Here is a 242,240-nt window from a genome sequence, read left to right on the forward strand (position 1 = left end):
AATGCTAAATTTGTCTGGAGTAGATGTAGAAGCAATTAACTAGGGTGATTTCCAGGCCCCACTGTTGGTTATTACGAGAGAAAATGGATGGCTGCCTCTTCAGGAGCATCAGGTGTCGTAGTCTAAGTGCACAGTGGTTTTCAGGACTGAAGTTTGCAATCGCTTTATAGGTTTGGCCATGTCTGGTCCACGAGAGAGGGTTGGTGACTAGGACGAGAAGGTGCCACTTGCTTACTTTTCTCTCTGGGGGAACCACATCCCCCTTGACTTCATTCCAGGCATGTGGTTCTAGTTTCCTTGGCCAGAAACAGCAACTGGGGCCCAATCTGCCCTGTGTCCACAGGAAACTTCACAAAGGTTTACGTATGGAAAGCATTTGGGGCTGTGTCAGTCTCAGCTGTGGGGACAGGTGGGGCACAGCCGGCAGTTCTGCAGGGAGAGGCCCTCACCCCCTTCCACAAGGTGTTTCCAATAAAGGGGGCTCATTTCCTTCATTAGAAATAAAACCAACACAGATTGACGATGGCCTGGCATTTCTCGGGGAAAGAGGAAAACAGTTTTCAAATGTCCTCTGTGAGCTTTTTTGATACACTGCTGGGTGGGGCTGGTTTGGGGAGGAAAGAAGTGTATTTAGGGGACAGCAAGAGGAGCACCCCCATGATTTCACAACCAAGCCTGGGTTCCCAAACTAGAGGGGGGGACAACGCCTGCTTGGCTACGTCATAACCCGTCAGGGCTTGAGGAAACATGGAGTCCAGCCTCCCTATTTGGCAGCTGAGGACAGAGGGCCCAGGGAGGCAGAAGAACTCCACCAGCAGTCAGAGAAGAGCTACAGCTAAAACCTGCAATGGCCATTCCAAGTGCAGAGCGCTCTCTGACGTATTCTATTCCACACAACCATCTCACCAATTGAACATGTATCTACAGTCATGCTCCATTTAACGACAAGGATATAGCTGAGAAATGCATCATTAGGAGATTTCATCATGAATGCACTTACACAAACCTAGGTGGCGTAGCCTATTGCTCCTAGGCTACAAACCTGTACATCATGCTACTGTATAAAAAAACATAAGATTAAATCAAGCAAAAGAGGAAATGATGCAATCAAGAGCAGTGGTAAAGGGTGGCTAGATGGCTCAGCTGGTTGGAGCGCGGGCTCTCAACCACAAAGTTGCTGGTTCGACTCCTGGACTCCCACAAGGGATGGTGGGCTGCGCCCCCTGCAACTAAGATTGAACACAGCACCTTGAGCTGAGCTGCCTCCCAGATGGCTCAGTTGGTTGGAGCACGGGCTCTCAACCACAAGGTTGCGAGTTCGATACCTCGAGTCCCACAAGGGATGGTGGGCTGCGCCCCCTGCAACTAGCAACAGCAACTGGACCTGGAGTTGAGCTGTGCCCTCCACAACTAAGACTGAAAGGACAACAACTTGAAGCTGAACGGCACCCTCCACAACCAAGATTGAAAGGACAACAACTTGACTTAGAAAAGTCTTGGAAGTACACACTGTTCCCCAATAAAAGTCCCGTTCCTTAAAAAAATAAAAATAAAAATAAAAATAAAAATAAATAATTTAAAAAAAGAGCTGTGGTAAATATGAAATGTATGAGGCTGTTGCCAGCGTAACATGGCATACTATTTTACAGCAAATTTTTTTATACGTAGAAAGAGTATAATCTAAAATAATGATTAAAAGTATAGCATAGTAAATACATAAACCAGTAACATAGTTGTTTATTATCATAGTTAAGTATTATGCACTGTACATAATTGTATGTGCTATACTTTTATACGACTGGCAGCACAGTAGGTTTGTTTGCAGCAGCATCACCACAGACATGTCAGTAATGTGTTGAGCTGACATTACAATCACTATGACAGCCGACACTAGGCAACAGGAATTTTCCAGCTCCATTATAATCTCATGGACCACTGCTGTAATTCAGTCCCTCATTTACCAAAACATTGTTATGCAAGCACATGACTGTACCTGGATTCATGTGACAAATGTCTGGAAAGCTTTGAAAAAATGCCAGTAATACCCAGGACTCATCTCTGAGATTCCTGTGTAATAGGTCTGACATGAGGCCCCAGCATGGGTATTTTTTAAAGCTCTCCAGGTGTTATTCACGGGATTGAGAGCCACCAGGATGGAGAGCCACTACTTTAAGGAATATAAAGGTAAAAGCGATGCATTCATTTTCTTCCAGGAGTTCACAGCGAGACAGGCAAATATGTAAATAACTCACAAGCTTCAGTGCTCAGTGCTATAGAAAGTCCAAGAAGGATGCAAGTATGATCCTGACTGAGCTATCCTGTCTTCACACAGGAGACTGATTTGGGTAAATAAACTATTGTTTATTCCACCTAAGCCAAGCTTACTTACTTGCCTTTCTAAGTGTATCTCAAATCACCCCTCTTCCATAAAGTCCTTTTAATAAGACCCCAAATAGAGTTAGCATACCTCTTCTCTAAACTCCTATGTTACCCACAGGTGGCAGGCAAACAATTCAGGACTAAATTATATGTATGATTTCTATTATGCTATAGTAATCATAAAATGAAAACTTCCATTTATTCAGTGCATAGTATGTGCCAGGCACTCTGCTTTATGCTTTCCATACATTGCCACCAATATTCCCAGGAGCTCTGTGATGCAGGCCTCAATACATCCATTGTACAGATTAAGAAACTGAGACTTATAGATGTCAAGTACATGACCCCAACCAGACAGCTAGTAAGGACATATGAATCCAGGTCTATATGCTTCCAAATTTCTTTCAAATGCATCATTTTATATCAAATATAAACATTACTTCTTTATTATAACGTGTACTCTTGATATATTATTTTGCAAGCTGTAAACTTCTTTGCTGTTCACACTTTTATTTAATCCTGACTACAATCCTGTTATCAGCTCTATTTGACAAGCAAGGGAATGAAGTCTAGAAAAATTGGGAAAACGCTCAAGATCCCATAGTCTGGCAATGAGCTGAGGTGTTTTTATTCCAAGTGCAGGGCTATTTCCACCGCTCTCATGTGCCATGTGCCAAGCTCTGTTCCTCACTGACCTGAAGTCCCTTGAGGGTCTAGACTGTGTTTCGCGCTGCTCCTGTGTCCCCCACAGATCCCAGGTACGCAGCCTGTTGCTTTATTAATTGATTTGCCAAGAAGTAACAAGAATGTCCTCGTGAGGCATCCTGGCCCCAAGGACCTGTAGAACAAAACCCTAGCAATTCTTTTGGGGCTGGGAGGAACTGCCAAGGAGGCATGATTGTGGTTCTTTTAGTGCCACAACTAAATCATGTTCTAGAACAAAAAATGCCTTCCAGTCACTAGTTTTGAAGGTATGATTCCCAATTATCTACAGCAGCTAGCAGAAGCAAATCGCAGTGTGAATTAAGTGACCTGCACATAGTCATGGAATGGACCAGTGGAAGACAGAAAGACAACATCCCTCGCCTCCATCAAAGTCTCTGATTTGAATATCAGTCACTTCCCTGTGACACAGCAGCATCTTATTTATTTAGTCATATCCCACCTCATTTCCCAAAAAACTCAAAGAGGTTTGCAATAGACAAATAGATATAATAACTAAAGATAAAACAGAAACAAGTAAAAACAACTAAGGCTGGAGAAAATGTAAATATAAAAAGGCAAGTTCAAGGAAAAATACTTTGTTAGTCAGAAAGGAAACACTGTCTAAAGCCCAAAAGATTGCAGTGCATTTAAAATAGATTTTTCATGTGTGGGTTTCAGTTGATGAGGTATTTTTAAGAGCTCAGAAACTCCTGTGTGGTTTTACTCCATGCCAGATATTGACCCATAAGAATGATTAAAGCAATGAAACTATAGACTTTCTCCCCAGGATGTGGTCAACACAATGTATTCATGCATCCGTGGTTAAATGGGAGATACATTTTCCTAGTCTAATGTTGCCAAAAGGACCACGTCAATGCTTTGTGCAAAGCAGAACTTTTATTTCAACAAGTCTGAATCATGTCCATTCATTCATTTAGTAAATATTGTGACAACAAATTATCTGCCAGGAACTGTACAATTCACTGGAAATTCGAAGGCAAATAAGACACAGACCCTTTTCTATAAGACTTCTTCATCTAGAGCAGGGGTGTCCAAACTGCGGCCCGTGGGCCAACTGTGGTCTGCAATCCATTGTTAATTGGCCCGCAGCAAATTCCAAAAATATATTTAGTTTACTTAAATAAACCAGGTGAGGCAATACGTACTTCACCTCGAGTGAGTGGCCTGGCTGTTTGTGTATTTTACCACATATGGCCCTTGGTAAAAAATGTTGAAAAAAGTTTTGACACTCCTGATCTAGAGGAACAGACAGGTTTATTAATATATAATCCGCACAACTGTGACACATGTGATTCTAGAGCTATGCATGGAGGCTGTAAAGGCAGAGATCGGGACAACCACTTCACTGAGGTTGGCAGGTGTATTTTATCTTCCAACAAACACACATCCAGTTGCAAGGATACTGGGGCTATAGGTTGAGGGAGCCATTCTCAAGTGCACCCGAGGGAATCTTAGAATAAATAACTTACCTTTGTGACTTGTCAAATATCTCCATATTTCTGATTTGATAGTGTGGAGAAATAAGGCAGGCAAAAGGCAGCAGTGCCAGCTTAAAAATGATGGCCAGCAGAAACAGAATGGTGGAATATATGGAAATACTGTAGCCAATATTTTGTAATATCCAGATTAGTGAGGCTAATTCCTTGGCGTGGCACAGGAGTTTTGTTTTTGGCAATCCTACATTTGATAAACACACCTTCAGAGACGAAATCAACTTTCTCCCTGACTATGCATCCATTCAAATCACCTATTATCATATTTAAAACAAAAATCTAGCAATTTGAGAAAGATAAAAAATGGCAGGTTTATCTGTGGGTGATCAACACCAAAAAAACAGCAGTCCGTAACAAAGGTGACCAAGTATTTTAATACTTTGGAGCTCTGGCACTAATTCAAGAATTTGGAGTAACTTGTTCAGGCTGACCTGGCTGAAGAATACTTTAATGGCAATAAAAATAAATTCGTATAAATACTGAAGAATTTACAAAGCAATATGGGGGGAAAGCAACCTGTACTTAGAATTTACTGTGATTGATTCCAGTATGTGTGTCGGGAAAACCCCCAAAGCATGGATCCATGGAAAATCAACACATGCCTGGTGTTAGCTCAAGGTACATGTTGACTTTCTGCTGCAGAAACAAAAGCAGGTAAGGTAAATTTTAAAGAAAATAACCTTCTCTTTTCTTCCTCATATTGAAACATATGTTGGAAGTTGAGGGAGAGAAAAAAAGAAAAAGCTAAGAAATACTGAACACAAGAATTTCATTCAAAAGCTTTTCCGAGGATGTCCTAGAGTCAGTGTAATTCCTGTCCAATTTCCGGGCATCACATGTACTTTTATATTGCTGCATTTTGAGGACAGAGTCAGAAAATGGACTGGAAGCAAAATCAACCATCAAAGAAATATCCTATACAGTGCTCACACGTACCTAGAAGAAGGTAGGGAGTATAGAAACTTTTGTGACAAGAATGAACTAACCAGATTCCTCCTTGACCATTACTTCCAAATGAAGTTAAGCATCGTCTATACTTCCTGGTCCAATAAGGTTTTTCTGTATAAGCCCAGGGCTGCAGTGTATTAAAAATTTAAACTTGCCCTTACAAACCTTACAGGAATCTGAATTAGCTAGAGATTTGGGGCCAACTCGTCATTATTATTTCTTGAACTCTGGATGTTTACGTATGCAGCTCCAAGCTGATTTGCATTCTGCACCAGTTACAGGAATAGATTTGCCAGAAAGTTTTGAAATGTGAGGACAGATAGGCCCTTTCCTGGGTTAAGTCATAGCTCCAGACCTACAGATTTGCCCAGCCAGGCCCTCTAAATATTTTGCAATGAACATTTTGAAACACATGGGTCATTTTGTTCTGGCTTCCAGGCAGTTCTCTTAGGCTAGAGAATTGCAAAAGTTTATGATTTCTCACCGAGGAATGAAATGTGACGCAGTAAAGAAAACTGAAGACGTTTAATACCAGATGTTAATGTAAAAATTGGAAAATTGTGGTCCCATGTAACTTTCTGACTCCTGACCCGCAGAAGTCCATCACAGACTAGAAGGCATCATAATTTCTGGCTTCTTCCACTATTAAATTGTGTCTAATTTTTTAAATATAAAATAATAATTCTGAGTGATTTAACTGAAACAATGAGAACACATTGATCTTAAGGTATTTTGTGAACATACTAACAAAGTAATGTAATTCCTTACCATAAAAATCAGAAGTGCAGCCTTTCTAATTTTTTGTATTTTCTAGAAATTAAAAAACTAGTTTGAGGCATGTTTATTTCCTTTGTCTGCACTCCACACCTATCAACTTCATGAAATGCATAGGGGAAGGAAGGCAGCAACTCTTGCTTGTTTGCATTGGGAGGGAAAGATACATTTCTAAAATACATTTCAAAACACTTTGACACTTATTTGCACTCTTTTCCTGAATCTGTACACTTGAGAAATCAAATGACTCTTTTTAGAAGGCAGATGGATTAGTTAGGAATCTTGTGCTTGTGAGGAGAGGTGGGTGTGGAATGAGGAGTTGTAGGTAAGAAGCTCTAGATTTGCTGCGAGATCAGAATGAGTACTAGATTTTTTTTACTTTCTGGTAATATTGGGCAAAGCACTTCACCTCTCTGTGCCTCAATTTCCTCTTCCTAAAAATGGGTTTAAAATGAACATCTTTAACCACTGCTCAAGATTGTTGTAAGGCTCAAAGGATACAGTTTGTGTGAGTACACAAGCTGATACATAAACAGCAAAGTTCTATATAACTATGAAAGAAATCACTCAAGTTCTGTTGTTTCAACTTGAATCCTGAGCAAGCTGAGGCCTAAAAGCCTCTTCAATAAATGGTGCTGGGATAATTGGAAAGCCACATGCAAAAGAATGAAACGCGACTGTTATCTGACACCATAAACAAAAATTATTTCAAAATGGGTTAAAGACCTAAATCTAAGACCTGAAACAATAAAATACATAAAGAAAACATAGGTACTAAATTTATGGACCTTGATCTCAGAAAGGCTTTTGTGAACTTGACCCCAGAGACAAGGGAAATAGAAGCAAAAATAAATCAATGGGACTACAACAAACTAAAGAGCTTCAAAGAGCTTCTGGATAGCAAAAAAAAAAAAAAAAAGCGCGAAAACAAAAAACGTCAACAACAAAATGGCTACCAACTGAATGGGTGAAGATATTTACAAATAATACCTCTGATAAGGGGCTAATGTACAAAATATATAAAGAACTCTTACAACTCAACAACAAAAAAACAAATAATCCAATTAAATAATGGGCAGAGGACCTGAACAGAAAATTCTTCCATGAAGACATACAAATGGCCAACTGATATATGAAAAGATGCTCAACTTCACCAGCTATTAGGGAAATGCAAATCAAAACCACAATGAGATATCACCTCATACCTGGTAGAATAGCTACTATCAATAAGACAAGAAATACCAAGTGTTGGAGAGGATGTGGAGAAAAAGGAACCCTCATTCACTGCTGGTGGGAGTGTATATTGGTACAGCTTCTGGAAAACAGAATGGAGTTCTCTCAAAAAATTAAGAATAGAGCTACCTTATGACCCAGCAATCCCTCTTCTGGGTATCTACCTGAAAAATGTATCCCTATGTTCACTGCATCATTATTCACAGTAGACAAGACATGGAAACAACATAAGTGTCCTTTGATGAATGGATGATTGGATAAATAAGATGTGATACATATATACAATGAACTACTCAGCCATAAAAAAAGATGAAATACTGCCACGGATCTTGAAAGTATCATGCTAAGCAAAAACAGTCAGACAGAAAAGGACAAGAACCATATGATTTTACTCCTGTGGATTATAAAACAGAAAACAACAAACAACTATGACAAACAAACAAGCAAAAACTCATAGACACTGACAACAACTTAGTGGTTGCCAGAGGGGAATGGTGTGGAGAGAGGAAAGAGAAGGTAAAGGGGGCCAAATATATGGTGATGGAAGGATACTAGACGCTGGGTGGTGAGCACAAAGTGCAATATACAGATGATATATTATAGAATTGTACATTTGAAACTTGTATAATGTTGTTAACCAATGTCATCCCAATACATTTAATTAAAAAAAAAACAAAAAACAAAAAAACACTCCTCTAAGCCCAGGGACAAGGTAGAAAGAATTTTAAAATGGCTTTCTTTTTACTGGGTAGGAGTGTCTTACCTTTCTTTCTGTATACTTTTGATATTTAAAATGATAAAGAGGAAAAGAGAGTGTGGATATAAGACGTTAGTGAATCATTAGCAAGAAATTGAGTATGTTCAACAGTCAAAAACTCTACTATAGGGTTTAGTACCTTTGTGGTAACCTGAGAGACAGCAGGACACCAGGGGCTGTGCTAGAAAAACACAAACCAGTACAAGAGCCAAACCCCTTCCCCCCAATCAAAAACAATTACAGTCACAACACTGGCAAAAACAGCTCACAGAATGGGTGAGTGAGAAAGGGTGTTTGAGACCACACTGCCTGATTTCTGCATAGATGGACTGGGACACTAGGGCCTGGAGAAGTCGGTGGCATGCCCCATCACACACAACTCAGCTGCATCACTGAGAAGCCAGAGCTCCTGGCCCCTTTTCCAATAAAATGTTCTTGATCTCACACTGACTAAAAAGGAAGTTTTGTTATTCACGTCTCAAATACAATCTACTTTTTTTTTCCTTTGAGGAGTTACATTTATTTTTTCAGAGAGTCATATCATCTTAAGAGATAGATAACTGGAAACTCTTATCTCTCTTCCTCCTCTCTTCTCTCCATTGCTTTCTTCCTCTCTTGTTTTATCTCTTTTGCTTTCTTCATCCCTCTCTCTTTACTTCATAGGTATGTATACCTGGAGACGGATGAAAGAGACAAAGATAGCAGATCTATAATATGTCAGCGGAATGCAATTTGTAATTGCCAGTTAAAGCTCAAAACTTGGACCGAGACTTTAAAAACTCAAGGTTACCAACATGAGTCCTGAATCTAGAAAAAAAAAAAGTTTTCTTTCCAAATAATCTGATAACATTTATGTAAAATTAAAATTTTATTATTCCCCAGTGCACTGCCATCACCAGCCACCCCTCAGGCTCTTTTTCTTCAGGTTCAAAATACTCCCTGGCACTTGTAATCAAATGGTCTCGCAATGGGTGTGTGAGCTTATTTGAATCTCATGAGGCCAAAGTAAGCTGATAATGTGTTTCTCTCACAATCATCAACATTATCTGCTTATAAACAGCCTTATTTAATTTGAACTGAATTTACAAACTTGGACCATTCCTAATCTTTCCCATCCCTTACACAAAGATCCAACTCGTTTGTTTTATTCTTGACTTTGATCCTAAGAATGATGTACACTTTCCCCAGGCATATAAAGGAGAGGAAAAAGAAAATCAGTTGACCAATGTAACAAAAACTCTTCCCAATGACTTCCCAATAAAGAAGAGGCAAAACATCAAACACCAACAGTGCCAAAAGATTTACTGAGAGTTTTCAAATCTTTCAAAAATGTTACAGAAAGTGAGCAAACACAGTTAAACTAATCACACATTAGACACTGAAAACTAACATCTGGGTAAGTCTACACAGGCACGTAGGGGGAAAGGGAACATCTATGAGCATTTACTTGCTTAAAGCACTGGATTAGGCTCTTTGACACATGCTTCATTTGATTCCATTCTGGAAAAATTATCCCAGACTTGGAAATTAAGGCAAAAAAAACAAAACAAAACAAAAAAACAAACAAAAAACCCCACTAGGATTGTGTGATCTATTAATATCATGCTAGTCCAATATTCATCAAGACCACCCAGGATCAAGACCAACACAAAGAGGCTATCAGACTCTCTCGGGAAATACAACTTTGTTTGACTAATTCAATAGGGACCAGATTTAGAACCCTATAAAGTTGAAGGTTGATTTGTAAAAATTGAAAAGGCATGAGGATGATTTAGTTTTGCTTTTGGTAGGGAAATTCACCTCCAAGGTTTTAGTTTTATTTCCCTATAGGGGGAACACTAGCCAGTTTTATATTTCATATAAAACCCTAACCAGTTTTACATCTTACTTTCCAATCTCATTTCATCAAGGCCTTTCCCACTGACTAGTTAAATTCTCGTTCCTCACATTCTCTTCAAATTGCTCTGGTATTCTGATGAGTCAAATGGAACTTAACTCATCATATATTCATATGAGAATTATGTTTTTAATGATTTGAGAATTTGTGCTTTGACAATCCTCCACCAACCATATAAGGTAGATAGTATATCCTCATTTTACAGAGAAAGAACCTGAGTCTCAGAGAAGGCACATTACCTGCCCAACCTTATAGAGGTAAGAAGAAATAGAGCTAGAGATTAAACACAAACCTCCCTGAATTCATTTATGGGAACTACACTGATCATTCACATTTGGACTGGAACATCTCCAAAAAAAAAAAATCAACCTCACCTGCGTATGTTTATACATTGGAATTATAAACATTACAGCTGAATACCAAAAGCAACTAACTCTATATGACCTAAGCCTGAATATTTAAGTAGTACTTGAAGAGAATGTTTATTAATTTGTTTGGTTTCAAATTGAAATTTTAAAAACAGGAAGTGTTGAAAGGATTTGCCCATTCATTATATATGGAATACTGTCATTCAAGTGTGAAATTCCAGTGCTTTGATACTACCATTAATGGTTCTGGATGACACAGGGCAAATTACTACTGAGGTTGTTATAAAAGTCATTGAAAAGTATTTAGAATACTTAGTAGATAACCTCTTTTTGACATTTCATGAACATTCTGAATAAACTTGACCAAATTACCAGCCAATCCCACCATAAAGATGCTCAATCTACTTGGGCTGTAGGACAAGTAGAAAAATGAGGAACACCAACACACTCTTCTATTCTTTAGGCATGAAGGTGATTTTGTTCTCACTGAACACACAGGTTGATATCAACACTGGGGAGCGACAAACTCCTCTTAGTCTGAGAGTACCTTAGTACATTTTAAACCTTAAAAGTGTATCTCGGGAAAGGCTCATCTTGCATATATGTTTGTCTCTCAACAAACATGCTTTTCAGCTGGGATATATAACTTTGGAATGCATGCCTTTATCCACCTGAAGATCCATTCAATGTATAAGAAGATTTACAAGTTTTTCCCCAAAAGAAGATCCTAAATTCAGGTCAGTTGGTATCTAGGTTGATACAAACCAGTGCTTGTATTGTGAGGGGTTTTTCTGGCAAATCACTTTTTAGATAGTGACCATCTGGCTTGGTTTCCAGTAGAGCACACCTCCATTTCACAGCACCAGCAGCTGTCCGCCACAGATTTAAGTTAAGTGAGGCAATCTGCCCCATTCCTAGCCCCTGATCCCAAACTCCAGAGCCAGATGAATTTCAGCTCCAGGTGAAGTGAAAGGATAACTATGTGGTTGACATTCATCTTGACTCACAGTTTTACTGTTTTATCCTGGCTAACGCTGCTCACGGTTTCTGTGGTTTCCTTACATAAATTTTCAATCCAGCTAGTGCTATTATACGGTGTCTTTTCCACCCCTGACGTTGGGGGTGGATTTTTAGCTCGCATATTTTTCCCAGATGTGATAAGCTCTCCATAGCCCTCTTGGTGAGCAAAAGCATATCCAGATCTTCTTGAGCTTGATCTACGAGTGTGAGGCCTTCGGCTACGTAGTGGCCTTGCCTTCTTTTGAGCCTTCTGCCACTGGCGGATCTGGAAAGGAAGGAGACACAGAGTGAGACGGGACATCCAGATGCTAGGCTCCAGCAGTGGGCCACTTGGTGAAGTGAAAGCCTCTTCAGTAAAAACAACATCAACAATAATAAAATATCATTGCAAAACATCATTGCAAAGTTTTTCACCTAAAAATGAAGACTTTTTCTGCCTAAAAGATTACACTGGGCACTGGTTAGTTTTTATTTCTATCAAGGGACTATTAAGTAAGTGAGAAGTGTTAAGGCAAATTTCATTCTTGTCTCCATCTCACACATCCATCTTAAATGAATAGAAACATACTTTTATACAGAAAGGTTTTCTGACATGCACCATCCAAACACAGTCAGTATAACAATTTATAGCCCCATTTCCCACCCCCAAAAGTCCTTTTCCTTCTCTTTGAAAGATTCTCAGGATCCAATAGTCAGTAGTAATTAGATAAGGGCAAAAGTTAGAGAATGAGAATCAGAAATTTCCAATTCTTGTACAGGTCAATGTATCATGAGATTTTCAGGGTTTTGAGATTTCTTGGGGATTTTTTTTTTTTTTTTTTTTTTTTTTTTTTTTTTTTTGTATGTGGGCTTTTGAAGAGGTCAACACCATTTGGGTGAGTTTCAATATTTCTTTCATTTCCCTATAAAGCTGGGGAGAAAAAGAGGCAAGGTTTGGTGTAAGCCAAATCAGTTCTCTGATTCATCTCCTTGCTTGGAGTCTCGGTTTTGTGTCAGAAGAAAGCTGTAAAGCCGAAAATCATGATCTGACTAAATACAGAAAGAAATGAGCATCATCTTTCTTCTTTCAGCTCATCCATCATTTTCTTGATTTACATAAAAATGAGCTTGCAGAGCCAAAGGGAAAGGACAGATATAACAGGAGACACTGTGAATCATTTCTGAAGGAAACTTTTCATATTTTGGCCCCAGAATGTGAGGGATACCATGACAAGGCAAGTTCTGCCTCAGTTTCTCTCAGCATCATTGGCTTGGTCACTCACCCCATCAATGTATTTCCCCTTTTCATGATGTGGCTACAAATGTGTGTCTCCCCTTTCTTTCTCCTTTTCTCTTTTTATGGGTTCTAACCTAACTTGACGCTGTCCTGCTTATATTCCTCTTCCCATGAAATACTGTTAATCCCTTGGTTTGGGTATTTCTATAATCTGGTTTTTCTATTTTCCTTCTAAACTGTATATTTTCCAATCCATCTGTTATGCTGCTGTTCCCTTTCTTACTTGGTTCAGAAAGTAACATCTCCCCTATGTTTTTGAATCTGCTACTATATTTCTACAAATATAGAACCCCTGCACTGTATACCTTGATTGTTTCTCTTTTCCTGTGCCCTTGTTTCCCCTCCTCCCTGTCAATAACTTCCCCTGTAGCTTGCCTTTGTCTTAAGAGCAATTGCCCAAAATCCTGCCAGAGAGCTCCTTTTTAAAAAGTCAATTTTAAAAAATATCCAACTTAACTTGTAATTTCTGACTCCTCACCCATGTTTATTCTAGACATTTATCTTTAGTGGCACTCACAAGGCTAGTCCTTTCAGATACAGGATATTCCATCTGTGCACCTATGGATGTTTGTCCATGCAAAGTGCATTGGCCCTTCTGTGGTCTTCTGATCAGCAGTGAAGGACACAATTCCAAGAGCCAAGACCCAGCCCTGCAAGTACTCATCAGCACTATAGCTTACCTGATCACTCAGTGTTGGGAATAAATCCACCTTCAAAAATCTGAATGCCAACACAGGCATAACTGAAGCCACTGTTGTTAGGAGAATAACAAGCCAGACGCACATCTGGGACAAGGAATGCCGTGCATTTCCTATTGTTGAAGAAAAATATATATTGTGGTTATAAACAGAATCGAATTACTGAATTAAGAGGCTCGTTGTCAATCCCATGAGATCTTTTTTGAAATGTTGAGATTTGGACTACCAAGGGAGAACCATGAGGTGTTTTCTCCAGGATACAGTACGTTCAATGGGGATGAGGAGAAGTCATGAGTGGTGAGATAACTCTTGGGAACTGCTCTGTGACCTGATCACTGGGAGGCTGTCAGATGGAGCCAAGCTTTCTTTTATCCAGGCTCAGTCCCGCTTCACTCATGAAGCATTATTCTCTCATCCAGCCTCAAGATCCTTTGACTACAAACCAGCCATTATTTCTAAAAGGCATATTTACCTTGGCAGTTGAGACATATACACCATCTTGAGCTAAGGAGAAAGGGGGATAGGGTGGGGGAGAAGCTAGTGGTTGGACTTCAAAGAGGAAGAAGGTATTCACATGGAGATGGAGAAGCAAATGTCTGGTAAACAAATGTTTGCGGGGGGGGGGGGGGGGGAGCACCTATAACACTGGGTTGGTCACACAGAGGGCTTTGCTCAAGCAGCCTTGCTAGTTTCCTCCCTCTGTATCACAACTAGTTCATGCTATCTCACTTCCTGGAGCAGGTCTTTTATCTAAATTCTTTTAGGCAGTCAGGGGAAAGGTCCAAGATTCTTCTTGAGTCTTGTTTCTTAAAAAATAACCAGCTTAAAATAAAATATCCCCTCAAAAGGCGCATTTCTGGCATGGCAGACTCTGTTCCCCCTCACTATCTATCATATCAAAACTACAAAATATATGTCTTGGACGCAGGTACAATTTCAAATAATGGTCTTGGTGACTGGCTATGTCATAAAAGGTGAGCTTTATCTACTACAGGGCCAACCTTTCCAATTGAGACAACAGCCCAAAAAAACCTGCCTCAATGGGACTTGCTGATCTCTCTGACTTTCACTCAGTTGTAAGGTACTCAAGGTTCCTGGGAGATCATGAATGCTCCCGAGTTTGTGCAAAGAGCATTCCTCTCACTGGGAAACCACAGATGCAACCACCCATCGCGATAGTGCACAGAGAGTAGTGAAATTCATTTCCAGGCTTAGAGCCAGTTTCCTTATTTTATACTCACACCTCATCTACTGGGATGTTTGTTTAAACAAAGCAATAAGGGTCAGCGAGGAAGACAGACAAGTTCTACGGAAGATGTCAACCCTACTTATATCACCAAAGTAAACTTTTGTTCCTGTTGGTTTTCTAGGGATTTACCCTGATACCTCCAATTACCCAGGTTCCGCTAGAGTGTTAACACCATTTGAATGGGCTTTGGGGATGACGGCTTGGAAGTTGATTGGTATGCCTGCATTTTCTGGCTTTGGAGGATAGACTCTGCCTACCAAAAAGCGGTTGATTCCAGTTGCTGGGCAGAAACAAACTTGATTCAATAAATTAAATGTCTCTTTGAGCTGCTTGAAGCTCAGTACCCTGAGGCACGGCTAGAAAAAAACCAAGCTTCGCTTTAAAACCACACTCCTGTTTGCTGCTGGCTACTAAGGAAAACACTTTTTTGTTGTTGTTCTTAAACCTCAATGTTGATCTAACTTTTGAAAAGTCTCATTGGAGTGCAGTAATTAATTCCTGGAATGACACGTACTTAGCTGGAGAGAGTGGTCCCCACACAAACTACTTTCTCCAGTTGCGGCATTCCAGGCTCATTACACATGCTAGAATGCTCTCTTAGGACTGGGAATCTTCTGGTCAATGCACTGAACTTTCAAATTTGGCAACCAGAAAAAACAAAACAAAACAAAAAAACACACACAAACTTAAAAATAGTTTTAACATCTTTCTTTCCTAATACACTTATTCTTATTCATAACCATCATGTTTCTACATGGCTGGAATCTTTTGGTAAACAAAGTATTAACATTACATATTAAGAGTGGTACAATTAAGACTTCCATGTACACACAGGGCAAGGCAAAAGTTGAAGAATAACATTCTTAAGTGTATGAGGGCACTTAAATGCGATTACAATTTCAGGTGTCTTTGCATCATTGGAAACATATAACACTATAGTTGCTCTTATTTTACTTTCTACATGAATCAATCTTCTAAGAATTCGTTTGTAGTCTGGATTCCTCAACTAGTAGATGCAAATCTGTCTTGCTTGATTGAACTCAAGAAGATTGTCACTGTGCATCTCTCCTTTCCAGCTTGCTGGGATAAACTCAGAAACATCACTGTTACCAACTTACCTCACACACCCTAGAGATTTCAAAACTTCTGAGAAAGTATATTACCATGTTTCTCCGAATATAAGACCAGATCTTACATTAAGGTTTACTCCAAAAGACGCATTTGGGCTTATGTTCAGGGGATGTCATCCTGAAAAATCATGCTAGGGCTTATTTTCAAGTTAGGTCTTATTTTCGGGGAAACACGGTAGTAGCCCCACTGTATAAAGTTCAGTGGCCCTTGCTATAGAGCCTACTCTTCTTGCCACTTAATGTCCTGCAATTTTTAGAAGGCTCTAGATGTCTTTCTTATATAAATGCAAATAAGTTCCACTGGTAAACTTTGGCAGAGATGTTAGAGATAATGTGGCATGAAAGGCAGAGCCTACCATTTCTTTCTCTTTCCTCTGTTAATAACGAACTTTTCACAAGTATTCAGGTAGCCCTGATATATGTGCTGTGCCTCTTGTTTGCAAAGGGGCAGTTTACTGCCTCTGGGCTGTTGGAAATCTGTAAGCAGCTATCTTAGTGATTCTTCTTCAGCTGGTAGGGACTCATCTTTTGGAGACCTTTTCAAGCCTAGAAGCCTTCAGATACTTCCAATGTAATTAATTCCTAGAGAAAGGATTATTGGTCATCCCTAGTCCCACCCGACATAGAACATAAATTATCGACAGATAAATAACCACATGACACTAGGTCCCAGTAGATAGTAGGATTCACTTACCAACAAACGGAAACTGGTTTGGAAAGATGCCAAAGATGCCATTACTGTGCATTGCAAATAAAATGGAGAAATAAGTGGCAATGCTGCCCCAGATGAAGACGTGATTAATAGCAGTCCAGTAACTGGTGTCCAAGGCTACCTGTAAATAAAGTCAAATGCAAAGGGGAGATCTTTGAGGATTAAAAGAGTGTCATTTTACTGAGTGGTGTTTTCCCATAACTGCCCTGTGAAAAAATGGTTGCACCTGTTTAGCTACCAGCCAACTACAGGCACTCCCACTTTTTATACAACATGAGATTGACTTGACATTTCTACTAGACAACTGACTTTGGAACTAATATCTGCAAGCCATTATATCTGCCAAGGTTGAGTCAGAATCAGGAGATAAAATGTTCAATTACTTTTAAGAGAGAAATAAGAAAGTAGAATGGTAAATTGCTTTCAAAACTTTTCTGTTGGAAAAATATATTCTGTAGTGAGCAAGTGCAATATACTATTATCTGTACATAAATTTTCACGTGGCCATTTTTACACAGGCATAATTTGTTTTACATCAATATTCAAAGTCATTTTGATGACTCTTTCTCTAAAATTATTCAAATAACAACAAAGACAAATCCTTAATACTCTTTTGGCATACCATTCAGAAGCTGGGGTTCATGGTGACCTGGGAATATGTTCATAAGCCCTTCTCCCTTCCAATAACTTGTAGCTGAAAAAAGCGTAGCTGTCTATCGGAGAGTCAAGGAAGCCACTGATGAAAATGAACTATTGAGTTTTCAGTAAAAAAAAAAAAAAGTAGGTTCTGGCATCATATTTGCATCTCAGAGGTCCCAAATGTACCAAGTGAAGGTTTGTATTTCTTGCAGAGTCTGGTACAAAACCACAGATTTCTCACCTGCCTGAGGGACCCTACCTACTACCTATATACTAAATAGATCCTTCTCTGCATATGGAGATATACTTCCCCTTCCCACTTGAAGTTTACTGTCCTTTAAAAGGTTGGTCCATTAAAAGAATGCTGGCAGCCTTGGATGTCAACTGCAAGGGTTATAAAAGGACAGCCTTTTCTGTCCTCAAGAGGCTTGACAGCAGAAAGGCCTGATATCCATGTGTCGTGCAGGGGACCCTGCTCGGTCTCTGTTCCCGCTCCCCGCAAGAGAACGCAGGATATGGTGAGGCCAAAAAGGAACACCCACGGAGCCATAAGTAGGGGAGTCATACCACTATATTTTCTCTGGCGGCACTATACTCTCACTGGAGGCTGGATCCACACTGTCCGCAAACCGCCATCCGCACTTGCCAGCCCAGCCGCCATCTCCTTGCTAGCCCCCATTCTTTCTCTCTCTCTCTGCTAGTGTAGCCACAGCAGTTATATTAGTGGCCAATGGCTCACTGGTTACAGCTGACAGCCAACTAGCCACAGCTGATGCCCATGCAATCACAATTGATGGCCATTTACTACCTGAGCCAGCACCTATCTATGTGAGGCTGAGAGCCTGGAAACTGCTTTCTGGAGCTCTGTCCCCACACCATGCCTCAGCAAAGAGATGCTGGTTTTTCAGTTTGTTTGACTACCAAGAAATTAGACCAAAATCTCCAACTGTACCTTCTACCACCTGTTGGTTCATTAGTATCAAAAGACAGCAATAGCCTGGACTATGTGAGTATGAGTAGGCAAAGAAAAATCAGAACCAATTTAAGACTCAACTGAAAAAACAACAAGAACAGGTGGCTCTTATTGAGGCAGAACTAATGGAAAAGACAGACAAGCACTATAACCAAAAAAAAAAAAAAAGAAAAAAAGAAAAGAAAAGAAAAAGTAATGAGAACTCTTAAGGGAATGCAATTAGATCCCAGAAAAAAATCTGGAAGAAAAAGAGCATTATTCTGAATTTAAAAATTCAATAGAGAAACCAAATAAGAACAGTCACTGATGAGAACTGAGTTAATAGTCTGGAAAAAACAAATGGAAATAATATCTCACAAGAGAAAGCAAAAACTTGAAGAAATGGAAACCATGTGCAAAAAGATATGACACAGGAATGGCAAATTCATAGATGTCAAACCATGGGACAAATGTACAATTTTTTTTTAAAAAAAGCCATCTTAGAGAGAAAAAAAAATAAACAGAGAAGTAACGATCAAAAAAATGACAGTAAAAAACTGCTGTTATAACAAACAGCAAAGATTTTCAGATGGGGGTGTGGCACTCTGAATCTTAGGCAAATTAATGACATAAGTTACATTCTGGTGACATTTATGAAGTCCAGAGATAAAGAACACAAGTTTCTAGACAGAGAAGATATTACAAAGGAAAGAGAATCAACTTAATATCAAACTGCTACACGGAAACTGGGATATAGTGGAACAACATTTACTAAGTTCCTAAAGAAAAAGGCTCTTACTCAAGAACCTTATGCTCATCCAATACATCATTTAAATGTAAAGACAGAGAAAGAAAACTTTGAGTTCAAAAGTATAATATCTGGGTGCCCTTTCTGAAGAAATTACTCAAGGAAATTGCTGCAACCAAATAAAAATTAAATCAGAAAAAAGATCTCAAAATAGCAGAAGAGAAAGAACATAAAAATGATGGTGAGCAATGATTCTTGTAAATTTATAGTTTGCTCTAAATGACTAATAATGTGTGAACTTCAATATTAATTTATAAAGAATTTTGCAACCATCAAAACATGTAAAAGGAGCATTTAATAATAACCTGGAACTAGAATTCTAAATTATTAACATGCAAAAATTGGGGAGGGGATAGGTGCAGGAAAGGAGAAGTAAAGTAAAAACATTTCCAAAATTGTTTAATTTAGAGTTGAATGAGGGAAGGTGCAGAATAGAATGGTGAAACATTAGGTGGAGGATATAGTTATTATTTAGTTTTTGGTATATTAGTATAGAAATAGAGATTTAAATGACTATGACTATTTAAATAGTATCATACTAAAATAGGGAGAAATCACTGGTAAATGGGAATACACTAGTAAAACTTGTAAATTATTCATGACAAGCAGGGTATTTAAAAACCACAGTGCATTCAAGTATGTAAAGGAACAAACGGAAATAAAAAGGTAGAGTTAAAACTTAAAAATCACATGAGAGGAACAAGATGAAATACTTAAGTCATTATAAGAGAATGAGTTGCTTAACTCCCTTATCAAAGGAGAAAAACTAATAGAATGAGATTAAAAAAAAGAAATGGAAATGAAAGGATGGAACCAGATTATATACTAGGCAAATGCAGACTAAAAATAGCAAGAAAAGTAAAACATATTCAAAATTGAAATTTAAATAAGGATATTTTATCATGAAAAAAAAGACAAAAGCTACAAAGAACAAATAATGATTGAGAACCATTATGTGGCAAATTATAGAAAATAAAATCTCCTTGAAATACAAAGAGGGCTTGACAAGGATCATAAGCACAATGGAAAACATTAGTACACTTCTCTCAGCATTTGACAAGCCTGGTGGTGGAGGTGATTATTCACGGGAAGTCAGTGGCTGATCTGCCGTCCAAAGCGGTCAGAGCCGAGCTGTAAGAGGTGGTAACAGCAATGTTTTCTCTACAACGACGCAGCGACGTGGTTGGGTGCTGCTTCCCGTGGGTAGGCCTAGCTGTGGTCCTCCCTCTTTCATTTGTCCTCCTGAGGATTCTGGAGCTACCTAGTAGCTTTTAATAAACCTTTTTTTACTTTTTTTTTTTTTTAATTAAAGAAGTCTCTGTTGTTTGTAACTACAGTCTTTTTGGAAATTAATATGGCAATATTTATGAAATTTAGTGTAAATTTAATATACACACTCTCTGACCCAGCAGTGGAAAAAAAACAAAACAAAAAAAAAACATACCATTTTTTTATCCATCCGATTGGTGCAAGTCAGGAGTCTGACTCCAGAAATTTCATTTCTAGGAATTTATCTGACAGTATGTAAAATATATGTACTAGTATATGATATATACATGGCAGCATTGCTTCAATAACAAAAACGAAAGAAAGAAAGGAAAGAAACATCTTGAATGTCTATCAAAGGAGAATGGATGAATAAATCATTATATATCTAAATTATAAAATTTTGTGCAGCTTTTAAAAAGCTTAAGGTAGGCCTTAATGTGTTGATTTGGAAAGCTGTCCAGCACATCTCATTAAATGAGAAAAGCATATTACAGAATAATATGCATAGCTATGATCCCTTTTTCTTGAATACGTGTGTGTGTCTCAAAGCAAAGAAAAAAATATGGAACAATTAAGCTATGAGTATCATAGTAGTAGTTAACCAGGAGAATATAGGTAAGGAAAGGAAATGGTTCATTTTATTTTAAACACTTCTATATTGTTTGAAATGTTAAAAGGAACATTTTATAATTCAAAGAATTGAAAAAAAAAAAAAAACACCTGTCATTAAAAAAAAAAATAGTGTGCTGAAGTTTGGCCTATAGCCGGACAGATACATGAGACTTACAACTAATTATAGAACATGGAAATTTCATGGGGATTGTTACCACAATGACAAGTTAAGCTTAGAGAGGAAAGCCACTGTCAAAGTGAGCTTATTCACAAAATTCCTTCTTTTTCTACATATTAAGGACAGCAGTTTCTGATTGAAGCCAAAATTGCTGAGTTTTCATGGTTATAAACATTTACACACTTGGGTCTTGGAATTCTACGGTAAAGTAGACATTTTTAGGGCTTCTTAGAAATAAAGATAAATGTTAGACTAAAATGACAGGAATTAAGAATTTATATATTCCTCAAGTTGAAATTTTGATGTTGAGAAAGGATCTGTGTATTTCTCATCTATTACTAGTTTCTTTCTTATTTTATTTGAGGATGATATTGGTGTCCTAGGTACCCCCTCAAAGAAGAAAGAGGTGGACCATGAGTTCCCTGTAGCTACTATAGATTTGCGGGGGACCATAGCTTCCAGTCATCTTTATAGGAAAGGGAGGTGCACATGGCTTTGGAGTTGGGGATCTGAGGTCAGATCTGTGTTAAAATCCTGGTCTGCCACTTTCTGTGTGACTTGAACTGTAACAAGTCTATTTTTTCATCTGTGGTAATAGTGTCTATGTTTCAGAGGAGTAACTGTGAAGAGGAGTAAATAAGATAATGGGATTATCTCAGTAATAATTCATTTACATAGTAAATATTCAATTTATGGGAGCTGCTCTTGTTACTCTGAAAACCAGAAACCCTGAAAGAGGCAAATGGACCAAGTTTGCTTTCAGGGTCTATACCCTCTCCTTTCTCTATTCTTCCAGATATTCTCCTTCTGCCAAGCCCCAATGCTTCTAGCTTTATGACTTCTCTCTTTATTTCTCCTATATAAACAAGAAAGTATCTGGTATCTTGCTTTATGCTCAGTGCAATCCCTTTGTTCTCATATTTGTTGAAAACTTGCATTTTAACGCATCTTACTCTAAAATAAGACTTTGTCACAGACAACACTGAAGTCAGATAGGTCTAGCTGGGTTCCAGTCCTGTTCTAGGACTCACCGTGTGATCTCAGGTAAGTTGTTTATCCTCTCTGAGCTTCATCTGTAAAAAGGGACAGTAATACCTACTGCATAATGGTATTACAAGGACTGAGTATAATGCATGATATTACTCATAGTCATTATGATTATTCAGGTTCTGAAGGCTAAAGCCAATGACAGGCTTCCTTTAGTCATCTAGAGTGAGATGGGCATGCAACTAATACAGTAGGGATAGTTGGGTACCTCAACCAAATTCTTCCCACTTCCTTTGCCCAACTTTAACCTCTCTCTTCATATGCTTCCACCCTTACATTCATTCAATAGAGCTCATTTGTATCTGGCACTGTAATTTAAATTGAAGTACAGTAATAAACGAAGCATGCCAGATGTTGGAAACTGGTATCCATTCTCATCTTTTCTGTTTCTAGGCCACCATCTCTATCTTGGATCTCTCATACCTTATTCTCCTGCCCAGAAACTTTCTCAGTTTCCTGGTGTTTCAGGCCCCTCCAGCTCTCAGAATTAATGGTGAGGGCATGAAGGAATCAGGTGGAGGAGAAATCTACGGGATGGAAATATGTGAATAAGATTTAGAGGACTTCAATCCTGTAACATGGCAAAGAGATCACAGCCACCAATGGTGAGACCCAGCACCTTCACTTTTGAAATACAACTCCACGTGTGTGCACTGCTGCTTCTCAACTGTGACTAATTACCCTGCAGCCCAGTAATAATTGTGCTGTAGGAAATGCTTGCCTCACAGTTGTCGTAGAACACTCACAAATGCATTTATTAAAGGACATTTATTTGGGAAATAAGACTACTGAATCCTAGTCCTAAACTTGCAATGCAATCACTGTGTTATCTTGGGAAAATCTTTGAACCCAGTTTGTTAGATCAATTTTATTGAAAGTTATACCTGTTATGGTTTTAACATATGACCACCAATTCTTTGAAACTCCTCTCTCTAGGCAATGGAGTTTAATTCTCTTCCCTTTGAATGCGGGCAGGACTAAGTGACTCACTTCAGTCCATTCCTAAAAAAGAAAAAACCCAGGGACATTCTACAAAATACCTAACCACTATACTCTTCAAAAGTGTCAAGGTCCTTAAAGACAAGGAAAGATTATAGAACTGCTAGAGATGGAAGGAGACCAAGGAGACGTGACCACTAAATGCAATGTGGGATCCTGGATTCTGGTACAGAAAAAGGTCATTAATGGAAAAATTGAGAGTATCTGTAGTTCAGTTAATAGTACTGTAGTAACATTAATTTCATAGTTTGACCACTGCACAATAGCTATGTAAGATGTTAATGTTAACATTAGAGAGAAGCTAGGTGGACCACAGTTGCCCTTAAGGAGCTGGAAGGCAGAGACTGGATCTTAGAGAGACAAATGGTGAATTAGGCCTGAACCAGACAGACCTGGATATCCCTACCCAACGCATCCTGAATGAGGGATCTGTGGTTACTTTGAGTTCTAAGTATGAATACCTCTGAGAAAGCATGGGTATCATTCTTACAAAATTTTGATAACCAAGGTAAGAAATTTTGAATAGTTTATTTGAAAAACTCAGAATTACAGAATGCAAAATTCTGTGATCTTTTCTGTAACTACATAATATTTTTAAAATAAGGTTGTTTCTACGATCCCTCTACTTGTGAAAAAAGCAGAAATGTAATTGTGACATCCAACTGTAACAAGAACTGTGTGATTTATGGGGGGAAAACTCCTAAATCTAAAGTTACTATAGAAACATAGCATTGGCATTGCTGTGATAGCACAAAGGAAACAATTTAGAGATAAGCAAAAGGAAAGAGAGGAAAAGATACATAAGAATACCAACAGACATTTTTTTAATTAAAAAGGTAAAGTTAACCAAAATTGTAGAGTTAATTGTGAAAACCAGTTTCACTAAAAAGATATAGTGTCTGTCATATCTACAATAAATTGTCCAGGTAGTTTTTTACCCTTACTTATATAGCAGATAATGTTAAGGACAGTTTGAAGAACAGTTTCCCTTTGCTTTTTTCTTCAGATATTGGCCCTTTACCTCAGTTACTAACTACCTTTCAAATCATCTCTTGGAGTACTGAGTAATAGGTCTGACCTGGAGGTGAATAAGCTGTTACCACTAAAAAGATGTCTCTGTACACCTCACAACTGCCCTTCCTACTGGAAGGAGAATCGAGAGAGCTGGAAATGTACCCTCATGACAAGGAGTAAATCACCCAACTCTGTGGACTGGAACTATAAGAGTACACACAGAGTTTGCTCAGTGATCAAAAGGAAACAGAGCAAAACATAGCTCAAAACAATACAATGGCAAGACCTACAAGAAAAGATGGAGCAATAATTTCTTGTGAAGTGATACAGACTTTATCCTGATATTGGACTCTATGGAAGCTACGTCGGATGCTATGTCAGATGCTTCCAAGTCACGCCATGATTTCCTCCTGTGCTCCAAAATTGAACATAGAGGCACTAGGCTTGGAGGGTTCACAAAGCATCAGTATGCTTTATTTAGTTGTGAAACAGACAAACTGAATCCTTTTTCGAGTGGAGAAATCTGATTCTGCTTTTGGATGCTACCTGTCTGATCCTGAATTTTGAACTGTCAAGATGTCAAATATTAGATGGCTTTCGTATGGACTTAATGATAATCACATAAATGGGCCAAGGGATGGCAGAGATGCCCTTTAAAAGCAATATGTTTACATTCAATCCATTGAATCTATTTAATACTTATTGAATCATGAAGAGAAAGTCTATGTTTAATGAGATGCTTTGTTGGACATGAGCAGCTAAGATTTGTAAAAGAGATTGTTTGTTGGATAGAAAAAGGACTGACCAAAAGCAATTCAAACTCTATAAAAATTAAGCTCTTGATTCATACTTGCCCCTTAAAAACAAAGAAATGCAAACAAACAAACAAAAACAAAACAAAAATAAAAAACAGAATTCACTATTCTCTGTACCCACCCAGAGCAACAGATTTTAACGGCTCAGAAAGCTTTTGGGACAACTAACTCCATATCTAATAGTATTGTCCACCATTTGAATTTAAAAGGAAATAGAAGCATAACTCAAGATGCCCAGTGGAAGAAGATCAATGGAACCCCAAAAATCATCCCCACCAGAAGAGCTTCTCCAAACTTCAGATTCGGAGGTGCCACAGATATAATATTGAACCTCTTGAATAATTCCAAGGAAAGGTATTGCCAAATAAACTTTAGATTTCACTTTAAAACCTGGAAATCATTAAGTCTTCTAGAAATCATGGGGAAGTTTCTCTCTGTGTTATACGTGGAAAAATTTCTTCTTCAAACACCAGTAGGAAGTTTTTGTATAATCATATCTCTTTACATGCAGTGCTCAACGCCAAGAAGCGATTCATTGTGAGGTTTTTACTAACTGGAGGCTATCGTCAGCTAATGCTAATTCCCCACATCTGGTAATTTACGTTAAAACTTCGTGCTTTCTTTTGCTCTCTTTTTTTTTTCAGTTTTATGAGAAATAATTGATATACATCACTATATAAGTATGAAGTTTCGATTTACATATATTGTGAAATGATCACCACAAGAGGTTCATCTAACATTCATCTCAAAATGTGTAGTTAAAAGGAAAATCCCAGTATTCCTTTAGGATTTTGTTCCCCCAAGAAGTTGACAAAACCAGTCAACCATGAACCAGATTTTTAGAAGTTGTAAAGCCTTCAAGTTCAGATGTTTTCAGCAACAGGATTACCTGCACACTGACCACAATGACCAGAGATGTGGCCATGGTCACTGCAAAAGACTGGTAGTCGGCGATGTGCTGCCCGTCTTCTCCAACCACATCGCAAAAGGCCCCATAGGGGATGAAGAAAAGGGTGAATGAGGTATAGATTCCGTGCACCAAGCAGATGAAAAATTTATGCTTGTTAAAAAGTAGATTCAGCTGTCCAGGTTTGTAGAGCTGGGGACACTCCATGCTGTTCTGGTCATTCACATCCTATAAACAGAGTGTTACTTCAGTGGAAGAGGCTTGAGGAGAAGTCAGAGAGGCCCTGAATTCCCTACCTCCAGAAATAGCAAGTGCATGTCTAAGCATGCCCTCATGTGCACTACTCATCTTGTTTGCATTCCCACAATAACCCAGAGGATACTAAAATGATCCCTATTTTATAAAGGAGGAGTCTGAGTTTCCAAGAGAGATTCATGAGAGGTTTCACAGCTCTTATAGCAGAACCAGAACATGACTTGTACCCGGATATTTGGCTTCAAATTGAAGTTTGTTTCCTATACTCTCCTGCAGCTGCACTCGTGCTCCCAGAATTCTAGTATATCATTTGCCGTCAATGGGCCCCCAGGGGTTAACTGCCAAGGCAGTGAGTGGTAGTGACTAGGTGATGGCAGCAGAGCAAGAACTGCAGAGTTAGACCTGGCCGTCAGAGTTCTCAACTTCAGGGGGAGGGAGAGCAGGAAGAAGGGAACAGGGAAAGGGAGAAATAGCATGTGGGATTCTAGGTGGGAAGGGAGCTTAACCTGAAGAGCTGAGTTTTGAACCCAGTGAGGATTCCAATGGCAGTTACCTGGTGTTTAGGACAATGAGTTTCCAAAGAATGAGATGGTGTCAAGTTTGGCCCCAACAGGGGTCCTGGGAGAAATTAAAATAGTGCTTCTCAAACTTAATGCGCATACCACCCACCTGGGGAGCAGGTTATGATTCAGTAGGTCTGGAGTGGGGCCTGAGAGTCTGCATTTCCAACCAACTCCAAAGTAATGCTGTGAGCACCAAAGCCAAATGCCAAAAGCAAAAAGGAGGGCAAGGACATCAGAGGAGCATGGGTGGAGGAGAAGCAGCCAAAGAGGAAGGAGCACAGGCATGAACTCTGGGGGAGACCAAGTCTGCCTTCCTGCTTGTGGGCTGGCTTGGGCCTTGCTGAATGGGGTGCCATGAAGATCACTGACATATTGTCTTCAGGAAGTCCTATTTTGAGATCTGCTGGAGCTTGTTTCCCCAGCCCAGTGACTGATGGGATTATATGTGCACAGGCTTTGTAGCCATACAATCCTGAGTTCAAATCCCGGCTCTGCAGCTTAGCAGGTGTGCAGCCTTCAACCTGTTACTGAACCTGTCTGAGTCTCGGTTTCTTCACTTACAGAAATCATTAACAGTGGTCCTGTGAGGGAGGTGTGGTTAACATTTCTGTAAGTGAGGATGTATTCAGCAGAGAGTTCTTGCCACACCATAAGTAATGAATAACAGAGACCTCTATAAATAATAACAAATAAAATAATGATATTGAGAATAAAAATAGTAATAGCATAGCAACCTCTGAGTCAAGTGGCCTGTGCTAGGCTGAGTTCTATCACTTATTGGCCATATGGCTTTAGGGCAGTGACTTGAACCTCCGAGCTTTGGCTTCCTCCTTATAAAATGAGTGATCTGTAGGTGATCGCTGAGGTCCTTCCAGCATAGGATTCCATGAGCCTGTGATCAGTTTAAGGACCAATGTTGACAAAGTGAGAAAGAAAAGGAGCAGACACTCAACTGGATGGCAATAGGGGCTTATATACTTTTTTCAAATTGCACAAAAACTATCTTTTCCCAAAAACAACTTTAGTTTTTATTTTATTCCACATTCTGGGCAGATACAAAGCACTAAGGAAAGCATTACTTGTCAACATGGACACTTGGAAATGAATGTGCTTAAATCCTTTACATCTAAGGTCTTTATGAGTCTATTATTTTGTGCAGGATTCCATAAAATATGCCATTCACAAACTGCCATTTTTACATATGGAAAAATGACACTTATAACTGACTATAAAGCCACAGAATGAGAGAGTGGAGTGAGCTCATAATGTGAAGATTTATATTTTGCAATAGATGGCTTTGGGCCAGAAAATGAGGCCTAGCAAATGGGTCTAACAACAGCCTGGAGAAAATCTGGTCTCCTTAAAAATACTTCAAAAAAAATTTTTTTTTAATAATACATTCTAATTGTGCCATGGAAAGTCCTCTGGCGAGACTTCTACTTCCCCATAGGCAGCCAGACATTTTCCCCCTTCCAGGAAATACCTTCCAAGACTCTGAGTGTGCCAAGGAGCCACCATTTTTGTAATTGATCCCCTCCCTTCTCACCTCTCAAGCATGTTGAGCTAATAATAGAAGACTGCACTCTTTCTCTCCATGGCTGTAAGGCTTGTGTCTTCCTCTCCCATTAGGAGAGTGCTCTGCTGGCCTGTACTTCCTGTTCTGAGCTGTGCTGGCCAAGGAAGTGTCACTGCAGATGCTAGCTCTCTACACTCAAACCTAGTTCCATGATTTTCTATCACTTGTGGTTCTCCACACATTCAGAGGCTAACACAGGATTTCCTGGTGCATGAACCACGAGGCACTAGCCCTGAGGCATACATGATATATGAAAAATAGATAAGTAAAAGTACAGTCATATGACTTTGGGAAATGCTGACTTCAACTGAAGTCAAAAAGACTGTTTCCTGAAGGATGTCTCAGAGCCTTAACAGAAATAATGTGGGCTATGAATCTCTAAGAGGAGAGTAACAAAACTTTGATCAGAGAACCCCTTGGGGGTTGTGGAGGGACTGGAATGGTTTTTGATCCATGCAGCACCTATTAAAACAACTGCACTCCTAAGACTCCTTCCATGACTTGTGTCTTCTACTTAGAAGTTAGAAGCAATTAAAAGGCATCAACAGAGCAAAATAAGTTGTAAGGATAGAGACAAACACCTACCTGGTCAAAAATCCCCATGGCTAAAACAGGCAGTGATGTGTAGACAATGTTAAAAAGGGTGATGAACCACGGGTCATAGACGGTCTGAAAAGAAATAACACATCAGTGAGAAACACCAGGAATGAGGCTATTCACCTTATTGGCTCTTGGATTACATATCTCAATTTCCTGAGGTGGGTGAGAGTTCAGTTTTGCAGTCAGACAGACATGAGTTCTCCCCCAGGCTCTGTCTCTTAACAGCTCTGCTGCCTTAGTGTGTTATTAGAGCTCTCTAAACTTCCGTTTCTGCATCTTAAAATGAAGCCATGCTCTCCCTGCAGAGTTGCAGTGCGGATGAAAGGAGATCACATATATAGAACACCTAACACAACACTGGACACATACAAGGCTCTGGACCCTTGTGGTGGATTGTTATTTCATTCTTCAGGTTTTTGATGGCTTATAATGAATCCAGTGGTCTAATCTAAGTGATACACAAAGGAGCCACTAAAATCTTCAGAAAAAGATGCAGAAATTAACCTGTCAGCTCTACCCTGAGCGCTTTTTCTTGGGAATGGTTTAAAGTAAGGTGGGTATGGAGCTAGCTGCCCAGGATACTGGGTATAAACAAGTAAGACAATAAAAATAGCCCCTCACACCTATATAGAGGACTTCCTTACATGATCCTCACTAAAAGTCCATGAGGCATGTAAAACAGGTATTGTATCCCCACTTTGTTAATGAGTACATAGAGATGTAGAAACAGAATCTTTCAGAGTTACAATGCTTAAAACAGGCAAAGGCAAAACTTAAAATCTAGGTATCCCACTTCTAACCAATGTCTGTTCTACCACTGATATCATAAATTCATTCATACATTCATTCAATAAACATTTATTGAGAAACCACTATGTGCCAGAACCATTAGGTTCTAAGCAATGGTAATTCAACATGATCATTTGGATACAAATTCCTCATGAAGCTTGCAATCCAATGATGGCAGGAAACATATATGGGGTAAGTGAGTTAGAAGATAATAAGTAGTAGGGAGAAGAGGGGAAAGGGAAATACAGGAGGGTTGTGATTGTAATAAGGTGATTGGAGAGGGTCTCACTGAGAAGTGACATTTGAGAAAATGTTGTATGCAACAAGGGTTGGCATGCATCCTCCAGGGTCACAGCCCAGAGTAGGAGTTTTTAACAGCATCCCAGACGCCAACTCCTATCTACCCTGAGTCCATCAGAACTGCAGCTCAGTCTCTCTCTTTCTTCTGATGAGGGAATGCTTTCAACAACTCTATACCTAGATATATGAGTTCAGAGTTTCTGCCTTCATGTACCAGGAGACATACGAGGTGCGATCAAACAATACGTTGAATGTTTAAATTTAAAAAACATTTATTACAGGAAAATACACATTGCCATTAATCCCCCTCAGAATACTCCCCCTTGCTTCAATTACACTTATCCCATCATTCTCGCCACATTCTGAAGCAGTTCTGGGAGTCCTCTTTCCTGAATGTCTTTAGTTGCGCTGTTGTGGCTGCCTTGATTTCCTGAATCATTTTGACTTTGGGGAAGAGCCAGAAGCTGCATAGTGCCAGATCCGGTGAATAAGGTGGGTGAGAATACATGGTAATGTTTTTATTTGACAGAAATTGCCATATACCAGAAGCGATGTGAGACACGGAGCGTTGTCATGATGTAGGATGACATATGGCACACTTTAAAATACACCTTCTCTCAACCATAACCCAACTGAGTGCACCGAACAAGTTGAAACTTGTCACACACACACTGTTACTAAGGTTCCACATGCCACCTCCCATATTGAAGATCCGTGCCTTTCCACTGGATGGCGCTCAACAGCAGCATTCACCATACGTTGTGATCACAACGGAAAGGCTCCGTGTCCTACATCGCTTCTGGTATGAAAATGTCTGTCAAGTAAAAACATTACAGTGTGTCCTCAGCCACCTATTCACTGGATCTGGGATCTGGCACCGTGCGACTTCTGGCTCTTCCCCAAAGTCCAAATGACCATGAAAGGTAAACGTTTTGAATTGATTCAGGACATTGAGGCAACCATGAGAGTGCAACTAAAGACACTCATGGAAGAGGACTTCCACAACTGCTTCAGAAAGTGGCAAGAATGATGGGACAAGTGCCTTCAAAGTGAGGGGGGTATTTTGAGAGGCATTAATGGCAATGTGTCTTTTATGTAATAATTTTTTTAAATTTAAATATTCACCATAATTTTTTATCACATCTTGTATGAAAGTGCTCATTGCAGCACTGGTTGTATTAACTCCAAACCAGAAACAACGAAAATATCTCTCAGGAGTGGAATGGAGAAAGACACTGTAGTACTATATTGATACAATGGAATACTACAGAATAATGAAATGCAAGAAATTACAGCTATGTCCAAAAACACAAATGAATAAAAAATATAAATAATGTTGAGCAAAAGAAGCCAGACAAAAAAATATGATTCAATTTCAGTAAAGTTCAAAATGCACCAATCTATTCTATGTTGTTTAGGGCTTCATACTCATGTGATAAAATTAAAAGACAAAGCAACGAAGTGATTGTAAAATGTCAGGGTAATAGTTACCTCTAGAGTTGGAAAAAGGGTCTGGCTAAGAAAAAGTAAGGGGAGCTACTGGGAGTTTGGCAACATTCTGGTTTTTTGCACTGGATCATAGTTACATGGGTGTTCGTTTTACAATTTGTTAATCTGACTTTGAACTATTAGGTACTTTTTTGTAGATCTGTTGTATTCTACAATAAAAAAAGAAAATACATGACCTTTTTAAATCATAGCCTGGCAAAACTGGGAGTATTTTAACAATCCCAGTGCCCATGCCATGCCCCAGGCCAATTCAATCAGTATCTTTGGGGGTGGGATGATCCAGGCATCGGTAATTTTAAATTTTTTCCCAGGTAATTCCACTGTGAAGCCAAGATTGGGAATTTCACTCACCCACATCAAAAAAAAAAAAAAAAAAATCCGGTAGCTGACACAAGTTCTCAACTATTTGGTGATGGCAACTGACTTCCATTCCTCAAATGTATCAATTCATTTCATGATTGCAGTTTGGAAAAAATGAGGGGGAAAGCAGTTAAAACGAAGTCTTGTAGCCTCAGGCAGAACCTGCTGCTGTCAAATCATTTTATTCTTCCTCCATCTCATCCATCACCCAACTTCCACTCATGGAGAAGAGATGACTTCAGGTATTAGGAAGAAAGGAAGAAGCTTGGCAATTATGACCTGCCAAACAGTAAGTAGCTGATGGTCTGGCAGAAAGTGCCACCATCATCACAAACTGGCTCGTACGAGGTAAAACCTATGATTATTTGACAGCAGAATTTGTAAACTGGCGTTAGGATTTGAAGCCTCATTTCACAACCGCAGCAAGAAGGGACAGGAAGGGAAAATTAGTGAGAACAAAGTTTAAGTGAGTTTTGCAATTTCTTGGAAGAGTTTTTATTGCCACTCAGAATCACAATAAGAAAAAGAAAATCAGTTGATATTTACTGAGCACCTACCGAGTTTCCCCAAAAATAAGACCTAACCGGAAAATAAGCCCTAGCATGATTTTTCAGGATGACATCCCCTGAACATAAGCCCTTATGCGTCTTTTGGAGCAAAAATTAATATAAGACCCGGTCTTATTTTCGGGGAAACATGGTACTATGTACGAGGCACCAGTTTAAGGACTTTACATATATTGACTCACGACATCCTCACAACCCTCGGAGGTCAGTGCTATTAATGGCCCCCAAATTACAGATGGGGAAACTGAGGCCCATCAAGTTAGGAGATGTCATACATCGAACACAAAGATTTTCAAAGTGTCGTCTAGGGAACATTTAGGGGATCCACAATGTCAAAACTATTTTCACAATGATACTAAGAAGTTGTTTATTTGCCCTTTTCACTCTCATTCTCACATAAATGTATATGACTTGTGATAATACAACCAACTAAATGCAGAAGCAGATATGAAACTCAGCTGCCTCCTATTGTGCCAAATAGTAAGAGATTAAGTATAAAAAATGACACTCTTCTCACTAACTTATTTTTTGTTTTGGAAAATACAGTTGTTGTTTTTTTTTCTCTTTCAAATATGTTATTTAGGTAAACATTCTGAGTTCATTTTTTTTAATGAATTAGTAAAAGAATTTTAAATTTTTCTCCATTTTAATTTCTAATATGATATATATTGATAGATAGGGTCTGGAGATCATAAAGTTTGGGAACTGCCGGCCTAGCAAGTGTCAGGACCAAGTTCTTGGCCTGGTACTCTGGCCTCAGTATTCACAGCAATTCATACATTGCATGAAACCACTTCTCTCGATCAGTGGTATCATTTGACAAGTTGTCTTAAAGGCCTTTTCCCCATATTGTTTTATATAAGTTGAGAGTATACAATAAATACAATTTTGTATGCTGGCTTTTGTCATTTAAAATGATAACATTAGCCTCCGTCTACCCAGGTTAAAATCCTCCAAAGGCTTCCCATTTTACCTGGAATGGAATCCAGACTCTTCACCATGGCATAAACCCCTTCCTGATTCCATGCCTGCCTACCTCTTCAAGTTCACTTCCCTGCACTGCCTCACTCACTGAGCTTCAGCTTCACTGATTGCGTTTCTCTAACTTACCAGGCTCATTCCTACCTCAGGACATTTGTACTTGCTATGCCCTCTGCCTAGAATACTTTAAGCCCAGGGTGTTCATATGAAAGTTTCCTTCTAAACACTTAGGACACAACTACAATGTTACCTCTTAATGAGACTTTTTATATTACCCAGTTCTTTCTTAATAATAATTCTGAATTTATCTTATCTATTTACTTCTTTATTACCTGTCTTCATCCTACAAGAAGATAATCTCCATGAAACAGCCTTTTTCACAACTACAATTCTGATGCCTAAAGCAGTGTCTAGCCAAAGGTAGGTGCTCTATAAATATTTGTTGAGTCAATTATTTTACAACCTTTTATAAATATTACATATTTAACGTGCTACTAGACATTCCCCTAAGAATGTGCCACAGGTTCCTCAAACTCAGCATATGCACACCTGAACTCATTCTCCCACCTCCTTAACCAAACCTACCTCTGGTGTTCCCTGTATCAGTTTCCAACACCGCCACATCCATCCCAGAACCCAAGTGAGAAATCTAATATTTCTCCCTTTCTCCGACATTCACATCAAATTAATCCCCAAATCCCACTGATTTAAGCACGCTGGTGTTCCTGCCCAAGCCATTCTTCACTCTGTGACTTTCCTCCTGTGTGTGCCAGCACACAGCGGTGTGCTGGTATGCCCATCCTCTTACTCCTCACCTGTTTCACTATGATTGATCCTTGAAGGGTCAGCCCAGGTATAGGTCTTCCGGGAAGCGTTTCTGAGCCTTGCTCACTCCCACCCTCCAGGGTTGGGTTCCAGCTAATTCTTGGTAACACCATGACACTCCATACCTCACTGCTTCATAATTGTCGACTTCTCATTATTTATGTGCCAGTTCCCAGTGCCACCGCCACTAGACTGTAAGCTCCTTTTGAGCAGGTGATACAATTCAGTCCTCTGTATGGGTCCAAGAACCTAACTCCACGCCTGGCATGTGGGCATGTGCTAAGTATTCAACGAAGGAAAGCTAATGTCTTACGGGTAACAGGGTTGGAGTCAGAGACAGAACTGGGTGTCCCTGAGTAAGATACTCAATCTCTCTGAGTCTTACTTTCCTTGGCTACAAAATGTTCTATTTAAGGAAACTCCAACTTGCTGCCTTCTTTGTGGGAGCAATTTATCACGCTTATACCGTTTTATATAGAGCGAAAATACTCCAACTATAAATTATAACGTAAAAGCTTAGGGAACACAAACTCCATGATTTACAGAATACCACATTTAAATAAACCTTAATAAGGCTCTTAAAGTTACTAAGGGCTTTCTTCTCTGAGACCACTGGCTTAGCTGTCTGTTCAAATAACGGGATGAACCACCTCTTTGGAGCCATGTCTCCCTTTTTTGCTGTGTGTTGCAGGGGGAAATTATATAACAATATATATATATTTTTCTTTTTGGCCTTAAAAAACATTTGTCATTTAAAGAAAACACATTTTGGAATAAATATGAGGTGCTCAGCCTCAGCACATCTGTTACTGATTTGTGTAATTAGCAGAAACCCATTCGCAGGATCCAGGAATGGCCTGAGCCTGAGCACTCGCCCCTTCCTGGGTTTTCCACAGAGCACATCTGGATGGCGAGGGGGAAAGGAACCCCCATGCCAGGTTGAGATGGGCTCTCAGGTAACCAAATCCATGAAGTCGTCAAAGCCTTGAGATTAGTTGCACTCTTTCGTGTCACTTTCCAAACTTTTCATTATGAGTTTTCTTATATTGTTTGTCAGAACTAAAGTTTTTCTGGCCTTGACAACATAATTGTTTCCATATCACAGCAGAATTAAAAAAAAAGAAAGAAAAAAAACCATACACAGCTCTGTATCTCACTGACAATGATAAATTGTCATCAGATAATATCATCTCACAAGTACACAGTGCCAGTAGTTGCATAGTTTCAAACACGAATTTCCTAAATAGGGCCTCAACCAATGTCTTGTGTTTTTTTGTGTGTTTTTTTTTGCTCTATACCTGGTGGGAACAGCTCATCTTTATTAAAAATCCTGAGGGCATAGGGTACTTTTGAAATTAGTTACACATACTAATAGTGCACACAAATCCACAGTGGACTCCATGAAAGTCATGTGGGCTTTGATAACAGATTAAGGATGAGGCATGTCCTTAAAAAGGATCTATGATTCAGCTTAGAGACTTATTTGACCTTTTTCCAAACCCCTCTGGTCCAGAAATCTGGTTGGAAATCTCATCAGGACAGATTATATTTAAATTGTCTCTCAGTAGCAGTTTGGTTGTAGTGTTTGTTGGCAGAAGGTGGCTTCAAGCTTCCAGATGATTCTAGGAGGCAGTTTGCCTAGTGACAGTCTTGGCCTTTCTAAGGACTTAAGGTCTGGGAGATACGCCCCAAGACATTAGTTCTCTCTCAGTAAAGGAGTTAATTTCCTCCCCCAACAGTCACATTATACTGAGTTTTCCTGGATGTTTCTCCTTTAGATTCAAAATTAAGCAAACATTTGCCTGGTTAGAGATTTGGGGGAAGACAGTTTAAAAAGAGAAAAAAATAAATAAAAGATAATAGCCTTTCTAAGATACAGCCTTTCCAAAAATATTCTCCTTTCTAAGTCTGTGACAATTCAAGTGGCCACTTATCAAGCAGAGTAGATGGAGCACTGAAAAGAGAGTCGGAAGACTTGGGGTCCAGCCCCAGCTTGCCTTGGTTCTTGGGGGACTCGGGTTCTTCTTCTTCTCTAAAAGGGAGGGCTGGATTCATTATCTCTGACATTCCCTGCCAGAGCAAAGATTCTAGATTTCAACAAAACGTACACTTTTTGTTCTGTACCTCAGCTGTTTCTCAGGAAAGTCCACCCAGGAAAGCAAGCAAAAGGAGTCTGGTTCTTCCCAGGCAGAGTCTTTTCTTGTGTGTCCCTAAGCAATCACAACAGAGGCGCGGTACTGACGTTAACCAGAAGAAAGTCCATAAAACAAGCACAGCCTAGCCTGTATCACATCATCATTCATCTGACATGTCCTAAGTGCCTTCATCCCACAGGCAGTGCACGATCCCACCCACTGGCCCTTTTGAGCCTCGCACGCCACAGCAAGATCGGCTTGCACATCTACCCCAGCCCACCTACCAGGATGGGGCACTGGCTAGAATCTACTGGAGCGATCAGAGAGGAACAGCCTGGATAAAATTTACCAGGCTCTGAGAGACAGGCCAAGGTAGTAAAGAAATAGCACATGTCACTTCATTAAGTAATTAAACTGGTGTTTTTAAAAGTCAACATTGTATGTAAGAAAGCACAATCTGTTTACATTTGGTCGGATGTTTTCGGCTGCAGAGTGGATTACTTCAAAACAATCTGTGGAGAGGTGCAGGGAAGAAATATTTAGGTACTTATGAATCATACTGAGATTGGACAGTTGGCCCCAAGACATGGCTCATCCATAACAAATGTAATTAAAAAAAGAAAAATCCAATAACGAAAAAAAAACCTCTTGGTGGAAAAATAAGAGAAAGGTGACTATGGAATTATTCCACATCAATTTCACAGTTATGAAAATAAAAATAAAATTGTTCTCAGAATGTAAGTTCCCTGAGGAAGGAATTGTATCCCTGTGGTATTCTGGTGTCCCTGGAGGCCAGCAGAGCACTTGGCCCTAAACGGGCACTCTGTTTATTCCTGTTAAATGAATGAGAATTCAAAGACTGTATGTTCTGTGTTGGAGGATGTGTGTGTGTGAGTCTCGATTCTGTCAGGGTGGGACAGATAAGTGACTGACGATCAGGCCTACCAAGGAAGGCAAAGGCCTCTTAAACACATGCCTGCTGTTCCTGAAATCTTCCGAGTTTTTATTACTACCGTGTTTTTATTTCACCACGGAGCTTTCAATTCCATTGAAGCAATTTAGGAGAGTAATGGCATGGGGTAGAGAGACCTCAGATGTCCGACTTGCATTAACAGACTGGAAGTAAGCTACCTAATGGGTTTACGAGGCTAAGAAAGCCTTGTCACCCAGCACATGGCTTTAGAGGCCAAAGCCACCCAAATGATCTCAATGGGGTAAAAAAGTGTGACTCCAAAAGTACCCCCTATTCAAAAAATCTCATTCTCTGAAGACTAGTATCTCTCCCAAATATGTTGTTTTCTTTTCACTTGCCTCATTTACAGCATATCATCCTTAGAAAAACAGGGCTAAGAAAAAATGCCAATAGATTTTTCAGTTAAACCTGTTGCTAATCAGGACCTTCTCGTGAAAAACAGGGAATGAGAAAGAGTCAATTCCAAGAGGCCCTCACAGCCAGTTCTCGGTATCACCACACACCAGGCCACTTATATTGGGTGGGTCTGGGGAACACCAGAATTTCCATCTTCATAGTGGAATAGCGCTTGTTCTAGAAGACGCTTTTGCTGTACAAAATACCATTAAGTATGATCCCCCTTCAATGCCATCGAGTTTTAAAAAGATTTTTCTAAATGAGTTGACTTTAAACGAAATTTTAGAAATGAAAAAGAGATTTCTAATTCAGCTAACTGCTGGTCAGTTGGAACATGTTCAGGTACATGGGGAGGGTTTTCCTCCTTTTTCTCTACAGTCTCATACCTTTACACAAGCCAGCCCCTGAATCCCTGCAGGTCGGTAGACTTTCAGGCCTCAGACCTCCACTTAATTTTGGAAACATTCATATACTTATTTGAGATTAACTGAGCTCCTGAAGTTGTCCCAGATCCTCATAAATTTCTCCTTTTCCCATGCTCTAATATTAACTTCAATTACAATACTTCTGTTGGACTTACTATATGCAATTCTTTATTTTCCCAATGAGAAAATGAGTTCCAGGTGGGTAGGGACTTGTCCTATTCATCATTTTGTTTTTTCTTCCCAAGATGGTAAAAAAGTATTCCTACTAGCAATTTGACAGTGTCATAGGACTCACAGCCAAGGGCAAGGAATAAATATTCAATTAAAATGGCAACATTTAAACATTCATAAAATCAGAATAGTTAAATAATTTATAATAAATCCATATTTCAGAATGAATTTTCTTGACATTAGAAAAAAAGTCAAGAATGTAAAACGAGGGATTTCTAAAAACGTGATTTTTTTAAATAAGAAAGATACAACTGGTATGGTCTTAAATATATAAAAGTTGATATATATTCACATATAATTATTTTTATAATCAGAGAAAAACTTTGAGGATGGTGGAAAAGACTTTGCAGGACCCTCTACACTTTAGCACATGAAAACAGGGTTCTTTTGTCCCCTGGACTAGAGTTAATTAAAAAAAATGGATGTTTTTTAATGGGAGAAAAATAAATAGCTTTTTTCCTATGGAGATAGTATTGTTAGCATAATTTTGTCCTTCATACATCTTACTGCCTCCAAAACATTGGAACTAAGATAAATAGCAGGGCATTGTCAGGTTTTGAAACTGTCATTGAAGAGACACCTATTCCAGAATTTGCCAAAGTGGGTTCTATATAGCACGTATTCTACAGGACATTATGCATATTGCTTGGGGGAAAACAAAAAAACAGGGTTCTGTGCCCAATGAGTTTGGGTAATAATACCAAATCTCATTGACTCTAAGACACACTTTACTGTAAGAGACACCATTATTGATGCCAAGATTAGACCAAATCAGGAATCTAATAAAGCTAAGGCAGCTAAGGGCTGAATTCTTAGTGTGAGAGAAAAGGAAAAATCCATGTGCAGAAGGGAATGCAACAAAACGTGACTGTCAACCTTGATACTAGCTAAAGGGAGAGACAAAAAATTATCTCCTACAAAATTGCACCACAAATGGTATTCACCAGATTTACAATTCAAAAGATCCTGGAACAGATATAAAGATCGTAGGTAGGCAGTGTCCCCAGAGAACTGGCAGAAGCCAAATACTCTCTGGAAAAAAGTGACTTCAGGAGTAATGCCATCAAGAACAGTGTTAGTTCCCCTCACAAGACGACCAACTGGCAACTATCCACAGACAAGGCACCATTGTGAAAATCCAGAACTGGGGAATGAGGCTGAAGCACCCCCACCCCTCCCAGACCACAGAGACCGAGGAGCATATGAGAAGAGAAGCCATTATCCCCTGACCACATCGCTCCTCTCCCAGGAGGCACAGCACTGCACCCAGTGGGGAAAAAAGAGCCCAAGATGGACATTCAGCTCTCTGAGCACTAAAGGACACTTCCCGGGAGGTCCATTCCCCTCTTGCCTCACTGGAATCACTGGGGGAATCTGCAGGAGCTCAACCCTTGAGCATCAGAGAGATGGAGACGGGGGGCGGGGCCTATAGCAACCAGCACTCAGATTAGGCGGCTCTCACTCCCACTTGTGGTAGCCCTGGAGCAGAGATCCCAGTAGGGGCTCTGCCCATCTGCAATTAAATCAAAGACTTAAGCAACTTAATTCTAGACAGGTGATGTTTCTTACAGCTGGGTTTAAACATCAGCTACTCATGTCTTTGGAGCAATCATTGTTCTCCCTTGCTGTTCTCTTTTTAAATGTGAACATTGGCGAGAGAATTAAAAATCTAGTTGCTTAACATCTGACTGACCAATTTTATCAGATCCTGAAAGCAGAGCATAAAATCATCTAAATGTAGAGGTTAGAAGTTATGGAACACTAGTTTCAACTTCACAGTTTTAACAAAGACAACTTTGGCAGTGAACGTGCCTATCTAATCTTGGTGTGTCTGCATATTGTACAAATCATTAACAACTTTTCTGTGCCCAAAGAGTTCTAAGTGCAGGTTAAGGCGTCCCTGCATAGTTTGTGATTATTCAAAAGGCTCAAATCTTTACAATATGAAAACTGGATCTCTCAGAGACAGAGCTTAGCAAATAGCCTTGCTTCATTCTAACAAGGAGGGAAAGAAAGTACAGCCTAGGAAGGCACAGGCCACACTCCCGTACTCATCTGTGCCAGACAACAATGGAATTGTGAGCAGGTAAATATCCCCATCACAATGCCTTCTCAAAGTAGAGCTAAGAAAAGTTTTATTTCTGAGAAGCTAAAATCAAGACTTCGCTTTACTTCAGCTATCTAGAGATTATCAAAAATATCAATAGAGTCTGCTTTTCGTTCTGGGAATGTTGTCCTTAAAAGAGAAAACTAGGAGTGGGTATAGGTGTCCCTCACTTTAAGAAATCTCAACTTCTCAAAAAAAGAAAATGATGTACAAAACCTATTTTCATTACAAAAAGGATTTTCTAATCTCCCTTGGCACATTGAAGATAATATAGAATGCAAAGATTTAATTCATCCTCATTTTTTCTGGAATAAAATGATTGACAAAAGTTAGCTTTATGCATGTCATTGAAACCAGTGATTAAACCCAAGAGGAAGAACAACTGAAGAAATCTTTAATGAGTTATGGCTCCCATTTCATTTTTAAGGACAATCTTTTTATTTTGTTGTTGTTTAAAACACTAACACCTTTTTTATTCATAAGTATATTTAAATGCTATAGGAGTTACATTTCACAGTTGACACCCACAGTCCAAACATTCCTGATATCCAAGATATGGGATTAAGTAATATCCTTTAATATGAATATGAGTGGATACAAAAGTAGAATCCTAATTTATAAATTTGCTAATTTTTCTTCCTTACAAATACATAATCTATATATCAAATTTTAGCTACTGTCAAAACATCCTTGCTATCAGGGTATCAATGACTTCTCCCTGATTTAAAATATTTACATTCAGTGTGTTAGGTGAGTGACTGTCTTCCCAATAGAGATACCTCAACATTTCTTGTTAATGTTTCTCAGACTTCTGAGTTAAAACTCTACATCAAGCTTACCTGTCATCATACAAAAATAATTTAATAAAAACTTACCAGTGCACAGGAAAGAGTACCTATTTGTTATTAGGTAAATAAGAGAAGAAGAAATAAAATTCCAACTAACTGTATATTGTTCTTGGGTTCAAAGCTCAAGTCAACTATCAATTACATAACTGCCATACTGTCACTTGTATTAGGCACATAAAAATGTCTTTTATTAGTAAAGAGTCATGAGGAACAGTCATTTACAATCCAGGGTGGGTCTGAATAAAGGAAAGAAAAGTGCTTTTTTACCAACCTGGGCTGAGAAACCGCAGAAGAAACCGAACCAGAAATGCACAAGTGTGAATGCAAAATTCTTATAGAAGAAATAGCATAAGAATTTGCACATTCGGAAATAGGACCACCTTCCATGGACAAGGAGAAGCCTTTGGAGGTATCTAAACTGTGCAAACGAATAGTCGCTGGCTAAGACCGCTTGCAGTCCTTCCTGGCCGCTGATGCCAACGCCGATGTGAGCACCTACAAAGGAAAAGAGGAAGGCTTTCACTCCCCAAACAAAGATACCGTCTCTTCGGGAACTTGTCATTCCATTTTTATGTTATTATTCATGTACAGAAAACTTACAGTATAGCATTAGTAACTTTCACGTATATTATCACATGAAACACTCACAATAGGTATTTATTCTAGTTTTACAAAAGAGGCATCAGCTCAGAAAATTTGAGTAACCTGCACAAGGTTTTACAATCTGTAATTTACAGGTGAAACTGGGACTAAACCCAAGGGTTGGGATTATAGGACCAGCGTTCCTTCCTCTACACCAATGTCCTTTTCTGGCCTAAAAATGTACAAATGATTTAGATACAAAGAGGATTTTTTTTTTTTTTATGAATGCTAATAATGGTAGACCCATTAGATCCAGAGTGTTCGCTCAGAAGCACTGGGAAAATGAAGTTGTCATGCAGTCTCCATTACACACGGCCAAATGCTGACTCTGAGGGCGCAAAATCTGCAGCAGCCCCCGTTGAGCGAATGTTCTCTTACTTTTGATCATGCTGACATCGTTGGCTCCATCACCTATGGCCAAAGTGACAGCATTTCTGTGCTTCTTCACCAGTTCTACTACTTGGGCTTTCTGGAGTGGCGTCACTCGGCAGCACACCACAGTCTTACACACGCAGGCAAGTTCTAGGAGCTCATTCTTGACATCACTTTCTAGGACATGAGCCTGTGTGATTTAAAAAAAAAAAAAAAAAAATCCAGACTAGAACAAGAAACAATAAACAAGAGCCATCATTTGGGAAGCAGATTTCTTATTTCTCAACTGATTTCTTTTCTAATTCACTTCAATAGTCATTGTCAATTCAGGGTCACATAAGCAACAACAACCAAGTAAAGAAATGAGTATTGAACTCCTACTAAGTGCCAAGATTTAGAATAAACATAAAAGACACAGTCCCTTTGCATGTCCTCCTTGGCGCATTATCATGCTGCATTGGAGAGAGACAGTTATTATAAATGCCAGAGAAGTTCCAGAATCTCTGGAAATAAGGAAAAACAAAAGACAGAATCTATCCATCACTTCACCGAGTTTAGAATTAAACTACAAAATGATGGCAATTTGTTTATCCTACATGATGGAATTTTTGCTTCTTTTGCATTGTTGTTTTGTATATTTAGTGTTTGCTGTGGTTGTTAATGCACAGGTGAATGAAAAGCAGATAATCTGGAAATTAGCCCTTGAAGAGTAGTGATTGAAATCCAGAGGACTGTGCAAAAGAGTGGCATGCAAAAAAAAACAGGTGGTAGCTCCCACAGGGTCCCCCAACCATTTCCACCCTCGCTTCTCTCCAAGTACATAATAGCCTTTACATATGCCAAGAAATAACTTAAAAAGAGAGCATAATCTTTTGTAATTAACTCTGAATTTTTTTTTTTTTAGAGAACATCTCACTGTACATTGCTTAATAAACACAGTAAAAGGAAACGGGAATCCACCTAAACTTTGAATCATCAGTATCTCTGAATGAATCTTTGGCAAGATATTCACAGCTCATCACAATTGGTCCTTATATTTCTTTTGAGTTCTGTGTTCTACCACCACCTTTAACTTTATTCTTTACTCCCATTGTGCCAAATTGCTTATTTCCATAATTTGACGTGTTCTTTCTTGCTTCTGTACCATAGCACTGCTGTCTTCTCTATCTGAAAACACCACTTCCTCCAGGAAGTCTTCCCTGACTTTCCCACAGGAACTAAATGTGTCTGTGCTCTCAAGCACTGTGTTCGTTCCTCTTTATAGTATTTGTCAAACCACTGTCAGATCAGTTCCTGCAACAGATGGCAATCCCTAAAACAAGGACCATGTTCTATTCACACCCTTATCTTCAGGTTCTAGTACTATGACCTAGCATGCTTAGTAAAAGCTAATGGTATGACTAGAAGGATGGATGAATGAGTACAAAAACATGACACTGGTAGAAAATTCTAATGTCAAGGCCTATAATTCCTAGGGGGAAACGGTGAGTTAGCATTCTCAAATAAAAATACCCTTTCTGAAAGAGAAGGTGTGTAACTAACTGTCTTGCCCAGAATAGTCCCCTTTTCTGTATTTTCTTTTTCCTTTGTTATCAACAAATGAAAATCTAAACTCGGACTCTGAGAAAGACCCAATTATATTCTACAAAGCATCAAGATTTAAGCAAACTGGAATCATAATTTGTTTTGTGTTTTTTGTTTCTTTGTTTTTTTAGCCTTTGACAATGCTATCAGAAACATGGTCAGTTCTCCTTAAACGGAAATTGACATTTCATAGTTTCACAAGCTTTAGGCATTGATGCCGAAGGGGTTCTTAAAAGCATCTATCTTAGCTCTTCCTTTCAAGAGATTTAGAGACAGAGGGAGAATAGTGTGTTATCACCTGAATACTTTAACCCACCACACATTGGCTTCTTTGAGCCTGAAGGAAAAAGCAAAGTACAGCTCATTGGCGACCTTTTCCATATTGTGGTCCCCGGGCAAGTTAGCTTGGAAGCCACGAGCTCCAAGTCCCAATTGACAGGTTCATAATTTTCAGTTGCTATCCATTTGTGCAAGGGAGAAGTTCGTGTCATCTGGACAAACTTTCAACTGAGCTTGGCCTGCAGCTGAGCTCTGTAACTTTCCACGGTGTAGAAGGCAACACATCATTACGTCTGGAATCCAGCTGGATAATGCTCTAAGCACTAAGAGCTAACAGACAGCTGATCACAAGGGGGAAAGTACAATATATGCATATCCAGCTCCTTTGGTCCTCTAAGAAACTGTCTAAAAGAAGATAACATTTATTTTTCAAACTCCAGAAGTGAAAAATGATCATCAACGCTGAAGAAAGATGTGAGATTAGCTCTTTTTGCATATAAATGATAATTTTACTGGAGCGCAATCAGAACTTTTGTTTTCTAAATTAGAAACTCAGAAGAGCATTTTGATATTTGTTCAAGATTTGGAACCTGAACTACATTAAAAGTACAATGCAAGTTTATTCTATTACGACAAGAACCAGATTTCCTAATCAAAGCAAATTGTTTGGCATTGCTGTAAAATGCTGCTATTTAGAAAAACCACCAAAGGTACCTTAATGGCAATAATTTGGTGTGGTAATTATATGAAGGTCGTGTTGTACTCTGCAAATCACAAACATTAACAAGAGCAGTGATTGTAATACATTCATCCAGTTGCATTATTTTAATTAAATAACAGTGAACTGTGACACTCTCCCTTAGAAAAGCACTTAAATGATATTGCTAAATGGTCTATAGTCATTTAGACAAGATTGATATTCTGTGATTTCAGTATTTATTTGTATCCTCCCCCTTCATTGTGGTGGTTCAAGCAATAATATATGAAATATATATTAGAAGTTTCCTTTCCTTTTGCAAACAGGAAATCATTACATATGCCTTGTTTCCAGTAGTGTCATTTATTTTGAAAACACAAAAGGAGATCTCATTGTGGCAGTACAAAAAAGACAATTATTAGGATGAAGAAAAAGAAAGAACAAAGCCTTCAATGAACTCACCAAACTGTGGCCATTTATGATTAAGGCATAATCTCCTGTTACAGTCTCTTCTACAACTGAGTCCAGCTCTAGCTGCTGCTTTTTTTCAAAAGCTACATGGCCATTGGAAAAGCTTCTGTCTTGTCCAAACAAACTTTCCTTTGCTTTCCTTAAAAGAAAAGGAGGAAAGCAAATCATAACAAAGTATACAGAGCATACCTTTCTACTTTAACAAGAGACTAGCTTAGAGGTAAATTCATTTCATCACTATTCAGACAGACTGTGGCATAAGATTCTGTTTCGGTAAGCAAGCTGGGTAATTCTTTGTGATAGGGATACCATAGCAAATTCCAAATTCCAACAAGTAGGAGGGTCAACATAATAAAAACATAATCATCTTGAATGTTTTAAATTACTTATAAGCTAAATCACCATCTTAATCTGGGCTTCAATCAGGGGCTCTTGACAAACTTGGCATATAAGGTTGAGCTTCAAGAGCTTAAGAAACACTGATCTGTCACATGATGTCATTAAATAATGAAAGACTAAAGACAATTGATGAAATCTTCTAGGAATTCTGGGGCATCTATAGAGTAAATAAAGTAATCAATCTGGAGAACAATGTAATATCATCCATCTTAAAACAGCAGGCTTCTAAGAACGACATCTTTTATAAATTTGACAATTAAAAACAAATGATGGCATTTACTGAATTGGCAGAGTCATTATAATACAATGGAATATTTTAAGTGAAAATTGTATTCATCAGCTCAAACAATAGAATAAGTCTCTAAAGAAACTATAGACACCCAAGTGTAGAGGGTCATTCCGAAGGGAAACTCCCTTCACTGTCCTAGATCTAATCAGCAGAATAGTCTTGCACACATCTCATCCATCTCTGAGGAAGAGGAAGATTGTATGGTGAGTCAGTATCCTTAAAAGTGGCATTTTACTTGTCTCTTCAAAACGAAAAGATGATGCTTTTAAAGGAAGGGAAATTTCCTCTCTCCAAAGACCCTTGAATGACAGGCTTTGAAGTAACATAGGGCAAATTGACAAGACGACAGAACTTTCGACCACAACCCGGGAGCTGTACAGCAGACACTCCCTGAAGATGAGTGTCAAAGTCTGCCACCAACACTTTCGGCTACAACTCACATATACAAAATGAGTGCGCATGAGAAAATGGGGACTGAGAGGCCAGAAAATGGATGTTTTGGCTTAGAGAAAAATGAAATGATTCCCCAAAGGCTCATTCTACATAGAAAATGTTTAACAAAATGGTTTTATGCTGTTGCTCCTCTGAAAGAAGGGAATGTTCACTGTACGGAAACAACCATTTTAATCTTCAACTTTCTATCTATTTGAAAATGTAACGTTAATTGTTTACATGCTAAGTTTAAAAAACAAAACAAAACAAAAAACCCTATCTTCTGGCTCAGCATCTTCTGCTGTCCAGGACCAAAATCATAGCCTGTATTTAGGAACCCAAGCAACCCAGAGGTTACATACCCAGAGGTTACATACCCCTGGCTCCAAGGATGATATTATGCATTTAGCTATCAGATTCCAGAATTAAAAAAATTATAAAGTCAGAGTGCTACGTGTGAAATTTAAGAGTTAGGATGGGGAAGGGGAGGGAGAGCAGACATGAAAAATCATTGTTTTAAGTGGGAGGACCAGACTATTGCATCAGATAACCATGTCAGGGAATCCTTCTCACAGACATGAAAATTTACAGTCTCATATAATGAAGAAAGCAAGAGAGACAAGTTCCTCGAAAATGAACATTCTTCTGACAATGTTGCAGAGCTCATAAATTGGGTCCTAAGAGAGCACCAAAGGGCAAAAATCTCCTGAGGTTTCCTTTTTCGTAAAGTTCACACTCGCTGTATAAATGACACAATCTCTGTTTTCCCCCCAGAGAATGAAAACATTCCAAAGAAGGGTGAAGTTCATGAAAGTATTGGCTGAAATTTTATTTACTTAGGATTTTTCCCCCCCTAAACTGTCTTCCTAACATTTCATATGAACCCTTTCCAGGCAGACAAGGCACAGTTTTTCTAGCTCTGCTTAAATTCCCAGCGCACTTCCTCTGCACTGGCCAACCCTCTAGACTGGGCTCAGAAGTTTTAAGACCTCTGCCCATGCTCTATTACTGTCATTTCTTTTTTCTTCCCGGAACTTAGCTCTTCAAATACCAGCTGGTTCTCACAAAAACAATTTATTAGGAGGGCAAAAGCTACGCATAACTCCCTTCAATGAAGATGAACTATATATTTTTGCAGGCATTACACACAATGCTTAACCACAGAATACAAATAACACATGCTAAAACAAAAGCATGCCTTTTTTCCAAGCTTTGTAATAAAGGTCAGTCTATTACAATGTTGGCATGCAGAAATGAATTAATGGTTGAAGCAACCGTGGCATTTACAGCCCCATGCCACCACAAACACGGCAAAGCAGTTAGGCCCACGTTGGCGCACATGCAGTCTATAAAGAAGAGACGGCAGGGAAAGGAATCCTTTTGTCAGTCAGTCTACTTAAGGCATTAAAAGTGTGAGGACATAAAGTCATGACATCATGTTTGAAAGAAGACAATCTTGACTTTGGTATAATAGCATTAGGATTGGGACCCAGAAATTTGGGTTTAGGCCTGAGGTCTGCTTCTGGCATCTCATGTGCCCACAGTTGAGTTATCTGACTTCTAGCCATTTGATTAGTCAGTAACAGGCCCAGGCTAGAACCCAGGACTTCTAACTCCTAGTTCTCGGTGTACCATACTGAACAGGTTTACCCATAGATTCAGCCACAGGTTGCCTCTATGTTGAGACAAAGATAGAATGCCAGAAGAGCAGTTAAAGGGCTGCACTACTCTGCCAACAGTACCAAAGCGGAGAGATAGATGAAATTTTTATTTCAATCCCTAGTTCCCCCCTTTACTACCTGTATGACCTGTAAGACATTAAACCTCTGAACCAGTTTAGAAACTGTTCTTTCTTAGAAACTGAGGGAGTGGTACCAGCCAGTCAGACTGGTTGATACCAGCTATGAAAACTTGGGTAGCTGTACCCACGTGTACTAGATCTCTAAGATTACTTAGTGCTCTACAGTTTTACCATTTATGATAGAAACTTAACTTACTAAAACATTTTGCCTGGGGGACTAGAAGTTGGGAATTAGGAACAAGATGCATTTTTGTTGGGCCTGCATAGTGTTTAAAAAAATCTGTCTACATTTATGGGCAACGTGATGTTCACCTTCACCAAATGCCTCCCTATTGGCTAATGTCTTATATACAGCCCAGGTCATACAATTAATGCTACCTTCTTGGCCCTGGAGCCAATCAACCCTGCTCATTCAAACAACTACCTTTCCACCAAGGAGATGTTAAAAAAAAAAAAAAAAAATGCATATTTTGTTGATTAAGGAGGAAATATCAATTCCTACGTGTATCACTGGGTTACTTCTCAGAAGCAGTGGAGTGGAGTCACTTCATGGTTTAATTATTTATAAGACATCAATTTTTCTAACAATAAAGCATTTAATCAAGGCAACAAAAATGAAACATGGAATGAGTTTGCCTGTCAGCCGAAGCAAAATTATATTCTGTCTGTTTTTCTTTTGGGCAGACAACATATGTATTGATGAAATGTAATAAATGCAGTAATCTTCTGAGAAACTGTAAAAGAGTTTAATTGTAGACCTCTGAGCATGTCCTCAGTACTAGAGCTGGTATGGCAGCAAAATTAACCCAGGACTCTAAGTGTCTATAATGGTTTCATGACACTAAATTTCAAACAAGTCATATGCATAATATGCATGAAAACTACATCCATGTTTATGAAATAATCTAAACACATTTGTCAGGTTTAAAAATAAGCATTTAGGTCATTTCCTCCCAATAGCTACTGGATTCTGTTCTTTTGATATATTTTGTTTGTTTTTGTATGAATTCTCACTGAACTCAAAAGTATAACACAAGAAAACTGAAGAGTATAAATTTATGATTTCAATAGTTTATCCCCAAAACTACGAGTTTTGATATAAGTATCCAAGATTAGAATTATAGACAGCACCTCCAGCAATAAATTTTCTTGGGTGTTCTTTTCTCCCCAATCCTAATAGTAAGCAAATGCATACTGTAAATGTATTGATTTCTCTTATACAGAATTTTCTACCATGCATTGCCTCTCAGTTTTAGACTCTAAGAAGGGGGTGATCTCTAAGTCTGAGTTGAAATAAGCATTATTTGCCAGTCAGTTAACCAAGGTGGCCACAAGGGTACTGAAATAATTAGTCTAGATAGAAATTATTTTTTCCCTCTGAAATTTTTTTCTTCTCATTAAAAAACTGGAGATAATTTTTTGGCTTTCTTCTTAATTGTAAAAGTATTGCATGAATACTATTACAACTTCGGATAATACAAAGAGCCATAAAAAGAAAGCAAACATTATCCTTAATTCTATCAACCAGAGAGAATAACAGTATATGTCCTCCAGAGCATGATGGGTAGGTAGACAGATATGGATATAGATGCATAGTGTTTTACATACATACATACATATATACATACACTCACACACGTTTTTTTTAAAAAGCGTTTACAGTATGCATGATATTTTATAATCTCATTTTTCACTTAAATATACCATGGATATCTTCTAATGTCAATAAACATGTAATAACTTTTAATGACTACATAGTATTCCATTGCACGTATATGAGTATATCATAGTAATTAACAAAATTTTTATGGCCGGCTATTTGAGCAACTTAAATTTTATATTTTCATAATTTATATAGCAATGCATATTTCTTTATATACATATTCATACATTTTTCCATTTATTTTCTTAACGGTAATTCTTAAGAATCATTGGGTCAAAAGTGTACATATATATAATTTTGAAATATACTGTAAATTTGCCCTCTAGAAAGTCTCTACAAATTTATACTCCCAACAATGGTGTATACGAATTCACATTTCTCTACATTGCTTCCACATAACAACGGTTATGTTATCTACTTAGTCAACCAATTGTAGCTGGATAAAATCTTGAGATAACTTTGGGTCCCCACCCCTTCTGCAATCAGGGAAGCTACCACAAGTGACTCTCTCTGTTAACTCAGAGACAGACCTTGCCTCCGGGGGATCTGACAGAGACAAATACAGGGGACACTTAAAAAGAGTCAAGATCTTGCTTTTTGAGTACCAAAATAGACTCTTGAAACCCATAGCCATGACATCATTCTGAATTTCAGCAATCTGGAATTTCACTCATTGGGCTTTTTCAGAGGTAAGAAAAACGTTTCTGCAAGTCTCAAAAGTCTAATCCTTAAAAGAATTTGGGCATACAATGTTGCCACAAGCAACAGACTAAAAGAAATGACCTCTTTCTCCATCTCCCATTCAGCCTAGAGTAGAGGGACACTGAAGAGAAGCTTAGATGCTGCTGAGTTACTCAAAGAAGCCTGGGTGCTGACCCATACCCTGGACTGGTAGTTGATGGGAACCATGTGGGTAATGAAACCCTCAGGTAAATTTCTGGGAATCTGAGTATGGAAGAGTTGCTACTGAAGGACAGTGACATGGAGGGTGTTAGAGTAAAGGGATTTCAGGAACAGAGGCAGCCATATAAGAGCAAAAGTGTTTGCGGACACAGAGAGGTTAGGAAGAGCAGCCAAACTTCCTGTTTCCCCCAGGAGGGTGTGAACATCATCCCAGAGGGACGGCCAGCAACCCAAAGAGACCAGAGACCAGATGGGGACACCAAAGTGAGAAGCACTAGCTGGCCAGCAGGGCAAATGCTGAGAATCACTGGCACATAACGCAATGGTGCGTCCTACACTTGAACGAAATTTACCCCAAAGTGCCTAGTTTAATTGTTCTATCATCAGGCAGAAAAGGGGTTCAAGTTCAGTTGTAGAAAATTTAATGAGTTTCTGTTCTTGCACATCTGAGAGTATTCTGGGCTGTGAAGTCAGACAAGCTAGAATGACAAAGTATCCTTCTACTTCTCTTGACATCAAATCAAATTCCAAATCCTATTCATTCTACTTCCAATATAGCTGTCAATTTCACACCACTCTTTTCTTCCCCATTGTTATAATCTCACTGCCTTAGTTTAATCTTCATCATCTCTGTGCTTGAGTATTCTAACAGTGTCCCGAAGCATTCCCGATACATTTCATTTTCCCATCACACATACTCAATCTATCCTGTCACCAGAGTGTTATTTCTAAAAGGCAAAATTAGGTTTGTCGCTCTTCTGCTTCCACGCAATCTACATCCACCCAATACCTTCAGGATAAAGTATAATCACTTTTGTTTGCCAATCAATCTGTCACCAATCCACCTCTGAAAAATTATTTCCACCTTTAGGTCTATGATATACACTAGCTACAACTTGGAATATTGCTCCTAGAATATAACATGATTTCTTTCATGTTTCAATGCTTTTGTCAGTGCTACCACTGACAACAACCTACAATATCATTATCCAATAAAACCAATAAAGGAAGAGGACCCATAAAAGTGTAATAGAGGTCAGCATAGTGTTTTCAATATCTTAAGAAGGTTAATAAAAAATGTAAATTTCTCTATGATAAAAATGCATAGAACCCCTAATTTTTGTTTTGTTTTGTTTTCTGTCATTTTTGGCAACCATGACATCAACCTGGTGTAGAAAACTGCTATATCATTCTGATTAGAAGCTATGACTGGAGATTGTGCATGTCTTTGCCAAATAAAAATTGGGAGATCTAATTAATTGTTACTGATAAAATTTTTTTATTATTATTTAATAAAGAGAAGCTTAGAAGAGAATGATAGACTCCATAGAGTCCACTGGGGAAACATTAATAAAAGTAATCCTTTTGGTGGAAAGATTGGGAACAATGACAGAAGGAAAGAGGGAAGGAGGGAAAGGGAGAAAGTGGAGAGAGAGTGGGGAAGGTAAGGAGGATACTCGTTGATGGCTGTAAAACTTTCAATTCTTACCTCACTTAATCCCCCAATTAAAATAATCCATAGGGTAGATATTTGTATATTTCCCATTGAACAAATGAAGAAACCAAGCAAAGAGAAGTTGAATAGCACATCAAAGTCACTCAGCTAGACAGTGAGCTTGAAGTCAAGATTCTAACTCGGCTCCTATTAACAGGAAGTCTGTACTCTTCCACCTAATATCTGCTGTCTCTCCCTGAATTTATTCTGCCCTAGTTGCTCATCTGGTGTCTGACCTCAAGTGAAGCAGTAAGATGCCTCAACAACTACATCTTTTTTCTATTAACTATTTAAAGGGAGTAAGAATACATGCAAGGTGTGTTTAGGAAGACATGTGACAAGGGATTCGGAGCACAGGCTCTGGAACCACGGGCCTAGATTTGAATCCCAGCTGAACCACTGACTAGTTGTGAAACTTTGGGCACCTTATTTACACTATCTGTGTCAACTTTCTAACCTGTGAAATAAGGATAATGATAATGTCTACCATTGGGTTGTTTTGAGAATAAAATGAAATAATACATGTATACATATCCCAGGCATGGTCTCAAAGCATTTAGCAATAGGCTCATTAGAATGTAGATCTCCTCACTACCTTCCTTCAGCAAGAGTTAAAAAAAATTCCCCAAAGAAACAAAAATTTAAAAACTTTAATTAATTACCAAATTATTAATGTTTCTCCCATAGACTCTGTGGAATCTACCATTAAAGCTACGGAAATAATAATAATAAATTATATCAATAATAATTAGATTTCCCAGTTTTTATTTGGCAAACACACATGCAATCTCCAGTCTAGCTTCTAACCAGCAGGATCTAGCGGTTTTCTACAGTGGGTAAAGGCAGTGTAGAAGAAGTTGGGAAATTTGATCTACAAGTATCAGTTAGTGGTGCTAACAGTTAAGACTGCCTTTCTTTTCAAGATTCAGGAACAAAAGTTTAACGGTGGAGACACATTAAGGAAACCCTTCACGCACCACTGCTGTGTTGAGGGAAGGTTCAGCCCTGCTCTAGAGTGTAACAAGCAGCAAGAAGTTTGTCTCTAAGTCAACGCTCTGCTTGGCTAGACCCAAAATGCGTTGAGCTTAGAGAAGCTACTACCACAAGTTTCAGCAAGGAAAAAATGTTATCAGACTGCATTTTTTAAAGTTCTGGAAAAATATTTATGCAGACATAAAATGTTTTTCTTCAAATGAAGTAACAAAAAAGGAATAAATTGGCAGATATTAAGAAACATTATTTCTCAACATTTAATGTTTGCCCACTCTTACCTCCAATTTTACCACTTATATAGTGGTTACACAAACTTCACAGTATCTTGTTTCTCATAAGCATGATACATCTAGGTTTAATAGCAACTATTTCAAAATACCTCATTCTAAAAGACTCTATTCCAACTTTATACATCATCTTTTACAGTTGTGCTTCCCAAGTTTATCTGACCATAAGCTTCATCTGGGTGCTTATTATTAAAATACAAAACCCTAGACCCCATCTTAGCTCTTAATATTCTTAATTTTCAGGTCAGAATGAAGCTAGTATTTTAACAAGTATCCTCCATAATACTGATCACTCATTATCATGTAAGAGTTAAAAGGTTACTCACCCCTTCATAAATGTAAAGGTTAACAATGTTAATGATTTGAAATCCTTTTCTAAAAATACTTGAAAAATGTTGGAGGCCTGAAGATGATAACTCACCACTGATGTCCAACTTATCTTAATTTGTCACCAAAATGAATAGAACTTCAAGAAACAAGACCATAGGAAACTATAGAAATGCTTTCCACTTTCTCAGCTATCTGGTCTTCCTTTTCTCCTCCCTCCCTCCTTTCCTCTCTTCCTTTCCTCCTTCCTTTAACACTTACCTGAGTTCTTCTCTGACTTCCACTTCCGTGTTCCCTGCTATAATGAACACATCATTCATGTCATCAGTTAGCATGTTGCAAGCATACCCAATGTTGATGGCAGTTTCTGACACAAAACAAAGTCGACTTCAGTTAGGACATCATGTGATAACATAAGTACCCTTTCCATAGACATTTTGAGGCCATTGCTGTATTTCCTTAGAGCTTACAGTCTTCCTTCATGTCAGAGAGAACATGACGATTGATAAAATGCAAGAGACCCAGAGGGAAATTCAAAGACCTGGTCGCCATGATCAAATTCACCAATTGCTAAATCCCTGGAGAGGTAGCAACACCTATGAATCTCCAGGCTTCTCATCTAGTTTTTACCAAAAGTCCCAAATACTGCCTTTGGAGAGTTAAAATACTAAACTTAGCTACTGTGCAACTCTAATATGGTAGGCAAATTGAAAAACATCTCACAAAATGTTCAGTTGAACAGCAAAAATGCTCTTATAAAATTTTTATAGTCTCCCACATGCAACATTACCATTTTCCCGTTAAGTGAATAGACGGCTACTACTAGATAACTGGAAAATTACATGATGTTGGGCATTCCTTCCTCTAATTTTATAAAAATGAAGCCTAGGATAGTTAGGTAACCCTTCCTTCTTCAATCAAGTCATTTGATACTAATTCTGTTGAGTTCTAGGCTCTCGGTAATTCTGTGGAGTCATTAGATTTGTCCTAAGTCAAAGAAGACAACTGATAAAAATCTCAGCATATCCTTTGTATAAAGCACAAAAATTAAAGTTAAATAATAGTAAACTTGTCAATATTCATAACTAATTGAACAGCTGTACCTACGGATCAACATCAAACTCTAGGGAATCTCTAGTAACATATCACATAGCTCAACCCTCTATTGTTCATTTTTTGGAATCAGTGGTTTGGGTAAACATATAGAGAATTGATTTATCATATCTGCAAATCCTCCAATGTTCTAAAAATAATAAACAGGTAGATAGAATCTTAAAAACAGGTGTGTGCCAGTTAACAAAATATTTTTGGTTTACTAATGACCAAGCATAGAATCACTTTTGCTTTAACCATTACTGTGAGAAATAGATCCAAAAGATCCCCTTTTCTTTCTTAAGAAACGCAGTATTCTGAACATAGTGACTCTTTCTCTTATGACTTGGTATTTCGTCATGCCTGAAAGTGGGTCAGCACTCATTGTACTGCTGCATGGGCAGACTTGGGATTCAGCCAGGTTGCAGTAGTACAGCTATGGTGGTTCTTAAAATACCAAAATATTTCCATACCAGTTGATAAACTTGCTTTCCTGAGCCTCCCAAAACTTGCCCACCACCCTGACCCCTCCTCTAAGACCCCCAAGCCTCCCTACCATCAAGAAATTAAGAGGAGAAGCCCAAAAGGGCCTCCGATGTCCTGCTTCAGTGCTATGCCAGGCTCTGTTCTGATTGGAGGCAGTGCTCATATAAACCAATAGTTAAACATTTTTAATTCCATTGCTGCCTATAGGTGTAACTATTATATTTAAGAAACAATTGAGTTGAAACTCAATAGACCCCAACGTATACTAAAGAAGATATTTTGTTAGTTTGGAATTTGTTTATGTTGTTTTTAAATAGTAAATTCTTATATTAGCTGTCCTTTTTGTATTTCAACTCTTTCCTTTATGGAAGACTGGGAAAAATACCTAACTAATTAAACTTTCTGGTTAATTAAAATTTTACCATGTAAATTATTGCCCTCTTTTCAAAACATCATTATCCATTTTCAAATTACCTTGTTTGTCTCCTGTTAGGACCCAGATCTTAATATTGGCTAGTGACAAACTTGCAACCGTTTCAATAACACCCTCTTGTAACTTATCTTCTACGGCAGTGGCACCTAGAAGCTTCATTGAAAAATACAGAATACCTTATGTTAATGTATGCAAACAACGTCCATAACATCGATGGCTTTCAGTCACAGAGTTCAGAGGTCAAGGACCATGAATTGAAGACAGAAATTATGATGCATTGACATAGCAAGCATTCTATTATGTGCCGAGGTGGGTTGACAAGGATTCAAGAAGAGTTTCTCAAATCAAGCCAACTGATAGGCACACCAATTAATGGCAGAGATCTTGGAAGTTAGCATATACAATCAGAAGCCATTGGGCTTCTAAGGACTTAAGAACTCCCCAGCTACTTCCCCATTTATATCAACACGAAAGAGTCCAAAAAGCGCCCTCATTTCATAGTCAGATTCACAAAAATGTAGAGCCATTCTCCTACATTAATAAATCAGCAGGTGCCATAAACTAAAAAGTGAAGGTTCTTCTGAAATATTTCATCCAAAGATGAACAAGGTGTGTTCTCTATCACTTCACCATAACTGAGCATCCTGGCCTTGGGGAAGAGCAGTTTCTAGAATAGATTATACTCTGGGCAGCACAGATATCATTAGGATCTCATGGGTATAAGATGGTTTAAAGCTATAGCCCCACTCTTAATGACAAGTTTCTTTGCTCTAAAAAATTTGATACTAAAGCAGTGAGGGGGAAAAAATAACATTAAGGACATACCAGAGGTTGACAAAAATAGGGAGTCTGCTATCTTCTACTCTTGGGAAACTTCCAATTGCATAAGCTATCACTAATAGAAATAATTCTCTAGGGCCACACATGGCAAACTCAAAGCCAGCATATAATGCATGATTCCGTGTTTGAAAGAGTAACATCTGGTGTGAGCAACATGATGTAGCCAATAGATTATTCCTATGCTGGATCTCTAAATACATACTATCCCCTGTATAACACAAACCACCAGGCTCTGAAACTCATACCATCAAGTCCCTTTCAATTTCTTCATACAGTACAGCTATCCGTTCATCCCTCTCATCTGTGGCAGCATTTGCATCTTCCAGCATCGTAAGCCACTCTTTAAAGTACTTGTCATCCAGATCTCTGTATGCGATGGCCAAAGTTCGAAGGCCTTCCCCTGCAAATTCCTACCAGAGGAGACATTGACTTAGGAACCATCCCAAAACAACAATCACAGCAAGAGCAACAATAACGGGCATGAAGGTTTGCACTCATTTTGTTCCAAGAGCCATCTTGATCTCCAACTTTTTAATCCCCGTAGAAATGGGAGATAATGTTTGTATTCCGTATGTTATTTTTACGGGGTTAAAACATTCAGGGGAGCTGGTTAGCAATCCACCTAAAAGATAGCTGCAATGCCTGCTGACGTATCCTAGCTGAGAGGTGATCTAGTGATGCCATGATTTAAGATAGCCATTTGAAGCAACATGTATAGCCCTCCCAGCAATGCCAGGGACCCAGCCTGTTCCATGGTCCACGGCCCTTGGCTTCTAGCAGAGAGGAAAAGACGGTTTGAGGAGCCATAGCTCTCAGAGGCAGGAGGCCCTCTGAAGAGATTGTAACATGACATCTCTCCAAAGTCTTGTCGCATTCCTCCTAATAATATAGCTGTGTCTAAAATTAACTCAGTCCTACTTTTGTTTATGCTTGAAAATGTTCACAATAAAAAGTTAAAAGTCAATAATAGATGAATAAATGATGTTAGTCAGGTAACAGAAGTTTAACCATATTAATTAAGGTTATAATAATAACCATTAAGGGAAAAGGGGAAGAAAGGCAGGAAGTTAATATAAGTGTTTGCTTTGGGGAAGTGGAAGCTGACTTTTACTTTTCATTCTAAGTATTCTGTAATTTTTAAAAAGTTTTTGCTATATGAAAGTTTTATTTTAATAATAAAAGTGATTTGAAACTGTCAAAGGCACCATCAAGTCAGGTTAGTTTTAAAATTATTTTTTATAAACTGCTTCCTATGGAGTTAGTATTTAATAATAGGTCAAATTAATGGGAGAATTATGCTTTTCCTTTAGCGCCTGAGTAAACTGATAATCTTAAGTGATACCTCTGGTGCTTTGTCCTTCTAATAGGAAAAAAATAAACAATAAAAATAGGACACTGGTAGTTGCTAAGTCTCACACAGCAGCAACAGCTAGAAACATGTAGATTGCTTTGGGGAAGTGCTAAAAACTTCCCACTTTGCCTACTCCCCCACTGGTCATTTTATGGGCTTCTACACTACAAGCATTTTTATAGCCATTTCTATTCCTTTGGGCATTGTCACTGAGTATATCTTCTTTGTGTGTTTTGGCATATGGAACAGGCATAGGTTTGTGATGGGGCACAAGTCAAACCGCAGCACATCCTAATTGGGTTAACGGAAAGAAAAGTCAGTGCGTACTGCAATGATGTGGTTTACTCCAGAGAGACCATGGGAAAAATTGTCCAAATTTATCTTGTAGGCAGTTGGTAGCACTTTGTATATTGCAATCACATTTTACAAGCCCTGCCTTCCAAGACCACCACTGGGTCCCCTACTGATCTGAAAATCAAGTCACTGTGTTGTAAGGATCTTTTGTCCTCTTAGCTCATATAAACACTTCTTTGACTTGCAACCCCGCTGGGCATCACAGTGCTTTCCTCTCTGTTCTGCACGACAGTGAATCAACTCTAAGACGACATTACAAAAGGAGACAGATGATTTAAGTTATTTAATTACTACATGAAACACAAGTTGAATCCTAAATGAGCATTTAAACAAGGTCCTTTCCTATCCTTAAACAATTCAAAATCAATGATTAAATATAAATTTAAAACCTCAGAATTTGAAAGCTGAAATGAATAAAGTGAATGAAGCAAAGAGTCAAAGTCAAATTGATACTATCTGAAAAAATTTTCTTTTACATAGAAATGTAAGAGTCAAATTAGGCTTTCTATATTTCATACTTTCATGTGAAGGGAGAATGTATGAATCCAGAGTCTTCCTGTTTGAGCAATGGCAAAATCAAATACTTATGATTCCAATGTTGTTCTCATAAAAAAATTAAAAATAAATAAATTAAAAATTAAAAAGACCAGGCTGGCCTTCTGGAAGAGATTAAAAGAAAATCAAGAATGCTCTATTGGAAAGACAAAAACAATAGCTATGTTTGTACCCAATGTTACTAAACCATCATTCTTTAAACTTAAAGTCAGCAAAGTTTTTTTGTTTGCTTGTTTGTTTGTTTATTTGTTTGTTTGTTTTTTAAAGATTCAGAGAATGTTTTGTATTAAATATAGGGCTTGACAAAGAACATGAATTCTCAATAATTTTTTAAAGGAGAGAAACCAATGAGGAAATGAGAGTTTTGGCCCATTGCCCTTAAAGTTCATATTGGGTTAAACAGAACCTCAAACAAATATTAAGAGAGACACTTGAGTCTCAGGTTTAAACCAGGTAATGCTCATGTTAATTCATAGATTCTTTTGAGGGGAAAAAAACTGCAAAGACCACTGCTGCTCCTTTCAGAAAGGTTTTGGCAAAAAAAGTATGCATAGTCTCAGAATGTATGCTTTTTGTAAATTCAACCTAGGGAACATTAAGTGTCTCCATGATTTATGACCTGAATAAAAGGACCCTTGGAGGAGAAAATTGGCTACAGAGACTATTTTCCTTTCACTATGTAAACATAGCCCGAAGCTATTCATTGGGGTGATCATAAGAGATTCTGTTGGTGCCAAACACCATGGAATCCAGGTTAAGTGATTCTCCCTCTTTCCCGAACAAGTCTAGTCTCCCCAGCGGAGCAGCCCCAAAAGCAGGGGAGTTAGAGAACATTTCCCCAAGTGTTCTGAGCCTTCTCCTGGCTAGAGTTCAGGAGCCTACACTCAGTGGCTACTTCTCAGCTGCTGTGTGTTAATCCACCTGTGGTGAGACCAACCAGCCTCTCAGCAGGGCAGGGAATGGGCTCATGTGCCAGTTTCCAGACATTCACTGGCACAGTTTCCAGTGGACCCATTCTCCACATGTTTTTCATTTGAGAAGTCAGGTCATTTAGCTGATATTTTTAAAATAAGACCTAACCATAGAAAGCGGCCGAAGGGCCATTTTGCTAACCGTAAGACAAAGGCACTTACACTGATGTGGTCTGACGTCAAAGTCAGAAGGGCTTCATTGGCTGGATGAAGTTTTTCAAACAAAATAGTGTCTGCTCCTTTGGAATAAAGCTTTATCTGTCCTTCCGGGTTTCTAACTGAAAAGAAAAGAATTTGGAAAGCAGATTATAATCAATAAAATCTGTTAAAACTAGGCTCTCCTAGACCTCCAGCCAGGCAATGTGGAAATGGGCATACTGTGTTAGCCAGTAGTAAAATATTCAGTGCCTTTGGTTAGAAGGTCACTCATTACCTAAGTCACTTGGCTTTATTCCTGTTTTATTAACTTAGAAATATTTCATCTACTGAAATCCTTTGATTTCCCAAATTCAGAAACAAGTGTTTTTACTCTGACATGTATGACCTTCCTATTTTACTTGCTTAATATTTCTGAAGGGCTAATACATTTAAATTAAGCCTGTATTGAGCAGAACTGAGACCTTTGTTTGCCGTCTCCCGACATGAAATTCAAGACCTACTATAGGAATCAACTATCAGTGTTATGCCAAGTGATCTCCATATGGAATTCTAGCCATTCAAAGCCATGGTTTATGCATTAGTTCTCAAACCTTGCATATATATATATATATATATATATATATATATATATATATATATATATATATTTGGGGTTTTTTACCCCCTTCACTCGTTGGAAAAGCCCTTTCATTCTTGTGGTTCATTCTTGGGTCACTGTAAACATGACCATGTGAGGCTGTAACATGTAAGGCTGTAAACATGCCTCACAGGGAATTTTCAAAACTAAAGTTTCTACCTTCTTCCCACTGGAAGACTGTATTAGTAGGGCTGTGTTTTTAACCTGCTCTCTAGGTTTGGGAATGGCAGCCCTGACTAGGCTCCCCTCAGCTCCAGTCCAAGCCTTCCCCTGGGTGTCCCACATATTTGTCAGACAAATCTTTCTTTATACCACAGAATATCTGGACTACCTTTCTAGGCTTGGTTTTAGAGCTTGGCACATACTAGGCATTTAATTATTTGTTTAACGAATACATGAATGAAGGAATGACATGCAGAGTATTTCTTTCCAGGAACAGCCTACAACTTAAGACACCCGGGTCACAGCTTCAATGGTCTGAACCCTGTGACCCTCACAAGCTTAATCAAATCATAGATTATTACATGCTTTCCACTCAATTATAGCTTTTCTCTAAAAATAGAATGCCTCAAAACAGAGGAACATAAATATTGACTACCATGAATTTAATAGGATACAAAATTTAGAGCTTGATTTAAAGACTATAAACACCACAGTACAATAAATTACTTACCCCTTCTAATCTTTAATGGCCCTTAGTCAGCACTTAATCTGTTCTAGTTTTGTCCTGGCTTGAAAACACCTAATGCAACCTGGAAACCTTTTTGTACTGAGACTTGTCTAGGGTTCATCATCTCTTCTAAGACCCTTGGTCAGCTTCCCTAGTTGCCAGAACTCATGTAATTTTTCTTATACTCGGCTCTAATTGCCCATATTGGGGGAAAGGAGAGAAAAAAACATGCAATTTATCTAATGGTTCAAGCGGGAAGAAAACATTTAATCCTAGAAAAAGCTTTCTCTTGCTTTTCTTTTAAAACAATCCGATTTAATAATTCCCCCCATATTGTCTCCCTTCCATCACCAGAGCTATAAAGACAAAGTATGTATATCCTAATTTGCCAGTAGGACTTCTCTATGACTGTTTTTCATAGTCCAGGCTAGGATATCAGTTCTCAAACTTTCTGGTCTCAGAATCCCTCTATAGTCTTCTATAAGAGCATAAGAGGTCTTTTTAATGTGGGTTATACCTATCAATATTTACCAAATTAGAAATTAAACCTGAGAAATTTTTTTATATCAATAGTCTTATGACACTAATTATAATACCATTATAACAATAATTAGAATAATAACAACCCTATTATATATTAACATAAATAGCATTTCTATGAAAAATAATTGTATTTTCCAGAACAAAAAAAATTTAGTATGGGAAGTGGTATTGTTTCTCATGATTACAGATCTTTTTAATGTCTGGATTAATAGAAGACAGTTGGATTTTCATAGCTGCTTCTGCATCCAATCTGTTGTGATATCACGTTATATGGTTTTTGTAAAACTCCACAGTATACTCATGAGAAAAAAAATGAAAAAGACAAATCACATTAGTATTATTATGAAAATATTTTTTGTCCTTATGCATCCTCTGAAAAACTTTCAAGATTTCCTAGGGTTCCCTGGACCACACATTGAGAACCACTGGTCTAGGGAAAACACAAACTACGGTTTGTGTACATTCCTTACCATCTCTTTATCTCAGTTTCTACACGTGAAAAGGAGATAGTTTTTAAAAATCTAACTTCTAAGGCCCTTTTTAGCTTACAATTTTCTGATTCAATAAAGGTTTTCCTTCTCTGATGCTTTCTCTTAACCCAGCATTAGTCCCTTTACACTTTATCTTCCTCTAATAACTAGCTACTCTTCCTATTCCCCAGTCTCAACATAAAGCTTTACCATTCACTCAGTCTCCTAAATAAAATATCAGGTCAACATTCAAAGCGCCTTCCCCTTCACTATCCATACATCCCATAGAAGTCATGAATTTCTCTCTGCCATTTTCTCTCTTGCCTAGATTACCGCATTAGCCTAAATGACTTTATCCATTCCAGTCCTGCTTCCTTCAAGACTCTTCTTTAATACAGCCAGAATCATCTTCACACCACTGCTTAGAATCCTGCAATAGCTTCCCTCTAAAATTAGATTGGATCTGGACTCTTTAACAGGGCAGAAACAGGGATCATCAAGATTTGCCCTTTTCCTGCCTATTTCCTACCCTGCTGTACCATCTTCTCCTGGATGCAACCACATGGAACATTTTTCAATTCTACATTCTCCTTTAGTTTTAAGTCCCTGGAACATGGTAGGCATTTAATAAATACTTATTAAATGCAGTTGAATTATAATTATGCAAAATTCATTAAAAGCAGCAGCTATGCCTTTGTAACACAAAGGAAAGGAAAAGGTCAGAAATGGTTTCCAGGTTTATGCTGTAATAGTGGATACAATAGCAACACTGAAAGATGATGAAATATTCTATTTTGTCATATCTCAGCTGGGTGGCTGTTCATACATTCACACAGAGAAATACTTGCCATATGGCAGTTTGATTTGTACTTTGACAATCTAAAAAATTTAGAGTTTAGCAATCCTTATCTAAAGATCTTATAAGAGCTTTTCAAGAAGCTATTGTAATTAATTCTTCTTGCCTCTGTTAATTAGTATCTTTGAATTTTATCTTTTCACTTATGTAATCAGTAGATTGGTCCTTCAAAACTATAAGTTGAGATTTATATGTTTATAAATATAGTAGATTCTATACACTCTGACATAGTTCTTTATGGAAATCTACTTAGATACTTCCGAATTAAATCAGGGTTCTTGCCCCAGTATTGAAACTATCGATTTATGATTCAATGAATTATAGCCAAAAAGGGCAGGGAGGGGAGGAGAAGAAGAAAAAAGAGGAGGAGGAGGAGGAACAGGAGAAGGAGGACGATGAGGGCGAGGAGGAGAAGGAGGAGGAAGAGGATGAGGAGGAAATATCTGAGACTTTACATCAGGGTGTTGTCCCCACAGACCAAGCCATGTGACAATCATGAGACTAGCATTGCTTTTTGCCTTGTTATCAAACAGACTTTTCTACTCTCATGCAGTCACTCTTTCAAATTGCTCCAGACTAAAAACCAAACAATCAAAATAAAGCCCACAAGCCTCCATGTATTTTGTGGTAGAACATTACCTTTCTTCATATGGGATCTATTAAGACAAATATCTGATGTTTGTGGTTAGACTGTGATTTCTCCACAGCCGTAATGGTGACTGATGCTGGGGAAAAGCCAAAAGTTTCCTTGTGTAGCAATCTTAGGTTTTTGTCAACACCCTCAGAGCCAGTTCTGACCAACCCAACATCAATAACACCTCCCCTGAAGCTGTAAAGAGAAGAGAGCTCCTGCTGATACAATATTAGATCAACACTTAGAGCAGCATATGTGCTCATCAGCAACATTGATGATGACTGCCTATAGCCTAATGTCAAAAAAAATAAAAATTAACATCTTAAGATGATGTTTAGTTTTTACCTGCTGAGAGTAATCTCCCAGGGCTAGTTTCCAGTAGCTAAAGACCAAAATTCCTACAATTACATATACACACATTTTCCACAGAAAATTGATTTAATATGATGATCAGGATAGTCTTAAGTTACAAAATTTGGGGTTAAATTTTATTTAACATTTATAGAAAACTGATTGTGTGCCAAGCTCTGTGCTTGTTCCTGGGCAGTTTATGAAGACTAAGACATAGCACCTGCCTTCAGGTAACACACACTCTAATAAGTGGGGAAGTTTTGAGTATCCTGGGACTGGTATCACATTTGTATTATGAACAAGGGGCCCTGGGAAACAAAGGAGAAAGCAGTTGTTTGAGAGAAGGAAAAGAATTGAGAACAGATGACAATTGAAGTGGACATTACCAAATGAATAAGAGTTCCCAAGAAAAGAAGTGGGGAAAAGAAGAACTCCAGATAGGGAAAATAGTACATGCAAAGGGCGTGCAAGTGCACAATGCATGCTGGGAATGACAAGGTCTAGTGAGGCTGGAGCACAATGTTTGGGGAAGTGAAAGTAACTTAGGTTGAGGTCAGATTGCAAATGCTTTTGAATGTCATGCAAAGGAATTTATGCTTTAAATTCCAGGAAGCCACCAAGGTTTATTCAGTAGGTGATATCAAAATCAGCCCAATGTTTTAGAAAGAATACCCTTGTGTCAGCACATAGGATGATTTTAAGGGGGAAGAGTTTTAAAGATATTGTAATCATACAAGCAAACAACAATAAGAACCTTAACTAAAGCAGTGGTTACTGGGAATTAAGAGAAAAGAAGGTTTTTAAAATTAAAAGGGATTTTGAGGCTATTTCTAGAAAGATTACTCTGATACCCTGGGAGGAAAGACTTAGAAACAGGATGACTACTGAGGATTCTATATATAAAGCAAGAGATGCTGAGGCCTAAGTAAAGAGAGTAGCAGAGAAGGAGACAGGTTTAAGAAATGCTCCAAACAGCTCTGGGTAATGTAATGAATAGTAAAGTGATGACCTATTAGTCCAGGAAAGTGGTTCCCAACGGAACGCACGAGCGTCAGTATCGTCTGAGAGCTTATCAGACATATAAGTTTTTAGGCCTGCCCCAGACCTACTGAATCAGAAACTTTGGGACTGGGGCCCAGCATTCTGTGTTTTAATAAGCCTTCCTGTGGTTCTGATGGGAGCTAAATTTTGAGAACCGCTAGCTTAGGGTCATAAAGGAGATGGAGGGGTCAAAAGCTAGTGAGCTACAATAGAGAGTAAGAGGTCAGACTTTAGAGTAAGAGAAACCTGCTGTTTATCTTACCAGCTGTGTGACAAGTCAGGTAACAGTTGTGTGACCATCTTTGGCAGGTTATTTAAAATCTTTGAGCTTTAATTTCCTCCACTCCTAAATGCGGTAATATAGTATTGCAAGAATTTAATAAAATAATTCATTGTAAAGTGTTCAGTTCACTGGCAAACATACCGTAAAAAGTGACTGTCAACAATTTTAATAAGGGCTGTAGAAAAAGCAGTAGCTGTGAAAGAAAGTCTCACATTAGACATGTAAAATTTGAGGTAACCATAGTACAACCCAATGGCAGAATCCAGGAGAAGGCTGAAAATATGGTGTAAACTTCAGAGAGAGATTGAAGCTGAAGAACTATATAGGAAGGACACAGATATAGGCAATAGTGACCACCATGTGAATGGTCAAGATTATCCAAGCGGAGCTCAGGAAGTAAGAAAAGAAAAGGATACCAACACTGAAAGTCGGATGGAGAGTGGTCAGCAAAGGAGCTTGAGAAAGAAAAGACAGGACAAGAGGAGAACCAGGATCTAGTGAGGTCCCAGGGGCCAAAAGAAGAGAGTGAAGAGAAGGTCAACAGTCTCAATATAACTAAGTTAAAAAAGATAGGTAGGTAGGTAGGTAGGTAGGTAGGTAGGTATACGGACGGATGCACAGACAGACAGACAGACAGACAGATAGGGAAGGCCACTGCATGGGAAAGTCATGAGGTGTGACTGGAAACTTCCGAGAAAGCATGCCTCTTGAGTAGTAGAAGCAGAAGCCTCACCCTAATAGGCTGGAAAGAGAAATAAAAGTGAGGAGCAAAAACTGACCATGAGAAATTACGCTGCATTGGAAAGAAGGCAAATAGGATCATAAAATCAGTGGAAGTTAGGACATGAACATTATCTTTACAGAAACAAGACAATAATAGAATGGTGGGCTGAAGGAAGAAGCCAGTGATAAAGAAGAAACAAAGACACAAGCAAATTGGAAGGGAGCAAGCAAGGAAGGAAAAGGAATGGGGAATGGGACCAGGTAGAACCTTTAGCTTTGAAAAGGAACAAGAGCAATTTTTCTCTGAGGCAGGAAAAGAACGAGTAAAGTAACAGCTCGGGGATGAAGGAGCAGGATGAGGAAAAGTGTAAGTCGATGGTGCACATCTCTGAAGGCCTCTATTTTTTTTTTAAAGAGAAATAGGAGATGAATTTAGCTTCCAAGAGTGAAGGAGATCATGGCAGGGGTGAGCACTTGAGGAAAGGGCAAAGTTTAGAACATCTGTTATAAGGACTGGAAACAGGAGCAAAGTAAGAATGAGAGGGACATTGAAGCCGCACTGAGGGTTAGCACAGAGTTAAAAAAGCATGCGTTTGTTGTGGTGCCACACACAATATTAAGTGGTCATCTCCAGCAACACAGGTAAACAGAGTAAATGAATGATAGTGAGGAGGCTGATGATGATAGTCCCAAAACAATGTGGACAAGAACTCTTAGCACGTGCCAAGTAATTCAGGAACGCTTCCTGAGCCAGTGTTGTGTAGTAATGAAGTGCATGGGCTTTGCAGTCAGACTTCCTAGATTTGAATCCCAGCTAGTCCACTTCAAGCTATGTGACCTTGGGAAAGTTACTCAACCTCTCGTGTCTCAGTTTCATGATCTTTAAAATGGTCATGAGTACATAGTACTTACCTTATACGGTTGTCATGACAATTACATCAGTTAATTCATGCAGAGCATTTAGAACAGTGCTAGATACATAATATGTACTTGTTAAATGTTTGTTATACTTATTATTACAGTGTTGAGGCTAAGTTTAGGAGGGCAGTTCATAAAGTTACAAAAATATCACAGCACATAACCAAGAGTGAAGTCATCCTTGAGAAGCATCAACATAACCATAGCATTATCAAAGGTCACAAATAATCTTACTACCAACCATACCTATAACAGACATCCTTTTTCTGATATTATTAAAATCCAAAAAAGCAAGCAATTGATAAGTAACCAATGTTCCCAATTCTTCTATTGTTATTGTCTCTGGGGTCCGAGACTTAAAAACGAATCCAAAATGTCTTGCAGCAGTCACTAAAGCCCCTTCATCAGGTGACTGAACTTGGTAAATCAGCTGTCCTAAAAGGAAAAGAAACAAGTGGATTAAACGACAACCATAAAAGTGTATTTTCAGTGACTAAAGATGTGCCATGAAAGTTTCACAAACTAAAACACTTAATATATATTAACTCACATATCCTCATGGCAAATCTTTGAGATAGGGATTATTAAAATTATTATTATATTTTTATTTTTTACTGGTGAAACCTGTGACTGAAGAGGTTATGATTTTTGCAAGATCACACAGCCAAAGAGTGATGGAGAAGATAGGTCAAATTCAACTTCAGCCTGCCATTAAAGACCTTTTTATGAGGGTATATAAGAAATCTCCTGAAATGTAAGGAATCAAACCAGGATGCTAATCCTTGGCACCTGATATTGTATGTGTATTGGGGGCAGGGGGAAGGAGTAAGAGGGTAAAGTAGAGAAAAAGAATGAAGTCAGAAAAAGAAAACCAAAAAAATACACTTTAAAAAATAGCATGTATAAAGTAAGCCCTTCCATGTAAAATTAGTATATTATTTTTACATGTAAAAATAAATTAGAAAGAATAGGCAAATCTAGGTGCATATTTACTGATTCATAGTGATATCAAGATAAATTATACAAAGAAAATAAGTTGCGTATTAATGTATAGATTATGACCCCTTTTCATTAAAAACAAATAAATCACCTTCACGTCTGCATATATTCACACACACAAACACACACATGAGCAAGTAGAAAGGGTGAAATGATGCACACCAAATGTTACCATTGGTTACCCCTACAGAGGTGGGATTAGAAGGAGTTCAAGGAAAAAATTATTAGTTGTAGCTTTATAAATCCTTGTACTGTATGGTTTCATTTGATACAATGGTATAAATTCATTTTTGAAAATCAAAAAAAGGAAAAAAGTAATTACTTGATTTATATATGAAATGATATAATAACTTTCACTTCTGGCAAGATGTTGAACTAGGTGCCAGAACCAACCTCCACTGCTACAAACAACTACAGATTCTGTATAACATTTTAATATTTTTAATACATTCATGAACTGGCAAGAAAGCAAGAACTGTTTGGGTCAAAGACTGAGAAGATGAATATAGGTGGAATAAAGGAAGGATTACAGGCAACTTTTGACTTGAGGACATTTTCTAAACCAGGAGAATCAGGAATTGGATAAGAGAAGACATAGCCCAGGATAAGAAGTCTAATGGAAGACCACTTCTTAAAACTGCTCCCCAAAAGGCTACTCTTTTAGAGTAAGGATAAATTGGAAATCAGTGCCACCTTTAAGAGTACCTGTAAGGAAAATCACCTATCTATAAGTGAGAGGAAAAAAAAAGTCTTTGCTAAAAATTTATGCCCAGACTGTCTTTCATGTACATTTACATCCTAAATTCACAATATTGGGGTAACCTGAAAAAAAAAAAACACTGAAAATTTAGTTTATTAATAATATGTTCCTGTAGTAAAACACTGACTGAAGCAAATGCATATCCTTTTTGGAGGAATCAGCCTTCACTTCAGGACCCAAAGAATTTCTATAAATAAGTTCCAAGTAAAATGGTCATTTCACAGAGAAAAATTATTAAAGTCACAATAAACAAGACACAATGGAAACTAATAGAAAGAACAAGAGAATAAGATCTGCCAAAACTTTAAATACTGGAATTATCAGAAATAGCACATACAAATATTTCACAGATAACAAGAAATAAAAGAGACACATGAGATTAAACAGATTTGAAAAAGAATTAAAGACCTTTTAGAAATTAAAAACCGAAAACTGCAGATTAGATAAAACTAGAGAATTAGTGTTATGGAAAAAAAAATAAAGAAAATTCCAAAACATATCCCAAAGAGACAAAGAAATGGAAAAACCAGAAACTTGTTAAAAGAATAGAGAATAGAGTGCAAATATCTAACAATGATGATATGAGAGGAAAAATGAGCTAAAGGCAATGCTAAAGAACTACTTGGCTGAGGAAACTCCAGAATGATAAAAGATCACATTCTATAGATTCAAGAATCACAATGAATCCCAAACTACATAAATTTTTAAAATTCTACAGCTGTACTAAGAACAGGAAAAAAAAGAAATCTTAAAAGTAGCCAGGGAGAAAAGATTGATTACTTTCAAGCTACAATTAGACTGACAGCTAACTATACAGTAATAAAAATAACAGCCAGAATATAGTGGAGTATCTTCAATGTGTTGAAAGAAAACTGACACCTTACTACACACAGCAAAACATAATTCAAGAATAACGATGAAATAAAGATGTTTTCAAAGAAAGTTTTCGAGTGTCTACTACCAGTAGGCTCTCCCTAAAGGAAATTCTAAAGAATGCACTTTAGGTCAACAGAAGATCAGAGATGGGACAACCATTGATGAGCATAGAAATTAGTAAGGGTATGGACAAATCTAAGCAAACATTGACTATAAAAACAATAAAATAACATCTTGTGGTATTAGAAAAGTAAATGCATAAGAAGAGTACTACGAGTTCATAAGTCAGGCAGGATGAATTAGTATTAAAGGGTTTTAAGTCCTTGCTTTGTTCAAAAGATGGCTTAGGCTTTGATAAATTAATTTTTCTAAAAATTCTAGGCTAACCACTAAAAGAATACAAATAAGGATATGTTATTTCCAAAGTGGCAGAAGTAAAAATGGACTAAATCCATAAGAAGACAATAAAAGAAGAGATTAAAAGACAAAATATGGAGTAAATATAAATTAAATACTTAAAATCTAAACATATCAATATCAATAAAGGTAAATGGACTAAATGTTCCATTTAACCTTTAGTTTTGTCAAACTAGACATTCTTTTTAAATGGCAGAGATACTGCTTCCTATTAAATTAATCTTAGTCTGAAAGAAACAAAAAAAAAAATTGTCACTTGCAAGAGATGTGCCTAAAACATAAAGAAAAAAAACAGATTGGAAGTAAAGAATGGGAAAAGCTAAACAATGCAAATATTAACAAAAGGAAAACATCTATAACTATATTAATATCAAACAAAAAACTTTAAGGTAAAAATATTTCTACACGTAAAGAGGATTAATATACATTGATAGAAGTTTAATTTAAATAACATGTAAGTCTAAGCTAATATCTAAATAACATGACCTTAAAACATATAAAGCAAACATTGACAAAACCACAAATAGAGATAGACTAATGCACCACTATAGTTGATGATTTCAACATATTCTCATTAACTGAGAAATCAAATAGCCAAAATAATCCACTGAGAGATAAAAGATTGAACAATACAATCAACAAATATTATCTGATGGATATATTTAGAATCCAGTACCCAATAACTGTAGAATGCACATTCATCTCAAGCACACATGAAACATTTATAGAAACTGAATACATACCAGGTCATAAAGTGAGCCTCAACAAATTTTAAAGGATTGCTATAATAAGGTGATAAGAAAAAAAATCCTAAATCTTTTATCTCTTTAATTACCATCCAGTAAAACAGGAAAAAATAATCCTGCTGAAGCACTTGTACTTTCCACTTTCTTATTTCTGAAATTTCATTCTGGTAAAGGTAATGAGAATATCAACTTCCCCAAATGTCTTCTCCATGAAACAAATAGGACACACTTAAAAAAAAGCAACACCAGCAACTATAAATTATACAACTATTGCAGTTTTAAGTTTGTTAGGTTTATGTTCTGTTCTTTTGCATAACTAACATTTGTATAAGAAAACTTTATGTTTTTCAAAGTACTTTAACACACATGGATTTAAGCTATCTATCCTATAAATAAAGCTTTAAATGAAAAGCAAATATCATTTCCCCTTACTCAGTGATGTAATTCTTCACTTAGAATTTGATATCTCAAAGCAAGAGACAGAAATAATTGAGTGGATACATACATTTATCTCTCTGCACTTCAAAATACCTTTATATGTCAGAAGAGATATTAGCCAATATCCACTAGAATGGGTAAAATTTAAGAGTGACTATACTAAATGTTGGTAAGAAGATGAAGGAACTGGAACTCTCACACAGGGATGGTAAGAACCATTTTTGGAAATTGTTGGGCAATTTCTTATAAAATTAAGCGTACCTATACTATGACCTGGTAATTTCCATTCTCAAGTATTTACCCAAAACAAATTTGTTAAATATTTTTTAAAAGACATAAAAATGTTTATGGCAGTTTTATTCACAATAACCCAAAGCTGGAAACAACCCAAATGTGCATGAACGTGGGGGGGGGGGGGGGAGGAACCGTGTTATATTCAAACAAGGAATATTATTCAGCCATAAAAAATGAATTATTAAAAAAAAGAATGAACTATTATTGATTGATACAACAACGTGGATGAATGAAAAAAACAGACACAAAAGAATACATGTTGTATAATTCCATTTATATGAATTATAAGAACAGGCAAAACTCTTCTTTGATGATAGAAATCAGAGCAGTGGTTTGTTAAGCAGGAGTTGGTGGTGTGGACTGGAAGGGAACACAGTAATCTTTCTGGAGTGATGCAAAAGATTTATACTTTGATTGGGATGGTGGTTACACAGGTGTATATAATTGTCTAAACTCATCAAACCATATACTTAAGATCTGTGTGCTTTACTGCATTAATTTTATCACATTATGAAAAAATTTTAAATGTTACTTACATTAAACATACCAACACTATGGACATACCAACACTATGGTGTGGTAATATCCATTCTTAAGTATTTGTGGAAATCACAACTGCAGCACCCAGCTCAAATAACCAGAGAAACTACGCCATGGGGCCCCACAGGACACTTACTACATAAGGCCACTCTACTAAGGCCAGGAGACATAGCAGCCCTACCTAATACATAGAAACAAACACAGGTAGGCAGCCAAAATGGGAAGACAAGGAAACATGTCCCAAATGAAATAACAGAACAAAGCTACAGAAAAAGAACTAAACAAATGGAGACGAGTAATTGACCAGATACAGAGTTCAAAACACTGGTTATAAGGATGCTCAATAATCTCAGGGAGAACTTCAACAAAGAGATAGGAAACATAAAAATGGAGACAGAAAACAAAGAAGAACCAGTCAGAAATAAAGAATACAATAAGTGAAATGAAGAATACATTAGAGGGACTCAATAGTAGATTAAATGAAGCAGAGGTCGAATCAGTGATTTAGAAGTTAAGGTAGCAGGAAACACCCAATCAGAACAGCAAAAAGGAAAAATAATCCAAAAAAATGAGGATAGTTTAAGGGGCCTCTGGAATAACATTAACTGTACCAACATTCACATCATAGGGGTACCAGAAGGAGAAGAGGAAAAGAGAGAGAAATAACTGAAAACCTATTTGAAGAAATAATGATGGAAAACTTTCCTAACCTGGTGAAGGAAATACACATATAAGCCCACAAAGTACAGAGAGGCCCAGACGGACAAAATGAGAGCTGAGTGGAAAACACTCAATATATAAATAAATACAAAGAAAAGCTAGAGATAGGTAAGCCTCTTATGCAATGCTGTATTTTTAATTAAAAAATTCTTCTAATTCCAAACATTTTAAATAAAAATATCAGTTCAGATTTAGAAAACAAGGTTTACTCTCTGCTCAGACACACTTACCTGCACTATTTTCCTCTGACATTACAGTATGGCACAGAGCTAGTAACCTAAGGAATTCATGCACTTTGGGATCACCCAATTTAATGGATTCCATCAGATGATGGTCAAAGAACTGAAATGTTCTGTCTACTTGGAGGTTGACTGAGAAATCCACAGGCTCTTTTTTCTGTAGGAGAAAACAGCAACAATGAGAACTATAGGCCTCATTTCAACAATAATCTTTTAAAATTCAAAAATATTTCCTCTAAGCATTTTTAGTACCTGTATGATTTTTTAGCCTCAAACGTCTGGCATTAATATGGCTTTCTGTTTCATTACTGTTAAAAATTATCTTCTCATTTCAGAGACATGTAGCAAAACAGTGACCCTTCAAAAAGCATATGGAGAAGAAAAATATCCAATGGCTATAAAGATCCTCAAATGCTTATTGAAACTCCAAAACACAAACAAGCCCTGAAAACTGAACTTTATTTTCCAAAACCTGTTTGATGGCAACACCTGACCTGATTTGAACTCATTTTGGCAGCGATATCTGACCTAAAATGATATGTGTCTAATTATAGATGTTTTTAGCCTACTTAGTGTGAATTAATAGTTTCTGATGTAAAAATTTAATGTGATTGATTACAGAACACTTTCTCAGATTTCACTGGTGATACTGCATAATATAATGACAGAATTAACATCAGGACCTTGAAAAGATATTTGCACTAATACACGTTCACTGCAGCATTACTCACAGTAGCCAAGATGTAGAAATAACATAAATGTCCATAGACAGATGAATGAATAAAAAATATGTGGTATATACATATAATGGAAGATTATTCAGTCATAAAAAAGAAGGAAATCCTATCTTTATGCTACAACATGAATGAACTTCGAGGACACTACCCTAAGTAAAGTAAGCCAGTCACAAAAGAATGAACACTGCATGATTCCACTTACATGAGGTATCTAAAGTAATAAAATTCATAGAAATGGAAAGCAGAATGGTGGTTTCCAGAGGTAGGAGGAGAAATGGGGAGTTGCTATCCAGAGTTTTCAATCACACAAGATGAAAAAGTTCTAGATATCTGCTGTACAACATTGTCTTTATTGTTAACAACAGTATAGTTTATACTTAAAATTTTTTTAGTAAGAAAAAAAATAAGATGAAAGAAATAGGTTTCAAAAAAGAACAGAACAAAACAGTGAAAAATGATTCAATAGTAAATAAGGTCCCTGTTAATTCACCATCTTCTGGAAAACACAAAATGTAGTTCTAACAGTTTAGTACTCAAAGCATTAATCCTGTGATAACGTCTTTACAGAAACAGTGGATGGGCAAATACTTTGTCTTGGAGACTGTAGAATATTTTATATTGTATCCAAATATATGGGAAGACCCATATACAAGACACTCAAGTTAGTTTTGTTTATCCCATAATCATAGAGATTTATTTAATCACAGATTGTTTTATTCACGTAATAAATTTTAAAAACAACCTCACTGGGGGGTGGGGGGTGGGAAAATGATCAACACACTAATAAAGAATAAAATACACAACTGACGTTAGACTTCCCTAAACCCTCCCAGGTAAGAAACTGTGACTCAAAGAGATTATAGCCAGTCAAACTGTCAGTCAACTGTAAAGTTAACTGATAGTTCTAAATACATATTTATTTACCCTTCTTGAAACTGTAAGATAAACTTCAGCCAAATAAGAGAAAAACTATGGGAAAGGAACCAGTTAGTGGTGAACACCAAAGCTCTTTAAATGAAGAACTAAGTCTAAAAGAAATAGAGATTAGCATGGCCAAAAAAAATGAACACATAATATACATTAACTACTTAGAAAAGACAGTTAAAAGTTTTGGGAAAAATACTGATTTCTTAATTTTAATGTTTGAAGGTCAGAAGATATCATTTAAAGATTTAAATCAACTAATGGAAATCTATATACATTTAAGATTAAGAAGTATCATCAATAAAAATAGTAGGAAAATCAGAGGGAAATAAGAAGAAATCTAATAATTTAATCATTGTTCATATTAGGAAATTAATAGAGTTGCCATACAAGAGTTATATAAACTCTTGAAAGTATACAGTAGAAAAACAATGAAATACTTTTCTAAATATTACAAGAAATGAACACACACAAAGAGTCCATGTAGAGAAAGAACTATTAAAAATTATAAAGATACAAAGTATAACCTAAAATATTATAACAGAATTAAGACAAGATACAGCCCAATGTAGATGACCCAAACTCACTTATCAGAATTTGGAATGCAGAGCAAAATCCAACCCTATGCTGTACACAAGAGACATCTAAAAAAATGAAGTCATTCAGGAACACTGCAAATAAAAGGTAGACAAATGAAAATGAAAAGAAACTAGACGACATCATAGAAATGGTGGCGTGAGGTGAGCCTCTTGAAATCTCCCTATGGAATTTACAACAAATTGAACAACTATAATTCCACAAAGGACCCCCTGCGCAGCAGACAGACAAGACTAGGAGACGCATAACTGAAATCATCTAAAGCGGTAAACAGAGCCGCTGAAACATACAGGCCCTGAATCTGGTGCAGGGAGAGCTTCAGAACTTCAGGAGCTTTCCACATCCCCCAACGGAGGTAGTGCCCTGAGACCCAGGCAACCTGCTCACAGAGGAGAGGCCCACCTTCCAGGGAATCCCCCCATTGTATGAGAAGCCAGAACAGTGCAGAGAAACTATAACACTACAGCATGAGAGAGAATAAAAGACTGCAGTAGGAAAGAAAATAAAGCATTCTACCAACACCTACTGGAAAGCAAAGATCTCTTCCTACCAATCTGTTGCAGAACCCACTTCTGTATATGCCCTAGAAAGAGAAATAATAACTCACTAATTGCCATGAATAACCAAGGTAATAAGGCAGCTCAGAAAGAAAATGAAAAGTTTCCAGAAAATGAACTTAAAAACATAGAAATATGTGACTTACATGACAGAGAATTCAAGATTGCAGTTCTTAAAAAACTCTACGAGATGAAAGAAAACACAGACAGGCAGTTTAATGAACTCAGAAATACAATCAAAGAACAAAATGAACATTTTACCAAAGAGATTGAAATTTTTAAAAAGAACCAAATAGAATTTCTGGAGATTAAGAACTCAATAAAAGAAATGAAGAATGAAATAGCCAGCTTAGGTTATAGAGCTGACCAGATGGAGGAAAAAAAATCAGTGACATCAAAGATAAAAATCTGGAAATGACACAGATCGAAGAAGAGAGAAACTTGAGAGTTAACGGAAATGAAAGAACTCCACAAGAACTATCTGACTCCATCAGAAAGAGCAATATAAGAATAATGGGCATACCAGAAGGAGATGAAAGGGAGAAAGGAACAGAGAGTATATTCAAACAAATAGTCGTGGAGAACTTCCCAAACTTGTGGAAAGAACTGGATCCTCAAATCCAAGAAGCAAATAGTACACCTAATTACCTCAACCCCCACAGGCCTTCTCCAAGGCACATTGTATTAAAGCTGTCAAAAATTAACGACAAAGAAACAATCCTCAAGGCAGCCAGGGAAAAGACAATAACCTACAAAGGAAAGCCCATTAGATGATCATCAGATTTTTCAGCAGAAATTCTACAAGCCAGGAGGGAATGGACTCAAATATTCAAACTATTGAAAGAGAGAAATTAGGAGCTAAGAATGATATATCCAGCAAAGATATCCTTTAGATATGAAGAAGAAATAAAGACCTTTCCAGATCTACACAAGCTGAGGTAATTTTCTAACACACGACCTGTACTACAAGAAATACTGAAGGAGGCTATTTGACCTGAAACAAAAAAAACAAAAGAATACAAAACAATGAGTAGTATTATAGACAGACAGACAGAAGCAGGAAATGGCAACACCTACACCAAATAAGACACTATACACTTAAACATAATACACAGGGTGAAGAAGAAAAAAAACACTTAAGGAAAAAGAAGAAAAAGACAATTTGCTACTGCAGTGCAGATATCAACTCACAGCATAAATAGGGATAATTTGTGACAACAAAAACATAAAATGGGGGAGAATGAAGGTCTGAACCGGCAGAAGGGAATGGATAAAGTAAGCATGCTGAAGAAAATGGAATACTTTAAATAAGAAATATTCTTTTACATAAATTTAATGGTAACCACTCAAAAAAAAAAAAAAATCCAGAACTGAAATATATAACATAATAAAAGAAGAAACAGAGGGAAAAAATTATAGAATACCACCACACTGAAATAATACGCAGCAACAAAAAGGCAAAGTAACAATGGAGACACAGTCCTACCAGAAAACCAAAGATAGAATGATAAGAAATCCTCACATATCAATAATCACCCTAAATGTAAATGGACTGAACTCACCAATAAAAAGGCACAGAGTAGCAGATTGGATCAAAAATCTAAACCGACCATAAGGTGCCTCCGAGAGACACATCTCAGCTACAAGGACAAATATAGACTCAAAATGAAAGAGTGGAAATTGGTATCCAGAGAAGCAAATGGTATCCAGAGAAAATCAGGTATATCCATATTGATATCAGATGAAACAGACTTCAGGATAAAAAAGATAACAAGAGACAAAGATGGACATTTCATAATGATAAAGGGGACTATACAACAAGAAGACATAACAGTCATCCATATTTATGCCCCCAATCAGGGAGCACTGAAATATACCAAGCAACTACTAACAGAACTAAAGGGAGAAATTGACAAAAACATAATTATAGTAGGAGACCTAACTACATCATTGACAGCTGAAAATAGATCATCCAAACAGAAAATAAATAAATATCAGTCCTAAATGATACATTAGATGAAATGAACATAATTGACATTTATAGGGCACTTCATCCTAGAACATCAGACTATACATTCTTTTCTAGTGTGCATGGAACATTATCAAGGATAGACCATATATTGGGACATAAAACTAGCCTCAGCAAATTAAGAAGATTGAAATAATACCAAGCATATTCTCTGATCACAAGGCTTTGAAATTGGATATCAAATAGCAACTGCAAAAAGAAAGCAGGAAAAACCACAAATATGTGGAGATTAAAAATATACTTTTAAAGAACAACTGGGTCAAAGAAGAAATAAGAGGAGAGATCAAAAGATACATAGTAACAAATGAGAATGAAAATACATCATACCAAAATTTTTGGGATGTAGCAAAAGAAGTTTTAAGAGGGAAATTTATGTCATTACAGGCCTATCTCAATAAACAAGAAAAATTCCAGATAAATAACCTCACATTACACCTTAAAAATTTAAAAAAGAACAAATGAAACCCAAAATCAGCAGAAGGAAGGAAATAATAAAAGTCAGAGCAGAACTAAATGAAATAGAGAACAAAAAGACAATAGAAAAAACTAAAGTGAAAAAGAGCTGTCTTTTTTTAAAGATTAATAAAATTGACAAACCCTTGGCTAGACTCACTAAGATACAAAGAGAAAAGACACAAACAAACAAAATCAGAAATGAAAGAGGGAAAGTTATCACGGATGCCACAGAAATACAAAGGATCATCCAAGAATACCATGAAGGACTATATGCCACCAAATTCAATAACCTAGAAGAAATGGACAAGTTCTTAGAAACATATAGCCTCCTTAGGCTGAATCATGAAGAACTGGAAAATGTAAATAGACCAACCAACAGCAAGAAAATTGAATCAGTCATCCGAAACCTTCCCAAAAGCAAAAGTCTTGGACCAGATGGCTTCACTAGTGAATTCTACCAAACATTCAAAGAGGATCTAATACCTGTCCTACTCAAACTCTTTCAAATAACTGAAGCGACAATATTCCCTAACTCATTTTATGAGGTCAACATTACCCTGATACCAAAACTTGGTAAGGATAACACCAAAAAAGAAAATTACAGACCAATATCTCTGATGAATACAGATGCAAAAATCCTAAACAAAATTCTAGCAAATCGAATGCAACAATGCATTAAAAAGATTATACATCACGACAAAGTGGGGTTCATCCCAGAGGCACAAGGATGGTTCAACATATGCAAATCCATCAGTGTGATACAACACATAAACAAAATAAGGACAAAAATCATGATTATATCAATAGATGCAGAAAAAGCGTTTGACAAGATACAACATACATTTATGATTAACACACTTAATAAAATAGGTATAGAAGGAAAATAGCTTAACATAATAAAGGCCATATATGACAAACCCTCAGTTAGTATCATAATTAATGGTGAAAAACTGACGCCCTTTGTTCTATGTTCAGAAACACAACCAGGCTGTCTCCTCTCACCTCTGCTTTTCAACATAGTATTAGAAGTCCTCGCCAGAGCAATCAGGCAACATAAAGAAAAAAAAGGCATCCGAATTGGGAATGAAGAAGTTAAATTGTCACTTTTTGCAGATGACATGATGCTATATATTGAAAACCCTAAAGACTCCACCAAAAAGCTATTAGAAACAATAAACAATAAACAAAACTATTAGAAACAATAAGCAAAATCAACGTACAAAAGTCCATTGCATTCCTATATACTAACAATGAAATCTCAGAAAAAGAAATTAAAAAAACAATTCCTTTTGCAATTGCAACAAAAAGAATAAAATACCTAGGAATAAACTTAACCAAGGATGTGAAAGACCTATATACTGAAAACTGTAAGACGTTTTTAAAAGAAATTGAAGAAGACACAAAGAAATGGAAAGACAATCCATGTTCATAGATTGGAAGAATCAACATAATTAAAATGGCCATATTACCCAAAGCAATATATAGATTTAATGCTATCCCCATTAAAATCCCAATGGCATTTTTTAAAGAAACAGAACAAAAAATCATCAGTTTTGTATGGAACCACAAAAGACCCCAAATAGCCAAAGCAATCCTAAGACAAAAAGAACAGTGCTGAAGATATCACACTCCCTGCCTTCAGCTTGTACTACAGAGCAACAATAATCAAAATAGTATAATATTGACAGAAAAACAGACATACAGACCAATAGAATAGAATTGAGAACCCAAGAAATAAACCCACATAAATATGGACAGGTAATTTTTGCCAAAGAAGTCAAAAACATACAATGTAGAAAAGACAGCCTCTTCAATAAATGGTGCTGGGATAATTGGAAAACCACGTGCAAAAGAGTGAAATTAGACTGCTATCTTTTACCATATTTCAGAATTAACTCAAAATGGATCAAAGATCTAAGCTAAGACCTGAAACAATAAACTACATAGAAGACGACATAGGTACTAAGTTAATGGACCTTGGGTTCAAAGAACATTTTATGAATTTGACTCCAAAGGCAAGGGAAGTAAAAGTTAAAATAAATGAATGGGACTATATCAAACTAAAAAGCTTCTGTACAGCAAAAGAAACCATCAACAAGATAAAGAGGCAACCGAATGGGAGAAGATTTTTGCAAACAACGCCTCCGTTAAGGGGCTAATATCCAAAATATACAAGGAACTCATATAACTCAACAACAAAAAAACAAACAATCAAATTAAAAAATGGGCAGAGGACCTGAAGAGACGTTTCTCCAAAGAGGACATACAAATGGCCAATAGACATATGAAAAAATGCTCAACATCAGAGAAATGCAAAAAAATACCACAATAAGATATCACCTCACACCAATTAGAATGGCTATCATCAACAAGACAAATAGTAACAAGTGCTGGAGAGGCTGTGGAGAAAAAGGAACCCTCAAACACTGTTGGTGGGAATGCAGATTGGTGCAGCCGCTATGGAAGGCAGTGTGGAGGTGCCTCAAAAAATTACGAATAGAATTACCATATGACCCAGCAATCCCTCTCCTGGGTATCTACCAAAAAAAAACATTTATCCATAAAGACATATGTGCTCCAATGTTCATTGCAGCTTTATTTACGGTGACCAAGAAATGGAAACAACCAAAGTGTCCTTTGATAGATGAATGGATAAAGAAGTTGTGGTATATATACACAATGGAATACTATTCTGCTGTAAGAAAAGATGAAATAGTACCATTTGCTACAACATGGATGGATCTTCAGATTATAATGCAAAGCGAAATAAGTCAGACAGAAAAAGTCAAAAAATATATGATTTCACTGATATGTGGTATATAAAACTGAGAACAACAAAAGAACAAGACAAACAAATGAAGAAATAACAACTCACAGATGTACACAATAGTTTAGGGGTTACCACAGGGTAAGCGGGGGGGGGGGTGGTAGATGAGGGTAAAGGGGATTAAATATATGGTGATGGAAAGAGAACTGACTCTGGGTGGTGAACACACAATGTGATATATAGATGATATATTACAGAATTATACACCTGAAATCTATGTAACTTTACTAACAATTGTCACCCCAATAAACTTTAATTTAAAAAAAATGAAAAGAAACCAGGAGCCAAGATGTTAATATCCAATCAGGTTGAATTCAGGCCAAGAAGAATTAAATAAATCAGAAAAGGGCACTTTTAATGTTAAATTGTGTAATTCATAGTAAAAATGTAACCACTATAAACATTAATGCACCCCAAAATAGCAAAACAAAGTAAAATTATGGCTATATCGGAGCTATATAAAGAGATTATCAGAACAATTTAATTAACCTATTAATCCAAACAGATAATATATATAATATAGATAAAACAGAAATAATGAAACAAAAGATCTCAACAATTTAATTAATAAGGTAGAACTATATGACATCTAGCTAATTTTGTACACTTGAAACATATAATCTTATTAACATGTCACACCCATAAATTTAATAAAATTTAAAAATAAAAGCATTTCTCTGTTAAAAATAAATATATGACATCTAGCTAATTTTACACTTCGAAAACAGAATATACATATGCTTTCTTTCATAAGGATCCTGGAATATTGACAACAATTGATCATAGTAAGCCACAAAGAAAACCCCAATAAATTCAAAAGGTAGAAATAATAAAAATATATCCTTTTTTAAAAGTCCAATAAAATTTGAGGAAAAGAAACCCCATCAAAATTTTGAAACTCTTCCTTAAAAATTCATGGTTCAATGTAGGTATTCAAATTGATATAGTAAAAATAAAGATACTTTAATAAACTACATAGCAAAATCCATGTGATAAAACTAAAGCAGTGTCCAGGGAAAAATTAATAACCATGAATATTTGTATAAAAAAAGGAAAAAGTAAAATAAATGTTACGCATCCAAGAATGAAGTTAGGAAAATAATAACAAAAGAAACCCAAGGAATGAAGAGTGAAGGCATTAATAAAGATACAAACAGAACTTATTGATTAAAACAGAAGATAAAAGAATATAAATAATAAATTCAAAGGTTGTACTTTTTGGAGGAGAAAGGGGCAACTTTCTAAAATAATCGGGAAGGTAAAAGAAAAACGAAAACAAAAAATAAGAAATGAGAAAAAGAAATAGCCACAGATAAAGAGGAAATTAAAAGAACCATAAGAGATCTCATTGTTCAGCTCTGCAAATCAATCTGAAAATCCTATTGAATTGGTGAATATTCTAGGAAAATATGATTTTCCAAACCGTTTCATAAGAGGTAGATAATCACTATAAAAAAGAAACAGAACATTATCAAAGCGCTACCACCCCAACAGCACCCGGTTCACGTGATTTTACAGAAGTCTATGGACACTTTAAGGCACAGATCATTTTGATGTTATATGAACTGTACTATAGAATATTAAAATAAAGAAAAATATAACATTTCTAAAGCAAATGTAACATTGGTAGCAAAGCAAACATTACCCCCAAAATAAACACTGAGGATCCACGTGTCTTATGAACACCAATGTGCATATCCAAATAAAGCATTAGCAAACAAAATGTAATTGCTCATTGAAAAAACAATTTAACGTAACAAGTGACATCTATCCCCAGAAACTATGGGTGGATGATAATCAAACAGAAAAGTGGGTTAAAAAAATATGAACTAGAAGTTCACAGAAAAGGTAATACAACAGGCTGTTGGAATATATGGCAGATGTTCAACCTCATTCATAATACCAGAAATGAATTTAGAACAGTTTTGATATACCATTTTTCACATAGTTTGGTCAATGATCAAAAACTTTGATAAAACATTGTGTTGGTGAGGATGAGATAAAGCCAGCACTCTTATACATTGCATGCGGCAGGGTAAATTGGTATAAATTCTAAAGATGGCTAGCAATATTTATCAAATTATGAATGCACATAACTTTTGATTTAGCAATTCCATTTCTAAAGATGGAATTGTTAGTAGAGGATCCATGTGAATAATATACGTACACAATGTTATTTTTCTACCTTTTCTTCACTAGCAAAATATTGGAAATACACCAAATGTCCATTAGTGTCTCCTTACATAAATTATGAAACATCAATATAACAAAATATTATTCAGTCATTAAAAAGAATAAGGGAGCACTTTTTATTTTACTGATCTAAAAAGATTTCCAAGTTGGACTGGTGAGAAAGAAAGTTGAAGAACAGTAAGTATAATATGCATAAAAATGGAGAAGTATTTTTGCTTGCATAAATATCCCCAAAAGAATAACAAACAGTGAAAATTCTGTAGTTGGGGGACCTGGATGAAAAGGAATTTTGAACCATATGAGTCTATTTTTTTTAATGTTATGCATAAATATCTCATCTGGTCATAGTAGAAATCAGGTCTCTCGGAATGCATCATTTTTGAAAAGCGTGTACCATTAGAATTAAAAGTAAGAATAAAGTTTTATCACCTCCACACCTTAGTTATGCCTGTCTTCTGCCCCAGGTCATCACAAACTTCACCTGACAAAACAAAAACTGAGAGTTAAAAATAAACAAAATTGAAATTAAATCTAGACATTTAGAGTTAAGGAATACACTTATTTATTAAAGCACCACTACTAGGTAGCATTATCAAATGTAAACTTTTTAGGAATGTTTTCAAATTGTAACCTAAACGTACCAATTCATGCAAGGAGTTACTCATGTCTGCCTAAGATAGAACTAATATGAATGCATTTAAACAAAATATGAAACTTGCAATCATGTTTTTCTGACATTTTATAATTCTGTTGTTACATTATCTATGATGTTCACAAGAGGCAAATTACGTCTTCTACTTTACCCACACTGTTGGGGAATACAAAATTATATCCTGGCCAAATCAATTCTCATCAGGGCTAGCTAGAGCTTGGTGAATACATCTTGGTCTGTCTTGGTTTGGGCCAGATACATCTGTGTAATATCAAGGTCAAACTAGCATGTAAACTTTAAATAATGTCACTACCTTCTGCAGGCAGAGAACATAGCCACCTATGTGCCAGGTATTTAAAAATAACTTTTCTTAGTATCAAGTCAATATAATTCTTGCTTGGCATTTGCAAGTTTAATAATATTTTCCAGGACTATATTTCTTGTAATAATAATAAGAGTTACTTGCATCAGTCCTGTGCCAGGCACTTATATTCTCACTGATCTTTATAACAAACTTGCCAGATGAAGATTTTCTTTCCTGTTTTATGGATGAGGGAACTGAAGAACTAAGTAACGTGACTAAACTAAAACTGAAAAGGCAGGACAGTGGATTTTTTAATACAACGCCCTTCTTTTTACTACACAAGCTGTCACCGAAACAATCCTTGCCCAATAGTTACTTTTCTGGGGCGTGGGTCTAAATCTGGAATGCTCTGTGGCTGCATGTGGGAGGAATCCCTGAGCTAGTGAACGAACCTAGCCAAGCACCTGGAATTTAAATCTCAACTCACTGTGGTTATGTTCCAGTTATTACCCCACATGCAGTAATTTTAATAAATGATAAAAACAAAACTGTGTCTTTGTGTAAAATAGTCCCCCCCAAAGAAAGCCCATTTTTAAGGCTAATGATGGGAGTGAAGAAAAATTAAAGAGGTCTAAGAAAATAATAGTTTTGAGCCAGAAAATAAAAGATTTAGATAAATGAGAGAGGAATATCAAAATTTTCCAGGGCCTGAATCTATGATACAAACAAGATCAACTTGTGTGAAAATAAGAAAAAGTGATTCTGAAACATTTTTCGAGTACTTTAGTAAGAATATATATTTAATGGCATCATAAATGCATTAGAAATTATTATGGTATATAAATTCAGAATCTAAAGAGGTTACTTAAATATTTCAGTTACTTTCCTGCATTTTATGATGGAAATTATGAGCTATTATGGAATTTGTAAATTTGGAGATTTGCAAAGATCTTGGGATATATTTATGAAAACCAAGGGCATTCTCTAGAAATAGCTCTGTGACAAACAAATCTTGGTCCACATGCATGATAATTTCCTTCACATCATTTCCTGGAAGTCAAATTATTATTATTATATTATCAATATGTGCCATGGCAAAATAAATCAAAAGATTCACAAATTCAAAATATTTCCAATTCTCTTACTAAAATTTTGCCATTTAAACTACTCTTTTGGATTAAGGCAGTATTTTTAGAAAGCCTTTGAAAATAATGCAAAAAAAAAAAACTTTTTAAGGAAAGGTTCTGTTTTATTTACGAGTCATTGTTATAGTGATACACAAAATGCACAATGAGGCCTTGTGCAAGTCCAGTTTGAAAATCATCCGGTCCATTACCAGACAAGGGAGGGAGCAGAGAAGAGGTGAGGAAACCATGATGACCATGGGTTTCAAGGGTGGGTTTGGAAAAGGGAGGTCAAAAGGCAGGAGAGAATAAAAATCAACTTCTTGTATTCTTAGTTTTGTTCAAAGTCAAATCTTGCTTTAAATTATTTGGCAGTGTGTGAAGTTTCCCATTAGGAGACAGAGGGGCGTTTTTCCTCTCGTTCTTGGATTTTCTTTACCTCCTGAAATTTCCTGAGAAACTAGACACTCAGAAGTGAGATTGGGAGCCCAGGGGAACCCAACAGAAACCCTCTGCACAGCTCCCATGTTCTCAGCAGAAGGAACTGTCTGCTATTTGGCCAAAGTGGGAGAGACAAGAATCACATATAAATAGAATGCTTGAAAATCCAAATACAGAGCAGGTATCCTGACAAAAGCATAGAAAGAACCAGATGTTGATGAATAGCTTGTCTGGCCACTCAGAGCAGCCCTCTGTAGTGCAAATTCTCAGGAATGAATAGTAAATTCTCACAAATACAGGCACTAACATCAATTCCAGAGCTGATAGGAAGCAAGTATAAAATATTACTTTTACTGAGATAAATCAGACTACGAAGATAAATCAGCCTCTGTCCTCCCGGAGATAAGAGTCCATTAAGTACCAAAGAGCAGAATCACACAGTGGGAACACTGGATGGAAGGTCAGACAGTATCACATCTAAGCCCCTTCTCTAACCGTGAATGGTCAGAAATCCAGAGTTTCATTTAAATTATTCAACATTCATCCAATAAATACTTAGTGAGTGTTATTATGTGTCAAATGCTGTGTTAGATGCTGGTGGTGTCCATATTAACAAAAAAGCTGGCAATGGTTTGGGTTTTTCTAATAAGAAAAAAATAAGATTGCATTATTTTTTAAGGACCATTAACCAAATCATTAAGAAAAAGGAACTGTGTCCCTTACCATAGATTCTCCCGTTAATGGAACATTTTTTAAAAGTCATAATGTTTTGAGTGAGGGTGCCCGTTTTGTCGGAGAAAACATATTCAATCTGGCCCAGTTCCTCATTGAGCGTGGTCGTCCGAGCTTCAGCAGGTGTTGCTTTCCCAGAGTAATACATCTTCTGATCCCAGTTTATAAAATAACTGTGTCCCAGACGAATTACTTCCACACTTTCATCCATTAACATGGAAAAAAAAAAAAAAAAAAAAAAAGAAAAGCTCCATCAATTTCAGAACATACAAAACTTTGCCGAAGTAAGAAGTCTGTCAAAGTCTTCGGTTTTAAGAAAATGTGGATGGTCTGTTCCTAGGTCCTCGTGACCTTCAAACCATATCAGCAGTCTGTATGTAAACCTTTCTAAGTCATTTCCTTACAGCATCATGGAACAATAGGTTGGCTTTGCATAGAGCCTTACAGAATGTTCCATGGTTGTCTATTTACCTTACACAAGCGCAGTGGAGATTTCTTGTGTAGCATATTAGTTGGCATCTCTCCTATTTCTTAGGAGAAACTATTATAAAGATGGCTTGTCAGTTGTCTGATCTAAAAAAATGTGTTGTTAAAACAAAAAACAAACAATCCACTTAAAAAATGGACAGAGGACCTGAACAGGCACTTCTCCCAAGACATACAAACAGTCAACCAATACATGAAAAAAATGCTCAAATTCACCAGCTATTAGGAAAATGCAAATCAAAACCAAAATGACATACCACCCTCACACCTGTTAGAATAACAGACAAATAAACCTGTTGGAGAGGCTGTGGAGAAAAAGGAGCCCTCACACACTGCTGGTGGAAATGTAAATTGGTACAGCAACTATGGAAAACGGTATGGAGGTTCCTCAAAAAATAAATAATAGAATTACCATATGACCCAGCAATCCCTCTCCTGGATATCTACCAAAAAAATCTGAAAACATTTACCTGTAAATATATATGTACCCTATGTTCACTGCAGCTTTATTTACAGTGGCCAACACATAGAAACAACCAAAGTGTCCTTTGATAGATGAATGGATAAAGAAGATGTGGTATATATACACAATGGAATACTACTCAGCCATAAGAAAAGATGAAATACTACCATTTGCAACAACATGGATGGAGGTTGGGATTATTATGCTAAGCAAAATAAGTCAGATAAAGTCAAGAAAAATGACTTCATTCATATGTGGGATATAAAACTAAAAGCAACAAAGGAACAAGACAAAGAAACGAAAACTCATAGACACAAACAACAGTTTAGTGGTTACCAGAGGGTAAGGGGGCAGGGGAGTGGTAGAAAAGGGAAAAGGGTATCAACTATATGATGAGGTACTATAGAAATGTACACTTGAAACCTACATAATTTTGCTAACCAATGTCACCCTAATAAATTAAAAATAAATAAATAAATATGTTGTTGAGGACTTTTTCTCCAATACATTGTTTGATGTAACTTCACTTTGCCAAAAGAGATAGAACGTAGCATCTCTATGAAACACGGAGAAAACCATAATAGACATTGAGTGAAAACAGGGGTGTGTTGTCATTTCACTCTGCCCATTTACCAGGACAAGAGCGTTGTCTCATGATCTAGATCTAGCGATGATTTAGGACTTTCCAGCTCTGAGGTGGGATTTCTGTGGCCAAGGGTATGAACTTTTTCAATCTTTGTCATACATAAGGCCAAATCCATTTCTAAAAAGATTATAACAATATCAGTTTCTACCATTAGATTATTGAAAACTGTCTTTGACTCTACACCAAGTCAACTGCATCTCATTACTGTTTACTGCATTTCTTATCAGTGAGTTGAACATTTTTGTCAGATTTTATTGGCCAATTGTATTTCTTCTCAGAATTGTCTAATAGTGTTATCTGCCTATTTTACTTTTCCTATTCAGATATTCGTATATGTCTTATTGATTTGTAAGAATTATATGTATAATAAATCAAGACTACACCCCTATATTTAGGAATAGAGACCTGCCTTAAGAGACTAGATAGCACACCTTTGCAACAGATGTTTTCTGATCACACAAAATAATTATACATAGTGGAATAAAGAAGGTGAACCACCAAAATAAACAGAATTATATGTATATAATTTATATATGCACACATTACGCAAATATGCTATCTAATTTATTATTTGTCTTTTAATTTTGTTTCCACTATTTTGACATACAGAAATTCTCTCTTTTTAACTGATCAAATTTATCCATAGTTTATCATTTCTGTTTATAGTTTCTATTTTTGGAGTTTTGCTTAGATAGGCCTTCTTTATGCCAAGATTATATATACAGATGTCTATATTATTCTTCTAGTTCTTTGTTGACTTTTTCCACATTTAATTCTTTATCACAATTGGAATTTTTTGAAGTATGATGTATATATGAAGAGCTAATTTCAACTTTTACCAACAGAAAGTTTTCATCACCATTTGTTGAACAATAAATTCTTTCTCCTATTGTGTTGGGCTGCTTCCATGTCACATATAAATTATTATTTTTTCACTAGCATCTATTTTAGGGATTTCAGTTTTGTTCCTTAATATGTCACTTAATGCATCTCATGTTTTCATTATGTAGCTTTACAAAATTTGGCAATACCTGGGAAGATAGAGGAGAACATTTATTCTCTTCTTTTTCAAAAATTCTTAGCTGTAATCACTCATTTTTTCTTCCTGCTAGAATCAACATACTTATCTAAATAAACTTTAGAATCAATATATCAGCTTCCTCATAAAATTTATTTGAGATTTTTATTAATCCTATGTTAAACACTTCATTATTTGAAAAGAATTTATATTTTATAATGCCTAGAACAATTTCAAAAAGGATACATCTTTCCAGAAATTCAATTTTGAAAAATACCTCTATTGGCAAAGAGCTTTCATTTAGTCTCGTTTTGCTTTGTTTTTCACATAGGTCCACACCACAGCTCGAAGGGGTTATTCTCAGACATAATATCTTTTATTGATGGGATAATTTTTTTAACTGTTATTGGCCTAACGGAAAGCTTTTTTTAATACTAAAAGCTTTTTTATTAAAAATGTGATTATGTGGCAAAATCAGACATTTAAGTGAATTATCTTACTAAGAGTTTTGCAGAATCTTTCTTTTGGATTTTCTAGGTTTACAATCACATTGTCTATAGTCTTCCTTTCTAATAGGTTTATTTCAGTATTAGTTTCATGTCTCACTTTGTTCATTGATATTTCAGTTGCATGTCTTGGTACAAAGGACATCTAGAATAGAGGAAAATAGGAATGGTAATAGCAGGGACCCATAGCTTATTTCAAATCTTAATGGTAATTAAACTTTGGTTTTCTCAATTGTAAACTGAGAAAGTTGACAGCTGCCTGTTACATTAACTCTGAACATGTGTCTTCTTCGAGACAAAAAAATGACACCCAATTGCTTTCTGGGCATTAAATTCTGTGGTTCTAATTCTATATGTGCATGACATTATCTACATTTCCCTTCCAAAAAGTGGTATGGTGCCAATTCAGTTTCTAGCCATTTAAATATTAACACTTTTTTTCACTTGAACTAAAAATCACACTATGACTCTGTAGAATCATAGCATATAAAAATAAATGTCATTTGGCCATAAATAAGAATGAAATCTTACTATTTGCAATGATATGGGTGGACCTAGAGAACATTATGCTAAGCGAGATAAGTCAGACGCAGAAAGACAAATACCATATGATCTCACTTATATGTGGAATCTAAAGAACAGAATAAATGAGCAAACTAAACAGAAATAGTCTCAGAGATACAGAGGAAAAACTGATGGTTGCTAGTTGGGACAGGGGTGGGGATGAGGGAAAAGATGAGGGGATTAGAAAGTACAAACTGGTAGTCACAAGATTGCCATGGGGACATGAAAGACAGTTTGGGGAATATAATCAATAATATTGTAAAGATTTTGTAGGGTGTCAGATGGGCACTTGTCTTATTGGGAGACCATTGTGTGGACTGTGTAGATGCCTGACCACTGCAGTGTACACCTGAAGCTGAAGCTGAATAATACTGAATGTCAACTATAATTTAATGTGTGTGTATGTATGTGTGTGTGTGTGTGTGTATATATATATATATATAAAATCACGGGATGTGGAGTACAGCCTAAGGAATAGAGTCAATGGAATTGTAACAGCTATACACAATGTTAGAGGGATAATAGATTGGGGGAGGGGAATATCACTTTGTGAGGGGCGTAAATGTCTAACAAGTACATTGTTTTGTACACTTGAAACTAATAAAAAAATAAACAAATGTCATACTCTATATGCATTTATTTACGTATTTTCCTGTTATGGTTTAATCTTCTGTATGTACCCCATCTACATGCACCTTCTTATAAGTTCCTTGGCAGCTGTTCTGATTCAGCTTTGTTTTTCTTATTCAAAAAGCATTAGCACCTACGGACCAGGCATAGTGCCTTCCTTGTCATAGGCAGTCAGTCAGTGTTGCATGAATGAATCCTGAGCCGCTATTGCCTAAATTCATCGATAAGGATATTAAGACCTACAGAAGTTAAGTGACTAACCCTGGATCACACAAATAATTAACCAGAGAGCCAAGACTAGAATTCAGGCATTTTGTAACGCCAATGCAGACCTGACATTAAGAATGTCATTATTCAGGTAACTGTACAAATCACTTGACACTTTTATTTATCTGAAAGTAAAGTAGCTCCCTGAAAACGCAAAGCATAATGAAAGGGACAGAATTTGATCCTTCTGCATTGCAGTACAAGCCAATGGAAGAATTCCAAATTAATTGCAATTCTTAGATCTTAAAATAGTCTGTAGAGAATAAGAATATCCTTTTTGTTTGTGAAAAAAAAGGTTTAAGAGAGTCACAGTGGAACATTCAGCCATTTGTTTTATAATAGCAGAGAAAAAGAGACAAGTGGTCAGCGTTAGCATAATCAAGCTACTCAGTGTTGTCTGCCTGGACACTCGAAGAGCAGAGCTGATGATGTCCCCCATTCTGTGGCCAAACAAGCAACATGGAAATGCGTTCCCATTGCTTTGGGAAAAAAAAAACACTCAAAAGCTAATTCCTTGGGAGTACAACAGTACAACAGCTGCATTTCTTAAGATGGTGTATTAAAAAACTGTAGCCGGGCATGTTTTAGCATTACAGATAAACAAGTTGACAGCAGAGATATATCCAACCAAAATCAACACCCTTTGCTCACGTGGAATTGTAAACCATTCAAAGTAAATTCTGCACTTTTATTCTCAAGTGACATATGGCACTAATTTATTCTTTGTACCTATTCAAAAGGTTAATGGAAGCTTATATAAAAGGCCTTTATCCCTCTAAACAGAAATACTACCTGAGACTTCTCTCTTTCTAGATCTCAGTCTTTAAGACTGAGCACCCTGAAATTCCTCAGAATGCTTTTTCCCCCAAGCTGAGATCAGAATCACTATTCTAATTTGGTGAGGGAAAAGCTTACATTTATCCTCATCTATACTGTGCCTTACCAACAGATAAAGAATTCCAGCCTCTTTTGTTTTTTTCAGTCCTGATATCTTCACTGATTAATACATCATATACAGCTTGGGCATAGAGGAAAAAATAATGTGCCAAGTGTCAGAAGACTTGTGTTTGGATCTTGGTTCTTTCCCTAACCAACACCATGATTCTGAGTAAATCATCTCATTTGTGAAAAAAAGTTCAATAACTACTTCCTAAGAGTGTTAGGATACATAACTGAGATGAAGTATGTAAATGCACTTTATATCAAATATAAAATGCTATCTAAAGGTAAGGTGGTCTTATTTGGAGCAGAAAGAAACGCAGAAACCAATTATTTGAATCCCCTCATTTTACTGAGCAGCACATATTTGACATGCAAACTAAGGCACAGAGAAGCCAAGTACTTTCTCCATGGTCACATATCAATCAGTGGCAGTGCCATGACTAGAACCTGGATTTGGACTATTTTAAACAGGTTTTCTTTCCACCACTGCAGGGGGCACATTAGAAGAAAAAGAAATGCTAACCTAGGAATCTCGCCTTGGTCTCTAAAAAATCCCAATCTTTCAAGTCATTACATGAAAAATGCCAATGTACTTCAAAGAAAGAATGTATACAGAATATACTTCCTGCATGGGGACATATGAAACTGCACATGTACTAATGGTAAGCCACTAGGAGCATTTATTATTCATTTAGGACATAAAAGGAAAGCTATAAAAGCTGACCATAGCTCTTCTGGCGAAGAGCAGGATTTACTACAGACTTTATAATTGGATACAAGCATGAGAGGTCCTCAGAATCAAAGATGAGCCAGTAGGATACAGTTTAAATAGAGCCCACTCTAACCACAGTTCCAGAAGGCTCGAAGCCATTTGTGGTGTTGTGGCCACATGCCACTACTTCAAGTCAATTTCCCACAACTTGACATTTCAGTTTCCTGACCGCTATCCAAAACAAGGGTGGATTTTGTGCATTAAACTTCCCTTGCTTCATCATAGTAGAATTTTGGAAAAAGAGAAAAAGAAACTTGTAAAAATTAGTGGAGATTTAGAGCTGGTGATTTTGTATATTGTTAAAATACTGGTGATGAGGAAAGTCAAACAACCAAGTCTCATCTTGGCTCCAGTGTCTCTGGGACTGTCTGTCTCAGTCTTGCTATGATTAGGATTAAGAATGTCTCAGGTACAGCCTCTAGGGCCAATTTCTAAGCCTTATCAAACACACACACACACACACACACACACACACACACACACACACACGGGGAGAGAGAGAGATATCAAATCTAGAAATGACAGATCATGTTGTAGTGAAAGTTATGAATCATACTTCTATTTAACAATGGTCAAGCACCACCAACTATATTTTAACTCCTTCATGTACTCACTTTTGGTTAAAATCATAACAGGAAAACAATATTCATGAAGCTCTAACAATGTGTCAGGCATTTTTCTAAGAGCATTACATGTCTGTTTACTCCTCATACAATCCTATTATGCAGAACTATTATTTTCTCTATTTTTAAAATGAGAAAAGTGAGGCACTAAAAGGTGAGGTAAATTGCCCAACATCATCGTGCTAGTTAAGTGTAGAATGGGATCTGAATCCAGGTATCTGGAACCAGATTAGTGGCAGAGCAGTGCCATCACCATAGATCTCCCTAGATGTTCTTTTATTTCGTACCCAACATCAACTGAATTCTAATTGGTCAGGTTGTATGAGATGATATTATGGTCCATATATTCCAAAGAAAAACATTCCTGAGAAAATGAATAGAATCAAGAAGAAAAGAAAATGCATTTATTGTAATTTGAAAACGTAAAAGTTAAACAGATTAAAGCTCTTAGTTGCCTCATTTGTAACAGATGTGGCAGATCATAAGCAGAGCAAGACATCTATCTCACTGCTGTAAATTTAAAACAAACAAAAATGGTTATGCAAAACAAAGGTTTTTGAAGAAATGGCTTCACTAAAGTATAAACTCTCATCTTACCTCACGTATAATGAAATGGGTACAACTGTATTGAGAATAATAATATATGACCAGAATGTTAAGAATCCTGAGAACACAGAGTTCTTCTGTCCTTCACTCCAGAAAAGGAAAGTTCTGAATTGATTCCCAACTTGATTCTCCCAGATTGAATTTCCTATTGCAAGAACAATTCCCAAGCATATCAGAAACCCAAATATCTGAAACGAGAATAGAGGTCTGGTTAAGGTCAACTTGAACCTGAACTAGTCACATCAATGCAATCTGATTACACTTCTAACTCCAAGAAATTGTCATTTGAAAAGCAAGTTATACCACATTCTTCTTATTTATCATTAATCACATTAATTATATGAGTAAAATGTAACATTATGTCAGGAACTCAGCTAAATATTTTACATACACTTTCTCAATTCTCCCATTAACTCTGAGATAGGAACAATCATTTTCACACTTTACTGGTCAAAAACAAAACAAAATAAAATAGAAGCACAGAAAGATTATATAACTTGTCCACAGTCACAAAGCTAATAACTTTACATCCTCAATTCATGATAAAAGTACATATGTTTAAGTGGCTTAAGTAAAGAAGATCATATGTCCTGATGTGCCCTGGTCAGTCCCAGTTTCCATCTATTGTCCAGATGTAATATTAATAGTGTTCCCCTCTTCCACCTTCAAAAGTATCCTGTAAAATGAGAGTTAGATGATCACCCAAGGCACAAAAGCCAAAGGAAGAAAATATTAGTGATAAAGAACTGTCTCAGACCAGTCAAGTCTCTTGGCCATAGATCTAGCTGTACAATGCTTACTTAAGGTCAGCAAGAAAAATAAGGATTAATTAAAAGATTTCACAGCATATACTTTCCCTTTGAGATAAGAAAAAAGAAGTAGGAAGTAACCTAAAAATTAGCTCTTACATTGTGATTAATATCAATATTAGCAAAGCAGATATTTTGGAGGTATAGCAACTAGAAAGACAGCAAGGTCAGTCTCTTGTGAGTCCAAAATCCCAGCTTTAAAAAGGAAGGACACAAACTCAATGAATGTGGTAAGACCTGAGCTGAATACGGTGTTCAGGGGACTTCGCTCTGCTAAGTGTCAACTGTGTTAGGAGTTGAGACCGGTCACTGTTGAGGGAGGAGTGGGGCTAGACAATAGGAATGTATTTCCCTCTAATTTCCTTTCTCCTCTAGAAAGAGTATTCAGATGCTCTAGGGCTGTTTTCTTTTTCCTCTCATGAACAAAATAGACACGTAAGAAGACAAAGTTTAGGAAAAGTTGATTTAACATAAACCATGTATTAGAGAAAATTAGAATTGTGAGTCCCCAAAATTCTACCATGTGGTACCTGTATCACACAGTACCCTCTTTCTTTCAATGGCTGATACTACAAATTAATTTAACTGAATTACTTTAAGATCATTAAAATTGGTGATACTTGGCATTAAATGCCCAAATTTAGAGAAAGATTTGGCTTCTAATTACCCAATGGATCATCCAATTTTCTAGTATGAAAAGCTGGGACAATCCCTCCTTCACAATCACTAATTTTACTCTGTTCTGGATAGATATACAATCCCCATGCAAACTCTAGAAGTGGACTCAGGGCCATTTAAATTGGGAATTCTAGGGGTGGGATGCAGATTCCTTCTGGCATATCCCCTTGGTCCCATGGACTCTACCCCAAGAGGATAGGTCAGAGAGTGATACTGAAAGTAAAACACAGAGCCTGGACAATACTTTGTGCCCAAACAAGAGTCCATTTCCTTTTTTCCTTATTCAGAGTCCCACTGTTACATATCAGTTAAGCAAATATATATTGAGCTCAGATTGTATAATTGTTTGTGAGTCTGTGATGGGGCAGGTGGGAAAACATGGTTCAAAGTTACCGTCCTCATATTTCAAAGTCAATGTCCTCAACCATTCCCTACAATAAGGGGGCAATGCAATATTACATGAAAAATCAGAATAACCATCAGATTTGCTTGAGATAGCACAAGATTAACTGACAAAAAGGCATGTTATGAGGAATACCGGATAGTTTTTGGTAACTGGGTGGTAGAGGAAATCATTTCAAAAAATTCAGAGGAGAAAAAAAAATTCAGAGGAAAGAGATAACCATGGACTAGGAGGAGAATTATGATTTCAGTTTCAGAGGATTCATAAGCAGAATCAGCTACATAATTTTCAGAGCCCAATGCAAAATTAAAATGTGTGACCCCTTGTTCAAAATTTATTAAGAATGTCTACATAGACAGCAGATCAATAACAAATGTGAGGTCTTTCAGAGTGAGGGTCCTGTATAACAGCACAGGTCACATACCCATGAAGTCAGCCCTGTCCATAAGCTATGTAGAGAGGATGTGAGCAAGAGTCAGACAACAGAAAAACCAAACTACCTTAAAAGGTATGTTTTGATTTTCAAAAACAAATCCTTGGACTATGCAGAACTTGCCATGAAGGCTCCATAAGCACTAACCTACCTCTCATAAGAAACTCTACCAAACGTTGAGAAATCATACCCTGGAAAGTAGAGGGCCAAATAACTGGGCCCAAAATGTAAGATCCCCAAATATAAACTACACAAGGAGAACATAGACTTCTGAAAGAATTCGAGCAAAATATAAGAACTATATTGTGATTAAAATGACTTATGATATTGCCGACGGTTGTTTAGTAACTTACCCATAGTACTAGAGTATTCATCAATCTCTCAATGCTGGTCCTTTTAAACTTTGTCTTACCACTGTTCTGCATTAGTTTAGTGTCAGGACCTGCAAAAAAAATCTTTTTGTAATACCAACTTTCAAATGATTAGATCATGATGATGACGATGATGATAAAGACGATGTTGAGGGAGAGGAGGAGGAAGGGGAGGAATTCCTACTCATATCAAATGTTTCTGGAAAGAAAATAGTATGTTTTTCAAAATAATTCCAGTTTTATTAAGAGCAAGCAAAGGCCATTATTAAGTTGCATGTGATTTTCAACTGGTGGCCTAAGAACTCTGGAAAATACAGGAGAGTTCGTCTGCTTTAAATAGGATAAATCCAGACAGAATTTGCAGATGAAAGATTCAAGAAATGTTATTTCTCAAAAAAATCTGTGTATGGATATGCTTATAGTTTGAAGCAGTTAAAAATAATTAATTCACAAAGTGAGCAATAATTTGGAAATGTTTAAAAGAACGCAGTAATAAACATAATTCAGAATACGAAGGTCAAAAGTAGAAAGTTAAAATAAGAAATAAAATTCTAGATCTGTTTCCCAAACAGATTTGAGGTGCTTTCACTGGAGAAACCAGAATAATTCCAAACAATACATGAGCAAATAATCGAAGCCTTTATTGTGTATTACACCCTGTATATGTAATGTTTACCTTATGTAAGGGCAAGGATTGTCTTACATCTTGTGTTAGATTTATTTCAGGTAAATACATTATATCATGATACATGTACTAAATGCGTTGTTCAAAGAATTCTAAGAATATTATTAACTTCTTTAGAGGTAGATTATTAGATGATTAACAAAGGAAAATATTAGAATATATTGTTAAGATATATTCCAGCCCAACTTATGATCTTCAGGCATATGTTCATCTCTGTCCTCCAAGTTCTCCCTGCTCCGGTGTTCCTTATCTCAGGGAAGAATGGGCATATCCTTAAAGACTTTCATTTACTTTAAAGACAAACTAAAGCAAAGATTAGGTCTTAGAACAATTCAGTGTCTTGATTTGGAAATTGTACCCCAGTGTCCTATTTCCAGCCACTGCTGTGTAAAGCAGGCCACCCACATTTTCTCAGAATCATTTATTAAAATCATATGGACATTGAGGGTGCGAAATATTTCTTTTATAGTAAAGATCACAAAGGCCAAATGAAGTTTGTGATTGCTAAAAGCTGAAATATTGACAGACCAGTTCTGTGCTAAAAGTTTACATTTCTTAGGCATATATACACACAGAGACTAGCTAAGAATCCACTTAATGGGTTTTTAAGTATTTATTTAAATATATCCACAGATGTTGCGACACACACCTCTTCTTCCTCTCATAGCCACATCTCTTGAAAGAATTTTCTATATTCAACAGTCCTTGTTTCCTCATCTCCTTCTCATTACTCAACACAGTTTCTGGGCCAATCACTCCACCCAAATAGATATAGTACTATCATCAATCTTCCATGCCTTCTTTGACCTCTCATCAGTCTTTGACACTGTTGACTATTCCATCCTTTTGCAACACACTCTTAATTTACCTTGTGTTACAATGTTCTCCTGCTTTTCTTCCTGCCTGTTTGATAGCTCCTTTGTCTCCCACGATACCCACCCCTCTTTGCCCAGCCATGAAATACTGGGATTCATTAAGACTCAGTCATAGGCCACCTTCTCTTCTTTCTCAATCCACTTTCCCTGGGCAATCTCATCTAAGACCACAACTTCAATTACCATCTATAGGCCAAAAGTATATCTCTAGCTCAGATTGTTCCTCTGAGCTCTAAAAACTCATATATTTAAATTCATAGATTTAATTGCCTAAATGACATCTCCACCTGAATCTTTCTAAGGCCCCCAAGTGGCCCTTGAAGAGCTCAACTTATGATCTTCAGGCATATGTTCTCTGTCCTCCATGCTCTCCATGCTCCAGTGTTCCTTATCTCAGCGAATGGCACCATCATTCATCCAGTTGAGAAACCTAGGAGTCTAGTGTATCTCCATGACTTCCATTCTAATCTAAAGTACTATCATCTCTCAAATGAACTACAACAACAGCCTAGTAACTTTGTCTTCCTGTATCCACTCTATCCCCAACTCAAATCAATATTTTTCCTCCTTCCCCACCACAATCATGCATTCTTTCCAGGATCTGCTATTCACCAACTTTACAAACACTGTAGTAGTCAAGAGTGACTACTTTCAAATTCAACACATAAACACACACCATCTATTTGAAAACTTGCAATGGCCTTCCAAAGCTCTTAGGATAAAGACCAAAATTCTTGATACAGACCACAAGGTCGGACATGGTCCAGCCCCTATCCACATCTCCAGGCACATGTCCATTTCTATCCTCCATGCTCTTCATACTCCACATTGGTCTGCTGAAGCTTTTTTCACCTCATTCTCATGCCTGCCATAGGCCCTTTGCCCATGATGTGCCTTTTAGTTAACTTGCTCTTTCCCTTCATATTCTTGCATTATATGCTCTTGTGAACCCGTGTTCTTTTTTTTTCAGAGCACTTATGTCAGCCTGAGATTATATATTCATTACTACAATTATTGGAGTGTAATGTCTCTGTCACTTACCAAACTGAAAACTACATGAGTGAAGGGACTATCGTGTTTCCCCGAAAATAAGACCAGGTCTTATATTACTTTTGCTCCAAAAGATGCATTAAGGCATATTTTCAGGGGATGTCTTATTTTTTCAAGTACAACAATCTACATTTATTCAAATACAGTCATGTCATCGTCTTCTGGAACATCGTCATAACATACTAAATGCGTCCGTCTGGCTGATGATCTTAACTGGGGCTTATTTTCAGGGTAGGTGTTATTTTCGGAGAAACACAGGGCATTTGTTTTGTTTGCCATCTTAGTCACACATGAGTAATTAGCATAGTGCCTAACACATCGTAGTCACTCAATAAATACTTGTTTAATGAATTAACTTATTAAGTATCTGCTATGTTTTAGGCAATGATCGTATGTGCTTTTCATCTAATATCACAGCTAATGCTTAAAACAAGCCAACAAATTAGGTACTATTATCCTTTGTTCACTAATAATGAAACTGAGACTTAAAGAATTTAAATAATTTGCCTGAAATATTTAGCCTAATAGGTATCAGAGCCAGAATTGGAACCCAGAGATAGCTAACTCTAAAGCTCTAACCACTATTTTAAAAACCATATGAAATAATTCATTAACTCATTAAGTCACTAACCCATTCAATCAAGGTGTGTTTAAGACTGTGACTCATTCAGAGTCTAAATGGGAAATACATGACACATTGAGCAAGGATAATTAGAGGAAGGTTTATTTATAAAGGGTCTCTATAAAAGTGTGCGTGGAGATATAGAGGAGGCAAAAGGTTAAGGCAATACCAAGGAGTTAGTAGTAATCAAGATGTTTCTATCTAAGCCATAAGGGAGGAATGAGAAGAGAGAGTGGTTACTGGACTCTACAGGAGAGGGAGGTATGTAGAGTCTGCAGACTTTAGAGGAAGATGACTGTATGTTGAGGAACTCAGTTAGCTTGAAATGACCACAGAGAGGCTGTCTGGAAGAGTAAATACCTTGATCTCAATATTCTTTCTCCCTTTGATCTCTTCCCAGGGATCCCTAATGACAGAGCCCACCTAAAAGCCAAAGTCCAAGGAAATCTATTAGTAACCATACAAGTCAACCTCCCAGGGCAGAGAAAAGAGTGGGAAAGGGTGACAGTAGATCTGGAGGGACAAATGGAAGACACCCAGCACAAAAACCTACTGTGCACCAGGGCTGACTCCTATGGACTCCTTAAATAAATGACTCCTACCCTCAAAAACAAACCTTTCTCCTTTCTTGAGCATAAAAGGAAAGTCATTACCAGGGAGGCATGGCCTAGCCATTAATGTATGAGAACCTCATAAATTATAGATTTGTAAAGTCAAGTCTGTCTCAAGTATATCCTTTGACAGTCCTCAGTGGCAGTTATCATTAGAGCAATAACACACAAAGAATAGTTAATAATTCATGTTGGATACCTTTCATAAGATCTAGGTGTTCACCCGGAACTAGTCCCCCAAGACTTAGGAGCTCTGAGACATTCATCTCTTCAACTTTGACATTGACAAAACCAACCATTCCTCTGCCTGCTATCATTCTAGTTAAGCTTTCTATTAACATTTTTGCCCAGACAAAAGTCAATGCAGACATTCTCTGCTTTGCAAATATCAGCCTTGTGAAGGGTTCCTGCCAGAGATCATCCAGCCACATCACAGAAGAAGGTGTTCTCCCACTCCCACTTGCCAAGATCCGAAGAGCAGTACATTTCCCCAACTCTCAGCCAATGGAGCAGGCAATGTACTCTGAATTGATGCTGAAAGAAGGGAGAAGCAAGGAAGGAAGGCAAATAACATTTGTCAAGGTATCCTCTTCCATATGCATTGCCTCAGTGAGCTTTTACAATGACTGTCTGGTGTACTTTTTATGATCCCCATTTATAGCAGAGAAAACTAAAAGCGTAGGAAGTTTAGGAAACTGAGGCTTTTATATCCCACTGCTACTAAACAAATCTGAAGCCAGATCTGTCTAATCCAAATTCTGTGAACTTTCTGTTATACTGCCTTAAAGGGAGACCTGTTCAACTTACCACCCCACTTCCCTCTGTGTAGGAGCATTTTCCCACAGAGCCAACCTTATGAAGCAAAACTTGGCCCCTGAGTGGCTCACAGCAGCTGTCCTCGCTTAACATGCTGTAGCTGAACCATAGTCCTGGTTTGTCTTTCCAAACACTATCACACAAATGCAAACAAAATTTTGGGCTACAGCCCATTCATAAAATGAAGCACTCCCATATCTGGGATGATATGGAACAAACAAGGAGGATCCTTCCCATCAGAGAACCTTCAAGAAGTCTCCCCATGATTGAGTAAGAAGGTAAATGGAGGTTCATGTATAGGCTTAGCTCTCTTTTTCTCAGTGCAAGAATGATGCAGATAAAAAATATATGATCATAGGCTTATTTCTATGACAAAAGAATGAAAGCATCTGATGAGAGAATTATGAAACCAGATTCATTCCCATATAAAAGCACATGCACTGCCTCATTTCTAGGGATTTCCAAAGTCCTTTCAATGGCAATGCCCCAAGCAGCAAAAGCTTTGCTAACACCCACAGCTGAGAGTATTTAGGAAGAATTGGGACGATGTTTCTAGGTTTGGAATCCTTTTAAGTCTTTAATGAACATTCTGTTGTTGTTGAGGAAAGTCAGTTAAGAAAAACATTCCAGTTTTGATTGCACATATAGTCAACAGGCCCAAAACACATCTTAATTTGGTGTCACAATAAACAGGATTTTTAAAAATCAAGGACTGGCAATTGAAGCCATGAGTACAATTTGAGTGGCTTTATGAAGTGGTGCTACTGTAAGTTTCCTTAGCAGGAGAGTGCCACCTTGGGCCTGTAGAGATAAAGTAGAGCATGGGACAGTGGCCAGCTGGAAGAGTAAGCGGTACCTCCGGCCCTCCCCTGACTTCCACCCTCACCTCCATCACACACAGTCTTTCCAGGACCTGCTATCCTATTGACAAATAGTAGAAGAAGCTCTGGAGTATAAGCAGAAATGATTGCAGGATCTCCAAGAAAGCTTTTCCAAAAGGATTACTTGACCTTTGCAAAGTACAAAAGTAATAGCAGAGCAGGCGGCTTTCCTTCATACTATTTCCACTTTAAAGCAAGTTGATTAATGCATATAATGATGGGAGATGATTGAGATGGTGTTAAAGAAAGAGAAATCAAACAGTAGGTATCTAGTGCCCCTGAATAATTCAGGTCCAAACATCTTTAGGAATAAGTTCATGATGTCAGTGATTCCTCACACAGTGTGACCACACAGACTATTTCCAGAGCGTTGGTGTCTTCCCCTGGTGCCCTGCACTCTGCAGTCAATTCAGGGGGACACCTCGGGTGAAATAAAAGCACTGTGCTCCTCCAGTCTGGAGAGCCTCCAACTGTGACCGTGCATAGCTCAGAAAGGGATTGTCAGAACCGACCCTGGGCTGTTGGCTGTACCTGCAAAAATAACCATTCCGAAACACCAGCTGGTATTTCTCAGGACACAGCCCCTCAGGATTATCTTCTCATTGCTGAGGGAGTGCTTGCTGTCATTCCAAAAGAGGACTCCTGTGAATTTATCTAATTTGTTGTTAGGTGCCTCACATACAGCAATCCCTGTAAAACAAAAAACAATTTTTTTTAAAAAGCCTCTTTATGACTCACCTTGAACTCTCTTTAGAAGCCCACAGTACTTGGTTACCACCTTACTTCTTATATACAGTATACTTTACCTTTTCTTCTAGACTGCACAGTGTTGCATATATACAAGATTGTGCTAAGAAAAATAAGCTAGGGGGTACAAAAATGAAAATCCATGGAATGTTTTGAACGTAACTTTTCACCCTGTCCAAATAAGAATAGAAAGCAAGAGAGTCATGAGATATTTTTTCCTTAAAAAAATAAAAATCACTTATCTCTACTTCTGATTGCAACAATGACTTTGAAAGGATAAAGCAGGGCTGTCCTAAAAGTTTTTCTTATTCCATATCTTTATACTTACTGTGAACTCTCCCACAGGTTAAGATGGCATACTTCCAGTTTCATAACCAAAGTTAATCAGGTCTTTCTAGGCTCATAATCAGAATTTCGAGGGTTCTACTATATTCCACCCCCAAAACACCTGGGCCTTGTTTGCTATATGTGCCTGAGAATGCGTGTGATTCCTTTCAGCTGTTCTATGCTTCTTATCTTGATTAGATTCAGAGTTCTGGGGACTCTCAAAGGCACCATATAACTTGCCCCAACCTGGCCAGAAGATGTTTTTAGTTTTTTGTTGTTTTTTTTTAATTCCAAGCCCATTCCAAATCAATGAATCAATTCGTTCCATTATTTCAATAAGAATATACACTTTCAGGGTGGGGTTTCTTTTGATAGAAGAAGAAACCAGAAATAATCTTTCATGGACCCTGTCACAAAATACAATTATTAGATTAAAATACATTTGCACTGCAAACTGTTGGGGGTTTAAATCTTTTCTAAGTAATGAGTATAAAGACTTGAAAGACAGAGGAAGCAAGAAAGGAAAAGAGAGAGGGAAGAAATAAAAAAGAAGGTTGTAGGAGATCCAAACAGGATTCAAGCCAGTCAGGGGGTAATTAGTATCTATAAAATTCTCTTTCTCAAAAACAATAAAAATACATTTATTTAATCAGAAGCCAAAAATGGTAGGTTGGAACATAATAAATGGCGTTTGGAAAATTAAAAAGGGAGGCATGTCTTCAGTACTGATTGAAGGGAAAGGAAACCAGCCCAGCCTGGGGAACCTCTGTATTACGGACTTACAGCACTCACCAAGCATCTTCTGAACTTAGAACATTCTTACATAGGCTCCCTTTCCTTCCTAGGACATCTTTTCCTTTTAACACTCTTAGACATAAGGGACAGCAGCCAGTTTTCACCTGGCCTGATCATTTCTGACCAACCAGATTACTAAGATTAACAGATCTTGCATGAAAAAAACAAAAATAAACAAAACCCTGAAAGAAATGAGTGACTTGTGGCCTCAGGACTGCTTTTCCAAATTCCATCTCCCTTTCCTCAGTATAACAAAAATGCTGCCTAAACGCACCCCCACTCAGGCACTCACTGGAGTCTTCCCAGACATCCATTGCTAAGCAAGAGAGTGCTGGCAGGAGGATTTGGATGAGGCTAAATAACCTATACAAAGTCACTTTTTATGTGAAAGAAAGTGGCCAAATTCTGGTTGCTCCCCTTATGGTCTATCACTGATATTAAAAAGTAAATTAAAACTGATTTCAACTGGCCCAAGTTGTTTGGACAATTACATTGTGAAAGAAGAGACCTTTTTCTAAATTCTAAGAATTCAATATCTTTTTTTTCTTGACCAATAATTTTCATTCCTAAATTTTGTCGAACCTTGAATTGATGTCACCAGAAAAATCTACATAAAATAACGGGTTGACAGCAACCCTTAAAACTTATTCCAGTTTCTTGACCCAAGACTCAATTTCTCAGACTTCAAACTTGGCCACCAAAAAAAAAAAAAAAAAAAAAGTGCTTTGGGCAAAAACAACATGATACACAGTCCCTGCCAATAGGAATATAAAAAACAGGCTCATTTGATCATTTTTTGTTGTCGCAAGCAAAGACTGACATGGAGGAAAATGCAGCCTTGGACACGTTGGATTGCTCCTCCCTGGCCCCAAGGCTCATCCACTTCTGGCCTAACACCAAGGGTGTGCTTCTAGACAGGCACAGGCAGTAAGGCCAAGGGGTTCTGCCCAGGTTCTTGGAGGCCAAGCCCCAACTCAGCCTTTCTCGAAGAGTGTGGTCCCAGTGATTTAAGTACTAAATACAGGGCCCAGTCAAAACAAAACGGTGGGAACCAAGCCAAACTACATATTTTATCTTCAGAAATGCCAAGCTTCCCCTTTCTTAGACCTGTTAGTGTAAGACACAAGCTTTCCAATTTCTTTTCAGTCCCTTTCCGCAAGGGGGTGAACAAGTTCCTTAGAAGGGAGCACTGTATTCACGTCTGTATCCCCATAACCTATCAGACTGCCTACATAGTAGGATCTCAAGAAATATTTGTTGGAGATGGATGGAAAAAAATTTCAGATGGTTTCAAAAGAGAGGTTGGGAGATGAGATGGGTATTAGAATAGATCTAAGAATGAAAGAATATTTCATGGTAATATTCATGGGCATATTTCCATGGTAATAATGATAAATGGGGATTAGAAGACCTAATAGTCCAGCCACAATGAAGAACTTAGATTGATCTAACTCTAAAGGGTTAAAAATAGATCTGAGAACACTGAAATGTAGGAATCTTAAAGTACATTAAAAACAACCAGAAATATATCTCAGACGTAAAGCATAAGAAGGACTAGGGAAAAACTTCAAAACCCTTCTTCTTTTTGCTAATTGTATCAGAGAAAAGTAACAGGCAATAAACAGTCTGACAATGGATCAGAAAACTGTTTAGAAAAAAAATGGCATTGTTTCTCACATAGTTATTCACTAAAAACAGGCTTGGAGCACAAAGTCATTTTCAACGGACAATAAAACAACTGGGGAAATATCATGTCAATAATGAAGTATAAATATAATCAAACTAGCCAGTCACATTTGTTTGCCTTCTGAAGAGAACACACATGAAAGCAGATAGTAATTCATCCAGTTCACGATCACACAGAAATGCCCTAGACCCATGCTAAACAAAATCCGCAAGATTTCATTCTGGACCTTCCTCAGCTCTCTAAATTTAGTCGGGTAGATTGTTCATTCATGAGCAACCTAATAACTTTTGCCTCAAAGTGGAAATCTTATCATGAAATGGAGCTCAGTACCCAGTACTCCATGATTTTCCAGAGAAGTTGGCTTCATTTCTCTAAGTATATTATTATTAGCAATATTTCTTGATTACCCACATTGCAACTTTTCCATAAGAGAAATTATCTATTAAATAAGACATCATTATTGCTGTTCAAGAGTTTCTCCAGCCAAGAGCTTTTTAGAGTTTAGGATATTGCCCACTACTGTTGCCCTGATAACTGTGATAAATATGTGGGTTTTTCTTAGAAAGAAGAGTGTCACCTTCTTGTTTTCTAAAGCCTGTTTCTTCTTCAACCATCAAGCCTCAGCCACCCATCATCACCACCATCATGATCATATCAACAACAGCAGTAAACAGGGAAGTTATTCTTCCTGTCTTTACATGGAATCTGGGTCTCAGGCAGTCACATTAGCTATGCTGTTGGGCTGTGCTTCTGCCCAGGTGAATGGGAAACCTCTCTGGTAGGTATAAAAAAAAAAAAAAAAAAAAAAAAGTCACAGGATCCTAACCAACCCTTTTTGTTTTGTTTTGTTTTTAACCAAAAAGAGATGCCTGTTTTTCTGTGTTTTAATTGCACACATGCTATTCTTTAGAAAGGACCACAAAATACACAGGATTCCTGAAATAAAGAGTCAACCTTTCCCCAGTTCAGAACTCAGTATTAACAGTCATACAAAATATGTAAACTTGTCATAAGTTGCAAAAAACAGATCTCAGTCCAGTCAGTAACAATATGCAAAAGATTCTTAAACGCATTTGGACAATTCACATCCGGGGCTTTCCCCAAGGCATAAAAATGTCCAGTTTACAAATGTATAATTGACAAGAATTCCCAGTTACTTATTTGAAAAAGCTTATCAATTCCCGTAAGATATTAGCATGAAAAATCAAGGCCCACTGTATTTTTATATTTGTTATGATATTAGATCAAGTTATGAGTTTTCTTATAAAGTTCAACAGACTATATATCAATTTTTTTCTAATGTTTGAAATATACAAAAATATTTACATGAGAACTTTTCAAATAAATGGACTTACCTACCAAAACTCAACTCTATCTTGTGAGTACTGGTCTCTATGTTTGGTCAGCTCTTCTATAAACGCTTGTCAGGAATCCTTACATTCAAGATCACTGAGAACACTGCTATTTTTTAAAAAATATGATAATGCCATCTGAGTTCTGGATGGACTTGATCTGTGGTAATTAATTTTATACTTTTAGGTTTACAGTATTCTTGTAATTTCTTACCCTACCTTATAATTTCCTAGCCTGATCAGGGACTAAGCTTTCCTATTAATTCCTTCAACTCTCCAATGCTACCTTTCTGCTTGTAGTTTAAAGTCTCTCAGCCCCTTTGACTGCTTTGCCAGCAGTCCTCGGTTCATATTATGGCTTCTCCACTTAGTAACCATCTGACACTGTGAAAGTTACTCAATTTAACTGGATCTCAGATTCCTTGCCCATAAATTGGAGGTAATAATAATCTCTTCCTCCCAGGGCTGTAAGGATTAATAAAACTGTATACAATCACTTAGCATGGTGCCTGGTGCATACTAAAAAATGTTCATACGCCAATACCATGTTTAGTGCCTGAGAGCTTTAGGATGTTTACTTAATAAAATGTTTCTTTGGGAATGAGCACATTTTCAAGTGCGTCTTCTCCCCTGGACTATAAGCTCTATGAAAACAAGGCCTGCATCTGACTATTAACTACTGTATTCCAAGCCTTAGTAAATCCCTAGGTATTGCGTTAAAGATATATTTACTAAGGCATTTTTTACAGAACTAGAACAAATAATCCTAAAATTTATATGGGACCATAAAAGACCCTGAATAGCCACAGCAATCCTGAGAAAGAGGAACAAAGTTGGGGGTATCACACTACCTGATATCAAACTATACTACATGGCTATAGTAATCAAAATAGCATGGTACTAGCATAAAAAACAGACACATAGATCAATGGAACAGTATAGAGAGTCTAGAAATAAACCCATGCCTATGTGGTCAATTAACACATGACAAAGGAGGCAAGAATATATGATGGGGTAAAGACAGTCTATTCAATAAATAGTATTGGGAAAACTGAACAGATACATGTAAAAAAATGAAACTAGACCACCTTCTTACACCATATACAAGAATAAACTCAAAACAGATTAAAAACTTAAATGTAAGACCTGAACTCCTTGAAGAAAACATATGCAACAAACTCTCTGACATTGCTCTTACTAATACTTTTTGCTGGTATGCTGTCTTGGACAAGGGAAACAAAAGAAAAAATAAACAAATGGGACTACATCAAACATCAATGGGACTACATAAAAAGCATTTTTGCACAGCAAAGGAAACTATCAACAAAATGGAAAGACAACTTATTGGTATATCCAATATGGGGTCAATATCCAAAATTTATAAAGAACTCATGCAACTTAACACCAAAAATCTAACAATCCAATTAAAAAATGGGCAGAGAACCTGAATAGACATTTCTCCAAACAGGAAATAGAGATGGCCAATAGACATGAAAAGATGCTCAATGTCACAAATTATCAGAGAAATACAAATCAAAACCACAATGAGATATCACCTCACACCTGTCAGAAAGACCATCAACAATAAATTAACAAACGACAAAATTTAGTGAGGATGTGGAAAAAAACTCATGCACTGTTGGTGGGATTACAAACTAGTACAGCCACTATGAAAAACAGTATGAAGGGTCTCAAAAATTTAAAAACAGAACCACGTTATTACCCAGAAATCCATTTCTGGGCATTTATTTGAAAAAATCCAAAACACTAATTCAAAGATACAAGCACCCTTATGTCAAACTATATCAAACTACTATAGCACAATTTGCAATAGCCAAGATATGGAAGCAATCCAAGTGCCCATCAATAGATGACTGGACAAAGAAAATGCAGTACGTATATGCAATGGAATATTACTCAACCATAAAAAAGAATGCATTCTTACCATTTCCAACAATAGGGATGGATGTAAAGGGTATTATGCTAAGTGAAATACGTCAGACAAAGAAAGACAAATGTCATATGATTTCACTTACAAGTGGAATCTAAAGGACAAAATAACGAACAAACAAAATAGAAACAAACTCATAAATACAGAGACCAAACAGATGGTTACTAGATGGGGGGTGGGGGGGTCAGGGGGCAGGGTGAAAAAAGTGAAGCAATTAAGTACAAATTGGTTAGTTACAAAAAAGTCACAGAGATGTAAAGTAAAACACAGGGAACATAGTCAATAATACCATAATAACTTTGCCTAGTGCCAGGTGGGTACTAGACTAGCCAGGAGGAACACTTTGTAATTTATATAAATATCTAACCACTATGTTGTACACCTGAAACTAATATAAAATAATACTGAATGTCAACTGTAATTGAAAATTTTTTTTTAAAAGGGGAGTAAAGGTGAAGGGGAATAAAAGCTTCCAATTTCCAAGTATAAAATAAATAAATCATGGGGATATACTGTACAGCATAGGGAATATAGTCAATAATATTGTGATGGCATTGTACAGTGTCAGATGGTTGCTGGATTTATCAGGATGATCACTTCTTAGGTATATAAATATTGAATAACTATGGTGTACACCCAAAACTAACATAATACTGTATATTAGCTATATTTTAATAAAAATCTTTTCAAAATGATACGTTTACTAAGTGAACCAACAGGTGGCCGAGTAAATGAATGAAAGAAAAGAATGAATGAAAGATCATGCCATGCCAATGGAGGCCACCAGCAAGATACTGTCCTTTAGTTTAGAAGTAAAATTGGGGAGGCAGGGATACTGATGAGAGATATCCTGAGGCCCTTCCCATCTCAGTTTTGACCCTGGTGTCCCCAATTTGGAGTTTTCAGTGGGGATTTCTCTGTGGATCGGAGTGGGACACTCAAGTCTTCAGACACTTGGAAGATATGCACATATGATACAAGAACAGAATACTGTAATTTGGTGCCAGAGAAAGCATTTTGGCAAGTCTCTGGAGAAAAACCACAGAGTAACTAGAAACAAAAATAATGCCATACTCAGATTTGCCCAGAAGTCACAAGCTAAAGATATACTTAGCCCAGACAGGCACGCCTCACATGTGTGTCTCATCTACATGAACTTGCCATAGCTGGGCAGGCCATTTCCAAATGTACACAATGCTGATATCATATTTTTAATTTAAACAAAAGAATGCAATATCTGGTTTTGATTCCCACAACTCAGGGAGTCTTTTTCTAGTCACCAAAGGAAACCCTGAAATCTATTGATAATCTATTATGGCAATGGTGAGTAGAGGAGACAAAAAAGAGGAACGAGGAAAAGAATGGGGGAGTAAAAGTACCAAAAGAAACTTGAAAATACATGTGGAGATAGTTTATAATTCTACATACTTCATATTGCATCTTGTGCTTAGTATGTGCCTAATAAATAGACTTAATAAATGAATATGGAGCGATGACAAACAGAAAAGATAAACAGAAAAAGAGACAATGCAGGTAGAGAAAATAAGAGTGAAAGAGGAAAATGAAAAGGAGAATAGTAAAAAAAATGGAAAAAAGGAGGAAGGAGAAAAGAACTTGTAAAATGGGGTAGTTAGAGAAATGTGTGTACGTAGTGTACAGTATGTGAACGTGTGTGTCAGAGAGGCAGAGAGAGATCGAAATTAAAACATGTAAACTAGGACTTGGAAAGAAAAAAAAGGGTGGGAGGGAGTTGAAGGCTATAAGAGAGCAACAGTAATTGTGGGAAGGATTTGGGGTTTGTTAAGTGCCCAACTCTTTCAAAAACTTTTCATACCACATCTTGTGTCACCCTCAGGTCTTTAAATTTGGCTGCTAACAGGGGAAATCCAATTTGTATATTATATCTAATTTATTTCCCCTTAATGCCTCTATTCATTCTTCAGATGCTTCTTTGGAAACAAAATAAAATCACATTCTAATAGGCTAAACCCATAAAACATCATGTTGTCTTGAACAATTTTAAGGTAGATTGAAATTCTACCCAAGATTTAAGAATGAAAGAGTATATTTAACGGAAACCTGGTTCTTAACCCTGAAGCGTATCAGCCTCATGCATTTGGCATTATATGTTCTCTGAAAAATAACCACAGTTATAGAAAAGAAAGGTGTGTGTTGCCTTTATTTGAAAACAATGATACATTAGAGATTTGGTGAGTTACCTATGCTGTGTGAAGCAAATTCAGGCCACATCTAATAAATAATTATTACTCCACTTGAAAAACAAATTTTATGAAGTACTAAAAGACTCTATATATAAATAAGTCCTTTAACCTTTCAAGATATCCCATCTGTAAAAAAGAAATTATTTCAGATGAGAAAGTGGTTTTTGCTTCAGCCTGCATACCACTTGTATTGGTTTAAATTGGGTTTCTTGCATTAAATTATGTTTGGAGAAAGGATTTTGAAGTAAAGGCCTTATAAAACCACCACAGCAGATGATCCCTCTCCCAGCCACCCGCTCTCTCGAAGAAGGGGACCCACCTCTCTAGCCCTGTCCTACAAGGCCCCATCAGGAAGCCTTCTCCTCACCCCATCATTTCATAGGCTATTCTCAATCCCTTTACCTTAGGCCCTTCCTTTGCTCTCCTATGCCTTTCTGGGAACTGATGGTGATCCTGTCCCCTGCTCTCTGACACTTGGGACCATATATTCATGCATTCAGCAAGTACTTATTGAGCACCTACTATGTGCTAGGCACTGTTCTAGGAACTAGGTATATCTCAATTGCAAAACAAAGATCACTGTGCAGCTTACACAGCAGCAGTAGAGATGGACAATAAATAATAAACTTAGAAAATAAGCAAGCTATAGAGCATGTCAGATGGTGGTAAGTGCTATGAGAAAAAGTTGAGCCAAGTAGGAGCGATTGAGAGACAAAGACTCATGCTGAGGAGAAGGAATCTTGGCCCCATTCCTGGGGTTCCATGTAAGAAATCCACTTAATCCAGGCTGGACCTTTATCCACTATCTTGGCATTGACCTATGGTCAGAGTTCTTGGAGGGTAGCAAAGACAGTTAGCACTCAACAAATACCCATACTTGTTATTTCCCAGGGTCCCTCGGTCAGACTTATGTGACTCATGCTTGCCAATGAAATGTTAGAGGAAAAAGCAGTTAAAAGTTAGTTTGCCTCTTTCATCTCATCCTTACTCTGATATGCTGACCTTAGAGGCCACTAGTCTAGGCACTAGGGCTACAAGATAGAGAATGCCACCCAACCTGCATCAGAATGTGACATGAGCAAGAAATAAACTTTTACTTTTTTATTCCACTAAGATTTGAGGATTTTCTGTAATTGAATCATAGTATGGGCTATCTTCATTAATATCTATGAAAGAAAGTGAACTGGGTAATTATATCCTTCGTCTTCTGCTTTTTGAGGATAAAGAAAACTAAAAATCATCAATTTTTACCTCCTCATAGATTCACGGAGGTATACAGGCATAGTTCTGGCAAGAAAGAAATGAGGAATGGTAAATTATATTTAGGTTGCCATTTTAGGACTCCATAAATATACTACGAGGTATTTTAAGCAAGTATTTTAATTCACAAACACAACTTACTTTTTTTGAATTCATATAACAATAAAATTTCATTGAAAAAATTAGTAGAAAATTTATAATTTGTTCTAATCTAATCAAAATATTTCTTGAGCCATTCAAAGTTTCCTGGCTGTTCCCCGACTTAAATCTCAAATTGGAGGAATATTTCTTTTCTGTAAACATTTTTTATAACAGAGATATTTTTGTTTTTTCTATATATTTAAAGAAAAACATTTTGGTGGGGGGGGATATGGGAGAACAGTGCGCCTCTCCAGGGCCCATCAGCTCTAAGCTGCCAGCCCCCAACCCAGCCATGGAGGGCGCAGCCCAGCTCCAAGTCCAGCCACTGTCCTCAACCTTCAGTTGCAGGGGTACAGGTCACCATCCCACGTGGGAACTGAACCGGCAGCCCTGTCGTTGAGAGCTCGCGCTCCAACCAATTGAGCCATCCGGCTGCCCCCAGAACTTTTTTAAACAGAGATTAAAATACTAACAGAATCCAGATGGAATTTACAAGTAAATGCAAAGCACAGACAATATAAGCTCTAAGCTGTGCCTTTGTAGTGTGAAACCTTATAATGTAAATTTGCCTGTGTTTAACTCATAGGATCATGCTAAGACCCTTGTCCACATTTTCTTTTAGTGGACTCTAAGGAAAATATTTTGGAAGGTAGTCTCAAACTAATCAAGATTCATTAATAAATAAAATCAATCTGTATGGAAATAATGATATTCAGGGCCTAGCATACAAGTGTGTAAAGCAAGAGTCCATTGAGGGGTGGCAGGAAGGCCGTAAAGATTCTCCTACAGCTTGTCGTGGTGCCTATAGTCCTACCATTAATGGCTCTTTCCTTCGGCTCTTAAAGGATTTTGTTCTCTATGACAGCTTTAACAGAAAAGAGCAAAACAGCTGGAACATAACAGGCAGAGGAGACCATGCTGAGGAGGAGCGGACTGGGTTGAATGGTGTGAAGATGTTGATAACAAAACCATGATCTAAAAGGGCAACAGCTGACCAACTGAGTAATAAATCAGAATATTCTTCCTGAACACCAGCTGTCTTTAAGACATAAGGTACTATGCATGATATAGAAATACATAAGGCAAGATTACTGTCTTCACGAAGTTTGCAGTCTAGTGTTTGTTATTTATTATAGAGCTAGAGAATGAATGGATGGTTAGACCTAGAGCTTGAAATGTGTGGCTGATATTCATCCTCAGCAAGTCTTCATAGGGCTCCAGGGAGGCCAAGGTCAGGCAAGTGAAGGGTATTGTGGGATGAAAGGGAACAAGAGGTAGAGAAGAGGAAACAAGAATGAAATGAACGATGAACTAATAAAGTCATTCTCCCCTTGGTAATCACTTTTAATCTTTAGTGTGAGAAGTGATTACAGGCTTTGATGCCTGGAGAATTTTATGTCCTTCCACCAAATGAAAAAGAACAAGAAAAACAAAAATTGGTTTTCAGATAATTAGTTTGTTACTTTTTTTGTTATAAAAGCTTTTTTATTTTGAGGGTTTTGTTTGTTTGTCTGTTTTAAACACTTACCATCAAATTCTGCAAGTCTGCTAATATCTGCTCCAAGCTCTGAGGTAACTGATAATGCATGGCGGACTTTAAGATTCGTTTCCCTGTGAAATTAATAGACATGATGTGAATTTTCATATGGAACAGCCCAACAGGATCTGACACAGAACAATCAGGTCGGTGAAGCACATACAAAATCCAACACAAGAGATTCAAGAAACGCCCTTTGAGTTTTATTCACATCTCTTACAATGAGGACAGGGCTTTGCAGGGTCCTAAAATCGGCGTTCCACCCACAGCATATCTGTGTAACAACACAGCAATCTGTTTTGCTATATGAAAGAACAGAGGACATAATAAATATGGCTTCATTCGAATCTACTCAGACATCATGCATGAGTTACAAAACACATTACGGACGGAAACACAGTTGCCAAATAAAGGAGGCCAGTATCACTCCAGAGTCTACTATCTACATAGGAGTTTACTTGCAAAAGATGGTCATGGCTAGTTTCACAGTAGGTGAAATTTAAAAAGGAAAAGGCACATAGTTTTGTTTTTCTTGGAAAATCAAGCCAAGCATTCCATAAGTCTAGAATCAAACAACCAAACAGGAACTCAGTGGGTCACAGTGAGCTGGTCATCTTCTTCCAGGCAGGACCATACATACATCCTACAGATGGCTGCTCTCTGGTATTCATGAAATGACCAGCAATGAAAGTTCTATGACCACCACTCACATCTTGTGTTTAAGAGCTTGCCATGCCAGTTTTCTCACTGAATTCAACCTATTCTTTTCTACTATAGCTTAAGATCATCTGTCAAAGTTCTGTATTTTATGGAAATGTTTATTAGTGGGTTCATTCAGTCAAGAAATATTGATTGAATACATACCATAGTCACCCATGATACTCAATGCTGCCCACAAGAGTTATTGTCCTCTCGAGGGAAACAAGTACCGTGTTTCCCCGAAAATAAGACCGGGTCTTACATTAACTTTTGCTCCAAAAGACTCATTAGGGCTAATGTTCAGGGGATGTTACCCTGAAAAATCATGCTAGGGCTTATTTTCCGGTAAGGTCATATTTTCGGGGAAACATGGTAGTAGGTGAAAAAGCAAATATCACCTTCTGGAAGTAAATGCTAAACCATGAAATTATGAAATTTGGAGAACCAAGAAGCAGATAGATACCTGAGAGAGCATTGAACCTAAACTTCCCATAGAAGAGTTTCACAATGATGTTAAGACAGTATGAACCCCATAGGAATGCCCATTGATGAAACAGCTTTCTGTGGGAAACACTAAGTTGGATGTATAATTGAAGTTACTTTGTATAAAAGTAATATCAGTGATCAAAATCTATTAATTTGTAGGAGGCAGAGATGAGTAGGGAATGAGATAGCCAAGAACTTCATAATTAAGGCAGAAATTGAGCTGGGCTTGATGGACCAGAGTGAGATAGTGGTGTTGAGGTTAAAGGACAAATGTGTGCATTCATTTAAACCACTTTTCAAATACTAGAAACCATCACACAAACTAGGCCAGACAGTCTCATTCCTTAATCCCACTCAATACATCATGTCACGTTAAAGTTTTTTTTATCATTTTAAGTTACTTCCTCAGGACTCTCTCTAATATCTCACTTCCACCTTCAGATATAGAAATCAAAGAGGGAAAATAATCACACATAGGCCTATGATAAAAATAAAATGTATATTTTTCAAGACTCCTGATTAATACCTTCAGTGTCACGCCATATTCTTAAGACTTTAACCTGCCTAAGTATCTTGATAAACTTCAGAATGATTTTCAGCATAAGAAATAATACAGAAACATCCTGTATAGCCTTCATTGTTTCCCCAATGGTAAAATATACCAAAAACGATATCACAATATCACAATAAGGATACTGACATTGAATCAGTCAAAATACAAAGCATTTCCATCACCACAAGGATTCCTCAGGTTGTCCTCTGTAGCCACACCCATTTCTTTGGCTCCTCTAACCCATCTTTAACTCCTGGCAACCACTAACCTGTTGTCCATTTCTATAATTTTGCCATTTCAAGAAGATTATAAAAATGGACTATTATAGTACGTAACTTTTGGGATTGGCTTTTTTTACTCAGCGTAAGACTCTGAAGATTCATTCAGGTTGTTGCATATATCAATAGTTCATTCCTTTTTATTGCTCAGTAGTATTCCATAATATGGATATACCACAGTTCATTCAACCATTCACCTGTTGAAAAGTATGTTAAGTTGGTTCTAGCTTTGGGATGCTACAAATGAAGCTGCAAAAAACATTTGTGTACAAGTTTTTATGTAAACACAAGTCTTAATTTCTCTGGGATAAATGCCCAGGAGTGAAATTGCTGGGTTGTATGGTAGTTGCATATTTAGTTTTTTAATAAACTGCAAAACTGTTTTCCAGAGTGATTGTAACATTTTACATTCCCCTTCAGCAATGTGTGAGTGATCCTGTTTCTCTACATCCTTGCCATCATTTGGAGTTGTTACTATTTTTTCATTTGAACCATTCTGATAGATATGTGGTGATTACCTTATTGTGGTTTTAATTTTAATTTCCTTAATGGCTAATGATGTTGAATTTTTTTTCGTGTGCTTATTTGCCATCTGCATGTCATCTCTGGTGAAATGTTCCTTTATATCATTTGTCAAGTTTCTAATTGAATTGTTTGTTTGTTTGTTTGTTTGTTTGTTTTTACTGTTGAGTTTAGAGCATTTTTCTTACATTCAAGATACAAGTCCTTTGTCAGATAGATGGTTTGCAAATATTTTCTCCAAGTCTATCGCTTTTCATCCTCTTAATAAGGTCTTTTGTTCAGCAAAAACTTTTAATTCTATAAAGTCCAGTTTATCAAATTTTTCTTTTATGGGTCATGAATTTTGTGTGAAGTCTAAGAACTATTTGAGTTGTCAAAGATCTTGAAGATTTTCTCCTATGTTTTTCTCTAAAAACTTTGTAGTTTTATGTTTTACATTTGAATTCAATTTCTTTAAAAATTACAGGGCTATTCAAATTATCTGTTTCATATTGGATGAGTTGTGATAGTTTGTTTTTCAATGAAGTGGTCCATTTCATCCATGTTGCTAAATTTATGTGTATAGAGTTGTTTGTAGTATTTCCTTATCCTTCTGATGTCTACAGGCTCTGTCGTAATATCCTGTTTCATTCATTATTTTGTTAATTTGTGTCTTCTCTTTTTTTCTTTTTCAGTCTTCCTAAAGGCTTGTCAATTTTATTGATGTTTTCAAAGAACCAGCTCTTTGTTTCATTGATTGACTCTATTGTTTTTCTGTTTTCAAGTTCATTGTTTTCTGCTCCTTTTCATGTCCTTCCTTCTGCTAGCTTTGGATTTATTTTGCTATTTTCTAGGTTCTTGAGATGGGAGATTAGATTTTTAATGAGACTTCTTCTCTTTTCAAGTGTATGCATTTATTGCTATAAATTTTCCTCTCAGCACAATTGTAGCTTCTGCCCAAGCCAGGGATAGGATTACAGAGGCCAGAATATTTGAATGGCTCAATATGACAACAATTTGGGAGGCAGTGGTTAAATGATGAGTTCTTTTGTCAGGCTGCCAAGTTGAGTCCTGGCTTCACTCTATAGAAGTTTGGGACAAATCACTTACTCTTTCTAAGAGTTGGTTTTCTTACTGTACAATGGGGCTTATTTAGTACCTACTTCAGGAATAAATGATAAATTTCATCTAAAAAACAGTTATGGTATCTTTAAAATGTAAGCATTCAATAAATATTTTTATGCCCGACACATTGACTCCACTGAAACAGAACCACACTGTGAACTAAATTCTAAATTAACATCAATGTCAAAACTGCATCACACTCCATTTCTCTTTTCTTTCTATGTCTTCATTTGACCCAGTTCCAAAAGGCTGCCTTTTAAAGTAACATTGGTCCTTCTTTCCTCAGTAGATCTTGATCACTACTCCTCTCACTTTTCTTAGAGAATCACTTGAAATTAAAAATGAACAAATCCAAAAAGAACCCTTCTAAAGAATTTCAGTGACGAGTCTCTGTGTAGAATTATTCACATACACGTGTTTGGCTCACTGTTTCTGAAAGAAAATATATTTAAGAGAAAAGATAAGAGTTTTCAAAAGATCTGCAAAGTAATTAGCAAATTGACCTTGCAATTTAGACTCCTACTTCTGTCAAGAAAATAAAATGAAGACCAAAGTTTATATTTTAATCTTATTTCTAAAGGTATTACTCTTAAATAAATTTAAAACCAAACTCATTAATTATCCTAACGTTAATAACTTACCCATCGAGCTCAGCAGTTTCAATATAACACAGGCCATGTGGCTCACTGCTTGATAGGAGAAGCAGATCAGCCTATTTTAAAATATCAGGATAAAGAATATTTATAAGGGAAGATTGGTTAGAAGCTTTCTATGTTGTATCACCCCTCCACTAGTAATGATCCAGGAGAACCTTAGGGAAAAAGTGAAAGAGGTAAAATCCTATTCCACCTCTCTGTCATATACCCTGGACCAAATCCTTCCTCTACTTACCTGCTCCTGTTCTGCTCACACTTGACAATCAAAGTATAAGTTAGGGCAGTGGATGTCATAAAAATAAATTTATTTTTGCAAGAAATATATAAAATTCTATTTTCTTGCTTTGATAATTACTAATAGAAAATATAAAACTTTCCCAAATAAATAAGACAAATGGAAATATTTAATATGCACATATTTTAATTCCTTTGTATTATCAGCTAAGAGCAGGGGGCAGGCAAAGAAGATGGGGAAAGACAGATGTGAAGTCGGAGGAACTTGAAAACAATAGAAAAAAATAAGACAGACAAGGAAATTTTTAAAAGAGAAAAAGGATAAAAGAAAAACAAAACATATAGTTTAGAAAAAAGAAAAAGGTGATGTGTAAGGAAAAGAGAAAATAAAGCAGGGACTGAGCAAGAGGGCAAGAGAGAATAGGAAATGTGGTAAAAGACAGTGAAAAAACATTGAGAGACTGAGTAGTTGGTCTCTCACAGAGATAAGTCATTTTATGTAGCTGTCCATTTGAGCATTGGAAATGACCTATCACAATTCAGTTTTAGAATTCTGGTAGCTTTCTATATTGGGAAGCTGTCATTTTATTTCAAATTTCAAATTTTATTTTAAAATAAGGGTTTTGCTTCCACATCTGGTTATTGTAAATAATGCTACAATATTATTTGTATAGGGGTACATATATCTTTTTGAATTAGTGTTCAGTGTTTTTGTTTTCTTTGGATAAATGCCCAGAAGTAGAATTGCTGATTCATCAATAGATGAATGGATAAAGAAGATGTGATACACACACACACACACACACACACACTCATACACACACAATGGAATACTATTCAGCAATAAAAAAAGAATGAAATCTCACCATTTGTGACAATATGGATGGACCTACAGAGTATTATGCTAAGTGAAATAAGTCAGACAGAGAAAGACAAATACCATATGATTTCACTTATACGTGGATTGGAATATAAAACAAAATGAATAAACAAAACAAAACAAAAACAGACTCATAGATACAGAGAACAAACTGATGGTGCCAGACAGGAGGGGAATGAAGAGATGGGTGAAAAAACTGAAAGGGGAAAAGAAGTACAAACTTCTAGTTATAAAATAAATGTCACAGGGATATAATGTATAGCACAGGGACTATAATCAATAATATCTTAATAACTTTTTTCAGTGACAGATGCTTACTAGACATATTGTGGTGATCACATTACAAGGTATATAAATATAGAATCACTATGTTATACACCTGAAACTCATATAATATTGTACGTCAATTATACTTTAATAAAAAATAAAGAATAATAAATAAAATAAGGGTTTTTATGAAATTCTGAAGATTTGAATGTCTAAAAAGAATTGACTAAAATTTTGGCAATATATTTTGACACATTAGCCCAACAATTTTCTGCCTATATCTGAATGTACAATTGGCATTCCAAATCTGTGAAATTTTCTTACCTTTGTTTTTTAAAATATTAGAATTGCACCATTCTTAAATTCTGAAACCTAAATTTAAAATCAATCCACTCCGTTCAGTGTCTCAAGCTTTTAAATTTCCAAGTCAAAAATAGAGGGTCTGTATGTGTGTATGCATGTTTTGTCTAAATTGTGATAAAACCGAGTTTTAGAAGAAAAGAAACTCTGGGTACAAATAGGCATCTTTATACTTCATACCTATTTTCAGTTACAGATGATTACAATGAGAGGATTTTGGATTTTGTTTAAAATGATCCTTTGAAGCTCAAGGAAGGAGAGGCATCGACCCAAAGAGCATGAAGCACTATTGCTATCATATTCATTGAAATTTAAATATGAGAAATAAGACCAGGGTGAATTTTCAAAAATATTTTTTCCATTTAAAGTGAAGATGGGTCATTTTGGCTCAAGAATGGCATATACTCTTCACATATTCCCTCTAGAATGGGTATGCTTCAGTTACATTGTGATGTCAGAAAAAAACTTCTTCCTCAACAGGTTCTGTGACTCTTCCTCTATAGATGAGGAAGAGCCTTGATAACACAAACCTATTCATTCCTTAGGGAAGGGAAAGCAAGATTTTTGGAACTCACAGGTGGGCCAGGCAGACATCATTAATTCCAACCAGAACCATTTTCTTTAGACCTCCATTTGTACTTTCTTCTCTCAGTTATTGGTGTCTTTTCCCATGCCCTGCCAGGAGAGACTCAACTATGTCTCCCAAGAATGAAGCAGTGTTTCCCAAAACAGTGCCTTTTCCCCCACCTTCCACAGCAACAAAAAAAGCCCAAGCATCTGCCTTATGGATATCTGAAACAAATACTCCAATCAGAGGAAAATTGAAAAGAATCCACTGAACTTCTTTCATTCCTCAGAGCCAACGACATGGCCCTGACAGGTTTCTTACACATCATTAATGTTTGTTGAATTAAAGAATAAATGAAGGAAAACCTCAAGCAATGATAATACCTAAAAGCCTTACAATTCTTTAAGGGTTTACAAAACACTTTTGCATAATTGTGTCACTATTTTTTCAGCCACCCTGTGTGGGGGCAATACCGGACCCTTTGCATGAACAAGAAACCTGGAAAGGTCATCTCTGGCCCCACAAGCATGAGATGAGCTAAATTAATTCATGTAAAGTCCATAAGCTTTACAAAGTCATGGTGAGAGCTTCCTCACAGCTAATTAAGAAACCCAAGGCTCCAAGAGACTTAACACCACACTCATGGCCACACAGAGCTTAAAGGGCAGAGCTGGAACTAGAATTCAGAACTCTGATCCCCAAATATATACTCTTTCCTCTGGTTGACTGCAAAATCACTGGACTACAACTATGAAAAACAGAAAGCATTTTGCTTTGTTTTGATTTGCTTTCTTGGTGTTCAAAAACCAAAATTACAATACTGAAAGAATATCACGATAGTGGCTCCATATCCTTGAGGGAAGATAAATTTGTAGAATTCGTTGGAACACCTTATTTGGATGGCCTTTTATTTTTGTAAGCTATTCTTACACTTGGAGTCCTTTATCTTCTTTATCATCTATAATATTATCTTACTTTTTTGTAGTCCAAAAATACAAATCCAAAATAGCTCACGCAATATGAGTAGACTTAGAGGGAAATATGCTGACATGGAGAAAAATCAGAATAAAGTCTTAAAAATGTGTAAGACTATAGGTAATATTTTTATTTAAAATTTAAATTTCGCATCCCAAAAACACAAGTTGAGTACTAATATGTACTAGATATAGCATTATTTTTGTTTTTTTATAATTAAATTTATTTGAGAAAGTAAAGTAAAAAATAGTGAAAAAGAAGAGAAGGAATGGAGGGAAATAATAATGGCCATCATAATCATCTACTCATGGATATGCCCTTTTTTTGGTTAAAAAAAATCCCTGCCCATATATTTCACCCCCACAAATTAGTAATTGTTTATAAACACTGGCCATTTACTTTTTTCCATGTAGAAAGTAGTGTGCTACACCTCTATAATTTAGCAAGAAGCTCCCACTTCGATACAGTTCAGACAAATGTTTAAAAAAACCTTTCTCTGAAAGTTCCCAACTTTCTACTTCTCACATGTTTTTTTAAAAGGAGGATTTATTTACAGAAATTATAATACACTAGTAACTCTGACTTGAAGCGATAAAACTGAAAATAATGAAGAGGGAAATTAGAGCACAAAATGCCCTCTCTGGAAAGATGTCCAAGAAAGATGCTGATAAAAACTAGATGAGATACCCTGATGTGTCAAGAGAGAGCCAAAGCCTGTCCTTGTCAGGACTAGAGTTTAGGTCAAATTAATCTTTCTAGCCCTTTCATTTTATATACAAAACAAAATCTCATAAACAGCATTTTATTATTTCAAAACAATCAATAGAAATTTTCTGATTGCAATTATTCAGAAAGGAGCATAAGTTTTCTCCTTCTCTAGCTTATCTTTTCTTCAAATATCCTGCAAATTAACAGAATTAATTCCATTATTGAGGGATAGTATTCCAATTGCATGGGAACAAACTGTTTCTAAAGTACTCTGGAGCATTTCAAAAGCTCTTATTTGCATCAAACTTTGGAAAATCTTTTGTATCTATTAATTTAAATAAAATCCCAAAGGAGATAGACAAGGTGATAATCACTCAGTCTTATCTGAGTTACCACATTATTGAAAGTAATTAATCAATATATCTTTTAAAACATTTTATAATTGAGATATTTAATTAAAACATTTTATATATTTTACAAATAAATCCTGGTATTCCCTCCTTAATTACTCTGAACCAGTATAGATTTACTAAATTTTCAAATGTAAATATTGCAGTACATGTGCTATTTTAGTCTGATAAATTCTTTAAACAATATTAAATACTCACAGCAACAAATTGGTTATTTTCTAGTTTAACGATGTCTCCCACTTTGACATTCATCCATTTTTCATTCTGCAGTCTAAGAAAAAAAAACAAAATTAATTTTTTTCAGGAACAGAGAAGAATCAAGGGAATGTATTCACAATGGACCATCATATTAATAAGACAAAAGAAGCAGATAACACTTTTCTAGAATGCTAAATTCAAAGGCCCTTACATAACAAAATCTTTTACCTAAGTGATGTGGGAACTAAGACCCAGAGAACTCAAGTGATTTGCCCAAGGGTACCCAGCACATTAATAGCATCCTTGGGGCTAAACTCAAGATGGCTGACTCTTAGCTGTGATCTTTCCACCACTCCATGGTGTCAGCTTTACATAGCAGCTATTATCTCTTGCTTGCGTTTCCTCAGCCAGAACATTAAATCCAGTCATTGACGTTCTTTGCAAACTCTATTATTAATAAATGTAGAAACAACTTTGCCATTATGTCAAAAGTCTGTTTAACTGAAGGCAAGAAGTGAGGAAGCGGGCAGAGGAAAGGGAGAGTGGTTCGGGGCAATAGCTAAAATGCAATGAAGAGGAAAAGAATAAATTTTGGAAAGGGCAAGAACAACAAGGAGTGATAAAAGAAGCCTTGGAAGATGTAATGAAAATGACCAACTATAAATCCTCCAGAGCCCTATGGCTCAGGACGGATTTAGTGGCATTCTAATGGCTGGGTCCAGCAGCTCAGAATCAAGAAGGACACTGCCAAGAAGCTGTGCTGCTTTCTTTGACATTCATGTATACAGTGGAGTTCTGAGTCTACCCCTCACAAAGGGGTTTATGATGAAAAGCTTATTGTATCTAGTTGGTTGGGGCCCTAGTGGCAAGTTAGGAAAGCAGGCCATCTGAAAACAGACCACCTGTGGCAGTATAACGTGATGTTAATCATCCCTTCTGCTATTCTCTAAACCAGCTCTGTTTTCCGAGTGGGAAGCCTGCATCACACATCTTTTTCAGTGATTCCCTTTTAGGAGAGAAAACCAGATGAATAGGGCCGATTCCCCAACAAGCTAAGGTGGGCAGGTTAATTTCATTATGGAGTTTTAAAAAACAACCTAATTTACTTGTTTTATAGGCTTGAAAACAGTTTTAAATATTTATACAACTGTGAAATATGCCTCACACTATCAACCCTGCTGGGTCATTTGGCTTAAACACTCAAAAAATTTTTCTTTAATATGGGTCCAAGTACATGTTGTTCTGGAAAGTTTTCAACTGCAGCATTTTCATCTCTAGCCAGAACTCAATAATTTTTCCAAAGCCATACTTTTCTGCACTTTATCTAGTTCAACGACAACAGGAGAACCTAGGAAGCCTTCTAAATCTCATTTTATTTATGTTTACAGGTATGGATTATGTGCTGGTTTGTTTCCTCTGGGGTACCTCCTTTGGAGTGCTAGCGACATTTCTCAGGGGACAGTATCTCAGATAAAAGCTGATGTGAAGGGACTGAGATGGAGACCATGTCTTTATTTATGGAAATTTCACTGCTACTGAATTGCCCTGAAGTGCATCTCTTTCAAGAAGAAGCTGAGATGATATTAAGTTTCATTTCCAAACTCTTCTTCCTCCTACCTGTACACTGTAAGCTCCAGGAAGGACCGCATCCTACCTCCTCCATCCAAATTGAAAATCAACCACGGGAAAAAGGGAACACAGGAGCTCTTACACATTTCAAAATGCACCCTTGACAGTTACGTTTGCACAGAAAAGTGATAATAACAAGTCTTTGGGGGAACAAACAAAAACCTGAATTTTCCTACTTAAATTCTCTTTAACTTCTTTTTCTCCAGTTCCGTATCCTATCTCGCCCTGTAAAACCAAAGCATTTGGAAAGGTGTTTTTAAAGGTGTGATGGTTTCCATGGGAATTACTTGAATTAACTGCTACACTTGGGAAAATATAATACTAGAAAAACATCTCTTCAAGAAAAAATTTGCAAAACCCCAGAGCATGCAAAGAATCCCTGATAGGAACAACCTGATATGGCAAACATGAAGTCCTACCAGAACCATAGAGAGGAGTGATGAGCCAAGCAAAATACCTTTCCTTGTACCAAATCCTCATGCCCATTCCCCTCCTAGCCACCTGTACCCCTACATGTATTTTAACCTCTAATTCCTAACTTATTTAATATTTCCAAAAGCAGAAAAATACTCAAATAATTCATTTGACCATGCTTTGTTAAGATCTGACCATTAATCTGCTCATATTATTCAATAGGCCAAGAAAGCAGAAAATACCTATAACCATATATGAGCACGGGCTCCCTTGCTTTATCTCACTCTAACCCTCTTTCTTTTTCTCTCTTGCCATCTGCTTGCTCTCTTCCCAGAACATATTCCTAGCAGTCTCTCCAAGCTTCTCTTCTCAAAAGGCCCTTTTGTTATTCCAGACATCTTCCAACACCAGCTCTACTCTTGGTCACCTATACTCCTTTCCACCTGTCGTAATGGAAAACTCTCCCTTAAAAATAAGTTCTCCACATATTTTGCCTCCAAAGTCTTATGATTAACAAACTATATTTGAGATCTTTGAAAACTTTCCAATATGTGTACCGTGTTTCCCCGAAAATAAGACCTAACCGGAAAGTAAGCCCTAGTAGAGTTTTCAGGATGACATCCCCTGAACATAAGCCCTAATGCATCTTTTGGAGCACAACTTAATATAAGACCCGGTCTTATTTTCGGGGAAACATGGTACATACAAATTCCATGGGATGCTATATCACTTGTGTGGACTACGGGCCATGGAGAACTTTTACCAACCAAAAATACAGGCTGACACAAATTTTTTCTGAGCTTGAAACAAAATATAGCTTGTGAAGGTATACAACCATTGGAGAAATGTCCTCAAAAGAAATATTATTCAAAACTAATTAACAATCTGGCAAGAAACAGCAAGGAATATATCCCTTAGATGTTGACCCTGACCATAGCACTATTTAACTACTTCATCAATAAGCTACACAATGAACACACAGACACATCTGTTGTATTTGTGGTGCATCCTACCAAGTAGAGAACATAACCACTATGAAGTAAGACGACGATAGAAAGCCATCATATGACTTGAAGAAGTTACCCAAAACTGAATGAAGAGTAAAAGGAAGGAGTACAAAATAAATTATTGTAGAGAGGAGGAAGTAACACTCTACAGGTGTGATTAGTTTTGAAGAAATAGGGCCTGGAGATATTGGTAAACTATAAGGGTGTGTGATACCTTGGTTAATACCCTTATTTGAATATATACCTATAGAACAATCAATGTGTATAATACAACCGGAGCAGAGATTTTTTTTTAAATGTCAGTTCCTCTTCTATCTTACCAGGCAATTATAACTGCACTTAACAAGAACTTCAGAGAAGTATTTCAAAGAACACTAAGGGTCATAGCTAAGAAGTAGCCAAACTTCCTGAACAAATATAAACTAACAAAGACCTGTAAATAAATGCAGGTCTTAGATTTAAATAGATTTAAATCATCTATATTTTAAATTCCACCATATTGTTTGTCCTGTCCACTACTATTGCCACTGATGACACATAAAAGACACACCAGCAGGACTGCAGAGGCAGACAGGAAAATTTACTTTAAAGCTCATCTTCAGAATATTTCTAGACTTCTTCTAAGATTTTAGTCTGTATAGTAATTGCATTTCGTCATCATCCTGAAACAATGAAAACAGGCACTCCCTGGCCCTCCATGTGTGGTGCAGCTGTTCTCAGGGCTCGGCGAGTGTTTAAAGCAAGTTTGCATCATCGCTCTGTGAGGGAGACACAGGACGGCCTCCTGGGCTGTAACAATGACACTTAGCTACAAAGACTTGGCACAAACAAACTTCGCTTTTACCTTTTTCTGGGAAAGCCCTTCTGCTCTAGTGGAGATTCCTGCGATAAATGACTATTCTGAAAGCAAGTTAATTCACTTAATTGCACTGAATCAAGAACTTCAAAGACTTTAAAATATGCTTATTTCATTTCAGGTTTTGAAACGGACATAATCTAGTTAATGCTTCTTTGAGCCAGGTTTTTCAAAACTAGAATAAGGGGTAATAAGATAGTTTTTACCTTAGTTAACTCAAAAGCCAATCTCTAAATACAAAGCCAAAATTCAAGAAAAGAACTCATAAAATGTAAATTCCAAAGGCACCATAAAACATATGGAGTTTAACTGCCATGGAATAGCGACTAGAATTACTGAGAGGAAAAAATTTTTTAAATACACTCATTAACTATGGGCATACCTCGGAGATATTGTGAGTTTGGTTCCAGACCATCACAAGAAAGAGAATATCACAGTAAAACGAGTTGTATTCTTTTTGCTGGTAGCAGGTCTTACCTTCCATTTGTGAAAAAATGCAACATCTGTGGAGCGCAATAAAGCAAAGCACAATGAAATGACGTATGCCTGTATAATATCTACTCTCAAAACATCAGAATATCTGAGCTCTGAGAAAAGGTGGTAAGACATAGCAACTGTGTCTAATAATTGTTGATAAATTGGTCTGAATCTGCTTCTTCCTGATGAGGCGTCGCATCGTAAGAGATGCTAGGCTTTGCTGAGAAACTTCTTGAGCACATGCAAGTCTGAGAGTGAGATAGCACGTACCAGGCTCCCTGTCACTGAACTATTGGCTCAGAGGCTAGAAATCAAGGATTTACCTTGAGCAAAACACCAAGCCCATTGCTGAAGTTTTAAGGGATGGAAGGGGAGTTTGCAATGGGCTCCTCAAGGCTCCTGCCGTCCTTTCTATACTCTAATGCTCCTGATTTTCCATTAGCAACATAGATTCCTGAAAAGAGGATTTCCTCAAAAGCTACAGTAGACCTGCTGGGGTATTAGAAAGAGAAGATAATAAGTAGGTCAATATCACTGACCTCCCCTGATCAATCAATCAATTCACATACAATGAGTGTGGTTTCCTCTTTAATCTCAAGTCTGTGTCAGGTCTATAACATAACAAAAGTATTCTTCTGCTCATACAAACATTGTTTTATTCACCATTGTAATCTCAGGACCTAGAATAATGCCTAGCTCATAGTAGGCATGCAATAAATATTTGTTGAATTAATGATAAATTAATTAATGAATATAAAATAATTATAAGAATTATAGCAACCAACATTTATTTAGTGCTCACTGTATTCCAGGAACTGTGCTGATCCCCTCGTGTATAGGATTGCCACATAAAATAAGTGACACCCAATGAAATCTAAATTTTAGATAAACAACAAACAAATTTTAGTATAAGTATATCCCATGCACTATTTGGGACATACTTATACTAAAAAATTATCACTGTTTATATGAATTTCAAATTTAACTGTACATCCTATATTTTAATTTGCTATACCTCACAACGCTATTCATGTGTTTTATCTCATTTAATCCTTACAACAATCCTATGAGACAGTCATAGGCTATCACTCCCATTTTATAGACTAGAAAACTAAGATGGAGAAATTGAGATATTTGGTGTATTTTGCAACCTCTATCAAAAGTTTAAATGCCTACACTTTGATGGAGATATTCTGCTTTAAAGAACTGATCACACAGGTGCTCGAAGATGGACATACAGAATGTTTATTGCAGTATTATTGGTAATAGCACTCTATTACAAACCATCAATGCCCACCAATAAAGATTAGACAGATGTATCGTGGTAAAACTATTCAGTCATGGCTCATCTACTCAGTGGAATACAATGTAGCCACTAAAAAAAAATAAGATAGGTCTATATGTCCTGATATGCAATATTCTCTAAGTTACAGTATTAGGTTGAAACATGCACATGCAGAGCACAGCATATGCTTGGTAAAATTCTAATGGTGTTTTGAAGCAAAGATACACCTACACACATCTCTGTTTCTACATGCATAGAAAAGTTTTTGAAAGATACACAAGAAACTGTTCAGTGGTTGCCACAAGAGGAAGGAAGTGAAGTGGGACGGAAGAGAGATTTTGTTTCAGTATATACTGTTTTGTACAGTTTCAATTATATTCAGTGCATGAATTTTTGGCATTATATATAGATATTTTAAAGGCCAACTGAGGAGGGAAAATAGAAGAAAACTCTTCTAAGGTCACATGTAAATGGCAGAGCTGGGACTGGAACCTGAGTCTACAAATCCCATGTTCTTAATAAATCTATATTTATTGTTATCTTTTGCTTTATTTTCTATGATACTTATGTATTGCCTATTTAGAAAAAGAATGGATCCTAAGGAACTAAAGCGATTTGATCACAGCAATAGTGCACACTCTCAGTGTTTAAAACTAGCCGATCTAAAGACAATTTGCAGTCATGGTCCCATGACACAAATGTTCAGTGGACAGCAGCAGTTTCTGGTTCTTTTCAATCCCACTGCTGTCAGAGCCACACTAGAGTAAGACGTGCAGCCTGGCTCTAATCCTCTAACAGACTGGTGAACAGAATCTCATTACATTGAGAATAGCATAATACTCATATCTTTGGAATCTATTTATTTTGAAGAATTCAGATGTTTCCCTCTCTTTCCCCCCTTCTTAATAGCACAATGCTTATGCTGAGGCAGAATCACACAGGGAGGTCTGTGGTCGGCTGCTGAAGATGCTCTTGTACCAATATTGCCAGCGGAAAAGGGTGGGAAGAAGCGGAGATGATAAAAGATGTAATCCCACAGCATGGATAATTTAGTTAAATAATTTGCTGAGCAATAGTAATCAATCTTAGAGCTGTCTTGCTTAACTTATTTAAATCCTTATAGATCCTATTGTGCATTTCTAGGAGGCAAACACACACACACACACACATACACACACACACACACACACACACAATGTAGCCTTCTTATTTTAAAAACAGAATGACTAATTCATTTACTAATTTTTACCTGAACTGAAAAAGCCTACTGAGTATTGTATAGAAAATATATTCTCTTTCATCGTTTCCCTAAACTGAAACCCTTCTCCTGAATCAGTCTCTTAAGATCCTTTGCCTTCTGTAAATTCTTAGTAGAATGCCATTAATAGGAGGCTAATCAATGATGAGACCACAAGGAAATCAGAAGAAAATCATTTCAAAGGAAGACTGTTACACCTACTCTCATATGAATGCGGAAGGAAATACCTTAGATTGTGGAGAAAACAGTTATTTAGGTCTATGTTGGATTCCTGAGTAGCAGTTTCAGAGGGAAGTCTGTGTATAGGAAGTTTATTGGCCAGTTCTCTTAAAATGAAGCCTGTAGGGGAGTGAAGGAAACACAGTTGGGCAGAGGGAGGAAGTGGGCTATTGCAGTCACAACAAAGGCTCAGCCAGTCCCTGGGGAGCTCTGGAGATGAAACAGGCCTTCAGAGCTGGATGGAGGGAGCAAGACCTGATACCTTGGCATGTTCAGCCATTGGGTGCAGTCCGACTCCAGCAGGCAGGGGTGATGAGCAAAACAGTTCTTCTCAGACAAGGGCAACTCCCTGAGAGGGCTGACAAGGGAGGGTTGTATGTAGGCAGCACTTCTGGCAGCTGGGGAAGTACATTCTGCCTTCTGGAAGGGAGAAGTGGGTGGGACAGCAGAGTATCCCCCACAAACTGAGAGCCCACTTCCCAATTTTGCTGCGAACATGTTCATGTAATCAGCTTAGACTTGAAAAGGAATATTCTATTTCACTTTTCTCTAGTTCCAATTTCAATTCTATAAAATCAATAGGAACAGCTGCCATGAGTCTTTGTATGCCTCCCCTCCGTTTTAACACTTTTGGGGGGAAATCTGTAAAACTTTGAGTCATCCAATTTACTCCTTTTTCCAATTATTAGTAAATGAAGTTAGAAGGTAATTTTTCAGTAGTTTTCCATTAAAAAAATATATGCTTTACAGATAACTATTGGCTACCCAAATGTCCTAAGAGTGTCTATAGGGAAAAAGAAAAATCACTGTTTCTAAAATATTCCTTAGAGAAAGAACATGTTTTGATGAAAAAATGCTCAAGTAAACACCTTAGCCTAAGTAGATCAACCATTCCCTTCATCTAAGTCACCTCACTTTATTTTGAGAAGAGAATAGTTCTTACCCAGACCAGTAGTGAATAACAACTTCTCTATTTGAAAAACACCCCAAAAGAAGATAGCTCCCAGTAGAGGAGAATCAAACCTGAATACCTTGGTTCCAGGATTAATTATATTTATCCTGGATATATTGTGTTTTCCCATTGCCTCTAGTGACATTATTAATCAATTTTCCTATATAGGGCCAGGTTATGAGAGAACCAAATGTCTATTAAGCCAGAAAAAAATATTAGTTGCTTAATGTGCCAAATAATAAGTGTCATACCAGCATAGACAATGCAAAGGCATCTCTCGGTTGTATGATTTGATTTGCTCTGGGTAGAGAACCTAGTTTTCTGGAAATAGCATTCCAGATTTTAGAGCACAAAATATAACCACAAGAGATCACTGGAAGATCACGAGTTTATTTATTTACTAGATTTGCAGTCATATTAAGTCCTAAACTCTTTTTAAGAAAAATGTAAAATATTGCTTTAAAATAGGTTGCAATGGGTTATCATTTTGAGTTCCTCTGAAACAGAACATCATGTAGGTAGAATTCTTAATTAAATCATCACCCACTGGCATGTGAGGTCCCTTTCATCAATAGTTCAAGACCACCATACACACAAAATAGGCACTCTGAGCCAGGCACTGTGCTGAGTGTCAGAGCTCCAAGTGCAGTTGGATACATACTGTGGTTATCAAGGAACCCAGAAACTAATGGGAAAATATAAATCTGGTTCTTCAACAACCCTAATTAAATCATCTTTGCCTTCTGATACCTGGAGCATATGGATATTCTTCCAGTCAGCAATGAAGAATACCTGTACTTCCGGACAATGACTTCAGTGTTAGATTGTTTGCCATACAGCTGTCATCAGAAGCCCAGTGAGAAAACCAATAGACCAGAGAAATTGTCTAATAAAGGATATATTAACTTTCATTCCTCAAAATATTCTCTGCTTTGTCCCCTTATACAATGAGCTCATCAGAAAACTATATGCCTGGACTATATTACTCTGGTCCCTGTAGACTTGACTTCTCAGAATCATGACTTAACATTGCGCCAACAGACTTCAATCAGGATTTACTTGTGGTCATAAGTAAACTATCTCTGCTTTCTGAGGCTTCAATCATTATGTCATTCATGTTTTTCTCAAGACCAGTATAAATCTTATTGCTCGCAATTATTAGAATACTTCCTTTCAATGAGCCATCAGTTTTGTACCCTAGACACGTTCATTATGAGTAGAAACAAAGTTCAATGTAGTATTTCAAATTCATGAATGAAAAATCTTAATGGATTATTTAAACAAAAACTCAACGGATTAAACAAAAACTTTATAGTAAAGAGTCTGTCCTTTGAGGATGACATTGTAGGGACAATCTTGATACATGCAGAAACAAAGTACTGTTCAGAATGGACCAGAAGTTGGAATCATTTTTTTAAAAGTCATTACATTCTTAAAGAGAACAATCCTGACCTCCTATTTATGACAAAAATGGTGCCACATAGTAGAAGAGTCCATGTCATTAGAATCAGAAAACTTGGACTTGGATCCAAGCTCACCCAGTCAGCCATTAGACGCCAGCAAGAAGTTAACCAAAATTGGAAATCCCCACTTTGACCTACATTAATTGGCTTATGCCAACCTCTCAGAATACCTCTTCATTCATAAGACTAAGGTCTTTAAAATGGGGTAAACCCACCTAACATTTAAACCCCTATCTATCATGACCTCTGTGAATTTCACATAAGATAAATTTATGAAAGTAGTTTGTAAACTATAAAATAATGTATACTTTAAAGTATTGTGACTATCTTTATTGTTATAAAGTACTTCATTATAAGGATAGTACATTCTGATTTTTATTTCTAGTCTTCAAAAGAGCTATTTATTTCTTTTCAGTATCTCAACTTCTTGACCGCCCATGCTTTCTCCAATCACGATTTTGTCTTCATCCTTCCAACTGCAACATCTCTTCATGTTGCTCAGTCCAAGGGTCAGATCTCAGTCTTCGCTTTACTCAAAACAGTTAGCTACTCCCTCAAACATTTTCTTTGTCCTAAATCCAAAGCACCACATTCCTTTGGTTTTCTTCTTACTTCATTTTTCACTCCTTCTCAAATCCTTAGCTAGCCTTTTCTCTTCTTTCCTTCTTCAAACCTCAGAGTGCCCCAGAGCTCCTGTCTTCACTATGTAGAAGGACTCTCACCGTAGGTGGTCAGATGGTTTTCAAATATATTTTTTTAGACGAGACATCTTCCCTAAGTTTCAACTGCGCATTGTACATCTCTACAGAACGACTAATACCACAATAGAACACTGGACTCCCAGTCCAGGCAAAAAAATAACCACCACCACAATAATATGCTCCTTCCCTAGTTTTCGCCATCTTGGAACCTCAGCCAAGAACCACTCCTGATTTCTCTCTTCACAAACACCCATTACAGCAGCATACCTATTGGCTCTTCCTTCAAAATACATTTCAATCTTTGAGTATTAGATGTTATTAAGGGAGTACTGCTACTTTATTGGGTATGATAATGGTATTATTGATAAATACATTTTAAGTTCTTATCTGTTCAGGACAAACACTAAAGCGTCTACTGATAATGTGGTATGACATACAGAATTTGCTTTTAAAATACCCTAGACAATAAAAAGTGAGGATGGATACAAAAATATCAGGAAGTTGATGGTGGCTACAGCTGGGTATTACATAAATAAAAGTTCACTGTATCATTCTATTTTCATGTGTTTGGAAACCCATAATAAGATATATTCCTGCATCTCATCTCCTACATTACCACCACCAAGCATATGGCATCGTCACCTCACCTGGACAACAGTAGGAAACAAACTGTCATTCTAATTCTGTTCTTGCCTCTTTGTACTGTCCACTGTCCACACAGCAGCCAGATAAATCTTTTTTGTCATTCCATGTCATTCTCTGGCTTAAAACCCTCCAATAGCTTTTCATTACATTTAGTATAAATGTGTAATTCCCCACTATGACCTACAAGAATTGGCTCTCTCCTCCCTCAGAATTCCTCTTTATCACAACACTCTAACCACAGTTGACAACTTACTGTCAAGTTCATTTCCTCTTTGGAGCTTTTATACTTATTGTTCCTTTAATCCCAGATCTTGGCATGGCTAGCTCCCTCTCAACTTAAATCTCATCTCCTCAAGGGACCTTGACCACCCTACTTAAAATCATTTCCCCACCTCCCATCCCATTGATCTCTATCTTAATATCCTATTTTATTTTCTTTGGTGCACTTAGAGGTGCCTGAAATTATAGTATTTTTATTGTCTGTCTTCCCCACTAGAGAGTAGGCTCCTAAGGCAGGATTTGTCTGCCCTGCTTATTTCTGTATCCCCAGTATGTAGGACAGTGCCTGACACATATTAGGTGCACAGTCCATATTTGTTGAATGAATATTTAACTGGACTAATTATTATATGGTTACTCATTCTGCATGCTTAACATATTTAGCTCTAGGGTGGAAATGAGTAAAAATTCCACATAACTACACCTGCTGGGAAAGCCCTAAGAAAGTATAGCTGAGATAACCGCAAAGTGTGAAAAAAGGGTACAGACAGCATGGATCATTGCAGGGCAAATCCTAACAGTGTAGAGAATAAAAGCATAATTCATTTTCCTCAGTGTGTACTGATGACTTACATTTCACATGGCTATAAGGCCAGATGCGTACCCACAGGGATGCCAACTTCTTTCATGTCTTTAAATTTCCAATTTCTTAATTATGATCTAGGTTCTGAATGTGTGTTGCTGGTTGAAAGAGTAAGTGGATTCTGCTGAACTCAACAAACACTGAGCACTTACTACAAGTCAGGCCGTGGGCCAAGTGCTGGGGATAACAGCAGTATGGTTCCCGGCCTGAAGATGCCTACTCAAGGAGGAGGCCTCAAATGGATTAAAATGCTAGCTTAACTCTAGCCTGGTAACATGCATGAGCTGTGGGAGCACAAAGAGGGGATTGATTGCTCTACCTGCCTAAAATAGGTATTGGAGGGATTTCCCAATGTGGTTCACACAGAAGCTGAGCCCCAATGGATGGAAAAGGAAGAAGGAAAAGAGCACATCACAGGTTTAATCAAAGCAAGTGGCTCCCCATGATTATTGACAATGGTTGAAAGGCTGGCTGGAAGCTTGTTTGGAATAGGTGCTCTGATAGTAAGGAATGGGAAGGGACGTTACTAAGGAGTTTTTAGCAGGAATATGTTTTGATCTGAGTTGTTTTATAGAAAGAAAACCGTCAGGAATGAAGATGGTTTAGCACAACCCAGTTCTGCTTAGAAAACCACACTCAACACGCACACCACACCAGCAAAGAACCATCAAGCAATATCTCGGTACACAATGTAGGGATGTCATTGTTTCTGACTGAGAAATTTATGAGATGACAAAATTTTAAATATATTTTCAAACAGGACACAAAATTACTGTAGACCAGTAGGTAATAAATATAAACAGACAAGTTACTAAAAAGAGAAATAATACAAACAATTAAAAAATACTTGAAAAAATAATCACCTTCACTAAAAATCAATGAATTTTTCAAACAAGACTCCAGCTTGTACTTATCCAGTTGGCCTAGATAATATTCAAAGTTGTGATGGTTTTGTGGAAAAACTATTCATTTGTTCAAATGAGAGAATAAATGGGCACAAACTTCCTAGAAAACAAATTAACAATATATATTAAGAATATTTTACAAAGAAAGAAGGCAAAGTCTAGATTCCCTAGAATTGTAACCTAAAGAAATAAAGATGCATATAAAATTTACATTCAAAGATGTTCCTCTGAGAGTTATTTATAAAAACAAAAATTAGAAACAACCTAATTATCCAACAATAGAGGAATGACCTATTATTCAGCTATTAAAAACATATTTTCAAAAAATTTCTAATGTCATATATGAGTCATCATGTCAAAGAAAAAATAGAATACAAAATTGTATATATTACATGGGCCTTTTGCATATATACATATTTGCACAATACAAACAAACAAATACAACAACAAGAAATAATGCTTTTCTCTAAAAAGGAGAAATTTTTACTTTTCTGAGTTTTTCATAATTTGATTAATTTTAGCTAAAGCCTCACATCTTCCAGGAAGCCTCCTCTGACCCCTAAACTGAGCAGCTAAACACCCCTCTTCAGTACTTCCATGAATACCTCGCTCATCATACACGAAACTATCCTCTTGTTTATCTCTCTCCCCACAAAACTTGTGAATCCGTAAAACTAGCAATGGCATGTTAATCATCTTTGGTACATTAAAGGTACTGAATATTTGGGGAACTCAGACAGACTTCATGGCGCTGGGACCACAATTTAATTGGCCCCAACAAGACTGGCTCCATTGTTAAGCCCTCTCATTTTTTTCCAATCTAAGCCAATAAGATTTGGGTGTAAGCAGGAACTGTAACACTCCCCTGTGCCCCAATCTAGAACATGAACTAGAGCTCCCAAATGAATCTACTATTCCTGCACCCTGCAAGCCTAGGTAAACATGGTTTCTAGTAAAGGTCCTTACATATCCGTTGCCCCATGCCTCATAGGCCACAGTTCTGGAAGTTCCTGAAACAGCTGAAATCTTTGGGTTGATATATCAAATGGTGGTTCCATTTCTCATATGTTAGAGGCAAGAGGGATGATAAAGGCCTTCTAATACAATCCCTTTATTTCTCTCTGGCGTTACTCAAATCCCAAAGTCTCTAGAATTTTCTGCTCCTTGGATATGTCTAGATGATGCTTTTTGTCTGCAACAGACTCTGGTTTCTCTAAGAAAAATGAAACCTTTCTGCCAGACAGTTGCCCTTTTAATTACTTTCTAGGAAATGTGCTATGTTGTGTGCTCCACTCAGCTCCAGGATGAAGTTTTTCTGCTTCAGAGCAATGACAGGCTGGCCTCACACTGCCCCAGGCCCTCTATGCTTTTTACCTATCAAGGTTTCATGCATAATTGTTTTATTTGTGATCTACAAAACTGTACCTAAATATGTGTATAAGCAATCTTCTCTCTGCTGAATTTCTTTCCTAATCAGAAGAACCACTGCTGGGAATTATATTTTCGATGTGGTTAATTGAAAGATTTCATGCCAGAGATGGTGGCCAATAATTAGATACCCTTTAAGTAGAACTTATATTAGTTCGACATTATCAGTACCAGATTTGAAACTGAACATCAACAAATCTGCATGCCAATTCTAAGCATTTATGCTCTCTACTTAAACGTGCCTATATTGAACATTGTTTTCCTAACATTCTTTGTATCTTGACTCCAGTGTTCTTTTTCTTTATCCTTAGAAGAGGAGTGGGAAATGAGATACAGAAAAAGGATGAAATTTGTAAAACAGAGGGAAAGAAAAGAAGAATCTGAAGATATTTGCCAGTACAGAATGAAAAGGTGTTGCTGATAGTTTATAGTGACAGTGTCTCTGTGTCTTGGCACCCACAAGAATTAAGGCCAAAGTGGGGGAAAAAAAATCTTATGGAAACACTTGCTACAACAAAAAGATCAGGTGGAGAAGAGAAAGCCCAACAAAGAAAACAGGGCATATGTTGGGCAATATTTCTTAACGTGGAAAGTGATGTGGTAGCACATTATTTACCTGGTGACAAGGAAATAAAGGAAGCCATGCCCCTTTTCCTATTTATTCTTTTTCTCACTTTTACTGTAAAATTAGGCTTTATTATTTTAAAGAATATTAACCTATTTCTAGCACCCTAGTTTCAGAAGGAAGTATTAAAGTGAAAGAAGGCAAATTTCCAATAAAATATTGTACCTAATAACTTAATTCATGGTACATATCTGTGACCCCAAAATCTATTTCTATTAATGCAAGTGTTGGCAGAGCTGAGTCCTCAAGGGGGTTAAATCTGGCTGATGGAGACAGTAAACAGACTGTATGATAGAGGTCAGTACTTTCCAACAGATAGCTAATAACTGAGTCTAGAAAGGAAAAACAAAACAAAACAAAAAAACCAAAACAAAAAAAACTCAGCTCTCTCTTTTGGCAGAAAGCTTTACTTTTTTACATTTTAAAACTATTTACAATTCATATGGTTTCCAGACCTGCTCTCCAGAAGCGAGGGCACAGTTCCCTGCCTGGGTCTCTCAGCTCTCCATATGTGATTTCTCAGGCAACCAGCAACATGAGCGTTTGATTTGAAAATTAAGCCTTAAATTTAGCAGTGTGAAGGGGGAAAATATGTCTGAACAGAAATGCCTGGTGAGGGGCAAGGTAACCAGATGAGGCAAACTGGGTTAACAGGATTTGTTAGCCAGACAATTCAGAAAGTCCGGCTGGAGGCAAACATCTGATGCAGACAGAAGGAAGCCCATTTCTGCATCTCTGTCCAAGTGTCTAGGGCTGCTCAGGAGCCCACATTTTTCTTCAGACGTGCTGCAACCAGGAGGCAGCTGAGAAACAACAATAAGCATTGCTTCAAATACTACCTTGAGCTCTGCTAATTCAGAAATGAAGCCCAGATGGACCTAATTGTCTCCCTTTCTTTCCATGTCAGACACGGTCCCATGAACATTAAGGTGCAGCAATGTCGGAGAGACTCCCAGTAACACAGAGCACTTGAATTAAAGATGGGTTTGTTATCCAAAGACCCCACAGCAAACACCAGTCTCAAGTTGCAGTGACAGCAGACAATGACGTTCACAGAACATGCAACGCGGATGCATCCCTTGCCTCATGTTAGTTGTAGGGAAGGAAGAAGGGGAAAGGAAAAGTACACCAGAGATATTCTGATCTTGCCTCACAATGATTCATTTCACTCATTTAGATGCCCCTCTTTCTTCTTCTCCTCCTTCTCCTCCCTCTCCTTCTATTATTGTACATCTCATCCTTGCCAAAAGTCAGTCAGTAGTGAGAATTTTTTAAATTCCTGGCATGTAAGGAAATAGATCTTAGTCTTTGAGAAACTCAAGTGTAAAGGTAGTTTAATGTTTCCCTGAGTTACAGCTTTAAGACACCATTTCCAACCAGGTTTTCAAATCCTCTAAGGTTTTCTGCCACCTGGCACTGGTTTGTCTACAGAGCCTGTATACTGATAAGAATTTTCAAAAGCTGCACATTCCTAATGAGATGAGTCATTTTGCTCACTTGCCTTACCAGTGAGTAAAAACAATAAAATGCTGAGAGTATTGTGGCAATGCTAAACATAAACCAGTTGCATACCATATATGTATGATTGCATTATATTTCAGACACAAATTATGTCTTCTTTAACTTTGCATTCCCAGCATAAAGCTTTCTACCTGACATATACTAGGCATTTAATAAATACCTGTAGAGTTAAAAAACAAAATTGAACAAACAGAACCTCTCAATTAAAAGCTAAAAACAAGTGAGTGTTAGTTTCCTAGGACTGCTGTAACAGATTACTACAAACTAGGTGGTTTAAAATAGCAAAACTTTATCCTCTCACAGTTCTAGACACTAGAATCCAAAATCAAGATGTCAGCCGCGCAGCACTCACTCTGGGGGCTCTAGGGAACAACCTGTTCCATACCTCACTTCCAACTTCTGGTGGTCTCATGTGTTCCTTGACTTGGGACTGTATAATTTCAATTTCTGCCTCCATCTTCACCTTACCATCTTTTCTGTGTATCTTCTTCCCTTCTCTTATAAAGATGCTTGTGATTAGATTAGCAGGATGACCTCATCTCAAGATCCTTAACTTAATCATATATGCAAAGACCCTTTTTCTAAATAAGATCATAATCACAGGTTTCAGCAGACATATCTTTGGGGGGGGCATAATTCAAACCATGACAATAGGAGATAGTATAATCTCAATTATTTTTAAAACGAATATTGTGTGAAAGTGTTGAAAGGAAAAAGTAGAGAAGGCAAAGATGGAGGAGGAAAGAAAGCAATAAAATGCCTTCACAAGTTCATTGTAGTTTACTCTGAGCTGAGTAGTGGGATCAACAATAATTTCTACATTTTCTTTGTACTCTTTTAAGTTGTCTTAATTTTCTACCTACAGCAGACAGATCACACATCGTGTTTCCCCGAAAATAAGACCAGGTCTTACACTAATTTTTGCTCCAAAAGACGCATTAGGGCTTATGTTCAGGGAATGTCATCCTGAAAACTCATGCTAGGGTTCATTTTCTGGTTAGGTCTTATTTTGGGGGAAACACGGTACCAATCTAAAATGCATGGAAGAAATTAACCCATTGAAATTATCTCAGAATATTTAAAGCAAATGCTCCTGTAGTAGAAATCTAAGTAGTTAATCAACAAATGCTGTTAAAACATTTGTTTGGTTTGGTATAGACGTGTCGGCTCTGACTGAAACCAAATTTACTCACTATAACGTTATAATGTCTTTTTAGCTTTCAGATTTTAAGATCTTAAGAGGGCTTTACATTGTTAAAGTTAATGTTCTAACATCCCAAGGCATTTGTGGCCTTAAGTTTGGGTGTGTTTTTTTTTGTTTTTTTTGTTTTTTCAAAAGAAATTCTAGATCTCCTCCTTATAACAACAGAGAAGAGATACAGAAACCTGTCTTTTAAGAGAGGGAGAGAATGAAGTTTTAAATGTTACGTAGAATGTGGTGTATTTTAAGCTTTCGTTGTCATCCAACATAAGTGGATCGTAGCTACAGAAAAGTCTGCTATTTTGGTAAGCAGCTGTGATGGGCTTGCGTTCAGAGCCAAGGAAGAACCAAACTACATTGAGTAATAAAGGGAGATAAATATGAGGAGCCCCAGATACTGAGAGAAGAGGAATGGAGCCAACTACACTGAGCACTGAGAAATATAATAGGGAAAGAGATTGCAAAGGCCAGCAGCAAAATAAGAACATTGAGGAAGAAAAATGTTAAAATGGAATTTCGCATTATTCGCTATGAAGTCTGTGAAATAAAACTCATTTGTATCCTCCACCAAATTTTCATTCAACTCTACCTTGCCCTCTAATGCTTTAGTGGTAGGGGAGCTTTAAGACGAGAAAAAGAGAGCAACTAACATCTGGGTTATATAAATTTTAAAAAGAAATTAGGAGATACCACTGAAAAGCCCATGTGCAGAGTTCTGAAGTATTATAATTTCCTGTTATTTCAAGATGTACTTCATTCGGGGAAATAGTCACCATTTAGAAATTTGACATTTTAAAAATTATATTTATGCAATATAATAATTGATTACAATGGAAAACATTTATAAGAACTATAACAATGTCACAACTCACATACAGAAACCAGCCCATTGGCAAATGGACCCTTCCATCTGCAAAGCTGACACGCAGAAACTGCCCAAGAAACAATCAGTCCAAGGCTGAAGAAACTGAAATTAATTTATTGAGGGTGAAACTATTTTTGAAACACTTTTTCTGTGAGTTAGCAACATGAACTAAAAATTAATTTTTCAACAACTTCCTCTAAGTTCACAAAGCACTGAGATTACTCCCATTAGCTTGTTTTTGAACTCATTGTTATTTAAGCCCATAATAGTATGTTTTACTGACATTGTTTACAAGAAGAAGAATCAAATTTTTCACATCAATTTTCCTTTCAAATATGCAATCTCTTCATATAGACCCTAAGTAGCTATCCCCTAGACCCAGTGGTATCATCTTAACATATAAATTGTCTGGTTGGGCTGAAGATTAAAAAATCTCAGAAAGTTGGTGCTCTGCCTTATGTTTAACCACAGAAGTCTCCACTCCAATTGCAAGCCCACAAACCCTGAAGACAAGGTAACTCAATGCCGGGTTCATCAGTTCTCCCACGTGATCGGCAGAATCCCAGAGTTTTACATGTTCCCACTTACAAGAAACACACAGGCACACTAAGTATGTGTCAGCTTCAGATGCATTAAGTTCAACAAACTTTGATATTTTCTGTTGCAGGTGCTCAAGGAGAAAAAGTAAGCGCATATTTAATAATAATAATCCACTCTTAGCCAAGACTGATATTTTGGATCAAATCCAGCAGAGGGCAATGCCATACATGAATTCCCCCTTTCTTGGGTAAGTTATTTCCAAGAATTCAGCAGCAAATGATAGACCTTTTGACCATTGCTACATACCTCTCTAATCCGGAAGGACAAAGAAAATGGAAAGAGTTCCTTCACAGCTGCCTGAAGAATCTGCTAGCCACACTGCCAGTCACTCCCCAAATTTACTCTAGGAACTCTGCAGACCAGAACTGATGCATATACTTTACATATGAGTGCTATGTAGCTAGTAATTGTAATATAAAATTTACATTCAAACTGTTTCAGATTATTGATGCTTGGGGATTTGCATGTGTCACTAATACATTTTTTAAAGCAGAACATTTTGAGATTTTTTTCATGTTGTGCTATGATTAAGAGAAGATAAAATTGGAACTTATGGTAGTAGTTTGACAGCCACCCATTCAGGAAACCCCCATGTTTGACGGAACTGAAATCTCCCAAGGTTCCATCAATACTATGCCCAATCTGGTCCTACTTACACATAAACCCTGGATACTGTAATAAAGGTTGTTGTCAGTGGACTGAGTAATAATGCTTTAACTTCTAATTACTTCATATAAGAAATAATGGGTACAATGTAATCATCCTAGATGAGTTTTATAAATATGTCACCAAAACCTAGTCTCATGGAAAAGAATTCTATCAGTTCAGAAAGATCAAGGAACTATATTTTAAATTTTAAAAAAATATATTAAATATCAAACAGGGGAGTAGTAAATTATGAGACTTGCATTTAATGGAATGTTATGCAGCCCTTAAAAATTATGTGTATAAAAACAAGATAAAGACTGGAAAAATGGTAATGATGTGATGCAAAGTGAAAACAGAAGGATACTGTATATATATATATATATATATATATATATATATATACACACACATATATATATATACACATATTTGTGTATATATTTATACACACACACACATATACACAATTTTAAGAAATGTTGGCACAGGAAAAAGTAGAGAAAGGAAATACAAGAAAATAGTAACACTTTTAGATAGTGGAAGTATGAATGTTATTTTTTTCCCTCTTTCTCTTATTTTCCAAATTTCTCTTAATGGACATATGCACAATGGGGAGGAAAAAAACCTACATGTTAAGAAAAAAAAACAAATTTTTCTATCCTAATATCCAATGGGAGTTATCACTCAAACTGGAAAAGTTGATTAAACAAAGAGAAAATGTGTTCCTATTGAAATAGTATGTATTTTGACACAATTATGCAGCATCGATGAACACCAGGCTTGAATTGTGCAGACAATACTCTGCAACTGTGAAAGAAATCCTTTGCCTCTCCCTATAAATACACAGTTGCCAAATGAAAAATCATTGAATAAGATTAATGGGGACATTTCTGTGAAAGAGCTTGGGAAATTTAAGTCAAGTTTACCAATGCTAAGAAAGGTATAAAGTGAAATGTGTTGCACAAAAAGCTGATGGTCAAGAGCAATTTGAAAACTAGAGGTGTCCAGGAAATATCCTGACTGAAAGAGGGGTAACTGCACTGGAGTATCTGAGCTCAGATTGTTCGAATGTTGAAGTATGAGTTCAGGAGATGTTAGGGACGTAAGAACATTAAGAAAAAGTGATGCTGACTCTATTAGTTCAAAGCTGGCAGCCTGCCATATCAAATAGAGCATCATGGACTGAGAATCAGGAGGCCAGGTTCATAACACAGAGCTCATTTTCTACTCAGCTCAGTTTTCTCACCTGTAACTAAGGGTGGGGTGTGGAGCAGTACCATCCAATAGACATAAAATGCCAGCCTCAAATGTGAGCCACACAGATAATTTTAAATTTTCTAGTAGCCACATTCAAAAAGAATTTTTTTAAAAAAAGGTAAATTTAATTTTAATAATATATTTGATTTAACTAAATGTATATAAAATTATAATTTTGAAACAATCAATATAAAACAAATTATTAATGACATGTCTTACATTCTGTTTTTGGTTAAGGCATCGAAATCTGGTATATACTTTATACTAATAACACATCTTAATTTGGACCAGCTACATTTCAAATGCTCAGTAGCCACATGTGGCTTGTGGCTGCCTAATGGGGTAGCAGAAAGTCTCCACACTTCTTTCGTCATCTAAAATCCATATGACTAGAAATGTGATGGGCTAGACAGGGGTTTCCAAACTGCGGCCTGCGGGCCAACGGCGGCCCATGATCCATTGTTAATTGGCCCGCAGCAAATTCCAAAAATGTATTTAGTTTACTTAAATAAACCAGGTGAGGCAATATGTACTTCACCTCGAGTGAGTGGCCTGGCTGTTTGTGTATTTTACCACATATGGCCCTTGGTGAAAAACATTGAAAAAAGTTTGGACACCCCTGGGCTAGAATAACAAAAATTGGAAGTTGCATAAATATGTTAAAGTCAGCAAATGATTCAGCATTGAGAACAATACATATACATAATGGGGAAATAAATAAAAGAACAAATGGGAAAATTTTTAACTTGAATTTCTGAAGGAAAGAAAAGCACGGCTAAGTAATTATTGACTGCCAACTGTTTGACTGAAAATGTGAAACTTACTACACAAAAAAAAGTAAATACATATTATAGAATTATTCCTTTGTGAGGATATTTATTATGTGAAAAACTAAATTTATCATTTAAAAAATTTGTAGAATTTCTTTCCTTGGATGTCTTTTCAAATTAGAGGGACATAGGCATAGAGATATAGACATGGGTAAAGAGATGGCTGCCATTAGGGGTTCTTGACCTTGCATGTTAGAATCATCTTGGAAACTTTAAAAATTACAGAACTGTACACTTGAAACCTATGTAACTTAACTTACAATTGTCATCCAATAAACTTTAATTTAAATAAATAAATAAATAGATAGATAAAAAGAAATTTTTCAAAACCACCAGGGCCTCACCTCCAAGACCCTCATTTCATTATGGGTCATTGATATAATGTGCATCCAGGTGGAGGAGCACCAGATTCCATGACCTCTGCAGCAACTTTCAGACTCTTCCTCACAACCTCCACCTGCCCAGTTGCTCCCCCGGTGGCCCAGGTTGTTGGCATGACTTGAGAAAAGCTCCTCTTGTGAAACAGTGGTATTCACAGATTCAGTCAACAGACATATTTCATCTTGTCTTGGGTGAGAATGTGCACTTCCTATTCAAGAGTCACATTAATTTTTACCATATGGAATCATGCCACTACTACTTAGTTGTAAAACTGAAGTCACCAAAAGATCTTATCAAAGCCTAATACACCTATTTCTTAAGCACTTTCACATATTATAACAGATTGCAGATGCAGACTATTGATCCTAATTTCAAAGAAATACTAGTCACAAAACCAAAAAAGTAAAATTGAAAAGGAAGGTTATACAGGAGGGTTTTATTTCCCTAATTATTTTGTAACTTCAGTTTACAATGTCCAGCATCACAGCTTACACAATGCTAAGAACATAGATGAGTAATGCTCCAAGCACTGAAAGTGTGGATATATGTTTATTTACATATCTATATTACATATAGATAAACTACATATATATTATGTAATTATGTTCATATTTCTATAATTGTATACAAAGCCCTTCAAATACAATATAAACAGTGAACATATGATCAAACCACAAAGTTCACACTTACATATAGCCTCGTGAGCGGGTAGAAGTCAATTTAGGGTCTTGCCATGGAACCCTAGACCAGTCACTCCCTTCCTAGTCTCTTCATCTCCAAAATAAGGCACTGTTACCCACATTCTGGGGTTCTATGAGAGTTAAAAGTGGAAGCACTGGAGCCCACACATGGTAGTTGCTCAATAAATACATATTGAATCTGAATGTACCTGCCAACCATCCTTGCTTCTGGGCACAGAAGAAAGGAGACCAAAGCTCAGAAGGAAAACTAATTGCCCAGAGTCACACAATGATCACTTACATAGAACCAGGTTTCCTAACTGGTACTTTCATTGCTCCCCCTTCTCCTCAGGTATCCCCTCCCTGAGGCTGACTGTGTCTCTTCTTTCTTCAGGACAAGCCGATGATGGCTTCTGCCCTAGTATGAAGCCTAAATCCAAGACCTTGTGCCAGGAAACCACAAGCACCCAGTATGACACCTACTTCCAGCAATGCCTGGACTCCTCTGATCCCCTCCAGGCTTTTTGCTTTATCCTGGATCATGACCCACAGGTGCCAAGGACAGACACAACATAGTTTCCTAATATTTTCCATAACATTGCCATGGGATTAAATATGCATTAACTACTGTGTTAGATCAGGTTCCCTAGAAGCAGATCCTGAGATGAGGATTCGCAGGCAAGCTGTTCATTCAGGAAGTACTTCCGGGAAAATCTGGCAAGGGAAATGAGAAGCAACACAAGGAAGGGGAAGAAGTCACACAAGGGTGTGATTTCAGGCAAAGTCCCATCGTCAGCCTGATCTCCATGAGTGTTCAGGGGTGCAAATTATACCTCAGAGCTTATTCGACTTGAGGCAGGGATGCTGCTTTTTCTTACACCTGCACAATTGACCATTGGCTCCAATAGCCCAAGGGCAGTGCTCTGAAGAAAGTGGCAGGTGCTAGCCCTTAGTAGCAATGCACAGAGGACCTGGGGGTGAGCATAGGAAAACAGTGGTGGTCTGCGCAGACCCAACAGCAATGCTCTACAACCACCAGCTCCCAGGAGGACTTGAAGCTCCCTGGGCTGTCTCAGACCTGAACCCATTTGATTTCCCCAACTTCTCACAATCCGAAAAGTAAAATGCCAGTCTCCATAGCCTGAGTACATTCTGCAAAGACCACCACTCTAGTTGCTAGAATTGCCTAGTAATGAGACTGCAAAATTTCACAGATCAAGCTCCTCTGGTACATTGCCTGCTCAGCAAAGATACGTGTTACTGTTCAATTTGAAAATTCAACAGGCACTGTGTTAGGCTCAAGAGACACAAAGGTGACCAAGAGATGCCCTAGAGGAGCTCACAATAGTAGGTAACCTTACAAATGGAAAATCTTGCCTGATTTTTAACTGATTCCTAAAGAATACTCCATTCTCTATGATATATGCTTTTCCCTTCAACTTGACAGCACCAGTAACAATACTTTTTAAAACATCACCATACTGAATTACAAAGAGATACCACCTCATAAGGACTCAACAAAAAGATAAATGATACCACAAGAAAATAACACTACTGCTACTTCTAATACTAATGACAATGATAGCTAACATGTGTGAGCCACAGTCATCAAGTTCCCGAATATCTAAGTTATTGGATTACTCTCATACGTTATATGAGATGATACTTCAAAGTAATGAGACTGATTATCAAATGTTGCATGAGAAATTAGTCAAATCATATTAATGTCAATGTAATAGCAAGTCAGAACTGTAAGACTTGAGAAAGTCAAAGATACTCGTATGCAACAGTACAGCCCAAAGTCACATACCGCATTAGCTTACAAAAGTCACCACCTCTTAAGACCTTTTTGAAGATTGCAGAATTATTCAGGGTTGGGACTCAACTCATATTTAAAGTCTCCCTGAGTGCAAAAACCCACACTTTTAAACACCATGCTATAGTGGCAAAAATTCAAAACCTGCTAACACTGGAAATGAACCACATGATTCCAGGCATCTCTTAATGGCTTATCCATGTCACACTTTCAGAGGCTCTGTCTGTACAACTATGTTTTAGATTAAGATCCTTTTTCTTCACTGAGCATTTAACATCATTTTCCAAAACAATCTGATATAGAAAAACAATGTGTATTCATTACATTTTAGTGATCAGTCAACATTAGTAATGAAAAGAGATTAACTCCTTCAAGCCTACTAGTTATTGTCTTGGCTACATAGCCCCTCTTGATATCTTTCATTTCTTGGAATTTTCCATCTCACATGATTAATTTGTTTTATTACATTTCTTTTAAAAACTATATTCTTCATAGTATCCAAATAATTCAAAATCATCAGCAGATGTGGTTGACTGATGGATTGAAATACATTCTCACAAATTTACTTTGCCGTATGTTATTAGAAAAAAAAAAACTGGGACAGAGAGAGTAAGAAAGAATGGAATGAAGGTTTGAAATTTACGTTTTTTCTAAGTTTTCTGGAAGTTTTTATTCCCATTATTCGTACACATTTTAAAGCATTTCAGATTCAAGAACCATTCCCATATGTAAATATTTCTTTATTGATGGACAAATTCAAAAGCACTGAAAAATCTGTGTTGTGGTGGGTAATCTAGTCTAAAATCAATTATCAATTGAATACAGAATTCTTATCACTATCAGTAATGTATCAAAGTCTCTCTAGCAATATTCCCCAGAAATTACCAAACTAAATAATTCAAGTACTTATGAAACATCTACCACATACAAGACATCACATGTGCGCCAATTCTAAATAGTATTAGATCTCGAAATGAAAAGTGACAATGATATGTCCACGTACCACAGAGAAACTCGAAAGGGATTTGAAGTAGAAGTTGAGTGGCTAGCACAAGCATTTGCTGAGCACAGAAAAGAACCACGAAAATAAAATGGGCTTACATTGCAATTTTTAGTAAATTAAAGGGGGAAATAAATATGTAATTAAAAGAGAAAGCCACCAATTGTCAAGATCTGTTTGGTGGTCTCAGAAATCTTAAAAATAACCCAAAGAGTGGATATCTTACTTGCTGTTGACGAGCACTTCAGATTGCCGATTATTCACTTGATTATCACTCTTGTGGCGAAACTGAAAAATCAAAGTGTTTGTGAACAAACATATTAAATCATACTTTGTCAACACAAACAGGGACCCTGAAAGTACTTCAAGTTCATCTATTTGGACAATATTACCATCGGCCCAAAATGAGCACAGCTTACATTTATCTTGGACCAAGCCCCACGTGTTCTAAGTGTGAGTCAAGACCCTTCTCACTAAACCTCGTTCTGGGAGTCACCAGTGGAACAAGTCTAATCACATGCTCTTCCAATTCCTACACATTTTTAGTTGATTCTAAAAAGACAGTGTGCCCTTTACTCAGCCGCACAGCTCCAGAGAAAACCATACATTAATTTTGATGCCTTCAACAGGGAATGGGGACTTCCATTTCTCTCACATATGTGCTCAATACTTTATTGGAACATCATTCATTCTGTTTTATGGATTTCTTTGAAGTCATGAAATTACTTATAACAACATGTATTTTTATTCTCTAGAAATTCTAATTGTTAACAGTGATCTTATGAAATACTGAATACTTAAAACAAAAATCAAAATACAATACTGAACCACATTTGGTGTAGATTTGTGTTTTTATGCCCAAGTGATCCTATTTCTTATTGTATATTCCAGTACTGTAAACATCTTTTATTACTTAAAAGAATCCAAATATTATGAGCCCTCTACTAAACTCATAAATTAGCAGCCATTGAGATAAGACTGTCTACGTGAATTGTCAAGATCAGATGGTGATAGACTAAAGTATAAGGTGTTATTTCAAACCAATTAGCCTCAATGCACAGTTGAACAAGGGGTAGTATCAGGAAACATGAAACTGACTTCATAGACCATAATCATCAGGATTGGTGCTTTTTCCCTTTTAAAAATACTCAAAATATTACATCAATATCACAATAAATAAAATGTTTAAACCAGCCCTTCCCTCTTTCAACATCCTTCCCAAACCCATCCTAATCTTTCTCTTATGCTGTGCCCAGTGAATACAATTACACTGATTTCCAGGTATAAATGAATGGGTATTACCAAGAAGAATAAAATATTTGGCATTTGTTAACATGAACAGTTGATAATATTGGTAGAGGAGTAAATTAAGTCAACCCATCATCAGTATGCAATCTTCTCCCCACCAATAGAACAATAGAAATGGAAACAATTACTTTGTCTGCATACATAACTTGACAGGGGTGCTGGATATTTTCTATTTGCTCTTCCATGTCTATACCCATCCTTCGCCACTCTGCCCTGTGCCGGGGAAGCTGACCTCCAGGGTTCTGGCCCTCTGGTTTCTGGTTGGGCTTGGCCAGTAGGTGGCACTAGCAGAGATCAGAGTGCCAGAGTGCCTGGCTTCCTTGAAGATGGGTTAACAGTTGCTTCTTCCTCTCCAGACAGCCCCAGCTGCTGTAAGCAGCCCTCAACTACAGCTCCAAGTCTGGGAATTGCTTCCTTCCTTTGCCTCTTCAGGTCTAGAGATAGTTTTGCCACACTTTGTTGCTATCCTATGTGTTTTTTCTCGCCCACACCCTTTGTAAATGTGAAAAAGCAAGTACTCACATAGTCATCTGTAGCATCTTTTACAGCTGTCATAGTTATCACAAGCACCAAAGGCACAATGGTGGTAAACCAGGTCAAGGAGGAAATTTCTGGAATCAGCTGAAACAAACGTTTCAAATAGCTTAGAACTTTTAAATTTAGTAAATATGTCTTCCAAATGTTGTCCTTTAATTTTGTAAGACTTGACAGAAATTAATGGGATTATATTCAGTTATTTGTACAAATTTAGAACAACTTTCAATAATTTAAATGTTTGCATTTGGTTGTAAGATACACAGAATAGAAGTACCATTGAATCACTTTCCAGCCTACCTGACAAAAAATAAAATTTTTATAGCATGAAGTAAGCTTCTTGAAATCTTTCACAGACGATGATCATTCCCCAGTATAACAAACATCACCTGTCTTTGCTCAGCTTCTCAACTTTTAACAATTTTACCAACTCCTCACCAATTTCTAAAGAGAGATTCTTTGAGCATCTTCCTTGAGCCAGACACTGTGTCAAGTACTTTCCATATATTACATCATTTGATCCTCAGAGAAGTTCAGAGTTAGATTCTGAACCAGAGTTGTTTTGCACAAACACTTAGGATTTGTATTCCATGTAAATACCACCCCAGCACAAGACACAGAATACACTGTACATGGTGCCCCAGAATCAGGAAACACTGCAGCCCTGGGTATCATTTTCCCATTGTATAAATAAGTATCTGAGAGGTCAAGCAACTGGGCCAAGAACATATACTGCTAAAGTTTGAACCTCAGTCTATTTGACTCCAATGCTTGGTGCTTATACCTCCAAAGCCACCCACCTGAGAGAGACATTGTGACAGTTGACATGCCTCTCCTAGACAGGTAGTTTTCAAATGGGGCTCAATTTGGGGCTGCTTCAGAGCCATCAGGAATGGAAGGTTTGGGTAGAGATGGTCAGTGTATGGAGATCAGGCCCCATCAAAACAGCTCTAAACGTAATCGATTTTTATAATATTTCCACATATGATTCAAAAAACAAACTAACTTCAAAAGCTTCTGAGGTATCACCAAAAATATTGGGCTGGGTGGCAGAAAATCTGGATTCTAGTTCTGCTTCTATCATTAACTGTGGTAAAAGCTTTATACGAGTTCAGGCAATTAAGTCCATGAACTCATCCTAGAAAAAGTGCTACACATCTCATTGCTGAATATCACTATGGTCACCTTCGAAGTACTCCCCTTGGGAAGCTGTGCACTGGCGCCAGCACCTACTGTACCCTTCAAAGCAATTATGGAACTTTTTTTCTGGAATGGCCATCAGAGCTGTCGTCATGTTACCCTTGATGTCCTGAATGTCATCAAAATGTCTTCCTTTCAATATTTCTTTTATCTTTGGGTAAAGAAAGGAGTCATTGGGGGCCAGATCAGGTGAGTAGGGAGGGTGTTCCAATACAGCTATTTGTTTACTGGCTAAAAACCTCCCTCACAGACCGTGCCGTGTGAGCTGGTGCATTGTTGTGATGCAAGAGCCATGAATTGTTGGAGAAAAGTTCAGGTCGTCTAACTTTTTTACACAGCTTTTTCAGCACTTCCAAATAGTAAACTTGGTTAACTGTTTGTCCAGTTGGTGCAAATTCATAATAAATAATTCCTCTGGTATCAAAAAAGCTTAGCAACATCGTTGCAACAAGTTCAGGAACTTAACTGTCAGAACTCATACATCCTCTAACCTTTCTGGGTATAATTTCTTCATCAGTAAAAGAAAGGAGGTTGGACTAAACCATCTCAAAGATACCTTCCGGATACAAAATTCTGTGAAAAAGCCTTTGACCACAAATAAGAAAGCAATTAGAGAAATGACCTCAAAATTCCGGAATGGTGTAAAGAATTGTATGAGGAAACCAAAAGCAAATTCACAGGGAAAATAGAAAGAAATCTAGGATTCTAAAGTCTCTTCAATAACTTGTAAGGTGCACATTCATTGTTGTTGTTGTTATTGTTGTTGTTGTTATTTATTGTTTTTCTTTCTGTTCAGCATCCAGTTCTTTTCAACTAACACTTATTAGGGAGCTACCCCACCTCTTCTACTTTCAGTCCATGTCATTTTAGTGCACTTATTCCATCCTTGCTCCAGGTTTTAGCACGTGATCTAGGTCAAGACGGTCATTGCATCAAAATCTTGAGCCACAGTGATTGGTTTTGGAATAGGAGTGTAACTCAACAAAGTCCAATCAGAACTAATGTCCCTTGCTCTCTTTCCCTCTCTCTCTCTTTCATATTGGAGTTGAAGCTAGGAAGATAAAAGTTTAAAGCTTTCAGGGTCCACCACATAGAGAGGGCCTGCCAGAGAATGAGGCCAACATGAAGTAAAACAGAGGAAAGTGGGGTCACATTCTGTTGAAATAAGTTGCCCAGAAATTGAGTCACACATGAAATGATATACTGGGGGTGCCACAAAATGTATACACATGACTTGTAGTCATCTTTTGTTATCAGTATATATTGAGTATTACAATTTTAATACAGTTTTTTCCTTTCTTAAAATGTGTATACATTTTTTGGTACCCTCTGTATACTCATGAATGTATTTCCTTTTTGCTTAAAAGAATTAAGGTTTCTGTCACTTACAACCAAGATTCTTAATACAAATAGTTACTCAATTAAAGAAAAAATAGTACTCAAGCTATTAATCTAGACTGCACATATCTAATCTACCTGCTTACTTCCTATAATTAACACAGACACCAGCACATTCTGAATCTACCCATTTATTCTGATAAAATCACTCTAAAATAAATACTAGGTAAATAACTGTATGTGTACTTTGATTTATGCCTTTTCTTTTCTAAAATATCAGTAAAAGCTGAAATTTCATTTAGACCCAAATTTTAGTCGAATGGGAGGAAAAAGCAAGGTTATTAATTAATGTATAAATTAACCACTCAAAACTTCAAAAAGTAGTCATTCTACAGTGAAATAACCTATAGCATACATCATTTATTTTATATATATACATATATATGATGTATGCTATATGTATATGTGTATATATGTGTGTGTGTGCGTGTGTGTGTGTAAAATATATCATTGTTCTTAGATGCAAATGAAATTTTCCAAGTTAAGTTCCACAAACTACTACTCAGCTAGATTCTTTGTCTCCACTCTGGCATTACCCATTCTGTTGACATGAGAGAGAGATAAAGAAAGGAGGGAGGCTATGAACAGTAATTATTAGGCTCTGGTTTGGTTCAAATAAAGTGCAAGGCTGCATTTTAAAATTACATCAGTGTTTAAAATGATGAATGTACTAGTTTTTACCCATTCCTAGCCCTCCCACATTTGTGAAGAGAAACAGTAATATTAACATTAAAAATCTAATAAGGATGGTTTTACCTAATCATGAACATTTAGCTAAGTGAATTAATTTTTTTTTCAAATTATATGAATACATTTAACCAAGAGATGATGAGTAAATACAATGTAAACATTACCTGTAAAATCAGAAGGAAAAGGAAATAGGCATTCGCCACTCTTTGGAACTGCTCAAATAAATTAATTGGCAAGAAGGTGAGAATGTTGTACTTGGATGTGTGGATACGATTATCCTGAAAAAGAAACAGCATCTCGTTAGTTTGGAGCAAGGCATTGCACGTTATTGGAAATAGCTCTAAAACTTACAAGGCTGAGCATGAGTTATACCAGAGCAAGAAAGATAAGCCAGTTATCTAGGAAATTTTAAACTCTATGTGGCCCAAGGCCATTCATTTTTCCCAAGATGACATTCTCCTGATACTAGTTGAAATTACTGTTCAATGCCATCCAATCATCTATGAGTCAAAAATGTATGAAGTGCAAAAGTCTATCCCTGAGTTTTTTTACTCATGCATTCATTCATTTGGCAGATATTGCTGGAATACCTACTTTATACAGACACTGAGCTCATGCTGGGGCCCATGAGGTTGGAAGGAACTTTGGGGATCCTCTGGTCCACCTTCCCAAAGTATGACCCTTTAGGTCACTCCAACAAGGAACCCCCAGGCCTATCTTTGAAAGTCTTCTGTGATGGGGAATTCACTACCTTGCAAGGCAGCCTGTTTCCACTTCAGAATGGAGATTGCTGAAAAGATTTTTATGAGAAACCCAAATCTGCCTTCCTCTAACTTCTTGACGTGTGTCAAATTCCATCCCTCGGTAATCTAATTCAGGTCTAAGGCCTTTCCACGTTGACAACCTTGAAAACTACTTCTAGAGCTCCCTTAAATCTTCTCCACTCTGATCCAGACGTTCCCAAATCCTCAGCCATTCGCCATGGCATATTTTACAGATATCTGTTCCTGACCAGCTTCTTCCGGATCCATCCCAATTTCTCTGCATCTCTCTTAAAACATGGCACCCCAAACCAAACACACATTGCAGATTCAGTTCAATCAGTCCAAGTACAGTAGATACTTTGATGTTCTGTGTTCTGGACTATTGCGTTAACATGACTTAAAATTTCATTAACATTTTGGCAAGTGTATCTCACTGTTTATTCACAATGACTTCTGATGAACTAAAAATTTCTAGATTATGTCTTCATAAATCACTATTAAATCATGTCTCCCCTTTCTAAGCTTATACAGTTGATTTTTTAAAAATATCAATGCATGAGATCTTTCATCTATTTCTATTATACCAGCCTATAGAAAAAAATTTAATCTTGGGTGTACTATCCCAAACTGTTAAATATTCCTCCCAGCTTTGTGTCATCAAAAAATTTCAAACACATGCCTTTTATATAGTCTTCCAAAACTATAGGCTATTACGTTTAAAAAGATAGGACTAAATACCAAATTTTTTTTAATTAAAGAAATAAAACTTTGGAAAATTACTACAGACCTCTGCACAGATTATTGTTAACACTTTTTCAGGTATTTACATAAAACATGTTAAGAATGCTTTATTTAAACATTTACAAATCTATCTAACTATACTCCCATGAGGCTTAACTCTATCTTATCCACAAAGATATCATGAGAAATTTGCGGTCTTGCTGAAATTCAGAATCAACATACCCAGAGAGTTTCTAGCCACTAATATTTTAAAACTGAGGTTAGGTGGTGTGACTTGTTTTAAGTAAACCTAAACTGACTCCTAGTAATCACCGACTCTCTTTAAAGAAAATACAGTCATCTGTTAAATGGCCATTTTTAACATTTACCAGGAATCAATGTGTCCAGCTCTGTGCAGTAAGTTTTGGAAAAATAAGACAGGTGTCAAGAGAAGAGTTTCCAGCCTAGTTGGTCTAATTCATAGTAAGATGCTAAATATTGTTCTTTATGTTAATGATGACTATTTTGCAATGAGTTATCAATTCAAGAGCTGGGCTGGGAAGACAGTCAGAAGTGTTGATTGTCACATGTTTTTCTAAAGAAGAGACTTGGAGAAGATAATAAGGAAGAAGAAAGCTAAGAAGAAAAAGCAGTTAACTAAAAGGATCACATATTCCTAATTCAGTTTTATATTTTCCTAAGTTGAAACTGAAATAGAGGTTAAGCCTGTAGCTTGCTAAAAGGACAGACTGAACATCTTCTGGGACATTCAAAATCATGGCAGGAATTATAATAAAATTCTCCTACAAAATTCAATTCCCCATAGGTGAAGAGCCAGTGGTGTGGGATAAAGTGACAATGCCAAAGAGGGACTGTGACAATTGTCTCCTATTTGCTTAACTTAACATATAGCAATGATTGTGTTTGTTCTACTGACTCTGTCATGACTTAGTCACAAATGATGCAAAGCCTCACAGCTGTGACTGGAAGGAACAAGGGCTCCCCCTCCTGGAAACTCTCTGGACACATGTACCTTTGTTTTTCAGTAAAAAGGAAAGAATGGTTTCATTTCTATTGCTGTGTCCAAGAATATGAGTATTGTTAAGACCTTATATTAGGCACATTAATATTCAATCATGTCATTGACCCAGCCTACAGTCAAATTTTAGTACAACTCATTCCATAATACAGTATGGGAGACCTTCACCACTACCCTCTTAGCGTTCCACCATGACCCACAAGAAACATCCCAATCCAGAAGAAAAGAAGAGTGGGACAAGCATGAAGAGGAGGAGGAGGAGACCAAGAAGAAAGAAATACATCTGGAGATTCCATATAGCATCTTTAGTGCTGACAGAAGCCAGGCTGCAAGTCATGGTCTTAGTTTGTAAGTCAGGTGAGCCAGTTAACTGACCCCATGATGAGGTAGGCTTACCCACATAGTCATAGGCAACGCCAGACCAGGGCAGACCTCCCATGGAGTGGGAAAGAGCCTAGCCCTAGAGGAGCATCAGGGACCACCTGCTCCCTGTAGGAAGCTCACTTCCAAGAGGAAGAGAGCAGAACTGAGCTGAGGAGGCCCAGGTATTCCTCTAAGACTGACACACGACTCTACCTCCCATGAAGCAGAGTGAGTAAAGAGGTAAAGAGAGAAGTGTTACACCAGTAGAGACCCCTCCACCTGAAAGGCAATGTCAGGATAAGGAAAAGGCATTGTTTCTCTAAAATATATTAATATAAAAGCCCTGGGGAGATCCAATATGGCAGAGTACATAAACACTGTGCCTGCATCCTTCCATGAGCACAATAAAATTACAACTAAATTATAGAATAATCAACCTGGAGAACCATCTGAAGTCTAGCTGAACAGAAATTTTATAACTAAGAATATAAAGAAGAAGCCACATTGAGACTGGAGAAGAGTGGAGACACAAAATGAGCTGGCCCCAAACTTCCACGTGGCAGTTGAGAATCAGGAGGGATATCTCGGCTTCAAGGGTCCTTCCAGAGGAACGAGGGACCTCAGGCCCACATGAGGCTCCCCGTCCCAGAGTACTGGTGCTGGGAAGAGGAGCCCCCACAACATCTGATTGTGAAAAAAAAGTGGGGATTCCAACCATCTGGGTGAGATGGAAGGCTGTGGGAAACCCAGACATCCTCTTAAAGGGTCCATGAACAGATTCACTCACTTGCAGGCACTCACCCTGAGCTCTGGTTGAGGGACAGTAACTTGGGGGATGTCAGAGACATGGAGAGGGGAGCAGACTGAGGTGTGTAACTTTGAGGTGAGGGCTGGGGGACAGTCACCATTTTACCTGTGTGGAGTCCTTGTCCCTTGAAGCCAGTTGGTGGGCACCATCTTTCCTGTGTTGAGCATTCCCCCACACCCATGCCAAATCTGAATCTGTTGGCCTGGTGAGTTCTGCTGGAACCCCACCCCACCCAACTCCCCCAATACTAGAGGCACTTTCTCAGCAAGTAGCCAGCCCCACCTGCATTACTCTTTCTTAGAAAACTATAGGAGTCCGCAGGCCCCAGGTACATGGCAACTAGCCTCGGTGTGCTGTGAGACTTTTGCTGAGTAGATCCAAGCTCAGAAGTGACACCAAACCAGAATCTACATTAACCTGATGACCAGAACTCTTTCCACTCTAGTGAATCCCTGAGACCCTGCTTCACACAACTTGTGTACCACATGAGGCTTTATCAGTAGCTGAACAACCTTAAGGGAGCTGGCAGGTGACAGCAGGCTTCGGGGTGTCCTGGCTTTTTGTGGAGCTACCCCAGGCCTGGTACTACTGGCAGACATCCTCAGTTCACAGCATGGCCTTTCCCATATGCCTGCACGTTTAGCACAAGCAGCAAACAACTGTGGATGCTTTGCAGTTTTTACCAGGTAGTCCATGGCCAGTAACAGGCAGTGGGTGACCCGGACGTACACCAGATCCCCTCCCAAGAGGTCCCAGAATCAACATACTTTGAGGTCGGCTTCAGACCACAGCAGAGCACTGCCCAATTAGCCCCATAAGGGACACACACAAAGGGTGGTCTCAACAGGCACCAGAGCCCACTGGTGCAAATCCCACTTACTGGGATTTGCAGTAAGTGGGATTTGCACCAGTGGACTCTGCAGTAAGTGGGATCTGCACCAGTGGACTCTGCAGTAAGTGGCATTTGCACCACTGGGGTAAGCCCTCCCCCCCACAGTAGCCTGTAAGGTTTGGATGTGGCCAAACCCCGTAGCCAATCAGCCTGAGGTTCATACTCATCCACTGATGGGCCAATAACAATCAAGGCTCAACTCTAACAGGAGGGCACATACAATCCACACAAGGGACACTTCTGGAGCACTCACAGTAGATGACCAAGGAGACTGTGCCAGGGCCCCACAGGACACCTACTACATAAAGCCACCTGGGCAAGACTGGGAGACATAGAAGATCTATCTAATACATAGAAACAAAACAGAGAGGCAGCCAAAATGAGAAAACAAAAAAATGTGTACCAAATGAAAGAACAGGAGAAAACTCCAAAAAAGAACTAAACAAAATGGAGGCAAGCAATCTACCAGACATAGAGTTCAAAGCAATGATTATAAAGATACTCAAGGAACTTAGTGAGAACTTTAGCAAAGAGACAGCAAGCACAAAAAAAGGACATAGAAACCATACAAAATAACAAGTCAGAAGTGAAGAATACAATAACTGAAATGAAGAATGCACTAGAAGGAATCATCAGCAGGCTTGAGGAAGCAAGGGGGTCGAATCACCATTTGGAAGACACAGTAGCAGAAAACACCCAATTGGAACAGCAAAAAGGAAAAAGAACCCAAAAAAATGAAGATAGTTTAAGAGACCTCTGGGACAACATCAAGAGTAACAACGTTCACCTCATAGAAGTACCAGGAGAAGAGAGAAAGCAAGGGATTGAGGACCTATTTGAAGAAATAATGAATGAAAACTTTCCTAACCTGGTGAAGGAAATAGACATTCAAGCCCAGGAAGTACAGAGAGTCCCAAACAAGATGAACCCAAACAAGTCCATAGCAAGACATATTATAATTAGAATGGCAAAGGTTAAAGACAAAGAGAGACTCCTAAAAGCAGCAAGAGAAATGCAACTAATAACTTATAAGGGAGCTCCCATAAGATTGTCAGCTGATTTCTCAACAGAAACTTTGCAGGACAGAAAAGATTGGCATGAAATATTCAATGTGATTAAAAGCAAGAACCAAGGGTACCCTACCTAGTAAGGTTGTCATTTAAAATCAAAGAAGAGATAAAGAGTTTCCCAGACAAGAAAAAGCTAAAGCAGTTCAGCACCACCAGTATTACAAGGAATGTTAGAGGGACATGTTTAAGACAGAAAAAAAAAAAAAAGATCAAAATTATGAATTATAAAATGACAATATCTACATATCTATCAATAATTACTTTCAATGTAAGTGGATAAAATGTTCCAATCAAAAGACATAGGAGGGCTGAATGCATAAGAAAACAAAACCCTTCCATATGCTGCCTACAAGAGACCCACTTCAGATTAAAAGACACAGACAGAAAGGAAAGGGATGGAAAAGATACTTCATGGAAATGGAAACCAAAAAAAAAAGAAGAAACTTGGAGTAGCAATACTTATATCAGACAAAATAGAGTCTAAAACAAAGGCTATAACAAGAGACAAGACCCAGTACTCCCACTTCTGGGTATTTATTCAAAGAAACCCAAAACACTACTTTGAAGGGACATGTGCATCCATATGTTCATTGCAGCATTGTTTACAATGGCCAAGATGTAGAGGCAGCCCAGCCTGGGTGTCTGTCGATGGGAGAATGGATAAAGAGGAGGTGGTACATATATACAATGGAATATTGTTCGGCCATGGAAGGAGATGGGTTCTTGTCATCTGTGGTGGCATGGATGGACCTGGATGGTATTGAGCTGAGTGGAGTGTCAGACAGAGAAAGACAGGTGCAATGTGATTTTGCTTATATGTGGAATCTAAAGACCAAATAAACAAACAGATAGATACAGAGAACATTTTGATGGCTGCCAGATGGGAGGAGGGTTGAGGGGGTGGATGAAAAAGGTGAAGGGATTAAGAAGTACAAATTGGTAGTTACAAAATAGTCATGGGATGTAAAATAAAGCATGGGGAATATAGTCAACAGTATTGTGATAGCATAGTATGGTGTCAGATGGTTCCTGGACTTATTGTGGTGGTCACTTCTTTAGGTATATAATAACTGTTGAATAACTATGGTGTACCCCTGAAACTAATATAATATTGTATGTTAGCTATATTTTCAATAAAAGTCTTTAAAAAATAAAAAAACCTTGAGGTGGGCCTTAAATGGCACACTGGGGATCTGAAAGAGGGACTGTGAGGCTTTACTATAAAGGTCAGCACAAACTGAGGCTAGGGAGAGAAGGTCCTTGGACTCTATACTAAGGATGTTAGTCTTTATTGGAAAGACTAAAAGGAGAAGTGAAGAGGGAATTATTGAAAGGTTTTAAGCAAAGAAATAACTTGATGGATTCTAATCTTAAAAGGTTACCGTCACTATCAGGTAGAAAAAAATTGAAAATTATATAAGAACAGATGTGAGGAGGCCGATGAGGTCTTCAAATTAGTCCAGGTGACAGATGATGGGTGGGTTAGACCAGGGTGGTGGCAGAAGGGGTGGCAATGAATAATAATAAATAATAACAATAATAACAATTAATGATATTTATCAAGCTTTTACTATGTACACTATTCTAAAAGCTTTACATTTCATAGCTCAATTTATCCTCACAATATCCTTATAAAATAGGTATTGATGTCTCTATTCTCTATAGAATGGGGGAAATCCAAGTTTCAGAGCGATCAAGTAACCAGTATTTGAATCCAAACACTCTGCTTCCAGAGCCTACCATCTTTACCATTTACGCTTCCCCAATTCAGTACAAAGAAGATATCTCTTTCACTTTCAGAGCAATTAGTTCTTGCTCTCTGCTCCACTCTGTATTTCTAGTCTGCTGCCACTTTCTTATCAGGGGAAATACTGTATATTTACCTTTTCCCCTGGAGTTAACTCCCTGAGTAGGAGCCCCAGTTACCTATTGCCTGCTGTATGATTACAGCTTCCTGTATTCCCTCTCAATCCCCCTCAGGAGTGTTTCTCTTGGCCCCTGACAAAGCTCAATGCAGGCAACCACTCCCTTAGTTTAGCTTTCCAACAGAAGCTGTAGTGGCCAAAGCCCTTCACATTTTCATCACTGACTAGTTGGTATGGGGAAAGAATAAAGTAAAAAGTGATAAACTCTTCAGGGGTGGGCCATCGGATGAAATATTAATAAAATGAGAAGCATTCTTTATAATGAGATTTTTGTTGCATAATTGTATTGCCTAAGAAAACAAAGCTAATAGAAAAATAATAAACTACTAAATTCATACACCAAGCATTAGTTTGCCTCAATTCTTCCACTGGCAAAATAGAGCTAATATTTCTCATCTATAAATAGGACTATTGCAGAGATAAGATGAGTTCATAGATGTGAAAGCATTTTTGCTAAGTTGAAAGAATTACACAAATGTAGGATTTCTGTAAGCCACCCCTAAATAATTCAAATGAATTTAGGAAATCCTATGTACCAGGCAGCATAAACTGGGTATGCCATGGTAACCACTCCAGAATCTTCAGAGCTTAATGCTACTTGTCCAGCATGAGCCAGCATCATCATTACTATGATGAGACTCTGGTCATCCTAGTAACTCAGGACTGACCAGCCACAATTTCAGACACTTCCAGTTGCAGTACCAGAGGGAAACAGAAAGATCTGAAGGGTCTCACACCCACAAATTAATACTTTAACTCAAATGGTCACAACTCATTGACCAGAAAGAGTCACCATACGAGTATATCCAATAGGCAGAAAGTCGGAAACACTAATGGGCATGACTAATGGCTACAACAACCAGAAACAGAAACTAGCCCTAATATTTGGAGAGCATAAGACACATCAGCTGCAAACATTAACATCAGTTCTGCCCATCCAGTCCTGTTTCCATTCGAGATGTAACAGACATTTGATTATTTTCCATTCTCCTCAGCTAACAGTGCTCTAAATTTCTTAGTCCTGTAGTCTGGATTCAACTCCCATCCATAACTCCAAGGTCAGGCCCAGATTAGTTTAAACCAACTATGTGACCCATAATCCTGGTTACAATTTTGAATTTAGGGATTACCACATGACCTGTGTAAATTCCGGGAATTTGCTGAGGAAACAATCTTACTCTTTCCTCCAACCTGTAGGCAAGTGGCACTGGGGTCACTGATGGCATCTTGGGACCATGAAAGGGGACGCTGCTAAGAATAACCTCTACACTGAAGATACAGGGCTGCGAAATGCAGAGAAAGAAACTAGACCAAGCCTCTTCTGAGGCTAGGCCCTATCTCTGGACTTTTCAGTTATATGATCTGTTCATTTATTTTATCATCTAAGTCAATTTGAGTTGATTTTTCTTTTACTCCCAACCAACTGAACACCAGGTAAGAGTATTAATAAGATCAGTTTACACTTTTAATAGTTTATTTTTATCTCTATTACTTGCCTGCAAGAATGAGTCACAGAAGACAAAGCGTAAATGTGTTCAGTGGTTGTCTGGGGACACTGCCTGCGTCTGTGAATCCCACAGGCCAAACCCCAGGAGCTTTCGCAATGAGTACCGCAGTTTCAGCACTATCAAAAAGATCTCCCCACATTTGATGAAACATTTTTATGTCATGACAGCTCTAAAAAGTAATTGTCAGGAGCTTGAGGGGGGAAAGCCTAGTTTTCTTGCCATAAGAGGAGGCAGATATAATACTGTTAAGATACAATCTGGATTCCAGAGAGAAAAATAGTCATGACTCTTAAGGGAGAGATTACCTCTAAATCATAAAATAAAAACCAAAAAGAGAGTGTGTCCACAGACCACTTGCATAAAAAAGGAAGTGGCCTACAGGCATTTGCACCACTCAGGAAATATGTGAAACACCCATGTTTATGCAAAGATTCCAAAAGAATGCATGTGTGGGGCAAATAGGCCTGGAGATTGGGCGTCTGGCGCCTCACTGATACCAGGCAGAACCACAATTCCTCAGTATTGTCAAAAGTTGCCCAGTGCAGGGTCCATAGCCTTCAGGGTTGGGAGGAGTGAAGAGGTGATAGTGTTCCTCTATGAACACTGTTGAGGGAGAACCAGGCCTCAGAAGAGGCTTTAGAGACAGCTGTCAATAAACATTGGCTACAATCAAACATGTGTGGGAGGGAAAGAGCAGAGGGCCTATTTCCCCCAACATTCATCCATTTATTCACCTGAGGGCCTTCTATGCGTCAGGGACGGTGTCACTGAGCCAGGACTACAGACATGACTAAACAAAGTCCCTGCCTCCTGGAGCAAGTCAGCATTACAGTTGTGGGGAGAGAGGCAGGAATGAGCAGACAATAAACTTGTAAACTGATGATACAGTTTAAGAAAGTGATCAGTGCTGTGAAGAGAGCAGTGAGCAATAGAACAGGAGCACCTGGCCTGCCAAGACTCCCTTAGGAAGCATGTTTGTTTGACTTTCCAGGTTAACGCAACCTCAAGATTACCTGTCTGATGAGACCGCTGGGGCACCTGTCCCCCAGGGCATGCCCAAAATAGTCCTTCAGGCTACCAGAGAAAAAATATAAACTTTTATGCATATATTAACAAAAACATTTAAAATTACTAATGTTTAACGCACAGATTGTCTTAATCATATATATATACATACACATATAGGTACACATATGCCTGTATATAAGTATACATATACTTATACAAATATATAAATACATATATATAAAATAAACATATGTATATTGGGAAGGTTTTCTTTTTACAAGGAGGGAACATGCTCAAAATGTATGAAGATCACCAGACTAATCATTGTTATAGTCAAAGAAAACACGTCTGACCCACATGTCACGAAGACTTGATCACAGAATGGAGAATGTATCACACTGTGTATAACGGTATCATACAATGACACCAGCTAACATGTCCCATCTCCTTACATATGCCAAGCACCGTATATACATCATCTCAGGTAATGTTCATCAAATCCAGCGAGCTGTTACTATTTCAGCACCGTTTTACATAGGAGGAAGCTGAGGTTTAGAACAGTTGTAAGGGTTGTCCATTAAAACTGTGTTTCGTAGAGTCATGTATTCTCCTATGTGGTATGTACTTCCTGGGAAATGAGTCAGAAACAAGGAGTTTCTAGACTCTCTCGATTAATGAATTCACTGACCCTTATAGAATATTCTTCCCCTGGTGAAGAAAAGAACGTCTCTAAACTAAAGCATAGTGAAAGGTGCACATTAATTCAATCAGCTAACATAGTCACTTCCAGCCCTTTCAATCTAGGGAGAGCGTCTCAGGACTTGTCTGGGGAGCTTCATTTCCCATCTAGACCTCAGAAACACAGACTGTGGGTAGGCAAGATTTTAAGCCTCAGTTGCCCCCCAAAGCATATAATAAACCTTGTTCTCTTTTCTACTCTCAGGCCTGGGTAAAGTGTCCAGCATCTGAAAGACTGTTCTAAAGCTAGTAAATAGCCTATGAATTGTAATTTATCCACAAAGAACTAATATGGAGTAATTACCAGGGGATCAAATTAAACTTCCCTCTGAGATTAATTTAATCACACTAATTTTTTTTTCCTCTGGGGTGTTTAGATGCATACAACATATAAAGACTTTTAAACAGTTCTAGATAAAATGTTAGCTTTTCTTTTGCGACATGTGAAAATGCTCTTAAAATTACACAGAGAAAGAGAGACCTAGTATATATCTTCTCCAGAGAGATAAGAGGCAAAACAAAAGACAGGCACGCAAAAGAGAGAAGAAAAAAAAAATCAACAATTGTATTTCAGTGGGACTTTTATAGAGCATCCCTAGTGATTTGTTTGCCTCCTATTACTGCTTTGCCCGAGCTTTTCTACGTCTCCTCCTTATAGATCAGCCATCTGCTGGGTAGCAGGCCCTTAGCTTTGACCCATTGGTCCATCTTATTCTAGGGCTTTAGAGACCTCGGATAACCAGAGTGGGCATTTCTTTGAGTTGATGTGGGGCTGGCTTGCTCAGCCAGTTTCCTGAACTACAATGGCATCTTGGGACAACTGAGTGCCATGATCTGTTTTGTTTACTAGGGCTAAAAATCAAACCATGTTCATGCTGCTGTGCAGTCTGGGAACTAAGCCAAATTTCAGGCAGGACCTCAGCGTTTATGACAATAACAACAGCACAGTGGAAAAGTCCAGTTAACGAGAAAAGATACCCATAAAGAATTTCCCAAAGGGCCAAGGGGTTATAATAACATCCTACAAACAGGATCTTTCCTAGGCCTCTACCTCTTCCACTAGGGTTCTACACAAATAACTCCAACTCTGGGGTAACCAAAATTTTTTCCTGAACCCCTGGGGATCAGATGGAAAGTACATGCAGCTCTAAGCCCCCACCCTCTGCAGGCTGCTGGAGCAACGGGAACCCCTGAGGGAGATATCCTTGCCTTTCCTGGTCTCCAGCCTCTTCTCATCCAGGGTTGAGTGATAAATCTAAATTTAGACAAACCCATGCCACCAGGCTTTGTTTTGTTTGTTTGTTTGTTGAGCTGACACAGAGATTCAAGAAGCTCATGTGAGAGCTGAGCAGAATAAGACTGCCATGATGTGAACAAAGAAAATGCAGTGGTTTCAAATGTGAGTCTCCAATCAAAACTCACCAGGAAAGATGCTCTAAGTTGCTGAACTGATTTGTAACTGAGCTGCTTGTCATAGGAACAATCGAAAGTACCAGACTTCAGGGCAAGCTGCAGTGGGCATTTGTTTATTTAATAGTTAATGATCCAACCAAGTATCACTGAGGAGGCCAGCTAGGTGTAACAGTGAGTGTACAAAGCTGGTTTGGAACAAAGCAGACCAGATTCTTTCTCCTGCTTCATGAATAAATAAATGAATGAATGAGGGGCTCCTGCAGCACTGGCACCTTCTCCACAATCTCATCCCATTTTTTCCCCTTCCCCAGTGCATTCCTCTCCTACATTCATCCTCCTGATTCACACCATCAGGAGTTAAGGGGTCAACAACAAAGTTCATCCAGATCCCTATGCAAATTTGTTGGTGTGGGTAGGGGAAGAAGCCAGAGAGGTTGGTGGGTTTAGAGAACAGACTCGGGAGGCATTTCATGAGGATGTGTCCTTCCCACCAGTGGTACTGTAAGCAGTACAGGAATTAGAAGCAGGTGGAGGAGGTGAAACTGAGGGATCTGGTTATGTCATATGGCCTGAGGCCTTCCTGAGCAACTGGTTTTTCTCAAACCATTATTGTTTATATTGATAACAACAAAAGATATCAAACCAATTTTAGATATTTTCCTCCCACATAGTCCTTTCCAGTAACTGATGTGCCTATATTCTCAATAAGGAAAGTGACACCTAGAAAGTTTGAAAGCACTTGCATTGATCAAGCCAGGGTAATGGCCCACAGCATCCCCCTGGGCTTCTAGGAAATTTTCTGATTCCAGACCTGACGAAATTCCCCCACGGGACTGTGAGCTCCTGGAAGGCAGATCCCAGCGAGCCTTATCTACCTCTATGTACCTCATCTGTATGCCAGGCACACGGCAATTCCTCCAAAATTGTTGTTCTTAATAATTTAACTTATAATACTTTTTAAATTTTTAAATAAATGCATGAATAAATGAACAAATAAGAAATAGACTACAGCAATGACTCAGAGAGGCCCACTACCAAAAATTTTTCACCTACTATATGCCTGGCAATGTGCTAGATGTGAGGTAGGGAGTGAAGGGGGATACAGAGGCATCACTCTCAGGCCAAGTCTTGGTGTCAAACACTGTCTCTGACCACTGGTCTCCACTATAATTCAAACACGCAAGGAAGGCTAACACATTACTGTCTAAGACTTCAATGTGAGGAGGGTTTCCTTGCTGATGGGAAAGATCTTGGAAACAGGAAAGCACCAGGCAACTAGGTAGACATGGGAAGTAACATGGGGGATGGGGGGATCTAGAAAGCATATGATATGGCATAGTTCAACCATAAATAGCTTTAATTGAAAGCACTTCACTTACCATTAGCATGGAATTAAGGAAGGGGTTTATCAGAGCCTATAGTGCTGTGCTGTTAGCATTCTACACCCTCCAACCTTGAATTCAAACTTGATTTTGCATTTATGACTATCCCCCACAGTTTCCCTGAAAATGCCATTGCAATGTGCCAGTTCCTATTGCAAATGGCAACATAAAATACTTCCACATATGCCTTCTTACTCATGACAGACACAACTATTTTGACAGGAACTATTGCAGAAGGAACTATTGTAAAGAAGAAGGAAGAGAATGAGGAGGCAGACAACCAGGAGGAAAGAAAAGAAGGGGAAAAGGGAGGAAGGGAGAGAAGAAGAAAAGGAGGAAGGGAGGGAGGAAGGGAGGGAAGGAGGAAAGAAGGAAGGGAAGGAGACATGCCATAAAGAAAGGAGTTACACATGGAAGAAGACAAATCAAACCTCAAACTTAAAATGCATAGATTAAAAAGAAAGACCCTCCTTGCAAATCTTGTTTCAGGAAAGAATCAAGAACTTCTTGAAGATATTTTTCCAAAAAAGTCTAAGTCATATTCACTATGAAGAGATAACAATCCAGTTATTAAGTACTTGGTTATTGCCAACTGTCCCAGGAGATAATTGAGTATTAGGAAAAAGTGAGGGCTTTGAGTCCTAAATCTGAAAGGTTACTCCACATTTTCCAACTAAGTGACCTTGGAAAAAAATCCCTTCATTCCTCAAGTCCTCAGTTTCCCATGTGTAAAATATGACTAATAATGTCTACCATGCAGACTTGTGAAGATCGAATGAGATAATGCATATAAAGCACTAGCACTGTGCTTGATAATTAAATACTTTTTTTCTGCCTCACCTCTTTGCTTTTGCCAAAATCTTCAGGGCACATCTAACTAAAGTAAGAACAAGAGGATGGGTCCAGTGCTTCTGAAATTCAAATGTTTCATTCACGAAAGTGTATATGAATCGTTTGTGGGTTTTGTTCAAATGCAGATTCTGACTTAGTAGTTTTGTGGCAGGGCCTAGGATTCTGCATTTCAGCCAGTGGTGCTGCCCTAAGGCTTGTGGACCACACCTCAAGAAGCAAAGTATCAAACAGCCTCTAAGAGTTTTGATAAGCACAAATGTCTGTGGTATAAGAAATGTTGCATGCATTTTTTTAAAGGCTATGTAAATAATTTCATTAAATTAATACAAATCCAAAAACATCCCATTTGTGCTCTGTAGATAGATACTGAGAGATTTTTGATTTCACCACTAGACCGTGGAGCTAAATCAATGTCACAGATGAAACACTGAAATGCCTTACACCATGACTTAGACGACAAAAACAAAGTGTACTTGATTCAGCTTAAGATATTTTTCTAGATTTCTTCTCCTTCAATCCTTAGAAAAATACACCGGATGAAAAGAAATATCACACATTGTCAATTTAAGCTCTAGCTAGTAAAAAGACCAGATCAAGCATTAAGTTGAAAAACAAAGGACCATGGAAGAAATTCAACAGGTATATGATGCAAGGGGGAGCATGGCAAGGTGAGGAGAAGAAATGGGGGGAGGGAGTAACCCTTTTTTTTTTTTAATGATAAAATGCAAAATAGTGATTCCTTGCACAGGCAACAGCATATAAGTCCTGTATGGTTTCAAGAATTTATTTATAATTATCTGTTCATAAAACATACATTTAGAACTATTCCTTACTGTCAAAATATTTTAAGTATTGATTTTAATAATCACATATATAATTTTACATTTGAATTTTTAATAAATTCAACTGCCTTTATACTCAAAATATTCAATTCTAGTATATCTCAGAAGTACTTTTGAATGAGCTCATAATTTTCTTCAGTTTAGGTTTACATGGGCTTAAATGTGACTGACACTTGACTTTTCTAGTAGCCAAATGCTTCCCCAAATCCAGACAGTGATTCAAATGCAGGGCAAATTGGTAGGTTTCCAAATCGAGTCAGACAATTTTTACACTATATAAATGCAACATGGTATTTTACCATTTTTTCATATTTTTAAAAGGTATTTATTACCAATTTGAAAAAATTTAAGAAAAGAATTCATCTCTCCTTAGAAAACTGTCTTCCTTACCCAAACATAGTGCAAATGTTAATTGTAAGTCTAATACCATTCATTTTCATACTTAATATTACAAAGTCTTATATACTGTTATTTCATTTATGCATATAAAATAATCTCAAAATCCCAAGGGGATAGTCAGTTTCTGAGGGGTGAAGACCTGACCTTATGCTTTTTTAAGTCTCTGAAGCATTTAACAAAGTGATAAACACTTATTAATGACTCAGTACAAGGCTGATAAACCCAACTCAAAAAAATACAAAACAATACATGAGGAAAAAGTAATTCCATTTATCAGAACAAAACATGAGCTAATATGATTGTTAGTAATTCACAACACAAACCAGTAATTTCTAATATGTACGTAGAGAAGTACTTCGCCAAAAAAAGGTAGGCACTAGCATAAATATAGATTTTTCACATTTTATAGCACAATACCTTCAGGCAGTTTATTAACTTTCCCATATCAGAGAACAAGGGAGAAGGAAAAAAAATCAAATATTCCTTCGGCTTATTTTCTCACCTAGAAAAGTCTGAACAATGCTTTCTCTGCAAAACATTATGAAGAAGTTCAGCCTATTTGTGCTTCTAACCTCAAAAATGTCTTGCTTAGAACAATGGCATTTTTGTGGCATTTGGTCTACAAGAGTGTTTAAAATATCACAACATGGGACTAAGTGGTTTGCAAGAATCATAGAAACATGAGTGGGAAAGGAATCTCAAAGTTCAATTATTCACTCCATCCTTCTGCTTCCATATAGAAGTCATCTAAACCAGCTCTATAATCGATTAATTTTTTTTTAAGGCTCTACTTATTAGGATAGAGAGCAATACTATGATATATGTTAGCTCATTTTGGAGCAACCCATTTTAAGAGGTTATAGAAAAGCTGAAACTCTTCAAAAGGAAAGAGAATTGGAGGTGATTGCCCTGGAGATCAGTATACTCAGTGAACTCAAGTTTAATATTTTAAATACAAATTATCAGAAGAGTTGTCATGTGAAACAGGAGACATATTGGTTCTGCTTTGGCCTCAGAAGAAATACTAAAGTAATGGATGATAATGCAAGAGAAGATCAATATTGTTCAGTTGATGGAAAAATTGTCTAAAATCAAAACTATCCAAAGACAGAACAGGTAGTTTTGGGAGGCAGTGAGTTCCCCTCCTCCAGCAGAATATAAACACAGACTGGACAGGTAATCGGTGAGAATTCTGTAGAGAGAAGTGGATGGGAAAGCTTCAAAGGGTAACTCCACACTGACATCTATCATGAACTTAAGCTAACTTAACAGTACTAGAAAAGTTAGTCAGGTTTTGTATAAAACAACTCTTCTTCCCAGCACCTTTGGACTATCGGTGCAGAATGATGTCACCATCTACAGCATATCTAGATTGCACCTGGACAGCCACAGCTGTAGTGATGTGACTTTGATTCAGAGCAAGCTTGATAACCAAGGAGCACGCATGAAACTCAGAACAATCAAGGCTACTAGAGATGTCAAGGCAAGGGTATCAGCAGCTAGAGATTTAGATCACTGATCTAAGGTATGAGTCTGATTGCTGTCCTGTGCTTAATTCCTCAAAGAACAGTTTTTCACCATTCAAGCCACAACATTCTTACAAAGATGTACACACATTCTTACAACTACAGCCTTACCTACCTGCACAGGTTCATACATTTATATACATGGCCCCTAACCAACTCCTAAGATCATTTTTAAAGTAGCTTCAAATTTAAATGTAATGCCGAACTAGCTTAATTTTGTACAAAACAGCATAGAAAGTCAGATATAAAATACAACAATCTGAACACTGGCTTTAAAATAGTGGACATGAATTTGAGACTACATTTTTAACATGAATGATTTGATTAATCTTTCAACTATAAAATGTAAACTATGACAATTACCATCTTTTAACAATATGATTCACAGAATCAAACTATTCGGTCCAGTAAAGAAAATTACAAAACAAGATTAAAAACCACTTTGAGACCGTTGGGGTTAGTGGTTTTTCTGTTAACCTCTCAACTGTTACTGAACTTGCCTAATTTTATCCACATGGTTGATTTATAGATTACTATCACAATCATTTGCCAGCAAAGAAAACTGTATTTGTAGTTCTCCCTTCACACAGGAAGTTACTTTCTTCCTGCTCTATCTTTTCAATGCTCAGTCTTAATTTAAATCTATTTCACTATAGGTAGGCTATAAAAGAGCTCCAAAATTAACATCAAAATTAGCTTATGAACTCCTCTAATTCCAATTATATATTGCTTGTAAACTTTCCAGTTTCATATCATTGCAATAAAGAAAGTAAAAGTAAAATAAATAAACCAAATTTGTGTGGTTTTACTTGAAATTTACTTCACAAAGTAGATGGGATGGAACTAGTTTATGAGGATGCTGAAATTATCTCAAGCCTGGTACAGGTAAATCACAAACACTTCAGAGCTTTAGAGTTTAACTGGATTTTTTAAACTACCTTAATGTGCCATTTTAGAACATTTAGGAATAGGAATTCAGAAACTAAAACAAAAGATTACAACAGATCAACCAAATTAAGGGAACAAGGAATCGGACAAATGCTTAGCCAAAGAATAACACTCTTTAAATAAATCTAATGTCAAAAAGATAAAATATTTGTCTTTTAAACTCTTGAATCCAGAATGAAAATGAATTTGAGAGATGTCCAAAAATTATCTTTCCTCTTACAAGTAAATTATTTATAAAGGAAAAATAAAAACCTCTGTCATATAGAACGTAGAATAATTTACACAGATATTAACAGAAAGGCACACAAAACAGAAGTCATTTTCAATGTTTGCTAAAAAGCCCCTGTTACTATAGTAATGTCCCCATACAAAAACGCAACACCAGCAACCATAAACCCATAACAAATGCAAGTTACTGGCACTTTCCACAACTAATTCCAACCTGTCACACTGCTTGTCACCATCTGTACTCTTTGGTTGGTGAATAAATTGCTTTGGATATTAGGCTTAGTGGTGAGGATCTACAGCACGTTGGCAGTGTGACTACACTGCCCGTGAAGAAAAGAAAGAGAAACCCAGATTTTCCATCAGGCTGAGGATTAAAGCATGACTGGGACGTATCCCAACATGTTGAGATCCCAAGAGTCTCCCAAAAAAAATATTTACTTTTACCTTTCCATGGACTTTATGTACTTGAATAGCCAAATTTTGTGAGAAGGTTGATTCAAAAATGCTTCACATCAGTGAGCCTGAAAGCTTTTCTTCTATTTCACTCCTCTTTTATTGCAGTCTTAATTGAGTGCGCTATACCGCACTCCCTTTTTCTTGCATGTTTTTCTTTCCTGCCCTTTGACTTCCAAACCCCAGCTTCAAAAAAAAAAAAAAAAAATTAAAACTGCTTTCTTCAGGTTCTCCAGTTGCTTCCTTCTGATTTAAAGATGTTTGTCCTTAGTTCTTAACCTCACAGGCACCTAGCCTCAGATACGAGACCCACACTCCCTGTTTCCTGAGAGGCTCCTTTCCCCCAGGCTTTCATCTATCTCTCTGTCTTCTTTTTGTTCTCCTCAATCCTTGTTCTCTGCTCCTTCTTGGGCTCCCTCCCCTCCCGTCTCTAACTAATTGTGAGTTTCTACCTCCACCCCCCGCAGTTCAGTCATCACTCTTTAACAAGTTCTATTTTTCTCCTAACTCTAAGTATCTCCTCCCAGCTGATATCTTTCATCTACAGCTCTACCTCACCTTACATTCCATATTAACCTGGGTCTGCCATTTAAATATCTAATCTATATCATCTGTAGGGCAATAAAATCCTCTTTCACTCTATTACTCCTCAGCTCCTGAGAATTTATTGCCTGATATTCAAACTGTTTTTGAAAATAATCTGGATTCACTCACCTGCGCCATAATTTCCTATGACACACCCCTCACCCTCAATTAGGTTCTAGGCTTCAGGACTTTGCTCACATCTCTCCTTCCTAACATTAGTGGTACAAATAAACTAACAGCTGGAATCATTTCCCATTTCCTCTGGCAGCAATTCCTCACACACTTTCACTCACTTTGAGCCTTTATTTCCCTAATACTTGCAGGCCACATCACACAATTAGAATTTAGCATTACTTTATTATTATTTCTCTTATTTATTATTTATTATTATTTCTTTATTATTTTTTTTCATTATTACCTATTGTCAAGTTCTTATGGGTTGGTCTTCTCTTCTCGAGTAGATTATATGTTCTTTGAAGGTGGAAAGCAGAATTTGTATCCCCTCTCTCAATATCCCCAGTAGCTTTCAACACATCTCCTGTCTATGAAATAGGGCCTTCTAACATGCACTTTAAGGCCAACCTAAAAATAACCCTGCCCATCCGAGTTTCCTCATGTATCTTTATTCCCTTGAGCTTTATTTTCTCTTTGTACTTGCCTCAAAACCACTTTGGAGAGTAATTATGTCAACAAACACACATTTTGCTAGGTGTACACTAGGTACATTGTAAATATATCAAATTTGAGAAATCATTTTTAGTTCTATAAAAGAGACCATCAATCATTGATTCACCCCCAAACAAAGGAACATAAAGTTTTACTGTTATGCCAGTCTGGTCTGAGAAAAACACAGACATTATTATCATGTGGGTCTAAAGAGGTCCAGTCTAAGCTCACATACTCAAAATGATGGTGGATCATATTTTTCTACTCTACTCTTAACCTCTTATTCTGAGTTAAAAGAGAGGTGATTGTAGAAACATACAAAGTCCCATTTAAATAAGTGGAAGGGCAATGGAAGGGGTTCATGTTGAAGGGAGTCTTGCTCAGAGTCAGCCATATTGTCTTATTGAATGAACACTCTTTGGAAAACCCAAATGGTCTTTGTTCTACCAATCACAAAAATCATGAGAGCAGCAAAAGATTTCATCCAATAACTGTAATATCAACAACACATATTAAGATTCTATTATTGGAATATATTAAGCTGCTGGAATCACAACTTTAGATGGAAGGCTTTCTTTATAAGTATGCAAAACTATTTGATTAAATATTCACCAACTTATATAAGCCTCTGCACTTCCTGAATAGGATCAATAATTAAGCTCAGGGGGGAAAACCCCAACCCTTTAGAAACTTCTCATCTACATTTGTGTATAAAATACATTCAGATAAAAGTTACTAAGTGTGCAGCTTTACTGAAATTTCTGAGTTTGAGGCACAATAACTTTCTCATCGCTCAAATGTGTTCACCTGTCTTCTCAAATTCTGTTAAAGTTTAAGAAATTAAATGAGGATAGAACGTGCCTATGCCTATGTGAGGAAGAGAAAGAATAAGAACCAGTGGAAACCAACGGTTCCTAACATCAATTCTTTATTTTTAAACAAAGTCAGAACACAGCTATAATTAATCTAATACTTTTTCTGACATTTTTTTACATCAACACATTTTAATACAACTACAACTGTTTTCACTACTACCATTCACTTTGAACTCCTTTTAATAGGGATAATGAGTCTGGTTGTTTGGCTCACTTTCACAATTTTTCTAACATTTTCAACATTTACATATTTTAATACAACACTGTTTTCATTACTTCCGTTATTCATTCCTATTATTAACCAAGAAAACTTTGAACTCCTTTCTAATGAGAATAATAACTCTAGCACTTGGCTCACTCTCCCTCCACTCCCCAATCCCACTGTGTTTTACACATTTTGGCAGTCTGAAATCCCTCTGTAATTTTATGTTTTCCACCTTCTGGTTTTCACAATATCATGTCTAATTTACCAATTAATATCACTTAGAATCATTAACTTTGTCTTTTGTTTATGTTCTAAATGCTCTATCTCTTAAAAGCACTTTTGATCATTTTTTAAGACTGTGCTATGTCCTATAATGTGCTCTGAAGCTTTAAACTTTGTTGATAAATTAAGACTCTCTAGGTACTGAAATATCTTCCTTCAGCCTTCAAAGAGAAAAGTTTGCTTGGCCAGCCTCAGTTCTTGTGGAAATCACACCGTTTATCTGGCCTTTGTGTAAATTTTTCTCCCAAGTTCTCATCTACAAATGCTAAGGATAAAATTTAAAGCCATTCTTAGCCTCACATTTGTAAAATTTTATATCTCCTTTATCTGTCTTTGTCTCCAGCGTATAACAACTTTACCCATAGGTATATGAGGGAAGGAGAAGAGATTTGGGAGACTCTTTATTTGTTCTTTGGTTATTGTTTTTGCTTTGTTTCTCAGGATTGGTCAAAAGAATAGCATGGTGTCATGGAAAAAGAAGGCTTTGGAATCTGGCCAATCTGAATTAGAATTCCAGCTTTGTCACCTCTTAGTTATGTGACCTCAGAAAAATTGCTGAAAGAAGCCCTACTTTATTTCTCTTTTTTGTGGAAGATTAACAATATGTGCAAAGCACCTGGTACACAGCTGGGTTCACAGCTGTAAGAATGGGAGTCATTATTTAGCTGTGTGACCTTGAGCAAGCCACTTAAGTAAGCTCTCTGTGCCTCAATGTTTTCATACATATAAGTGAAATAATAAAAATACTCTCTTCAGATAGTCATAGTGAGATTAAATAAACTTATTATAGTAGAGTGCTTACAGTCCTGCCTTTCATATGGTAAGCAATATATACGTTTAAGCTAATATTATCATCACTAACATTATTGTTATTATCACTGATAACCACGTATCTGTCAATATCCATGCTGACAGTTTTAGGACATTTTCCTGAACTCATAGAATGCTCTGCACAGAGTAGATAATCAATGTTTATCTCACTGAATTTTTATCATGTCCATGTGGCTTATTTCGTATGGTTGGGGGAGGGTCTCTACTACCATAATCACTCACAGTACTGGTCTTGTTTTAGGTACATTTGTTTCTCTGCTATTCATCATCTGCATAATTTATCAGCAACGTCCACATCTTCAGTATCACAAATTTACTAATTTTAGGTATATTACCTGCTGCAAAAAAGTTTACATCTATAATCAATTTCTCAGTATCTTCTTAACTTTATTATCATTGATATCTTATGTTAGCCAGTACTTTGTAGAGAATCTAAAATTTATTGTGAGTACTTGCTCACAACCATGTTAGGTTGAAAAGGAAAAAATCATATAAAAGGTTTAGCAGGATCTGGTACATAGTAAGCATCTAATATATATTAGCTAGTCTTGCCACTGTAATATATTTTTTATCAATTGTAATTTTATATAAATGAGTTTAATCCTTTAGTAAATAATCCTATAAGGAAAATTCCCCATTTCACAAATGAACTAACTAATGTTCAGAGAAATAAACAAATCAGGATCGTAAATTAGCAAATCAGAGAGAAAGAAAAAAGATTCAAGCTATGGTCTATCTTATCCCAAAACACTCTTTCCACTACATTTGAGGGGCTTTCGTCACTTCTCCTTTCATATTTTTCATAATAAGTTTCAGTTTCTTCCTCTTTCTTTTTCAGCCTTTAGGTGAGAATATTACTTCTTCAATTATTATGAATATTCTCCCTGGGATCTGTTAGGGTCTCTTCAAATCCATTTTCAATTGGGGTAATATCCTTTAAAGCTAAGAAAAAGGCCCCTGGCTTCTGCCTCTCTTAAAAGGATATTTCATATAGGAAGTGGTTTAAAAGCCTTAAAATCAGACGGACAGATTTCAAATCCCATCTCTAATAGACTAGCTCCTAGCATCATTGTGTGTTTTTCTACTTCAGTCTTTACAATAACTCAATGAAGTAAGTACTTTTATTACCCCAAATTTGTAGCTAAATAGACTGAGGCTGAGAGAGGCACCACAGCTCACCATATGACCAGCCATCCTGCTGGGGGTTCCCTGCTCAGGACCCCACAAGCCAAGTCTTGTTGGTGACCCATGCTCATTCTAAGAGAACCTGGCTTATCCCCAAGCCACAGTAGTGGTCATCAGACCTGGGATATCTGTGCCCCTCTTTGCTCTGCAGTTCCCTTTTCTCAACTCTTGTTGTCATACTTGGTTTTGCCAGCCAGTAATGGGGTTTTGTTCTTCCTTAGTATGTTTTAACTCAGAGACTGAGCTGCCTCGTTTGATCTGCTGCAGCTGCAGAATACTCTTCTACTGTCTCGTCGTTGTTGGAAACCCAACAGAAAACACAGCCACAGCCACGTGTCTGTGTGTTTTTGTTCAGTATCATGCAAGCTCAAGAGAAAACCATCTCTGTATCATTGGAACATTATTACTTTTTAAAAAAAAAGAAAGATCTGAAGCAATCATGGCAAATTGTTAACATCTATTCAGTCTGGGTGGTGGACACATGGGTGTCATATTATTTCCTATACTTTTCTGTAAGTTTGAAATATTCATAATTTAATAAAAATAACTGTAAATACAGAAGACTGTATCATCTTACAAAATGCAAATAAAACATGGCTTTCCTTATAGAGTTACTACTCACAGAATGAAAACTCTTGTATGTTAGAAAACAAGTAACAGCCAATATTTCAATACATAATTACCCTATAGTAGATTGCTTATTACTGTTTTTCCCCCAGGGTCTTAAAATATACTCATCTACACCTCTGACTTAGGGTTTGATAGTCTAGGCTTTCAAGGGTCACCTTCTGTAGTTAACGGACTAGCTGTAGAATGGCTAGAAAGGCCTGGGGCCAATTCTGGTGATGACCAGAAGGACTAAATGACTAAATGTCAGGAAGTCACACAGAGTGGTATTAATCACCATGGAATATTATAGTCCCTCCCTCTCTCAGGTTAAGAATGTTCATCTGCCTCCTGAGGGTGATGCCTTCTCTCAAGGGCAGACTTACTTTAACCAAGCTTACAAAATTGATGAACAAAATCAGAATGCCAATATATTACTTTGCAATGAGAAATCTGTCAAAGAGACATTGTATTGACTCCCTGTAGGGAAACTTATATTGAACATCAAATTATAATCACAAGTTTACCTGATAAGCACGGTATGAGAAAAGAGGAGGTGTTAGCTACCTCGGTTGAACATTTAATAGTATCAAATTGCAATAACCCAAATCATTCCCATATACAGGAAAGACTTACCAATACAAATAAAATACTAAAGATGATCTGTGGGCCAAAATTCTCTCTACACTGCCAACATTTGTCCCTTGATACTCACATTTCTATGCTGTAATAGCTATCAAACCCCTCTTTGAATTGAGACTTTCTCTCATTAATGTGCTGGCACACTCAAACTTACAGCAGGTTGTATAAGCCACATGTCACCTACAGAATCAGTTCCACCAGTTGTCTTTCTTAGAGCTTATAAAAGACTATGCAGCAATTTAGGTTGAATCATAGAAAGATGAGATCTTTATGATGGCCCATGATAGAATTCACGAAGTTGTTCACCAATGTATCCCAAGTTTCTAGAACAGTGCCAGACACTTAGTAGACAATAATTATTTCTTACGCAAATAAAGAAAACCCTCATTTAAAAAAAACAGTTAAGTACAAGCTTAAAGTGAACACATTTTAACTAACATCCTCACTGCTCACTTGGTAAATACAATCATTCAGGAGCTAGGAAATTTCTCCTACATATACTTTTCCACATTCAGCCTGAGTTGCTTGTAGAAAAATCCCCCAAATGCCATTCATCATCACCCATCAGCCACTACCACCACTTCTGTCACCAAATATTATCACAGAGACCCATTTGCATATTATTTCTATGCATTCTAGTGCCCAAATGGGCACCAAAATGAACTAAGCATGAATTCTTGAGAAAGAAGATATTTCATCTTCTTTCCATACCAATAAGAATACCAACCACTATTACTGCAGAATAAAAATAAGTGTATAAACATTACTAAAATCTGTATTTATAGAAACATTTTATGCCTTGCTATTAAAGTGGCTCAACAAAGAAAGTTTTTAGCGAAGTCATAAAGTTCTGGAAGGCATGACTCCTACTGTCCTTAAGGTAAGACCTAGCACATGTATGTGCTGTGTGTGTTTTACTCACTGCGTACTGGAACTTTTCATTATATTCACGATCATTGGCTTTCACAATCCGTTCCACTTCTAAAGAGAAAGAGAAATCAGGTATGAAATTAAATTTTCAACCCAAAGAAACATATAACTCATTAAACTAACATCACTTAGGTTACTTTGATTGTCATCAAGGTTGCAAGAATTCTTTCCTTTGAAATTTGAAGGGCATTGGTTTTTTTCCAGCCTAAATGTTGGAACATGTATTGGAAAGTCTCAAAATGGAAAGCTGAAATGTTTCTCATTGTCTTTCTGATGCCAGCCATAAAGCAAAACAGTATGTGTCTCCAATTTCTACATCACTTCAGCTCCACAAAGACATTTTCTCTTAAGTTCAAGTAGTTCCTAAAGGAGAAAGAGCTGCTAAAAGTCAAACGCCACCCTGGGAAGGGACTTTTTTTTTTTTTTTTTGGCTACAACGTCACAAAATATAACATAGCCAACCAAAAGCATACTAAAATGTCCAGTGACATCACTGACCTTATGGTCATGGAGCCAAAGGTGATATTTCTAAACAACCCAGGCTTCTTGAGAGGAATGTCACATCGTCTGGAGACTCAGACCTGCCTTTAGCTGGAAGTGGCCAAAAAATAAAATCTCTTCTGAAAGCAAAGGCAGAGTTCTGGCTCAAGATGGTGCTGTAGGAAGTTTGCGAATTCACCTTCTCCCATGGACACTTGGAATCTACAGCTATATATGGAAAATTTTCCTCAGGAAAAAAACCCTGAAACCTAGCAGAGTGACCCCTTCACATCAGGCAAACCAGAGGGAAAACACATCGAAGCAGGTAGGAGAGGCTGAGACACAAACGCCATAAACCCCAACCCTCGTGTGCCGACCCACCATTGGGAGGGAACTCAAAACTGGAGCTTCTCCTTGAGGAACAAAGGGTTCATATCCCACACCAGGCATGCCAACTTTTAAGACCAGCACCTGAGAAACAAGCCCCAAACATCTTGCTTTGAAGACCAAAGGGGTTCACACCCACAAGACTGCACCACTATGGTGATTTGAGGACTGGCAATAAAGGGCCTGTGCAGACTCGCCCACCCCAGGGCCCAAGGCAGAAGCAGCCCTTTGAAAGCACCCAGACTTTATATGAAAAAGACTCACTTGCTCACTTTAAAGCATTGACCTGAGGAGTAGTACTCTCTCGACTACCGGGCCCCATCTTCCTGTTCTCCCTCTACCTGACTAAAGCCAGCCATCTTCCCCCTGCAGCCCCTTCCTCTTTTTCTTCTTGCTTTCTTTTTTGTTTTCTTTTTCATTTTATTCGGCAGGTGCCATCTTTGTTCTCCCCCTCTGCCTGCTCCAGCTAGTGGGCACTATCTTCACACTCTCCCTCTGCCATGTTCCAGAACACCAGTATCTCCCAGAGCAGAGTTTCTACACATATCTGGTGCCCGGGTTGTTACATTTGATGACCCTGTTTTTGCAGCTGCCACCCAGGGGTCACCCCTTGATCACCTGGCTCTGGAGGCCAGGGGAGCTTGTATTCCTGGGTCCCATGAGAATGTAACAATCAGAGATTCCATTCTTGGCAGACTGCCACCTTCAGGGCACTGCACAGGTAGCAGGTTAAAACACACCCCCAGTCTTGCGGAGAAAGCGGCCTATTTGCTTGTCCATAGCTTTGGCCTGAGGGGCAGGCTTCTGATTTGGCGCATTTATAGGGGCCTATGGAGGGGCTCTAGGGGAACGAAGGCTGCTGAACACAATCTTGGCACTCTCCCTCTGCCTCATTCCAGCTCGCTGGTATCTTACAGAAAAAAATCTTATATACCCTTCTCTGGTGCCCTGATTTTTACGGCTTCTGCCGGGGGACACCTCTACATTGCCTGAAAGCAAGTGCAAACACCAGGATAAGTAACAAAATCAAAGGATAACAAACCCAAAGAGTATGACAGTGCAGAAATTAAAACTTGTAGAGGGCAAGAAAAGCTAGTGCCCCCGAAATACCAGTAGAGCATATTTTTGTGGTAAGGGTAGGAAGTTCTTACTCAATGTTTACTAAATCCAGAGCTGACAAAAGGGTAATGGTGGAATAATAAAAGCTTTGGGAAGGAGGTCAGCAAGTACCACCAGATGTCAATGCTGGATTCTCATAGGAAATGACTTCACCATCTCACCTGGGAGTCTCTTAATCCCACAATTCTCCACCTGTGCACATTATATGTGAGAAAAAGTATAAGGTAGGGTTAAGAGTCTGAATTTAGAGAAGGTACATACAACCATAGAGATACAGGAGACTGGATGGTGGAAAGTAAGTTGGAGGCACATATCAGGGATAGGAGAAGGAAGACCAAGAGGAAAGCAAAGATAAGGAGAAGTGGAAGTAGCAGGGAGATGAGAAAGATGAGGGAGATGAAGAGGGATGGGAGCAAGAAATGAACATATCTTCAAACCCACCCCCTATATGCCTGGCACCATGAATTGTAAGAACTGCCTACTTTTTCCCAAAAGTCCAAGGGGACTCTAAATGTCTCTAGAGCCCCTATGGCTCAACTTCCAAGTATGAAGTTCACCTCTGAGTACTGCTCCTGACAAATGACACCCTGTCCTTGGTGTTGGTTGGATCTCTGCCATTTGTAGAGTATTTATGTTTGACATCCACTTACATGGCTTCCTTCTTATCCATCTAATGAAGTCAGGTCCCTATGATTGTTCCTGTTTCCCAGTCTAGCTCACCTGATTGCTGATTAGAACAATATTGGACTGATGTCCACAGCTGATGACACCTGAGATAACTCTGAAATCCAGAACCCACCAAGAAGCAACCTGTCAACCAAATATCCCCTGGAAGAAATAATTCGAACTCTGCTATAAAAGTACCATCCTGTCTTTCTTGCCGATTCCCCAACAAAGACCAAAAATATCAAAACCCCAAATGGTATTTTGGAGGGTGAGGACACTTAAAAGCTTTAAAAGCTAGATGATTTGTTTATACATCCCTACCTTAACTCAGGCATAGTAAAACTGCTGACAGGAAAACAATGAAGAGGGTGGAGGGCTCTCTTCTACATGACAAAGATTAACCTTGTCCACTGGCATCCTGTATGTAACTTACAGATTAATTTTAGCTGTAAATCAAAAATCAGATACGCTAATTTGTTCATTAATTGGCTTTAGTTCAGATCATATACATATAGGTGATCATTTTTTAATTTCACGTTTATATGAAGCATGTGCAAGTACAGAATTCTATAGTTCTGTACCTAATTTTACTCACTCCAAACACCAAAATCTTGACTCCTGTCCAGTGTCTCCATGTATTCACCTTCCCCACAATGGCTGAGAATAGCAATTTCCCAGTGGCCAAAGGAATAATTTCTGTATTAAGAAAGTTTGGCTCTTCTTCTGGTATCCACATTGCTCTCGTCTCATGAGATCTTGTTAGAGCCAGGAAGTGTTCTTTTTGCTTCTAAATCCTTATTATTAAGTTTTCATCTTTGCTTCAGTACTTCCAGTAAGTATTATCTTTCTGAACTGAGGTTTCATGGGTAAATTCTGACAGAAGATTTTCTATTCCTTCACTAAGCACTGCAAAATTCTGGCCTTGGTTCTCAATCCCTACAATTTTCTGCCTTTAACCTACCTAGCAAGGCCTGAATTGTCTTTGCAGGAATTGACATTCTTTCATGTCCTATGACAATGGGTGCCTCTTGGCAATGATTCATATCCTGCAAGAAGAAGAAGCTAAAAACATTTCCCCCGTAAGCAACTTTCATTGAGAATTGCTCAGAGGTTCAATGACTTAATGCCTGATATTTCACAGGCGTCATGGTTACCTTCCAGATGTGAGAATAATGAAAGGAAAGTACTCACCAAGGAATTTATGATTCACCAATGTAACTTCACTGCTGCCCAATTGTTATCACTGAGTTGTCTGATTCCAAATAGGAGTAAAGTGATACACACAGATATATAATATAGTAAACTAGCATATACTTAAAGTGGAGTAAAAGAGTTTTCAGTTCAAGGTAGCAAACTGAGTATGTCTTTCTACCTCCTTTCCCTCTCACATCCCACTGAAATGACAGAAAAAATATATATATATATATTTTAAAGAATAACAGGGCCTGCCTGGTGGCTCAGGCGGTTGGAGCTTCATGCTCCTAACTCCGAAGGCTGCCGGTTCGATTCCCACATCGGCCAGTGGGCTCTCAGACACAAGGTTGCTGGTTCGATTCCTCCAGTCCCGCAAGGGACAATGGGCAGTGCCCCCTGCAACTTAGATTGAACACAGCACCTTGAGCTGAGCTGCCACTGAGCTCCCGGATGGCTCAGTTGGTTGGAGCGCGTCCTCTCAACCAAAAGGTTGCCAGTTTGACTCCCGCAAGGGATGGTGGGCTGCGCCCCCCTGCAACTAGCAATGGCAACTGGACCTGGAGCTGAGCTGCGCCCTCCACAACTAAGACTGAAAGGACAACAACTTGACTTGGAAAAAAAAAAAAAGTCCTGGAAGCACACACTGTTCCCCCAATAAAGTCCTGTTTCTCTGCCCCAATAAAAATATTTTAAAATGAATAAATAAATAAATAATAAAATAAAAAAAGAATAACAACAAAACAGTGCTAGAAAATAAGAGTAGGGGTTAGTAGAGCTTCATAAATTTTAAAGAAATTCTAGAAAATAAAACAGAAATGAGATGGGATCAAGTTGACAAAAAAGAAAGGAAAGGATGGGAATAGTTCTAGCCAAAAGAATTAGAAGAGTCGTCTTCCCAGTGGAGCTCAGAGGAGTTCCAAATTCAGTCAATAAATACAAAGATTGAGAGTGTGTTGTAGACAGGGTGACAGTCCCAGTTTATGCCTATTGTCTTAGCAAAATAATTAATAGGGTCCCCTTTCAGTCTCAAAAGTGTCCCAGTTTGGAAAATAAATTATCTGATCACCTTAGTTTTCGAGCATCACCAGAATAATTAAATAATAAATGAGCCACTGGTCCCTACCATACCCTCCTTCCTTGCCCACTAAAGAGAGTAGGCACCATGCCTGGAGAGGAAACCAAGGGTGTGTGTTCAGGCCTAAGAGAGAAGCAGTTCTGAACCAACACAGCTGTTATGGCAGACTCAGACCCTAGGAACGCCTGTCTTTCTGAGGCAGGTGTGGGATTTACCAGACTTCCTGGCTAACCCACAGTGCTATAGACTGAATGTTTGTATCACCTGAAAATTCATATGTTGAAACTTAATCCCCAGTGTGATAGTATTTGGGCATTTTTGGAAGGTAATTAGGTCATGAGGGTGGAACCATCATGAATGGGATTAGTACCCTTATAAAAGAGGCCCCAGAGAGCTCCCTGCCCCTTCCACCATGTGAGGACACAGCGAGCAGATAGCTGCCTATGAACCAGGAAGCAAGCCTTCACCAGCCACCAAGTCTGCTGATGCCTTGATCTTGGACTTCCCAGGCTCCAGAATTGGAAGAAATAAATTTGTGTGTTTTGTAAGCCAGCCAGTCTATGGTATTCTGTTAGAGCAGCTAAAACAGACTAAGAAAAGCCTCTCTGTGAACTGGCTAAATCACTGGCCTTCCTATTTAAAGGAAAGGTTTGGCAGGGCAAAAGACCTTTGCAACTGCACTAATCCATATAGTCTTTCATTTGTAAATACAAACCATCAACCATAAGTAACCAGAAATATGAGAAAAACTAATAGCACAAAGGAGAAGGATGCAAGGGGAAGAGTTAATGCTGAAAACACATGGGGAAAAGGGTTGTTTTTCTTTTTAATTCTAATTAGTACCTTGAAGATATTCAAAAAAATGTGGCATCCATGAAAGAAGAACAAGTTGATAGGAACAAAGAAAACAGAGAGCAAGAAAAAGTTCCTGGAAATTAAAAATATTTAATGGACAAATTATATGGTAGAATGAAAAATAAGATTGAAGAAATATATATATATGACAATGAGGAGAAAAATGTGAAAGGAAAATTTAGGAGAAGGGAACATAAACAATGGATGGGAGGGAATAATCAAATAAATAGAAGAAATTTCTCTGCACCAAAGGAAGACATAATTCCTCAAAGTGAAAGGGCCAGCAAGTGTCAATGGGGATGGATGAAAATGGACCCACAGATCTTCATAAAATTTTGAGCTCGAAAAACAGAGAAAATATTAAAAACTTCCAGAAGAAAAAATAATTGGTTAATCTCAGAGACACAAGAATTAGACCATGAAATTTCTGCAATAAGGATGATAGAGGACATTGGAGTGATATGATGCCTTACAGTTTTAAGGAAAAATGTTTTTGAACTTAGAATTCTATACCCAGCCAAATAATCAATCAGCTGTGAAGGGGCAATAAAAACATTTTTAGACATGCAAGAGCGTATACATGCAATACCATCTCCAAAATAACTACTCAAGAATATGTAATAGGAAAAGTAACAGTTTAAATTTTAAAAGTAAAGTGTAGTGGAAGAAAATATAGAAGCAAGGATGACGATCCTTGAGTCAACAATGAAAATAAAAATGCCTGACATGATGACCTACACACCTGTTCCAGGCAGGCTACAAATTCTACAGAAAAATGAAAGATCTGTCTATTTCCCTTTATTTCATGGCCTATAAAGTAAAAATAAACCAATTTCTCAGGACAAGTACAAGTGTGTATTCATTCTTGGCTTAAACAATAATTTCTCTAACAAATCCTCACAAAGAAGTCATTGTATGATATAAAGAATATAAAATGAGTTTTTTAGAGCAACAGCTCTAGGGATATCATCCCAAACACAATTCAGAAGACCCAATGAGAGTCTCTGTACTCAGTCACTGCTGAGCTGATTAAATTCAGGAATGTATTTTAGGATATTTAGATGAACAAATGAACTACATGTCCTTTGAGCAATCATCTTAATTATCATTTCTCTCAACTGCACTTGTGTTAAATATTAAATGCCTGTGAACTTGAGATTGAATTTCCCAGAAAATACCTAGAGGGCTGCTATGCTGTGTTGCTAGCTAAGCACAGATCCATAAAACAAAAGATCAAGCTGGTAATAGTGTTAGCATTCTTTTGTGACAGCTGAGGAGACTAACAAAGACATATGTCTGGATAGGAAGTCATTTTTCACCATTTCAATTAGCCAAGGAATAGACATGAGCAGAAAGAATTATCTTAGACACTTGTTTTGAATCTGCTCCAGAATATAGAAAAGTAGGTAATTAAGCCTTCAAAATCCATGTAGGGTGATGGATATAGCCTTCAGTCCCCAAGACTTATAAAGGCCAATATAATTTGATGTTTGCCTCAATCAAATAAAGTATCAATGAAGCACTTATAGAATATTTGAACTATGTGATTCTTATTGTATGATCCAAGATAACTAAATGAGGGTACCTCATTGATTTCATGAAGTCATTTATAAATCAGTTAAATGTTAGGGAACATTTTGTTTCAGGATTACTTACACCCTCCCTCCCCAAAAATAATTATCTGATAGAGCTGATGGCTTGTTTGTGTCAATCCTGATTTCAAATAATAAAACCATATTCACTTATGTTTGCATGTATGCTTGTCTTTTTCTTTGGAAGAAAGACATGCATCTAGAAAATCCAAAAGTGTTATCAGATCACTAAGACACAGATTTAAAAGATGGGAAAGAAATAACACTACTCTACTGAAAATTTTTAACTGCAGTCAAGACGTTGTTCCCATGCTAGCAAGAATTTTTGGACCTATAAAAATGAGAGTTTGATGAAAGAACTCTCATATAAGAAAAAGAGGTCTGGATCTTGAGGAAGAGACCCAAGATCTCCTTCCACCAAACTATCTGTGTGAGCACATTTAAACTTATGGTCTCTCCTTACCTATGGTTCCTCAGTAAAATAATGCCACTTTGTGTTGCCATCATTAAGTGAGAAAAATACATGCAAAGCACCTTGTAAACAAAAAATACAAAAAACAAAAACAAAAACAAAAAATAACTCTTTTTAAAACAACAACAAAATGGCAAATAAAAGGTGAAAAAAAGAAATCACCCAAGCTTGGATAGTCAGTCTTAAAGTTGCTTAGGTTATTATTTCTGAAGAGGGTCTGAAGTAATTTTCTGAATATTTTCAGTAGAAACTGGCAAACACCCCTTGACTCTACTCCAGATCCTCTAAAGGCAACATCCAGCTCCCAATCTGGACTCTTCTCCCTCATAATTAATAAATTAAACATTATCCAGCTTCCACTGGATAGGCAAGAGAATAAAATCATTTACATCTTTTTTTCTTAGTTTGCCTGGGAACACCTTAGTATGTAAGACCAGTTAATGAATGCAGCAGCTATGTTAACGAGACCAAGAGTAGGCGCAAGGTTTAGGAGGCTTCCACTAGGACCCGTGAGTGATCACAACTATGAGTTCCTCGGTAATGAACAGGAGTGTCTTTCTTCGATTAACACCAGAGTATTTTGCCCTTCGTCAAGTGTGGTTTAGGAGAAAGCCTTCAGGCAATTGGCTTTAGATCCCCAAAGTCATGAAATGATGAAGCACGGAGAATTTGGGGTCTCTGTACAAAATGCTAATGGCATGCACTGATATTTCCTCAGCAAGATTGGTCCCAATCCAAACGCTGAAGAATGTCTCTAAACATGGAGTATCATGTGGGTTTTGGTGGTGGTGGTGGTGGTTTTGGGGGTTGGGTCAGAAATCTCAGAAAAATCCCCTCAAGCCAAATCAATAACTTAAGCTTTTTCCTTTCTTAATTTTCTTTCATTCTTCACAATCTGGTCTGTGTGTTTGGGAGCCAAACTAATTCATTAAAGACATGAGAAAAGAACAATGAGTGGGGAGAGCTTTGAAGAAAAGAGTGCCCCAGCCTCCAAGATTTCCTGATTTGACTCCAAGAGCACATTCTAATACAATTAAAAAATATGTGTCCCAAATCGGGGTTTCCTACTGAAACCCAGTGGTGACCTGCAGCTGGTGGGACTTAATTGACATTTAAGCAGGAAACTAAAGAGAATCAAGGCAAAAACAAAATTGTCCCATAAATATATATATATATATTTTTTAATTCTTGTCCTCACAGAAAATCTCAGAAACAGAGTTAGGAGATTCAAATAAATAATAAAGGGCCATGAGTTTGTTCTCCTCTTGGCTAGCCAATTTGCTCATCAGATCCAGATATTTGGAAATTTTGATTTATTGGGAGTTTTATTCCTCCCATGGCTTACTATAGCTTCTCAAATAAATATATAATTTTTTTTATTGATTCATTCTTCTTCCAGCATCCATGAATTGTATTATACAAGTTACAAGTAAAAGTAAAATCAGTAAAATCTTCATAGAAGCCCTTGGCATGAAGCTTTCCAAGTGTAGGTTCACAACTGGAGATTTAAGGCTTACTGTGATATAATGATAACAGCTAATATTTATTGAGTCTTTGTTAAAAGCTAGCTACTATTTGAAGTGTTTCACCTTCATTATTTCATCAACCCTCAAAACAATTCTGTTTGGTACATATTATTAGTCTGAGCCCCACTTTACAAATGAACAAAATAAAGACTGAGCAGATCACGTAGTAGTCATAATTCATGCACCGAACTGCCTGTCTTGTAAAACAAGCTTAGAAGAAATTCTGTATATAAGGGGATGGTGCATGGTTCTGTGCTGAATGACTGAGAAATTGTACACTGGTGTGTGTCTGTGTCCGGAGATCAAGAAGACAGAGAAGAGGCCTCTCTCGTTGAATGCATTACTCCAGGATGTACTTCAAATCACAGGCCCCTTCCCAATGAACCTTGTGGCCCTGTAATCTCTTACATTCCATTGTTTCCAGGCTTCTGTGTTTCACAAAGGAGGCCTTCCTAGAGAACCTGTCTGCCTTCTCCTGGGATCCTTTGGCCAGTCCTTGCTGAGAATACTCTCCCAAACTCCTGTTCGAAACTTACTGTTTTAGAATGCTGCTTATTTATCTACATTCTATTACAATGTACTTATCTATAGGGGGGAAAAATCACATTTTTATGCACTGGGCCAGGATCAGAATGCTTTCTGTAAAGAATGAAAATAGTTATATCTTTCTACAGCATCCCCATTAAAAAGAAAAAGAAAAAGAAATCAAGATCTACCTCCCAAGGATCACAAGTGCCTAGAAGAAGCTAGAGGACATTTAACTTTCCACGGTGAGACATATTCCAGCCATCCAAGAGATAGCAAGCCACCTTTCACAAAGTGAGAGGGGGAAAAAACAAGTGGAAAAAAAAGGACACATGAGAGGAAATCTGAGGAGATCTCTTATCTGCTTGATATCTCAGGGATTATAAGAGAAACTTTTTTTCAAAGCTTGCGGTTGTCATTTTGAAATGCATGAGTCTATAAATTGAGTTTTTAGCACATATTGGTTTCTGTGTCTCAGGCCCCTGAATCCATGTGGCAAATAAAATCTGCTGGAGCCAAGACAAAGAGATTTATTTATTCCAGAAATATTTCTTGAGCTCCTCTGAGCAAGGCTCTATTCTAGGCAGTGAAGGAAAAACAAACAAGACAGTGATCGCCTTCAAAGGGCAGACATGCCTACAAATACCCACACAGCAAGGAAGAGGAGAGGCCTAGGGAGTCACAGAAACCAGAGGAAAGAAAAGTCAAGTCCAGATGGGTCGTTAAAAGGCATCCTCACTTGTCCCAGGCTACTCTGAAGGGAATTTCTGCTGTATACAAACTGTGGAGTGTGGTAGGGTGTTCTGCCAAGCACCTTATCTAAGCTGAGCTGCAGTCATTTACTGAAAAGAGAAGGAATTTGGTAGGGGTGTTGGGCCACCTAAGATGGGGCAAAATGTGGGCTTTGCAAGAAGACATCTCCAGTTCTTCTTCAGCTATTCCTCCTAAAAGGCTATTGGACCAAGTGTGAAAAGAGCAAAAGAAAATTTGTATCCTCGTTTCATTTATTTGTGAAGGATTCAGATAACACATATTTTAAAAGAGATAGTGGAGCCAGAACTTAGGGAAGAAAAGAAATCTGTCCTCTTTTCACCCCCTCCTCCGCCCTCAGTCTCGTCCAAGCTACCTCACCTCCCTCAGCGGCCATAGCCTCCCCTCGGTGCTCCCTGCTTCTACCCCACCCACTATGAGCTAGGTAATTTCAAGAGAGCAACAAGAATGATCCTTTTACAGTTGTATTCATTTCCTATTGTTGCGCTAGCAAATCACCACAAACTTAGTTGCTTAAAACAATACGAATGTATTATCCTCTTATTCTGGAAGTCAGAAGTCAGAAAATGGATCTTACAGGGCTAAACTCAAAGTGTTTCAGTGGGACTCTGTTCCTTCAGGAGGCTCTAGGGGAGACTCTGTTTCTTGCCTTTTCCAGCTTCTAGAGGCTCCCTGCTTTCCTTGGCTCACAGCCACATCGCTCTGACCTCTGCTTCCATTGTCACATCTCTGACTCTGCCCCTCGTGTCTCCTTCTTACAAGGATCCTTGTGATTCCATGGGGCCCACCTGAATAATCTAAGATCATCTTCCCATCTCAAGATCCTTAACTTAATCACATCTGCAAAGTTCCTTTTACCGTGTAAGGTAACATATTTATAGGTTCCAAGGATTAGGACATGGGAGTTTTGCGGGCAGAGGGCATTACTCTGGCGACCACAAAAATTATGTTTCCTCTGCTCAAAATGTCCCATGTTTCTTCATCTCAAAGAAGCGAGTTCTTACAAAAGCCTTCAGGGTCCTGCTTGATCTTCACACATCCATCCACCCCTGTTACCCTCCTGACCTCAAATCTCTACCAGAAGCATACTTACCATGAAGCTAAGGAAGCTTAAACTTCAGCTCACCTCACTGTTATTTTCCATTCCAAGTCCCTCAGAGCAGAACTAAAAGTGTGTTTTCATTATGTTTTTTAAAAATATTTTAGCCACAAGGGCTAAGATCATTAGCTCTTCCTCTGTAATTTTCCCCCATCACCCTTTGCCTTATGTCAGATGGTGCTGGGATCCAGAAAATGGACCTTTGCTCTGGTAGTACCAAAGAAAATTCCCCATGCCCTTTCCTCTCTGGACACCAATAGTCATTAAAATGTAGCAGAGAATTCACTAGCAAATACTAACCCCAAAGTTACGAGAGAGATTTTATGAAATCAGCACTGTCTTACGTATGTCACTGACAGGCAGTGATGACTGGCACTTCATTCATTGGCAACATTTTTAGTTAAACTAAGAAAATCGATGAGTTTGGAAAAAAAGATCCAATTTTACAGACAAATTACTATAGTAGACAAAAAGCAAGGTCAAACGAAAACTAATTCCTTCACAAGTGTAACTGCAAAACGACTTGAAAAACAGCTTTTGGATTTGTTGCTATTGTTCCATAAGTGATAAACCCAAGGAGAATAAAACTCTTTAAACGCACATACTAACACACATACATGTACTTTTCTAGGCATTGATGTGGTACCTGTAAGTGGAGGTTCCATGTCTTATGCATCATTTTTATCACCAATCCTCTATTGCAGGACCAACCCAGTACCTGCTACATAGTATATGCTCAAAAAAATGCCTGAGAAGCAGGTATATAAACTTCAGCCAAAGAATGGCCTCATTTGTAGGCACAGTAGATGCAGTGTCTGGGGCCCACAATACTTTTTTATTACAAAAAAGTTTAAATTTTCACAATATTTTTAAAGTCAGAAGAAAAAACATATGTAATAATAATGGACACGTAATAATGAATTCAACCTGGATTATATTTGTCTTTGTACCCACAATCGTAAAATATAATTTTCAGCATTTTTTGGAGGAAGGGCCCACGAAAGACATAATGTGACCCTGGTCTGATTTTTCCCACCCCACTCCCCATAAACACACTAAAGGACTTCCCTGTGGAGTGGTGTGTGCTGACTCCACAACCCGCACATTTTGGAGTCCAAAACAGCTTTAGCTTGTTTAAAGAAAGCCTTTAATTATCTACCTCTTTTGCTTCCCATATTACCAAACTACATAAAGTCTTAATTAGGTATTTTATACATGAACAACACTCTTCCTGATTGCTTTGTAGAATAGAAAAGCACATACATACTTTAAAATGATTGTTGTGGGCCTCCCATCGAGCGACACAGAAAGGGTGAATTACAAAGAACCAACAGAAAATAGACTGTAATCCTCATATTTAAAGATTTGAGTCAATTAGCTGGAATTTTTCACATCTTGAAGAATGTGAGACTTATACAAATATAGAGATAATAAATAATAAAGCATATCTGGAAGAAAATTATTGTTTTCCCACAACACCGTGGCGGACTTCCTGATGATGTTGTGTTTATATAAGTGTGAGTACACCTTAATTAAATGCTGCAGATATTAAATATCTCATTAAGGTAAAATACCACTTCTGCATGATTTTTCCCCTGACAACTCCAAGCTGATTAGGAGGTCTCTAGTCTGTGCTCCTCTGGCAAATACACCACTTGTAATGATGTTTAGTAAACTGTTTTTAAGTTATTGCTACTGTAAACTTAACAATTGTGTGAGGATATATGTATTGTATTAATTACTAAAAAGCTACTTCAAGTCAAGAAAGGTCGGCACTATCCTAGCATACCACAGGGGCTCAAAAACATTTGTTGACTGACTGCATAAATGGGTGAATATTTTATGTTATAAAAGCACTCCAGACTATTACCAGATCTACAGGAACTAATATAACCTCAAGATGCATCATTCACAATTATGATGCTGCAAATGATGGTGACACAAATGTCACTCCCTCAAGTCACACGGCCATTGTAACAAGTCCAAGAGGAAGGGACTGGCCTCAGCTTTCTCTGCAAATCAATGCCATAGCAGATAAAGACCCACCCAAGTCACCGAAACATATCAGAACCTACAACAATAAATCCTATTAGAAACTTGTCCCAGTTAAAGCTGGTTAATTTTATGTTTACAGTATTAAGACTGTACTAGTGATTTGATATAAATAAATAATTTCATTTGAAAAAGAAAAAATGATGACAGTCATTCTAAACTCTAGGTTAGTACTGAGAATATGAAAGCATTGCCCCAGAGGGTAGAACTAACGACCTCTGGGTGGGAACTACATTGAGACAGATTTCAGCTCATTATGAAGCTAAATATTGCAATAAATAAGTGTCCAACAAGGGAATGGATTGCACCATGAAACAACTGCCTATCGAGGTAAGTTAATCACCTGTCAGAGATGTTATTAGATGGAGGAACAAGGCATTAGGTAAACTCTAATCCAGCCTTTAGTCTCTAAAAAGTCTATGGTCAAATATAAAGAAAATAGCAGTAATAAATTAAACACATGTGCATTGAAGGGAAAATTACATAATACTCTGTCACTGACTAACTAGAGACAAAAGAGAACATCAATACTCTTTGGCCAGGATGCTGTATTAAAGAAACAGAACTATTGTTAACGCTGCTCAGCTAGACCAATTAGCCAAACAAGAAAACCACATGTGTTTCCTGTCATCATGAACCAAAATTATTTCTGAGAGAGCTTAGTGTTAAATGTTGGTGTATTCATATAATGTAATGTTGCTTTGAAAGAAAACATGAGGCACTATTTATTCTTGCAACTATATGGATATACGTCAAAAAGCCTTATGCTGAGTAAAAGAAGCAAGACACAAGAATAAGTGCCGTATTATTTCATTTATGTCAGTTTCAAAAACACGTAAAGCTAATCTGATAGAAAGAAGATGGTTGTATGGAGTGCGGGGAGAATAAATGAAAAAGGGCACAAGGGAACGTTTTGGGTGATAGCAATGTCCCATATCTTGTTTTTAGGCAGTAGGTACATAGGTATACGCAGTAGTCAAAGCTCATCAAATGAACACTTAAGATCTGTGTGGGTTTTGTACATAAATGACGCCTTTGCAAAATAAAATATAATTTAATTTAAAAATCATATTCACTTTGTATCATCTGAAGAACTCAACACTTACCAAGTGATTTCTTTTTACTGCTGAACATTATTGCACTTGATTACCTTTCACTGGGCCTCAGCAGTTGGCCTACCTAAGAAAACAAGAAAAGTAGATAACATTAGCGTTTGAAAAATGCTCATTAACCATACATTTCCATCCTTAAGCTTTCTTTCTAGTCAAATCTAGATGACTAGGAAGTCATTGGCACAATAAGGAACAGCAGATTCCATGTGTTCGGCTTAAATATAACTAGATAAAAGTAATTCTATAATTTATTATAGAGGCTATAGAGGACAACTTGAGGTAAGCACAAGGGTGCTATTTTCAATTTGGCATTTAAATTGAGACAAATTTTCTAATAAATCCCAAACCCTATGAATTAGAATATCTCAGGGGTGAAGCTCCAGGATTTGCCTCTTTTTAAAAAATACTTAACATAGAATATTGTATTTGTTTCAGGTGTACAACACAATGATTAGACATTTATATAAGACTCTGCCTTTTATTCAAGTACCATAGGTGATTCCTTTCAACAGCCAGAGCTGGGAACCACTACTCAACTGTGGGAGTTAAATATGAGAGGAGATTATTGGCCAGGCTCTAGAGAAACAAAATGCAATTCCAAATTTTCATTAGTTTATTCTTGAGTATATAGTATTCCCCAGGTAATTACCAAAACAGCCAGAATAATGTCATGATTCTTTTTTTCCCCTACGTGTGGTCTAATTTTCTTCATATGGTAACGTTATTAAAGATTTAGAATAAATAAATAAAGGGGAAAACAAGTGACTTCAAACACTTAGAACCCAGAAGACCATGAAAATGAATTTTCAGGCACCTTAGCAAACACATGACAAGCTGAGCAGAGGTACTAAATGCATACTCTTTTAGTTAGCAAGAGAAATTACTTATTTGCTTTCTGCTCAAAGAAGTGGTGTGACAGGATACAGTAAACATACTTTAAAAAGCTGGTTAATCATATGGAGAGCAAAAAAAGAGGAAGAACAATGCTTATGGCTTAGTAGTTACAAGAAAGTAAGATGCAGAGGAATTTCATCAACACCAATGGCTCCACTACAAACCTCTCAGAGTCTGAAAAGCCTGAAACCAGTATAGGTCCCTGTCATGCCCCCAGATCCATGAGTTCCCATCCACAACCTCCAGGAAAAGCAACAGCCTACTGAGGGCACAGCCAGACCAGGGTCCACATTGAAGCCAGAGTCATCCTCAGAAAAGATAAATGACATCAGGTCATGTCCATAATTAAAACCTACCAATTATCTCCCATTGGCCTTAGGAAAAAAGATGCAATTCTAACATGACTCCTGGGACCCTCTGCAACCTGGTCCCTACTCATCTTTCTATCCTGATTTCTCATCACTCTCCTCACGGCCTCCATTTCTCCTTGCACCCCCTCACATCTATACTTCTTTCTGTTTGAGGGCCTCCACACATGCTCTTCCCTCTGCCTGTTACCATCTAACCCCATTGTTAAACAACACTTGACTATCTCCTACTCATCTTTCCAATATCAGCTCATACATCACTTCCTCTAGGAGGCTTCCCCTAATCTCCCAAATCAGAGATAGAATCATCTCCTGTATGCTCCCACAGAATCCAGAACTTCCCATTTCAGAGTCCCTATCACTCTAGAACATATTTGCCTATTATATTGGCTGTTTCCCCATTAGTCCACACCAACTCCAGCAGGGCAGAGACCTCATCTGTCTGGTCCATAGTTGGATCTCCAGTATCTAATGCATACTAGGCATATAGTAATGCTCAACAAACATTTGCTAAATGAAAGAATGATTGATGTCCTCAATTGCTAAGAAGAATGGAACAAGGTCTTCCAGATGCTAAAGTACACTTCCCTTTTAGCTACTATCCCTTCCCATACCCCAGCCCCAAGTACCAGAATGTCCTATATCACCCCAAACTTGTGGTCATCATGGCTTTCTTGGCTCCCCCCTTCCTTTGGCTGGTCCCCATCCTCCTGGGCACCCCTATCGCCAGCCTAACAAGAATCTCAAAGGGTGGGCGATATTGGGTTAACACTACAAAGAGTGTTGCAGGCAAACTGAAAAGCACAAAAAAGAAGGAGGAAATGAGCAAATCTTGGGGGAAGAAAACAAGAGGAGGCATTCTGGCTATAAAAGATTCACAAAATAGATTTTTTGAGGTAAAGCCTTTCTGTGAGAAATAATGTGAACAAAAGTGGGTTTTCATCCATGGAAATAAACTATCTTTGTTCCAAAAAAATAGTCACAACAACAGATACAAAACGACAGAAGGGAGAGGAATGAATGGATTCTGTGACAATGATGTCTGTATCTGGTGGCCCCAGCTGGCCACCAGATACAGAACTCTCATCAAAGAGTTCTAAGCTAACTTGTTAGGGCTTGAAAAGTCTCTCGGGGGACTAGGTGAACATGCTCTGTTTTCATGGGCTCAGAGTCCCTAAAGCAGGTGAAAGGAAGAGTGAATCTTTAAGCAAGACAGCAAAAGGGGACTCTACACTGTGACAGGTGACAATGAAAATGTAGGCAGCAGAAATTCACTCTCTCAGGAAGTTAATATGAGTACTGGCCCTTGGCCAACTTTTTCTTTCTCCTTATTGGTTTGCTAAATTGCTTTGAGGAATTAGTACTAACAGATAACCAGTATGAAAGATGAATCTAAATATGTTTGTGAAACATGAAGGTAACTAAAGAGTAAATAACCTTGTAACACTGCCCTCTCTTATTTTAGATCCCCTTGTAAAACTTCTCATTTTAAAAACCCCTAGATAATCAAACATAAAGCAATACCATACTCTTCCTAAAATTACCTTTAAGCCATAGAGGTATTTCATTGCTTTTAATTTCTCTAATACATACCATTTCTAAATTGTCTTGGGAACTTTTTATTCTAAGGACATTGAATAAATCCATTTTAGCCATTTTTGCTATTGTAGAAAATATTCTCTTCTTCCTCATTAATCCAGACTGATAATATAATTACTATAGTATGAAACAAACAATATTTCTATAAGATTTGTGAAAGTTATCTCTTATTAATGATCTTAAATAAGAATCATTAAGAAGTGACATTCAGGTCCATGTTTCCTCCAACCCAATCTTTTCCTTGCAAAAGCGGCAATCAAGCAAATTTTAGGAGGATTCATACTTATGGAGCAAATTCTAGTTTCGCTCTGAGAAAGTGAAATTTAGTCCTTTCATTCTTGCACATTTATCAACTCACCAAAATACCCCAGCTGACACTTGCTCCACCTCTAAAGGATGTTGGAGTAAAGAAACAGTCATCTTTTGATGAACTTTTGAATCTGAAAGTCTAAGGAAACACAGTAAACAAAATCAGTTTCCTTTCCCTGTTTCCTTCACTTTCCTTCATATTTTTCACTGCAGTATTTGTTTCCCAACCCAACTCACCTTCTCTCTGAGGAATGACCCACCAGGAATGGGACTTCCTGGGAGGCCAGCACCAGGGTGAACTTAAAAGAACTTTGAAAACCCAACCTGCTTGAGCAGTAGTGGGGTCTAAAGATGGAAAGCTGCAATGGCAGGATTATGAAACCACCCCCTTCTCTCCTCCTGATCCCTCCATCTTCTCTGGTCCTACTGGTGCCTTTTCCTCCCCTTGGCCCTAGATTCCCAGAGGCTGAAAAGCAAAAATCTCTGTGAGTCCTCCCACCCCTGGACATGATGACCTTGCAGTCATATCTGCTGGCAACTATGCCTACCAGCCCAAGAATATTCCCCGCGGTCCCCAGGCCAGGCTCCTGCAGAATAGGGGTGCTGATGCACAGCTCTAAGACACAGAAAGAGGAAATCTCAGCCTTGGAAGGGGAGACCAGTGAGGGATAAGGAATCAGCCTGGGCCTCTGTCCTGAATATGTGCAGCGGTGAGTGTGATGGGAAGGTGGGAGGTGTAGATAATGCTTTAATCATATTTAGAGTCAGTGACAGCTGCCAAGAGGCATAGTACTTACAAATCGTAGGTATTGGGCAAAACTAGAAGTAAAAAAAATTTTAAACCGGTTTGTGTGTGCATACCTGTATTTGTAAACATCATGGTTAGTACAGCCAAAATTATATATTGCTTAGCAATTATATCTAACTACCATGCCTCAACAATAAATTGTTCTATTTCCCATGTAATATACATTGGATTGATTTTGTTGTGCGTTATCATGTTAATATTGACGTCTGTTTATGTTCTGTCAAGCATGCAGCTGCTACCTAGCCACGAAATTCTAAAGTGATGGGAACCCTGTTTCCCCTCCTCCTCTTGTTTATTCCCTGTTCATTTTCCAACTTAGTCTTCTAGTTTCCTTTCTTGTCCTTTCCTAGCCTGCTCTCACTGCCTCCTTTGTGCCTTTTCACCATCCTTCTCCTCATCTTGCCTTTCTCTCCCAAACCTGCCTCCCATGGCTTGGTCATCTTCCTTCCTCTTCTTAGTTTCTTATTCCCCTATCAGCACTGGAGTGAGAGGGCTGGGTTTGGTCCTGCCAGCTGTGTTTCCTCCAGCAATTCCCCCTCCTCTGTAAGCCCCACCTATAAACAGGAACAATCAGGGTAACTCATAGGATCCTTTGGCAAAGTACATCAGCTCATGCCTATAAAGAAATTAGCACAGTGCCTCCTGCTACAAAGTTAATACTCAAATACTTGTTTTTATTTGTAATCCATTTTTAACTCTCCACAAAATTGAGAGCCATCCCTACTGATGTTCAATCATCAAACACTCACAGGTACCTATTCTATATCAAATGTGGGTTAAGTAGAAGGAAACAAGGATCATCAGCCCATCTCTGTCCTTCAAAAGCCCACAGTCTAGGGAAGGGAAGACAGACAGATGTGTGGAAAGATCATTAGAATGGCAAGTTCAGGGCTATGATAGCAGGAGGGATTGAAATATATGGAGGCAGAGGGGAGTCATCAAGCCTGCTTTGCAGCGTCACTACGACTCTGCTCAGAGAGACTGATTCCAAGTTGAAGCCATTTGAAAGAAAAAGAAGAGTTTGCTCAATAAAATGAGGTAAGGACAAGCAAAAGGAGTAACATGTGAGAAGACCAAGTGTTGTGAAAGGGAAAGAAAGTTTGGGAAGCAGTGACAATCATGGCAACCAGATTACAGGGGCCGTAGAGTACTGTGGTGTGATACAGGACTGGCAAAATAGATAAGAGATGGATTCTGAAAGAAGTCATCATCTTCATCATTGCCATCCTCATCACTGGCATTTACTGGGTACTTGACCTTGTGCTAAGCATTTGACATATGTCATCTCATTTAATCCTCACCAAAACTCTCTGGGCAAAGATTATCATTATCCCCATGTGATAGATGAGGTGACAGAGAGCACCGCTGTGGTTGATCCTATAGGTAATGGGAAGGCAGGAGAATGCTATGATTAGAATCCAGCCCCTTTGTCCATTGTCATTGCTCCCTGGTGTCTCTCTATACAAGCGCATGCTATCAGAGTTTTTAGGAAGGTTACCCTTACAGCATGGACTGGCATGGAAAGAGATGGGGGAGCAGTGACAACAAGCAAGTGGAGCTGGAGTCTAGAAACGTTTCTGCAGTTGAATTGACGGAGTTTATAAAAGGCCCATGTGTTAAGGTGCAGAACAAGGAAAAATCTGGGGTTACTTTTAGGTTTTTGGCTTGGGACAATGAAGGGATAGGTGTGCCACTAACTAAAAGGACAAATACAGCCGTGTAGGGAGAAGGAGAGAAAGGTGTAAGAGCAGGCGAGGAACTGGGGTGGGAGAATAGAAAGTTCAGCTTTAACACATTGAGCTTGAAATGTCTCTTGATCATTGAAAATATCCTCAGCACTAAAGAGAAAAGACAGACTTGTAGACTTGGAATCAACATATTTAGAACCGTTGAAGTCATGGGGAGTGAATGATCTCACTCAGGAAGAACACTAATAAAGAGAAGTGAGGGGAAGACAGAGGGTGAGGATGAGTCAATCAAAGGAGAAGGACAAAGCCCTAAGGAACTTTAGGACAACCTCAAACGAAGGGTCAGAAAAGGAGATATAGAAATGAAAAGCTGTGGCTTTCCTACTGTGCCCTCTTCCTCTGGGCACCTAGCACAGAGCCTGGCAAAGGTAGGTGATCAATAAACTGGAGCTGAGTAAAGAAAAGGAGAGAGGAAAGAAAGGTAGCCTCAAATTAAGGAAGGAAATATAATGGTCAATAATATTTAACACTTACATTCAGACATTTATTAGCTAATATTTGAAAAATCTTGCTAAGAAGTTAGGTAAGACTTTAGGCATGTGCTAGAAATGTGGAAAACTTGGAGGTTACCACTTTCTATGATTTCCCATGAGACAGCCTGAAAATGAACACTAGCATCTAATTCTTGTATATTCCATGCAAGCGTCTGGAATACATACATTAAGAAGTTTTATTTCAGGAAGAGCTACAATTTCCAATTTACTTTGAAATGATAGGTGAAGTCTTTTCCTACTAAGTAAAAATTTATAATTTACCATGTAAGAATAAAATGAAATCCTCTTGTGCATAGAAAATATATATATATATATATATATATATATATCATATATATATATCATATAACATATATATATCTATATCATATATATATCATATAACATATCGTGCGCACACACACACACACATACACACACACACACACACACAAAATCACTTGGCCCCATGCTTTTAATGATGCATGTATGATGAAACAACATAAAAACACAAAATAGATAAATATAGGTTAAAAATTACTCTGAATTTATATTTTGCAGTAAAGGCTAGCATGGAGCAACACCTGAGCAAAGGCGACACTTCACGGACACAGGTGTTGGTAATCCCATACGTGACACTATATTTCCTCATCTTTCTAATAAACCTTCAGCCCCTGAATAATGTTTCTTGCCAGTTTCCTTTTTTGTCAAAACAGTTAATTGTTAGCCAGGGACCTGTGACTCTCTCATGTCTGTCAACAAAATAGCTAGAAGAATCAATTCTTCTGTTCAGACAAATCTCAGCACTGAAAACATACCCCTCAAGCCTCAGAGGGAGAGCTTAGTGACAAACTATTTATGTCCAAAGCATGAATTTATCACAGAATAAACAATATGGTTGAACAAGTGTACTAGAAGCAAACCCCCTGAAAAAAAACTGAAACCAACTCCTATCAAAGAAAGTGACAAATACCCACAAACCAAGAAAAAAAATGGCCATATAATAAGTGATGATAACAAAATAAAAATTTGAACTTCAAGAGAGAAAGAGAAACTCCTATTTCCCAAACCTAACTAACTTTCCAAAATATTTTTTTTTTTAATGAGAGGAGAATAATCAAGACTATTTGCTAAACCTCAACCACACAGAAGATAAAAACAGTAACCTGGAAAAGAAAAACAGAAAGCTCCGAACAGCCCAGAGCTAACACTCTTCTTAGTCTCATGAATCTTCAAAAGTTCCCCACGGACTTACCTCAGCCTGGACCTAACCCTCTCCCCAAAGGGGGGATTTCCCAGTCGCGCAGGAAGATCAGACAGGTACCCATTCCGTGACCATGTCAGTGAGAAACGCCAGGCTATTCTGAACGCCCTAGTAATTACATAGAAAACACGCTGGGTCTCTAGGGGACATTCTTGAAAACCTGAGATCAACTCAAAAATACTCTTGACCATTTACCACTACCGGAAGCTGCTAAACGTCAGATCAGAATCAGCATCTCGTCAGAAAAAGAGGAAGACATTGTAGGAAAGCAGTTTCACTACCAGTGAGGAACTGGGGGAGAAAACACTCCTTGGGAAAATAGCAAAAGCCCAGAAGAGCCTTCTCTCTATAGTTGCCTGCTGCCGCTCCCAGCACAGAACTGGTTAATCTTGGAAAAACAAAAGGAAGCTCCCTAGAGGATGGATGGCTTGGGAGGATGGCGTCCTCAATGGGAACCAAGAGTTCAGAAGGATGGAAGAGGACAACGACAGGGGGTCACCAGCTACCATTTCTGCTTACCAAACTTTTATCAGCCCTTGGCTGAAAGAGATAAGCAAATATCTTTGGAGCTCCCGCTTGTTTTTCCCGGAGATGAAGGCATTAGCAATGGTTTGTTTGTGTGTTTTTTAATCATTACAGAAGAGTTCAACTCTCTTATCAATGAAAGCTAAGAACTCTCAAGCAACGTTTAATACACAGAGCAATGACAGTTCTTTGCCAATTTCCTTGATTTCAGCTCAGAGGAAGCAAACAATTAACCCCGTGGATGCCAGAGAACAAATGCATGTGCGAAACGGATTTAACTTTTTAGTTCAGAATCGCTTTGAGGGGGTTCTGGTTTTTAAGATGGGATTAGATGAAAACAAAATATTTTGGCTTGTCACTATGTTTAAATAAAAGGATTATGGCTCTTTTTAAAAATGTATAAAGCTATGTATGTATTTTCAGAAGTTGCATCGGATTTGCAGTTAAGTACAGAAACCAAATATGTTCTAATCATGCCTCTCTAACCAGGGCATGCTGATCCCCTGTGCATTGTCAACACCACGCTTCTAGAACATCCTGGTACTGAGGCCTCAAGAAGGACCAAGAACAGCCAATACAATGAAGCAATCATTTCTTTAAAATATTTAAAGTGAAAAACTTTTTTAAATTAGAAAAAAAAATAAGTATAACCTCTACACCATGTTTTAATTTATCATATTGGCAACTATTATAAGTTTGGTAGTTCCCTTTGTTGAAGAAGATATAAGGAAATCAGTTAACTTCTCCTACACTGTTAGCGGGAGTAGAGATTGGTAAAATATCACACAATGCCTGCCTCATGTTTATCCTATGCACAGAAGCTTTTATAATGCATGCACGTGTGTGTGTTTGTGTGTTGTGTGTGTCTGTAAGAGAGAGAAAGAGAGAGATTCCTAGCACTGATTCTTTATCATTTTGAAATATCCATTCCTTTTAAACTGCAAGTGTCTCTTACAGATAGATCTTTGGGTATTTAAAAAATAATGTTACAGTGTCATAGAATTAGGTGGTTAAAATCATAGATCATCAGATTTATTTGTCCCATCATTTAAAATCCCAAAGCCCTTTATCCATCTCTGGAATATAACATTACAGCTATTGCCACTCTACCTTTATCAGGCTCTCTTGTCACCCACATTTCCCCTTGACTATCTTCAGCATTTCATTCAGATCTCTACTCAAAGTCACTCAGAGAGGCCTGCCCTGGTCAGCCTCCCTAAAACAATACACACACTCCCTATCACTCTCTATCCCTTATCTTGTTTATTTTTCTCTGTAAGAAAACTACACAGCTGAATACGGTACATTTCTTGTTTATTGTTCACCTCCCCCCACTAGAAATTCTGTTTCAAGAGATGAGGGACTTTGCCTTGTTCACTGACGTACACACAGGACCTAGAACAGTGCTTAGTAGGTGCTTGACGAATGTTGAATAAACAAATAAATAGTAAGAGTGTTTTTGTATAGCTATTTCTTGCTTACTAAATATGTATGCAGCCTCCTCTAGAATGTGAGCTTCTTGAAAATGAGTGCTTGTCTCATTCATTGTTGTATCTTAAAAGTGCCCAGCAGATAGTAATTTATCAATAATTGAATTGAAGCTGAACTCTAAAGTATAGTTCTCTATATGACACTGTCCTCTCTCTTTTTTTAAAGAGAGTCACAATAATTCATTTGTATGGCATTAAATTTCCATTTAAATGTACCTTCAACTAAATTTCTCTTAGCTCACCTTAACTTGTCAGTCCTCGAAGTTGTGCCAATTGGCAGGTCTAATTGAAATAGACCTTTTTATAGGTATAAACATAATGATTACAGTCAGATTTCAGATTCCTTTGTAGCTGCATCTTAAAGTACCAAATTCAGAGGAGGAGGAGGAGAAGGAGGAGGTGGAGCTTAAGGAAAAGGATAGAGGCCTACAGCACATCAAAGGTGAAGAAAGGAACTGCTCACTCTTTAGGGCATGAATGATGGAGATACACTTGCTCTGGGTAACCAAAAAAGTGTAGAAGAAAATGATGGTTTAATTAAAGTTCTGCTTTGTTCCACTCCTAGGTACACACCCCAAAGAACTGAAAGCAGGACTCAAACAGACACTTGTACACCAATGTTCATAGCAGTGTTATTGACTATAGCCAAAAGGTAGAAACAACCCAAATGTCCATCAATAGATGAATGCATAAACAAACAGTGGCATATATGTACAATGGAATATTATTTTAAAAGGAAGGAAAGTCTCATACATGCTAAAACCTGGATGAATCTTGAAAACATGCTAAGTAAAATAAGCCAAATGCAAAAGAACAAACATTGTATGATTCCACTTATATAAGGTACGTAGAATAGGCCAAGAATAGAGGTTACCAGGAACTGGGGGGAGGGGTGAATGGGAAGTAATTGTTTATTGGTTACAGAGTTTCAGATTGGGATGCTAAAAAAATTCTGGAGATGGATAGTGGTAATTGTTACATAGCATCACGAACTACATACTTAAAGGTGGTTAAAATAGTAAATGCTATGTTATTCCCACTAGATAATATTACCTGAACAAGGCTTAATCTTTAATCTTCACTAGATAGCAAGTACATTGTCAGAACACCAGACATTCTGGACTTTTAAGAGGCCTTATTTTGCTTTAAAATCTTACTTTTTACAAATATCCCTTATGCCTGTAATCTAGTTTCCAAAGAGCTTTCTCAGTGATCACCTCAATTTGTCCTCGCAACAACCCAGTGAATTACATTAAAAGGAATTTTGATTAAATACCTGAGCATTTGAGATAAATCCCTCATTTATTCACCCTCTTACCTTGTCCTCCAACTTTGCACATATTTCATCAAAAAGAAACCATGGAAATTTTTATGCTTGAGAATCTGAAGCCATGAAGCTTTTCTAAACAGCATAAAAGCACTATGTATTTCTTAGAACCTGTGACTATTATCTAGCTCTACTGCCAAGACAGCTAAGAAAGCCACCGAATTACCATTTTAATTAAACAGATTAACCACAGGTATCCCATATCTAATAGCAAGTGGAATGCCCCGACCCATAATTTGAAATCTATAGTTGGACGAAATGGATTTAACAAAGATATTTTTATTCAACAAATGCAGATGCTCTACTGGGCACTACAAGAGACCTAGAAAGATGAACAAAATGTGATGCCTGCTCATGAAACACCGATCACATGCTGGGAGGATTCAGACCTGCTGAGGAGGGGATTCTACAATCAAAGGGGAAAACAGGCTCTGCGGTTGAGAACAGGATTGCCAAACAGTAGATTCAGTCACTTTGAGTCAATTCAACTTAATCACAATGAAATCAACTAGTTAAGATTTAATCAGTTCCCTGGAATTTAGCCATTACAAGAGTTCCATGTTTTTTATTTATTTGTTTGTTTGCTTGCTTGCTTTTAATGCCAAGAAAGGAAGATTGACTGAAATGGCAAACCAAGCCTTGGTGTCAGCCTAAATGACAGAGAAGTATGTTTGACCTAAAATTATGGTTCGGACATATACAATAAAAAAAACTATTGTATATAGTGTATGTATATGAACAAACTATTGTCTGATTCTATAAACACATTCTCGAGCAGTCCACCTGCTGTGAGCAGACTAGAAGTTGCTTGGACCTACTGAAGCAGCATCTCTTTGAGAGAAGCCCTGGAGTCTACGTTGTAAGCCCATGCACTAAAGCATGAGAATTGCTGGGGTACAGATGATATGATATTGCGCAAATTACTTACCTGCCTTAAACTTTAACTTCCTGGTTGTAAAATTAGGAAAAGTAAAACCTTCTTCTTTAGCTATTTGTGAAAATCAAATGAGATAGTCATTAAATGAATAAAGGAATGAATGCATGAGTAAATTGCATATGTAGTAATAGAATAAGAATAAATAGCACACAACCCAGCCTCTGTTACTTTGTCCAAAAATGGTCAGTGCCCTCCCTGCTCTCTCTCCAGAATCTATCCAAATGGCTACCGCATTTTCTTTATCAGAAGAGAAGGAAGTCCTCTGAGTTCTGAGCTACTCCACATCTTGTTCTTTCCATTCTGATACAACTACCTGCCTTCTCCTCATCTCTTTAGGACAGTAGTCCTCAAGCATATCCTTTCTATACACCATAAAACAGCACAAGACAGAAAGAGCTTTGGAGTGAACGATAAGTTTTAATGAAATCAATAAGAATAAATAGAAGTTTTAGTATTTTCTTCCTGTACTCCAGGAAATTGTTTGCAAACCACTGCTCCAGGATGAGGTTCACCAGATGATAGAAGTACACTGAAAATGTTCCTGTCCCACCATACCCTCTTCTCCTCAGTGGTTGAAACCCACTCACCTCCCATTGAGAAATAGGTTCGCCAAAGCTTTCAAGTCATACGTACCCTCATGGTTTTAATATCGAAAAAGAAAGGAGAGTTTTCTAACTTCTTGTGATTTCGTTTAATATCTGGCAATTTCCATGAGGTGTTGGACTGAAGTTCACCAAAAGAAGGTAATTCAACTCCTCCTTCCTCAATCTTCCTACCAATCACTTCCTGTTGGTTAGTTAACCTTTTGTGTAAGAAAGTAGGTTTCCTTACATTGGCCAATACAAACAACTGACCCATTGCTGGTGGTGCCATTTCCTCTGTGGAACTTTCCATCTTGATGAAAAAATTCACAGTTGTGTTTTAGTTATTACTCAACTCACAAAAAGAACAAAAAAAAAAAATCAGAGAATGCGAGAAGGAAGACATTTCTTTAGAAGCTAAGCCCTGGATAGGGATACAGATTTAAGAATAGAGGAGTTTCCTACTCTGCTATTAAAATTTCAGGTAAAAGTAAACTAAAAATAATATAAATCCACTACTATGTCAAAAATAAAGTGGTATGGTTTTAAAAAAGACACATACTCAAATTTTGGGGTGCTAAAGGTCACCTCTGGGAAACAGTTCCTCCCAGCAATTTGGACTTTCACCTTGATGGTTTTCCTGAATATTCCTTTCAACACAGACATGCACACACAAAGCAGAACAGTGGGACTTAGAAAGTTTGATATTATCCAAGCCAACTCACCCAAGCCAGGTGATTTGCATTTATAATAACTTGCCCTTTCAAATCCATGCTGAACAATGTGTTCCAGAACTAGACGACCCAGCTCTAAATCAGACACCCTAAATCCAAGCCAGATAATTGGCACACCTACCGTGTTTCCCCGAATATAAGACCTAGCCAGACCATCAGCTTTAATGTGTCTTTTGGAGCAAAAATGAATATAAGACCCGGTATTATATTATATTACATTGTATTGTATTATATTATATTATATTATATTATATTATATTATATTATATTATATTATATTATATTGTATTATATTATATGAGACCCAGTCTTATATTAAAATAAGACCGGGTTTTATATTAATTTTTGTTCCAAAAGACGCATTAGAGCTGATGGTCCAGCTAGGTCTTATTTTTGGGGAAACATGGTAGTTATAAAAGTCATTCTAACAGTTCATTTCCAAATGACAAATGCTCCATGGCCAAACTGGATCCTGTTGGCAGTAGTGAGAGGAACACTCCTCAAAATGATGTATTTCTTGCTATTAGGAAAGCACAGTGTCTTCTTTGCACATAATAAGTGCCCAGGAGATATTTTTAGGCTCCACTTTTTTACAGATTAACATCATAAGAAGTCCTTACAACAATAAATGGCATTTACCATAATGGAGGACTCCACCTGGATCAATTTCAAGGCTTCAGTGGTTTTTGCCGCCTCAGAACCTTCAAGACACAGAAGCAGCCGGACACTCAGAATCTTTTAACACTTACTGCAGCCCCACTTTCTCTTTAGCAGGCTGTCATCCCAGCAAGAAGGACCAGGGCCACATGGCTTTTTAAAAGCTTTTCCCAGGAGACGTCATCAAAATGGCGGCATAAGGTGAGCCTCTGTAAAGCTCCCCTGGAATTTACAACTAATCGAACAACAATAATTCCACAAAGGACTCCCTGCACATAAGACAGGCAAGACGAGGAAGCCCACTACTGAATTCACCTAAAGGTGGGCGAATCATACTAGCGCAGGAGGAGGGAAGGGAGAAGTGCAGAGACGGAGCTGTGGGGGCGCATAACGCAGACCTAGCTCAGTGCGCCGAGCTCGCTGCTTCCCGGAACTACCACAGCTGAGGGAGAGGGAAGAACTCGGACTGCTAGGGCTCCGCTTATGGCCCACAGGGCTGAGGGGGCAGCATATAACATGGCTGAACCCAACGCTCACGGCAGAGACCTCAGAGAGAACACTGAGGGAAGAAGGCTGAAAATGGTGGTTTAAGCCCTCACTGCCGAGCAGAGAACGAAGCCTTAGGCACTGAGACTAGCTGCCCCCTCCCTACGCTCCCAGAGCTCGCCCCGCCCCCACCTGCCCAGTGCTAGAAGCGGAAAAGTAGCCATGTCAGATCAAAAGAACAGAATATTTGCTGTTCTGAGAACTGTGGACCACAGATACAGATTCGCAGCCCAACTAGTTCCGGCAAAGGGGAGGGAGCTGTGGAAGCAGGACCAGCTGTGGTGGTGGTCACTGCCATTGCTCTGGGCAACCTCTCACAACTCACCCCGCCCCTGACCCCACCTATCTGGACAGATCCCTGCAGGAGTAAACAGAACTGCTGAAACATACAGGCTCTGAATCTGGTGCAGGAAGAGATTTGGAACTTCAAAAGCTCTCCGCATACCCACACGGACACTGCACCCTGTGACCCAGGCGAACTATTAACAGAGGAGAAGCCCGTCTCCCAGGGAATCCCTGCATTGTGTGAGAAGCTGGAATAGTGCAGAGAAAACATAGCACTACCATGTGAGAGAGAAAAAAAAGGCTGCAGTTGGAGAGAAAATAAAACACTCTACCAAAAATTACTGGAAAACAAAAGAAAGACCTCTTCCTATCAACCTGTTGCAGAAGCCACTCCTGTAGATGTCTAGGAAGAGAAATAATAAATCAGTAATTGCCATGAATAACCAACGCAACAAGACAGCTCGGAAAGAAAGTGAAAAGTCTCCAGAAAAGGAACTTAAAGATATGGAAGCATGTGACTTAAATGAGAGAGAATTCAAGATTGCAGTTCTGAAAAAACTCAATGAGATGCAAGAAAACACAGAAAGGCAGTTTAATGAACTCAGAAACACAGTCAAAGAAAAACATGAGCATTTTACAAAAGAGATTGAAATTTTAAAAAAGAACCAAATAGAATTTCTGGAGATTAAGAACTCAATAGAAGAAATTAGGAATGAAATAACCAGCTTAGGTAGTAGAGTTGACCAGATGGAGGAAAGAATCAGTGACATTGAAGATAGAAACCTGGAAATTACACAGATGGAAGAAGAAAGAGACTTGAGACTTAAAAGAAATGAAAGAACTCTACAAGAACTTTCTGACTCCATCAGAAAGAGCAATATACGAATAATGGGCATACCAGAAGGAGAAGAAAGAGAGAAGGGAACAGAGAATACATTCAAACAAATTTTTGATGAGAACTTCCCAAACTTGTGGACAGAACTGGATCCTCAAATCCAAGAAGCAAATAGAACACCTAATTACCTCAATCCCAATAGGCCTTCTCCAAGGCACATTGCATTGAAGCTGTCTAAAATCAACGACAAAGAAAGAATCCTCAAGGCAGCCAGGGAAAAGAAGACGGTAACCTACAAAGGAAAGCCCATTAGATTATCATCAGATTTTTCAGCAGAAACTCTACAAGCCAGGAGGGAGTGGAACCAAATATTCAAACTATTGAAAGAGAGAAATTATGAGCCAAGAATAATATACCCAGCAAAGATATCTTTTAGATATGAAGGAGGAATAAAGACCTTTCCAGGCATACAGAAGCTGAGTGAATTTTCTAATACATGACCTGCACTACAAGAAATACTAAAGATGGCTATTCGACCACCATCAACAGGGACAATTTGTGGCAACCAAAACTCAAAAAGGGGGAGAGTAAAGGCCTGAACCGGAATATGGGAATGGAGAAAGTAAGCGTGCTAAAGAAAATGGAATACTCTAAATATCAAACTTTCTTTTACATAAACTTAAGGGTAACCACTCAAAAAAAATCCAGAACTAAAATATATACTGTAATAAAAGAAGAAACAGAGGGAAACATCATAGAATACCACCACACAGAAATAATAGACAACAACAAAAAGGCAAAGAAACAATGGAGACACGGCCTTACCAGAAAACTAAAGATAGAATGACAGGAAATCCTCACATATCAATAATCACCCTAAATTTAAATGGACTGAACTCACCAATAAAAAGGCACAGAGTAACAGATTGGATCAAAAAACTAAACCCAACCATATGCTGTCTCCAAGAGACACATCTCAGCTACAAGGACAAGCATAGACTCAAAGTGAAGGGTGGAAATTGACACTCCAAGCAAACAGTACCCAGAGAAAATCAGGTGTAGCCATAATGATATCAGATGAAACAGACTTCAGGATGAAAAAGATAATAGGAGACAAAGATGGACATTTCATAATGGTAAAGGGGACTATACAACAAGAAGACATAACAGTCATCGATATTTACACCCCTTATCAGGGAGCATCAAAATATACCAAGCAACTACTAAAAGAACTAAAGGGAGAAACTGATCAAAACACAATTATACTAGGGGACTTAAATACATCATTGACGGCTATGGATAGATCATCCAAACAGAAAATAAATAATGAAATAGCAGCCCTAAATGACACATTAGATGAAATGGACATAATTGACATATATAGAGCACTTCATCCTAAAACATCAGACTATACATTCTTTTCTAGTGTACATGGAACATTCTCAAGGATAGACCATATATTGGGACATAAAATCAGCCTCAGCAAATTTAAGAAGATTGAAATCATACCGAGCATATTCTCAGATCACAAGGCTTTGAAACTGGATATCAACTGCAAAAAGAAAGCAGGAAAAAACACAAATACATGGATATTAAACAACATACTTTCAAAGAACGACTGGGTCAAAGAAGACATTAGAGGAGAGATCAAAACATACATAGAAACAAATGACAATGAAAATACATCCTACCAAAATTTTTGGGATGCAGCAAAAGCAGTTTTAAGAGGGAAATTTATATCATTACAGGCCTATCTCAAGAAACAAGAAAAATCCCAAATAAATAACCTCATGTTACACCTTAAAGAACTAGAAAAAGAAGAACAAGTGAAACCCAAGGTCAGCAGAAGAAAAGAAATAATGAAAATCAGAGCAGAACTAAATGAAATAGAGAACAAAAAGACAATAGAAAAAATTAATGTGACAAAGAGCTGGTTCTTTGAAAAGATTAACAAAATTGACAAACCCTTGGCTAGACTCACTAAGATAAAAAGAGAGAAGATACGAATTAACAAAATCAGAAACGAAAAAGGGGAAGTTATGACAGACACCACAGAAATACAAAGGATCATCCAAAAATACTATGAAGGACTAAAGGTCACCAAATTCAATAACCTAGAAGAAATGGACAAGTTCTTAGAAACATATAGCCTTCCTAGGCTGAACCATAAAGAACTGGAAAATCTAAACAGACCGATCACCAGTAACGAAATTCAATCAGTCATCCAAAACCTTCCCAAAAGCAAAAGTCCGGGACCAGATGGCTTCACTAGTGAATTCTACCAAACTTTCAAAGAGGATCTAATACCAATCCTGCTCAAACTCTTCCAAAAAATTGAAGAAGAGACAGTACTCCCTAACTCATTTTATGAGGCCAACATTACCCTGATACCAAAACCTGGTAAGGACAACACAAAAAAAGACAACTACAGACCAATATCTCTGATGAATACAGATGCAAAAATCCTAAACAAAATTCTAGCAAATCTAATACAACAATGCATTAAAAAGATTATTCATCACAACCAAGTGGGGTTCATCCCCGGGGCACAAGGATGGCTCAATATCCACAAATCCATCAATGTGATACATCACATAAACAAAATAAAGGACAAAAATCATATGATTATATCAATTGATGCAGAAAAAGTATTTCATGAGATACAACATCCATTTATGATTAAAACACTTAATAAAATAGGTATAGAAGGAAAATACCTTAACATAATAGATGCCATCTATGACAAGCCCTCAGCTAATCTCATAATTAATGGTGGAAAACTGAAGCCCTTTGCTCTACGTTCAGGAACATGACAGGGCTGTCCCCTATCACCTCTGCTTTTCAACATAGTGTTGGAAGTCCTTGCCAGAGCAATCAGGCAAGAGAAAGAAATAAAAGGCATCCAAATTGGGAATGAAGAAGTTAAATTATCACTCTTTGCAGATGACGTGATGCTATATATAGAAAACCCTAAAAACTCCACCAAAAAGCTATTGGAAACAATCAACGAATACAGTAAACTTGCTGGCTACAAAATCAACGTACAAAAGTCCATTGCATTCCTATACTAACAATGAAATCTCAGAAAAAGAAATACAAAAAACAATTCCTTTTGCAATTGCAGGAAAAAGAATAAAATACCTAGGAATAAACTTAACCAAGGATGTGAAGGACCTATATGCTGAAAACTATAAGACATTTTTTAAAGAAATTGAAGAAGACACAAAGAAATGGAAAGACATTCTGTGCTCATGGATTGGAAGAATCAACATAGTTAAAATGGACATATTACCCAAAGCAATATACAGATTTAATGCAATCCCCATCAAAATCTCAATGGCATTTTTTAAAGAAATAGAACAAAAAATTATCAGATTTGTTTGGAACAACAAAAGACCCCGAATAGCCAAAGCAATCTTAAGAAAAAAGAACAATACTGGAGGTATCACACTCCCTGACTTTAGCTTGTACTACAGGGCTACAATAATCAAAACAGCATGGTATTGGCAGAAAAACAGACACATAGACCAATGGAATTAGAATTGAGAACCCAGAAATAAAACCACATAAATATGGACAGATAATTTTTCACAAACAAGCTAAAAACATACAATGGAGGAAAGACAGCCTATTCAATAAATGGTGCTGGGAGAATTGGATAGCCACGTGCAAAAGAATAAAACTGGATTGCTATCTGTCACCATGTACCAAAATTAATTCAAAATGGATCAAAGATTTAAGCATAAGACCTGACACAATAAACTACATAGAAGAAAACATAGGTACTAAACTTATGGACCTTGGGTTCAAAGAGCATTTTATGAATTTGACTCCAAACGCAATGGAAGTAAAAGCTAAAATAAACGAATGGGACTATATGAAACTTAAAAGCTTCTGCACAGCAAAAGAAACCATCGACAAAATAAAGAGGCCACCAACTGAATGGGAGAAGATTTTTGCAAATAGTGCCTCCGATAAAGGGCTAATATACAGAATATACAAAGAACTCATGCAACTCAACAACAACAAAAAAACAACAAACAACCCAATTGAAAAATGGGCAGAGGACTTGAAGAGACATTTCTCCAAAGAGGACATACAAATGGCAAATAGACATATGAAAAAATGCTCAACATCACTAATCATCAGAGAAATGCAAATCAAAACCACAATGAGATATCACCTCACCCCAGTCAGAATGGCTATCATCAACAAGACAAATAGTAACAAGTGTTGGAGAGGCTGTGGAGAAAAAGGAACCCTCATACACTGTTGGTGGGAATGCAGACTGGTGCAGCCGCTATGGAAGGCAGTATGGAGGTTCCTCAAAAAATTATGAATAGAATTGCCATATGACCCAGCAATCCCTCTCCTGGGTATCTACCCAAAAAATCTGAAAACATTTATACATAAAGACACGTGTGCTCCAATGTTCATTGCAGCTTTGTTTACGGTGGCCAAGACATGGAAACAACCAAAATGTCCTTCGATAGATGAATGGATAAAGAAGTTGTGGTATATATACACAATGGAATACTATTTGGCGTTAAGAAAAGATGACATAGGAACATTTGTGACAACATTGGTGGATCTTGAGAGTGTAATGCTGAGCGAAATAAGTCAGACAGAAAAAGCAGAGAACCATGTGATTTCACTGATATGCGGTATATAAACCAAAAACAACAAAAGAACAAGACAAACAAATGAGAAACAGAAACTCATAGACACAGACAATAGTTTAGTGGTTACCAGAGGGTAAGTGGGGTGGGGGGTGGGAGAAGAGGGTAAGGGGGATCAAATATATGGTGATGGAAGGAGAACTGACTCTGGGTGGTGAACACACAATGGGATTTATAGATGATGTAATACAGAATTGTACACCTGAAATCTATGTAATTTTACTAACAATTGTTACCCCAATAAATTTTTTAAAAAAAAAAGCTTTTCCCTTCATCTCTTTACCCTTTCAGCCTGCCCACACATCTATAGATGAAAACTCCCCACCCCTTACACATCATTTGGAAAGTGCAGCGTCCAACGTCAAAAGAGTTCAGGCTCCTAACCAGGACTATCTCGAGGACATTTCACACATTCATCACTATTTTTCCAAACCCTGATTCTGTGTCAATCCCTGTGCAATGCATTGGGGATCCCAAGATAACCAAGACCTGGTCTCTGCCCTAGCAAGAACCTTTCTAGTACAAAGGGAAATGAATTGTCAATAAATCACTGTGATGCAATCTGATAGGAGCTCTAATAGAGGTATCCCCTGTCCAAATTAGCTTTGGAACTACAGGAAAAGTAGTATTTATTTCTACGTGATTGTGGAGGTATCAAGAGTAAACCTCAGGATAGCATGTAAGCTGGATCTTCAGAGATGAGCAGAAGACAAGTAAAGAGGATCTTGTTAGTTCCATAAGCTAACAGTCCAAGATAAAACAAAAGTCACTGACAGTTTCTACAGCCTCTCCTTGGCTACTATTCCATCCAAGCTCAGAGAACAGCAGCAGCCCTGTCACCTGGGTTTCCATTCCAAATGGCTAGTGTGAGTCACAAACACACATCCTACAGCATTCATGAATGAGGAGGACAGAGGAGTTTATCATCACTTTAGTACATCAGTGAAGGTCATACTAGTTCCTGGTGACTCAGAGACCAGGCAAGGGATAGGCAGCAATCGAGTCTTGAAGGCTTTAAGGACTGCCTTGGGCACTGCACCTCTGAGGAAAGCAATCTAAATGCATTCTTTCCTGCATATAGTGCTGCAGCTGTGTTGTAGTGTACAATGTAAGGAAATCCGCCCAGTGGTGGAAGACTGCACTGGGGTGTGATGCAGGAGGCAGGCAAAGTTGTTCGAGGTGGATCCAGGGACATCCTGCCCTCTAGAGTTATCCCATATCTAATGGAGGGAAATAGGCCCCATTTAAGGCGTTTGTTGGGAAAATATGAATTCCGGGTGAACAATGATAAGGTGTGCATCACTGTAGTTCCGGACACATCCCTACTAATGCTGAGCTACCTTTAGGTGAATGCACTTCAGCCTCAAGACCTGGGACCTACGGAGGCTGAGATGGTGAAGTTACTTCCTGTGCATTTCCATGTTCCTGTGCATCCTTGGGTAAGGAAGGTGTTTTTCAGATCTTCCTTTATCGGTAAGCCTGTGTTTCATCTTGTATCCAGTCTGCCAAGGAAAAGGGGCATAAATCCTTCCCAGGCGAAAAAAAAAAAAAAAAAAAAAAAAAAGGAGAATTAGACATGGGGTTAAATCATGCTAGAGACCAGAAAGGGAAACGGAACAATGGAGACAGACACCAGAGTCCTGGTTTTTCCTAGCTTGGAGTCTAAGCTTCACGAAGGAGCTAACCATAGAAGTATCCAGAAAGATGTGATGGCACCTGGGAAATCTGGGTTAATGGCCTGCTTCCTGTAGCTTGACAGGGTGCCCTTGTCCATCATGGCATCAAATCCAACAATGCTGGGAGCAGTGGGAGGGCACTAGAGGAGGAAAGTGGCTCCGGACACTTGAGGCTGTGTTTCTGCCTCCTCAGGTCTGATGAAGGGCAAAGCCTGGGTCAGGATGAAGCTACGTTCTTGAGCAAAAAGAATTCAGAGGACCCGGCATGGATACAAAGCTCCCATCTCCCTCACAGTCACATAGTTACATGAGTTGTCCATTTACCCAGATGCCATCGTGGAGAGCAGCAGGGACAGAAGAAGAACACCTAAAAGGCCCTGAAAATGCTGAAGACTAAAAAGGAGCTTATTTGAACTGGAAAAGACTATGATGTGTAAGCTGGCTAGTTTAAGGCTTGTTGGGGATTGGTTTTGCCTACTTACCCATTGGGGTGTATGCATTAGTGAGAGAGAATAGATCCTTTGTAAAAATTAAGCAGCCATATTATTTAAGGCTATAAGTAATAGTGTATAAGTAAATTGTTACCCACTGCACTCATTTCCACCACTCAAGGCAGTCTGTGTATGTCTTTTCCTTGTTACCTGAAAGAGTTAAATTCATACCAAGAATGCTGTATTAGTTTCCTAGGGCAGCAATAAGAAATTACTACAAACTGGGTGGCTTAAAACAACAGAAAGTTATTCTCACAGTTCTGGAAGCTGAAAGTCTGAAATAAGGTGCTGGCAAGGTTGGTTCCTTCTGGAGGTACTGAGGGAGAATCTGTTCCATGCCTTTCTTCTAGCTTCTGGTAGTTGCTGACAATCCTTGATATTCCTTGGCTTGTAGATGCATCCTTCCACTCTCTGCCTCCGTGTCACATGGTGTTCTCTCTGTGTGTCGCCTCTGTATCTTTCTGTATCTTCCTGTCTTCACGTGGCTTTTGTATTAAGACACCGGTCATTGGATTTAGTGCCTACCCTAATTTAGTATAATCTCATTTTAACTCAATTAATTTCATCTGCAAAGGCTCTATTTCCATATAAGCCCACATACTAAGGTTTTGGGTAGGCATAAATTGGGGGGCACACTATTGAACTCAGTAAAATGTAAAAGGGTGTTTTAATAAATAGCCAGTATTGAAATTACAGGGTAGAGTCTAAGGGGATTTTCATTTGCTGAAAAGAAAGCTAGAGCTCTCTCTTTAGTCTTTGGCCAGACTGGACTTCTTTCGCTTCTCTATATACATTACATGTATGTTGGGACCTTTGCACACAGTGCCTGAATGCCCTTCCCTTCCTTCTTTATCTAGCTAAATATTCCATAGCTACTAACAAACTAAATGTTTGTGTTCCTCCACAATTCATGTTGAAACTCTTATCTCCCTCCCCCTGCTGTTGATGGTATTAGGAGGCAGGGCTTTGGGAGGTAATTAGAATTAGGTGAGATCATGAGGGTAGGGCCCTCATGAATGAGATAGGTGCCCTTAAAAAATCACGAGAGAACTTCCTTCCCCTCTCTGCCCTCCACCATGTGAGGACATAATGAGATGACAGTAGTCTGCAACCTGGAAGAAGACTCTTGCTAGAACTCAACTTTGCTGGCACCCGGATCTCAGACTTCCCGTCTCCAGAAATGTGAGAAATAAATTTCTGTTGTTTATAACCAAGCAGTCTATAGTAGCTTGTTAGAGCAGCTCAAAACAGACTAAGACAACATCTTTTAGGTTTTCCCTGCATTATCACTTCTTCTGGGAACCCCCTTTGGAGAATCTCTAAGAAATCTGGAACTCCTCTCAGCTCCCATAAGATGCTGCACTTCCTTATCATGACACATTACATGCCTTCCTGTCACCTCCACCTGTACACTTGTCTGGGCTTCTAACACATGAGACATTCTAACTCAATGTCCCACACATAGCACTGGACCTAGCACAGATATAAGAGCCCATGACACCTGTGATGAGATTACCCAGGCCCTGATGAGCAGCTGGACGATCGTATACAGGTCACTCAACTGCTTTGGGCCTAAGTTTTTTCATCTATAAAATAAGAATCTCAGACTACAATGTCTAAGTAAACTTCCAAATCTACAATTCCATAATAATAATTATAGATAAGAACTCCTAATAGTTATGCAATACTTACCATATTCTAAGTGCTTTACTCATAGTAACTCTATTCTTTCTTAGAACAATACTATAAGGTAAGCCTTTTTGCATATAAGGAATCAGAGAAACAGAGATGTTAAGAAATGCTCATAAAGTTGCAGAGCTAGGTGTTAGAACTGGAATTTGAGCCTGGAAATCTGGTTCTAGAATCTATGTGCCTAACATATCTACTGACTCTGCTTCTGTATAACGAAGCCTCCTGTCATTCCATATAGGAACGGATGTGAATGTATTCATTCCCAAGAGCCTAGATGTGCCTGATTCCCCACTGATATGCTAGAAATATAAATTCTAGTTTATTATTACGATTAGGTAAAGAAACAAAATAGCATTCCAATATCTTATCATTTAATTTTTAACACCAATATCTAAAAGCACTGGTATACTTTAATATCTCTTCTTCAAACTCTTAGTAATATTGTTAGGAATAATGGTAACAATACTTATATGTCTATTTAACATTAATTATGGTATAATTAGTAGAACCTCAAACAATAAAAATTGTAAAATGTCACTACTATTCTAGAATGTTCTCATATACAGAGGGTGCCAAAAACATGTATACACATTTTAAGAAAGGAAAAAACTATTAAAATTGTAATACCAAGTACACTGGGGGTGCCAAAAAATGTATACAAGTGGACACTTTGGTCAACATTTCTCAAGCAGTAGTTTGCTGTAATCAGAAATGTCTGGACGCTGATGGTAACCACTTTGAGCACCTCTTGTAATTGCAGAAGTCAAATGTGACATGTATTCATCTTTTGTTATCAGTATATATTATAATTTTAATAGTTTTTTCCTTTCTTAAAATGTGTATACATTCTTTGGCACCCTCCATATACTGATAACCAAAGATGAATACAAGTCATGTGTGTACATTTTTTTGGCATCCCCGATACTTATTCAGCATTAGAAACAAAAATATTTCATTACACAAATTTTAATGATTCTGTTTATAAAAGACCAAACTTTTATCATATGTATTTTGTCCTTTTAGTTATTTTTAAAAGTTAATGCTAAAAACCATTTAATTCTATGCCTGATTATAACAATCACACTATAATAATCATTCAGCAATTGTCCTATGGTTGGCATCCAGGAAACTGACATGACATAGACAATTAAATGACAATATTTAGACATAGTACTACTAAATAATTAGTGTCCTGTTTCATGAGTTGTATGCTTTGCATAATAAAAAGTACAGAACCAGCTATCCCAAGCTTGTATTAATTGTGTTAATTAGATATGGATTCTTACATTAAAAAGTTAAAGTTTAGTAAAAAAAAGATAAGACATAACAGAAATTATTTAACAAATTATGCAGTTAAAAGTGCCTTTATAAAGGTAGAAAGAAAGTTTCAATGGGAAAGGAAACAGAGCAAGAAGAGGCTCATGATCAGGGCAGATTTTAGTGAACAGAAAGTATTTGTACTGGGCCTGGGAGAGTTGGTATGATTTATGTATACAACAATAAGGAGTGAAAGCCATTCAGGTGGAGAGAACGAAGGAGCAAAGTCAGAGAAGTCAGGAAAAGTATCTGCAAGGATCATCAAATACAGTACTTCAGGCTGTCTAGCAAATAGAGGGTCTAGAAAAAGATAATGGGAAATATGGAAGAAAACGATATGTTAGGGTTAGATTATAGCTCTTATAATTCTTGGCAAGTGATACTAGGACCCAAAATTAAGGTAATGTCAATGGGAATGGAGACCAAAATATAGATTCAAGAGGTATGCCCAAAATAGAATCAATAACATTTGGCAACAGGAAAGGAAAGGCGAGGGGAAAGTCAAAGACGCTGATAAGTTCTGAGCCCTTAATGGCTAGAAGAATGTTACAGACATTGAGAAGAATTGGAAGAAAGTGGAACAAGTTCTGGTCCATCTATCTGAGCTCTGTGTACCAGTCTTGCTAGCTCGTCACCAAGCAGGAGGAGAGAACATTTCAAGTTCAACAGTCATTCTGTGATTCATCGGAGGTGAGGGTGAAGTTATTTTTACTCTCACAGCAGTAAAACAAAACCTACACATTATTAGCCAAATCCTTCAGGATGCCTGAATGTTCAGGTAGGCTGTCTAGAATGATTAAGTCTTAACTTAGAGCCTCAAAATCTAACCTTAGAGGAAAGTTTTAAAGTTTTTGTTTCTACGCGTTAGTCCTTAGCTGGTTGAAATCTGAAAGTTGTATTTTCTCTATTTGAGATGTAGTTGTGGTATATTTATTTCCAAACTTTCTCAGTTTCACCTACATTGAACATTTAGTATGACAAATTCTCAAGGAGGTACTCTACACTTCATCCTTTGGATTTCACCCTCTATCAATATCTGAATAGTCTTTCCATATTGCTCTCAATCTTTAAGAGTATTGTATCTCAGAGAACCTTTCATTTTAACCTCATTTCCATGAATCATTTTCACTGTGGTTTGTGAGACTTGCTTGAGATAACACCTAGCACATTTCACGTTACTGTGTCTATCCAGATGCTTTGGGTGACATTTTCAGTGCACACTTATCTATGCTCCTAGACATTCTTTCAAATTTAAAGCAATCTGGTCACAGCTTGCATAATTTTACAAAAGTATGGGGAACAAACTGATTGAAAATCCAAGTGCAAGAATTCCACATGGGACTTTATCTAGCAACACGATAAGCAGATGCTTTTTGCTAAGCAATGAATTGGAGTCTACTTCCTGGACATATTTTCATAGGTCATCATAATTGAAACCTGACATAATAAAACTGTAACTAAATACTGATGCCATTGGAGCAGAGCACCATAAAGAGAAATGTCCTAGGCTCCTCCTGTATCCGCCCAAGACACTTCCGGTCCAGTTAAGAGAACACAGATGTAACTTCAAAGGGCCTCCAAAAGAGTGTAAATTCTCACTGATCAACTTTTATCTCCCCAAGATTAAACTGTACAGTCCTCAGACGTTTAATAATTCTCTCACATACATTTCAATGCAAGGTGAGGCTGTTTTATTGACTCCAGCCTTGAGTGTGGAGACTTTCTTCTTCTGACCTATTGATACAAGCATGACATCTAAATGCGCACAACAAGTAGCAGCAATTCTGTTTGGATCTCCTGATCGTGTTGATTACTGTGATGCTAACCATGCCCATTTCCTCCTGGGGTTTAAGTAAACAGGACCACCACTCTCTGCTCTTAGCTGAGGATTTATGGGGGCTGTGTGTCTGGCATTTGGAGAGAGGTTGGCTTGCTCTCACCAGTGATTACATATACAACATTGTCATATAATTTTTGGATTTTTCAAAGACTTCAAAGCTCACAACCTTCTGTGAACTTGCTATCTGAGCATGTTTATCATGGTGAGGAATAAAGGGAAGAGAGCTGTGCAGAAACTCCAAATTGTGAGCACTTCACAAATGCATTCTGTATGTCTATAAAATGTCAAAATATCCAGGAGAAAAATGAAAAGGTCAATCAGTCTACCACACATAACAGGGATAAAGCCAGGCAGCAGCAAACATGGCTTAAATGGTGGTTTGGAAGGACCATTTGATTTTCCCATGATTAAGATATTTTATCCTAATTGTTTCCTTTGCTAAATGAGTGGTGTTCAATTGGTAAATAGCAATGAGTTTACTTCCTCCCCTCTCTCTTTTTTTTTGAAAGTGACCAGATGTTCCATTTGGGAGAATTATCCTTGTGACATGATACTGAGAACACAGAACAAGTATTGTGTGTCTTAAGAGGCCACATTGTGTGACAGTGAGAATGGGGGCTCTAGAGTCAAGCTTGCCTATGGGTGAAGGCTGGCCCCGCCGTTTTGTAGTCAAATACCACAGGATAATGTACTCTAGGTGTCTCAGTTGACTCATCTGTAAAATAGGGATGATAATAATGGAACCTACCTCATCAAGCTGGGAGGAATGAATAAAATAATAGGTGCCTCGTACGTGGAAAGTATTCAATGAATATTACTTTATTATTATACTTCAAACATTGGACAGGAGAAATAAAAGTACTTCTTTTCAGCTCAGGGATTCAGCCCTGAAGGACCAATAAAAATTATCTTGTTGTGGTTCTGAATTCTGTATCCTCATAGCATTGTTCACACTTTCCTTGAGCAATTATAATATGGATGTCCTCCTCTGCATCAAGCACTGTGCAAGAGGCTTCTCATCATATTATAACCACAGAATGAAGCAACATCTTAGGACTGATTTAATGTCAATCTTTCCATAAATATTCATACTTTCCTGTTCATTCTTTCATTATGTTTCATTCATTGAGAAAGGACCTATTATGTGCCAGTAAGTGAGCTACCCAATGCAGCCGCCCAATATCCCTACCTCTTACCAATCGATGAGTAAATTTTTCTAGAAAAGCAACATTTTGGGAGATGCCTAGATTCTCTCTATGTTAGCCAGAAATTTCTGTGAGGACTCATTCCTAGGGATGGTAAACTATGCATCTATCTTTCTGTGCAGAGCTGGCTGAGGACTGCCACTGTGTCCTTTGAATGCTGAGCGTCACAGTGCGTCATCATGACTCACACGTGATCAATCATTGAGTGACATTTAAACATCTTGACTAACTACAAGTAGCATTTTCTACAGTTATCGGAAGCCTCTTGAATAAGATATGAATCACTGCCTCTGAGGGCAACAATGCTTATTGCCAGGAAATTCATAACAAACAAGACTACAAGAGTAGTCCCGCTTTGTGTCACTTCACCAGGAGGCATCTGCTGTCTCTCTCTCGTTAACAATGCTCACCTGCTTGTCTGGTGAAATGACATATGTGCCCCTCATAGCCATTTGCAGGATTAGAGCTGGGATGGGTGTTATCTTGGAGACAAGAGATAGAGAAAGAATAGAAGGAATCTAACATTTATTAAATTCCAGAACCTAGGCATCCAGACGGCTTCTTTAATGATCTTTCCACTATCCCACATCTGGTGACAAGCTTTCAAGATTTTTCTACTCAGCTATTCTTTTACCACAGTTCCCACTGATCAACTTACTTATCAATATTGTGGTAAAGGCTGTGAGCACAGCCGGCCAATTGTAATGCTCATCGCAGTATCACTCTAGCTGCTGGCTGAGAAAAATCTATCTCATTTTCATCCTTCTGCTACTGTGAGTCGCACTGGGATAGTTTTTGTCATACCCTGGTGGTGAGAGGGTGGATGGTGCCACCTTTCTGGATGTGTATGAAACACCTCATCTGTGTGTATACCTTGTGGTTTAATCCTTCCGTTTCCAGAAATGTACACTAGGATCAGAGATATGGCTTTGTCCCTTTCTAACCACATATACACATATGATCAGATGCCACAGGTCTGATCATGTGGATCGCTGATATATGTGCATATACAACTGAATGAAATATGTGTTCACATATTTCAGCCACATCAGGACACCCTAAAAGGCATCACCACCCACCTTGGAGCAGGTATTAGAATTGAAGGCATGATGCCAAGGATGAACTGTCACATAAGTGTATCTTGTAAAGTCAACTGAATTTCACTGACTGCAAATATCTTAATTTCAAAAAAATTATAAATAAAAATTTTTAATAAAAATATCACTTTCCAGCCACTTTTTATTTATCCTTTTGTCCCTTTGCTGCTGTCTTAAACCTACCCATACCACTACCTCCATCTTCCAAGAAGTTTGCCTGCATTGTATTCCTTTCTTTTTTTTCTAAGTCAAAGTAGGCATGAACAAGACTCAATTGCTGATATGGGGGAAAGTGTTTAAATAATTAAGGTAATTAAATATGTCCAGTCTATAGATGAGTCAATAAGTCTTCAGATGACGTTGATATATCAGACCGAAACTAATATTCCAACTATTAGGTAGTTCTTACTGTAAACCATCTTCCTATAAAACCTCAAATTTGAACCTGAGAAAATTCACTGATTATCCTTGATTATACATATTAGGGAAAGTAATTTCATTAACCACTATGTTCTAAATAAGTATTTTTGTTATAAATCACATTTTATCTTGAGTCTTGGAGTTCACCTGCACAGTAGAATGTTTTCTGCTAGATGGGCAGATAGAAATTAAAGTTGGACAAGCACAAATAGGTGGTATCTATCTTGTAGAGAAGAGAACACAAAGAGTAGGGAGAGATTATCCCACAGCAGGTTCTGACAGGAAGTACCTGGAACCATAAAACGAAGATTCCACTGTCCAGGGCTACATACCCAGCCTCCTCTACTCACAGGCTCTTCAATTTCACTCTTACCTACAAGATCTCAAGACCAATCTTGTTCTTTTCTGATCCTGTACTCCTTCATCTTACTGAAAATAAGTCTTAAGGCTCATAGAATTCTGCAGCATCATATATTTCTTTATATACTTGTAACTACATACTGAATTACTTGTAATTTTTAGGTAGTTTGTTTGGTTTTTTGTGTTTATTTCTGTTGTTTTTACTTTGTGGAATTTATTGTAAAGAAAAGCACAAGTGAGTTTTCCAGTTATTGGAGAATGATCTTTAGAAAGTTCGTTATTACTATTAGGAACATCCTTCGCTCTGAGTCAGCTCCTTTAAGTCAGAAAACAGGTTTTTGTTTTGTATTTTTTTTTATTAAGGTAATGTTGGTTTCAGCATTACATAAGTTTCGGGTATACAACATTATAATTTGACATCTGTATATACTACATCACGCTCACCACCAAATGTCTAGTTTCCATCCATCACCATACAATTGACCCCCTTTACTCATTTGCCTCCCTTTCCCCTCTTCCCCTCTGGTAACCACCAATCTATTGTATGCCTCTATAAGTTTGTTTTTATTTTGTTTTGTTGGTTTTGTTGTGTTTTTTTCTATATTCCATATATGAGTGAAATCATACAGTATTTGTCTTTCTCCATCAGACTTATTTCATTTCACTCAATACACTCAAAGTCCATCCATGTTGTTGCAAATAGCAATATTTCATTTTTTATGGCAATGTAGTATTCATTATATATATATATATATATATATATATATATATATATATATATATATACACACACACACACATATACCACATCTTCTTTATCCATTCACCTGTCGATGGAGACTTAGGTTGTTTATATAAGACCCAATCTTATAGCAAAATAAGACCCAGTATTTTATATTATATTATACTCAGTCTTATATTATAGTAAAATAAGACCAGGTCTTATATTAATTTTTGCTCCAAAAGACACATTAGAGCTGATTGTCCGTCTAGGTCTTATTTTTGGGGAAACACAGTATGTGCTTTATCGTTTCAGTTCTTACATTCAGATCTTTAATCCATTTTGGTCCTGAACTTTTTTTGGCAGGAGATTTTTGTTTCAATCTCCTTACTAGTGATCATCTATTCAGATTTCCTTTCTTCATGATTCAGTCTTGAAAGGTTGTATGATTCTAAGAATTAATCCATTTCATCTAGATTTTTTTAATTAGTTGGCATATAGCTATTTATAGTAGTCTCTCATGATCCTTTGTATTTCTGTGGCATTCATTGTAACTTCTTTCATTTCTGATTTCATTTATTTGAGTCTTCTCTCTTTTTACCTTAGAGAGTCTAGCTAAATTTGTCAATTTTATCTTTTCAGAGAACCACCTCTTAGGTTCATTGATTTTTTCTATTGTCTTTTTAGTCTCTATTTTATTTATTTCCACTCAGATTTTTATTATTTCCTTCTTTCTACTGACTTTGGCCTTCATTTGTTCTTTTCTTCTCATTCCCTTAAGTGTATATATACCCTGTTTGTTTGAGAGGTTTTTGTTTTGTTTCTTGAGGTAGGCCTATATTGCTATAAGCAATATAGTTCTTAGTACCACGTTTGCTGCATCTATCTATTTTGGTGTGTCATATTTTCACTTTTGTTTATCTCTATGTATTTCTTTAATTGCACCTTTGTTTCCTTCATTTATCCAATAGTTATTTAGTAGCATGTGGTTTAATCTCCATATATTTGTGATTGATCAAGTTTGCTTCTTGTAGTTGATTTCTAGTTTCATACTGTTGTGGTTGGAAAAGATGCTTGATATGATTTCAGTCCTCTTATATTTATTGAGATTTGTTTTATGTCCCAACACGAGAATGTTCCATGTGCACTTGAAAAGAATGTGTATTCTGCTGCCTTTGGATGGAATGTTCTATTAAGTCCATCTGGTCTTAATGTGTCTTTTAAGGCTGACGTTTCCTTGTTGACTTTCTGTCTGGATGATCTATTCATTGATGTAAGTGGGGTCTAAATCCTGAATTTCCTCAGGCCTCTGATCATGCTACTTCCTATCTTGCTATTACTTCCATTCTCCTCACTCCTAGCAGCTGGATCTTCCCCCAGGTGTGAGCCTCATCCCCTCACAGACTATATCTTCCAGGTCCTGGCTCCTCCTTGTCTGGCTCCTTTTAATTCCAACAGAGTTCCAGTTCTGAGTGTAGAGACCTAAAGAGAGACTCCAAGCAAAAAGACATTCAAAGTACCTCCAAATTCAAGACCTCAGACAGTGTGGAGAAAAATATTGTGATAGGAGTTATCAATGTAAAGAAAATTATGTTGAGTCACCCACTATAATGTACTAAATTCCAATGAAAGACTCATTAAGAGCATTTAAAACACAGCCTATTGAGGAACATGATTCATTCACAAATCTTAAATATTTTTTAATTTCACAAATGAAGCAAAATTATATGCATGTTAAAACAATGCAAATGAAAAACATGGAAACAATTACCAGTTGCTACTTTGTCCAGAGAGACTCAGGAGACAGCAATGATTGCTAGTAGTTATTAGTGCAGTAGTAGTAGTAGCAGTGATCGTAGTACTAGTAGCAGCCAGCCTCAATCTGTGTCCACTATGGGCTAGTCATTATATCAGATACTTCATAAATTACCTGAGGTCTCTACCATAAACTTGTAAAAGAGGTGACATCCTCCTTTTAAAGATGAGAAAATGGAGGTTAAGTGGCTCTCCCAATATAACATAATTTCTGAAGAGTAGAACAAAGATCTGAACCAGTGTCTATCTGAGACCAAAGGCTATGCTTTATCTCAATTCCACACTGCCTTCAGGAGGAAAGTTTGCCACCAGGTGACATCACCTGGCAAGAGTAAGAAGAAGGAGCTTCTGCATGAAGTGGGTGTCATGTCCAAGATGAGCACATGGTAGAAAGTGTCCAATCTATTTGTCCAGCAGGAGAGAGAAAGTTCCTTGGAACGGTTGCAAGGCATGAGTTTGGTGAATAAAAGGACAACCATTTAAGGGTATTTAAGATCAAAAAGGGTGAGAATTTAGACCTAATAACACAGGCTCTAAAAAGCTTATGAGGCCTTTTGAGTTGGACAATGACTAAAGAGAATTCTTTATTGGAAACTGTATGGAGGGTGCTATTGAATGAGGAGACTGGAAGCAGGGGACGAGTTAGGTCCTGTGTGAGTGGTGACTAGAGAAACAACTGAAAGGACAGGAAGGAAAAGGAGGGGCCGAGGAAAGACGGGCAGCACATACAGATGGAGGCTTTAGAAGGCAGGAAGAGGGTGGCGGTGAGGAAAGAACAACATGAAGAAAGATTTCAAAAGTGTCTACTCTAATTAACTGTGAAGGGGAATTGTATGACCTAAATTACAGTCATTTGGGTGGAGTAAAAAGAAGAGGAAAGAGACTATAAAGACTCAGAGAGAAAATTGATGCTGGAGTCAGTTGTTATAGATCACTTGTTCTAAAAGCCTAGAAGGAAAATGCAGTGAGCTGTTAACTGTCTGAAAAGTTAAAAGAAGATTTTTTTTTCCTGTGTAATTGGGAGCTTGAATATAACAGAAAGAGAACAAAATGGTAAGAAAGATGAATCCATTGAGCCCTCGCTGATATTTAGGAGATTCCCCAGGGTAACATAACAACACAAGGGTAAGGTGTACTCACAACCTGCCAAGGAGCAAAGCCTAGTATGTGATGAGCCAGGCTGTCACTGCAAGTCCTGACTCCTGACTTTTCTGACGATTAGCCTCCGAGTCTTCATTAAGTCACAATCCATTTCCCAATGTGTAATGTGAGAAGAGTAATCATTTACCTCTCTTCCCAACACTGTTCCCGATCAACACTAGGAACTCATTAAATATTCCTTGGTTGATTGCCTCACAGAATAGTTATGAGAATGTAGATAAGAAAGCATGTGGGGAGGTTTAAAGGTGCTATAAATGTCATTCAATAAATGCTATTTGCCAAAGTAGATCAAGATTTATCATGTCATAACATGATTTCATTGATTCTAATTCCTGAATTTAAAACACACACGGAGTGAAATAACACCCCTACTTCTCTGGGGGAAATTATTTACCTATACATTTTAATATGTTTAGAGCAGTGATTCCTAAATATCCACCTGAACAAACTGAAAAAGAGTTAACAGGGATCTTTTAAAAACATAAAGACATTTGAATCCCACTCCTGAAGATTATGATTCTGTAGTTCTGGGGTCACACTGGGGGAGCTGTACTATTTAAATTTCCTAAGGTGATTCTAACATACAGCAGCTTTGGGAAGTAGTAACAGAATGTTTTACAAAAGGACTGATCTCTCTCAGACAATTATTAGATCACCCTCAAAAGAGCAAAAAGTCACCAATACCTTCTCGAACCCCCTCCATGGAAGGACCTGTGGATCAGATATCCCCACCCTAGTACCTGTGAGCCCCAGGACACTCTTGGCCCACACCTGCTCCCTGGGCCCACTTTCTCTGTTCCTCTCACATTTTCTTAAAGTTGCCTCCATCTGCCCCAAACTTTGGGGTTCTGCCCTCCTTCCCAAGACCAAGTGCAACAAGGGCAGCCATCTCCTTTTCCTCTACTTGCTTTGCTGTCCCTTTAGATAAGCACACGGGTCCTTTCCCTTCTAAGGGGTGTTAACTGGTGACTACTACAAAAGAGAGGGAAAACAAAAGGCAACACACCTACGGGAGAGAGGAAGTTTCCAGACTAAACCAAGGTCTTACCACCATGATCCTGGTCCATGGTTCTTGATTCCCATCAAAGAGATTGAGCTGGGTGGCAATTTTGAGAGTAAAACACTGAGAAGAAGGTTCTGGTTCAAGATGGTGACCTTAGAGGATCTTGGTCTCACCTTCTTCCACGGACACACTGAATTTGTGGCTACATATAAAACACGTTCCTCTGGGGGGGAAAAAAACCTAAAAACCATCTGAGTGACACCTTCACAGCAGGCAAATAAGAGTGAAACCACATCAAGCAGGGAGGAGAGGCTGAGACAATTTCACCATAAACCTCATGCCCTGGGTGGCAGCTCTTAATTGGGTGGGAACTCAAAACCTGGAGCTTCTTCCTGAGGAGTGAACCGCTCATGAGGCACCCCAACTTTTAAGATCTTCACCTGAGAGGTGAGCTCTGAAAACATCCAGTTTTGAAAGCCAACGGGGTAATCATGAGATTCACAGGCTATAACAATCTGAGAAATGTCTCTGACTCAGCCTCCCCAGGGCTCAGCATGGAAGCAGCTATCGTTATATGAATGAGGCTCTTTTGCTAATATTTATTATTATTATTATTATTATTATTATTATTATTAAAATTTATTGGGGTAACAGTGGTTGGTAAAATTACATAGGTTTCAAGTGTACAATTCTGTAATGCATTATCTATATATCACATTGTGTGTTCACAACCCAGAGTCAGTTCTCTTTCCATCACCATGTATTTGACCCCCTTTACCAGAGGGTAAGGGGGTAGGGGAGATAGTAGAAGAGGATAAAAGGGGGTCATTTGCTAATCTTAAAGAATAGGCCTGAGTGGCAGACATCTAACTTAGCATACATCTAAGAGCCAGCATCTTTTTTTTTTTTTTTTAATGCTAGGCTTTTCCATCTAAAGGTAAATATATAGTAAAGGTAGTGGATTAATCACTTATAAATATAGTAGGAAAGTCTGTAGTATGTTGGTGGTAGAAACACAAAGGAGGAGAAGAAAAGAGAAAGACATTCACAAAATAAACCCTCATGACCATAATATATTTTTGCATTCCCAATTAAGTCATATTTTCCTTCATTTAGTCATGGAAGCATGATATAATATAGATGGCATGACTTGCAATTATCCATGTTTTTTTTACATCTTTCCCCCACCACCAACTCATATCTACTATTTCCATCAGCCCCTTTTTAAAGCCCACCTACTCCCGGAAATCCTCTCTGACTAAGCCTGGTTGATGGGATCACTCCTGCCCTCTACACTTATGGAAAGAGTTGGTTCCATACCATCTTACAGTAGTGAATACTGTGCTTGGCTTTTTAAGTCAATCCTGGGTACTGTATCGTGACTCCCTCAAATTAAGATCCTTTATGCCCCAGCCCAATGCTATCATGAATCCATGCGTGGACCTCAAAAGCCAGCTAGAAAGTGGGAAGCAGCGAAAGAACAGGATAAAGAGTAGGGGAATCCTGCAGTTTGGCATGTGGTTGGCAGGTCCAGGCCTCCTCCCAAGGTCTCAACTATGTGGCTTTTGGCAGTAAGGCTAACTGTAGACCTAGCTCCTGGGATGAGCCTGCAAATGTGAGCTACTTAGTTCCTCTAGCCCAACAGAGCCATGGAAGCCTGTGGCTGATCCAAATAGTACTGTTTGCAAGACCAGCTGAATTACTCAGGGGTATGGTATTTACCTCCATCATTCCTGAAGATAGTTCCCAGTTCCTCATCTGAATTAGAATGAATCTTGCTGTTGAGCTTATTTGAAAACTTTTTTACTTGTTTTTAAAATCATGATCACACTAAATTGAATTAAGAACAATGAGTTTAAGATACTTACAATAAAGAAATTTTAATTAACTTTAGGTTTAAAAGTACATTTTACCAAATCTTAAAATTATTTTTAATATTTGCTGTTCATAGCATCTCGTCTGACTTGAGACCCATTTATAGATTGATTCAGGGTCACAGTCCCTTTGGTTCTCAGTATAATATCAGATTACTGTGGGGTAAACAGGATTAAGAATTAGATTTTAAAAGTTAAATTCGTGTGATCTGAAGAGTAAATCCATCTAAAAGATTTCTGCACCACGCAGGATACTGTAAAAAATATGCTCCACAGCTCTTTCCAAGTAGGTTTATCCCTTTTCCAGAACGCTTAGGACCCTTATTCCTGGGGTGTTACTGCCATCTAGTGGAAATTTTACTACATGTGAAATAAAGGCTTTCTTAACCCTTTTGTCGCTACAGTCGAATATATCCAAATGACTAGTTCCATCCACTGACTGCGGATGGAAACTTCCAGAAAGGAAGTTTAGGAAAGCAGATGTACATTTTTCTATATTTTTGTGTTTTTCAAGAATGAATAATAATAGGAAATTTTTATACATAAAAATAGTATCATTTATACACAAAGCAGCTCAAATTGTTATTAAATGCATAAAATATGTAGTCAAAAATATCAACTTTTTGTTTTTTTTGTGGATTTTTGACACATTTTGGGGGAAAAACTTGAAATCAATTTACACAGCGAGAGTTAAGGCTAATTTTTCTCCCCCACCTCTCTCACCACCCATTCTTTCCTTTTTCTCTTTCTCTCTGTCCTAGGTGCATGTAGGTGCACCCAGAATAGAAAAGGTTTGGTCATTCATTGGGAACCTCCTTGAAATTTGGGGCTTTGTGTCAATAGGGCAACAATATTTCTATTCAGCCAAAGCTGATTTTTCAGAACCTCATGTAAGAGAATCTTGAAATTAAATATTTTTGTATAAATGACAAGAAAAACAAGGTGAAAAAATAAAAAATATATGTGGTATGCTACCTTTTGTAAGACAGAACGTGAAATAAGAAAATATATGCTCACAATATTATATGTTAATTGAATCTCAATAAAGCTGGGAAGAAAAATATGTGCTTATTTTTACAAAATGAAATGCAGGAAGGATAAACCAGAAACTAATGGGATTGGTTACCTGGAGGGGGGGAAACGGAAATGAGTAGAAAAGACAGGGAAAACAATAGAACTACAGGTTTTCCCCACTACCCAAAAGTAGAGCATTCCTATGAAATCTTTCATAAGCCAAAATGGAGTAAAGCAAAGAAGCAATTATCACTAATTTAAATAAAACATTTTTTGTGCGCTCTCAGAACCCAAACTCAATGTACTCAAAACGTCTTCATTTCATTCACCACGATCAAACCACTTAATTATGTCCAGTTTTACACTAAACATAACACCCTGAGGAGCTCTCTTAGGCTTTTCCAGTACCTCAGGATACATCTTACTAAGGATGCACAAAGTAAATCGAGATACAGCAGATGCTCCAAAACACAGTTCAAAGCTCTGGCTGCTTGATGCTGAGTGTAGTTCCAGGGGAAGGAGCCTGGTGGCGCCACTCTCACAGCTCCAAGTGTGTGCTGCCTGTGTAACAGCTCGTGCAAAACAAATATTGAACACTATTTTCACTTTTTTTCATAAAACAAAAAAACCTCTTTGGATTGTAACATCAGTTACAAATGTAGGTCTTTCACAAAAGTGGACTGGCGGAAAGAAAACTTTCAAAAAGCAGGGGATACCTGTTTTTCTTTTTTATAGTTTTGACATTTGAACCACGTAAATGTTTATACTTTCAAAATAAAATTAAATCAACAGATTGGGATGACTCTAAACTGAACAGAAACAGAAACAAATCAACTTAAGCATGATCACACCAATAACATGACTACTTGAAACAAACAAACAAATAACCATTCCACATAATTTTTTAATGTAAAACTCTAACTTTCAACCCTTGGGAGATGTTTTAAGGATAATAAGAACTGCAAGAAAAGTTTGCACTTCACCTGGTAAGTTGTTGGCAGTGCTATTGATTTAGTAATGAAACTATTTTTGTGTGTATTATAGAATGCCAAATAAATAAATACATTGATGGAACCAGTTTTTCCACTGTGGTAGTTTTGGTTTTTGTAAATAACAGAAAAGAATCACATGTTGAACTTTTTAAAAATTGATTAGTCTATACCCATCCTTTAAAAAAAGAAGAAAAAGACATCTTAGGAATGGCGGCAGCGAGGCGGACTTCTTGAGTTCTCCTCCGGAGCTGATCACAAACTGAACATCTATAACTCATCAAAGGACTCTCTGCTCATCACACAGAACTGCTAAGAGACTCGAACGAGGATTTCTTGAAGGTGGGCAAATTGGGCAAGCAGGGGAAGAGGGAAGGGAGCCAAGTGGAGACGTGGCCAGCATCTGCGGCTGCAGAGACGCGGCCTGGCCCGCATCCTCAGCTGCGGGGATGCAGGGGATCCCAAGATGGAACAGAGACCACAAGAGCCAGGAGGTGGGCTCTTCTCCTGCGTTCCACAGCTGCTCTCTCCTGCTGAGAGAGCAGCATATCCAGCATTTGAGGTAGTAACCTCAGCTGAGACCTCCAACTGGGCCCTAGGTCGGACAAAGAACGTAAACTCCATACCTGGGCCCCTCCCACCCACTCTCCCAATCTTACCCCCCGCTTTCCAGACACTTAAGCTGGCCCCTGAACTGAGGAGTAGTGTCAGATTACAGAGGAGCCTTAGTGCTCAGGCTCTGGGGGCGTGCAACTCTGACCCAGGGAAGAGGCAGGGAAGAGGCTGGGAAGAGGCTGGGAAGAGTGTGATACGGCTAGGCTGGGAGAGAGAAGACCCCTCCACCCCCAGCCCCCACCCTTTCTGGCCTGCCTAGGGCAGGGCAATTACAACTGTGGAGACACTCCCAGGGATCAGCAGTAGGTGGCAGACGCAGCTCTGGGCTCTCAGCAGCTCAGAAATCTCCCGCCTGCCACACACACACACACACACACACACACACACACACACACACACACACAAGGAAGAAGTGTCCTAAGACTCAGGAGACCTGAGCACAGGACTGGTTATGTTACTCTCAGTGCGCATATGGGCAGGCAAGAGCAGAAACTGCACTGACTTTGTAGAAACTACCATCCAGATCCCTTAGCCCCATTCATCTAAATCTGCAGTTCCAAGGTCACTCTGGGCACCAGGTGACCGGCTCTGCCTGGACAATACGCAGAGGACTCTTTAATACAGCAGAGGACAACCTGGAGATTACTTGGTGGGCTTAAGCCAAGACTGGCACTGCTTGTTTTGTTTTGTTTTGTTTTTATATTTGATATTTTTCCCTGTGTTGAGTGTGGGTTATCGGTTGTTTTTACATGTGAATGTATTTGGTTTTTTTCTTTGTTGTTGTTATTGTGTTTGGTGATTTCCTTTGTTCTGAAACTGTCCTACACGAGGGCCCAGCTCAAGAGGCACAAGATTCAACCCACCCAGAGGCCAACTCCAGACCAAACCAGAATACTACTAGGTTTGACCTACAAGTGACAAACCCAGAGGGAATTCTCTACAGACACAAGAGCCCATAGAGGCCAACCCTCATTTAAGCGGTCAACCCTCACGTAGCAGAACATCCTGTTATAGGCAGAGCCAAGTCTCACAACTAGTCAGCCTGGAAGTCAATCCCACCTACAAGTTAAAAGCCATTAAAGATCAACTTTAACAGAACCATAGACACAACACAAGAGTCACCTTTGGAGCACACGCAGAAGAGAAGAAGGAAGTGGTGCAAGTCAAATATAAAGGACACATACTACATAAGATAACTCAGCAAGAACTAAGAACCCTAGGGGATCTACTTAATACATTGAAGCAAACACAGAGAGTCAGCCAGAATGGGGAAACAAAGAAACATGTCCCAAATTAAAGAACAGACGAAACCTCCAGAATTGGAACCTAATGAAACAGAGGTAACCAACCTATCACAGACAGAGTTCAGAACACTGATGATAAGAATGTAAGGAGCTTAGTGACGACATAAAGAAGGATGGAGAAATCATAATGAACAACCAGTTAGAACTAAAGAACACAATAACTGAAATAAATAACTCACTTGAAGGAATTAACAGCAGGTTACATGAAGCAGAGGATCGAGTCAGCGACTTAGAAGACAAGTTAGCAGAGATCACCCAAATGGAACAACAAAAAGAAAAAAGAATAGAAAACAATGAAGATGATTTAAGAGATCTCTGGGATAACATCAAGCGCAACAACATGTGTATCATAGGAATACCAGAAGGTGAAGAGAGGAAGCAAGGGATTGAGAACATATTTGAAGTAATAATGAATGAAAACTTCCCTAACCTGGTGAAGGAAACCAACACACAAGCCCAGGAAGTGCAGAGAGTTCCAACCAGGATAAACCCAAACAGATCCACACCAAGACACATTATAGTTAAAATGGCAAAGGTTAAAGACAAAGAGAGAATCCTAAAAGCAGCAAGAGAAAGACAGCGGGTTACATACAAGAGAACTCCTATAAGACTATCAAATGACTTTTCTACAGAAACATTGAAGGCCAGGAGGGAGTGGCAGGAGATACTCAAAGTGATGGAAAACAAAGGCCTACAACCTAGATTGCTTTATCCAGCAAGGCTATCATTTAAAATTGAAGGAGAGATAAAGAGCTTCCCAGAAAAGAATAAGCTAACGGAATTTATTACCACCAAGCCAGCATTGCAGGAAATATTAAAAGGCCTTCTATAAATAGAAGAAAGATAAAAACAATCTAACTACAAATTTAAAAAACGGCAATAACTATGTACCCATCAATAATCACTTTAAATGTAAATGGATTAAATGCTCCAATCAAAAGACATAGGATGGCTGAGTGGATAAAAAAGCAAGACCCTTGTATGTGCTGTATACAAGAGACTCACCTCAGATCAAAAGACACACACAGGCTGAAAGTGAAGGGTTGGAGTAAGATATTTCATGCAAATGGAAATGAGAAAAAAGCTGGAGTTGCAATACTTATTTCTGACAAAATAGACTTTAAAATGAAGAAAACATTAAAAGACAAAGATGGGCACTATATAATAATAAAGAGATCGATCCAACAAGAGGACATAACCCTAGTAAACATCTATGCACCCAACATAGGAGCACCTAAATATATAAAACAGATATTGACTGACATAAAGACAGAGATCAACAGTAACACTATTATAGTAGGGGACTTCAACACACCTCTGACAACAAGGGACAGGTCTTCCAGACAGAAAATCAATATGGAAACAACGGCCTTAAATGACACATTGGACCACTCAGATTTAATCAATATTTTCAGAGCATTTCACCCCAAAGCTGCAGAATACATGTTCTTCTCAAGCGCACATGGAACATTGTCCAAGATAGACCACATGGTAGGCCACAAAACAAGTCTTGATAAATTTAAGAAAATTGAAATCATACCAATTGTCTTCTCTGACCACAGTGCTCTGAAATTAGAAATGAACTATAGGAAAAAAACTGGAAGACACACAAATTCATGGAGGATGAATAACATGTTACTAAATAATGAATGGGTCAACCATGAGATCAAGGAAGAAATCAAAAGATATCTTGAGACAAACGAAAATGAAAACACGACGACCCAAAATCTATGGAATGCAGCAAAAGCAGTCCTAAGAGGGAAATTCAAGCATTGCAGGCCTACCTAAAGAAACAGGAAACATCACTAATCAACAGTTTATCTTCACACTTAAGGGATCTGGAAAAAGAACAGCAAAATAAGCCCAAAGGGAGTACAAGGAAGGAGATAATAAAGATCAGAGCGGAAACAAATGAAACAGAAACCAGAAAACAATACGAAAGATCAATGAATCCAAGAGTTGGTATCTAGAGAAGACAAACAAAATCGACAAACCTTTATCAGACTCATCGAAAAAAAGAGAGAGAGGACCCAAATTAATAAAATCAGAAATTAAAAAGGAGAAGTGACAACAGACACCATAGAAAAACAAAAAATTTTAAGAAATTACTATGAGTAACTATATGCCAACAAATTTGACAATCTGGAAGAAAGTGACTATTTTCTAGAGGCATACAACCTTCCAAGGCTAACTCAAGAAGAAACAGAAAACCTCAATAGACTGGTTACCACCAGGGAAATTGAATCAGTAATCAACAATCTCCCAACAAACAAAAGCCCTGGACCAGATGGCTTTACAGGTGAATTTTATAAAACATTCAAAAAAGAATTATCACCTATTCTCCTCAAGCTCTTCCAAAAAATCCAGAAGGAGGGAAGGCTCCCAAACACTTTTTATGAGGCCACTATCACCCTGATCCCAAAAATCAAAGACACTACAAAAAAATAAAACTATAGGCCGATATCCCTAATGAACATAGATGCAAAAATCCTCAACAAAATATTAGCGAACAGAATTCAGCAATACATTAAAAAGATCATACACCACGATCAAGTGGGATTCATTCCTGGTATGCAAGGGTGATTCAACATCTGCAAATCAATTAATGTGATACACCACATTAACAAAATGAAAAATAAAAATCATATGATCATATCAATAGATGCAGAAAAAGCTTTTGACAAAATCCAGCAGCCATTTATGATAAAAACCCTTAAGAAAGTGGGACTAGAGGGATCATATCTCAACATAATAAAGGCCATATATGATAAACTCACAGCTAACATCATACTCAATGGGAAAAGCTAAACCCATTCCCCTTAAGATCAGGAACAAGGCAAGGTTGCCCACCTTCTCCGTTTCTATTCAACGTAGTGCTGGAAGTTCTAGCCACAGCAATCAGACAAGAAAAAGAAATAAAAGGCATCCAAATTGGTAAGAAGTAAAATTGTCATTATATGCAGATGACATGATACTATATATAGAAAACCCTAAAGACTCCACCAAGAAACTATTAGAACTGATAAATGAATTTAGTAAAGTAGCAGAATACAAAATTAATATTCAGAAATCAGTTGCATTTGTATATACCAATAATAAAATATCAGAAGGTGAAATTAAGAAAACAATCCCATTCACAATTGCTTCAAAGACTATAAAACATCTGGGAATAAATTTAACCAAAGAAGTAAAAAATCTGTACTCGGAAAATTGTAAGACACTGAAGAAAGAAATTAAAGAAGATACAAATAGATGGAAACACATACCATATTCATGGATAGGAAGAATTAATATAGTTAAAATGTCCATACTGCCTAAGGCAATACACATATTCAATGCAATTCCTATCAAACTACCAAGGACGTTTTTCACAGAAATAGAACATTTAATCCTAAAATTTATATGGAACCATAAAAGACCCCGGATAACCTCAGCCATCTTGAGAAATAAAAACAAAGTGGGAGGTATAACAATACCTGACATCAAATTATACTACAAGGCTACAGTAATCAAAACAGCATGGTACTGGCATAAAAACAGACACATAGATCAATGGAACAGAATAGAGAGCCCAGAAATAAATCCATGCCTGTATGGTCATTTAATCTACAACAATGGAAGCAAGAATTTACAGTGGGGTGAAGACAGTTTATTCAATAAATGGTGCTGGGAAACCTGGACAGACACATGCAAAAAAAATGAAGCTGGACCACCTCCTTATACCATATACAAAAATAAATTCAAAATGGCTTAAAGACTTAAATGTAAGATCTGAAACCATAAAATTCCTAGAAGAAGATATAGGAAGAAACTTCACAGACATTACCCAGAGTAAGATTTTTACTGATATACCCCCTCGGGCAAGGGAAGTAAGAGAAAAAATAAACATGTGGGATTACATCAAACTAAAAAGTTTTTTTCACAGCAAAGGAAACCATCAATAAAACAAAAAGGGATCCTACTGAATGGGAAAAGATATTTGCCAATGATATATCCGATAAGGGGCCAATATCCCAAATTTATAAAAAAACCACTCAACTCAACTCCAAAAAAATAAACAACCCAATTAAAAAATGGGCAGAGGACATGAAGAGACATTTTTCTAAAAAGGACATACAGATGGCAAACAGTCATATGAAAAAATGCTCAACCTCACTAACCATCAGAGAAATGCAAATAAAAACCACAATGAGATATCACCTCACCCCAGTGAAAATGGCTATCATCAACAAATCAACAAACAACAGTGCTGGCAAGGATGTGGAGAAAAGGGAACTCTTGTGCACTGTTGGTGGGATTGCAGATTGGTGCAGCCACTATGGAAAACAGTATGGAGGTATCTCAAAAATCTGAAAATGGAACACCTTATGACCCAGCAATTCCACTCCTAGGTATCTATCCAGAGAAATCCAAAACTCTAATTCAAAAAAATTTATGCACCCCTATGTTTATTGCATCACTATACACAATAGCCAAGACATGGAAACAACCAAAATGCCCATCGGTAGGCAACTGGATTAAGAAACTGTGGTACATTTATACAATGGAGTATTACGCAGCCATAAAGAAGAAAGAAATCTTACCATTTGCAACATGGATGGACCTAGAGAACATTATGTTAAGTGAGATAAGTCAGACAGAGAAAGACAAGTACCATATGGTCTCACTTATATGTGGAATCTAAAGAAAAGAATAAGTGAATGAACTAATCAGAAACAGTTTCAGAGACATAGAGGAAAAACTGGGGTTGCTAGATGGCAGGGGGGTGGGGATAAGGGGGAAGGTGAGGGGATTAGAAAGCAGTCAGTAACCACAAGATTGCCACGGGGATACGAAAGTTAATTTGGGGAATGTAATCAATAATGTTGTAAAGATTTTGTAGGGTATCCAATGGACACTTGTCTCATTAGGGAGACCACCTCAGGGACGATGTAAATGCCTGATCACTGCACTGTACACCTGAAGCTGAAGCTGAACAATAATGAATGTCAACTACAAGTTTATATATATATATATATATATATATATATATATATATATATATATATATATATATATAGTGTATATAGTTACAAGAAGCAGAGCACAGCATTAGAAATAGAGACAGTGGAAATGTAATGGCTGTGTGCGATGTCAGAGGGACAGTGGATGGGGGAGGGGGGTTGACACAGTGTGAGGGATATAAATGATAAATGTCTAACTATTACATTGTTTTGTGCACCTGAAATTAATTGAAGAAGAAGGAGGAGGAGGAGGAGGAGGAGGAGGAGGAGGAGGAGGAGAAGGAGAAGGAGAAAAGAATGCTTTGTATACCAGCACCTAACTAGGAGTCAGAAAACGTGGGTCATAGTCTCCTGTCCAGAACTGACTTGCTGTGTGTATGGCCTTCAGAACATCGGTTAATCTCCCTAAATCTTAATTCACTCATCTGAAAATGAGAATAATAATATCTGCACTACCTCTGAAGTAGTATGCACCTAGTACACTTTAAATAACTGCTAAATTAATAAATTAATAAGTGAGCGACTGAATAAATACATTCACCTGGAGGTGTTCTGTGTGCCATATCAAATCACATCTGGAACTCAAGAGAGAGGAAGGGCTCAAACTGTCAACTTGAGAGTCCTCAGCATCCATAGGAATAGATGAGGCCGCATAGAAAGAGATGGAGACAAGAAAGTTGAAGACGTAACACTAAGAAACGTTTACATTTAAGAATTAGACGAGAGGAAGATAGTACAAGAGAAGGAAAAATAGGAACAAAGGAGAAAGGAGTAAAGAATTTACCAACACACTCCGGGATGGAGAAGAGTGCACTGTGGCCGGGACTGGCAGTTGTGGGTTGTAGTGAGAAGTTTAAAGAGGAGAGAGAGGGTTGTTGAACAAGTAGAAAATAAATTTTGTGAAGCATGCATATTAGCATAAGAAGCAATAATCATTGCACTAGGATTTTCCCCTGAATTAGAATTCAACACCAAATCAAATGCATTCTGATCCGAACTAATTAGAGGAAACACATTTTTCTCAAATTATATTTTGTCTGGATTGTGTAGCTAGCAAGCACAACTGGGATGCCAGAAAAAGGGGGACCCTGCTCTTCATGTCTAATACCAACCAATTGTCCCCAGTTGCTCCTCTCCCTCATTGTCCAAAAGAAGGGCCAAGGTCAGCATATACCATCTCCACCAAACTCTCACCATTTTCCTCCCTGAACACCTACATCTTATGTATGTCCATACCCAAATGCCCCCATGACAGGCATTCAACAGGATAGCAACACCCACATTTCAAGAAATGTGATGGATACATGGTAGACAACACAGTCAGAGATGAACCTTCCTATAAAGCACTGAATGAGTCAGTCACACAATATTCCTATTTGTAGTACGTTAATGTCACAAAAGCTGCATGCTTCATAACCTACACATTTCTATGGATAACAGTCTGTGTGCATTAGGTGCCTTAAGGCCTACAAAATAAACACAAGGCACTGTGGGAGCTCAGGTAACTTCCTGATAAAGGTCCTCGGCCAACATGTGACAAATGACGACTTGAACCCAGGTCCTCTGACTTCATCACTTTTCTTTTCTTCATGATTTCATTCTTTTGCACGACTTCACTCCAGGAAGTTGAATTCTAGTTGGGAAGGCAAAACTAACAGGCATGAAACAATCAAGAGCCAAGCTGCATAGCAGGTTTGTACATT

At 37.7% G+C, this 242,240-nt stretch overlaps 1 protein-coding gene across 5 annotated transcripts; it reads right to left on the reverse strand.

Annotated features, from left to right (window-relative positions):
* Positions 1-9,595: 9,595 nt before the first annotated feature.
* On the reverse strand, positions 9,596-202,968 carry ATP8B4 (ATPase phospholipid transporting 8B4 (putative)). 5 transcript variants are annotated; one of them, XM_074327758.2, is made up of 29 exons: positions 202,540-202,832; positions 202,336-202,452; positions 194,876-194,948; positions 179,949-180,007; positions 154,436-154,549; positions 150,972-151,070; positions 149,368-149,429; positions 123,617-123,689; positions 119,002-119,072; positions 114,710-114,792; positions 103,231-103,389; positions 97,142-97,230; positions 94,457-94,653; positions 86,934-87,142; positions 84,127-84,170; positions 73,361-73,526; positions 67,587-67,775; positions 60,218-60,333; positions 57,070-57,234; positions 56,026-56,137; positions 54,235-54,340; positions 45,376-45,523; positions 42,360-42,543; positions 41,611-41,834; positions 28,880-28,963; positions 25,883-26,128; positions 16,643-16,781; positions 13,552-13,682; positions 9,596-11,860 (listed from the first exon to the last, which is right to left on the reverse strand). In XM_074327758.2, exons 3-29 carry the CDS (start codon positions 194,901-194,903, stop codon positions 11,579-11,581), a joined length of 3,579 nt encoding a protein of 1,192 aa, XP_074183859.2. In that variant the 5' UTR covers positions 194,904-194,948; positions 202,336-202,452; positions 202,540-202,832; the 3' UTR covers positions 9,596-11,578. The 5 variants fall into 5 exon arrangements, with proteins under 5 accessions (XP_074183859.2, XP_074183861.2, XP_074183862.2 ...); XM_074327760.2 differs by adding an exon at positions 198,101-198,190 and having other exon boundaries at positions 202,336-202,832; XM_074327761.2 differs by lacking the exons at positions 202,336-202,452; positions 202,540-202,832 and adding an exon at positions 202,864-202,968.
* Positions 202,969-242,240: the final 39,272 nt, after the last annotated feature.

This window comes from Rhinolophus sinicus, chromosome 3, assembly GCF_057876585.1.
Source record: "Rhinolophus sinicus isolate RSI-liver-muscle chromosome 3, RSI-T2T, whole genome shotgun sequence".
Taxonomy (NCBI): Eukaryota; Metazoa; Chordata; class Mammalia; order Chiroptera; family Rhinolophidae; genus Rhinolophus; species Rhinolophus sinicus.

Excerpts from the sequence above, each read along its gene's own strand:
- ATP8B4 (XM_074327761.2), bottom strand. The coding sequence starts at position 194,903 with ATGTTCAGCAGTAAAAAGAAATCACTTG. Across the intron at positions 103,390-114,709 it reads CAGACTTGCAGAATTTGATG|GGATTGCTGTATGTGAGGCA; the intron begins GTAAGTGTTTAA and ends TTTGTTTTACAG. Across the intron at positions 54,341-56,025 it reads CCTAACAGGAGACAAACAAG|AAACTGCCATCAACATTGGG; the intron begins GTAATTTGAAAA and ends GTTTTGTGTCAG.